The sequence below is a fragment of the Mesoplodon mirus genome, assembly GCF_964341445.2.
Source record: "Mesoplodon mirus genome assembly, chromosome: 3".
NCBI classification, from domain to species: domain Eukaryota; kingdom Metazoa; phylum Chordata; class Mammalia; order Artiodactyla; family Ziphiidae; genus Mesoplodon; species Mesoplodon mirus.
In genome coordinates, this window is record NC_138978.1 from 58,718,727 (window position 1) to 58,944,818 (window position 226,092).

A 226,092-nucleotide genomic window follows, 5' to 3' on the forward strand; every position below is an offset into this window, starting at 1 on the left:
AATGTCCCCGCCTCTCTCCCCGCTTCCATAAATCACCGCAGCCGCGGCGGCCGCCGGGCCGGGAAGTGCACGGAGCCGGAGCGCAGCGTGGTGGCACCAGACACCTCCCTTTCCCCCGTCGCTGGCTTTCTTTCTTTCAGTGTGCTTTTTTTGTTTGTTTGTTTTTGTTTTTTTAAACCTCCCCCTCTCCCGCCTCGCTCGGGTGGCTGTCCCAGCATAGCAGCCCGATCGCCGCTCCTCCTCCGCGGGTGCAGCCGCCCGCCCTCGCCGCCGCCGCCTCCGCCTCGCTCGGCCGGGACCCGCGGGAAGCGAAAGCTCGGCGGCTCCGCCTGTCAGCCCCGCGGCCACGCACCCGGTGCGGACGCCGCAGCTCTTCCAGCCGCCCGCCGCACCGCGGGGGCCGCACCGGCGCCGGGGTCCCGCGGACGGCTGCTTCTTCTCCCGCCGCGGCCACCGGAGCCCGGAGATGGTGGCCGCCAGCGCTCCCGCGCCGTAGCTGGGCGCCCCCTAAGTTCGGGAGCCGCCGCGGCGCTGAGAGGCGGCTGCAGAAGGGCGAGAAAGTTTTGCCGGGTGCGCGGAGCGGGCCCTGGGCGCACCTCCCGGAGCTCCCTCCCCGCTTCCCGGCGCCTGGAGCCCGTCGGCGGGGAGTGGGGGTAGGCGGCATGGCCCGCGAGCCGGAGGAAGAGGAGGCGGCGGAGGCGGCCGCCCTGGCCCGCGGGGGTCGGGGCTCGCTCGGCCGGGCTGGGGCGCGGCGGCCGCCCCTCTGGCTGCTCTGCCTGGCCGCGGGCTGGCTGCTGGGCGCCGGGGCCGACGCCGACTTCTCCATCCTGGACGAGGCGCAAGTGCTGGCGAGCCAGATGCGGAGGCTGGCGGCCGAGGAGCTGGGGGTCGTCACCATGCAGGTAAGGGGCCCCCCCTCGCGCCCGCGAACTTGCCAGGCATCCCGCCTATGTCCTCCGCGCAGAGCCCGGTCCCATCCCCAGTACAGGTCCCCTTAAACGAGAACCGACCTCGCTGGCATGCACAGAGCCCCCTTTGCCCCGGACACCTCCGCCCTCCCTATGGACCCCCTGACTACACACCAACTCCTCTTCCAAACACTCGGGTCCCCTTCCCTTTCTCCTCTGCAGAAGCCCCTGCCCTTTGCACAGACCCATTTTCCCCGCCCCCCGGCACAGTTCCATTATCTCGGCAAGGATTCTCAGGTTCCCTCGCACCTCCTTTCCTAATTTGCACGCATTTCCCCGCAGTCTTTTTTACTCCTCTACCCCTGCAAATTCCCCTTCCCTCTTTGTGTACCCATCCCGGGACAGCCGGTCCCGCCTGGCCCGGATGATTTTCCGAGGCCCCCAGTGTACCCCCTTGATCACCTCTTCGGGTCCCCCAGACCTAGGCGCAGCAGTGGGCGCCGGGAGGGGAGGCATCGCTGCGTGCGCAGCAGCTCCAGGGCCACCTGGGGTCCCGGCTGAGAGCGGCCGAGAGAGTGAACTCCGCGCTCCCTTTCCCCGCCCGGGTGTATTGGGGGAGGGGCTGGCCTGGTAGACTCCGGGTAGATTCCCGACTCGTCCTGTGTGGTGGACTTTTTGTTGTTGTTGCTTTCCGCTGTCGCTGTTGTCGGTTGCGCGCTGTCGGCTGTTTTTGTTTTGTGTATGCCTTTTGTGGGGGGGGGGGGAGGAAAAAGGGAGCATAGTGAATAAGGTTCCCATTTCTCTAAATTGTTTACCAGGTCCATCCTCCCCAGGAGAGGAAGGGGGCTAAAGAAAGATTGCCCGAGGCTAGTAAGGAATCCTGAAGATGTTACTAATAACCAGTAGTAGTAAAAAAATTGCTAAACAGAAACCACCTGGAGATTCTATCTCGCCGTTATTTTAACCTCCTTGGCCCACTAGATTAGGAGGAGAGGTTGAGATGACATTCCGAGTCTGAAACCTTAGCTATAACATTCTTCCGTAAAATAACCTCATCCTCTTATGTCTTCTAACAATAATAACGGTGATGAATGTGGTCTTCGAAAGAGCGAAGTTTCCAGGAATGTGTTCTTGGAATAGGTTTCTGATTTCGATTCTACTGTGACCACCCTTCTACCTCCCACCGGGAGAGGTGTTTTAAAGTCACTTGGGACTCAGGTTTCTGATGTCCTTTTTTTTCTTTTTAATTTAAACCTCTCTCCCTAACCCTACCCCCCCCCCACCCCAGTCTCTTCCCAGGATGATACAGTTTTCCTAAAGCTAGTTCCACAGACCTTTACCGCTGTAGTGAAAGACTGTAGGGTTTTTTGTTTTGTTTTAGGAGTGAGGTGAGGCTGAGGAGTGGATGGTTTGCTTGAATGGCAATGCTGCGTTTATTTGCAGGCACCGGCCCTGAAGTGCAATAGAGTCTGATTTTTCTTCATGTGCATAATAGTAGACAAGCTTTTAAGATACGTCATTTAACTTTTCTATGCAGATCTTTTAGGTTCAGATTAAGTTATAATTTTTTCCATATGCGTTTTCTGATTTCTGAGGATTGCTGACAGAGATCTTAGGAGTGAAGTGACCTTTAGAGGAAATGAACTAAAATGTTAGGGATAAACGAGAATTTCTTTTTCCACTGATGAATGTTTCAATTCAGAGGACAAACAATTGCATTTTTGCATAGAGACCCTCTTTTAATAAAGGAAATTTAATACGTTGCAGTTTTGGACTGTGTTTGTAAGATTAGCAGGCATTTATCACCTTCATCCCATCACTAGGGCTGGACAAGGAACCTCAGGGTTTTTTTCCCCCTTCACCATATAAGCTAAGGACTAGCTTTTTCTAAGATGCTGACAGCAGTTTTACTGTTTCTCACCCGATCCTTGACAAAAGGTGAAATCGGATCCCAACACATTGTCATTCAGGTAGGGATCCAAAGCAAATGTAGTTTTAAAAGGCTTCCCTGTTGAAAAGGAGACACTTCAGAAAAAAAAGCTCTGATCAGTGGGGGGTTTGTGCCCAAATGGCCCTTTATCTCCTCCCAACTGGCCTCTTTCTAACACCTTTGCAACCTCATTGTGGAAACTGGCCTCCTGGGGACAGGGTTTTGTCTGGCAAAATGTGAAGTGGCTTCTCTCCTTTTTTTGAAAGGAGCAGCACATACTGTATTTAAATTCTTCTTCTTGAGCTGTACATTGATCTGCCACTTGCCTCCTTCTGGGAAAATTGGGGAAAGGGTCTCTTTTCAATTTTGTTAGACTGTCAGCTTTTGCGGGGAGGGAACACTTGTAAAAATCTAAGGCAGGTTAGATTTTTTGCCCTTAGAACAAAGGTTTCGAGCCTCACATTTTCCTCCGTAAACCTCTTGGATTTGTTCAATGTGTCTGAAATTATATGGGTTTAGCTGCCTAAAGTGCAGATAATATAGTCCTTCCTTGTGACATGTTGGATTTTATAGCTGTGGAGCTAATCTGTTGCTCAGAGGCAGGTAGCCTCATTTGGGCATTAAGGTGAGCAGGGTCAAACTTCCATCTGTGGATACGAGGGGGTTGGGGAGAGATGATGTCTCTTTGCAGAAAAAGAATGTCCTCCCTTGATTAAGGGATTGACTCTTTTCACTTGACCTTGGCATTTCCAGTACAGTGCAGACCTTTCAGGACAGCATCTTCTTTGACAAGAAACTTTCTGTCGGTCAGTTTATACATTAAAAGCCTATTTCCAGACTTCAGTTGCTGCTGCTGAAATTCTCCAAGGACCATTTTTAATTTTGAGAAATTGCAAAGTAGCCTTCCAAGGAGGCCTGTTGCCACCTCTCTCACAGGACAGGCACAAGGAGTAATTTTACAAAAACAAAACCCAGGCCTTCTTTCAGCACTGTAGTTTCCCATGGCATAGTTTTTGTGCTTGCTGATAGAGAAGACAGTTTGAAAAGCAATCTATCTTAAAGATTTTCTTGGAAAGGTTTTCTCATGGAGGCTGCCTGCTCATGTTTTTTTTTGTTGTTGTTGTGGTGGTTCCTTTTTAGTAATGGACAAAATTAAAAAAACAAAACAAAACAAAAACTCTAAATGATCTGCACCAGCTAATTTGCCCAGTGCCCTGGGAAAGCTGCCACTGAATACTGCCCCCCTGGCAGCAGACCCCATACATCATGGATAAAAGTCAAAAACCTAATCATCATCTCCTCAGGGGTCTCGTGGAGTGAAGCCATCAACGTTGAGATCTAGGGAGCAGAGAATGGCTGTGTCCAGGGAGGCTTGCCTCTGCTTTTTCATTCATGCAACAAGTTTTTATCGAAGAGCGTCGTGGAGTGGAAAGAACTCCACACTGGATTTTTGGAAACCTGGGTTCCAGCTCTGCCACTTGAGAAGTTGGGTGATCTTTATCTGCAAACCTGGAAATGATGATTCTTCCTAGAGGCCTGCTCTGTGGACCTAATGGCAATAGCGTGTGTGAAGGCACCTGCTGATGTGAAGCTGGGGCTGGGAACTGTTGATGGACGTGGTTGTTCTTAAATGGAGAAATATTCCTTGGAAGCTGGCTGAGCACAGAGCATTATGCTAGCTGGGTGTTTGGGGGATTTACAGGGAGGTATCGCAGCACAGCCCCTTAAGGAGTTTGCAACGTGCAGGCGGAGGTAAGGTTGCACAGGTAAAACAGTTAAGCAACAATGCCTGCTTGTTAGAAGGCATATCGGGCTCTGGGAGCCATTTCACCAGGCACTTATAAGGCCCATTTAACATTATATGACAATACAGGCTTCCTCACAGCAAGGGCCTGGCACACGTCCAGGGTGCCCGCCTTGACGTTAGCTCTAACTCAGCTCTGCTGGGCTGGGCATAGTCACTGTGAACTTGGCAGACACACTAGCAGGTTGGTTGGACAGCTGCTGTATGGGGCTTGGAAAAGGGGTGGGTGAGGAGGGTCCTTCCAGCAGGGACAGAAGAAATACCAGAAGCACAAACTTGAGCTTGAACTCAAATGGAAGAAAGAGCAGCAGCCAGGACAGTCATGACTTCAGAAACTGAAGGGCTCTGTAGGGGTGAGGTGTTGACTGAAAATATAGAGCAGTGTTGTAAATAGTGGCTACAGCTGAAAGTATAAGGGGAGGCCTTCTTTGTATGCCCTAGGACAGCGTTACGTAAGTTCATTTTTCATATTGGCATACATTCAACAAACATTTGGGGGAGGCTTCTATTCTCTGAGGGGCCTTGGGTTAGGCTAAGCTTGGGATACAAGGTAAATAAGGTCTGGTCCAGGCCCTGAAGTTCTCAACTGATGATGCAGACAGATAACAAAAGTAGGTGGTATGATACAGGGGTTAGGGAGAGGCAGAGAGGTGTTAGAAAGCAGTGGGCTAGTGCCATGGTAGAGAGAGGAACAGGGCATTACGGGAGTACAGAGGAGGGCTGCCGAAGCCCATCTGGTGAGGTAACAGAAGTTGGCTACTCCTCCCTTGGCCTTTTAAATGAACTGTCCACACACAGAGGCCAGTCCTGCAAGCAGAAACAGCCTCAGACATTAAGGGTAACCAAATCAGCAGTTCACCAGACATTTCTAATGTCCTTTGGTGGTACTGGACAAGGTAGCTGTTATATATTAAGCACCTGAAAAGGGGGGTGGCTGTGACTCTTGTACCTCTGCATATGGCCACACGTCTTATCTCATTTCTTTGGCCATCACGCCCAGAGTTTCTGTGGTTATTGGACATAAACATCTTTGTGGCTCTACTATAACTGCGTGCTGATTTGCAGTTATGTTTAGGCAAGGTTGGCATTTGCCCCTTAATCATGTCCACCATACCAGGAATGGCATGTTTTAGGATGATTTGAATGTGTACTTAGGCAATCGAGAATGTTTTAGGGATGAAATAATCACCTGTATTTGCAAATAATGTTGTTTGATTCTATGCCTTGTACGCAGTATAAGCCCTAGTGGGAAAACTGTGGCCTTGTTTTTTTCTGAGATTGAAGGTTTGGAGTAGAGGAAAATTGACCATTGGTAGATGACTTTGAGTTGAACTTGGTGAGAATGAGCGCAAGGAAAAGCATGTTGAATCACTTCTGAGGGACTCTCCCTGGTGCGCTTAGTACTTCCTCCCCTTGCTCTCCACTGATACCTGTCTTAGCTGGCATCGTCGCCTGTGCTTATGCTTTTCCTGCCAGTCGCACTTGAGCCTGGTGGGGTGTGGGGGAGGGGAAGGAGATGGTTTTACACTTTCTAACTTGGTGCTATTTCTGGTTGCTGCTTGAAGAGAGTTCCTTCCTTGAGCTTAAGTGGATGAGCAGACAGGAAACGTGCAGAACTCTGGAAGCTAGGTATTATGTGCAGTGGGATTTGTTTTGAATCTGCTTGAACCTGGTGTAAACGTGTATTGGAAGTCAAAAACGTATAAAGGGCGACAGTTTTGACTCAGCTAGTTATTAACTGTGTCACTTCCAGCATGTTATTAAATCACCCTGAACTTGAGTGTCTTTGTGCTTCATTTGGTTAATGGATGGAAGTATCTTTGAGCACAAGGTCTAACATAGGAAAAGTCAGTAAACAGAAATAAATATGGGACAGTTTATTTAGTGCCAGCGCACAGAACCTGGAAGCCAACAAACATGCAACTCCAGAGCCCGAATGAAACTGAAATCTAAGCTACATGTGGTCAGTCCTCTGGCCCAGGGGTTACCAAAGTGTGGTGCACGGATCTCAGGGATGTGATGCAAAACCATCCTTTGGGGCTTGTGAGGAAAGTATTAGACTGCTATTTATGGTTATTTATTTACTTTTAAGCTTTTAAATGCAGAGACTTGAAAAAATATACAGAAGTAAAGAGAATAGCAGAAGAATGCTCCTGTATCTCTCACCCAGCTTAAATAGCTATCAACTTGTGGTCACACTAGTTTCATATCTGCCTCTGCCTCCACATGCTCTTCCCCTCCCCCCCAGATTATTTTGAAGCAAATTCCAGGTATCACAGAATTTCATCCATAACATTTTTATTGCATCCTTATTTAATTTCTATATTAATGTTTTATAATATGCATAATATATTGCTGCACTAGTGTATAGAATTTGCAATCCATAAATACAAATATTTTGGAGGATATATACTTATAATTTTTTTTTTATAATGATGTGCCTGAGCAAAATGATCACTGTGTCCCCTAGCCCTTTACAAATAGCTAGTACCTTTGCCCAGCAGCCTCCTTTGCCTTCCATATGTAATGCCCAAGATTCTTTTGCATCTGACCCTCATTTTCATGCCTGGCTTTCCCCACGAGGCTGTGAGCTTCCATGTTTTCTTAGTGGCCAGCTTATAGTCTGAGCACATGTATTTGACTGATGCGCCACGGGCCCCTTCTTCTTACTCCTGCTTTCTCCCTCTTGCAGAGAAGGAAGGCAGGAGTGAGAAAGGAACAAGGCAAAATAAGCTGTGAGGGAGCGGGGGAGGTTGAAGAGGAAAAGCTGATTATATATGTAATTATCTTCTGATGAGTCTGTCAGCAGATATTCCCTGGGTGCCTTGTTGCAGAATCAGAGGCTGGGAGAGTGCAGGGAAAGTATAGGATACCCAGTGCTTTCCCTCCAAGAGCTGTGTCTTACCAGAGAGGCTAAACCAACTTGAATAGGTCAAGGCAGTATAGAAAGAAATGCTAAAATATGGGATCAAGGTTACACCAGGGGTTGCTAACTCTGACGTTGCCAGGGGTCAGTTAGACAGGATGAGTGAGGCGGGCCAGGTGTAGGTCAGTAGGGAACGGTGTTGGCTGTTGTAAACAGGAGGGCACGGATCAGGGCTGAAAGGAGGCAGCTGCTACTCAGCTTCTCCGATTGCTGCTCGGTGGCAATGAGGGTCCCGTGTTGCCACATGACTCACTTTTCAGGAGAAGCTGGGTATCTTGTTTTTAGGTGAAATCTCTTGATTCTTAAAATGTTGGCAAACAATTCACATTTAAAAAACAAAACAGGGCCTCCCTGGTGGCGCAGTGGTTGAGAGTCCGCCTGCCGATGCAGGGGATACGGGTTCGTGCCCCGGTCTGGGAGGATCCCATATGCCGCGGAGCGGCTGGGCCCGTGAGCCATGGCCGCTGGGCCTGCGCATCCGGAGCCTGTGCTCCGCAACGGGAGAGGCCACAACAGTGAGAGGCCCGCATACCGCGAAAAAAAAAAAAAAAACAAAAAACCAAAAAAAACCAAAACAAACAAACAAAACATTGTGTGGGCCAAAGCAAACATGCCTGTAGCCTGGATCAGGCCAGAGGCCACCAATTTGCAGTGTCTGGATTAGAATTATTCAGTGAGCTCCAGGAGAGAAAATCAGTGCTTGTGTGTAAAGGTTATGGGGAAGCAAGTTTCTATATGATAGAAAGGACACCTTTCTGATAGAAGAGTTCTAAATTGGATTGCTTTAGGAGATGAGCTCCCTGTCATCCTAATTACTTAAACAAATGGTCATCGAATGTTTTTTTTTTTTTTTTCTTTTTTTTGCGGTACGCGGGCCTCTCACTATTGTGGCCTCTCCCGTTGTGGAGCACAGGGTCCGGACGTGCAGGCTCAGCGGCCATGGCTCACGGGCCCAGCTGCTCCGCGGCATGTGGGATCTTCCCGGACCGGGGCACGAACCCGTGTCCCCTGCATCGGCAGGCAGACTCTCAACCACTACGCCACCAGGGAAGCCCGGTCATCAAATGTTTATTTGGTGCCAGGCACTATGTTTGTATCTACATATATCTACATATGGAGGCAGCCATCGGTTAATTTCCAAGGCAGTGAATGGTATGAGAAAGGAGGTTCCGGATGCTTGGAGAAAGTATGTCAGAGATGTTAACCCATTTGGGGGGGTGCAGAGGGATTCTGGAAAGCTTTCCAGGAAAAGTAGAATGAATAGGAGTTGTTTAGTCAGAGAGTGCAGTTCCCAGAAGTCTCCTTTGTGATGACGCCTTCAAGGAGTGGAAAAATGGCCTTAAGATTTGGAGTTTAGAGAGCTGGAGGGAAGGGAGGGTGCAGGAAGAGGTCAGAAGTAGACAGAAGTCAGGTAGTGGGTCCTTGGATCCTTCATGTCCGTCAAGACACATGGCAGGTAACAGAGCACCCAGTTTATACCAGCTTAAACAAGTAAGTACTGCCTCATGCAATTGAACAGTCTAGGGGAGATCTTTGGGCAGGGCTAGATGAGGGCTCAGTGTGGCCGTACCCTCCTTCCTTCCATTCTCGTAGGTTCTCCCCTTTGTTTCAACATGGCTGGCAGTAGCTTCTTAGTGTTTCAGTTGGGAACTAGCTGCTGCTTGTGCCTGAGTCTCTTGTCTTTGGAGGAGATGTGCTCTGGGCGGGGGGGTGGGGGTGGGGGCGGAAGAGGAACCTGGAGAAATGAGGAGCTTGGTGCCTAGAAAGCTCAGCTGAAGTGATTTAGGATGCAGGCACCATTAGCAGCCACCACATCCCATGGCCTGCTCCGTACCGAGGTTCTGTCTCCCCCAGTACAGTTCCGGGAGGGCCTGCTTTGCGGTCTCCCTGCTTCTGGCCTGCACACAGGCTGGCTGGCCTCCCACTGTGGTCCTGTGGCCTGCCCTGAGCGGCTGTACAAACCCAGGCTCAGCAGGCCTGCCCTGGGCATGCCTTTTCTCCCTGACCTGTCAGATCCACGGATCACCGGGTGCCATGAGAACTGGGAAGAACCAGAGAGAAGGTCAGATCTACCTCTCGCATTTTACAGATGAGGAACGGAGGCCCACTGGAGAGTGGCTCTCTGGAGGTTACACCAGTAGTACGTGTGGTAGACTTAGAACTCAGGTCTTGGTTTTAGGGTTCTTGCTCTTTGACCTTTTTCACAGTTCTACCCCATGGCAGCTCCATTTTCCTAGAGAAGATTGCCTTAAAATGGAAAGGAAACTTGACTTAAGAACCTTTACGTTCCTCTTTTGAAAAAAACTGTTTGGCTTATTTCTTTTATGGTTGAGAATTTAAAGCTGATAGTCTAATTTGACAGCTAACTGGGTTTTGTTTTGTTTGTTTGTTTGTTTTAAAGCTACTTAAATACCTAGAAGTCAGTGAGCCACTGAAGAAATACAGAAATTCTGAGACTTACCACAATGTTAGATATTTTTTGATATTTTTTAAAAGAACAAATTTAAGTGGTCAATAGCTATTTATAATTGTGGACCTGTACCACCAAAGTATATTTTTTAATTAAAAAGGTAAAGCAGAAAAAGAAAACAAAACTTTAAGGGAGGAACAACTTTGGTTTTTTGGTATTTATATAAAAGCTACAGAAGGAAATTACACCTGTAATTTTCAGGCAGAGTGCTATTTTAGAATTGAATTTTGGGACTGCATATCTCTCCCCAGTTATTTGAAGTATGAAGTTCTTTCTTTCTTTGAAAATTGTAATAGTATCATTACTTTGGAGCGGTTGTTTATTTGATTTGATAATGAAACAATAAATGTCATTTGAATGCCTCTTTACCTTGCCCACTTTGTTCTGAATTCAAAAGAAGTTTTCCCCTACTTCAGATTTACATAGTCACATGATTTCTCAGTTAATTACAGTTAGAAAAGTTCCAACACCCAAATACCAGCGTGGGTCCACTGAAAAGTAGCTTCTGGTCTGTATATCCCTGGAAATAGTGTCCTTTATTGTCATTGTAGTATAGAAGCCAGTGGGGGAAATTCTTATCCATTGTACATGATAACCTCCTGGTTCTGTTCCAACCATAACAGTTATTTTAAAGGCTCGGTCAAAGCCCAAGACTCCAGCACTTTTTTTTTTTTTTCTGGATTCCCCTTGGATATTTTTTTTTAATTTTATTTTTTGCATCGAGTATTTGAAGAGATACTTTGAGGCCCTGGTGGAAGGGCAGTGAACATCAGCAAGCCAGTGAGAATGAACCTGAATTTTTAATTAGGCTTTGAGTTGTTTCTGCAAAGTGTGGAGACATCATTAGTGATGTAAGTCTTGTTGCATTAGCAGAGACTGACATTTCACTTCAAACGGGGAGAGTGCAGCTGTCCTGTGCAGATAAAAGTTGCCAAGTGCAGAATAGCAAGGTGGATTGGTAGATAATTAGCTGTCCCACATTACTGCAGTGTGGAAGAAGCCTGCCAGTCATGGGCAGGAAGGAGGAATTATTAGCGGGAGAAAATCCAAGTGTGTCATAAAGCACTTTGGAATCACTTCAGCTGTGGCAGAGCTGATAAGGAGTATGTTAAGGAAACAAGACAAACTGAGCCTAGTATATGATGGCCAGCTTTCTTTTTTTTTTTTTTAAACAAATCTTAATTCAAAAGAGGAATAGCCAGAAATTAATGATCCATAAATACTCTGAAGTACAGATTCATCAGTCTGCCCTGACTCTGCATATAAAATAATTAACCAGCTTAAAATAGTCTTCATAGTTCCATGTCACTTGAAAATAAAGTAAGGATTCTAAATAGGAAAAAAAAAATCACAGGGAGACCATAAAGTCTTAACAATTACAGTTCTGTGTATAACCATGAAAAGATATTTGAAGAAGAAATTTTGAAGTCTGTCACCTCCCTGATATGTGTTACAGTATTTATAAATGATTTGAGGATATTTTTATGTCCTTATGGGTGGTGCACGTGTTAAAAGTTTTGCTGTTATCTTCGCATGCATCTCTGGGAATGAGCAGTGTAGAAAGACCTGTTGGGTTTCTTATCAGACATTTGCTAATTCACATGAAACTTCATGGGATTTTTTCTGTGCACTGGATTGCACCCTCGGTCCCTATCAGGATCCTGGATGCTGTGTCCTAATTCCACCCATGTTTCTTGATTGGCTTTCTCCAAAGCCTGTGCTTCTCCTGGCAGCCCAGGGACAGGAGGTGCTAAAGTACTCAAGGTGCTGCGTTCTGCTTGGATGGTGTCCTCTCTGAATGAGGGCTACGCTTGGCTGCTGTAGGAGAGCCAGATTTCTGCTTTTGCTGCTTGTTTGCTCCCTCTCTTGGGAACTGTCTCTGGGTTGTTCCTGCCCTGAGCAGTTTTGGAGAAAGTCTGGAGAACTGAGGTTTTGGGCAATCTTGGCTAAGGGATCCAGAGCAGGTTTCACTGACCCTACGTGAACTGGGGATATTTGCCCCTTTTGTAGTCCTTGGCGGGGACTAGACTGTGTGCTGACTTGTGAACCTTTTCATTAGTTATGGGTTGGTATCCCAGAGTTAGTGTAAATTCAGATGACCAAGGAGGCCTGGACATTTTTATTTGCATCCATGTGTAATCAGTTAATAAATGCGGGCAAGAGTTGCAAACAGTAAAGCTTTGTACAGATGAGGACTATTAGAGTGTAAGCTCTCACAAGAAAGAGCCCAGATTTATTCATCTGTATAGTCCTGGTCTGTTAACACAGTCTCTGGCACATGGCGAGGACTCAGAAAAGGTCTGGACTACTGAAATTGTGTGGTCATCTTTAAACAGTAGATTTTGTAACTTTCTAATACTATTCTGAATTTAGCTTTTGCTACTATGTTTGTTTCATTACCTAGTCTAGACTTAAGTGAAATGTCTTGAGCCTACACTTGCTACTGAAGATTTAAAATGTTTCAGATGAGTGACAGTGTCTAGCAGAGTAAGCACATCAAGACTCTAAGTATTAGTTGGTTCTGGTGTCTAATTTCTTCATGTTAGAGAAAGCTTAGGTATGTATATCGGGGCCACTTAGGAATATAAAATATACAAAAATGTGTGTGTACTTGCAAATTATGTACTTAGAGCTACTTAATCCTAGAGGTTAAATTCATCAGTTAGTTCATTTAACGAATATGTATTGAGCACATACTATATGCCAGGTACTGTACTTGGATTTGAGTTCATGGTTAACACAAGAGAGACAGGATCTCTACTCTTACAGAGTGTACCACCTACTAGGGGAAATAGACATTAAAAAAGTAATCATATAAATAAACATAAGTGATACACTTTTTGAGTAATGTTATGAAGGAAACAAGGATTATTAGAAAGACACCAGGGAGATCTTTTAGAAATATGTCAGATATGTTGCTTCTCTGCTTAAATCTCTCTAAAGGCTCCCATCTGACTCAGAGTAAAATCCAAAATTACAGTGGTCTTCACAGCCAGTGTGATCTGGCCCCTGATATCTTTGTGGCCTTATTTTTTATCTCCCCTTCACCCACCCAGGTCCCGCGGGCCCCCCCATTCCCAACACTTTTATCTCCTCTTCACCCACCCAGTTCCCGCGCCCCACCCCCACCCCCGTTCCCGACACACAATGTTCCTCTAATGCTCCAAGCACGCACTTGCCCCAGAGCCTTTGTACTTGCTCTTCCTTTTGTCTGGGAAGAGCAAAAAACCTTTTCCTGCCCATCTTCTTTACAACAGTATCCTCCCTTGCCTCTCCTTACTCTGCCACCTTACCCCATTCATTTTGTTTGTCATGCCCCTTAAGTTCCCACAGGTAAGCTTTGTATTATTCACTGCTGTTTTCTTATGGAATGCTGCTTGGCATTTAGAATTACTCAACAAATACTTAACTGGATAAGGTGAGTGGGAGTGACAACTCTGGACTGGATGGCATGGGAAGGAATCAGAGGAGGTGATTCAAAGGAGGAGCCAATCAGAGGAGAGGTGGGAGTGGGGCTAGCAAACGAAGGGGGAGCCAGTCAGGGAGGGCAAGGGCTAGCATTGGAACAGAGGGAAGAGCCTTTGTAGAGGTCTTGAGGCCAAACTTTGGCATACTTAAAGAACTGAAAGAAAGCCAGGTGGCTGACTTATTAGCCTGCCAACAGAAAGATGATGCAAATGAGGAATGTGAACCTTATTTCTAATCAATGCAAGTGTAATTGTTTCCCTATAACTCTTTTGATCATGCCTTTACTGATAAGGACCTATTCGAAGGGTGAAGATGCACGATGAAAGACCCTGGATCTGTAGAGGTCTGGAGGTTGGAAAATCTGTGGCAGGTCATTTGTTTCTCTCTTGCAACAGAGGGAAGGAGAGAGGGAGGGGGAAAGGGGGTGGGAGATTACCGCTTCCTGAAAAATTTAAATGTGGCTTCATTCTTCTACACCTATAAATTTAAAAAAATGCTCATACTTCCCATGTTATTCTTTTTCTTGGAAGGGGAGGAAAAACAACTAGAGCAAACTCTGAATACAACAATGAAGTCCTGCAGTAATGACTTAGATGTACTTCCCCCCCATTGTATTGCATTCATTCAGATAGACAGATAGATTTACACACAGTAAAATGTACTGTTTTTTCTCCCCGCAGATAGCAATGATCACTTTTTAATGGGGCCTTTAAATTTTAGAACCAAATCTTTGTGAAGTGGGTCGAACATGTTTTCATTTTAATTTAAAAATTGTAAAATGTACATAACATAAATTTTTTTATCTTCATCTTTTTTAAGGGTGCAGCTGTGGCATTAAGTACATTCACATTGTTGTGCAGCCATTACCACCATCTACGTCCAGAACTTTTTTGTCTTCCCCAACTGAAACTCTGTACCCATTAAACAGTAACTCCTCATTTCCCCCTCCCCCCAACCCCTGGCAACCACTATTTACTTTCTACCTCTATGAATTTGACTACTTTAGGTACCTTGTATATGTGGAATCATACAATATTTGTCCTTTTGTGGCTTATTTCACTTACCATGTCTTCGGGGTTCATCCATGTTATGGCATGGATCAGAAGTTCCTTCCTTTTTACAAAACCGTAATTCAAAAAGACACACGCACCCCTATGTTCATAGCAGCACTACTCACAATAGCCAAGAAATGGAAACAACCTAGATGTCCATCAACAGATGAATGGATAAAGAAGATGTGATACACATATACAATGGAATACTATTTAGCCATAAAAGAGAATGAAATTATGCCATTTGCAGCAACATGGAGTGATCTAGAGATTATCATACCAAATGAAGTAAGTCAGAGAAAGACAAATATCATATGATATCGCTTATGTGTGGAATCTAAAATACAACACAAATGAATTTATATACAGACAGACTCACAGATATAGAGAACAGACTTGTGGTTGCTAAAAGGGGCAGGTGTAAGGGAGGAATGGATTGGGAATTTGGGATTAGCAGATGTAAACTATTATATACAGAATGCGTAAACAACAAGGTCCTACTGTATAGCACAGGAAACTATATTCAATATCTTGTGATATATATATACATATATATTCATATATACACATAACTGAATCACTTTGTACAGAAGAAATTGTGAATCAACTATACTTCAATAAAATAAAATAAAAATAAATTCCTTTTTTAAGGCTGAATAATATTCTATTGTAAATATATATCATTATTTTGTTTGTCCATTTATCCATAGGTGGTCCCTTGGGTTGCTTCCACCTTTTGGCTACTGTAAATAATGCTACTTTGAACATGAGTGTATAGATACTTGTTTGAGTCACTGCTTTCAATTCTTTTGGGTATATACCCAGAAGTAGAATTGCTATATCATATGATAATTCTATGTTTAATTTTTGACAGAGAGTCATACTGTTTTCCATAGTGGCTGCACCATTTTACATACTTATCAGCAATTCACAAGAATTCTCATTTCTTCCCATTCTTGCCAACATTTGTTTTTGTTTACAGTAGCCACTCTAATGGGTGTGAAAATGTACTCTTTCTGGTGTAGAGTTCCATAAAATTTGGTAAATGCACATCATGTAACTCTCACTGCAATCCAAATGCAGAAGTTTCATCACCCTTCAAAATTCTCTGTTGCTCTTTTTAGTCATTCCTTCCCCTCCCCCACTCCTCAACTTGCTTTGCCTGAAAACCATCTCCATCTCTAATTTGCTTTTTCCAGAGTGTCATATAAATGGAGGCATTACAGTATGCATTTTGAGTCTGGCTTTTTAAATTTAGTATAATGCATTTGAAATTCATCCATGTTATGTATATGAGTAACTTATTCCTTTTTATTGCTGAGTAGAATTCCACTGTGTGGATGTACCACAGTTTGTCTATCCATTAACCAATTGAAAAACATTTGGATTTTTTGAGGCCATAAATCTATAAATATTCTTACTGTAAACATTCCCAATACAAGTTTTTGTTTGAACATAATTTTTCATATTTCTAGGGGTGGGATTACGATGTTAAGTGTATGTTAAACTTTGTTAGAAACTGCTAGTCTGTTTTCCAAAGGAGCTATCTCATTATGTATTCCCACTAACAATGGATAAAAGTCCTGGTAGCTCCACAGCCTCACCGGAACTTGATTGGGTCAGTCATGTTAATGTTAGCCATGGTAAAATGTGTGAAGTGGTATCTCATTGTGGTCTTAAAGAACATTTCCCTAATGAGTAATGGTGCTGAACATTTTTTCATGTGCCTATTTGCTATTAGTATATCTTTTTTGGTGCAATATCAAAACCTTTGCCCACTTTTAAATTGGGTTATTTCCTTTTTTTCATTATTAAAAAAAATGATTTACTGATTTTTAAATTAAATTTGTAGATTTGTACAATGATTATTACCATCTAGTTTTATTTTCATTACTCCTGAAGGTTCCTATGTGCCTGTTGAGTTTTGAGAGGTACTTAGAAAAAATATTCAGATGTACTTTTAATTTTCTTATGAGTGCCAGATTCTACTACAAGTTGTTTTTTTGAATTTTATTTTTTTATGCAGCAGGTTCTTATTTAAATTATCTATATTATACATATTAGTGTATACATGTCAATCCCAATCTCCCAATTCATTACACCACCACCACCACCACCCACCACTTTCCCCCCATTGTGTCCATATGTTCGTTCTCTACATCTGTGTCTCTATTTCTGCCCTGCAGACTGGTTCATCTGTACCATTTTTCTAGGTTCCACATATATGTGTTAATATATGATATTTGTTTTTCTCTTTCTGACTTACTTCACTCTGTGTGACAGTCTCTAAATCCATCCATGTCTCTACAAATGACCCAATTTCGTTCCTTTTTATGGCTGAGTAACATTCCATTGTATATACATACCACATCTTCTTTATCCATTCATCTGTCGATGGATACTTAGTGTTGGAAGATTTTTAATCACAGTTTCAATTTCATTACTTGTGATTGGTCTCTTCATATTTTCTGTTTCTTCCTGGTTTAGTCTTGGAAGGCTATACCTTTCTAAGAATATGTCCATTTCTTCCAGGTTGTCCATTTTATTGGCATAGAGTTGCTTTTAGTAGTCTCTTACGATTCTTTGTATTTCTGTGATGTCCATTGTAATTTCTCCATTTTCATTTCTAATTTTATTGATTTTAGTCCTCTCCCTCTTTTTCTTGATGAATCTGGCTAAAGGTTTATCAATTTTGTTTATCTTCTCAAAGAACCAGCTTTTAGTTTTATTGATCTTTGCTATTGTTTTCTTTGTTTCTATTTCATTTATTTCTGCTCTGATCTTTATGATTTCTTTCCTTCTACTAACTTTTGGTTTTGTTCTTCTTCTCTAGTTCCTTTAGGTGTAAGGTTAGATTGTTTATTTGAGATTTTTCTTGTTTCTTGAGGTAGGCTTGTATTGCTATAAACTTCCCTCTTAGAACTGCTTTTGCTGCATCCCATAGGTTTTGGATTGTCGTGTTTTCATTGTTATTTGTTTCTAGGTATTTTTTGATTTCCTCTTTGATTTTTTCAGTGATCTCTTAGTTATTTAGTAATGTACTGTTTAGCCTCCATTTGTTTGTGTTTTTTATGTTTTTTCCCCCTGTAATTGATTTCTAATCTCATAGCATTGTGGTTGGAAAGATGCTTGATATGATTTCAGTTTTCTTAAATTTACTGAGGCTTGATTTGTGACCCAAGATGTGATCAATCCTGGAGAATGTTCTGTGTGCACTTGAGAAGAAAGTGTAATCTGTTGTTTTTGGATGGAATGTTCTATAAATATCAATTAAATCTATCTGGTCTATTGTGTCATTTAAAGCTTGTGTTTCCTTATTAATTTTCTGCCTGGATGATCTGTCCATTGGTATAAGTGAGGTGTTAAAGTCCCCCACTCTTACTGTGTTACTGTGGATCTCCTCTTTTATAGCTGTTAGCAGTTGCCTTATGTATTGATATAAGTTGCTTTTTTAAGTGACATTGTTTTCACAAGAAATTTGCTTTCACAGCTTAAAGAATAATGGTGCCCAGGATTAGAAAGAATCAAGTATAATCTAGGATAGATAAAAATCTTTAAAAGAGAATTCAGAAATTTTCAGTTCTTGTTTTCAGCAAGAAAGAAAGCATTATATAAGAGCTTTGGTTAATGTGTCCTGAGTAGAGTTGTAGGTTTAATCAGTCAAACTTAGTAACTATTGACTGACCTCCTGTACTCCTGTACACCTCAGCACTGTTCTAGGTGTGGGGTACAGTGATAAACAGAACTCAGTCCCTGCCTTTGGGAGGCTTGCCTTCTGGGAGAGTGAGATAAATATTTAAGCATGCAAAAATTAAATGAAAATGACACTAGACCCTGATCAGTTCTGTGAAGGAGTTAAATTAGGCCACTGTGCCATTTAAAGGAAGCCTCCTGGGGGAGCTGAGACTTAAATGGGCTTGGGGAGGTAGACCTGGGAGGAGCTGGGAGAAGGAGTAGGAAGCACAGGGACTGAGAGGAGAATGGGTTGGTGTGTTTGAGAGGCTGAGAGGAGGCACTGTAGGAGGGTGGGAGTGGAGGAGGAGGAGAGAGGATAGTTACAGTGGAAACCAAAGAGTTTGGATTTTATTCTGGCTGAAATGGGAAGCCATTGGAGGATTTTAGGCAGAGAGTGACGTGGTTGTGATTGAATTTTGCTTCAGAAATATCCCTCTGGCTATTGGGTACCTTGGTTGTATGTGGTGGGGATGGGGAAAGGAAGCAATGGAGGCAGGGAGACCATTAGAGTAATGATGGTATGTGTTCTTCATGGACAGGTAGGTATTGCCACATTTACCTTTGTGATTTCATTTAAATATGATGAAACTGTGTTATTTAATGCTTTACATCAACAAAGGCCCACTGGACCAAGGCTGTGATTTGAAAGAAAGTAGACAGCTGCCATAGAAGAACAATTCAAGAAAATAAGACTTTTCAATATAGAATATATGAGTCAACAGTGGTAATCTCTTTCCTGTGTACAGATACTCTACCAAGTGATTGATCATCAAAGGCGGTTGAGATCGTAGCTTACCAGCTATGTAACTTTTGATAAGTCCTTTTTCCCTCTTCAGAGCCTCAGTTTTCTCACTTTATAAATAGAAAAATAATACTTGCCTCAAGCCTGGGCTGTTGTAAGGGTGGCCATGTGTGTATGTCATAGACCCCTCATTATCATTGTCTGTGGTTCTGTTAGGATGTTTTGAACTGCAAGTAACAACCCATCCCAACAACCCATGAAACTGCCTTAAAGGATAAAGAGTTTGTTGGCTTAAGTAACTGAAAGATTTATATATAATGTGAACTTTCAGGCACTGTTTGATTGGAGGCAGGCTCCATTTGTCCACCCCCACCCCAATATCCCCCTGGCTCTATCACCCTCTAGGAGTTAGCTAACCTTCAGGCTGGCTTTGCCTGTAGTAAAATAAGTTCAGTGATCCCAGGTCTCCCTGGGGACATCAGACTCTTCAGCAGAGGACAACACCTCCCCTGTCTCGTAGGAAGCCTTGGCTTCGTTCTGATTGGACCTTACTGTGGTTACTGGAATGCAAGAGGATGGGATGACATTCGTTTGTGCCAATCAGTTCCTGTTCCTAGAGCTGGGCATGGGATTGATTCCACCCACATCTCATGACAGCTACATAATTGAGTGATTTGGACAGCAAGAAGATAACACAAATGTTCACTATAGTTATCTCTGTCATCATTCCAGTGACAGTAGAATATGGGAATGATTTTCTTTATTTTGGCTGGTGTCTTATTTATGGTGGACTCCATCCTCCGGCCCCCCCCTTAAAAATTATTTACTGATCACTTACATGAAAAATAGGTATGGTATCATGTCAGTATGATGATCTGGGACTGCTTAGTCTATTTGGTTAATAGAAGAATCCAAATCAATTAGTTTAGAAGGCCATTCTAATAATTTCTATATTAGAATATAATTTTAGCTTTATGTGAGGTGATTATGGTTTGGAATTACCCATGCTGGTGGAGTTTACATTTTATGAAGACTACAAGTACATCTTAATATGATTTATAGACAGAATCATGTTTCTAAGCACCCGGTGGCAGCTTTATAATTTGTGTTTTGCAAATTTTGGTTTTTTGACCAATCTCCGTGTGCTTTTCCCTAATTTTTCTGGTTTGGCTGTATCTGTTCCACAGTGATTTTTAGAAAAGTCATGAAGAGAATTGCTACTTTAGGGTGTGGTAATTAAACAGCCTGCATTTAGTTCATTTGGTTATTGAAATGAAATAATAGTTAATATATTTTCAAGTGAATAGAAATACAAAGTTTATTGAATTTTAATAAACAAATTTTGAGAGATTTATAGTTTGAACATAAATACAAAGTATTGGATTTTTAATAAATGATTTTTGAGAGATTTATAATTATGAGAATAATTACCATCTATTTTGGACAAAGTTATCGAGAATCCATTGTTCAGGGAATCTCATTTTGACATGGTAAAATATTATCAAGGAGGTAAAGTATGAAAAGTATCCTTTTTTAGTTTACCCTCCAAAAATCTGTCTTCTGTTTGAGTTGATTCAAGAGTTATAGGACTTGAATGTAACACAGTGAACTTCTTGTTGAATTTTCATTTAGCATGTTCATATATTATTGAAGTAAAGATTTGTGGTGCCAGTCCCAAAATATCTGACGTTGAATCAAGAGATGGAAAGCCTGCTAACATAACCGCCATTGTTCCTCCATCCGTTCTTTTAATCCACTTAAAATGTGCATACAATCTATCAAGCAGTATGGCTTATTCAGTAATTTTAGGTACCTTCCATTTCATTAGAATTTCATTTTTATACATTGGTTCTCTTGGTTATGAGACTAAGATCAAAACTGTATAGACATTGGACTGTTTCTTTTTTTTTATAATGGAGGGAGTCTTTTTTTTAATTAAATTGTATTTATTTTTTGGCTGCGTTGGGTCTTTGTTGCTGTGCGGTCTTTCTCTAGTAGTGGTGAGCGGGGGCTACTCTTCGTTGTGGTGTGCGGGCTTCTCATTGTCGTGGCCTCTCTTGTTGTGCAGCACGGGCTCTAGGCCCGTGGGCTTTAGTAGTTGCAGCACATGGGCTCAGTAGTTACAGCATGCAGGCCCTAGAGCACGTGGGCTTCCATAGTTGTGGTACGTGGGCTCACTAGTTGTGGCGCACGGGCCTAGTTGCTCCACAGCATGTGGGGTCTTCCCGGACCAGTGATCAAACCGTTGTCCCCTGCATTGGCCAGAGGGAAGTCCTGGGACTGTTTCTTCTTAGTTTTCTCATCAGATTAGGATTCTATAGATGCTTTTTTCCCTCAAAACATTCATATCACTACATAACACCTTTTCAACTTAAGAAATGATTCTTGCAGCTAAACAATTTAACCAGGAAAATTAAGTAAATGATGAAATAAGTAATCCTTCATTTCACTATATTTAATGTCTACTACTAGTTAGGCATTCTTGTAGATGTTGAAGACAGGAGTCAACAAAATACAATCCTGCTTTCCTAGAGCAGACATTCTACTGGGGTGATTAGTAAGCAGGCTGGGAACAGCAGGGAGACAAGGGTCAGTTCAGGGAAACTATGTGAATGCAATGGTCAAGACTTCTGCCTGGTGGATGGGGATGGGTCACATGGCCAAGAGGAATTGTCTGAGGGATTAAGTCTTTTCAGGCTAGTCTCTCCCAAGCCGCATTTCTTATTTATGGCATTTTTAGAAGACTCACAAGTGGCCTCTAAACAATTACTGTGCTTTTACTCTTCCTCTGTGTGTTTCCTATAAACCCTTCCCTTGGATTTTTCTTTTTCTCAACTCAGCTGCCTGGGATTTACCTCATTCTCCAACCTCCTAGCACCGTCTTGACAGGAAAGGGAATGCTTACCTTCTTGTAGGGTTTGTGGATGTACTTCAAAGTAAAAGTGATTTTTAAGTAGCAGCGGTGCTCCCAAAGGTGGCAAGAGATGTGAATAGTTCCAGCGACCCTCAGTTTACAAATAGTCTGGCTTCCAAAGCTCATTTTGAAGCCTGTTGTTTAGAACAACATTCACCCAGAGGGATTATAAAAGAAGACCTAGTTCCTAGGCTAACTCACAAAAGCCTGTTTGGAGAAACTGGGATTTTTTTTTTTTTTTTTTTTTTTTTTTGCGGTGGGCGGGCCTCTCACTGTTTTGGCCTCTCCTGTTGCGGAGCACAGGCTCCGGACGTGCAGGTTCAGTGGCCATGGCTCAAGCCAGCCGCTCCACGGCATGTGGGATCTTCCCGGACCGGGGCAAGAACCCGTGTCCTCTGTATCGGCAGGCGGACTCTCAACCACTGAGCCACCAGGGAAGCCCAGAAACTGGGCTTTTAATCCAAGCTTTCTCACTGCCCTTCTGAGGCTCAAGTTCCTCACTGTAAAAATTAGGGGTACATTCATAATTGTTGTAGGATTATAAGAGAATATCTGGCACAATGCCTGATGCCAGAGGTCTCACAAAGTCTTAGCTTTTCTTTAGGAAGGAAGATGTTGCTGTGTCTTCAGAATTTCATGCTCCACCCCTCACTTCTAGATTTTTTGAGCAGCAGTGAGGGTCGTGGGTGTGTGTGGAGATGAGAAATGAGTAGGATAAATCGTCTTCGTTAGTAAGGGCAGGGAAGAGGAAAGTGTTAGAATATGATTAGCTACTATTTATTGAACGTTTACTGTGCACTACATACTGTGCCAAGCACAGGTTAAGTTCTGGCTGTTTTTATTTAACTCAGACATAGCCCAGTGGATCAAGGTTTGTTGCCAAAAATGTCTGTTCTTAATGGCTTTAGCCAAAGTGAGTGGTTCTTCAGGTACAAATGGCTCTACTCAGCCTCTGCCCACTTCTATATATATATATACGTTTTCCATTTAGCCCCTATCTATAGATCAAGAATAACTATTTGGGGACATTTTTGTCTGTCACCAAGCTGTTTCAGCAAAAAGGAAGATGCTTTTCAAATTCCCAAAGGGCAGAACAGCCTTCTCTTTGGTACCGCAGGCCTGACTGGGCCTGGTTTCCTCTTGAAATGTCTCCCTGTGATGTTGTAACTTAAAAGATGGAGGGCCGTTTGATCCAAGCCCAGGATTTGTTGGCTACAGGGTTTTTGTTAATAGAAAACACTCACACACCTCTAGGGGGGAGAAATTAAAGCACATACTTCTTCCTGTTTGACCTTCGAACCCTTGCCATTTACATCAAACACTCGCAAGGAGGGAAGGCTAAATTAATAATCTGTGATAGCTCCCTCTCTAACAAGGCTCACTTTAAACTTGGCATTTTCTCCTCAAACTGATGAGTTTCCGTCTTCTCAGAAGATGTATGTGCCCTTCAGACATCTGAGGGTCGGCAGTGCACTTTATGGGAAGTACAGTGCTTTGCTAACACCGTGTTCTCCATTCGGCGAGTTTCAAAAATACTCTGTCTTTCAAGAACAATTACAAAGTGGTTGCGCAAAGACTGAGTGACTTGGCTTCTGAGCCTCAATTTCTTTGTCTGTAAATGGGGAGTACTAGCTACCTCAAAGGACTGTGGTGAACATCAAATAAAAGCAGGTACATCCGAGTGTTTTGTATTGTGCTTTTCAGATTTAATCTCTTATACTCGGGGTCTCTGCAAATGGTAATGGGAATATAGGTGCAGAGTAATATTTTCTCTTTTATTTATTTAAAAAACTTAAAAAAATGAAGTATAATTGATTTACAGTGTTTTAGGTGTATAGCAAAGTGATTCAGTTATACACACACACACACACACATATATATTCTTTTTCAGATTCTTTTCCATTATAGGTTTTTACGAGATATTGAATATAGTTCCCTGCGCTATACAGTAGGTCCTTGTTTATTTTATATATAGTAGTGTGTATCTGTTGATCCCATATTTCCAATTTATCCCTCCCCCCAATATTTTTTCTTTTAAAATGTAGGATCAAAAGCTTCTGCCCATTAATTTTCAGTAAACCTTCAACGCTTTGAGGTCCTTATGTAAAAGTAAAAGATGAAATCTAGAAAACTTTGCTTAGAAATCTTTAAAACAGTAAATAATCAAACTTATAGTCCATAGAGGCCAGTGTGATATGACTATAATGTTAATAATGCCTTAAATTTATTACCCTGCTTCAGGGCTTGGGCAGGGGTTGCTTTCAAATGGTCCAAACTATAAATGTGCAGTCCATGAATGTCGAAGCCCTCTATACAGAACCCAAAGCAATGGGAAATGAGGTTCCTTTCTTCAAAGACTGCCCCCTCTTTTAAAAGAAATTATTAATAAAAATGAACGGTGAGACACTTGCTTTGTTGTATTAAAATCATATACTCTCTTTTACCAAACGTAAGGTAGATAGCTAGTGGGAAGCAGCCGCATAGCTCAGGGAGATCAGCTCGGTGCTTTGTGACCGCCTGTAGGGGTGGGATAGGGAGGATGGGAGGGAGACGCAAAAGGGAGGGGATATGGAAGCATATGTATATGTATAACTGATTAAATTTGTTATAAAGCAAAAAAAAATAAAAAAAATAAAATTAAAAAAAAAAAAAAAAAAAAGAAAAAAAAAAATCATATACTCTCTTTGATTTCCTTAAAAGATGTTTCCTTAGTTTTCTTGCTTGACTAAAAGTGGTTTGAAACAACAGAACTCTCATATTTCTCCATGAGTTTAAAAAGAGTGGGACAGTATTTTAGAAGTTCAGGATAAAAAATGAAAATTTTTTTCAACTGGGTAGGATTTTTCACTTGGGAGAAAGAGGAGGGTTGAAGAAGATATTCTACAGCTGCAGTATAAACAGCCTGTATTGGGGGGATTTTTTGTTTCCCCCTTTTGGGCCTCGCTCTGCAGCCTGTGGGATCTTAGTTCCCCGACCAGGGATCGAACCTGCGTCCCCTTAATTGGAAGCGTGGTGTCTTAACCACTGGACCACCAGGGAAGTCCCTGAGGGGATGTTTTATCTTTAGTGAAAGCCGCTGGAAATCTTTGTTGCTGAGGAGTAAGGGCATTTTTATAACTTGAGAAACATGTAGGGAAGGATAACCATTATTCCCATACCATGGAGTTGGGTTCTCCCTTTATTTTCTTAGAACAGGCTTTAGACAAGCGACTCTGGCCTCCATGTCCCCTTTCCTAGCCTTTATCCATGGGTCCATACGAGGCCTCTGGACAACACCAAGTGGACCCTGGCTGCAGGTCCCTCCAGGCTCATCTCACAGGAAGGAGTTTTCCTGCTCATCGCAGGAGGTAACTTTCCCCTGTCTGAAATCCTTCTCACACAGGAATAGTAGGCTTCCTTTTATGGAGTACTCACTATTTCTTTAGGGTTAACAGGAGTGTAGAAGACAGCAGTCTGCTGGGGCTTTCAGGGTGTGCCGAGCAGTTTTTTGCTGGAACGAATACCATCCTCAGTGCATGTTTTGTTAGCCATGTGCAAGGCTGATGAGTCATAGAAGGCATGGGGTGAAGAGAACACTGGGTTTATCCTTGGGGACTCAGCTCTGGCATTGCCTTCTCTAGAAAGTGGTCTGTTTTCTTACAATTATACTTGGGTTGAGTACTGCCCCGATGTGACCCCTTCAAACTCTGTACTTGCCCTTGGGTGCTGCATATGTGTAGGAACTAAGTCTGTTCTTCCTGAATCCTCAATTCCTTGCAGAGTGCCCAGAATAAGAGTAGGCCTTCAGCAAAAGCTGAATGAATGAATTTGGAAGTAAAGACCCAGGGCTCCACCTTATTAATCTCTCTGGGTCTGTTTCTTTATCTATAACATGGGAGTAAGTAATACTTCACAGAGCTGTTAGGTCCAATGAGCTGTCTCTAAAATCCCTTTGTGAATTATTAAATAATTAACATATTATAGAAGTTCTTTCTTGTGGGAAAGATTTGTTTTATCTTTTTATGTATCTAGATAAATAAAAGGACATTCCACTTATTACTATGGGTGGACTTGTTCTTTGTGTAACAATTTCATTCTCCTCCAAGAAGAAGTAATTTTGAAGAAATAATGAGGTGAAAAACTTAATCATTCATTAAGCCAGTGATGGCCCATGAGTGGTTTAATAACTTAAATATATAGCTGGACACCTCACTTATAATGTTATATATTCTGTGAAAATGTATCATAAGTTTTATAGGAACATTACTTATTACATTTATACTTGCTAATTCCAAAGATTCGAGGAGCATTTTGAAGAGTACAGATTACTGGAATTGTTATACCTGTCTCATGACGTATACATAGGGAGGCGTACTTTGAACGTGTTACAGCCCACAGCTGGAAAATATGAGAACGCAGGCGTAAGAAAGGCATTGTGTGGATGCCAACCAGCTCAACCCTGGAGCTGCAGCAGCCTTGTTGGGTGCTTTTGTCTATACCTTCTTTTCCCCTGGGAATTACCAAGGAGGGGGAGGCCCCCTGCCACTAATTTTAAGTATTCCCTTCCCTCTGACACACATACCTTTTCTCCTCCCTGCAGTGGGTTTAAACACATTTTGTGGGTGCTAATGTCGTGAGCTTGTGCTCCTCATAATCTCCTTACAGAAGTGTATGCATAGTAAGAGGCTGTATTTAATAGACTCGGCTGCTTCTGTGAAAGAATGCTTTGTGGAAGAGAGCCTTTGTGTATTTCTCCATCTCTCTGGTTCCTGGGGCACTTCCCAAGTCTCCCTGACTCCCAATGGTGGGGCTGGAAAGGACCTACTCCAGAATAATGGGAGAGAGGGTTGGAGTGGGGGAGGGAGGAGGCTGAGTGATGGAATGCAGAGACCCTTGGTCTTGGCACTCCAGAGCTGAGCATCTTAACATTTTCTCTTCTTACCCCCAGCTGGGGATTTTGCATTTTCAATGAGGGCCCCAGTATCCTGAGCTCTAGTGAAAGTGGATCACTTTAAGCCTGCTACAATGGTAGCTTCTTATCCTCTTAGTTAATGCTTTAGATAACTTTTCTTTTAGACCAGGTAGGGGTTTGTGAAGTGGCGCTGTAGTTCTGACTTTGCCTGGGAAGACACATGAAATTTTCTCAACTTTTCCAACTATCTTTCTTTCCCTGCTTTCTCTTCATTGAAGGGCATTTTTACATTCATATTTGTGGAGAAGTCAAGCTATATTAGTGACATATCATGAGCAGTTGTCACAGAGACGATTTACGTGTAAAGGATAGCAGTTTCGAGTTCCCAAACAGCAACATCCCAAAGCTTTTTTAGACAAAGGATTTACACTTTCTTTATTCTTTCAATTTATTTTGTAAGCTCAACTCTAGAATTCAACCAGGTGGAAGCTGCTTTTATTCACTCCTTGTTACCTACCAGTAAAACCACGGGGATTGTGCCTGGTATTTTTTTCCTTTCCTAGCAACTTAAGGAACTATATCTCCTAAGGATGACATTTTATTGGTAAGTATGACTTACAATAGTGCACGTTTTAAGGGCACCTTTTATATGCCAGATATTATACTAAGAGTTCTATTATAGAACTCTATTATAGAATAGAGTTCTATTTCGAATGCAAACAGTTACTTCAGAAACAGTAAACTGACTTGTCCAAGTTTTGAAAGTCACAAAGTGGAAGAGGTTAGATTCAAAACTATCTCAGCTTCTGCCTGAGACTTAAGTTAATTGCAATTAATTGATCCAGCATTTAATGAATGCATTGATATTTGCTGTCTGCATAAATCTTGTTTCTAGAGAATATGGGAGAAATTGGCATTACTGTAGCTCAGTCAACAGGAAATGTTGAACAGATCCAGTGGTTGAAGACATATGTGTTTAGTTCATTCCTTTGTCTCAAGTAGACATGTATGGGAACCCCTCTGCTGCCACCCATTACTGGAGAGAATAGAATGTATATAGAAATAATTTGAAAACTGGAAATGGATGCAAATGTAAAGTGTTATTGTCATCATCATTAGGAAAAAGAGAAAGGGAAAGGGAACTTGAGAACACAATGCCAAATTCTAGTCTCAGACATAGTATACAGTGTCTATCCTGTATTCTGGAATTCCTTCCTAATGTGTTAAGAAAAGTTCTCTTGTGTAATCTTAAATTTATTTCTTCTTGGCCTTCTCTGTTGTCATTATACATAGTCTCTTCATATACTTGAAAGACTGTTAAGTTCTCTATTATCTTCCAAGTGATTACCATACAAAAGGGTGTGTCCTGTGCACTTGATCTCTAGGACCTGGACTGAAGTTGGTAGGACTTTGTCCCTCAGTTGTTGACTGGGAGAGAGATGGAAAGATACACTTGGACAGAAAGAGGCAATAGTTTCCATTTTATTTGACTCAGGCATAAGACAATTAGCATTTTTTTGACCCATTTTGAACCTAAGTTGCTATAAGTTTGCAAAGGACCCCTAACACCGATGTCCTCAGATTTCTTCATCTCAGCTTAGTTTTCTTTCCCTTCTTTTTCCATAAGCTAATTGCTGGGTCTCCATCATCTCCATTTCTTCCTAGGTTTTTCTTTCACAAGGAAATAGAACAAAAGTTGGAATACCTAAAGAAATTAAAAAAGAAAAAAACATGCATAGACTTCTCTCCCTCTTTGTTGGCTGAGACCTTGGTAGCTGTATTTTAGTTTTACTGTAATGTATTTGAATAGCTTTGAGTGTACTGCCAAAGGCAAGAGGGCACTTAATACCTTTGCATTTTATAATGGTTTGTTTGCCAACCTGGCTGATGTCCCAGACAGTACATCCTAAAACTTGGGTGGTTGTGAAAGTGACTTAATGTTTGGTACTTGTTTGAACTACTTTAGACCTATGCTTTGAAATATGTGGGCTATTTCACTCCTGCTAATAGGCTCAAGATTCTATAAATGATGTCAGGATTTTGCAAAATTGCCTCACGTTATACTTATTGAAAATATTTTGGCTGATATTTTTAGCTTGTGTTATTATCGTCATCATTATTACCTTTAGCCAGCCTAGAATCGCTAAGAGGTGGTGTGCAAGGGAAATCTAGCGATCTTTGCAGTAGGGAACCATATTCTACATCTGGTGGGGCCTTGAGCTAATTGCTTAACCTCTCTGTGCTATAGTTGCCTCCTGTAATCTACTAGATACTTTCCCAGGTCTACTTTCTAGGATTATGTGCTAACTCAAAATTTCCCAACCTTTTGTAGCCAAAAGCATCACATTTAGGTGCTGTCTTACTTGAAAATTACAGCTTGCAAAATTCCTTGACTTTGGGTGAAAATGGAGTGGACCATAGTATAAATCCTTGTTCCTACCTTAACAAGGATCTTAATCATGGAGGTGGTGTAGTGGGAATTGCGAATGAGTCTATTAGAGGGATGAAGTGAGTCAGTCTCTTCCAGCTGAGCCAAACTGGGAAAGCTTTATTTATGGGTCAGTGTTCGGGTCAAAGAAATCATATGACATGGACTACCTTCCTATGGGATAGTTGTGCATGGAAGCCCAATTTCCTCAAAACCTAGATTTTCCTTAGAAGTTGCCTCAAAAGGGGGGAAAAAAAAGCTTTGCCTAAGTGGTTTCCTGTCCTTAAGGTTTCCATGGAGAGAGCATTTTCAAGATTAAAGGACTCTAGCTGTCATTTTTAACCTGAGGGGTCTTAAGATTTATGTTTCAAAGCAGGGTGGAAATTTACTTTTAGTTGTGTTCCCTGCCCCCCCAAATCATATGTGTGTTGAGGCAAACTTACTTTTTCTTCCAAAATGCTGAGCCTAGGAGTAATCAGCCCATGCATGGCTACTGATTAGTTATTAGCTTTGCAGTAAAGAGAGAAAGAAAGAATCTGATTTTACAGTGCCTCTATCTTCACAAAGATGGCTGAGCTTTTTTCTTTCTGTTGGCTATAATGCTGCAGGGCTTTGGCCAGCAGCAGTCCTTTGATAGTCCCTTCATGTGGCCAACATTTTCTTAGCCCCTACTATGTGCTCCGTAGTGCCTTGAGAGGCCCTGGGGTAGACATAGAAAAGGACACAGGCCCTGCCTCTGCTTACTGTGCTAGTGGGCTGGGCAAAATCTAAGAGTTCTTCCTAGTTGTGAATTTTCACTTCCATAATTCTAGCCAGCAGTGGTTGGCAAGGACAATAGGGAAGGGCAGGGAAGGAAACCTTTAGCCAGGAAAAACAAGGTGAAATTAATGTGAAGGTTATGAGAACTGAGGCTATTTGGAATCATATAGTTTGGGGGAAAAAATACCTGGAAAAGAACCTGGAGTCAGCAGACATTAAACCCTGACTTATTCTCCTGATTATCTGAATAGCATTCTAGTAAATGGGTCAGCCCTTGGGGAGAAAATAATCAAAATAACAATAGGATGTACAGGGACCGCAAACAGGGTAGGAGGAATTTCCGGGAGCCAAGGGTGAGCATAGACTAGATTGCAAACCCTTTGACAGACCTTCAGGCATTCTAATTTTCTGTAGAAAACCTTCCTCGATTCTTCTAACCCTGGGGAAATATACCCCTAAACAAGACATGCTCAAAGAGCTACCTAATAGACAGTTATACCAGCGGTTAGATATAGTATGGAGAGGGCTACCAGAGAAAGCAGAAGGGTCTCCCAATAGCATCTAGACATTGACTAGCGCAAGCTTTCAACTGACGTAAGTACAGGACCACATACAGTGCCTGGCAAAACACTGTGGTTCATACACGGGAGCTATTCATTTCTCCTCTTTATTTTCTCACCCTTTGAAATGGGAACACTTTGTTTCATAAGACATTCAGTTTAAATATGTATTTGATTATATTATATTACAGTAATATTCTATATGTCTTTTCATTGTCTTCCTGAGATTTCAAAATTTACCAAATCTTTATTTTTGTGGGGGAAGGTGCCTTCAAAGTTAATCTCCTCCTTTTAAAGAAGGGGAATCTGAAGCTTGGAGAAATGTGGCTTCTTGCCCACATTTGCTCAGATCACGGGGTCTAGATTAAAAGCCCTTTCTCCTGACTTTTGATCCAGTGGCACTTTAACCACAATATTACCACTTCTTAGTATGTGAAATGTGAAGCAAGATGGATTTCCAGGCCTTGCCTTCTTTGTTCTCTAGTTTTGCCTGCAGAGTTAATTACTTGATTTCAAAATTTTCTTCACCCTCTGATCCCTTATCAACTGTGAGGACTGGGAGCTACAGCTCAATTGTCTACTGTGTCATATATTCTTTTTTTGTTTGTTTGTTTTTGTTTTTGCGGTATGCGGGCCTCTCACTGCTGTGGCCTCTCCCATTGTGGAGCACAGGCTCCGGACACGCAGGCTCAGCGGCCATGGCTCACGGGCCCAGCCGCTCCGTGGCATGTGGGATCCTCCCGGACCGGGGCACGAACCCGTGTCCCCTGAATCAGCAGGTGGACTCTCAACCACTGCGCCACCAGGGAAGCCCCATATATTCTTGAATAAGGTGTCGACTACCGTGCTAGGCTGACTTAAGAAAGAACAATAATGGTTTATGTGAATATACATTGACTATTCCACTCTCTTTGCAATTTATAGAATGGAGGAGCACCTTAAAAAGCATGAATTATTTCAGTCTCATTTTACCCAGCCGTCATAGGCTTATTAAAATAGGACTCACTCCTCAATCCCTTTGAGGTACACGTTCTGGGAAGTAGTACTGACCATCTCAGGACTGGACAGCATCCTAATCTGCTGACCCCAGCGTCCTGTATTGGCCATCTCCAGGTGTCTTAACGTCTCTTGAAGTCATTACAAGCTTCCAGACAGGGGTTTTACCAGCTGCCTTTTGTACAACTGCTGGTCAGTTTTCCCAAACTGGGTGATGATGATGTCAAAAGACTTAACCAGTCCTTTGTTTTGGGCTGATTCTGATCAATTTTCTTGACCATTGCCTTAAAGGCATCTAAGCCTCCATAAAATTGCATTTTAACAACCTGAATGACACTCTTTCTTAGTCAGTTGCCATCTTGTGAAAACAATTGGTGTGAACACAATATAAATGACAGGAACTCAATGGCAGAAGAGAAGCCACAGAGTAATATGCCCTGCACGGTGCTGCACAAGCAAGCAACTCTAGAGAGCCCAGTAGCGCTCCACCTGAGAGCTTAGAGTGAGGCTCTTGGTCAGGAGAGGGTAACACTTGGAGGTTTTATTCTGGGCTCCACAGAGTTTAGGGAGCCCATGAACTTGATGAGAAAAAAATTATAATGCAAATCTCTAATGGAAATTTAGCATTTCTCTTCATTGCGATGTAAACAAGTCCTAATATTAGCAGTACCTGGGGCTTTGTCACGAAAACAAATCAAAGATATTCCATAACTTGTTGTAAATATCACAGATAACTTGAAATCACATGATCTTCACTACTTTGAAATTATAGTAGTTGGTAGATTACAGCTGCTAGATCTTGTTGATGAATGTGTTATTTATAGATGCATACGTTGCTGTATCATCAGTTAAAAACCATTTTAGAGTTGGTGTTCTTGACAATCTTGTGGTTTTATTTTATGCATTTAAACACATGATTCTGAGAAGAGATTCACAGTTCACTGCACTGTCCCAGGGCTCCGCGACACATAAAAAAGCTAAGAATCCCTGGCCTAGAATAGGCTTAGGTAATGAACAAATCCCTTCATCTCACTGATACATATTTCTTGTTTAGTTAATGTCTTCTGGGGGTTGATGTGGCTTTCCTCTATCTTGAGACCTTAGCATCTCAAACTTGTGACTTCCAGGCTTTTGTTGTGTGATGACACAGGTCACTTTTAAAAATACACACCAGTCATATTTTGGGGGACATTAGTTCTCAGTTAGGATATGAAAGAATTCAGTAATGATCATGTTCCTCAAGGAGGGGTGCCAGTGCAGTGAAGGTCATGGTCAGGAATCCAGAGTAGTTCTCTGCACTCCTTTTCTCTTTGGTGGCAGTTGCATAACCGTTCACATTTGAGTTCCTTGTAAGAAAGGCAGCTGTTAAAACGTGTAAGCTTCCAGCACCTTAGAACCCCCCCCCCCAAGATACTCCCTTTCTTCATATTGACATACTTGTAATACTGGTAGTAACAGCTTTGAAATGCTCCAACAATGCCTTTAAGGGGTGGAATCCCACATCAGGATCTAGCCTGGCAGCTCCCCTGTTTTGACTTGAGTTTCAAAATCCATTGAGTTTCTTCTCTTTCACTGGTATGAATGATGCCATCTTGAAATCCAGGTGTACACCTGCTCTCACAAGTCACTTCTGGTCAAAGCCATTGGGCCACAGTGGGTCACATGACCCCACCTAACTGCAAAGGAGCTGTGTATGTGGGAGAGCACTTGGGCTGTCCAGTAAGCAGCATACATCTGTTTCTCAGTGGTACGTTTTTCATTGGCCAAAAGGGTTCAACCTTGTAGGTACCTAATAAACATCTACATTCTAAATAGTATCCTTGACTGGACATGTGAACAAACTAAACAGAACCCAGAATTGAAATTTCATAAAACCTAATATAGAAGTTCATATACGAATTACAAAGAATTAACCTATTCCTATGTAAATAGTGAGAGTTAGACTTCTATAATTGAGCTACTGCTTACAAATTAAGATCATCTCTTTCCTCCCCCTCCATTATGATAAATAATGTAGAAAGTGCAGTGAACCCACTACCATTGCATTTTCTAGGGGAAAGAAATTAAAAGAAAAATAGTAAGTTAAGACCAGAATATAAAAATGGTCTGTCTTGATACACTGACTGTATTTCTTGCATTTCTTAGAAGAAGAGGTTGTAACCTCTTCTACCAGCTCCATCTTTATTTTATGTACTGTTTCTCTTGGGATAAAACCAACTTCACTCATCATGACCAGAGGCCTTTAAGTCTGGTTGGTAGCTGTATTCTTGGATTTATTTTAGTCTAGACTCACTACCTCTTTGAACTGATTTATGCCTTTTTGTGTTGATGCCTTTAGCAGTTAACTTTATATTTTGACTAGTTTTTCTGTAAGAAAATACTATCGGAATGGCTTCTAGAAGTGACTTCTCATTCTGGCAAAAATGACCTCTGGTGAAATTATTTCTATTTGTGGTGTTTTGGGCACATAAAGACCAAAGCATGATAAGTATAATATAAATAAAGACTTTAAAAGATTGCCTGTCGGTACTATTCTCTTAAATCAGGGACTTTCTCCTCGAACGCTGTAGAAAGATGAATATTCTACTTTCCTCACAGGCTGATGAAAAAGAAATAGTAGTGATTTCCAGTTAGAAATTATCAGCTTCATCTTATTTTTAATAAAACGGAGCCAGTCTCTTAGGGGCATAAATGTAGATTTTGAAAGAGGAACTGGGCAGCATGTATGAAGCAACTAGGAGAGAAGTTGTGGACAAGCTTGGCTTAGATGGCTCTTTGCTGGTACTGATTAAATAAACTCAGTGACTTAATGACAAAGCAGAGGTCTAGAACTCAGGTGTCATTGCTGAAAGATGTCCTTTTTTCTTCTCCATAGAAATTGTCCAAATAGCAAGTTGGATGTAAGTAACATAAGGCTTAGCTTACTTTAATAATATTTAAAGTTAGTTTGTTCTTGGACGTTTCCCCAGTTGTTTTCCTTTTTTCAATCTAAGAAAAAGCAGCAGCACAAATACTACTTCCTCATTTGGAATAGAGAAGATGTATAACAACCTAAACAGGACAGAGAGTATTGCAAGTGGGCTCCATTCCCACAGTGGAGCTGTGAACTTATCCTGTAATGTACACTTCATAGCTGTCTTACTTGAGCAAATCCTCCTGAGTCCTAAAATTGATTTGTTGTATTGCTTCCACGTTTTTGCCAACAGTTATTCAGACAAAGCTGAAACACATTAAACACCGGTTGAGTTCCCCATTGTCCTGTCTGGCACTCTGTTTCCATCCACAGTGTTCACTGGTGTACATTAGATCACTAAGGGGCTCATTATTACTGAATTCCAGCCAGGACTTCATTTCCTAAACACATGTGCTTGCCTGGTATTGCTTGTAGGCCTTAAGCTCTACTTTTCCCTTGTGTGTGTGAGCACGCGCACATGTTTTTTGCAGAGAATAGATAAAGCAAGAAATCTTTTTAGATTATATTACAGTTTTTGTTTCTGTTACACATTCCCTTATGTTGAGGGGATTTTAGGCTGAAGAGGAGAATGCCAGCTCTGTCTAGCGAATGTCAAAATTGGGGCAAAGCAGAATAAGTGAGGAGAAGTGAAGATTTGTTGGAAGTGGAAGAGAATGAGCAAAGTTCACTACAGTTAAAACCACTTAACCTATAGTTACTTTTCCCAGACCCAAGTGAGAGCCTTAAAACTGGCCACTGAATTATGGAAACTGAACTGAAAAAGGCTTTGGTTCATTGCATTCTGTCAAAGTACTTTTCCTTTCCCATTTTGGGTGCACTGATCTCCCCATATTTCTTGGTCTTGGTGGGAGGGAAGACTTGGTCAAAAATGGTAATTACTTTTTTATTTAGTTGCATGCTCTTCAAAAGGCAACAGCAAGTATTCATTAATTTCCATCTGATAGAGCTGAACTTTTTTTTGTGGCTAAACAATTGAAACAGGAAATGACCCGAGATACAGTTTCCATGACACCCTGTCACTTGGATCCAGTTTTCCAGAAGATGAAAGACCAAAGCCGGCTTTTGATAGTGAGTAACTAATTGGACTGGCTGATAGTGGGAGTTTTTTAATGTGAAAAATAAAGGAGAAAAAACTGGAACAGCTGTGTTTTGGTACAGTTGTCTAATCCCCAGATAAAACACTCCAAGGACATTGAAATTGAATAGTGCCTTTAGTTAAGGGGAAAAATCTAAAATCTGTCAAAGCACTGGTTTACTTTAGAGGAAATACAGAATATATTTGTGTGGAAAAGCATAAAATAACAACAAAAAGAGAAATTTTACAGAGCCAAGGTACTAAGTGGTGCCTTTTAGAAATCATCTTTGTTGATGCAGAGTATGATTTCATATTTTTAAGATGTCTTCATGTACTCTTGCAGGTGAAAAAAGAGGTTACCTGCTGGATTACTTTTTCAGTTCACATTTTAAAACATACTCTCAAGTAGAGTAGTAGTTAGGGCTGGTGAATTTTGTTGGGAGGACCCAAAATATCTGTAACTTATGTTAAACAAATTGAGATATTGAGTTAGAAATGTTTTTATTGGCCAGTCCCCCCTATACACATAAAGTTAGGTTTCAGTGGTATTTTGCAGCTGAAGAGCTTCTCTGGAGAATCAAATGTGAATAATCCAGGGGTTTGTTGGACTAATAGGTAAAATTTCCTGTATACTATTGGGAAGATCATTGGTTGGGAGATTTAGGTACTAACTTCTGGCCTTGCCAGCCATCCCCCCAGTGACCTGAACCTCTCTTGGACTCTTTCCCTTTCTCCTGTAAATGAAGAGTTTGGAGGTAGTCCATACAGCTCTGTCATTCTGTGTAGGCCAAGCTTAGACTACTCCCCAAATAGAGGTAACAGTGATGAGCGTAACAGAAATGCATATGAAAGGGTTAAAATGAAAAGATGGAGAACTATTTTACTTAAGAGGCTCTGCATCTTATCACAGGAAACATGGTATACATGAGAACTGCTTTCTTATATTTGAAACTTGAGGAACGTGGTCTTTTTTTTTTTTTTTTTTGCGGTACGCGGGCCTCTCACTGTTGTGGCTTCTTCCGTTGCAGAGCACAGGCTCCAGACGCGCAGGCTCAGCGGCCATGGCTCACGGGCCCAGCCGCATGTGGGATGTTCCCGGACCGGGGCACGAACCCGTGTCCCCTGCATCAGCAGTCTGATTCTCAACCACTGTGCCACCAGGGAAGCCCCTGGAAAGCAGCTCTTGACACCAAGACTGCTAACTCTTTTTCTGAAAGAAATGTTCTTGTTCATCCAGAAGAGCGTTTCTATTCTGGTTGTAGGTCAGATTTCTTCTAGACCTGCGTCTTAACTTCTTGTGAACCCAGAGCTCACTTTTTATGACACCACTCAATTTTAAGCTCTGGGTGTCCATGTGAGAATAGCCCTTTGTCTTCTCCGGGTCATCTTCCCTAGAGCAGGGGGAAGGGACAAATTACTGGACAGTCAAGAGCCACTGGTGAGCCCGAAGGCAGGTACTTGAGGGGGGGTGGGTACTGCCACCAGCAGTACAGGCAGGACGGCGGCATCAGCCTGACACCCTTTCCCAGACCGCACAGAAAACGTCTCCTGTCCTCTCTTCACGAAAGCAGGAGGCTGCCTCCTTTTCTCGTGGGCTGCTGGTAAAATCCAACTCGAGAAATAAAAGCTGTCCGTACTGTTGCTCTTCTCGCAACCGTGACGTCGGCGGGATCTGGAGGGCAGGGTACGGGAGAGTGCTCCTTCAGCTACTTTGGTGGCTGCCCCAGAAACGCGGCTGTCCTGGGCCGCTGTGAGCCAGGCAAGGCTCTCAGTTGGCTTGGAAGCCTTACCAGGTGCAGAAAATCGCTGCCTGCGAGACCGACCGCCCCCCTCTCCTCTTCCTCCTCCCCTTCCCCCGCCGCCCCGTGGCCCTTGCCTTGTTCCCGGCTGCCCATCCCCCAGGCCGCGCCCCCTGACCGCACCCCGCCCCCGGTGCTCGCCACCCTGGCCTTGCCCAGCCCCTGTCCCCCTTTTACCCCGGCCCCGCCTCTCCCCGGGCCGCGCTCGCAGGTCTCGGTGCCCCAGTACCCCGGCGTTCCGCCCCCTCCTCCCCGCCCCGCTGCCGCGGCTCCCCGGTGGGCCGCCCAGGATCCCAGTCCAATGTTCCAGCTCTTTGTTTCCCTCCCTTGGGCACTGTGTAGCAGCTCCACTCGGCCGTCCAGCTCCTTTCTCCCCTCGAACGCTCTGCCCTTCGTGGTCCACGCGGAACCCTCGCTGACCCCCTCCTGCTCATGGGGATTCAGGAACCATGCCCAGCCCACCCCGGGGCTGCTCCTCAGGGTGGCGGCGACCTGGGCCGTCACCTCCTCTTCTGCTGCCAACAATCTCTGCTAGTCCTACCCGCTTTGGACTGCGTTTTATTTTTTAAACCAAGGTTACTGAGGGAGTACCGGAGAAAACAGGCGCTTTTTTAAGTGGAAGAGAATTTTCCACGCAAAACATGACGGTGAATTGCACTGCCGGATAATTGCGGCCCTTCACTGGTGTGTCATTATTTTATTCGCGCCTATTTAAGTGCCAGGTGGCAGTGATTCTCTGGCTGAGAAACAGTCCAAGAAGGAACCAACGATCTGCTTCACCTGTCTGAACTAAACTGCCGCCCTACACTCATTCATTTAGCATTTAATGAGTACTTAACGCTGTGCTTGGTGCTGTGCTGGTTTCTAAGAATAAAATATAAAAAAGAAAAAAATTACAGAGGCCGAAGTTTCTCATGGATGCAGACGGGTAATGTACATGTCATTTATTGAGCACTTACCAAATACTCTCACCTGCATATCTTACGGAATCCTCACCTCGGTTGCTACTCGGTAGCTATTACAACGGACCTTCTAATGACAGTTAATGAGTGGAAGAGCCAGCATTTAAACACAGGTACTCTTAACCACTACACCAAACAAGACTAATACACTGGGGCAATGTACTGAGTGCTTCTGATGTATCAGGCAGCGTTCTAAACAGTTTATGTATATTTGTGTAATCTTCCCAACCACCAATGGGGTGTAAGTGCTGTTTTTATTTTAATACAGAAAAGGACTTGGTGGGGCAAAGATGAAATAACTTTACTCGGGGCCACTTGCTAATGACAGCAGAGCTAGAAGTCAAAGCCAGGCAGGGTGTAAATGGGTATAGTGGGAGGAATGTTTTTTTCTGCTGGGAGAAGGGTGATATGTCGAGAGATTCAGAAGGAAGGTGACCCTTATGCTGTGAGACTCTGGTGTATCTTGTGTATCATGGTTGTGTTCCTGCCAGTACACACTGCACCTGTTTATAGAAGCTCAGCAGGCGCCCAGAAAATGTTTTAAAAGTGGAGATAGAGCTTCAATTTACCTGGTTAAATACTTCAGATTGAGCGTTCTTTGTGGGAGTAGCTTCCTTTATTAGAACATGTATTTTTTTGTTGCTGTTTTTTTGCCTCTCTGTGTGGCTTGCGAGATCTTAGTCCCGGACCAGGGATGAAAGCCGGGAATCCTAACCACTGGACCACCAGGGAATCCCCTAGAGCATGTTTTTTGTTGGAGCGATTGGGAAAGTTACAGTTCTAAAGTGGTTGAAAACCATTGATAGGAGCTAAATTTGCTTTTTAGTTCTTTTTAGGACCATTTGTTAGGCACGGATTTCAACTTACTCATCTATAAAATGGGATTAATAATAACTACCATCTCGTCTTGTGAGCTCTCAGTGAGTATTACTTTAAGATCCTAGGTAGGGGGCTTCCCTGGTGGCGCAGTGGTTGAGAGTCCGCCTGCCGATGCAGGGGACAAGGGTTCGTGCCCGGGTCCTGGAAGATCCCACGTGACGCGGAGCGGCTGGGCCCGTGAGCCATGGCCGCTGAGCCTGCACGTCCGGAGCCTGTACTCCGCAACGGGAGAGGCCACAACAGTGAGAGGCCCGCGTACCGCAAAAAAAAGAAAAGATCCTAGGCAGAAAGGTATTGGACGCTCATTACTTGTAAATTAGTGTATATTTCATGCATCCTGCTTTGGAAGTTGCTCCTGATCTACTAGGAGCAAACAGGAACAGACTTTGGGGGTCAAACCTTCTCTAAATTTCTCCAGCCAGAAACAGTTCCTTTCACTCTACTCTTTGTGCCTCTGTTATACCACTTACCGTGCACTTCTGCCCACCCCACTAGACCAGGTGCTCCTTGAGCCAGGCACTCCCCTGCTCATCTTTGCTTCTGAGTTTGAAACTACATGCAGCACAGGCTGATTGCGTCGAACTAATGGGCTGCCTGGTTAATAATGTTTAGAATGAAAAGTGTTGTTTTTAGGTTTTTTGCTATTCCTTTACTCTCTGGGGTAGAAAAGAAGTATCTTGCATAGACATGGGGAGAGCATTGGCTCAAAGGCCTCTGGGGAAGAGGTGGGGCAAGAGAATGGGGGAACTGGAGTAGGGACCTGCTGACAGCCCAGGAGATAAAGAATGTGGAAACTCAGGTTGAATTAGGAAGATGAGCCAGAAATAGACAAGAATGGGCTTTCAAGGAGCTGGGAGTGAGAATGGAACTTGAGCTCCATTAGGAAATAGCAGAGAGAAAAATGACTTCTTTTTGATATGTCGAAAATGTGATATTAAAAGGAAAGCATATCTTTAAAAGTCAGAAAACTTGAGTTCGTGCCCTAGTATATGCTTGGCCGAGTCATTTAAAGTTGGGGCCTCCATTTCTTTACAGTGGAAAAAATCTGCTTTCCAACACATTTTTGTAGGAATTATATAAGAATGCACATAGAAGCATTCTTGTAGTAAGTGTAAAGCACAACACAAACACTGGTGTGGAGGTGGGTGAGGGAGCTTCCTGCAGAAGAAAGAGAGCAGCATTTAGACTCAGGACTTGAGAGGTCTTTTTTGTGACCTCAGGTTAGCAAGTTGGTCTGTCTAAGCCTCCATTTCCTCATGTGTAAAATGAGGATAATGCCGACCTGACAGGCAAAGAACATACTCGCGCTGGGACTTTTCTAGAGAACGTGTTTCCGGGATTGGCATTAAATGTTTGCTACTCTCTCACTTAGCTGTGTTCCTACCAACTTCACCATTGTTGCTTCTCTCACTGATCAAATAGTGGGCTAGGTAAGACAGAGGTGTGACTCACAGGGAGAATCATACTCAGTGTCTGACCTGACACTCCCAGGTCTAACACTGATTTACCTCCACCAGACTTAAAAACAAACAAAAACCTCTGAAGCCCAAGACAAACTTCTCCAGCCTGGATTAGTTACATCCCTGGTTCTTCTCTTTATCCTCGAAAAAGGCACTAAGCTCCCAGCCACTTGCCTTTCCTTTGGTGTCTCCCGACATCTCCCCTCTTAAGGTTCTTCTCCCTCCATGATTGGCTGCTGTGTCTCCCATCTTTGCTGCCCAGAAGACAAGAACAAAGGGAAAAGATCTTTTTCTTTTTCCTTTTAAGGCTTTTATTGCTAATTATAAGAGTGAAAGCAATAGAGCATCACAGAAAGACTACCCTGAGACTTTTACAGGACTCAAAATTTAATGAAGTTCATGCTCTCTTTCTCTGTTACCTCATTCCTAACTTAAGTGTGTGGATGGAAAATGTTTTCTGCTTTTATTCCTGAGGGTTGGGGCTCATCACCTCTTTGAACTGTCATTAGCAAAGGCCTTATACCTTCCTCCATTGTGGGGCCTTTCATGCTTGTGGTACCCGCCCCTTGTTGCGAGTGTGGAGTTTTCATTTTTTAGAGCTCTTCAGACTGGGTAATAACAAGTTCACGTGGCCTCAGCTCTGTCCAGGAGAGACTAATTGCAAAGCAAATCCCAGGCTGTAATAAGGAATTGTTGAAAGAATACCGTTTTTAATCCTTTCTTTGGCATCAGCCACTTACTATTAAAAAGGTAGGTTTGAATCAACTAAAGACGAATAGATTTAGTTCATTTATCTTTCTTGGCTTAAAAAAATGGGTAGGAAGGAAAAGAGTCTTAGGGTAAAACACTGAAGTTATTCAGTTATTTTATAAGGCTTTATTTTTCTTTGACCATGAAATTAGCCACAGGGTGCTTTTTAAAGTAGTGAAGTTTTGTTAAATCTCCAAGGATAGAAGAAAAACAATACAATATTATATGTAAATGTGAAGATAAATCTATCAGGTAGATTTTGTGAAAACATATTTTTTGAAAAATCTAATATGTAAATCCATTTTAATATTAGTGACATCTGCATCCTTTCTCAGTTTAATTAGTACTAGGAAAGATACAGACATAGTAGAGACAAGGATTCTCAAACAGAGACTCTTGGATGTATTTTGTGTTGCACAACTACTGTCAAGATGTTTGACTTGAGGATTACGAAGAAATGATAGGTTTCAGAAAAATACAATTTTTTAAAAGGTTGCTGAAAAACTGACAATCTGGATAATACATGCTCTACATACACATACAAAGTCACGTTTATGACAGAATAGTGAAGAGGAATTAGAACATTCATTTTAAAAAAACCTATATTTAGGACAAGTTTGGGTGCTTGCTAAAGCTGTTTTTTAAACAAATTTTTACTGGGAGTCAAGAACCAGGAGTCTTGGATGGATTCTCATGCTGGCACTTGACCAGCTGCTTGAACTTGAGCAAGTCAATACCTTCTCTTATCTAAAAAGGAATGGGGAGGTATAGTAGAATCTCTCCCATGGGGTTGTGATGAAGATTCAGTGAATCTTTGAACATTTGTTGCTGTTTTGGCTAGCCTGCATCTTAGACACCGTTTCTGAGGATGGACAGATGCTCCTTCTTTCTCCCTGCTCCATAAACGGCTAGGGTGATCAGACAGTTAATATTTTAAGATGATGGAGAAGAGCTTCCAGGGACAGGACAGCCAGGTGTTCATGGTGGCCTTCTAGGGAAGCTGTTTTAGTGATTTGATCTCCTTGGGGATGTTCTCAACTATCTAACCGTGCTGAGTTCCTGCCTCTTGTTGTGTTTCTAATGTCTTTCTGACATATTCCTTTTCCCTAGTTAAGGTAATTTCTGTCTTGATTTTTTTTTTCCCCTGGTGGTGGTCATCATCCAGCATTGTACAGTTTTCAAACTATAAAAACCAGAAATTGGCAGAGAGATTAGCCCACTGGGTTTAAGATTCAGATAAATTCAGATAATGTCAAGTGCCCTTGTAAGTCTCTCTGCAAGACTGTTGTATAATTTAAATGAGATATTGCATATTGGAGTGCTGTGGGACCCTGGAAGTTCACATTTGTAACTTGTTATTCCTGGAGGTTCTGATGAGGGGGAAATCTGTGGGATGAATATAGCTGTGGGTATTATTTGGGATTTAGAATGTCAAAGAACAGATACAGGATTTGGAAATGGTTCTGGTCCTTGCATTGGGAGTCCATGTTGAGCCAGAGAATGCAGGACATTTTTCTTCTGCTTATAAATATGTGGTAGGTAAAATGCACAAATATCTTGTGACTGTTCTTATTTTTAGTGTACCTGAGGTCTCTACAGGCACTCCAGGACACTTAGAGCAGATAGTGACGGTGTGATACTGCAACAGGGAGAGTTGAGAGAACATTGCAAATGAAGAAGATGAATGTTTACTGAGCTCCTATAGATCAGGCACTATATGTTAATCTGTTTTTTTTCTCATTTGATGTTACTTTATTTTATAGATGAGGAAATCCTCACTGAGAGAAAGCCTTAGTAGCTTGCCCAGTATCAATTAGCAATTTGGGGGGAGATTGAGCATTTTTCAGGGCTTTTATATTTCAGAGTCCAGGCTTTTTCCATGCCCTTCAGGCTAGGATAAATGGAAAATTAAAGAAGGAAGTAGAATAAAAAAAAACTTGAGAAGAGAATAGAGGTTACCTAGGAAAATAAACAACCATTAGGTTCCAGAGATAGATTATTGAGAAATAAAAAGGGATAAGGGAATTATAAAATTGTGAGAATGGAATGGTCTCTTCCTTTAAAGGAATAAAGCTCATCGCCCTCTCTAGCTGATAACTCCTGCATTGACGTGGTCACCCAGCCCCTTTCTGCGATAGTGGTGGGAGCATCTTACTGAATTCCAGGACTTCTTTTGGCTCCAAGTTTACCTGTCTACCAGTAACCTCTTAGCAATTTCAAACAGTCATAAGCACTTTGAATTGGTAAAGCTATGCAGCAATGTGGTTATGAACCAGATGTCTAGAAGTAAATTGCTTTGGTTTGAATCCCAGCTCCTCTGCTTACTAACTGAGGCCCTGGAAAAGTCACATAGTCTCTCTAAGCCCTCATCCATACATGGGGGCCACCTCATACTTTTGTGAGGATCAAATGAGATAAAGCATCTGGCACACAGTGAGGCTTTTTGTAAGGGTTTATAAGGTACTGATTGTTATTACTTTCCATAACTCTCTGAGGTAGAAATTATTATTCCCATTTCTCAGATCTCGGAAACTGATGGAACTTCCTGAGAGTCACAGGAAAAGCAAGTGGAAAAAGCAAGTGCCCTGAGGTTCAAGGGCAAATGATTCAACTTTTGCTCTTTTCTTCGTAACACTTCCTACAACTCCCCAACTCTGAACAGAGAGGGAACCACAGGCCAACTGGAATAACAGGAAAAAGAAAAAAAATACACCCAGCAGATGTGACAGTCTTGGGCTAAATTCAACACTTCCACACCTCAAATTGCTACACCTTCCTCTTTTTTTCTCCTAAAGAGGAATTTTCTTTTGAAACTGTTATTTCAGTCGTTTGCATTCTCTATTCATCAGCACATGTATTAGGTGTCACTTCATTTATTTGTTTTGAATAGCTAATGATAGTCTCTTTGTGGGAGTAGAACTTTGTTTTTCAGTATATGTATGTGGTGAACTTGACATGAGATACAGTTAAGTTTTATTTTCTACCAAGTGTCTCCCAGACTCTATCATCATCAGGCCACCCTATATATTTTACAAAAGATCAGATGCACTTTGTTAACTAAATGTTAATCTCTGGCCTATGAACGTTCTTACACAAGTTCGTGCCAAAGAGGCACAAATTTCCATCCTTACTGTGTTCTGTTTTTCTATTATCAGTTGCTGTTACCAGATTCTGAGAGCCTGTCTCCAGAGTTCAAACCTTGACTCTACTGCAAGCTGGTTTACCTTGAGTAAGCCACTTGAGACTATGTCTGCAAATTTGTAATAGGCCGTACCAGGGTTGTTCTAAGGCAGGTTTTCTCGACCTTGACGCTAATGACATTATGTGTAGTAGTGGAAAAGGCTCTGCTCTGTGCATTTTAAGACATTTAACATCTCTGGCCTCTACCCACTAGATGTCAGCAGCTCCCCCTCTCCTCCACCCCCCATCCCATTTTGATAACCAAAAATGTCAAATGTACCCTGGGAGGGGGCAAAATTAACCCCTAGTTAAGAAACACTGTTCTAAGGTAGAATGCTATATGTAAAAGCCTGTTGCAAGCTGAAGAGCTGTGAGATAACTACTAGACATTTTGTTAAATATCTACTCAAGGTAAAGCACTGTGCTAAGTGCTGTGGAGAAAAGGGACTTACAATAACCATGTGTAAGTTACTTCCCTGCTTCTGAGCAACTGTATAGAAGGAGGTGATACAAGGTAGAATTTGATAAATCTTCAAGGCTCAGTTAATATATCAAAAGCAAGGCAGCATTTGGCATTTGAGTTATACCTTAAAGGTAGAGATGTAAAGGACTCCAAGAAGAAACTAGTGCTTCGTTTCTAGTCTTTTGGTACGTTGCCAGTCAGAAAATGGACATGAGTGAAGTAGGCCTTAAATGTATGCAGCAAACCAAAGACTGTATGACCCATCTAAAGGAGGCAGTTTCTTGTCAATGGAAGCCAATTGTTGGTAGCAGGAATGTTAGTCTGGTATTGCCAGATCTTCCAGTTTTTCAAAACATGTTGAAAATCCAGATTTTTGTTAAATGTAAAATTTCCTGAATTTTAAACATTGGCTCAAATTAAAACACCCTTAACATTGTGCTGGTCAAACAAAAGACTGATGCAGGTCAAGTTAGCTTGCCAATTTGCAGCCTCTGGTCTAGGTAATCTTTTCAAGGGGACCCTTTTCCCATCCTTTCTCTTAAAAAAAAGAAAAAAAAAACTGTTGGAGGAAAGGTTAAACTGCTAAGTTCCTTCTTACTGTATCCTATTCATTTCCATCTGTGTTTTACTTTCTCCATTTGAAACTTAGCTATCCAGATAAAGTTTAGATCTAAAGTTTTGACCTAGCTTCAGTAAAATAACATTTTTGGAAAATGTGAGCATCCTTCACTTAAGAATTCTCCAGGGTCTGCAGCTAAAAGTGAAACCTGGAACAGTTGCCAGTAAATTCCTTTTGTAGCCTTGGAAATTCAAAGTGATTTATCACTTGGTGGTAATAACTGGAGACCTCTATATACTAGAAAGAAGTTAAGGGTAAAGAGGCCAAAAATAACAAGTATAACCATATGGCTTTTTTCAAGAGGTGTCCATATGGCTATCTAGCTGAAAAGGACTCTTGCCAGCTTGACTGTGGGTTTTCTTTTCCTTCCCTTTTTTCCTTTTTTTCTTTCTTTCTTTCTTTCTTTCTTTCTTTCTTTCTTTCTTTCTTTTCTTTTCTTTTCTTTTCTTTTATAGCTTTACATAAAAGTGTTTTAACTTTAACATTGTAAGGAAGGAATTTCTCCTTTTACTCTACATTTTGAAAAACTGAACTATGGCTGGGGAAGGAATGTTTTCGTAGGCAACAGAGCTAGATTCATAGTTGACCATAGGATTATTGATATTTACCTCTGCAGCAAAGCTATGTGATCACCCCTATTTATATTCTTTTAAGTATCCAGAGATGGCTTAGTTTTATGATGGTGTCCGAGTTCCATGTCTGACAGCCTAGCTCAGTGTGTCACCTTGATCTCAAGGACAAAGTGTGAAATACTTCATCAAATGTCTTGAAAAAATCAAGGTATATATTAGTTCATACAATTTCTACTTGTAAAGTAAATGGCATAATTTGGCCTGATATGTTCTTACAGAGTCCTTATTTGTCCTTTGTAATTAGAATCAAATCATCTATTTTATATTTATGCTGAGAAAGAGCATGAAGTTGACTAGTTCAAGGGCTGTTGAGCTCATATGTTCTTCCTTGGTCATAATGGAGATACTTTCCCCATGTTCCAGTTTTCTAGATCTCTTTGTTGGCATGTTGGTATCCATGTGATTTTTGTCACGTTACAGTTGGATTTGGGAGGCACACACACACACACAACACAGAAGGGTAAAAATTAGGGCTGTACATTAATCTGAATAGGAATTCTTAGACTTTTTTTCTTGTTCTCATAATGAATCCTGAAGTCTCATTAACACAAATTGTTTAACAATTTAACAATGTCTACTCACCTTAACTGAACACCATACCTCTAAAAAATAATTTCCTTGGGGTATACTGTGGAAAACAGAACCAGGGAGCTGTGGAAGTTTCACTTTCAGGTTATAATGAAAACAGAGAGGAAAAAATACAGACCCTACCACTTGGTGTGAGAGACTGAATTTAAATTACCCTGAGAGGTCTCCTCAAACCAGATGCATTTCCAGTCTGATTGGTTTGACATTTGTCTAGGACCTTTGGAATATAAGCTTAGGCAATTAAAAACGAAAATGAGTTTCTGTCCTTGCAAGTTCACAATATCTCAAAGCATTTTTTCCCCTTCTTAAATCATTTTGACTGTTGGTATTTGTGGTGGTGAGGCTTCCTCAAATGAAGAGTGTTATTATGCAACAGCTGTAGTTGTGTTGCCTGAACGCATGCCAGTTCTGTTCAGATTGAGCCTCAGGGACTGCTTGTTAATTCCCCGGCTGCCTGGGTGAGAGGGTAATGTAAAATTAATGTATGAAGAAAGGCCTGTTATCTGACACTGTTGGGGGATGCAGGTGGTCTGGAGTGGTGTACAGAAATTAAACTAACCTGCTGATCTGTCTGTATTTTTGGAAAAGTGGCTGGGATTCATGGTCCCAACTCTGGGATTCACTGATTTTAATTTAAAAATTAGGAGGACATTGAAATGTCATCCCTTCCCTTGCCTACTTCTACTTCCTAAATTAAAAGCACATATAAACCCTGAGATTTTGAGATCCTTAAGTCTTTGGAATTTGGGGTATGCTTCATAGATGGCGTGGTATAAGAGTTTGTTAATAGGATTCTCACAGACTACAAATATCTGAGAAAATTCTTATTTATTCAAGTAGTCATTTTCTTGATAAGTAGCAGGTAAACTAGACTGATACTGAACACTTGCAGATTAATTCTAAGTTAAGGATAATGTAACATGGGTCCTTTGTTTAGCAGTGTAGTCCCAATTCTTGATTTACCTGTCCTTTTCATATTCTTTTTTTTTCTGGTGATTTGGCAATCAATTATCAGTTATCTCTCCATTCTCATTTCAGCCAAAGCAGTTCATTTTGGCATTAAGTGTCCTGTGATGTCCACATATCTCTCTGGCATCATTTCTCATGTGGTTCTAGAATAGCTGGTTTGCTGACCTGCCTCATCTCTAGACTGGGAGCCTGACTACATAACAGTCCATCTTATTGCGTTTGTAATCACAACATCCAGCATGGTGCTTGGCACACACGGGGTACTTAATAAATGTTTGTTCATTCATGAACAAACTAAAGGTTCTGTAATTGAGGTGGTCAACTTTGGAAAGAAGAAAGGACCAAATAATGAGCCAGATTTTTTTTTTTTGCACTTTGATGAACAGTTCTCATTTAATCCTTAAACCAATCTTGCATGATAGGCATCATTATCCCTGTTTCATTGGTTATTAACCCTGATTGATCTCAGAGCTGGTTGGGAGAATGTCTGGATTTGAACCCAGGTTTTCATCTTCTTGATTGTTATCTTTTTAATTTATTTTATTGAAGTATAGTTGATTTACAATGTTGTGTTAATTTCTGCTGCACAGCAAAGTGATTCAGTTATATATGTATATATACATTCTTTTTCATATTCTTTTCATTATGGTTTATCAAAGGATACTGAATATAGTTCCCTGTACTATACAGTAGGACCTTGTTGCTTATCCATTCTGTATGTAATGGTTTGCCTCTGCTAACCCCAAACTCCCAATCCCTCCCTCTCCCTCCACCTTGGCAACCACAAGCCTGTTCTCTACGTCTGTGAGTCTGTTTCTGCTTCATAGATAAGTTCATTTGTGTCGTATCACTTAAACGACACATCCGCTTGATGATTGTTCTTACCGCTATATGACAGGAGGATATCCTCTGATATAGAAATGTTTCTAGGGAAACTATTTTGTAGAGAATTTTATCTTGGAATTTACTAGAGCATTTTTTTTGTATTCCAGACCCTTCCCCTAATAAACGCTGGTGGAGTTCCACCAAAAACAAAACCATAGACACTTATCTAGCAGAGCTGGAATGGAAAATAGAGCATTGGAGTTAACTGGAGTCAGAAAGACCTGGGTTATAATTCTGGCTTCTCTACTTACTAGCAATGTGACCTTGGGCAAGTCATTCATGCCTCAGTTTTGTCATATGTAAATTGGGGATACTATTAGTACCTGTCTCATAGGTTTGTGGGGATCACAGGAGATAATGCAGGTAAAACTCTTGCTGTATGTCTGAGACATTTCTCAACAAATGCTACCTGCTGTTGTTTATTAGCACATAGGTACATTTTATGCATTCATTCAGCAAATATTTGAGTGCATACTGTGTACTCTTTTTTTTTTTTTTTTTTTTTTTTTTTTTGCGGTACGCGGGCCTCTCACTGTTGTGGCCTCTCCTGTTGCGGAGCACAGGCCCCAGACGCGCAGGCTCAGTGGCCATGGCTCACGGGCCCAGCTGCTCCGCGGCATGTGGGATCTTCCCGGACCGGGACACGAACCCGTGTCCCCTGCATCGGCAGGCAGACTCTCCACCACAGTGCCACCAGGGAAGCCCCTGGGCACTCTTTTGTCCTACCAGTTCATCAATTACCAAAACAAAAGTCCCTTCTGGCATGGAATTTCCATTCCAATTGTCTAGCAGGGGAGAGCTAGACAATAGACATAATGAATGCTGGGAAGTAAATTATATATCCTGTTGGAGAGTGGCTAATGCTATTAAATAAAAAAGAAGTAAAGAGGGGTAAGGAGGATTAAGAGAGTTTGTAGGGGCCTCGGGTGGCCTTTGATGTTGCCATGAAATAGTGTATTCACCACAGGCCTGATTGAGAAAATGACACTTGAGCCTATGACTTGAAGGATGTGAGGGAGTTTGCCATGTGGATCTCTGGGAAGAACCTGGCAGAGGGCTTAAGGTGAGGGCGAACAGCAAGGAGGCCACGGTGGCAGGAGGAGAGGAAGAGGCATCACTAAGGCTTTAGAAGCCACTGTGAGTAATGGGGAGCCATTGGGGGGGTCTTTTCTTTAAATTTATTTTGGCTGCGTCAGGTTGTAGTTGCGGCACATGGGCTCTTCGTTTAGGCACGTGGGATCTTTTGTTGTGGCATGGGCTCTTCTTTGTGTCGTGCTCGGGCTTCTCTCTAGTGGTGGTGTGCGGGTTTTCTCTTTCTAGTTGTGGCACGCAGGCTCCAGGGCGTGTGGGCTCAGTAGTCGTGGCTCACAGGCTTAGCTGCCCCGGGGCATGTGGGATCTTAGTTCCCCGACCAGGGATCGGACCCGCGTCCCCTGCATTGGAAGGCGGATTCTTTACCACTGGACCGCCAGGGAAGTCCCCTTTGAGGGGTCTTGAGCAGAGAAGTGACATGCTCGATCATCATCACCGAGCTGCTTCTCATCAGGAGGAGAGAGACCTGGGCCGTGTAGCCCCTTGCTCCTCTTTCTCCTATTAGCTTAACCTTTTACACTTTAAATATGTGGGAAACAGTGTATTCCACTACCCCAGGGTAGCTGCCCTGCCTACTCTATGTCATTGATTGAACTTGGCAGCCCTGTGGCTGTAATGGTTGTATTCCTTGGGAAACAAAGGAAATGATTAGATCTTAAGAGGGAAGGAAAGTAGAATCCTGTGGTAGCACAGCTTGTGATCCTCTTTGAACAGACTTGATGTCTTCCAGGCTCCCCGTACTGAACCAGGAAACCTTTGTAGAGGATCCTGGGAGGTGTTGGTTGGTTTAGTGTTTTTTAAATGTTTGTATCTCCTTACAGTGAGGAGGATCCATTATGGGATAGGAGGAAGAGCTTAAGTGTAGTAATTTGTCAGCTCATGACCTATGCTTAACTTCTTTCGTCTGAGATAACAGCAGCAGACATACTTTCAACACACACAGGGATTGAAAACGTTTCTGTGCTATGTCTCCAATGAGAATCAATGACTCTTAAACCTGGCTTTCAACATCCAAGATCATCTTCCACTGTTTGATTTGTGTCCCCTTTTGCTCAACCAGGTTCATATGTAATCTGTTTTTTTAATGCCTGCGTGGGAATGTGGTGATATTAGGGAATGGTAGATGGAATGGAAGGGGGCTACGATGCAAAACTTAACACAAGACCTCATGGGATTGGAGTCAGAAGAGCTAGGTTCCATGCCTGGCTCTGTCAGAGCAGCTAAGTAACCGTGACATTTCTGAGTCTGAAGTTCCTCATCTCCGAAATGCATTGAGTTACATGTTGCCTTTTCTACCTCATGGAATAGGAACAAAATGAGGTATACAGATGTCACCAAGTTACTAGAATTTTAACTACAAATGTTGGGAACCACTCTTCTGGTGAAGTCATTGCTTGGGAACAGAGAGGGCGGGACGATTATTGTTTCACCTTTTGTAGAGAGTAGCATGTCAGGCATGGGCGTTTCTCCACTGCTTCACTGGAGTTGAAGTTTGGGGCTTTCTTTCAGGTTATTTACAACCTATTGCACTCAAGAACCCTAGAGATAAGGGTCTTCACTAGACCATCAGCCTGTACCTTCCAACACACACCCTAACAAGACGGTCCTCTGTCTGGTGGGCCTACTAATATTTGGCTCCTCACAATACCCCATCTTTCACCCATTATGGTAATTATTTGGGGTAATTTTGGAGATAGGCATCACTTAATTGAGTTAAAGCTTTGCAATTGAGGGGTGACTCATTAGCAGGAACGTGTAAAAATCTTATTAACTCTTTGTTACCCATGTGATGGTGGACTTACGGAAGAATTTGCTCAAAAGTCTCAGAGACTCAAGTAGCTTCTTGGCCTGATTGATAAACTTTTTGCCTTCAGCAATGGAAATGTGGGAAAATTCCAGCTGCTAAATAACCTGGGGCCAACAGGTTGAGGCAATGGAACCTTTTGTTTGAGGCACAGCCAGAAATTGCTAGGAGAGTCACATCAGGTACCCTAAGGAGGTTGATTTCAGAAATGGAAATGTGTGCAGCACCTTAGAAAAATTATTCATCTGCTCCAGGCCTCAGTTTCCTTATCTCTAAAATGAAAGGATTGACTAACCTGGTATTAGAGAACTAACTCATTATTATTTCTAATACTTTTAAAATACCGACCAAACTATTTAAGTCTGAATTGACTTGTTTTTCCTTCCAGCAAAAAGTTAGCAGTGACTGGGATGAATTGGGAGATTGGGATTGACATATGTACACTAATATGTATAAAATAGTTAACTAATAAGAACCTGCTGTATTAAAAAAAATAATAAAATAAAATTCAAAAAAAAGTTATCAGTGACTGCCCATTAACCATCAATCAGATCCTTTGAACAGCTTGAGTTAACCAGAGTTAGTATAGTACTAAGTTGGTACAATTCCAGGGCAAACCAAAAAACTCGATGTTTTAGCTCATCTTATGACGGGCAGATTTTGACTTTTTTTTTTTCCAAACGGCTCTCAGTCATTGCCACCTGTTGTAAACTGACCTAAGCCAATTCAGTTATGCACAACTCCTAGGGTTTTGCGGGGGTTAATTTTGATAGCTGCCAAATTACTTGGGGTGAGTGAGGTTTAGCTACTATCCCACAACCTTGCCACCTGGTTGTAACTAAAGCAAGTCTGAGACGTGATTCTGCCGTGCGTACGGACGTTGATTAACAGCCAGACGTCAGCCAGCAGGCACAAAATAGTTCCTGCAAAATCTTTCTGTATGCTTGATAAAGTCCCAGCTCTCTTCCTTTAGTTGCTCTGATCGCCACCTTGCATGAAAACTGCACCCCTAGACCTGACGGCATTCCAGAAGAGCATTCTCTTTTCCTTAATAATCAGCACCAAGCAACTGGCAGTCTTCCAACTGTAGCTGGACGTGAAGCCATTTAGGGAACAAGCCTATCAAGGCTGCATTCTTGGTCATGCAAGAGTAGGGATTGCTCTAAAATATTTTGGCCAATCCTTGTAACTTGAATATATCCTTCATTTCACCAGTGAGGGCCCATTTCTGACATTTACAATGTCTGTTCATAAGCCACTCATTTCATCCCTCCCAGCGCAGTCCACCCCTGACATTCACTTTGCTAATTGCCAAAGGGTCTGGTGCTGATTAATATGGATAACGGAAGCATTTGCGGTGCCTTGTTTTGAAGTATAGGCTTCATGATTAGAACACGAGTTGCCTACCCCTGGAGAGGGCCTTCCTGAATATAATGCCAACTGCATTTGAGTTGTAGTTGAACCTAATTAACTCACAGGTGATATCGCATTACCTGTACTGAATTATTGCTAAGTGGGCATCTTAACGCTGTCTTTAGAACCCCATGGTGGAAACCACTGTTGTTAATGGCACTCTATAGCAGTTAGACTTTGAAATGATTTGTCAGGATTCCTCTGTTCAAAAAGCCTTGCTTAACTTCCACGTACTCAGAACCATCTCCTGTCAGTGAGTGGAAAATCATATTAGTTACCATTTATTGAGCACTTAATATGTGTCAAGTACTTTACATACATCGTCTCTACTTATCTTCTCATCTGCTCTGTGAAGTAGAGACTCGGCTCCATTTCATAGACAGAAAACTGAGGCTAAGAAAGAGCTGCAGTGGAACCCTTATCTAAACCTAGGTCTGTCTCTGTAGGTTGGGCTGTCCTATAATCTCTATTGCTACGTAACAATTACCCCAAACTTTATAGCTTGAAAACACCAGTTTATTATATTGCAGTTTCTTTAGGGCAGAATTCAAGGCATGGTATGGCTGGATTCTCTGCTTAGGCTCTCACTAGACTGAAATCAAGGTGTCAGCTGGGGGGTAATTATCACGTGGGTTTGGGGGTCATCTTCCAAGCTCACTCATTTCTTTGTGGTTGCAGGACCAGGGTCCTGATTTTCCTTCTGGCTGTTGGCCAGGGACCACTCTCAGTTCTTACAGGCAGCTCACTACCTTGCCAGGTGGCTTCCATATGCAGTTTGCACTATGGGTGTTGTTTCCTTCTAGGCCAGCTGGAGCATGCCTCTCTGATTCCCCTTCTGGCACTAGCCAGAGAAGAACTCTGGGCTTTTAAAGGGTTCATATGATTAGGTTAGGCCCACTGCCTTATCGCCCTTTTTGAAAGTCAGCTGTACCATATAACATAACCTAATGACAGTAAAATGTCAATCCCAGAGATTATGCAGGGCATGTACAAACAGGGGCCAGAAATCTTGGGGCCATCTTAAAATTCTGCCTACCAAACCCTACTCAGAAACTTTGATCTAGAAGGAAGAGAGAGGGAAAGAAACAGAGGAGCTGGAGCTCTACCCAGGGTGAGTGCCACAGTGGGAGCTCCTAATCACAAGGGATGGTAGGGAGCTACCCGAGGTTGCAGGTGCCTAAATATGGAGACCCAGGGTAATAAATTCCTTGTGCTTCACCGTGACCCCCAACACCATCATACAGTAACAGACCTTGGAATATGGTCTAGGCAAGATCCAAATGAGCCTTAGATGGGGAAGAGGGCTTGATTTCATAGTTCTGTCAGATGGGTTTTGTTTTGTTTCACAGAGGAGTACTTGGTGAACAGGGCACCAGCTTAGATATGATCGCTGCTTTAAGAATGGTAGCTTTGGGCTTCCCTGGTGGCGCAGTGGTTGAGAGTCTGCCTGCCGATGCAGGGGACACGGGTTTGTGCCCGGGTCCGGGAAGATCCCACATGCCGCGGAGAGGCTGGGCCCGTGAGCCATGGCCGCTGAGCCTGTGTGTCCGGAGCCTGTGCTCCGCAACAGGAGAGGCCACAACAGTGAGAGGCCCGCGTACCGCAAAAAAAAAAAAAAAAAAAAAAGAATGGTAACTGTATCTCTAGTGGTCACACAGTGCCTGTAACACAGTCTTTGAATGGTAAACATCATTGAATCGAGGACTGTTGGAGAATGTATGACTACTGCTTCCTCATTCAATGCGTTCTACCTGAGAAACCTACTACCTTAAAAAAAACAAAAAAAAAACTCTTAAAATGATAATGTCTTTCAGTTACATAGCACCTGACAATATACAAAGTGCTTTCATAGAAACCATTTTGTCTGATTTTATTTTTAATTGAGATACAAGATACAGTCAAGTGCATAAATGTTAAATGTACGGCTTGATGAAAATTTACGTATGTATATCCTTGTGTAACCCCACCACCAAGGTCAAAATTGTGGACAGGACATTTCCAAAACCCCGGGGAGCTCCCTTGTGCCCCTTCCTAATTAATTCCTCTTCCCAAAGGTACCACTATTCACAGAAAGAGAAAAAGGAGACAGAGAGGAAGGAGATCTTGTGACTGTGCAGCCAGAAGAACCCAGATTTCTGATTTCTACTTGTCTCCTCTTTCTTCCAGAAGATACTGTACCCTTGGACCAGAGATCTTCCTAGTAGACCATTTTTTAAAGGCAGCACTACGTTCAGGAATGCCTTCTTGTACAAGATTCTGAAGCACCCACTGGTGCTTTTATATCCCAAATTAGTCAAATCAAACACATTGAGTATTTACTGAATACCATGATATACCTCTCTCTTCACAGAGATTTTGATGCAAGTGGGGAAAACCTTGTCACTTCCCCCCTGCAGAGCAAACATTTTCCTTATATCTGGTGGTATAGGATATAAAGAATAAAGTCTTTTATGCTCCAGACACTTCTTTTTTTAAGAGGTAGTAAATGAAAAGTTTTGATGTTGCCCTTGGCTGTCTCCTTAGAACTCATAAAAAGCATTCCTATCTCCAAGAGCCATCTGCACTTTCCTTGTCCTTCTTCTGTAGGGAAGTGATGTGTGCTTGACCATGGCCAGGAAAAGCTAGTTAGAAGAGCAGAATTAAGGACTGAAAGCCAGTAGTGCAGGATCTTTTTCTTTTTTAAAATATATCTATGCATTCTATTTATTTTTTAACAGCTTTATTGAGATATAATTCACATACCATATAATTCACCCATTTAAAGTATACAACTCAATTGTTTTTAGTATATTCATAAATGTTGGCAACCCTCATCATACTTTTAGAATTTTCCATCACCACGAAAAGAAACTGTGTACCACTTAACTTTCACCATCCTATCCTCCCGTCCCTCTCTTCCAGCCCTAAGCAACCAGTGATCTACTTTGTTTCTATAGATTTCCCAATTCTGAACATTTCATATGAAATAGAATTATATGTGATCTTTGTAACTAGCTTCTTTCACTTTGCCTAATATTTTCAAGATCTGTCCTTGTTGTAGCATGTGTCAGTGCTTGATTCCTCTTTATGACTGAATAATATGCCATTGTAGAGATATACCACATTTTGTTTATCCATTCTTCAGTTGATGGGCATTTGGGTTGTTTCCACTATTATGGCTACTATGAATAACACTGCTGTAAGGATTTGTGTACAAATTTTTCTGTGGATATGGGTTTCATTTCCCTTTTTAATCAATTTTTTATTAAAGTATAGTCAATTTATGTGTTAATTTCTGCTATACAGGAAAGTGATTCAGTTTTTTATATATATGTATATGTATATATATACACATTCTTTTTTTGTATTCTTTTCTATCATGGTTTATCATAGGATATTGAATATAGTTCTCTGTGTTATACAGTAGGACCTTGTTGTTTATCCATTCTATACGTAAAAGTTTACATCTGTTAACCCAAACCTCCCACTCCAACTATCCCCCAACCCCCTCCCCCTTGGCAACCACCAGTCTGTTCTCTATGTCCATGATTCTGTTTCCGTTTCATAGGTTCACTTGTGTCATATTTTAGACTCTACAATACATATAAGTGATATCATATCATGTTTGTCTTTCTGACTTACTTCACTTAGTATGATAATCTCTAGTTGCATCCACATTGCTGCAAATGGCATTATTTCATTCATTTTTATGGCTGAATAGTATTCCATTGTATATATTATCACATATGCTTATCCATTCATCTGTCGATGGACATTTAGGTTGTTTCTGTGTCTTGGCTATTGTGAATAGTTCTGCTATGTTTCATTTCTCTTGAGTATATATTTATGAGTAGAATTGCTGGATCATTTGGTAATTCTGTTTAATCATTTTGAGGAATTACCAGACTCTTCCATAGTGGCTGCACCATTTTACATTCTGGCCAGTAGTGTATAAAGGTTCTGATTTCTCCACATCCTAATCAATACTTTCTGTTAAGACTTTTTGTCTAGCCATCCTAGTAGATGTGAAGTGGTATCTCATTGTGATTTTGATTTGCGTTTCCCTGATGACTAATGATGTTGAATATCTTTTCATGTGCCTATGAATTATTTGTATGTCTTCCTTGGAGAAATGTCTATTCAGATCCTTTACCTATTTTATAATTATTTTTCTTACTGAATTATAAGAATCCTTTACATATTCTAGATATAAGTCCATTATCACCTACATGATTTGTAAATCTTTTCTCCCATTCTGTGGGCTGTCTTTTCACTTTCTTGATGGTGTCCTTTGATTAATTTTGATGAAGTACAGTATATCTATCTTTTTCTTTTGTTGCTCATGTTTTTAGTGTCATATCTAAGATTTTTTGCTAAATCCAAGGTCATGAAGATTTGCCTCTGTGTTTTCTTCTAGAACTTTTATAGTTTTGGCTCTTACATTTAGGTTTTTGATTCATTTTTGAGGTTAACTTTTGCATAGGGTATGAGATGAGTGTTCAACTTCATTCATTTATATGTGACTATCCAATTGTCCCAGCACCATTTCTTGAAAAGACCCTTCTTTTGCCATTGAATGGTCTTGGCACCCTTTTCTAAAATCAGTTGGTCATAAGTGTATGGATTGGTGCAGGTTCTTAAAAACTCTTATGTTAGATGTTATTGTTGTGGGAAGGTGGGTAAACAGTACATGGGAAACATACTATATTTGTAACTTGTAAGTCTGAAATTTTTTCAAAAGAAAACTTTTATTTTTAATTGAAGTATAGTTGGCATACAATACTATATTAGTTTCAGATGTGCAACAAAAGAAAACACTTTTTAAAATGTTCTTGTGACATAGGCAAAATTCAGGAGATTTGGGCTCATTTAGTTGTTTCCTCCTAATTATGAAAATACCAGTGAGGAAAATGGCTTTCTGTATTTTATTCTGGCATGGCCTCTTTTCCAAGTGAAAGAGCATTGCATCTGGGCTGCAAGAGAAAGAGAGGACCCTTAGTAGAGTTTGGAATGATCTGAGTCCAAGGAATTAGACCATGCTCTGCCCTAAACCCTGGCACAGTTTTAAAACAAAAGCATAAGTTGCAACGTTGTCCTGTTCCTCGTTACTGCTCCCATTCTTCCCAGTTTAGCAGTTGAATTTGAACCTGACTATTTGATGGTACTCAAGAATTATTATTAGTGTAATAATAGTATTGTGGGTTTTTTTAATGAAAATAGTCTTTATCTTTTAGAATTTTATGGAGACTATTTATGGATGACATTACTGGGTGTCTTTGCTTCAGAAATAAGTTAGGTTGGGGAAGTGGGTTTATGGGTGAATGAGACTGTGACTTGGTTGAAGCTAGGTAATGGGTATGTGGAGGTTTGTTATACTATTTTATCTTCTTTTATAGGTTTTCCATAATAAAAAAATAATTTGGAGTGAGTTTGTTCTTTTCTTTTCTTTTTTTTTTTTTTGCGGTACACGGGCCTCTCACTGCTGTGGCTTCTCCCGTTGTGGAGCACAGGCTCCGGACGTGCAGGCTCAGCAGCCATGGCTCACGGGCCCAGCTGCTCCGCGGCATGTGGGATCTTCGCGGACCGGGGCACGAACCCGTGTCTCCTGCATCGGCAGGCGGACTCTCAACCACTGCGCCACCAGGGAAGCCCTTGTTCATTTTTAATACAGCAGGGGAAGTGTTTGAGAGGCATGTCCATTTGGAGCTGCATTTGCTTTACATAGAAGTGGGTCTTCTGAGTCTGCATGCCCTCGCCTACACTGGTATGGAGGAGCACTTAAAAGCAATTACTGGAATGCACACTTCTCAGAGGCAAACTCTAGAGGCTTTCTGGATCCATCTGAGGTCTGTTAGAGCCCTAATAGAATTCATCTGTTGCTTACAGTGCCCTTTTTGCTCTGTATGCTATAGATGCTAATCTAGATTGCTCTTTGTTTCATAGTTATGTAAGTTTATTTTTTAAAGCTTTTTAAACCCATGATTCTGTAAATCTTTACACTTTTTTAAATGGAAGTTTATATATAAAATGTACATTTATATGTGTATATAGAGATTTGATAGTTAAAAATGTCAGAAATAGTCTACAGAGAATTTGGGCATATGGGGGTGTTGAACTATATTCTTTTGCAATCATTGATTTTGCTATTTGTAGAAGAGACTCACCACATGCTTTATTCTTTCTTGCTCTCTAATGACTAGAAAACTCAGTAAATGCAGTATGAGTCTTTAGTCAAGAACGAGATTCTTGCATAGAATGCTTACAGCTCTGTGTTCAGATGACTAAAGCTTTCAGAACAATGTTGAATTGAAAATCTGTACAAAAAAGGACACCATCTGGAAATTATTCCATGCTTTATTCTTGGTTTTGCTAGTATAATGAAACACAAGCATTCCAACTTCTCATAATTGTTGAACTTTGTGAGGTAAATGGTGCTGGGGTCTGAAAAGGCTTGTAAAGGTTTTGCTGACTTTTTTGTTTTGTTTTTACATATTTTCAATGAAACTATCTGTGCTGTTGCAGCTGAAAGGAGGAGCAGCTTTGAACAGCTCTAGATTATTTTACCATTTGAATAATGATAAGTAATAATAACAAATATTGACCTGTGTGAATAATTTATGTGCAGGAAGACTTTCACCTTTCTCCAGAAGCGAGCTCACTGTAGTGTTCTGTCATATTTGGCTCTATGTTCAAGATCATATAGCACCGTACATTGGGTTTTTAACCTTTGACTGCATGACATTGTTCATATCATTGGCATTTCCTAGTTCATGGGACAGGCATAGGAATAATACACTGTTTAGCAACTAACTATGTAAAAAGTACTTTTAAATACACTGTGTTTGCCTACTTACCTAACTGAATTTATGAGAGAAATGACAGCTCGTAGTTCATTACCAAAATCCACAGAGGGTTCTAGAAAAGTTCTAGAGGTGACTTTCTGTATTGTAAGAATAACTGAAAAGCAGAATTAGGGGAGAAATCATCCTTGAAATATTTTTAATCATGTATTTAAATTACAAAAATAACATGTTCAATGCAGGAAAAACTCTGGAACCAAAGACACTGATGGTGGTAGAGGTGGTGGTGGTCATTATAGCTATATTTATTATGCTTATTATATTCCTGTCTACTTATTGCTTTCCATGTATTGGTTTTTGTTGTTGTTGTTTCTTTAATACAGCAATCCCATGGATGAGAGACTTGTTATTCCTACTTTGCAAATGAGGACATTGAGCAAGAATGGCCAAGTAACTAGCCCAAGGTTGCATTACTAGTGAGGGGAGAGGCAGGATTTGAACTTTATGCCAAAGAAGAGCTCGCTTCGCTGTGTGCTGTGTATCTGGTGCATCCATAACATCACCACCAGTGCACTCTCAGCGAACGTCTGTCTCCTGACTCATTTCTCTTTGCGGATAACAAATATTGTCATATTATAAAATTGTAATGTTCTTTTGTATTCTCCTTCGTAATTCTTATAAGATTCCTGTAAATCTTGGCCAAAAAAGTTTGGTATATTAGGTCTCCTGTCAAGAACGGCATTGAGAAATTAGTATTCCCCATCAGAGACAGAGGGAATAAAAATACCCTCCAAGGGTTTGAAATGTCAGAGATAGCGAAAAATCTCTCAATGATTAATACACAGTCAAAGAATGTCAACTAGATACTTACCCCAAATTGGAAAACTAATAACTTATCCAGCCACTCTTTTCCTCCCCTTTATGATAAGTGCGTCAGATTAGAAGCTCTGAAAAGTCTTGTCCAGTTTTGACATCCTGGTTCTCAGTGCAGCTCACTTACCTCCCTCTCCTGGCTTCTTTTCTATCACACTGTATTACTGATTACCAAATACAGTAGCCTGAAGTGCTTAAATCTTTAGAATTATTGCCGTTCTTGAGTTTCAGATATAGGTCAGACATTAAGGGGGCTGGCTGGCATTTCAGTGTTCTCCTAAATGTAAAGGTCACCTCCACCTAATTGATCCCACATGTGCAGTACACTTTAACTGATTCGATCTCTCTGGACACTCTGGGTTTTCTTTAGGTAATGGCAACACTGCATTCTTCAGCCTGCCTGTGAGATTACACGGAAGGACCTGTATGCAGAAGGGAGGAGGAGGGGGGAGAGCCCTTTTAAGTAGACAGACCACTGACCACTACTAATTTTATTATCATTTAGTGATACTTTAAAATTTTTTTATTTCATCCTCATTTCATTCTGTACTGTTTCACTTTGTGTTTCTGAATTTCATTATGACTGTATTTGGCGGGGGCACATGGCTTGTGGGATCTTAGTTCCCCAACCAGGGACTGAGCCCGATCCCTAACCACTGGACCGCCAGGGAATTCCCCACTTAATGATACTTTTAAAATAATTTTTAAATTTCATTTTATTGCAACTCAATTTTCACGTAGTTATAAGAATCTTAGAAATGTAAGCAACAATGTTTTAGTGCTTGTTCTGGGTGTGTGCTTTTTAAAATTGTTACTGCTTTTTTTTTTTTTTTTAAGAATCATCTTTTTAAAAAAATTTATTTATTTTTGGCTGCGTTGGGTCTTTGTTGCTGCACGCGGACTTTGTCTAGTTGCGGGGAGTGGGGGCTACTCTTCGTTGCGGTGCGCGGGCTTCTCATTTGCGGTGGCTTCTTTCGTTGTGGAGCACAGGCTCTAGGCGTGCGGGCTTCAGTAGTTGTGGCACACGGGCTCAGTAGTTGTGGCTCGCAGGCTCTAGAGCACAGGCTCAGTAGTTGTGGCGCACGGGCTTAGTTGCTCCACGGCATGTGGGATCCTCCCGGACCAGGGCTCGAACCCGTGTCCCCCGCATTGGCAGGCGGATTCTTAACCACCGCGCCACCAGGGAAGCCCCTGTTACTGCTTTTGAATGAAGAGATGATCTAAGAACTAGAAAGAATGGCATCTGCATTAGTGCTACTAATAGGGCCAAATAAAAACCTGCCTTAGCGTTGCTTTGTTCGATGTATAGACTGTGAAGCTTCCTGGGATTTAGGGTCAGAAGATGGGAGTTTGCGTTTGAACTCAACTCAGTTAGGCAAGCTCCTCAGAACCCACGCATCTGGGCATATATACCCGTAAGATGGGCATAACTGCAGTGGTGGCCACCTCTCATAGAGACTGTGTAAACTGTTGCGTCTTTTTATTTTTAAGACAACATGGTAGGGGTTCCTGAGCCATACTTACGGAGCATGTGGGGTTCCAAGTTATGGGTGGTTTCTCTCAGCGGCCCCTTTCTTTTTCATTCATCTTTCAGTGGTGAAAAATGGTAAGAAGTGATTCATGTCTACCCATGTCTGTGGGGACCATGAGGACCTCATGACTTTGTTTTAAAGTGGTTTGAGAAAGAGACAAACAAAAGTAGTTAATAACAATGTTATTCCTGGAAGAAAAAGTTCCAGCCTGCTCTGACTTGTTTTGGAATTTGCAAAGTCCTGAGAGGGCTGACAGTTCTGTAACAGGGTTTCTTTTAGACTCTAAAGTTTAGAGAGACTGGGGGTGGGAGGAGGGCACTAGGGAAAGGAGCAATTAAGTTCAAGTTTCAAAATTGATGAAGTGAAGCAATTTCCCATTCCTGCGAATGCAAAAACTCTCCAGGTTTATTTTTTTCCCATGTAAGTCAGAAACCTGTTCTTTTCCTTCTGGGTGTCTGGAGCCCAGTTATTTGAGAGCCCCAGCTCCTGTGGAGGCCATTTCTTCATGTCCTCTTCCTTCCCTGACAACCTCTGGCTTGGGTTTATATCACTGGGTGGTAGAATACAGGCCTCGATTTATTACCACTATTCTTTCATAAAACTTTCAGGGAAAGGATGACCCACATGCATCATTTAGCCAGAGAATCATGAGTGGATTAATTAGTGGAACTTTTCTAGACATTTGTTTAACCTTTGGTGTGGAGATCCTTCCTGATTGTTCTTGTTGGGTAGAAGGAAAGAACAGTATAGGGAGTTAGAGATGGCTTTGTTTTTTAAGGACACCTTTGGCAAAATTGGTCAAAAAAATAACTTGATTCTTCTTAAATGGCATAAAATGGGTGAACAGAGAACAGTGGAGCAGGGTTCGGACAGATGCAGATATCCTTGCGTTCAAGGAATGGGATGCTGTTTCCCTGTCTACCTTCTCATCTCTATAGATCAAAGATACCCCAAAGTTGGAATCCTTGAGTGCAGCCCATGTGACATCTGGACAGCACTTCTTGCTGACATTTCTTTATTTCTTTGCTGGCAAGAGACCTCCCCCCCCAAACCTTTATTAATAAGTTCTTATTGAAAGGATACATTGGGTGGAGGTCCAGGGAAACTGAAAAGATTGGTAAGTTAACATGAAATCAGTACAACTTCTCACTTTTCTAATTCTAATGCAACACACAAATAAACCATGTTCATCAGCATGGTAGTAACTCTTGCTGGCATGTCTGAATTGTGCTATTTACCTTTTATGACCCAGACTTTGTGAAGCCAGTAGATTCCCCTTGATTGGAGCCATCACAGCAAATCTGCAGTGCCCCTTCCTGCCTTTCCTGGGGAAGCCTCATGATCACGTGTTTTGTGTGGTAACAGTGTGAACACATTTTCACACAGTGCTGTTGTGAAATCATTTTGTGCTGTGGCACTTGTCAAGTTTTTAAGATCTGGAGGAACTGAATTTTGACCTGATGCTGTCCAGTTTAATAGATTCTCTGAGTCTTGGAGATTTTCTCTTCTTCCTTTTTTTTCCCTTTATACCTTTATTCTCCTTTTCATCATCATTTAAAACTAATTTCCTTTCTGTTTAAAAGTAAAGCAGATTTTACTGTCCTTTATAATATTAGGATGAGTATACAAACGTATAAAACGACTGTTTGATTTCTTATAGTGGGGGTCGGCAAACACTAACTACCCCATGCTCTGTGACCTTATAATTACTAACTCCTTACAGAAATCAAAATGGGTTTGCTAAGACCCCTTCTTAATGAGGGTCCAACGGTGAGCCCTGTTTCTCAGTTGTCATCTTGTATCGCTAATTGGCCCAGTACTGTTGGAACCTCAGTGTCTCTGCTCCTGCTACTGCTGACTTATCACATCTGTTCTGTATGTTAATGTATGTTGCATGATGCAGAATGAATTCTGGAAAGGAGAGGGGGGTGAGTTTCTGAAAGATTATCTCCATTTATAATGTGAGCTGCACTACTTCAGAATTCTACCTTGCTTAATAAGCCAGGTATTTAAAATCCAATCTCTTACATGGTCTAATTATGTAGATAGGTATTATTATCACAATATCCTAATATGAGTTAAGTTTTGAAGACCGTTGGTTTTGTTTGTTTGTTTTTGCTTTCCTGTTTCTGAAGGGAGGTCCAGCTAATTTACTGCAAATGAAATAAGAAGTATTTTGGAGGAATAGGATGACATTTAGCATTCTGGTTTGAAATCCCTCTGACTGTTAAATATTTAATGTGTTGCAAAGCATCCTTAAAAATTAAATATGAATGAGTTTTAGAAAACCTTGCAGTGGCATAAAAAATTGAGACCCCCCCCATTTCAAGTGTGAGTGTCTGCCTAGGGAATCTTAATTATTTTTAATGAAGATGACATTATATATTTGATCAGCATGGGGATGTCCTAAATCATGAAGTTACTATAAATAGAATCCTTCTGAATAATACCACAGCAGAGATTTACTTTGAAATAAATTATTAGTTTTGTCTCTGGAGGTTAATCACTCTACCCCTTTTTTATTTTTTGTTTAAAGTTAATAAAGTCAAATGACCAGAGGAGAATTCCTTTTGTTGGAAAAAAAGTTTTTTTCCCTAGGTTTATTGCTTTGTTAAAACGAGTGCTTTACTTTTGTGGACTCACCGAAATTTAGTGTATGTACTGCAAACATTTTTGTGGAATCTCTGACAAGAAGCATGATTATTACTACTATTATTAGTATTCAAGAATAACTTTCTTGACATTGATATTTGTAATCACATATAATTTTTTTTCCTTTTAAAAATATTCTAATAATTGATGGTATTCCCCTAATTTAATGGCAAGGGAATTAAATAGGAGACTCTTGGATTTATTTTACAATGCTGACATCTGACATTAAAAAAAAAATCATACCTATATTTTCTCACCATGCCTTCCTGCCTTTCATTGGGCAATATTGTATTCTAGTTGCATGCTGTCCTAAGTATCAGTTATGCATGGGGAAAGGGGGATCTGAATTCATGAGTCTATAGTCTTAGTGCTTACTTATGTAAAAGAATATGTTACATGTGCTTCCAAAAAATGTTTTTAATTAAATTCCATGAATTTTTCTTGAAAACCCTTTTTCTAAAAGAAATTGCCTAATGTTTGTACCCTATCTGTTTGAAAAGGATGGGATAACTTTCAGGAACTATGCTTTTAATTTTTTCTGCCTTTGCAGTGATTGTAGAGAATATTGCTTCTCTCTCTCTCTCTCTCTTTTTTTTTTTTCATTTTGTCTAGGTAAAACTAACACTAAAAATGAAACCTATCATTGCTGGTCCTGTAATTACCCAGCTTTCAAATTTCTTTGGCATTTAAAAAAATATTTATTTAGTTACTTATTTGGCTGTGCCAGGTCTTAGTTGTGGCACGTGGGATCTTCGCTGCCACGTGTGGGATTTTTTTTTTTTTGCGGTACGCGGGCCTCTCACTGCTGTGGCCTCTCCCGTTGCGGAGCACAGGCTCCGGACGTAAAGGCTCAGCGGCCATGGCTCACGGACCCAGCCGCTCCGCAGCATGTGGGATCTTCCCGGACCGGGGCACGAACCCGTGTCCCCTGCATCGGCAGGCGGACTCTCAACCACTGCGCCACCAGGGAAGCCCCACGTACGGGATCTTTATTTGCCGCCCGCGAGATCTAGTTCCCTGATTGGGGATCGAACCCGAGCCCCCTACCTTGGGAGCGCAGAGTCTTAATCACTGGACCATCAGGGAAGTCCCTTCTTCGGCATTTTTAATGCATCTCTCAATACTCCATAGCCAAGCAGCAACTGAGAGCCCAAAAATGCCCCTTGTATCCATTTTCTTTCTTTCAGTTCTAGAACCATCTTACTCTAGCCCTCCATCTCTCTCTCTCCTTCCCTGCCCCCTTATTGGTGTATTACATTAGCAACAACAAAAGTTATCATTTATTGACTACTTACTATGTGCTGGCTATTGTGTTAGGGAGGTAAATGAATTATCTTATGAATACATACTAATACAATTAATAAAATCTAATTAATAACAGTAGTCCTATGAAGTAGGAAATCAGGGGGCAGAGGGGAGACTTAGGGGTTAGGCAATGTGCCCTGGGCTACTCTGCTAGTAATTGGCAGAGCTGGGATTTGAATCCACAACAGCTTTTAACCCTAGTGTGCATGTTCGACCCAATATTATGATCTAATTTGCTAATAATGGGCTATACTCTTATTGCCAAATTATTCTACTTCAGGCCCAGATCTGATCAATTCATTCCCCTGCCCTGTAACATTAGTTTAAAGATTCCTTATTACTTCCAAGCCTTCACAGCCTTGCTTTTAGGTTCTCCATGATTTTGCCCAAACCTGCTTTCTCATCCTTGTCATTATTTACGATTGATAAGGATTGATTGGCTAGAATAAAAACAAAAAGGAAAAAAGATGCCTTTCAGAATAACATTGATATGATTCTGTAATTAGGACCGTTTGTTGTCTCCTGAAGTGGCACAGTGCCTGGCAGTAAAAGAGTCGGTGTCCTTTGTGGTCAGGATCTGATGGCACAGAACTCTTCCTTGCAAACTTAAAGTTGTGTTCAGCATGTTGCCCTGTAGTTTAATTGGAAGAACACTGGGTGCTTCGGTGGCGCCGAGCAATTTAGCATTCCCCAGGGCCATTTGACTTTTCCCAATCTTGCCTGCACAATGGATCTCAACATTCCTTCCTAGAGGTTTAAGACAAGCAACTTTTAAATGATAGGTGAAAACTTAGCTTTAAGAAATGACTTTTGAGATGAAAATCAAAGTCATTGACAAGATCTTTGAAATCCCTATGTATACATCTGGGGGGGAAAGTTAATTAGAGAAAGACGAAGTTTAAAAATAGTGAAGATATAAAGTAAGACAGGCCTTAAGTCTTTTTTACCTAGTGCAGGTAAAGAGCAATCAGATTTTTTCCCCACCATTATTAATGGGTCAGCTCTTTTCTTGAACAGTTAATTGGAGTGAATAAGGTCACCCCATCTTCTTTTTTTTTTTTTAGGAAAGAAGAATTAAGTAAAATAAATACTTCTTCCCTTTTTCTCTTCTTAAAATAATTTTAGGAAACCTTACTGGTAACTAACCGTGTAATCGTGTATCACATTCAGCTAGTTTTATAATGCAAAGCAAGTCTGGTCATTGCATGCAATGTTTCTCCACTGGCTTCATTCCTTAAACTTGGAATTAATGCCTTGTGGACAAAATGAAAAGCACCCTATTTGATGCCTGCCCCAGACCCCCTTGAGAGGAAACACAGCAGAGACCTGCAAATCAGACAGCTACGGGGAATCCAGTGCACTGCATTCTAATGCAGTTCTCCTGCCATAAGTGAAATGTTCACCTGCCCACATTATTTATTAGGATTGGAGATTGAGAAGGGAGGAATCCAGGCAAACATCTAATTTGTCAGGAGCTAAATCCTAGTTAAGTGCCTTGATGCCTAGCAAATACCTCTGCCTTCTGCTGCCCCTTTGCTTTTCATTAGTGACTTGGGGTGGAGGAGAATGTATATACTGGCCGTAAAAATGCAAATTGGCGTGAGAGAGAGACAGGAAGAGAGAGAACTGGAACAATTACAAAGGAGACTGCCTTGAAGGAACAGTTACAAAGGAGACCGCCTTGAAGAACTTATTTTGGAGAGGTAAACAAGGTCAACAAGAACATGAGCTCTGGCAGAACTCATATCTGTAGAGATGCATTCAGAATGATTCTCAGCTTGTTAATTTGCTTATTACCCCCGATGTCTCTTTGTTGTTCAAACATAGAAAAGTGTTTGCTACACTAGCGCAGGCTGAGTATGCTTATACCCTGATGAGCTTCGTTGGTGATACTGATGTCTGTGACTGGAGAATCTTCCCTGTTATGATTTTCCTTAATGCCAGACTCAGTGCTGCCTAAATACTGACAGTTTCTCTGGGGCATATTAGAAGGTAGCATTATACCATGCAGTCAACAACAACATGCCTACTATGTGCTGGGAATTCAAAGATGAATGAGAATCTGTCCTTGTCTTCTAGAAACTCACAAGATACCAGGGGTGGGGAGGAGCTATGTAAACAAATAATTGCAGTGTGTTTTGTTAAGTGTTAGAATAGTGGGATATCCCCACTGCATAGAGAGCAGGAAAGACTTTCCATGGAGGTGAAAAATTAAGGGGAGCCTTAGTGAGGAATTTACTGAGAAAACTAGTGGTAAAGTGCATTCTAGGTGGGGGAAGCCACCCCTTTGAATGATCCCCTGTGTTATGAATTCCCAGTGGGGTATGTTTCTCTCATGGTGTGTGTACAATTTATGCCCCTCTCACAAATTCATTAACTGAGTGGTTCTAGGTACTGGGACAGTGGGGAAAAAACAAAAGTCCCTGTGCTCATGTAACATGCATACCAACAGGGGAAGACAGACAGCAAAGAGTAAAACATAGGACATGTGAGATGTGACAAGAGCTACTGGGGTCGCTATTTTGTGTAAAATAGTATTTGAGCAGAACTCCAGAGGCAGGAGGGAGCAAGTACATCCAAAGGCAGTGTTTTTCAAAAAGAGTGAGCGGGAAGTGCGAAGGCCCTGTGGCTGGAAATTGCTCAACAGGTCTAAGTAGCAACCTGGAGGCCAGTGTGTCTGGAGCAGACTGAGACTGGGGAGAGGGCAGGAGAGAAGTCAAAGGGTGAACAGGATGTAGGTAGGGGCTTTGGAACCAGCAAAAGGACTTGAGCTTTTACTCTGAAATGATTGGGAAGCTATTAGAGAGTTTGGGCCTGGAAGTGTCAAGAGCCTTGGCCCTAGAGTCAGACACATCTGAGTTCAAATCTCGCTCTGCCACTTTTACTAGCTCTGTCTGATTCCTCATCTAAAACAAATGAGGCTTATTATTCTTACCCTGAAAGGTTGCAATGAGGAAGAGGAGGAGAAAGGTGGTGGTGGTGGTATTAATAGTAGAAGAGGTAGATAACAGTAAGAGAATTTGTGTCTGTTTATCAGTATGTTAAGAGGCAGGGTGTGAATGAGAGATGAATGTGGCAGGGTGAGGGCAGTTATATGAGTATGAGAGGTGGCATTCTGAACAGAGCTCCAAAATCAGGCCTTGCAGACACTGGGCTGTGGTTGCTATAGATGAGGAATAATGCAAATACCTGGATAGCTTTGGATCAACCATGTGTATTAACAGCAGCTGGGCCTTCCAGAGCCTGAGAGCTGTCCAACTCAACTCCAGTTTTGAAGCAGTGTATTAATAAATGAAGAAATGCCAAACAGTTACCAATGCTGTTATATTTTAAATATATCTGTTTAACAAATTAACTCTTATGCAGCGTAATTGTGCCATTTCTGAGCTAATTTCCATTATTTATTTGTAAAGCATGAATTTAGAGAATATTGTGCATGTGTGATGTGTTCTGTTAATGGGATACAAGTTCAAAGTTGTATGATCAATACCTTTTTCTTTTCATTTTGTCACTTTCTCTCTCTGACTGTGTATAAAGTCTCATTAGGAGAAGATCAAACATACAGGTTTGGGGCTCTTGATGAGTATGAACCCCAGGCCAAAAAACGAACCAGCCAACCTTCCCACTATCTCCCCTGCTCTGCACATTAGGCCTTAATATTCCCTGCTAAATGCTGAGAACAAGTGTCCAGGTAACTTTGTGTTGTGTTTGGTTCAGGTGTGCCTTCCTCACGCTGGCTACTATCTACAGCTTCTGCACACCTGCTTACACCTCCCTGTTCTCCTTTGCACTGTCAGCTCTTGAAGGATGGGGCTGTCTTAGCATCACTTCGTCCAGAGCCAGCCCATAGTCTGTGCTCAGTGACAGAAAACTGAGCTGGGCTACGTTGGGAAGGTGAACCCTTCCAGAACATTCAGCTGGAAAAGGTTGGACAAAGGAAGCTCACCAGCGGTTTTAGCAGTTTGAGGAACCAAGAAGTCTTGATCCCAGATTTGAGCCATGGCCTCCAGGAAAGCCTAGAGTTGTGGGAAAGTAACCCCACCCTGTGTGGATTGGTTGTGTGGCTCTGAAGGAAGCTGCCTTTTCATTCATTAGTTAGTTCCTTGTTTGGTAAAACAGGGATTCTAACAACGCACACCTCCAGGGTGGTGGTAAGGCAGAGACATTGCAAATCCAAGTGCTCCTTCCTTCTTTTCTTCCTCCTGTCTTCCTAGGAAGCCCCACCCAAAGATTAGTTCATCTCTAATTCTGAATTCGGTGGCTGCAAGTGGAGAGCAGCTGTCAGTGACTGAAGATTTGGAATATGCCCCTTTTTTCCCCCTCTAAGTGGTCAGCGGGAGTGAGTATTTCTCTTTCCTTCTCCCTCCTTCTTTTCCTTCTTTTTTTCTTTTCTTTTCTTTTTTTTAAAAGATATTTCCTTTAACCAGACTGTACTTTATAGTCTATGGAAATGTGGATTTATACAGAAATTCAACATAGGGAGACTATTACTGATATTTCAAGGAGATTCACAGAAGTGTTTTGATTTGAAAGGTGCATTAGTGTAGGGCTTTTCAAACAGTGATTAATGGGCCACCTCCATCACAACTACCTTGATGATTCTCGCACATATTGGCCTCCCCTGGGGTTTGTGGACCCATTATCTATTGGAGGTGGGGGCCCAGGAATCTGCATTTCATTACAAGCAAACAGGATTTGTTTTGTATCTCTATAAAGTCTAATAACCACTATCTTAGTGATGGAAATCCAATTTGTATAACTGTTATTGAGCGCCTAGTATGTGTTCTTCATCATATTCATCACATAGATAGTAACTTAAGTCCTCACAGCTATGACCATAGGAAGGTATAGTTTACATTACATAAAGTCACCCATTGAAAGGGCATAAGTCAATGGTTTTTAGTATATTTCCAGAGTTGTGCAATCATCACCATACTCTTAAAACATTTTCATCATCCTCCAAAGAAACCTTATTCCCATTAGCAGTCACTGCCCAAGGGTGGATATTATTACACCCATTTTTAGAGGCGGGAAAATGGAGGCTTTGGACATTTAAGCAACATGCCTCCAACCCGGACAGTAAGAGTGGAGCTGAGGACCATGGTCTGACTTCCTTGCTTCTAGAACCCACACTCTTTCGACTATACCATGCCCCTTTCCAGGAACTCAAGACATATATTTGCTTGGTGGGGAGAATAATTTGAGGTTCTGGCTTTTTCCTTGTTCACTAGTTGTAGATAATATATTTTCCCTTCCCATTCTGGCTTTGTGTAGGGTAAATAAATAGGTTTTAGGGATAAACAACAAGGTCCTTCTGTATAGCACAGGGCACTATATTCAATATCCTGGGATAAAGCATAATGGAAAAGAATATGAAAAAGAATGTATATATACGTATAACTGAATCGTTTTGCTATACAGCAGAAATTAACACAACACTGTAAATCAACTATGTATACATTGTAAATCAACTATACATTGTAAATCAATAAAATAAATTTAAAAAAATAGGTTTTAGTTTTTAGTTCATTACGCAGTACACTTACATAAGAAATCAGCATGACTGAAAGCCAGGAGAAACCAGCATTTGGTCCTGTCCCTGATAGTGACCTATCGTATATGGTCTTTGAGACTGACCTTCCTCTTCTGTCAAATGAGGAAGTAGTACCAAATCTTTTATTGATTCATTAAGCATTTACTGGACATTTAATGGTGATTACACTGGATGCTGGATATTCAGAGAAAATGATGACAATTTTAATACCAGCTATGCTTAACTGGACAAAAACAATACGTCAGTCACTGTCTTAGCTTGTCATTCCATTTCGTTTTTTTTTTTCTTGTTTGTTTGTTTTTGCGGCATATGGGCCTCTCACTGTTGTGGCCTCTCCCGTTGCAGAGCACAGGCTCTGGACGCGCAGGCTCAGCGGCCATGGCTCACGGGCCCAGCCGCTCCGCGGCATGTGGGATCTTCCCGGACCGGGGCACGAACCCGTGTCCCCTGAATCGGCAGGCGGACTCTCAACCACTGCGCCACCAAGGAAGCCCTCCATTTAGTTCTAACTGCAAGCCTAGTAGGTAGTGATGATCACCTTGTTCTGTCTCTACGGCATTGGAGGTTTGTCGCTTAAATTCCCATGAGGAAACGTAGGCTCAGAAGGTTTAAATAATTTGTGCTGGTCACACAGCTGAGATGGCTGAGGTCTGGGTGATTCCAAAGCCTGGACCTCAGTCCTCACACTCCTCTCCAGGTGAGCAGGAGTTTTTATTGCCTTCTTTGAGGTCACTACTCATGTTTCTAAACAAATACTTGCAACACAATGTGGAAGTAAATAATTCAGTGAAGGCGCTGAAGGAGGTTTAATCTTCTGGCCTCTTTTTGAGTAGGTCTGGGGAGGTGTCTAGATGAGCCTCTGGGTTCTGTTAGAGGCATAGCTAATTATTGCATTTCTCCCTCTTCTGTAGCCCCTATTTGCTTAATACCTGCAGGTTGGATTTTTAGGACTACTTCCATCCCCTGGTACCTGCAGGAACAACAACAAACAGTTGTTGAGCAATACTAGGCCGGGAGGGACCAGCATCTCTGTGATGTATTTCCCAACTTGAATTTACGCCTCTGGCCTCCTTGGCACATGTTTACAAAGCCTCAGACTCTAGTAAACTAGAGATTTGGCCTGTGCTCAGACAGGTGTTCTCCACCAAGTATCATCAGTAATCAAAGGGAAAGTCACTTTCTCAAGGACCCAGCTTGCATGTGGGTTTCTAAAGAAACTTGAAGAAGGCAGTTCGTTGAGCCTGGGAGCCAAGCTTGTCAAGGCACTGGGAGCTAATGTGAAAGCCATTTCCTGAAAATATAGAGTTTTTAATAAGTCTTGTCACTGTGGAAGGCTTCGGAAGTGCTGATTTGGAAGAGCTCCTGACATTGGGATGAGGACACAGGAAATCTCAAATGACTTCTTATTCCTGCGAATAGTTGTTCATTTTGAAGGATTTTTAAGAGTTACTATTTACTGAGCTCTTACTGTATGTAAGGAATAAGTGCTATACAAGCACTGAACCTCACAAAAAACCTATAAGCTCGCTATTATTGTCGCCTCTATTTTTCAAATTAGGAACTGGTGCACATCTAACCTCTCCACAGCCACTCAGCTGGTAATAGAGGATTTGTTTTGTTTTGTTTTTTTAAACTCCCTTTCACGGTCCTATTTTTTTTAACCCTAAAAACTTGCAGAAATAATTTTAACCAGCATTTATTCATTAAAATTATATTGTGAATCTGAGCCCAGAGAGCCATTCATTGTTCATTGAGATGTGAGTTAATGATTATTGCTGAGAATCATGGCATGTCGTGCTGGAGCCATTACAGCAGGGTTGTTACCATGGTATTCGATATGCATGACAGGCACCCTGGCTGTGAAAGCCTGAAAGACGATACAGTGAGGAGGACCTGGGAGACATTTGTGTAATCATATTAGCATCACATTTATTCCAGAAAGGCTAACTGCTCGGTTTCACGTCTTAATGTCCACGTTTAAGCTCACCACTCTCAAGACTGGTTTTCTCTATTTAAATTTTCATCTTAAACTATTCATCCCTTCAATACTTGGCCTCTCCTCCTGCAACAAGTTTTAGAGATATGTTTATAACATTTTTCTTAACAATTTAAGTCAGATTTCACCAGCAAATATAATTTTCTTGAAGCATCCATTTCATATGGCAGAAAGACCTAGCATTAGTAGCTTCTCAAAAGTCTAGCAATCGATACTTCTGTAAGATTCTAGCACAATAGTAGAGTGGAAATTTTAGGATCACCAAGGTTTATATAATCTAACCCAGTTTTCCACTTTATAGGTAAGGGAAACTAGACCTAGGGAGGCTTAATTCCTTCATCAGGCATGTAGCTGATTTATACAGAGCTAGTTTATACAGAGTTGCAATTTGACATTATTAGCTTTTGTGATAAATTTTGATTTATAGTTTCTGCACTTAATGAAGCATCACTTTAAATAAAAGAATAAACCAGAATTGAACTTATAAAAATTCTCTCTATTTGGATATGGCATAAATGAACATTTCATTTGAAAACCATCCAAAACAGACTCCCAGTAGCATATTTTGAAATGTCGAGAACCGGTCTTCGGGACTTCCCTAGTCGTCCAGTGGTTAAGACTCCGTGCTCCCAGTGCAGGGGGCCCGGGTTCCATCCCTGGTCAGGGAACTAGAGCACACATGCCTCAACAAAGATCCAACGTGCCACCACTAAGATCCGGCGCAGCCAAATGAATAAAATAAATATTAAAAAAAAATAGAAAACTAGTCTTCAACTCAGAATGCAACATTGCAACTGTGCTTTAAACCTGAACAGTTGTTTTTCATTAAGCTATTTTTATATAAATTATTTTTTTGAACAAGTACTTCTCCATCTCATTCCATAATATCGCTCTGTGCAAGTGCTGTAGGGGGCGTAAAATTGAATAAAACAGCCCCTCAGAGGATTTTACAATTTTAAAAAGGAGATATGACAATGGGAAGCTTTCATTTAAGGTCAAGTGTCATTTGAAGGATCAAAGAAGATCCAGTTCATTTCGTTCCTAAAGTTGTCGCAGATCCTTCAGATAGTAACTGGCTTCTAAATGGACTAGGTTTTGTTCTTTGTGAGAAGGCTTAGGAACAGTTGAGGGAAGTGGGTGCATGGCTCTGAGCATGTGGAATATAAACATTCTTAAAGCACCTATTTCATCATGTCACTCCCCAGCTAAAAATCCTTCCAACAGCTCTTTACTTCTTGGCAAATGCACATTTATTCATTTACTCATTCAAAAAAATGTTTACTCAGTGCCTACCATATGTGTAAAATCCAACTCCTCTTCCTGGCTTGAAAAACCTCCACAGTCTAGCACCATCATTTCTATTCCATTGAGGTCAGTTTCATTTCCAAAAGCTTCCCTTAGGCAACTGACTTTGTATCATGATTACTGACTGCGGAGTCTGTTTCTAGACTGTGAGCTTGGAAAGAAGCAATCTCCTTATCTTCGAACACCCCATTTCCAAGTATACAGGCCAGTGCTTAGTAAGTCCTTTTTAAGGGTTTTCTTGAGGCCAAAGGATCTAGAATGTAGGGTCCACGTGGACAGGGATTTTGTTATGCTCTTTTTTGTACCTTTAGTGTCTAGAACAGTGCCTGGCCCCAAATATTGAATACTTAGTACTTTGTGTTTAGTACTATGTGACAAACCCTCTCTGTGAATGCTCTGAAATGCTCTCACTTAAGCTCTTTTTCTTTTTTTTCCTATTTAAATCTGACCTCAAATTCAAGCCCAAGCCCATCTCTTCGGAGTCCTGCTCCCCAGCCCCCATGAACTCTGGCAGCACATTGGGTCTGTGCCAAACATCCTGAGTTCATCCGGAGCCTGCATTGCACTGTTCACTGTTCATCCTTACTTCTTAATCTTTCATTTCTTCTCCCAACTAGAGAATGAGCTCCTTAAGAATATGGAGCCATATTTTACATGGTTTCTGACTCTATCAGAAAGGACATGATTGATTAACTTGAGTTATTAATTAAACATTGTCATTTAGGTCTGGAAGGTTAAGCATTTCAGGGTTTCCAGTTCCCTTTGTCCTTAATGGATGGATTCCCGAGGACCTGAGCATTTGTGTGGGTTTGCGCACACACAGAACACTGAATATTGAAGGCTTATATACTTGAAGTGCCTTTCTCCAAGAATAAATGCATGGCCATTTAACTACCCCGCTTTTTTTTTTTTCCCCCTTCAAGGTGAAATTTAAAAAGCCTTAATGGAGATCTGGGGTATAGGGAGTGAGGAAATTAAGAGTTAGGAGAGTGGAAGTAGGGAAGTGGAAATCTGGCCCCATCTGCAAAGCGTTTGGGCAAGTCAGCTTTCCATTTCTGAGAGGTTTCTATGTGCATTGTCATGAATATTATAGTCAAGTTACATTGGCTAAAAGGCTGAGTCTTTCCAACATGTGGAACTGATTTACTTGCCTTTTCCCCTCTTACCTCCTTTGAAAGCCCAAACACAACAACAACAACAAAAATTCAGTAACCCTTCAGAAGCTTTATTGCATTTAGGGAAGTGTTTCCATCTTGTTATGCCTGTCTTTGTTCTCTCCGTTCCTATTTACTCACTGGCTCTCCTGGTTTAAATGCTACAACAGGAAATCAAGTGATCAAGACTAGAAACTTTGCTTGATGACATTATTGCTTTAGATTTTCCCTGCTAAATCAGACTGCAGGCTGTTCCTTTTTCCCTGTAATTTCTTTTGAAGGATAGAGAGGGACAAAACTGGCAACCCTTTGTAAAGGTGACCCTTGTCACTGATTTGTGACTCTCCCACAAGCTTTCTTGCTTGCTATTCAGAGCTCACGTTGGTTTGAAGGGTAAGTTAAATACCATCAGACTAAGGAATTCATAATTTGAGTTCTTTTGCAAACTTGAAGTATCCGAGGGGCTGTGTGTATATATACTTAGAGCCTGAAGAGGACAGGGAAGGAAAAACAGAGGTGAGGGGGGAAGACTCTATTAATAGATTGTGGAGAAAAGGGGAATTTTTTTTATCTTAAAGAGAAAGGATACTGTTCCCTTTTTTGCTAGCTGGTTGAGTAATCAACCAAACTGACGGTCTGTATGACTTAATGCCTAGATTAATGGATACACACACGCTTATTTATGCTTACTATGTACCATGCAATGTGCTGAGGAATCATGGCATGGACCAGTCGTCAAAGAATTTACAACAAAGTTAGAACCTAGAAATCCAGAAGAGTGGAAGGAAATAAAGTAAACTGTAAACTGGTTTTTACTGAGTGGTCAGACAGTAAATTTTTTTTCCCTCTTCTTCCTTTACATATTTTCAAATTTTCTACAGTGAACATATTATTTTAACTGTAGCATAGACTGTCTTTGCTGCAGAAGTTCAGAGAAGGGAGAGATTACCTTTGGGAGGTTGTTAGCGTTGAGCTGGGACTTGCGTTGGTAAATATTTATACAGGTATTTTTGGCCCCCCATACCTCCAGCTATCATAGCATAGCTATCATTAAGAGGATATTGTTAAGAGATGAACAATAATGGAATAGAATAATAATAGAATAACCATCAAGACTGTTCAAATAACTATCATAATGGTATGTGAAATACATTCGTAATGTTTTTAGTGCAGTCTACATAAATTTATCTTCACATTTATGAGGTTAAGATATGTGGAGTACCTGGTGCTAGACAGATAGTAAGCACTATACAAGCAGTAGTTATTATCATTTGTTATATATAGCAACCGTAAGACAAAATAAGGAAGTCTGTTGGGGCAGGACATGTGTGCCCAGGGTACCATTTGCACAAGGTCATCCATTGTGTACTGATTCGTTTTGTTTTAAATTCCCAATCTAGGCCTCTTCCTCTACCATGATTTTCAGTATCTAAGCATTTCCCTTTGTCGTGAAACTGGAATAGCCCTGTTTCTTGCAAGTCACTGTGGTATTCAAGATCAAATATTTTTAGTGAGGATCAAGCATGAACCCCTACATTGACTTTTTCCTCCGTAAGCTCTCAAGGTGGTGATCTAGTACACATGGTTCTCTGTAGAGTTTATTGTAATTGAATGTATGTCTTTTTTTTTCCTCGTGTGTCAACTCTTTGAAAAATGTTTGTCATTACCCATCATAAAGGAAATTCATGCTCCATTTTGAGATTGGGGGGTGGGGAGGAAAGTATATATGTTCTGGATTCATTATTCATAGGCAAGCCCTGTTACTATTTTGGTCACTTTCTAGATTTTACCTAAGTTTTCTCTATTAAGATGATGATTACATAGAGGATGATACATAAACTTTGGAGTTAGGCAAATTTTGCACCCAGACTTGGCCACTTAATTACAATGTTCTACATTTGGGCAAACCAAACTTCGAAGACCTCAGTTTTCTCACTTGTAAAATGATGACATAGTAGCTAACTACTATGAAGGGTTGCTATGAGTATTAAGTGAGGTGATGTGTTGCAAAGCACCCGAATCCATTCTGTGCCCTTGTTAATATACACGGTAACACTGTGTATATTAGGGGGTATATATATAAGGGGGGTATAATGTACCCCCCTTACACACATATAATTAGAACAATATTTGTGTATTAAAATGCTCATTTTAAAATATGAACAATAACAAAAATCATTGTAAACACTTTTATTAGCTGCACAGTATATTATTGGTTGGATGAAGTGTAATTAATCGGTCCCCTATTGGACAGTTAGGTTATTATTATTATTTTTTTTTAGTGGTAACCTTTACAATACTCTTGGTAAACTGTTTTCTTGAACTACCTGTATCCAGATGAACAAATTTAGAGATTTTTTTTTTTAATGATGGAGAGTTGTGGCACCAGGTTTGTGATCTCAGAATGCAGATGATGAAGCCTCCTTAGAGGATGTCATTTTTCTGGACCTTCCATATGTTCAACAGTGTGAGGTTAAATAGTCTGGTAAAAATCGGACAATGTCTACTCTGGACAGAGTGATCCCTTATAACCTAGCAAAAGCTTATTCATGGGGTATGCTTAGGGGAGAATAGAGTTATGCATATGTTTTCTTCCCTGAAACACTTAAATTAAGTTGCCATTAATTCCCTGTCCAGTGATTGTTGGAGTTTGTTTTAATGACAGCATGGTTAATGTTGGTCAACATCCTGACGTAACAGTGGTGATCTATATTTTCCTTCCCTTTGGCCACAATTCCTAGAACAGTAGGAAGAGATTCAGAGAGGAATGAAGCTGTTAGTAAACTGTCAGCCAAATTGGCTTGTGACAGAGACCTGTAAACGTCAAGAGAATACGCTTTTGAATAAAAATTCAGTCCTGCATTTTGTTAGCAAAGATCAGGGAGGGAGTCCAACAGAATCTTATTAGGCTTGTTAGAGGTATTTATTTCTCCTCTGTGGTTTTGTGCTATACCATTCATTTAAACATCTAGTTAAAATTTGGCAGAGCTGTTGGAGGAGTGAAGGTGGAGCCAACTGTCAGGATTGACCATCTTATTAAACACTCATGTAATTGTTCCTGTTCCAGTTAAGTGGAATTCTCTTGCCATCTGTTAAGCAGGCTCAATTAATAGAGAGATTTGGGAGGGAAAGATGGTGGGTAGGGAGGGTGGGTCAGTGGAGTGAGGACTTGGGGACAGGGAAGGACTAAGTTGCAGCCCTTAAGAGGTGAGGGAAAGTAGCTCCCCCTCCACCTATACACGCGAGCACACACACACACATACACACACACACAGAGCAGAATGTCTTTTTTTCTTTTCTTGCGGGAGAGGTAGGAGAACTGTATTCAAGTGTAATGTGGCTCTTTTTTTTTTCTTTCTTTTTGCGGTATGCGGGCCTCTCACTGTTGTGGCCTCTCCCGTTCCGGACGCGCAGGCTCAGCGGCCATGGCTCACGGGCCCAGCCGCTCCGCGGCATGTGGGATCTTCCCATACCGGGGCACGAGCCCGTGTCCCCTGCATCGGCAGGCGGACTCAACCACTGCACCACCAGGGAAGCCCATGTGTAATGTGGCTCTTTAATTTCTTCTTTGGGGGGAGAAGGGGGAAGGCAGCGCTTAGGGAATAAAAGAACAGAATATGCAAAGAGGAGATTTGATTAAATTGTGTTATATAAGTTTAGAGCGTCCAGGTTGGATGAGACTCAGATAAAGACAACTTTTTTCTTGCTGGAAATTCAGGTTAGTACAGTACCACTGATGGGAAGCTGAAGAACTAAGTCATGGTATATACTTAGAGTTTGAGGGAGTAATTAATATGTAGCCTCAGGGAAGGCTCAGGAGACCTTATCTGTAAATTGCTAGGTGACTCTCCAGTATTGGTACTGTCTAATTTCATCTGGTTGCAGATTGGGGTGTAGATTTTTTTTAAAGTATTTATAATAGCCTAGTTAATAGACTATTGTCCTTTTTAAAACTGCATAAATGATTTTTAAAATATACAAAAACATTTGTCTAGGGTATATTTTAAGGAGACTGCCTAGAATGTGTGTTTAAAGTAGATTTATTGAAGTATAGCATACATACAGCACAGTGCACAGTCATAAATGTACAGCTGGATGAGTTCTCACAAAAGTGAACACATCCCTGTAACCAGCACCTAGATCAAGAGACAGAACATTTCAGCATCCCGAAAGCAGGCTTCATGCCCTATTCAGTTGACTCTCCCACAAAATGTAACCACTATCTTGGCTTCTAATAGGCTAGGTTAGTTTTGCCTGTTTTTGAACTTGATATAAATGGAATTAACATTCTTTGTGTCCTGGTGTCTGGCTTCTTTCACTCAGTAATATGTTTATAAGAGTCATCATGTTGATGCAGGTTACAATTGTGTGTTCATTTTCATCTTGCCCAAATATTCAACTGTGTGAATTCACACAGTTTGTCTATTCTGTTGCTGATAGGCATTTGGATAATTTCCAGGTTGGGGCTATTATGAGTAGTGCTGCTGTGAACATTCTTAAGATTTCTTTTGATAAACACGAACACATTTCTGCTAGGTATATACCAGGATGAGAACTGCTGGGTCATAGGATATGCATATAATTAACTTCAGAAGATACCACCAGTTTTCCAAGGTATGTGTTTTAATGAGGGAAAGATCAGTTTTGTCTTTAGATCAGAGTACTTAGTTGCCTTGAGCTTAAGAATAAGGCATGTTGTTGTTCTTGTATTCTTTTGATTATGGAAATTAATATGACTGACAAAGAGGAGTCAGTGAACTATTTCTCCTTAAAATAACTTGTAAAAACCCCTCACCCATTTTAATGATGCTTTCACTATACAACAAAGTGTATTTTTACTTCTAGTATTTGACAAGAATGAGAAGAGTAATGGGCAAGAACAAGCAATATGTTTGCCTTTACTTCCAGGGATTTGTACACCAAGGAGATTGACTTCAAACTCCCTCCAGATTGTGCTCAAATTAAGAGTTCAAATGTCTGGAATTCCTTTGGTCCTGGAGGGAATTTGAGGAAGGGAAAGTGACAACTTGGAAATAGAATGTGGCATGCCCACCCTACCCACCTACATCCTAACCCTGTTACTGGGAGTAAAACATCAGAGAAGACGAACAATCTGACCTTTTGGGATTGCTCTTCATGTCATGTTTTAAGAAAACTTTTTTCCATTTCCACTTTTCAAGTCCTCTGACAACCAAGAAACTCTTGCAGTCACGAAAATGTCAGCTAGGTGTATCATTTGGAATTCCTGGCTCTCAAATTAAAAATAAAATGCCCAGAAAACTCTGTATTCTATTCCTTTCACAGTTTTACGTAGCAATAGAAAGTAATAAAAGATAAAACCTTTGTCTGGGACTCTTATTAGTTATGCCTGACATTGGTCATATGTATATAAAGTTATACCAGCACATTGTATCTTGCTTAAAATAAAATTGATAGAAAAAGACCCCAATCTTCACTCTTTTTCTGCATGCTGATATTAGGATTTCTAGATTATCCTGAACGAAAAGGTGATGTGAATAAATTTAATAGTTTTGCTAGAAGCAATGCCTGTTTTTAACTCACGACCTAGGTTTAGACCTCAACACTTGAATTTTTTACCTGTGACACGTTTTCTAACTTCTGAGCTATAGTTTTTAATCTGTAAAATAGGTTTCAGATTGCTGTCTCCCACATTGGGTTGTTGTAGGGATCAAATGAGATCATCTATGTGAAACTGTAAACTATGAAAGTACTAAGCCTAATAAGCCTTTGAGAACTGGGCTTAGCAGGCCCTGCATTTTAAGAAAGATTATTACTGGCCATTAATCTAGAGCGTAATGGAATATCACTCTATACCTTGAGATCTTGGACACACAACTAAGCCTGAACTTTTAACCTTGCGCCAGATGTGGCTGGCTGACCTGTTTAGTTGTGAGTTACTTGTCTAGGTTCTACTGGCCTTTCCCTAACACCCTTCCCCGCTGAGGGGAGAGGGGCAAAAAGTTGTTTGCTTGGTGATAGCTCCAAACTATTATTCTAGCAGGCCACCTTTCATTTCTGGGGTGGTAAGAGGGTTGTATAAAATATCTAAGTAGTCTGTAAGATCACTACTGCTCACATCTATAACTTCTTTCTTTTAAAATTTTCTATTACCCACCTAATTTTTATTAGGTGTTGAGAATATAGAAACACTTATAAGCCATAAAAGGCTCTAATAAAAGTGTTGGCCATCATGATTGATAGTAATTGTTAAGAAAATGAATGAGTTAAACAGGGGCTGGACACGGCCTGGCAAACACTTCCTGGCTTATATTCCTTATTACTACTGAGGAATTCACCTTTCTTTTAACAACAAAGAAGAGGGAAGGATCTGAGGTTCCTCATTAGGTGTGGCCCTTGGTAGTTGTTTTTTTTTTTTTTTTTTTTTTTTTTTTGCTGTACGCGGGCCTCTCACTGCTGTGGCCTCTCCCGTTGCGGAGCACAGGCTCCGGACGCACAGGCTCAGCGGCCATGGCTCACGGGCCCAGCCGCTCCGCGGCATATGGGATCCTCCCAGACCGGGGCACGAACCCGTATCCCCTGCATCGGCAGGCGGACTCTCAACCACTGCGCCACCAGGGAGGCCCTGGTAGTTGTTTTGAGCAAAGTGGATCTGGTTTGCTTCCCAGAACGTGGGTTACTCCATCAGTCACCTCTTGGGGGAACACCTCCCAGGATAGGACAGGTAATGTATCAACTGAAATATCGCTGCCAGAAATGAAATAAGAAATTGACCACACTCATCAAGATATGGAAACACTTCATGAATTACGTTAGTTTTTAATAAACCTGCACTCTTGGTACTGAGCAGGTTGTGAAAATCAAATTATATAAAAATAGAGAATATGGTCTGGGAGTGTAGGTGGCAGTGACATTGACACAGCCTCTAAAAGCATTGTTGTCTAGTGAACTAAGGTGTTCACCAGAAAACTGGGGCTGGAGGTCTGCAGATTTATAATTCCTTCTCCAAAATGATGTCTGTTTTAGGATTCAGAATCCTGATGCACCTTGATGATGAAACACCCCCAGTGAAATCTAAAGCAGAACCCTATAATCAGATGCATTAGTACATCTGCATCAAAAAGAATAAATACACTAAGTGGTTTAATAAAGACTATAAATACACATCCGCTCAAGTTAGGATTTACTGCCAGTAAGTTCAGGTCATGTCATATTTTGCTAGCAAATGTGTTATGCAAAACTTATGATTTTCAGAGCCTTTTGAATTTTAGAATTACACATAAAGGGACTGTTGATCTGCATTATGTTTGGGTGTTAGCTCCTTAACAGGAGTGTTTTTCATATGTGTCAAGCTACCAGGTAGCAAATGCTCATGAGACAATAGGGTTAGTAGCACCATAACTGGAGTTGCACTGCCTGGGTTCAAATTCCAGCCTTGCCAAGTGACTTTGGGTACATTACCTAATTTCCCAGGATCTTCGTTTTTCATCTTTGGAGCTGCAGGAATTTTGTTATTACATAAGAAATGCATATGAGGTACAATGTGAATTGCATTAGGCACTCAATAAAATATGCTTCTGTTTCCTCATATATACTCATATAATGGGGATAATAATACTGCTTGTCACAAAGGTGTTTTATGAGACTGAAATAGGTATATAGGTGTAACATGCCTTAGAATAGTGTCTGCCCAGCAGTAAACATTTAATAACTAGTCGCCAGTATCATTATCACCATTACTAAAAATCTGTACCTTTCCTATCAGCAAGTCATTTTCAGGAAAGAAAAAGACAGTAAGCATCTGTTGACTGAATGAGTGGCGCATTGAAAAATTATGATAATTTGTAATTAGAATTTTCCAGACTGTAATTCCATCCCATTCCATCTCCATCCTTCCCAAGTGTGTTTGCTTCCCTTCCCCCAGCAACATCCCCCCACCCCACCCCTCCCCCAGCCCCAGTGCCTTGATTTTACTTCATTCGCACAGCACTTGATGAACTTGGCACTTGACTTTCTCATCACCACCATGCAGGTGTGTTAGGCTGTCTGGGAAGCTGTCCCAGATGCTGACAAACCCTTGTCAGTAGGATACAAAGGAACACGGGAAATTTTGGCTGACATCTCCAGGTCTGACTCCTTACTCAACTGGAGAGTTCCAGAGGTATCTTTAAAGTTTTAGGATAAATGATGAGGCTGCTGTTCCTTTTTTTTTTTTTAACCAGTCCCTAACAGATACGTTTCTTGGGTTCTCTTTTTTTTTTTGGGGGGGTTTGTTACAGGTTAATCTCTTGTGATTGGTCAGTAATGGTGGGGTTTGGTAAAGTCATAAGTCTGCAAGATGTTGTAAATGCAGGCAATGTCTGCAGGACTGGGTACCAGCGAGGCAGAGACCAGCGGGAAGAATGTGTGTGCTTGTGTGCCGCAGTTTGGACTGATGTCTTGGCACGGCCGTCTTATTTCCTGGCATGTAAGGACTGGATTCTCTCTTAAGGCCACACATATTTGGCAAGCCCTATTATTTTACTCTTTCGAGGGGCTGCTTGGGTAATGAAGGTGATAGACAATATTGGGTAGGTACCGGTTGGACAGGGACATGAGGGAATATGGAAAGAATCTTTTTTAAAGAGCTTGATTACATTAGACTGTAGTGTCTGTAAACAATTACAGCATTCAGGGAGTGCAGGATTTAAATGAGAAACACAACTTTGTCAGATTATACCAGTCGGATAAAATGGCATGGGCTCCGGAAATCTATAATTAAATGTATTTTTGAAAATGAAAAATATAGCGTAACATCTGGTTTATTTCACTACAGAAGTGGATGGGTATTGCTTACATAAGTGTGATTGACTTTGGCTGATATTTGGATTTCTCTGTGTAAAATAACTATTTTAATTAAATTTCTCTGCTTGATTCTATTTGTGCTGTAAACAGCTTATTCACATACACATTCCTATAGAAAATGGCTGTCTTATTTAGAAAATCTAATGTTTGTTCATTTTCTTTTCCTTGCAGCGGATATTCAACTCCTTTGTTTACACTGAGAAAATCTCAAATGGAGAAAGTGAAGTACAGCAGGTAAGACGTGATTTAGCACTTGACATTCTCTGTCTTTGTCTTGCTTTTGGATGTGACTTCATTACACTTTCCAATCTCCACGTGAGGCTGTCTGTTGTTTTCTGTGTATGATTTCATATACATCTTAAGCAAAATGGTGACAACCTCCCACTTCACGTTCTTATAAGCAGTTGAAATAATGGTTATATAGATGGCTTTCTGCTATTCATGTTATACTTTGAAAAATATTATTTAGTGCCTTGTTATTGTTTTGGAAATTCCTAAACTACTCAAATTTTAAAATATTAGAAATTATTTCATCGGCTATAGGAAAAAGTGCCAAGGCTTTGGAATCAGACAAACCCCAGGTCACATTCTGGTTTTCCTACTTACTTCATGACTCCCAGGAAGCAATTTAGCCTTTTGAGCTACAGTTTCTCACTCTTAAATCAGAGGGACATAGTATCTGCATGATGGAGTTGTGAGATGAAGTAATGTCAAATTAACTGAGAATAAGTGAAATGCTTTAGGTGGAAGGCCTGACATAGAAGCAGCTCAGTGGATGTTGGCTTCTTTTGTTCTTTTATTTTTCTTTCCTCTGCTTGTATTCTTCCATTGCTGCTTTTCTCCCATCTTCTCAATGCTCTGTGAGGTCAAAAAGTTCTGAGGCCAGATTCTATTTACTTTATTTATAGCTGGCTTCTAATGGACTGCTTCCTAAATTAAAACATAGTGTTGGTGAACTTGGTCATAAATAATTGATCTGTGCTTGAAAAGAAGGGTGGTAAAGAGGATTCTGGGTTTTAATTTCAGTTAATCCACCAACTTCATTACACCATGTGACCACCGACTAGTAATTTGAAGCTAGGCTGGAGACTTAAGTAAAAAACAGGACCAAACTAAAAACCAGAGTGTAGCAGAGTGCTTCCACAGAATAAAAAGATAACTATAGGAAAATACTAATAATTTAAACTCTCTGGGGCCTTTACCTTATTCATGGAAAACAGCTTGACTTGATCTGAACTTCAGAAGTGCTATGCAAGAGGACAAAGTTTTGCAAGTATCATTAAAGTGAAGTTATTTATAGGATATTTATTTATAATAAATTACTGTAATTTGATCTTGAAGCTCAGCGTCTCTTATTTATAGACATTAAAGATCTTTATTGGTTTCTGCAGGTTAAATTTAGAGGACATAAGCCATTAAGCATGTACCCTTTTTCTTAGCTTTAGATATTTTTAAAAACTAATGACCTGAATTGTAGTGAATGTGGTTTGCTATATCAAATCTTACCTTCATAATTCCTGTCTTATTTTTATTCCAGCACACTGGAAAGTGCTTTAGGGTCGTGAAATTTAAAAGAGTTTTTATAGGGGAAGGTTTCTACACAAAGCATGTTCAAGGAAACTTTTTGGGAGACCAAAGGCCATTTGATAACATTTTCAAGAAACTGATCCAGGGATATCAGTTTTACTGCTTTTCTTGAGTAACAGATACAAGTTCTTCCTTCACTGGTTTTTAAACATGAAAGTTGTTTTGTTTTCTTGGAGTGATGTTCTTTTTTCTTTTTATCTAGCTGTGAACAAGTTGGGAAGCCTTCCATAATAATTTTTAAAAATTATTAGTAGCTGATTTAGTACACATAGAACACTGGTGATTTCAGTATATTATCACATTGATTTTTTCCATATAACCCGAAGGAAAGATACTATCCTTATTACAGATGAGGTAGGTGAAACTCCAAAAGATAGAATAAGTTAGCTATAGTCTCATGACTAATACATAAAAGAGCTAGTTTTCAAAGTAAGTTTACACTAAGTTATATTATCTGTATTTTTATTTTAACAGAGTTTATTTTTAAAATCTGTATTTTCATACAAAACATCAGTCTCTGCTAAACTGTCTTTGGCTGAATAAGTCAGATAAAGGAGAGTCACCACATCGTCAGTTCTGCCTTCTCTCTTTGATTGTCAAAAAGTTCTCTTTTATATTGACTAGGAATGTACTTTTTTTTTTTTTTTTCCCGGTACGCGGGCCTCTCACTATTGTGGACTCTCCTGTTGCGGAGCACAGGCTCTGGACGCGCAGGCTCAGCGGCCATGGCTCACGGGCCCAGCCGCTCCGCAGCATGTGGGATCTTCCCGGACCAGGGCACTAACACGCGTCCCCTGCATCGGCAGGCAGACTCTTAACCACTGCGCCACCAGGGAAGCCCTAGGAATGTACTTTTTAACTTTTCTCTAATTTCTCCAGTCTCTTTAGAAGAACCCTGGACAAAATAGATCTTATGCCTCTTTTGCATCCAGTATTTGGAGATAATTATCATACCATTATCATTTAGTCTAAAATTTAAAATACCCAGGTCGTGGATAATTTCTTCTTCTATGACAAGATTTCCAGGCCCTTTCAGTCCTCTGGTCACTCTAACAACAACAATAATAATAAAAGCTTAGATTTACATATTTACCGAGTATCTGCTCTCCCTTCAATATTGTGATACTCTTGTGGCTTGAATTGGACTAGAGTTATTCCCATTCTAAAGTGACAAAACAGAGAGTTCCTCGCATCTTCTTGACTTGATTAATAACTACCCAGGAACTTTGGGCCCTGTGATCCTGGACAGTACCCAGAATGAAATCTTTAGGGAAATGCTTACCTCGTAGGTTTCCTGTTCTATCCCCCATCACAGTCATTCACACTTTCATATATATTATCTCCTTGAAACTTCAGAATAACTCTGTAAGGTAGGTGGAGTTACTATTACTAACCAAGTTCAGAAAGGTCAAGGATCCTAGATAATGAGTAATTGAGCTGACTTTTTAAAAATTGTGAAAGATATCAAACATGTAAAGAGTATATAAAACATATATGAGTAGAATAAAGAAATACTATATTAAAATGAACACCTCAACCTACTACCCATATAAAGAAATAAAGCATTACCGGTACTTCAGAAAGCCCCCATGTGACCTTCCCAGGTGGTACCTCCCTTCCTCTCCCAGAGATAAGTCTATCCTGATTTTTTTGTTAGCCATTCCTTTGCTTGTGTGTGTCTGTGTGTGTCTGTGTGTTTGAGATATATATATCTCTGCAAATTCATTATTTGACTGTTTTTGTTCTTTATATACATCTTAAGTGTATTATTCATGTATCTTGCTATTTTACTGAGCATTATATTCCTTAAAATCACCTATGTTGATATCTGTAACTAAGGTGCCTTTATTTCCAATTCTGTGGTATTCCATTAAATGCAGTTTATGTATCCATTTTTCTGTTGGTGACGTTTGGGTTGTTTCTAGTGTCGTAATTTTTGTTGCTGTTGTTCACATCTCCTGGTGCAGAGTTCAGGTGGAATAATTCTTTGAATTGCAGGAACATTATTATCCCTCACCTCTGCCAATTAAATGCTAGTGTGTGTTTATCTATACATGTTCCAAGTGCCCTAGGTGAGGAGATGGACTGTTTAGCTCAGGTGGAGAATCCCTTCTCTAGAGTAGAATTGCTGGGTACCAGAGTGTTCAATGTGTCTGGATAATGCAAAACTGCTTCCACAGTTGTTGCCACGGGTTACCTTCCTACAGACAGAGTACTGGAAATGTGCTGCTCTGTACCGTCTTCAATACTTGGTGTTACTGAGTTTTAATCTTTTCCCAGTTTGGGGTGTCTTAAATTATATCTAATGGGTTTAATTTGTTTTACTCTGATTACTAATGAGGTTGAAATGACTTTTTACATGTTTATGGTTCATGTTTGTATGTTTGTTGTTTTGTTGTGTCAAATGTCTGCTAATGTCTTTTGTCCATTTTTAAAATTGGGTTGTTTCTTTATTTTAGAAGTTTAAATATTCCACACATGTTCTATATCAGCTCTGTCCAAAAGAGACTTCTGTGATGATGGAGATGTTTCATATTGGTGCTAATCAAGCAGCCGCTAGCCACATGTGGCTACTGAGTACTTGAAATGTAGCTAGAGCTACTGAGTAATTAAATTTTAAATTAAATTTAATTTAATTTTAATAAAGTAGCCCCATATGGCCAGTGGTTACCATATTAGATTCCCTTACAGGTTTATGTTTCATAAATATAAATGTTCTCCCAATGTGTGGCTTTTCTTTTCACTTTCTTTATGATATCTTTTAAAGAATTGAAGTTTTAATTTTAATAGTCAGGTTTTTTTAAACCAGTCTTTTCCTTTAAAAGTAGTCATCTCGGACCTCCCTGCTGATCCAGTGGTTAAGACTTTGCCTTCCAACGCAGGGGGTGCGGGTTCAATCCCTGGTCAGGGAGCTGAGATCTCCACATGCCTCACGGCCAAAAAACCAAAACATGAAACAGAAGCAATATTGTGACAAATTCAATAAAGATTTTAAAAATGGCCCACATCAAAAAAAAATCTTAAAAAATAAATAAATAAAAATAGTCATCTCTATGGGACAGGTTTCATAAAGCAAAGAGATTTACTAATGATATTGAAAGATCTTAATGTTCGTTTTAACTGAATTAAACTTTTGCTTTCTTATCTCAAGCTAAATATTTTATAGTATTTTATTAATAAGTTAAACAAAAAACAGCTTTTCCTTTTTGGCCTCTGTTTATTGTGTGTTGTTAAATTCTGCCCCAAAGACATAAAGATTTTCTCCTTTATCATCTTCTAAAACTTTTGCCTTTCTCATTTAAGACTTTTATCCACCTGGAATTGATTTTAGTGTTGGATGTGAAGTAGGTATTCAATTTCTTTTTCCTCTGCCCCATATGTATTTCTAAGTGTTCTTATACTATCTGTTGAACAATTTGTCTTTTTTTTCATCTGTTTTCAGTCATTAGTCAAGTTTCCACGTATGTGTGAGTTTGATTTGGTTCCATTGGTGTATTTATCTGTCACTCTGCCAGTACCACGTATTCCAAAGGGTAACACTGTCCCCTTCATTTCTTTTTTTTTTTTTTTTTTTTTGTCTTTTAAAATTAGTGGACTTTATTTTTAGAGCAGTTTTAGGTTTACAGAAAAACTGACCAGAAAGTAAAGTACACAGAGTTCCCATGTACCTCCTCTGCTTCCTCACAGTTTCCCCTATTAGGAAAAAAATTGCATTAGTGTGGTACATTTGTTATACTTAATGAACCAATATTTATACATTATTATTAAAAGCTAAAGTTAATAGCTTACATTAGAGTGCACTCCTTGTTCTGTACAGTTCTATGGATTTTGACAAGTGTATAATGTCATGTATCCACTATCATGTTGTCAAACAGAACAGTTTCACCTCCTTAAAACCTCCTGTGCTTCATTTGTTTAATCTTCCTTCCTTTCCTCTCTTTGAGCCCCTGGCAACCACTGACCTTTTTACTGTTTCCATAGTTTTGCCATTTACAGAATTGCATTTAAGTTTTTAATTTCATAAAAACTTTCATAAAAATTATGAATTTCATAAAAACTAAAAATTATAGTTTTGAAGCACAAAATGTAGACCATTTCTTCCCTGAAATAATACAGTACATAGCATTTTCAGGTTGACTTATTTCCCTTTGCAATATGCATTTACAGTCCTTCCATGTCTTTTCAAGGCTCGCTACCTTATTGCTTTTAATGGCTGAATAATATTCCGTTGTATGTATGTAGGTCAGCTTGTTCATTCATTTGTACATTAAGGGACGTCTTGGTTGCTTCCAGATTTTAGCAATTATGAATAATGCTGCTATAAGTTTGTGTGCAGATTTTTATGTGGACATAAGTTTTCAGTCCAACTGAGCAAATACCAAGGAGTGCAATTGCCAGATATTATGGTGAAGTATCAATATATAGTGCAAGGAACTGCCAAACTGTCTTAAAAAGTGGCTGTACCATTTTGCATTCCTACCAGCAGTGAATGAGAGTTACTGTTACTCCACATCCTCTTCAGCATTTGATGTTGTCAATGTTCTGGATTTTAGCCATTCTAATAGGTGTGTTGTAGTATCTTATTTTTGTTTTAACTTGCAATTCCTTTCTTTTTTTTAACATCTTTCTTGGAGTATAATTGCTTTACAATGGTGTGTTAGTTTCTGCTTTATAACAAAGTGAATCAGCTATACATATACATATGTTCCCATATCTCCTCCCTCTTGTGTCTCCCTCCCACCTTCCCTATGCCACCCTTCTAGGTGGTCACAAAGCACCGAGCTGATCTCCCTGTGCTATGCGGCTGCTTCCCACTAGTTATCTATTTTACATTTGGTAGTGTATATATGTCCATGCCACTCTCTCTCATTTATTTTTCTTGAGAGCATCTGTGGCTATTTGCTATTATATAAGAATTTTTTTTTAAACTGATATTTTTCTGTTACTATTGAGTCCTATGTATTTATTTTATATCTAATTATCTTCTTAAGCTATTAGTCCTAATAATTTACCTATAGATTCCTTTGGGTTTTCTATGTAAATAATCATATATGCAAATAAGATAGATTTGATTCTTTCTTTCTAATTCTTGTATTTTTTATTTCTTTTCTGTGTCCTGCTACACTGGCCTCCAGAAAAGTATTGTATATGTATGGTAATAGTGGCCACCTATGATATGTATTATTTTTATTGTTTAGTTTCAGGTGTGTTTTATCATTTCTTCTTTGATCTATTAGTTATTTAAAACTATGTTCTAAAATTTCCAGATATCTGTAGAGTCTTTCTAATTTTCTAGCCATCGCTTCTGTTTTCCTCATTGTATTGAGAGCATAGCTCTTTGGGTTATAGTTTTATGTCGTACCTCCTATCAGATTTCCCACCTTGGCCAAGCCCTGAGGTTTCTCTCTTGTCCATGTTGTGCTGTGCTATCATCAAAGTGGAAGCTCAAGGTCTCCAGATTATGCCCAATTCTCAGGGTAAAAAGCAGGGTCTGGCACTGGCTTATTTCCCACATTTCTGGCTCTCACCTTGTTTGGGGACTTAAGTGCCCCTAAAGGTAGTTTCCACTTTCATCCAGGGCACTAACCTCTTAACAATTATAAGAACAATTACAACTGCTTCTAAAGATTTGTTTGATAAGCCAAAAACAGATTAGTTATTCAAAGTAGGTTATTGACCTATGTCCTCTTAATTATAGCTCACGATCTTTAGTTGGAAAGGAACCACTTCTTTATGCTTGTTTTTGTATGTTTCGTAGTATCTGGAATACTGACTTGCATTTTCTATCCATCATTTCTCCTTTGGGGTAATGAAAACTAGAGCCCCAAGGGTTCTTGCCCTCCCTCTTTACTATCAAAGCTTATTGAGAGTTGGATCTGACTTATGCATACTATGTAATTAGGCAGTAAATCTAACGTGTTAATATCTTTCTGGTTAGGGGAGCAATATAATTAAAACTAAAAAACGTTTTGTGATTCTTGACCCTTACCACAAAACTTTCTATGGTATATAGACTTTTCCTTGCTTTTTCTCATTATTTCTTTTAAATTAACCTTCAGAGTGTGGTTCTAAATTGCCTAACAATGTGTTTTAAATTTTTAATTAGTTCATTATGTAGTTTTGCTGCCAAAAAACTGTGGCAACAGCCTCGGGAAAATAAATATCCCATGCACACATTCTTGAGTGGATCACCTCCCATAGACTCCATTTTTGAATACTTTAAGGATTAAGTTGTGTGAGTACATAAGGGCATTCTATGAAATTGAACCTGCATCAAGAAAACTAAATTTTTGATCAAGTGCCCTAGAAGATATCAAAATGTGGTCTATAAAACACAAAGCAGTGAAAAAAAAAAAAAAAGGAAGGAAGAAAAGCTTCTTGGGACACTTGATTGAATCACTAAAAAAATCAAAGCTACTTTGGACATGTTTCAAGAGTTTGCTCTAACTTTTTTTTCAAGTACTCTAGTAATTATTTATGTTAACAATTTATTCAATGATATGGCAAGCATTACCTTCATAATAATTGCAGCATTTCATAAAATATTGATTGTTGGCAGTGGCTGATTTTAGAAGACTTCAGAATTCTTTTGAAATGGGCAAATTGGTAGGAGAACTGCATACTCGTAGAGGAGAGATGCACCTGACATTGGGCCAAGGGCATTCCGCTAACAGTCTCCCTCTCTCTTCTGTGGTATCAGTTTTCTATCTTCAGGATCACATCCATTAGCATGTAAACATGATGTTCTATCTTAAACACACAAGAAAAAAACCTCTTCTCTTGACGCCACCTCCCTCTCCAACCACTGCCCCGTTTCTTTCTCCCCCTTTGAGGCGCAGCCCATCACAAGAGGTATCTATACTCACTAGATCCAGTTCTCCCATTCTCTCTAAAACCTTCTCTGGCCTTACCAGTCCCACAACACCGCTCTTTTCAAGGTCACTGGTGACCTTCACTTTGCTAAATCCAGGGACCTTGTTGTATTTCACTAACATTAGTACTGAACAGTTGATCCCTTCCTCTTCCCTTCATATGTTGATACTTTCCTGACTTGGGCCTGCAGGATACCACACTTGCCTCCTTGCTGTTTCTTGGCACATTCCTGCCTTAGGGCCTTTGCACTGGTTCTGTTCCAACATGTATCCCCATGAGCCTTCGCTTCCTTCAAGTCTGTCCTCAAGTGTCACCTTCTGAAAGAGGTGACCACCATATTTATAACTACAGCCCACACTGCTCCCCAAACTCCTGATTTTCTTTTACTCATTCTTTTTCCTTTTTCACTTATCACTTTTTGGTTTTAGGGTACTGACTTTATAAAACTAGTATGGAAATTCCTCAAGATTATAAGTTTGGTGTTATTCCTTCCTTTGATGTTAGGTAGAATTCACCAGAGCACCATCTGGACCTGGAGTTTTCTTTGAGGGCAGGCTTTTGATCATCCAGTTTCTTTAATAGTTATAGGTTTGGGTGTTTTTTGGGGTTAGGGTTTTCTTTCTTTTTCTTTTTCTTTTTGTTTTTCTTCAGATTTTGTCTTATTTTGTGTCAATTTTAGTAAGTTGATTTTTTTTCCAAGAAATTTGTCTGTTTCACCTCAGTTGTCATATTTGTTGGCATAAACGTATTCATAATATTTTTATTAGCCTTTTAATATCTGTAGGCTAGAAGAACAATAGAGAACAATCAATCAAATGAAATACTGGTTCTTTTAAAAAAAATCAGTAAAATGGATAAACTAGGTGACAGAGAACGAGAGAATGAATGGGAAAGCAAATTAGTGATAAGCAATTTTTTTAAACTTGAACTTAGCTTTTTGTTTGTTTGTTTTCTATTTCATGGATTTATGCTTTTTGTTATTTCCTTCCTTATATTTCAGGTTAGTTTTGCTATTTTTCCTGCTTCTTAAATTGGAACTTTAGTTCATTGATTTTACACCTTTCTTTTTGTCATATAGAAGAATTTACAGCCATAAACTTTCCTCTAAGAACTGCTTTAGTTACACCCCACAAAGTTGAACATCATATATTTTTATTATCATTCAGTTTTTAAATATTTCCTAATTTCCCCTGTGATTTCTTCTTTGACCCATGCATTACTTTGAAGTATGTTATCCACTTTCAAAACATTTGGGGTCTTCTTAGGTATCTTATTGTTACTGATTTCTAATTTAATTCCATTGTGGTCAGAGAACAGACTCTGTATGATTTTCAATCCTTCTTAATTTATTGAAACATTGGTTTTATGACCCAGTATATAGGATCTGTCTTGGGTGAATATACCATGTGAACTTAAAAAGAATGTGTATTCTCCAGTTGTTGGTTGTTGTGTTCTTTATATATCCGTTAGGTTAAGCTGGTTGATAGTTCAGATCATTTGTTTTACGGCTGATTTTTAATTTGTCTAATTTTATCATTTGTAGAGAGGAGTGTTAATATCCTCAGCTACAATGGTGGAATTGTATATTTTTCCCTTTAATTCTGTGCACTGTTACCTTATGTATTCTGAAGCTCCATTATGGGCCATGTACACATTTAAGATTGTTAGGTCTTGTCGAGTTATAAATTGTGACATTTTGAAATATCATTGTTTATCTCTGGTGAAAGTGCTCTTTCCTTAAAGTCTATTTTACCTGATATTAACATAGTTAATCCAACCTTTATATGCTTCCTATTTTTGCATGGTGTGTCTTTTCACAAGCATTAACTTTCAGTCTCTATTGCTAAAAGTGTATATCTTGTAGACAGAATATAGTTGAGATTTTCTTTCTTTCTTTCTTTTTCTTTCTTTTTCTTTCTTCTTTCTTTTTTTAGCTATTCTGATAATTTCTGTCTTTTAATGGGGAGTATTTAGTCAATTAATATTTAGTTTGATTGTTGGATTTAGGTCAACTATTTTATTATTTTTTTTTCCATTTTCTCCTCCATTTTTTATTTTTTACTTCCCTACCTATTTTGGATTTTTTAATGTTTTTTGACTTTTATTTTACTTTTTAGCTATATTTCTTTACATATTTTAAATGTATGCTCTAGAAATTACAATATACATCCTTAATTTATTACAGTCTATTTGGAGTTAAAAAATCTATCACTTCATGTATACTCTAAAACCTTCACAACCTTACAGGTTCATTTTTCCACTGCTATCCTTTATACTAGAGTCATCATATTATTACATCTACAAATATTACAGACTGCACAAGGGAGTGTTATTGCTTTGGCTTTAAACTGTCATAAGAATTTAATAAACAAAGGAAAAGAAAAGAAAAATAAATCTCATCTATTTATCATTTCCAATGGTCTTCATTTATTTCTAAGGATACCAACTGATATTAAGCCTGAAGAGTTCCTATAATATTTACTTATAGTACAGGTTTCCTGGTGACGAATTGTGTTAGTGTTTCATGATATTTTGTACTCAGAAAATGTCACTGTTTTATCTTTTCTCTTAAAAGATGTTTCTGCTTGAGATTGAGTTCTGGATTGACAGGTTTTTTATCTTTTAGCACTTTGGTAATGTTCCACTGTGTACTGGACTCCATAGTCTCTGATGAGAAGTCAACATAAGTTGTTATTACTCTGTATGCATTGTCATCCCCCCACCTCCATCCACCCCATGGCTGCTTTTAGGATTTTTCTCTGTATATCTTTAGTTTTCAGCAATTTGACTATGGCTGCCTAGACATAGCAGTCTTCATATTTATCCTGCTTGTTGTTTGTTGAGCTTTCTGAATCTGTAAGTTATATCTTTCATCAAATTTGGGGACTTTTTTTTTTTTTTTTTTTTTTTTTTTTTTTGCGGTACGCGGGCCTCTCACTGTTGCGGCTTCTCCCGTTGTGGAGCACAGGCTCCGGACACGCAGGCTCAGTGGCCATGGCTCACGGGCCTAGCCGCTCCATGGCATGTGGGATCTTCCCAGACCGGGGCACGAACCCGTGTCCCCTGCATCAGCAGGCGGACTCTCAACCACTGCACCACCAGGGAAGCCCTGGGGACATTTTGACCATTGTTTCTTCAAATAGTTTTTCTACTTCATTTTGTGCGTGCCTTCTGGGACTCCAATTATACGTGTGCTAAATCTTTTGATATTTTACTATAAGTTCCTAAGATGATATCTCCTTCTATTATTCTTTTAATTTTTCCCTCTCTGACCTTCAGATTAGATAATTTTTCTTGATTTTTAACTTCAGTTCTATTATCTCTGTTCTGCAGTTGACCTCTCCAAATATATTTTAAAATTTTCAGATGTATTTTTAAGTTCTAGGATTTTCACTTGTTTCTTTCTAATAGATTTTGTTTTTCTCTGCTGAGACTTTTCTTTCTCTTTCCACTCACTGCAGGCATATTTTCCTTTGAATCCTTGAACATAGTTATAATAGCTGTTTTAGAATCCTGATTCTAACATCTACAAACGTTTGAAGTTAATCTCTGTGATTGTCTTTTTTTCTTGAGAATTGGCCACACTTTTTCTTTATTTGTCAAAAAATTGGGGTTGTGTCCTGAAGATTGTGAAAAACTCTGGATTCTGTTATAGTCCTATGAGGAGTGTTGATTTTGTTTGTTTTAGCAGGCAGTTAACTTGGACACAAACTGCTAATTTGTCTCTTTGTCAACAGCTCAAATCTCAGCTCAGTTGTTTATCCTTAGATGTAGCTTACCCCACACATGTATAGTACAAGAATCTAAGAATTTTTCTGCCCCCAAAGGTATTTCAAAACACTCTAGCATTTAAAATATATTATGGTACAAGTCTAGTTTTTATTAATTATTTTTGTGAATTGTTACTTGACACTGACAATTCTGCCTGAAAGATTTAAAGTTTAATGTTTCGTTCCACCAAATACGTTCACTGGGACATAGTAAAGGAGAAGCGTATTGGTTTTATAAGAAATTGATACTGAGCAGGTGCTAATACTCTAAATTGTTCTTTTATCTGAGTATGAACTCAAGGCCTCAGTCATGAGGAATTCAGATCAGTTCAAAGCAATAGATTATGATCCATCTGAAAAGCAAGAAATAGATTTTGCACAAAATAATATCCTTTTATTCATAGGAGAAGAAAAGATACTCAGTAGCAGAACAATTTACATGTGGCCTAAAAACATTAAAGAGCTCTTTCTTCAAAGAGATTGTGAATAGAAAACCAGTTTTAAAGAGATGGCACTTTATGTGTTAAAATGTAAATAATCAGTCCTAACTAGCATGATGTTGTAGAATTTTAAAGCTGGAAAGGACCTCAGAAACCATGGGTACAAGACCAGAAACGTTAGAAAACTTTTCTCCTCCCCCCCCCCTTTTTTTTGACAGCTTCCTTGTAGCTTGGGATAGAGAACAAGAGATTCATCTTTTGATTTGAAAAAATTGAGTTCCAGGGAGGACTCTGTCATTTACTCTTTTGTTTGATTTTTGGCATGATATTTAACTTTTCAGTGTCTACATCAATTTTATCTATAAAATGGGGATAAGAGTCTGTCTTGAAAGGTTGTTTAAAAGATTATATTGTTGGCTCAGAGTGGGCTTTCAGTATTTTGTATTCTGCTTTCTGAATACAAAAGATGATAGTGTATGAATATAAGAGTACACTAGTGAGAAGATTGCTGTTCTTAGTCTGCTATTTAATCCTCTTAGGTAAGGCCCAGAAGGAAAGATCTATAAACTTTAGAGGAGAATTTCCAAGAGAGGATGATAACAGAAAGACCCTGTCAGGGACTAGTGAGGGCTGTAAATAAAAGTCATGGCAGGGCTTCCCTGGTGGCACAGTGGTTGAGAGTCCGCCTGCCTATGCAGGGGACACGGGTTCGTGCCCCGGTCCAGGAGGATCCCACATGCCGCGGAGTGGCTGGGCCCGTGAGCCATGGCCGCTGGGCCTGTGCGTCCGGAGCCTGTGCTCCACAGCGGGAGAGGCCACAACGGTGAGGGGCCCACGTATCGCAAAAAAAAAAAAAAAAAAAAAAAAGTCATGGCAGTTGAGAAATGTGAGACTGGACATAGCATTTATGTTGGCTTTGCATTTGTATTAGTTCTGTATCCCTATTACCAGAAACTCTCCACTCTAGAAAATTTTGGTTATGTTGTTGAACTGTGCACTGGACCACAGAAGGAAAAGCACCAGTGGTTAGACAAACAGAGGGGGTGTGGAAGAACTGAGCAATTGGGAATTTTGTCTTTTGAATTCTGGCTCCCTGTGCCTGGTACTAGGTAGGCATTTAGTAAATATTTGCTGAAAAAAATGACTGGAGTTACTCTTATACCTCAATATTCATATTTCCAGAATCTAGACTTGTTTTGGGGTTGCCCTGCCAAGTGTAATGTAGTGTGGTGGTACCCTGAAGGCTCTCATTTTGTTTACAATTACCTACTGAAATATGTTCAAGGCTCAGACTTGTTCAAACTAGAGGAATCCTGGAAGCAGTATGGATTCCTTTCTTTCTTTGCCCCCAGCCTTTCCCCCATCTTTCTGCAGGGGATTTGTTTAGGCTGAGTCCTGGTTTAGTTCACCCCCTCACCCAAATCTATTCTTGGCTCTGTGTTTATTGTGAGTATTTATTAAATGTTTGTTGAATGAGCGAACCAAAGGCACTAAATCTCTAGGAAGGCAAAAGAAAAGTTGAGGTGTATTGAAGCCACCCAGATGGGGAATTTATAGTGAATCAACCAAGGACCAGAGCAAATAGATGACTGTTCTTTCAAACCAGAGCCCCAGCAAGTTGAGCTGGTTAGTGTTTAGGTTTCCTTTATTGGAAATCAGTCTAGGTCTGTTTCAGTTCTTACTGTTCTTGGTCTGTCTCCAAAAGAGAAGTTATTTTTTATCTTAGAAATCTTCTTCCTGGGCTACCTATCAAATCATTGGATGCCTTGTTAATAAGATGGAATGGTCATCTGTCATTTTGGAAAGATAGTATGAGAGGGTATTCCATAGTTGTCATATTTATGTGGTTCTTTATCTGTTTCCTTAATGTTTCCGTGTATATTTTCTCATTTTTATCTGCTTAATGACATTGTAAAAAGTGCAGGTATTATTATCCCATTTTCCATGAGAATACCATATTTCAGAGGGGTCACTGTAAGTGGTTCAAGGCCTCAGAGAACTAGTAAAATGGCAGAGACAAAATTTTTAATCCTAGTTTTGTGCTTTCTTTGTTTAAATTATCTTGGCTATGATAATAATCATCATTTATTGAATATGTATTATTAATCAAGCACTGTCCTTAAATCTTTTCTCATAGAGCCACATGGCTTGTTCCCTTACATCCTTTCAGTGTTAGTTAAGTGTTACCTCTCACTGAGACCCTCGTTGACCACCCATTTATAAATGTTATTAATTTACCTCTTTCTTGCTTTATTTATCTCCTTATAGTTTATCACCTAGGACTTCCATATGCATTTTTAAAATTGTGTATCTTTTTAAATAGAATATAAGCTCTATGAGGATAGAGATTTTTGTCCATTTCAGTCCTTGATGTACCCTCAGTACCATGAAAAAGTATCTCAAGGTAGTAGATGGTAGGTACTCAGTAATTATTTACTGCATGAATTCATAATCCTCAAAAAAAAGCTGGAAGAGTTTCACTGACAAGGAAAATTAAACCAAAGAAGTATCTTGTATAAGGTCACCCAACTGAAAGGTTAAGAGAAACCAATTTGGGATTCAAGGGATTTAGATTCAATGCTCTACTATATATTTTCAAAATTTTGTTTCCAAAGATATGAGGGAGGTACTGCAGAGACTGTTACAGAATATAAGGGCCCAGGTTCTGTGTTTTTCTTCTCCATCCCTCCTGCAGCAATTTACTTTACTTGTTTGATATATTGAAGTTCAGTATGAAGTTTAGTATGAAGTTTTGTGTTTTTTAATGGTCTACCACTTTAAAAAAGGAAAGATTTACAAATCATTATGCTACATCATGCTGCTTTCCAGAAAAAAGTCATGCAAGGTTGAACTTGAATTGGTTTTAAAAAGAAGTGCAAAAATATTGTGGTTAAAGGATATTCCTCAAACTTTGGAAGAGGTAAGAAAATATTAAATACTATAAATGTTTTTGTAGCAGAAAGAAAATTTGTAGTATCTGTTACCTCTTATAAAAATAAAAGTTGAGGGAACCCAAACTCCTGAGTGTGGGGACCTTGTCAGCATAACTCACACTGTAATACTTTATAGATATTGGGGAATGAATGGATAAACTAGAGTATGAGCTCTTTAAGGGGGAGATTCTGACAGTCGATGAATTCAGCAAACATTTTTTGAGGACTTACTGTATACTTGGCAGTGTAGGAGGAGAAACAAAGAGCTTCTCCCAAGGACATAATTAAATCACAGGAGACATGTGTTCATATATTTGGTATATCTTGCTAATCTCTTGCAGGTGATGTCCCAAAGGAGCGAAATGCCCTCTTTAGGCATTTATGAGAGGCAGAATGGTGGTCTAACTGGACTATGGATCCCATCTAGTGTGGCAGTATTTTTGGTTATATTCAAATTATGTGTGTTTTTCTAGAATTCTAATAAGTGGGGGTTGGGTGCAAGACCTAGTGTGTACCTAGGTTGTGTTGCACTTTGGAGAAGGTGGTGTATTTGACATGATGGTTCATGTTCATTTAACAAATGCTGCTTCACCTGAGTTATCTCATTAAAATTTTACCACAACCCTGTGATACAAATACAATTCCTCTCACTGTTTTAGAGTTGAAGAAATTGAGACGCAAAACTATTAAGTAATGGTGCCCCAAATCATTCTTGAATTAGGTGATAGGGCCAGAATTTTAACTGTAAAATCCATGTTCTTAATCACTATGCTATGTTGCTTTTCATACTTCTTCCATTGCCAATCCTTTTATATGTTTTCAATTTTTAAGAGGAAGGTGGTTTATTCTCTCCTGAGAGTATTACACATTACCCAAAGTAAGATAAATATGTCTAAACATTGTAAGTACTCTGATGAAAACTCAGCTGGTAAATGAGGAAAAAATGGAGTTTAAATACTCAGTTGACATGGGCCAAACAATGGTGGAGGTGCCTTCTGCCTTTTAGCTCTAATAAATCACAAGGATATAACTTGTGTCTTACAAGGAAGAGCATTCTGTTACTAATGGATTATCCTGGAGGAATATAAACAAGATATAAAAATAAATGCAGTCCTTGATTTATTTAAAGAGCAGACTCCTTTGTCTTTTTCACAGTTCATCATTATTCCATTATTACCGTACCTAAGTCACTTGTTTCTAATTTGTGTCATTGTGGAACTTCTATGGGGCTATTGATTTTTTTTTTTTTTTTTTTTTTTTTTTTTTTTTTTTTTGCGGTACGCGGGCCTCTCAGTGTTGTGGCCTGTCCCGTCGCGGAGCACAGGCTCCGGATGTGCAGGCTCAGCGGCCATGGCTCACGGGCCCAGCCGCTCCGCGGCATGTGGGATCCTCCCGGACCGGGACACGAACCCGCGTCCCCTGCATCAGGGGGCGGACTCTCAACCACTGCGCCACCAGGGAAGCCCCGGGGCTATTGATTTTTGTTTTGTTTTGTTGGGATTGGGGGGGGGGGTAAATAGTACCCCCTAAAGTGGAACTTTTAGCTAATTGAGTGAGTGAAAAATCTACAGCTATTGGGCTAGTCCATAGGGTTTAAGTATAGCATAGTGAGCTTCCTTTGTGTTGCTCATGAGTAGAAGTTGATAACTCTTTGAAATTCTTACTGTAGAATTGTGGTTGGTACAGCTTTCGTTCGTGCAGTTTCCACAGAGAAGGTAACAAACCTTTAGCTACCTCAGAACTCCCAGGTTCTCTCCCAATATGAAGCATTTAACAGTAATCAGGGGTATTTGAGGAACTGCTCAGCCAGCTTCTTAGAGGGAAAAAAAAATACCCAAGGTGGGCCAGGAGAGAGAAAGCAGCCTGATAACTACCACCTCACTGCTTAAGAAATGGCAATTTGGAATTTGAAGTATTTAACTATCTTGCTTATATTTTCAGGAAAATATATATGCAGCATATGCTCTGAATCCTTGTATATATTTGGAAGTGAAAATATGTGTGTATGCATGCATGAAAGCTTTAATTCCTGGACTAAATATAGACCAGCTGACTTCAGGGGTACATACTGTACATTAGCCAATGTATGCTTGGTGTTGAGATAAGCTGAGATAATCCTGCTCGCTTGCTCGCTCTCTCTCTCACTCTCTAACTCTCTCTCTCTCTCTCTCTCACATACACACACCCCTCCTGTATACTCACACATTTTGTTATAATGTACTATGTATCTATTGTACTATGTGTAAGTACTCTATGCATATGTTTACAGCACAGTGTTCATTTTTACATTTGCATATGCACACATATACCAATTATAGAAAAATGGAATTCTCTATATCTCCCACCACCACCATCACACACTATTTAAGGCTTGAAAATTACGGCTACAGGTTTTTTGTGCTGTTGTTTTTTGACAACAACCCAGAGTAGCCCATTTCCTCATTCCCTAAATTCCCACACTTGGTGTTCCCGCCCTTTGGGAAGGAACACATGAAGGGGCTGGTACCGTTTCTCCATCAGCAGAGGCACGGGAGGAGGGGCTATTGCAGGCAGGCACAGCTGGAGAGAATAGGCTGCAGCCCTGAGAGGGGCTGGCAAGGCCTTTGGGTCGGGGGTGGGGGGAAGACATGCAAGCTCCCGCCACAATGTGCATCTCTCCGTGCTCCAGCTGGAGCTTTAGCTCTTCAGATATCTCTGCCATCCACATGTGTGCAAATGCCTTCTTTCAGTGACGCAGACCCTTGAAAAGTACAAGCCTGGGCTTTTGACTTGAACACTCAAAGCTTTATTTAAGTAGAAGGGGATAGGTTGAGTCTAAGTCCTTATTCTAAAACCAGGAAGACTTCATCATGAGAAGTGAACATTCCACTAAAAATGGAAACAATTAAGCCCCTTTTACACACAGTTTTAGTATCCCGAGGTTGGATAGTATCAGGAAATACTGGTGAGAAGGTAGCAGACAAGATTTCTTCAAATCCCCCCCTCTGTCCCCCAACTCCATCCTCCACCTGATACTGCTGCTCCTACTAAAAAAAAAAAAAAAAAAAAAAAAAAGCTCAGATCATCTGCACTGGTGGAATGTATAAACAGAAACTCAAGAGTGTATTCTAAAACCTAGCTAGCAACTTAAGAGCAGGGACCAACTTACCCCTAATATATTCCTTCACGCAATAGGAAATACTTGTGGCGATGATGCAAAGGAATTAATTGCTGCTAATATCAAGAACCCTGGATTGGCTGAATGCTTTGAAAATCTGGTTCCATGAAATAACATGTGGTATGATAAAATTGGAAGCTTACCAAGAACTACAACTTTATTTATAATATTAGAAGATTCTGGGCAGGTAGAGATCATGTTGAAATAGCTGCTCATGGGCGTTCTCACTGGTTGTTACTTAAGCCGCTTTTAGTCCTTTTATATGCTGCAAAGAGCATGCTGGCTTTTCTGCAAAGTCATCGAGAAGTGTCACTGTCACATCCGCTGACACTCATGTCGTGCACCACCCTGTAGGGGAAGGTGTGAGCATGAGTCCTATGGAAGCAGACAGCCAATGAAGAGCACGCATACCCTGGCTCTTGTGTTTGCCATCCTCCCTGTCGTCAGATAGGGGATAAGAAGACCTTCTTAAATCCAACTGTCAGTTAGAGAATGGTATCAGATGCAGCTTGGCAAGGGAACACACAGAACAGTTCAGAGAAGGATATAATAAAATTGTTATGGTTGAGGCAAATACCCTCATTCCTCTGGTGTGGAACCCACATGGGAAACGTTACTTTGTGTTGTTATTTCTAGCAAGTCTTAATAGCAATGCATTTCCTGCTAGCATACAGCATTTGCACCTCATCCAAGTGGTCTATGTGAGTGTTGCTGTTTTTCCTAGTTATAAAAAAGCAGAAACCAAAAACTTTATCTCTGTATTAGTACTTCAAGCTTCAAGCCTGCATCATAAAGGCCCCTAGATCTCAGGGGCTGATTTATCGCTACTCAAGTATCTTGAAACTAAAGCCAAGAAGGGGCTTTTCTATCTACTGAGATAAGTATATTACAAGCTGGCTTTATTGTGTGAATGTAGGACCAGGGGAGAGAGTGCCCCTACCTCCTAAGATAGGCCATACTGAAGACTCGAATGATTATGGATACTCAAGGCCAGGCTTCAACAACTGAAGAAATCAAATGTTTATAAGATGCTTTCCCTTGTACTATTATTCTTCCTTAGTTTTAAAGGGAATCTACATTGTGGAAATTTGTTGCTCACAAAGTGGGATATGATGTGCATTAGGCTGTCTTAAATGGCTTATATTTTTATAACGGGGGAGTAGGAGACCTTAGACCAACTGTAACTAAGCCCTGCTGCTGTTAGAACTGCAGTGAAGTCCTAAAATGACATGACGTTATATTCCATTGGAAAGGTAAGTTGGGTTAACTTACTATTATGAAAGAGAAAGTGGAAACATCTAGCTTTTTTTTCATTGTGTCTTAAGATTGTCTTCCCAAGAATTGGATTTAATGAGTTCTTGGCCAGGTTGAAGATTAGGACGTGTTTTTGTGGCAGATTTTTGTTTCCTTGCCAGTCTCCTCTTTCCACTTCATTGCTGAACTAATTGACACCTGCTGGCAAGTATTTGACCCTTGTGCTCTCAGAGGGCCCATGAAGAACCCTAAAACGCTCTGGTCAGTTGGCCTCCTACTGGAGGCTAGGTCACATTTCATCCTTCATTTATACAAAAAATGTTTCCCAAGTCCCTGCAGTGTGCCAGGCTCTGGGCCAGGTTGCAAGGTTGAGTGTAGATAAGAGGTGTTACCTGCATTTGGTGTGGGGAAAGTAGTGTGGGCTAGAGTGAAACTGCAGGCTCCCAGAGCCCTCCCGGCTGACCCCAGTTCCTCTAATTCATCCCCCACCCCACCCTGTTACTTAGAATGCTTCTAAGTTATACTTGGTGTTTATAAGTTATGCACAGATGCTTATACTCTAAATGGGAGTTTTACATGGTAAGAGTAATGGGACTGGGCTTCCTTTCCTTTTCTCTGTATCCCTCATGGGCCACCAGAGAATTCCTAAGTTCCAGCGTATTTTAACTCCTTTCTTCCCTAATTCATAAACTAGGAAAACTTATCTCAAAAGTTGTAATGTAAAATGTTCGTTTTTCCTATACGCTGTGGCCAGTACTCCTCCCCCGTCCCCCAGTTCTCAGCCTCTTGAGTCTTTCGAAGGTTAAGACTAGGTTCAACTGCTTTTTCCTTGCGAAGGAACAGGCTGTAAACTTTCACGTCCTGAGCACTTGCTTATTTTGGTTTAAAGGAACCTCAGCCCAGGGCTCCTGTTACAGTGAAGTGGGGAGAAGTGGGTTGAAGCCTGCCCTTCCTTTTGTTTCTTTTGTTATGATCTGGTTGTTAAGGGTAGAGTGGGGTGAAAAACAGGGTAAGAGCCCATTGAGCCCTTGAGTTGATAACCTTGGCTTTCAGGAGGCTCGGCTATGTGTTTCCATGACTCTCCTGGAATATCTAGCACAAACTGCTGCCCAAACCAAACCCCATTATAATCTTTAAAGCAAACCTGTGTTTTGCTTAAAGAGAGAAGCTGCCATTCTCAACCGATTCCCAGGGCTCAGCCTCCTTCGGCTCTCTGGCATGTCAGCACTTGCCTCCTGTTTTTTCCATTGCACGCCTCCCCAGCTCAGCCACAGGGGCCCACCTCTCCCGGGATCAGGGTATGTGACCCTGGAGCCCAGACGGCCTTGCACATAAATCTTCCTGGTCCACCTGCAGTTCATCTGTCAGCGGCTGCCCCACTTCTCCACTGGATGTGCTATTCCCACACATCCGTCAGACAACCCTGAAGCCTCCGCGGGCCATTAGAAATTCAGACGGGCCCTATCCCATCTCCGGGTCTTCATCTGTCTTGTCCTGTATCATTGCCTGCCAGGCCCAGGCTCTTCCACTCTGAGACCTGAGCTCAGGGTGGATTGACAGCCACATCACAGCTATGGCCAGTTGCCATCAGGGTACCTTCTCTGAACTGGTCCTCTTTACTCAGCAAGACTTACTCCAGAGCAGCTTATATTATCCAGGAAGCAGATGAAGATAGAGAACTGGACAGACCCAGAGTTTCTGATTGGCTTGAACCAGATATGAGCAATATTCTAAGTGATCTGCCCTTTTTTGAACTGTAAGCAGGTTTTTCCAATATGGCAAGTAATGGTAGATTGAGGGGAAATGAATACAGTAAGGAACCTTTTAAGTCTCAGTGCTAGGTATACATGAAAGAAAAATGCATAGTGCAGTGGTTCAAGAGCATGGGTTCCATCTGATTATTTTTATTAGCTGATTGACCTTGGGTAGGTTAATCTATCAGAACTATCTATAAAAATAGCATATAGCAATTACCAAGCATTGTAAGCATTAAAAAAAAAAAGGCATCACATAAAGTTACACTTTGAAAGTGCCTGACACATAGGTAAGCAGTGGGTAAATGCTCATTATTGTTATGTTATTAGTTTCTTGGGGGACATGGCATCTTTAAATGAGGAAAGACCAACAATGAGTGGCACAGATGCAGAGTCCTAGGCAATTTGGGGAAAGAAGGTCCTGAGAAGGCTTCAAAGAGGCAAAAGCGGGGCTGGGACTGGAAGAATGAGTAGAACTTAGATCGTTTGATCTGGGAGAGTTCACACTTTTCTGCAATTTGGAGGAGCTTGTAGCAGAAAGAGAGTGGAGCTGGGGATTAGAAGCAATGGTCTCTTTGTTTTCTGCACTTACTCAGCATGAGCTTGGGCGTACAACTGAGCCTTGATTTCCTGATTGTAGAGAAGGGGCAGGGAATATCTGCTCTGCCTAGCTCCCAGGGTGGTTGGAAGGCACACATGAGACGAGTCAGGTAAAAATGCTTTGAAAATGGCAAAGTGTGACACAAAAGTCTTATTAGATCCTTACGTTTAGAAAAAGAGGATCCCAGAAGAGTCCCAAACTACCTACGACTGTTAACTATGTAACCTACATGACACCGTGCTGTGGAAGAGGCACCCACAGCCCTGGTAAGGTCATAGCCCTGTGTTAACACAACCCTCCTGACTCTTCCTGTGCTCTTTGGGACTCTCCACGCACAGAACCTGAGTCAGTACATAAAGTCCCCCAAATGATCACAACGATGACAATAATAGTAGTAAGAACAACAGGAGTAAAACAACAGTCACTCCCATTTATTTGGCACATACAATCTGTTAGACACTCTGCTAGATACTTTATGAGCATTATCCCTCTTAGTTCTCAAACAGTATCATGAAGCAGCTATTGTTATTTCCAGTTTACAGGAAATTAAGTTGAGGGTTAGAGAAATAAGTTCCTTGGTTCCATTTACTGAGTAAGTGACAGAGCTTGGCTTAACCCAAATTTCTTTGACTCCAAAGCTTAAGCTCTTTGTGCCATTTTGCTGTTTTTTTTTTTTTTTTTTTTTTTTTTGCTGTACGCGGGCCTCTCACTGTTGTGGCCTCTCCCGTTGCGGAGCACAGACTCCGGATGCACAGGCTCAGCGGCCATGGCTCACGGGCCCAGCCGCTCCGCGGCATGTGGGATCTTCCCGGACCGGGGCACGAACCCGTGTCCCCTGCATCGGCAGGCGGACGCTCAACCACTGCGCCACCAGGGAAGCCCTGCTGTTAATTTTTAAGGGAAAAAATGCTTTTTCTCCTCCAGACCGTGTGCCAGGTTTCCTGTGGAGGATTAAGCATGAGGATATGAGCTAAATGAGTGAGTAAAATGGTTAACGTGCAGGTAGTCCTTCTCCTCTTACTTACGGCTCTAATTACTGGGAAATTTAAACCCTACATTATTTCCTTGTCACCACCATATGCTCTCTCCCTAGTCCAGAGACTGGGGTATAACAATGAGAATAATCCCTTGTACTCATCCTGGGCTTTATATACTCATTGTTTCATTTGAACATAACAAGAAGCCCTTGAAACTATGTTGTCCTGTTCCACTCATGAGGACACCAAGGCTAAGGGAAGTCAAAGAACTGGCCTAGATTCCCAGCTAATAATTGGGAGAGCTGTCTGGAATGTTACAACTGTTACTAATAAAAGTAATAGCAAGGGTAGGGTGTTTCTTATATCCTGTAAACAGTGTACAACATGAAACAATGTGAAGGTTTCCTCCTTGAACTCTGGAAAGCAATGGTGTGATGTTCAGAGATGTTAAATCCTGGTGCTTAAGTATACTTAAAATTATGTCTATGTCGCGGACATTTAAATAACCAAATCCTGAAACTTGCTGGAAAACGAAAGGTTTATTTTCTTGAGTAAATAAGGCTGGAATCGAAGGAAAGGGGGATCAGCTATTAAATTCTTACCATGGCACAGAGGTTTCTGAATGTCAAATGTTAAACTCTTCTACATTCAATAGGAATTTTGCTATGAATCTTCAGTTCCCTAGGGTACCTTTCCTGTCTGTGCCTGTCAGCGTCATTGTTATGTATTTTAAATAAAGCTTTCCCTAACATTCAAAACTCCTTCTGGCTCTGTCTTTTAGGAAAGAGGCATAAATAAAGTGTGTACTATGCCTTTGCATTTTTGTTTTCTTTTACCTTGTTCTAACTATGTGCCCACCCCATCTCCACTCTTCAAAAGTATAAAGCTAAGGTAAAAAGAGCTTTAAAACAGGGGGGGCGGGCCTCTGGGGAAGTATGCAAATGACAGAAATGTCTATGGGAAAATTAAGGGAAGTGAAAGTCAGCAAGAAAGAAATTCATTGATGTTGTGATGAAACGTTGTCACTGGAGATGATGACAAATTAGAATCTGTTCCCATGGGGACCGGCGCGCTACCTACTCATCATCTGACCGGTGGCTGGATGCTGGCTAGCCGAAGAATTGACCCAAAAGATGACAAGATGGTTTCAGTCCCATCATCTCATCAGCATTCAGGAACCCCTTAGGGGATGAAGGGGAGAGGATAAAGAAGGATAAAAGATGAAAGCTGAGCCATGGAAAGAAAAATGCTTTTAATTACAGTGAGGAGGATTGTGGGTCCACCTGTAGCTTTTTGCTGAGAACGTCCTTTGTTTTCGCCTGCCTGCAGGGATCATGGCAGGATACACACCCAGAATCTGTCTGGCCTCTTGGAAGCTTCCGCCTTGGTAGCCAGTTCTCTCGCGTTTAACAGATACATTCAGGATTTAATCTTTCTGTGGGCTATCTTTACTCTAATAGATTGTTATGCTTGCCGAGCAACCTGGATTTGGTTGGCATGCTAAAAGAGATTGCTTTTCGAAAGGGAAAAACTACCCCACGGTGGAGCGTGAGGTTTCTACTGTGAGTGACTCTCACAGTCCTTGTCCAAAGGGCACAGGGTGGGTCATCTCAGGCAGTGGGGTCACAGGAGGCCAGGCACCCCCTGGGAATCCAGAGACCCTCAAGCTCCACATGCCTCTGTTTTTTCACACATAAAATAGGAATTACAATTTCATCTTACTACTCTATGATGACAGATAAATTAACTCAGATGAAAACCCAGAGGAAAATACTGAATTCTGAAGTTCACTTCCTGCAGGATAGGAATGGTACATTCATTCTGTTCTCCTTCCAGGTTATGAACAAACTGGAACACTGTGGAGTAATCAGAACAGTTTAAGTTAGTTCAGTGGAACTGATACCACAGTAGTCAGGTAATAACAGATAGGCATTGTTTTGGAGGATACATTATTTCAAATTCGGCCCCATCCCTTTTTCATATTGGTGGTAGAATTTAGCAGTTCTAAACTTCTTCAGTTTTTTGATTTTCATAGGCATTATGAAGAATTTTTAATGAAATGTAAACTATTAAAAATCTAATTCTTATAAAGTAATGAGGCTGTGTATTGCTTATGGTATCCTGCCGAGAATTTCACAGCATTTGTTCAAATGAGTTTGCAAAGAAATGGCAAGGGAGGTTGTTGGTCTGTGTATTTACAGAGTGAAGCAGTGTTGCATAAAGGCCGGAGCTTTGTTTCTAAAGCAGAATGCTATTGGCTTTGGATCCCAGCTTTACTACTTACTGGCTTTGTGACCTTGAGCAAGTTATTTAACCTTCAGTGTCCACTTCTAGAAGATGGAGATGTGTACTTTATAGGGTTCTTTGAAGGATTAAACTGATACATGCTTGTGAGGTGCTCAGAATAGTGCCCTACACATAGTTAGCCCTCAACAGATGTTGGCAATTATTTGTTTTAAATAAACAAGATAGGGTGTCGCAGTATGAAACACTGAGGGGTTTCTGACCAAGAGGTGCGAATCCTAGTGGAGAGAGCTTGCTTCTGAGACCGTTTGTTCATTGCCTTGTGTGTCTGGGCTCTGCGTGCAAGTTAGTGCCTCCGCCTATGAAGAATGCAGCTTGAGGCTCACCCTGACCAGGAGGCCAAAGGCAGATACCACCCCCTGCTCCCCCACCCCCGGGCAGGGCCAATCTCCCATCAGCCAGTAACCACCACCCCCCACCCTTGGGTTCTGCAACCCAAGGAACACTTAGTTCCACGGCCAGCCCACTCTGTGCCATGGCTGATCATGTTACAGCTTCTCTTAAGTTAGGTTTGTCTGGGGCACCATAGCTGAGCAAGTGAACACACAGGTTTTACAGGCAAGACAGTTCTGAGTTCTGAATGAGTGAGTGGGTCTTTTTATTTTGTGGCTCATTGATATGAGATGACAGTACCTACATTGTAGGGTCCTTGTGCCTAGCATATGGTAAGTACCACTGTATGGCAGCTGTTATGATTTTCTGAAGAACCCTGAAATCTCATTGCAACAGGTTTATAATTCACAGGCTACAGTCTCGATAATTCTGATGATTTAGTTGCAGTGCTTCTGTCTGAGCAGCTTTGTTTAGCTTAGCTTCAACATGTTTATCTTAGGATGGAATTCCACCTATCCTGTTCTGGTTACTTGTTGCTGCATTAGAAAGCATCCCAAACTTAGTGACATAAACAATTGTTTCTTTATGCCTACGGATTCTGTGGTTCAGGCATTGCAAGGATGGCACCTCTGTTCCATAATGTCTGGGGTTCCATCAGCGAAGGCTTGGGGCTGGAATTATCCAAAGGCTTCTTGACTCATATCCGGAGCAAGGACTGGGATGAAGACTTGCTCACCTAGAGCTTCCAACCAAGCACTTGACTGTGCCCTCTCCATGTGTCTTGGCCTTCTTACAGCATTGTCGTTGAGAGCATTCCAAGAGAGACAGGCGGAAGCTGCACGGCCCTTTATGCCCTAGCCTTGGAAGTTACATAGTGTCACTTTCTCTATGCTACTGGTAGAAGCCATCATAAGCCTACCCAGATTCAAGCAGTGGGAGTAGAGGGACCCCCACTTCTAAATGGGGAGCAAATTTTTATAAAATTACTGGAGTTATGGCTCGATCTTGGACATGTTAGAGCTTCTGACTTCTGCCTATAGCAAAGCAAGCCATACAATCTGTATTCCAACTACTTAACTCTGCAATTGCATAATGAAAGCAGCCAGAAACTATGTAAACAAATGACTATTTCAGTAAAACTTTACTTATGAACACTGAAATTCAAATTTCATATAGTTATTAAATATCACAAAATACCTTTTAAAAATTACATTTAAAAATGTAAGAGCCATTCTTAGCCCATTAAAAAATAGGCAGTGAGCCAAATTAGAATATCACGATGAGCTAGATCTCCTCAGAATAGGAGAAAATATTTGCAAACGAAACAACAGACAAAGGATTAATCTCCAAAATATACAAACAGCTCATGCAGCTCAATATCGAAAAACCAAACAACCCAATCAAAAAATAGGTGGAAGACCTAAATAGACATTTCACCAAAGAAGACATACAGATGGCCAAGAGGCACATGAAAAGATGCTCAGCATCACTAATTATTAGAGAAATGCAAATCAAAACTACCATGAGATATCACCTCACACCAGTCAGAATGGCCATCATCAAAAAATCTACAAACAATAAATGCTGGAAAGGATGCAGAGAAAAGGGAACCCTCTTGCACTGTTGGTGGGAATGTAAATTGATACAGCCACTATGGAGAACAGTATGGACGTTCAGTAAAAAACTAAAAATAGAACTACCATATGACCCAGCAATCCCACTACTGGGCATATACCCTGAGAAAACTATAATTCAGAAAGACACATGTAACCCAATGTTCATTGCAGCACTATTTACAATAGCCAGGACATGGAAGCAACCTAAATGTCCATCAACAGTTGAAGGGATAAAGAAGATGTGGTACATATATACAATGGAATATTACTCAGCCATAAAAAGGAAAAAAATGGGGTCATTTGTAGAGATGTGGATGGACCTAGAGTCTGTCATACAGAGTGAAGTAAGTCAGAAAGAGAAAAATATCATATGTTAATGCATGTATGTGGAATCTAGAAAAATAGTACAGATGAACCTATTTCCAGGGCAGGAATAGAGATGCAGATGTAGAGAACAGATGTGTGGACGTGGGGGGAAGGGGAGGCTGAGATGAACTGAGAGATTAGGTTTGACATAAATACACTATCATGTGTAAAATAGATAGCTAGTGGGAACCTGCTGTATAGCTCAGGGAGCTCAGCTCAGTCCTCTGTGATGACCTAGATGGGTGGGATGGGGGGTGGGGAGGTCCAAGAGGGAGGGGATATACACATACATATGGCTGATTCACTTCATTGTACAGCAGAAACTAACACAACATTGTAAAGCAATTATACTCCAATTAAAAAAATATATATCATGATGAGCTAGATCTGACTTTAAGTTAGAATTCTCCAAATGTGTAGAAGAAACACTGGGGTATTTCTCAGGTGTTTGTGTGTTTGGATATGTGTGAGGGCAAGAAATGTTTGCAATTTCCCTTTTCATTTTAGAAGTGAATTTGTGAAGATGTTATTTGGAATTTCAGTCCTTTCAAGCACATCTTTATCCTGTTATAGAACATTTGTTCCCAAGGGCAATGAAGAATGACACTTGTAGGTGGGAAGTTTGAAGCAAATTTGAAAATCGACTTGAAAATAACAAACGAAGATATTCTGATTTGGCTCCATGTTCTCAGCCTCCAAGCTGTTGGATTGTGCGAGATGCATGACCCAAAGGAGATGATTAGTTCTCCTCTAGTGTGCTGATAATGAATAGCTCTACAAAACCAATTAGCAATAATTCTATCAGTCATTGCATTGGGGTAACATTTCGTTTAAGGGGAAGAATAACAACACTGTTTTCCTTAGAGATCTCTAATTAAGCTGTGATATCTGGTGGGAACAATGGAGAAAAAAGCAGTAGGCTTAGCAATTTGCTTTTGCTGTCCCCATATGAAAGTGTATTATGATGAAGTGTTCTGTTCACAGCAGTTAAGAAAGACATTTGTCCGTGTTAAAGGTGTAACAGACCAAACACAGATCTATTTCTAACAATATATTTTGTTTTGTATGGATGTCTGCATTGCACAACTTCAGGGATTTGCCATTCACATGGAAGGCTGTGAATGGTGCCCCCTGGAGTTGTGTAGCAGAAGATACTGAATATCATTTCCCTTCCTGCAAGTGTTTTCCTCCTGAAAAATCTGTGGGAATCGAGAACAATGAATAGTGGCATTTTTTCTTCCAGTCACTATTGTTGCTCTGTAACTCCTAATACCCACTGTCATGCCGACCATAATACCAACAGACTTTGTTTTCTCCAGCAAGGCATTTTATGAATCAGTATTATTCTATCTGAATTTGAGCACACGGGTAGTTCTTAATGTATTATAATCTATTGTAAGATAGAAGTTATTATTTTACTGCTGTTGAGGTATCCTTCTGTGCCTTCTGGGCATTTTTCAATTTTTATTTCAGTTTACACAATGAAATAAGACTTGGGTGTGTGTTTATCTTACCTGAAGTTTACTACAGGCAGCTTGTGACACAAATTGATGAGCTTATAGGAAAAAGTACAGTGGGTTATTGTCCTGGTCTTTCAATTTATTTTGCTTACTGTCATCCTACAGCTAGCCAAAAAAATCCGAGAGAAGTTCAACCGTTACTTGGATGTGGTCAACCGGAACAAGCAAGTTGTAGAAGCATCCTACACGGCTCACCTGACCTCTCCCCTAACTGCAATTCAAGACTGCTGTACTATCCCACCTTCTATGATGGAGTAAGACTTGGAATTTTTTGTTGTTGTTTAAACCAGGAATTGAATGGCTTTCCATTCATACTTAAAATACCTGTTTGTTTATTGCAAAATGTATTCCTGTCTTAAATTAGCCCTTTACCTTAACAAAGACAAGTAATTCTTAAAGAAGTGTGACTATATCCAGGAAACTCATGGACCTTCCCTGCTTGCCTTTTCGTCAGGCTGCAATCCAGGTTCAGAAGTATCAAGCATTGTTTGAGTACAGAGTTGACTAAGTCTAGAAAATTGCAAACATTTTTTTCATGTGTTAACTAATGCGTCATGAATAAGACAGTTTCACTGATTCTGCTAATTTGCCTAATTTAAGGGAATGCTTTTTATCTTTGATACAAGAGTAGAAAAAAATTCCCACTTCATACTTTATAGTGTGTTTAAAACTACCAAGGTAGATGTGGCTTCAGATAATATTGAAACAGAATGGTTGAGGATATTTTTATTTATTGGCATAGTGATATTTATACCTGGAGGGGTGTAGGGTCATGTGATGCTGGAAACTGCTTGGAGGGGAAAGAACACTTACCTAGAGGTACAAAGAACTTAATTTTGATTTAGTCTCTAATTATCTGTGTGACCATAATCTAGTTACTTAATGTTTATTTGTATGCACAGTTTTCTATCAGTGGATAATAATCTCTATTATACCAATTTAGAATTGGCTAGTTACAATAGAATGACTAAAATAAGTTAACATACTTTAAAAATTATGAGTGTAAATGTTAGCATATTTAGTATGTATCACTCTTCTTTTTGCACAATAAGTGCTCTTGAAGCTATGCAAAGGACGGAGACAACATAGTTTTTTGGTAGTTAAGTGATGCTTTGCTTTCACAAAGAAGTTTTTACTTATTACAGCTTCTTGGTGGGCTATGTAGCAAACAGAGCATCCTCAAGTCATTTTATTTCTCCATCTGCGTGATGTTAAGATGCGTCTTTCTCTCTGGCTTAGCCTGTCTGCACCCTAGAGAAGCTCATATTAGTTGTTTACTAAACTAAGTGGAAAGTGTATACAGTTTGGAATAAAACTGTCCGGATATGAATCTTAGCTCCAGGACTTCATACTCAGGTGGTCTCAGATATTTGATGTCTTTGACCCAGCCTGTCTTCATCCCTAGAATGGGATCAATGATGGATACTTCACAGGATGTTGTGAGCATTCAGTAAAATCAATTAGGAGAGTATTTTGCAAATCGTAATGTTCTGAACAAATATCAGCCATAGGGCCTCCCTGGTGGCGCAGTGGTTGAGAATCCGCCTGCCGATGCAGGGGATACGGGTTCGTGCCCCGGTCTGGGAGTATCCCATATACCGCGGAGCGGCTGGGCCCGTGAGCCATGGCCGCTGGGCCTGCGCATCCGGAGCCTGTGCTCCGCAACGGGAGAGGCCACAACAGTGAGAGGCCCGCGTACCGCAAAAAAAAAAAAAAAAAAAAAAAAAAAATATCAGCCATAATACACCTACTTTCCTATCATAGTGAACATTTCATTTTTCGTTACTGATGTCATTTTTATAGTTGGGGCATCAGTAACTTAATGTTTTTGACAGTTTGTCTCTAACCTAAAAATAAAATAAACGTCCAGTAGGGCTTTGAACCAAAGAAAAAATCACTTCCTGGCTGAGAGAAAAGATAGTATAGTGAGGGAGAAGTCCTTAGAGCTAGAATTACGCTTAAAACACTGGTTCTCAACCAGGGTGATTTCCACTCCCCTTCATCCCCAGGGATATTTGGCAATGTCTGGAAACATTTTCAGTTGTCACAGTTGGAAGGTGGGGACAGTTGCTACTGACATGTAGTGAGGAGAGGCCAGGGATGCTGCAAACAGCCTATAATGCACAGGACAGCACTGCAAAACAAAGAATTATCTGGCTCAAAGTGTCAGTAGTGGAGAAGTTGCCTCAGAAGATGGGAGATCTTCATGAAATTCCTAGGTGGAACTACTCTAGATGAAACAAAAAGCTTGAATTGACTGGCGTCTACTTGTAAATCTACCCAGTATGTCACTTCCCCATTATTTTCCCCCCTCGTGAATTTCTATTAATGTTTCAAGAAGTAATTCAATAATTTGCCTCGCTCCATAGCTTCCTGTTACCTCTTTTTTTCCCCCTCTCATTGTTTACCTTTGCCCTGGAGGAATTCACTGCTCCCTCATTTTTGTTCCCATAGTTAAGTTTCCTCCATCTCTGTTACAGTGTAGAACTGAATGTATCACATGTAGTTGTTGGTAGGTCTGCCTCCCCTGCTGTTCTGGGCAGGGATTACACCTCATCCATTTTCATCCCAGTACCTCGCAATTGTGTTTGATTACTATTTGTTGAGATCTGGAATGGTTTGAATGTGGGGATGAGTAAGGGGATGGAATTTCTACTTGAGAGTAATTTCTACTCTCAAGAAATTTAAAAATTATTGGGTGGGGGCCAAATACTGAACGTAATAGTTAGGGCAAAATGTGACACAGCAGAGAGGTGCCGTGGTTTCTCTAAGCAGAGTACTATACCAGGTGGGTGGCATCACCAAAGATTCTGTGAGCTTCAGAGTGTGCATCTAGACCTAGAGATTACCATACTAAGTGAAGTCAGTCAGACAGAAAAAGACAAATATTATATGATATCGCTATAATCTAAAATGTAGTACAAGTGAATTTATTTACAAAACAGAAACAGAGTCACAGACATAGAAAACAAAGCTATGGTTACCCAAGGGGAAGTGGGGGGTTAGATAAATGAGGAGTATGGGATTAACAGATACTACCATATATAAAATAAACAACAAGGATTTACTGTATAGCACAGGGAACTATATGCAATATCTTGTAATAACCTATAATGGAAAAGAATCAGAAAAAAAGATATATATCTGAAGCACTTTGCTGTACACCTGAAACTAGCACAATATTGTGAATCAGCTATACTTCAATTTTTTTTTAAGTGTGCATCTTATTTGATATGGTCATTTGGAAGAATATCACAAGGAAATAATGCCATGTTTATAAAGATAAATTTGTAAACAGAATCATTGTAGTGCCATTTAGAATAGAGAATATTGTAAATATTCCTAAATTTCTAATAATAGGAGATTAGTTAAGGAAATTATGTCACATTCATAAAAGTGATAACATAAGATGCAGCCATGCTGTAGAAGAGAATTTGCTGACTTGTGAAAATGGCCATACATGCATACACACTCAAGTTTGGGAAGACTTACATCAAAATGTTTTGGAGTAGGGCTTCTCTGGTGGCGCAGTGGTTGAGAGTCCGCCTGCCGATGCAGGGGATGCAGGTTCGTGCCCCAGTCTGGGAAGATCCCACATGCCGCCGAGCAGTTAGGCCCATGAGCCATGGCCACTGAGCCTGCGTGTCCAGAGCCTGTGTTCCACAACGGGAGAGGCCACAACAGTGAGAGGCCCGTGTACCGCGAAAAAAAAAATGTTTTGCAGTAAAGACAGTGGTTTTCATTTTGAATATGCTAGGATAAGGCTTGAGGTCTGAGATGCAGTCCATCCAGCCATTTGGCAAAAACTAGTGGTCTACCTTTAAGTGAATATAATAAACCGTAAAATGTAGTTTCTGCCCTCCAGGAATTTCTCATTTAGTTCAGTTTAACATCTAAGAGACTTGAATTATACTTCTAGCAGGACCCATGCTGAGTAAGCAGATTAGTATGAGAGGCTTTTCCTGCTTTAGAGGCTGGACTTCTGTGTTGAATGTAGAATGGAAACTGTGGAACTGCAATGCAATCTTCTCTGCTTACTAGGAGTAGTTGACAGAGCCAAGAACTGCCATTTGGGGTGAATCTGGTAAAACCAGAAGAGTTCTGATGATAAAGCTGAGTATTCAGAAGATGTACAGATGACAAAAAACAGGTTCCCTCTTAAAGAGAGATCTGATCACAGCCATCTGCAGCTGAAAGTGGCAAGTGACAACTACCCTTCTGTTAGACTGAGTCTTCTTGGCTAAACAAGAAACTCGCTTGCCAGAGAATGTGTGCAGGAATGTTTGGAGTGAGCACTGAGCTGACACTTCTCTAGTCATTGGCTAAGCACAAATACTTTATAAAATTGAGGCTCTTTCACCTTTTTAATGAAGATTCAAAGATGCGAAGAGTTAATAGTAAGTTTTTGCTGTGAACCAGGGTAGGAATCCTTAGCTGCCCTTTTTCCAGTTTCTCATAAAACGCTTTAATCTGCATTTTTTAACCATTGTGGTATCCTACTGTGGACATTTTCAGTCCCTCTTTCTTATATTTCAATCCCTCCGAAAAAGTCTCCATTTTGAATCTCAGGGAGTCCGTGTTGGAGTTAAATGCAGAAGGGAAGAACTCCCAGTCTTGAGAAGCAACGTAAGGACATAACTAAAAACAGGTTATCCTCTGTGTCAAGGGATACTGTTTTTTATCTTATGGAAGCAACATAAAGTTTCTTTTTAAAATAAATATACCTAAATTTTAAAAATGCACTAATTAAAATGAAAATATTAAGGGAACGTGACCAAAGTTTTGAAGATGATCGATACGGTAATGATTGAAGTTAAGGAAAAATGGGCTCCAGATTGTTGAGAGAAGTCCTTCCGAACTGTAAGACTTTACTGTCCTGTAAAGCAAACAACGTTTTTCTTTTTTAGGGGTGAGGGGGATGCGGATGGACTGCGCTGTGCAACTTGTGGGATCTTAGCTCCCCGATGAGGGATTGAACTCAGCAGTGAAAGTGCAGAGCCCTAACCACTGGACCTCTGGGAAATTCCCTATAAAACAAACTCTTTATGCCCATGAACTGGCCACATGCATATGCACTAATAATGCCATTATAGTAAATATAAGCAAGTGGACTTGAGATAAGGGATCACCAGTCTTATATCTGGATCTTGTCCATTCTTAAACACGTGGGCCCTGTAAACATTTTTAAAAATGCAACAGTGGCCCAATAGCACTCGAGCTATTTATTACTAACATTGTATCTGTAGCCCATTGGCCTGGCTTCTCCAACTGTATTAAGGACAAGTTAGCACTAGGCCAAAATTTTTATGACTGATTTTAACCAATGGCTAATTTTTATATTTTAGGCCTAGAATTTTATTTTTACTGATTTATAATCCATATTTGATTTTTGTCACTAAAGCTTGATAATGCATATTTTTAAAAAATAAAATGCCCAGTTCTGAAGAGAGAGGGACTTTAAAGCACTCTATTATAAAATATTCTGCAGAATACACCCTGAAGGTTATACTATGATGACAACAGAGAGAACCTGCAAAGCAGCAGAAAATTGATTTTTTTCAGATGATTTTGATACTTTGCTTCTCAGACCAGTCAACTCTTCTTACTCGGGAGCCCTGGAAGTTAATTATTTTGTACAGGGTCCTGCATAGTGATTAGGTATTCCATCAATATTTGTTGAAGGAATGATGTGAAGAATTAATATTATCTAACGTGGGAAAAAATAGGCTGTGGTTTAATCTAAGACAAACTCATTTTCAATGGTATTACTTTAAATAGCATAATTTTGAGAATGAGTTTATTCACTCGTGTAATTTAATTTACAGCTCACTTTGTGTTGTAATGGGTTAGGTGGTGAGGGTCCACAAGATCCTGGGCTCCCTCTCAAGGATTGCAGAGACGCAGAAACACCTAATAATGCCCGTGGTCTATATCTGGCCTACAAGTGTGTTTATCTTGGCTCCCCGAGATGTTTTAAAGGTTTTAAATTTGTAAGTTTTAAAATCTGTTGCCTACCTTTAAAATTTAGAGGAATTACACATCTTAAAACTCCAAACTTCTGGGATTTCCCTGGTGGTGCAGTGGTTAAGAATCCATCTGCCAATTCAGGGGGCATGGATTCGAGCCCCAGTCCAGGAGGATCTCACACGCTGTGGAGCAGCTAAGCCCATGCGCCACAACTACTGAGCCTGTGCTCTAGAGCCAGCGAGCCACAACTACTGAGCCCACATGCCACAACTACTGAAGCTCGCATGCCTAGAGCCCGTGCTCTGCAACAGGAGAAACCACTGCAATGAGAAGCCCGTGCACCACAATGAAGAGTAACCCCCGCTCGACACAACTAGAGAAAGCCTACGTGCAGCAGCGAAGACCCAACGCAGCCAAAAATTAAAGAAAAAAAAAGAAATCCAAATTTCTGTCCTCTCTAAAATCAGATCTGACAATGATGGGTCCACATTCCCACTGGGCAGTAGTCAGCTTCTGTGACAAACATCCCCCTTTGAAGACAGCCTGCATTCTCCCCTTCACCACAGTCCCCACTAGCTCCTATCGCATTACACCCAGCCTATTCCCCTGACTTTCATTACCTGCTTGGCCCACATTAGCATGTGATATAATGTTAATAAATTTTTTAAATGTCTTATCCATGTGCATTCCCTGATATGCCATCTTAAACATACATGCTCATTCTGTCAGGTTTAAATATAGCTCCTTTATGCATAATACTGAGAATCTCTATCCCCGAAACCTGCCTTGCCACAGAGATTGGGTTATCCTGTGCACGTCTGAAGCTATTATTTTATCAGCAGGCCCTGCTAACCCTTGACTTTTTCATAAATCAGTCAATAATTTTGTCTTCCACATCTCTTAATCCATTTCTCTCCTCCCTTCCCCAATTTCTTTTGTAGGTGCTCCTGCCTGGTAACATTCTTATTTTTTATTTTTGATATCTTTATTTAAGGAAACAGGAACAATGGAGAGGTTAAACCAGGGAGGAAGTACTGGGAAAATGAACTGAGATTTTTATTCTTTTTTGTGTCTCCAAGTAGGATTCAGTGCTGTTATCCTCACTTAATTAATGCTTGTTAATTGGATAATCATAGTGGGAACTGGCATTGAGGCATCTAGGCCAGGTTTGAGATGAGCAAAGTAATATTCTGATGGAACTACAGTAAGTAAGCAACTTGTTTTCAAGGCTCTCCGAAGCCAGCCACCCAAAACTAGGAGACTTCAGCCTTATAGAGAATTCTGTCATACCCATCAGGGGAGACTTAAAAAGCTTCATTGATTCCCCAAAGTGAAGAAACTCTGGACACCATTGTTAAATTGGATTCTTGCTATTTTACAAGGAGCTCTTAGAGTTGGTACATCCACTGAGATTGATACCGTCACCAGGGAAGGCATATAGGACTCATCTCACTTTCTGAGAACCCAAATTCAATGCATCCCCCAGCTGGCACCCACTAGAACAATATGATATCAGGAATCAGGTCTTATCCTTCAACCTGTTGAGGGTATTGTGCTGCAGACAAAGCAACTAGCATAGGTTCTGATGCAAGAACACAGCCTCCTGATTACAATTCTCATGAATAAGCCCATATTATAACTCTGTTAGTCAGGGTTCTCCAGAGAAACAGAATCAATAAGATGTGTGTGAGAGAGAGATTTATTTTTAAAGAATTTGCTCACGTGATTGTGGAGATCAAGCCCCAGATCTGCAGGGTAGCCCAGCAGGGGCTGGAGACCCAGGAAGAGTTACAGTTCCAGTCTGCTGGAAGAATTCCTTCTGCTTGGGGAAGTCAGTCTTTGTTCTGTTAGGGCCTTAAACTAACTAGGTAAGGCCCACCCACAAGTCCCCTGATTTAAATGTTGATCTCATTCCAACAATCCCTTTGCAGAAGCATCTAGAATAGTCTCTGACCAAATATCTGGACACTCTGGCCCAGCCAAATTGACATATAAAATTAACCATCACACCTTCTTAGAGAAAGGATAGAAAATTTGTCTACAAAACCTACCTTTGAAGTTGAATTTTTATTAACCCTCAGGCTTAGATTAGAGGATTCCAGACTCTCATTCCTGGAACTTTCTAGTGTTCTACTAGACTGCTTCTCTTTTAAAAAAAAAAAAAAAAGTTAATGCCCATGTTAATGAGCTGCCTGCAAAGGAGTGTGAAGGCATTTGAGTAAGTCTTTATCCATGTAAATTGGTTGTATATTTTGTGGTATGATTTAGATGTTGTGCAAATTTCTGTGTTCACATTTTAAGTTCTTCAAGTATTATTGACATCATAGGGACCAGAAATAAGTTACTTAGAGAGTTGTTTTTAATTTTGATGATTCACATGCTGACATATAATGTTCCGATTCCTTGTACTAGGCTCCTTAGGATTCTTTAGGGACTAAAGAGCATCAGGTCAGGGTTTGTGATTGCCTTTTTTTTTTTTTTTTAAACTGAACTCAAACATGAGCTTTCTTTCATTTTTAAAAGGAGGCGAGCCTCTTTTTAAATATCTTATTTTAAAATCAGTTCAGTCTCTATCATGGTAGAAAAGAAACATCTTAAGCAGTAAAGACAGCTTTCCTGTTCAGTTTAAATTCAGTTGTGATACAGATTATATCATAGGAATATAGTACTAAGACCAGATGGGCCTCTGCTCTGCCGGTTTGCTGTGTGATCTTGGAAAGTTCACTTAACCTTTTTAGTCCATAGCTTCCTTAACTGTAAACTGAGCAGTTTGAACTATACTCCAGAGAGCCAACTCAAGATTCATTATGGGCAACTCTTCCTGCTGCCCAAATTTGTAAATTCTAGCTTTTGTTAGGGAATTTTTCTTCATCTTTTTGAGAGCTACCTAGAAAAAAAAAAAAAGATGATATTATGCAGCAAGACCTACAGAGGTTAAGTTACTCATTTATTCATTAACTTAAAAAAGTAAACATTTGTGGAATGGTTTATGGAAGAAGCATTTCAGCTGAGTCTTGAAGCAGGAAAAGGATTTGAACGTATAGGGATATGGAGAGAGAGCTCTCCAGGAGAGAAAGGTCAATTTAAAGAAACCCCATGGAAGGAAATGGCCAGGAACACTGAAGAGGACATTGTGTCTGGGGGAAGTGATGGAAGAGGCAGCTGAGAAATTGGATTAATATCAGATTGTAGAGAACTTCAAATTCTAGACTGAATAACTCAGGAGACCTTAAGCTCTGTAAATGAAATGAAGGACAATTCTCTTGCTTCCATGTGTCTTTGATGCTTGGTAGACACGTAAATACTGGTTGTTTGAATGAGAGAATTTAAAATTTTCGAGAAAGGGAATGAAATGATGATCCCCTTTAAGGGGATTTTACTTGTCCACCATGTAACTACTAGAAGACCTAGTTTGATTTCACTTATGTAGGCAGGGAACAAGAAGGGGGACTGAACTTGGCTGTTGGCACCCACTGTTGGGTATTAGAAGAAGGAGGAATTGAAGGTGACTGAGGTTGATTCTGGAGAGCTGTGAGAGTGGTTGATATCAGGTTCTAAGTCATATTTCTATCCTATGTGCCCTTTCATCTTTCTTCCTGTTACACTTGAGTTCAGGGAACCTGTCAACTTTGTTTTCAGTATACCTTGCTTGAACAGGTCCTTAATATATATTTGCTGAAGGAGTTCATGCATGGTAGCAAACCTGATTTGGTCTTTAGTTTGAATACAGGTAGTGATGATAATTTCAGAATTATTGAGCTACTTTACCTCTAGGCAGAAATTCAAGTACTGTTATGCCCATTCATGATGGTCGTCGTTTTCATCTGAGTATTATTCCATTGTGATTAGCTCTGATAGGAAATTTAAGTTAATGTTGACTTAGTTATCTCAGTTATTAGCTAGATTCAATCAGTAATAATAATAGATATGAATAATTATTATAACAATACTAATTATTATGCAGGGTGAATTTAAAAGCACAAGATTTCCAAATATCTATGTATATATCACTTTCAACTCAACTTGTCTGTAACATGTTCAAGATAGTTAAGTGCAAGACATTGTGCTAGACACTGTCTGATAGCCAAAGGTGAATAAAGCAGTTTGTACCTTTAGGAGCTCAGAGGATGCAGAGTAAACTAAGCAGACTGTATCAAGTGTCATGAAAAACCCAAAGACTCTTTTAGAAGAAAAAGTGATTATGAACAGAGGTCTCTGAGCACTCAAGCTTGGTAGAAGAGTGGTAGTTGAGGTCTTGAAGAGTAGAACTCCTGCAGACATATCTAGGGGAAAGGATGCTTCAGACCAGAAAACAGCAAGCATCATAAAGCATTGAGTGTGGTGAGGGGTAAGATATAGCTGGAATGGCAGATAAGAGATATATGGGGTGGGCTCAGAATCCTTGGTTGACTGGACGAATTTCCCTCTGTAAACAGTAGGTTTTAAAGCAAAGAAGGACTGTAGTAAGGTCTGAGATTTTGGTAAATTAATTCGTTGGCAAGTGAAGGATAAACTGTGGTGAAGAGACAAGTTGTTTGTCAAGCTGGGCCCCCCTAATAATCTAGGAGAAAAGTAAGGACACCTCAAGGAAGGATTGTAGCAAAACAAAAGATGTCCTGGGTGGTGATGGGTTACCTAGAATATTACCCATAGACAGGGAATATAGAATATATAGATTCTGCCAACTATATTTTATTGGAGATCTGGGTGGGGAGGAAGATTTTAAAAGATGATTCTAAATTTTAAATTGAACATCTCAGAGGAGGGGAATTATTAACTAACAATGAAAATAAGAGCAAAAGATATTTAAGAGGAAGGTGAATTCAATATGAACATGCTGATTTTGAATTTAAGTCACATGTGGATCATTCTTAGGAGGTGTTTGCCAAGCAGTTGAGTTGTTTTTTTTTTAATTTATTTATTTTGGGGTGTGTTGGGTCTTTGTTGCTGTGCTCAGGCTTTCTCTAATTGCAGCGAGCAGGGGCTACTCTTCGTTGCGGTGCGCGGGCTTCTCATTGCGGTGGCTTCTCTTGTTGCAGAGCACGGGCTCTAGGCGCATTGGCTTCAGTAGTTGTGGCTCGCGGGCTGTAGAGTGCAGGCTCAGTAGTTGTGACGCACGGGCTTAGTTGCTCTGCGGCATGTGGGATCTTCCCGGACCAGGGATCGAACCCATGTCCCCTGCATTGGCAGGTGGATTCTTAACCACTGCCCCACCAGGGAAGCCCAGCAGTTGAGTTTTCAGCCTGTAGCATCACTTTACTTTCATCCCACAGATGTTTTCACCCCCCCAACTGTGTTAGATGCATGGCAGTTCAGGAGAGAGGGCATAGTGGAAAGGTATAGTTTTAATGCTGTGCTGATGCACACTTGAGTTTTGTATAAAATGATGTTTCTAGGCATAACAGCTGACCCACATGTGGGCAAATCCTATTTTTTCCAGCCCTATTTCAAGGTGGTGCACGTGAAAAAAAATGATAAAAATTGTTTAACCCTATATACATTTTATTTCTTATTATTACTGTTCTTATGAGAAACAAAGCACTGTGACTTAGCCAGGTGCTTTTGCACTAATGACTCTTGTTCTATTTTTCTTTGGGTAACACAAGGTCAAATAAAGTGACAAGCGTGGCTCTTGACCACTGAGTTTAATTTTATCACAGGTCCTGTTCCTTCCACAGGAAGATGTGTTTTGTGTTTTTGCCCTCACGGTACTGAAAGGTGAATCTCAGTCTTTCAAGTGTTCTCCCTGCCTTATCTCACAATTTCATCTCCAGTCCACTTAAAAATTATTATTACCTGCAGGCCGGCGAAATGTTACAGATACAGTCTTTATGGATATTGGTAGCAGAAGGACTTGCGTTGAGCTCAAAATTCAGCAAAGGTTTTGTAGAACACCTTACATTTCAGAAGGCCTACTCAGTTACAATATCTAACTTATGTAAAAGAGTTACATATGTGTATGCTTCAGTAAAATACTTTCTTCCGTAAACATTATTTTACTTATATTACCTTCTTCCTATGATCCTCTCAGTCCAGTTGGGTACAATCCCCCTCCTCCTGCATTTTGCACATGAGGAAGTAGGCTCAGAGGGATTGTGTCAGGACTCAGGGGAGCTGGGTGTGGAACCCAGGTTTGCTGATTCCAAATCATTTTTTCTTTTAATGGTAAAATAGTTTGACCAGTGGTAAAATCGGAATGGCTTATCTGCCAATTGAAATGCTGAACTATGTATTCCTTCTTAGAATTTCACTTGAGGCTATTGTATGACCCTCTGAAGTTTCTAAATTGGCTGAATATAAAGCTCCCACAGTCTGGTTAGTTTGGCTCTCAGTCTTAAAACCATGTTACTGCAGTAGTCTGTGTCATTTCCGTGTGTGTGTGTGTGTGTGTGTGTGGTATTTATAAAGATATAAATATATCTTTAGGTGTATTGATGAGCACCCTCATAGCAGAAAACATATGCATTTGGGTCTGCTGACAATCCTGCTTTCTAGATTTTTCTTGTGTGACCTGCACTGAAGGAAGGACAGGAGACCTGCCACACTGCTTAGAATACTGATTTTCACCAGTGGCCTTTTATGGATTTTAGGGAGCAGTGGTCTTGCGGTTTTCCTTCTTGCTTGCTCCCTATCTAGCTAGCTAGTCTCTAAAAGAAACTACCAAGTAGTCTTTGCCAAATTTAAGAAATAGACCCTATTATAGCAGAGGACTTCCCTTGAGGTTTTCATGTGTTTTATTTTGCAAAAATATCAAAGTGTTCCAAAAGAAGGTCAAGACTTAAAAATCCCATGTCTATTAATCTTTCTTGGAGACTCGATTGGTCTGGTAAGATGATGGACCCAGCTATCTTCAGACTCGTAGCTTTATTAACTTTTGAATATTGGGTCAGTAATTCCTTTTGAGGACACATTAACCATAAGTATTCCACATCTTACGTCTCATGTTCCTTCTACAGAACAGGGAGATTTGGATAGGCCTTGTCTCTCTCCTTCACGAATGTGCCTGAGAGATTGAATGAACCAGTTCATCTCCAAGGTCATCTGCTAACTGAGGTTCTTAGTGCTTCTCTTTGGTGTCTGTGTCATACCACTCACAGTTGTCTGCTATTTACTAAGTACCCAGTGTATGTGCAGGAAGAAAACACACGAATTTACAGGCTCTGGTCTCCAGTCCTGGCAAGCCTCAAGCCTCTTCGGTTTTCTGCATTTTGTCATTCAGCATTTGCTAAAATTTTACTCTTCACAGGCAGACTCTGGGCTAGGCTCTAGGGATAAACATGGGAAAGGATCTCTCTCTTTACATCTTCCTAGCAAGGGAGAAAGTATATAAATAAATAACTGTAAAGTGTGTGAAGTCCTTGTTAGAGGTCAAGTGGTAAGATGGACAGGGGGCTACAGAATGGCACAAAAGGAGCCTGTGGATCCCACCCGGCCTCTGTCCACCTGCCTGTTTTCTCTTATTTTTTCAGATACCTTTCTTTCTTTCTTCTTCACGCATCGCTGTCCCAACCTGGTGACGAGGAAGTTAAAGGATAAATGTTTAATGTGGTTGTGGATCCACTTCCAATTCCCGCAGATGTCACACCTGTGCAATTTCCCAAGGTTGTGTGAGAAGGCAGGTTAAGTGGAATCTAGAAGCAAAAACCAGATAACAGCAGGGCCTCCTCTCAGTGATCTGCTTTGGGCAGGGGGGCGGGGAGGGGGGCAGTGAGAATGGTAAAAAAGAAATATGGCTGGTTTGTATGACACTTAGACTCTCACAGAGAGGGAGACACTTGATTGCTCTCAAGCCTTACCTTCCAAGGGCATTTGAAACCAGCCTTGTTTCCACTCTGGCTGGGTTGCTGAACCCTGCAGATTTAATCCTTATTACTGATAATAACAGAAAGAATGTGACTTATCTCTCCAATCTCTGCAGAGATGGAAGGAAAAACCATTTCTTGGAACATGATTACACATTATTTGACAGCTTTTCAGCTTGCCCATTAATTTAGGTGTTTGAATAAGTAAACTCAGTTGGGGCTGGGTGTCGAGTATCATTTTCTTTATAAATGTGAGAGTTCCTTTTTGAAGTGATCCCATTCTTACCTCTTCCCCCACCATTCAAACAGAGTTTAAATATTTGCCAGTGTAGATGTTTGATTTTTATCTTAGCTCTTTCTTTGCTTAACGTTATTCTCATGGGTGGTTAAGTGGAAGATAAGGGGGTTCTTGTTTAATTCTTTTCAACTGGTGTTGCTCAAATATTTGGAGAGCAGACACTTCCCAGAAAGAATGAGCAGGAACCTGGTTGAATGGAGGTGAAGTGAAATGTCTCCCTGTCATATCTGAGTAAACCAGGCACTGTTGGGCCGTTACTAGGATGTTTTTTGGTGTCCAGATCTCCTTCTAAAGGCTCCTGGAGCTACTGGTCGAGGGGTCTTGCCTTCTTTGCTTCCCAGAAAAATGTGTGCTGCTCTTAGAATGGAACTTGGTAGATCAGTGACACCAGCAGCAAGGGACTGCCTTGTGCTGGGAGCTCCACCTGAAGTCTCACAGCATTTGTTCCACACCAGCTTCTGATCTGATACCAGATTTTGCTTCCACAAGAAATGGTGTGTATATGTGGTGGTTTTTGGTTTTTTGTTTTAAAAACCTTTTGCACCTATCTCTAGCAGTGATTAAAAACAACAGACAAGTAAAAAATATCCCCTATTCCATTAGCTGTCATCATATTGGCTTTGTTTATGGACTCAACTATCACTGTAAGCCTTGCTCTTCTGAGATATCCACAGGGATTTGCTTTTTAAATTATTACCTTTAAAATGTGCCCATGAACAATACCGCATTTCACCAGCGCCCTTGGAACCCACACTGTGGGTGTGGTTTTTGTGTGCTATGTGATAAATTGAGCAGCTTCGCTGCAAATGTTGAAGAAAACCCAGGGTTTTAAGTGATTTGCCTGGCAAATCACCTTCCAAAGGAAATTTAAACAAAGACCAAGAAAGAGATTTCAGGAAGTAAACCCCAACTGGTGTATGTGTCTCTCTCCTTTATATCTTTTTCTTTTTAAACTGGGACTCCACTGAAAAGTTGATTTACACTGTGAATCGAGGCTGAATGAAATCCAATTGGAGCTCACTTGAACACTGTTTTGATGTGAGATTCAAAGCTTCTGCAAATTTATTTTACCTTCTACATTTGCTGATCTCCTGCTTGTAAATCCTGTTGAAGGAGAATAAAAATGACTGCAGCCTGATGGGAATTAAATGTCTGAAGTTCAAAGCAGTTTGCACATCAGAGCAAACGTCAATCAAATGAACATCTTGCAAGCCAGGCAGGGAGTGAATTTCTCCATGGGGAAGAGATCAAAGTGGGAGTCACAGTTCTGTTTTCTCCCTCGGGATGAAGTTTCGATCAGTTGTTCATGAAAGTAAATCCAGAAGGAAGTTTTTTCTTTTTTTAACTTGAAGGGGTAGGAAAGATGGAGTTATTTCTCTTGAAACTAATTTTCAGGCACTGGTTTTATCTTATGAAAATGAATACAGAAAGCAGTCATAATCCACTATCTCCCCTTTTTAGAGTGAGAGTCTACAGGAGATTTATATAGGATTGTTCTCTTATTACTCTTTTAAAGGAAAGATATAAAGATAAGTTGAATTGCCTGCTTATTTTATAGGAAGATCTATAATTTTACCAGTTCTTGACCTTTCCATAAACCTGAAGTTTTATTAATGTGACTGGCAGCTAATATATTTCTCAGTGAAAAATCTCTTAGTTAACCCTTAAGAGTAACTGACATCTTTTTATAATGGATTATAAGAATGAACTTCACATTTCTCAGTCTCCAAATCAGGGTAAATAGCATGTTTCTTTTTAGAAATCATTTTTCTAAAAGGCATATGGGCATAAAATGTGCTGTCTTCGGCAAAGCAACTGTTTGTCTGGTGCCCGGAGGATGGCTAAGCGAGTTTTAGTGCTGTGTTTGGAGTCCAGAAGAGAAACAAGCATTACTGAGTGTGAGTGAATAGAAGGTGGAGAGATCATCACAGAGGTTTTGCTCACGTAATTACTTCTCCCAGCTGACTCACCAGCTCTGGACACACCACGCTCCTATATCTCTTAAGCCCCCTGTTGACACCTGCTTCCTTACCTACCTGCACATCAGTAGTGTCGGCAGCCATAGAAGCAGAGTGAGGTTTATTTCTCGGCATTTCACGTTAACTCGGTTTTGGAGTGGGTGCTCCCCACATGCGGGGGAACTCAGGACATTGAGACTGTTGCCACTTAAAGAACTCCATGGAGCAAGAAGCAGGAGGAAGGAGCATGATTGTTATGTCCCTGAATCCTTTCAATATCAGAATGTGGGGATTTAATAGGAATAAATTAATTTAAAACCACCAGTATTCACTATGTGGGGATTATCCAGGAAGCAAGGATTAAATCCAGTTCTTGAAACAAGGTAACAATCTGTTTCATCCTTTGCTAGTAAACTTTCAGAATCCAAAGGTCTGTGAGCCAGCTAGACAATAGGTCAAATTGCCCCTCTGGATGAGGTTCTCCTGCAAAGTGGTTATTTAATTCTCAAACATCAGGATTGTTTTGTGGATTCCTTCAGAAAAATAGCATCTTCAGGTATTTTCCGTGTTATTTTTGGATCAGGTTCGATCTCTGGAAGGCTGTGTGTTTGCACCGCATCAGCTGGGGCTTCCCTGAGCCGTGTTTCAGTTTTACGCCTCGCTCACATTTACAGTAAAGCTTAAGTTGTGTCTGTTGTCCGTTATGTTATTCAGCACCTGGAATTCATTGTCCCATGTGAGAATTTTTCAGAATTTGGTGAAATTTCCTCTTTCTTGGTCTTTTCTTAGTTCTATCTTATCTTTCTTGTACATAAGCCATTTGTTTAAGGTTATCAGATTACCAGAATGCCAGGGTCTTTCTCTCAGAGGAGAAAGTTGGTACCAGGAAGAGGAGAAAATTGCTATGAGCTGGCCCCAGGTCTGCTGTATCTCTTCTCCATGCAGAGAATGGACATGCTCGCTCTCCTGTTCACGTGGAACTTCTAGCTACCACTGCTGCCCTGAAACTTCTCAGATTTTAGTGGTGAATGGGAAGGGAGCTTGAGGCTTTTCTGGAGTGAAATAATAAAAAGTAACCCCAAAATGGCCAATTCCAAAGCTATGCCAGTGGTAAACATTTTAAAAATCTAAGTTATCTACAATTAATAGCCACAACTACTGGGCCTGCGAGCCACAACTACTGAAGCCCACACGCCTAGAGCCCGTGCTCTGCCTTTAATATCTTCTTCGTCTTCCTTTGCTGCCTCATCTTTGTCCCTAGAGGACTTTCTCTGTAGCTATCCATTGTGAACCCTTATGCTTAGCTACTGTCATTTCCTATTAAGTAAAAAGCAAAGATTTCCCCTAAGCCCCACAAGCTTTCAGATTAATCCTTTCCTTTGAGAGAATTGAATTCTACTTCAGCTGTTAGATAATGTTAATGATGATTTATTGATTGATTTATTGAGATACAGTGTAATGTATTCATTGTGAATGAGAGCTTGAATATATGTTCAAATCTTGGTTCTGTTACTTCCCAGCTATGAATCTTGAGCTTCTTAATTTAACAGTTCTGTGCCTCAGTTTCTTGGTCTTCAAATGGAGATAATAATAATATTTCCCTTGGGCTTGTGAAGATTAGACGAGTTAATCCATGTACAACACTTGGAATATTCTTGATATTATATATATGTGTATATATATATATACACACACACACAACACGGTAGCTGTTAACTGTTATCATTACTAATACATCCATTACTAGTTATTATTATTTATTAAATGTTTACTATGTACTAGGCTCTTACAAGCTGCTTTCTGATTATGAAATAGGTACTATTTTTATCACCATATTGTAGATGAGAAAAATGGAGGCTTAGAAAATGTAAGTTCTATGCAAGAGTTAGACAGCAATAAGCAATTTAAACCCAAACTCCAGTCCAGGTCTGTGTACCTCTGAGGCCATGCTCCTGACCATGCTTTGCCGGGGTGGCAGTTCCTTGTTCATCATAGATGTTCAATGAATGTGATTTAATAAAATATACAGAGCTTTCCAGTGACTTAGCTCTCTGCCCTTCCACATTAGTCAGCCACCAATAAGAAAACTTATGGAGAACCATACATTCTCAGGAATGCACTAAACCTGAGAGAGAAATATAAATCCTCAAGGAACTTACAATCCATTGGCAGAACTAAGAACTTCTCAAGGTTTTAGAGAGAATTGGGAATTCAAGTGCTACATGGTAGGGTTTAGACAATAAGGCTTCCATAACAAAATATCTTGGCATCTCCCCTCACTTCACCTTTATTTAGTATATGGGGAAGGCAAAATAAGTAAGATAATTTTCTCATTATTTGTAATAAATCTTATGTTAGAATTTTTATTAATTAGTATTTTGCTGATATACGCAGAATCTAAAACTAATCAGTCTGTATCTGTCAGACATCAACTGCATTGACATTATGCTAAGCCTGATTACAAAACAATATTAAAAAATTAGGGAAAAGACACACAAGCATGAATTAAGATGCAGAGTGGCACTAGTCACTTTAGAGGAGAGAGGGCTCCTCACAGGCTGGGGCCGACAAGAGGACTTCCTGGAAGGAAGATGAGAAGAGCTGGGGGCTTTGTAGAATGGGCGCAGTGAACACCAGAGAGCATCACAGTTCGGACCCAACAGAAAAAACATGTATTGAGGGACTGGTCTGGTTAGAGCTATAGGTTGGGAGACAGTGGGAAGAGAAAGTTGGGCAGATTATTGATGACCATCACTATATTGTGAAACCTTTTTATGACTGACAAATGTTTACTGAGCACCTACTCTTATTAATGTGTTACTTTCAGTTTTATTGTTATAAAAATGTTTTTATAACAATACAGTACAAAAAGAAAAACAACCTATAAAATAGTTCCCTGGTCTCTCTGGTCCCAGGAGCGAACTCTTATTTCACAATGGCCTGGGGAGTCTGTATGTGCTCGGTGCTGGACTTCAGCCTTCTCCAGGGGTAGGGCTTATGGCCCAGGTCCTGGCTGTGGAGCCTCCACCCAGGGAGAACGGGGCTCTCTTCGAGCTTACACTTCTTCTGGGAGAAGTTGTCAGTAACTCTCTTGAGTTGCCTGACCCCTTTAACAAGTTCTTCCTTATTTGTCACTTAAATGAAGCAGTGTGGTGTGTGGCTCATCCTTGGACAGAGAGCTGGGTGATAAGGTCAAGTCCCTCTTAGGTCCCTGATTTGCTATGTGTTCCTTGGTGTCACTTTCCTCAACTGTGAGATAGGTAGGTCTAAAAAAAAGTTTGTAATTTGTACTGCAAAGTCCAGATGTGAGTTTCGGGCATACCTAAGAATTACTCTGCTCTCTTGATTCAAATTGAAAGATCCTCTGTCCTTGGTCTCTTGGAGGCATACAGAGAAGTACCTGTGCTCACGTGGAAAGCCATTCTACTGCCTTATTTCTAAAGGAATCTGCATGACAGGATTGGAGGGCTTCTCATCCCTGGAGAGACTGTCAAAGTCAGATTCCAGGGCCCTACCCCAGACTCACTAAATCAAACTCTTCTAGGGTGGATCCCAGGAATCTGCATTCCAACATGCTTCCAGGTGATTCTGATATGGCTAGACTTTCAGTAATTAGGAACCATTTATCTGAGTCAAGATCCTCACTTGTTGGACCTCTGGAGGCTTCTGAGGAAGCCCAGAATAGGGCTAAGCACTGTCACGATGGATGTTCATAGAAGATCAGTTAATATGAGTGCCTGCTTTTGACAAGAACAATGCTAAGTGTTATGTATGCACAGTGGTGAATAAAACCAACAAGACGTGGGGTCTGCTCTCAAGGGGCTCTTGTCTGTTCATATAGCCTGATCTATAAAAATCCACCCATTAAAAACACACAGGGACTTCCCTGGTGGCACAGTGGTTAAGAATCTGCCTGCCAGTGCAGGGGACATGGGTTCAAGCCCTGGTCCAGGAAGATCCCACATGCCACAGAGCAACTAAGCCCATGCGTCACAACTATTGAGCCTGCTCTCTAGAGCCCATGAGCCACAACTACTGAAGCCCACACACCTAGAGCCCGTGCTCTGCAACAAGAGAAGCCACTGCATTGGGAAGCCGGCGCACCACAAAGAGCAGCCCCTGCTCACTGCAACCAGAGAAAGCCCGCGTGCAGCAACGAAGACCCAATGCAGCCAAAAATAAATAAATAAATTTATTTTTAAAAGCATATGCAAATGGAGCCATAAATTAAAAATTATGACACTTGCTTTGAGAGAAGATGGAAACACTTGACATAGACTAGGAAGTCACCCACAATCAGAATAGACCTTTCTGGGGAAGTGATAAGTGAACAAAGACTTGAAGGATAATTAGGCAGATAATCAGGAGAACTTTCTAGACTTGCATTGTCCAATATGGTGGCCACTATTCGGTGACTGTTTACATTTAAATTAAGATTAAGCAAAATTGAAAATTTAATCTCTATTACATTAACCACATTTCAAATGCTCGGTAGCCACATGTGGCTGCCATATTGGACAGTGCAAAAATAACACCTTTTCATTATCTCAGAGAATTCTCTAGGACTGCCCTGGTCTAGATCAGGAGTGGTGAAACCAGTCTGGCACACCACCTATGTTTGAAAATTGAGTTTTACTGGAACACAACCACACTTATTCTTCTGTAAATTCTCTTTGGTTGCTTTCACACCACAATGGCAGAGTTTAGTAGCTGTGACAGAGACCTTGTAGCCCACAAAGCCTAAATATTATCTGTCTTTTATTAAAAAGTATGTGATGGAATAGGTTTAATGTGGCTGTCTAGCACATGGAGAGCAAGTGAGTTCCTTGTCTAATGCTAGTCTTGCTTCACAGATGTTAAATGCTAAAACAAGAGAGGGACAGTGAGATTATGTTGCTTATGCACACCGGCAGCTGCTGATTTATTAATCTCCGCTTTTCTCTCCATCTGTGGCTTTTGAGGCAGCAATCTTCTCGTCTAGACAAACTGGAGCAGGTCCAAGGAAGAGTGACCCCGCTGGTGAAGCAATTGTGTCCTTGGAAGCACAGTTGACAATGTTGATATAATTGTGTACTGCATGAGAGGCTGGACTAAAGAGTCTCTTCAAATCCCTTAAAATGCCACCTCCTTTGAGATGATATGTATCAAAACAAAACTGTTGAACTTTTGCTTTGGAACCCAGCACACCCTTGGAATACCTAGCCCCTTTGCTTATGCAATCAGTTCATTTTAGTAGTTCTTATATAAGATCCAGAAAATCAATATTCATGTGAATAATCACATGGACCTTGATTTTTAGGAGTGTTTCTCCAGGGTTATAGAGCTTCTCTACCTGTGTTAATGGAATTTCATTAATGACATTTATCATCTAAGATACACATTTTAACACAAGTTTTTAAAAAATCTAACTTCAGATTGCTTTTATTTGCAGGTAACTCTTAGAAACTTAATGAATCTTCTCAGTATCTGAAATCCCAAATAGCTTATTTAGAGATCAAGATTTTTTAGAGATCAAGAGTTCAAGATTTTTCTCTTTCGTTACTTCTGGATTAAATTCACTTAAAAATAGTCTTAGTGACTATATATAAATGAGTCGGTACATTTTCCTATTATTTTCTTGTAGACTGTTGTTTGCCCTGGCAAATGAGTCACTGATTACACTAGTGTTTATTGATCAGCTACTAGCCAGAACACTAGCATTGTTCTAGCTCTAGTACCAGCATTGCACTCCCACTGGAAATCAAGAAAGACCTTGGCCTCATCTGTATTACAGCCTGGAAGGTGCAAGCTCTGTGTCATTTATCATGAGAGGAACTGTGGTACATTATTTACAATCGTTTTGACAGCTCTGGAAAATATTTTATTATTTCTTTTTTTTTTTCTTCAGATAGGAAACCTGGGGCTCAGACAAATTGCACAATTTGTGCAAGTTCACACATTTAATAGTGACAGAGCAAGGATTCAAATCTAGATCTTTGCTACTCCACAGCCGTTCTTTCTCCTTCACTACTGTCTATTTTTGTTCTTGGTCATTGGTTTTCAGACAGGATAATTTAAAGAATTGTTTCACATCAGAGCTCATATCACATCAGAGCTCAAGTCTGAATTTTTGTCATTCTAGTCTGAATTTTGTCAAATCTATTTTCTGTATGATTTTATCAATAGTACCTGAATCAAGTTCATTGGGGGAAAAGTTGGCTTGAAGGATTTTTTTTTAATCTCCTTAGAATTGATCTTGATTTCTAAAACCTTCTAGATGCAGATGTTGGTTTCACCCACACTGCTCTGAAGTGATTTTTAAAAAATACTTAAATTGCAGTTTTACTGTTTATGAGCTGACCTATTTTGTACACAGTATGAAGTATTACTTTTGTTAGTTAGTTTTCTGGATTGAATAACCACCAAATAAATACTGCTAATTCTCTTCTATTGTTTCAGATTTGATGGGAACTTTAATACCAATGTATCTAGAACAATTAGTTGTGATCGACTGTCTACTACTGTTAATAGCCGGGCCTTCAATCCAGGACGAGACTTAAATTCAGGTCAGTAATCTCTTGGTTTTACAAAGGTGAACTATATTCTACCACATTCAAGTTGAATAAAATTATTGCTTTAGCGATTTTCTTTAAGTTTTGAAGAAAAAATATGTACTTAAAATCAGGTATTTCTTTCTAGCAAGTTGACACTCAAAAGAAGGAAAGCAAGAAGAAAATCGAGTGGACCTGTATTGAGCATTTACTACACATCTACATATGTGGAGTATGCCATGTGATTTGCTAGATTCTTTAATCCATTATCTCATTTGTTAGCAGTTTTACATTTGTTATTTTAAAGGTTATTTGAGAGACCCATTTGTCTCTGTACTTAGGAAGTGTTGAATTCATTTGTATTCCCTATCTATAATTTTTAATTTGGGAGGTGAGATTGAAGAATGATGAAGGAGCTTTTCTACTACTGAACAGTGCCATGTTGCTATACAGTCGTCCCTCAGTATCTGCAGGCACTTGGTTCCAAGGAGCCCCCAAGGATACCAAAATCTACAGATACTCAAGTCCCTTATATAAAATGGTGAGGTATAATGATTACAGTTGGCGCTCCGTATCTGCGAGTTTTGCATCTGTGGATATGGACAACTGACTGTATGTTGAGGTTGAACTTTCTTCCTGGTCTTGTTAGAACCCAGTCATATGCAATAGTAATAACTACTAAGGCACCTGTACACGTGGTTATGCATAGCTTCAAAGTGACACCATGTCTCTGCTTTCTTGCCCTGGAGTTCCAGTCTACATTTTTCACTCTGTTTGTCTTGTTATGTACACTTGTTGAGTGATGGGCCTCAGAACCTAAAGGCTTCACCTTTTAAAAGCTGAAGTGCCTTTAGAAATCACCAGCCTCAATCCTAGAATTTTACCAAGGAATAATCTGAGGCTCAGGAGGGTCCTAAGACTTCCCTCATTACTAGAGAGATAAAGGATTTAACCCTTAAACATGAAGAACTGTATTTCCCAGATTCCAGGCCTCCTGGAGACATGTAAAAGCCAAGAGAAAAGCCAGAGGGCCAGAATATTTACTTTGAGAGGCCCAACCAGTATTGGTTCAGGGGAAGAATTGTAGCCTTTGGGCATTGTATACACAAACCAGGTAATCTATTAGGTCTGGAAAGAAAGAACTGTAAGCTTTATATTGCTTAAGGATAATAAAACTATAGCTGCTATCTAAATGACCTGACCTAAATCTGCCAGGCACTTATCGCCTAGACCAATATATAATGAATTCAGTCATTTTTTTTTTTTTTTTTTTTTTTGCTGTACGTGGGCCTCTCACTGCTGTGGCCTCTCCCGTTGCGGAGCACAGGCTCCGGACACACAGGCTCCGCGGCCATGGCTCGCGGGCCCAGCCGCTCCGCGGCATGTGGGACCCTCCGGGATCGGGGCACGAACCCGTGTCCCCCGCATCGGCAGGCGGACTCTCAACCACCGCGCCACCAGGGAAGCCCAGAATTCAGTCATTTTTAAAAAAATTGGTCAGAGAATCTTGAGGCCTTCTGGAGCAGGTAGGGTTTACTTACTACTAGAAAGGAAGCTCAGTGAAAATATTTTTCATGAAAAATAACTGAAGAGAGTAGAGAAGGACCTGGAATAGGCGGAGAAAATGAATTATGGGGGATTTCAAAGCTGGAACAAGGCACAGAGCTGGAACTTGAGTCTTTTGACTGTCAGATTTAGTACTTGCCCTCTTTCCCTCAGCTGTGCCCAGCATAGGGTATGTGAGAATAAGAGAAGAGTCGGGAAGGACTTCCAAGGTATCCAACCTTATCAACGAGAAGGACAGAGTTGCCATTGATTGTGATGGGGAAGTGGAGGAAGAGCAGGTTTGTGTGGGACGCATGGAATCAACTTTTCAGTTTGAGAAAAGTTAAGTTAGTTATCTAAGTGAAAATGTCTCATAGACAGTGGGATATACAAGTCTAGAGTCCAGAGAATGGACCAGACTGGAGGTTTATAAATGAGATTCATCATGTATAGGTAGTACGCAAATCATGAGACTCAATAAGATCATAATATAGCAAGTGGCTATGAATAAAAAAGAGAAGAGGTCCGTGGACTGAGTCTTGGGACACTTGACCACTTAGAGGTCACTGACACAAGAAGGAAGCAGTCGCAAAATCTGAGATGGCAGTCAGTCTGGTGGGAGAAACAGGAGAGCCATCTCCCTGAGGCCAAATGAGGAAAGTGTTTCAAGAAGGAGGGAGAGATCAGCTGTGCTAAGTTGGCCCACTAAGATGAGGGCTAAGAAAACTGACCATTGAATTTAGCAATATAGAGGTTATTGGTGAACTTGACGAGGGTTGTTTGGTGGGACAGTAGAATAGAATGAAAGGCTAATACTTATTGGTTCAAGCTCTTAAGAATGCAGGAAAGGAGATGGGGACAATAAGTACGTGAACTCCAAAGGTCTGCTGAAAGGGAAGCTGGAGGGCCACATGGAGTCAAGAGGATATTTTTATTTTTTTATAAATAAACAAATTTATTTATTATTTATTATTTATTTATTTTTGGCTGCATTGGGTCTTTGTTGCTGCGCGCGGGCTTCCTCTAGTTGCAGCAAGCAGGGGCTACTCTTCGTCGCGGTGCGCGGGCTTCTCGCTGCGGTGGCTTCCCTTGCTGTGGAGCACGGGCTCTAGGCACGCAGGCTTCAGTAGTCGTGGCTCGTGGGCTCTAGAGCGCAGGCTCAGCAGTTGTGGTGCACACGCTTAGTTGCTCCACGGCACGTGGGATCTTCCTGGACCAGGGCTCGAACGTGTGTCCCCTGCATTGGCAGGCGGATTCTTATCCACTGCACCACCAGGGAAGCCCCAAGAGAATATTTTTAAATTGAGAGAAATTATGGCAAGGTCATGTGCCAAAGGGAAGGATCCAGTAGAGAAAAGTAAGGAGTGAAAAGCGACAATTGCTGGAGTCTTTTCCTTGATTAGGCAAGAGATGGTGGGATTCCAAGTAGAGGATGTAGAAGCACAGGGCATTCATTCTTAATGAGAGAAGGGAAGAAAGAGAGGGCATGTGGAGATGCCCATAATGACCGACGTGATGTCAGGAACTTGGGGACATGCCCTTCGTAGTGACTGCGTTTTCTCAGAGACGTAGGAAGCAAAACCATCAGCTGAGAGTGAGGCCAGTGGTGGGGGTGGGATGGGGACGGGGAGGCACTGAAGACCTGGTAGTTATACTAAGAGTTCTCTTCTGTGACAGAGGTTTAGGGTAGAGCTCAGCTGCGCAAATAATTGGGAATCCTGACAATATGCTATTTTATTACAGTCTTTATTTGTCAAGGGAGAGGTGGGGAGGAAGAGATGGTGAGGGCAGAGGTATGTAGTTAAAGATCAGATCTTGAGTTTTGCTGTTTCCAAGAGCACGTCTCAAGTCTAACGTCCTACCTGACAAGAGTTGTTCTCTGCACAGTTGACGTAGCTAGATTTACAAGCCATTTTTGGCAGTATTCAGGTGTCTGAGAACTGACTTGCTTGTATTTGAAGTTTTGTGACATTCCACCAGGCAGTGGCTGCATCCCAAAGTCCACATTCTTGAGCAGTCATTTGTAATACGAGAGGAGTGGGAGATGGTGGAGGGTGACCTCAGAGCTCCCCCTTTCCCTCCTCTACAGCTCATGCCCCTTTTCAGAGCAGAATTAATGTGCTTCGTAGGCTATCACATGTCTGATATTTACATCTGTAAGATGTCCAGCCTTAGACTGTATATAATCCATCAATGGGTCCCTAATTGATAACACAGTTTCAGATTGCCTCTCAGCGTAGCTGGAAACAGACTCGCACAAATTGTAAACCGTTCTTAGCTTCATTTATCCAAAACTAGGTCATGTGTCCATCCATCCAACACACATGTGTATTCTTCGTCTTAAAACCATCCCTGCCAGATCTCTACTTTCTAAATTGACTCCTTGCCCCTGAATCCATTCAAATAATTAACGTTTGACAGTGCATGTGTTGCATGATGGTGCTGGTCATGTTTTGTTCAGGGTCTTTCCTGCTTTTATCTCTAGTTTCTACTTTCTCTCTCTCTCTCTCTCTCTCTTTTTTAAAATTCCTGCTGAGGTATTTTCTTGTGTGTAGCCTGATCCCTAAAGAGAGTTTATTTGAAGAGTCCAAGGAAAGTTGCCTCTTGCTCTCTTGAGTTACACAGTTGAGGTGAGAGTGGAAGTGGGAGTTAGTCTTTCTCGCCAGAAGAAAAGGTGTCTGGACTTCCTTTATTGTATTTGATTTAAAGAGCATTTGAAGTTGCAAACTTCGATCTTGGTCACGTTGCCGTCTTCATTGAGAAACAGGATTCACGGGGTGAAAGAGGCGTGTATAAGTCACGTTACAGCAGGAGATGCTGCAGGAGGTACAGGTGGGTACTGGCGGCTATGGACCGTGCTGTTAATTTCAGTGGCTTCATTGCTTCCTTCTGTGAATGACAAAGATTGGCTCTGTGCTATAGGTTTTTCACTTTTCTTTAAAAGAGCTTGAAAATTATCTATTAAAAATGCTAAGGGCTTCCCTGGTGGCGCAGTGGTTGAGAGTCTGCCTGCCGATGCAGAGGACGTAGGTTCGTTCCCCGGTCCGGGAGGATCCCGCATGCCACGGAGCGGCTGGGCCCGTGAGCCATGGCCGCTGAGCCTGCGCGTCCGGAGCCTGTGCTCCGCAACGGGAGAGGCCACAACAGTGAGAGGCCCGCGTACCGCAACAACAACAACGACAAATGCTAATACCAATGCAGTGTGAAGCTGTGTTCTATCTATAATAAAAGAATAAAAATCAACAAAACTAGGAATTTCTAGGGGTTTTTTTAATTCCTAATTACTCCAGCTTCATGATTGCATTAGTATTATAAAAGATTGGTAATTATTTTTATAACATCTAAAAAACTATTCAGTCACTGAGAAATCTAGATTCTTGAGGTTATATGGTTCCGTTTACATTCATGTATGTGGGTGTATGTATGTATATACACAAAATTAAGTACACAAACAGGGCCCTTTTCTTCACCTTGCTTCCCCTTCAAGCTCTATTCCTATACTGTGAGCTACTTTGAAGTCTCATCTTATAGTTTCTCACAACAACCCTATTACACTGATTTCAGAAGATTTTTATTAGCCACATATATTCATTATGGAAAGAGTATATATATACTCTTTCCATAATACCTATGATCATAATGGATACAGCCTGGTTTTTTGTTGTTTGTTTATTTTTTTACTTAGCAAATGTATTCTGGACATTCTTCTGTGTCTATGTAAATAAATATACATCTCTATCATCGTAGCAGTGTATAATTGTGTAACATTGTTGAATCAACCAATCTATTCCAGTTCAACATTTAGACTGTCCCAGGTTTTCACTATATCATTGCTCCCTGGAGGATCTCAAGGGACCCCTCCACAGTTTCACTTGACCGCTATATAACATTTGGCATGTAAGCTTCTTTTTTGAAACTCTGTAATCCTTAGTTCCTATAAAATTGTCCTGTGCCATTTATCCCCGGACTTCTCTGTCCAGGCCTTTTCATCCTTCTTCTTGAGCTCCTTTTCCCTAAAGTGGATGTCCCCACGTGTCTTCTCTTCACCACCTCCCTCTGCTCGCTGAGTGTTATCTCCCTGAATGTTCTCGATTTATGCAGTACTCCCACTCCTACCACATGCTACTCAATTCTAAATCTCTGTCTCCAGCCCTGGCCTGTTTCTGAGTTTATTTATTGAGGAACCAACTTCAGGGGACACATCTCTCCATGATTATCCTGTAGCTACCTCAAAATTTAAAACAATCAAACAAACAAGAACCCTTTCCTCTAAACTTACTCCACAATCTGGGTACCCCTCTCCTGGGAATTCTTCCTTGCCTTTTTCTACCCAGTACTTCAGGCTTTAACAGTTTTGACCAAATGAGAGTGTGAGAGAATGAATATTTGCTGAGTATTTACTGTGTACAAGACACCTGGCTAGGCATTTACCTGTGTGTCCCTCTTCCTTCTCATCACATCCAGTGGTAATGTAGTTCTCGTTATCCTTTTTTTAAAAAATATTTATTTATTTATTTGGTTGTGCCGGGTCTTAGTTGTGGCAGGTGGGCTCCTTAGTTGAGGCTCAAGGGCTCCTTAGTTGAGGCTCAAGGGCTCCTTAGTGTGGCATGCGAACTCTTAGTTGCAGCATGCATGTGGGATCTAGTTCCCTGACCATGTATCAAACCCGGCCCCACTGCATTGGGAGGGCGGAGTCTTAACCACTGCGCCACCAGGGAAGTCCCTCGTTACCCTTTTCATTGAAGGGAAACTTGGCTTAGATTCCACAGTTCAAAGGTGTGTCTTGAATCCCCTTTGTTTTCTCCACTCCAATACCATAAACTTAAATCTTCATTTCCTTTCTAGAAGATGAATTAATGTCGAAACCTCCCAAAAGTTTTCCCTTCTCCTATTCTTTCTCATTTTCAATATATCCTACACACTGTAGGTATTCTGAAAATATCTGCTCTATAACTCTATTTCTCAAAAACCTCTGATAGTTTACCTCTAAGATAAAGGTGGAAGCCTTTAAAATTCATCTTCTGCTTCTCTTCCTCTTCCTTAAGCCCTCTGAGCTGTATCCTCAGGGAATCCCTTTCATTGCTTCAAATCTCCAGTTTCTATTACTCCTCCATACTTTGCTCTTGTTCGGTAAGAATTCCTTGTCTGTTGTAGCAGGTTGGGTTTACCAGGAGGCAGACTCTGAGATGGAGGTTGGCAGTCTGCAGGGAAAGGGAAGGAAGCAGGATTGAGCAGTAGGGGAAGATGGGCTGAGATACAGCCTCAGTGGAGTCCTCAGCCACCCCCAGGGGAGCTTAGAGGCTGGGGTGACCCTTCAGAGTTATGTTGGCCCAGGTACAACTCTTCACTACTTTATTCTATGGTACATTCTTATTATAGAATTTTATTTTTTTTATATTGAACATCTGTTTGATGCTCTATTCCTTTTAATTTATTTTTTGTATGCCAGGTGCTCAATCCAGTGCTTTACCCATAGCAGGTACACAGTAAATGCTTATTGAATGAATAAATGAATGAATAGAACTAGGATTTCATTTGTACTTTTGTTGTCTCATCTTTGTAATGGAATAACCGAGACTTTTGGGAGGACCTTAGTGAAGAGAAGAATGTAGTCGTGATGTGCTATAAGTCAGGCCTGGCTTTCTTAGCTTAACAGCAAATCAGCACATATAAATGTCTCAGGTGGGCTTCCCTGGTGGCTCAGTGGTTGAGCGTCCGCCTGCCGATGCAGGGGATGCGGGTTCATGCCCCGGTCCGGGAGGATCCCACATGCCGCAGAGCGGCTGGGCCCGTGAGCCATGGCCGCTGAGCCTGCGCGTCCGGAGCCTGTGCTCCGCAACAGGAGAGGCCACAACAGTGAGAAGCCCGTGTACCGCAAAAAAAAAAAAAAAAAAGTCTCAGGTATAGGGAGACTATATAGAGACAGACTATCCAGATGAATAGTATTATTTACATGAAACTAACTATGGTGATTTCAAACATGCAATGCACACAAGAAAATCAGTCCGTTGTTCCTTGGTACCTCATACACTGCTACATACTTTTGTCTTAGTCTTACCATGGATACCAAGGAAAAATGTATACTCAGTATTATAGATGAGAAACAAGCCTAGCTACCTAAACTAGATAGGATCTATTAACCGACCTACCTAACGTCAAACAACAAATTGTTGGTATTGATGTGACTCAACATACATGGCCTGACTCCTTGTCCGATGTGCTCCTTACAGCAGACTGCTTAAGATGAAGGGATTTCTCCCCATTACTGTATTCTGCCTAATAGCACTTCAGTCTCTTTTGACCAAACCTATCACCTTCTCTCTTCCCACCCAAACCTCCTCCCCAGCCCATGTTCCATATGTTAGTTAGCAGCAGCTTCATTTTGTTCCTCACCAAAGCTTGAGACCAGAACCAACCCTGACTCTATCTCTCTCTCTCATAACAAGCTTCTCAGGGGACAGCTTTACCGTAGTTACTGTGGCACACACCAGGGTAATTAAGACAGAATTTCTCCCCTCAGAGAGCTCACACCTTGTCCTATGTGTGTTGAGGGCACTAGGAATGAGGAGAAAAATCGACAGACAAATGGTCGTGATGCAGTGCTAAATGCTGTCATGATAAAGGTAAGCCTGGGGCACTTGACCCAAATTGTGAGGTTGAGTTGAGTCTCAGAAGACAATAGGAATTAGGTGACGTGCTTGTGGCAAACACATTTCCCATTTCAGAATCTGTGGAACATGCCGACCACTGTGGAGGAGGGAATAATAAGTAACGGAAGATGAAGGTAACACTAAGCCAGATTTTAATGGGCCTTGTATATCAGTCTGAGGAGTTTGCTTTGGGTTTGGTTTGGTTTTTGTTTTGATTTGTTTCTTAGCTTGAAGTCAAGCAGCTGACAGACTTTAAGCAGGGCAGGCAAGAGAGCTTTGTGAAGAACGGATAGAAGAGTAGTTAGCCTGGGAAAAGAGAAAACTGGAAGTAGACTAGGTCATCCAAAAGTGGGAGGGGTCGTGGAGAGGGGCCATGGCCTAAGCAAGCATGGCGTCATCCAAGATGAGTGGTTAATGGGATGGCAAGAAGCAGAGAGTCCGTGGAGACCACTGTCCATGGCAGAGAAAGTTGAAAGGTCACTGATTGATTGGCAGAGAAAAGGTGAAAGGTTGATTGGCAGAGAAAAGGTGAAAGGTCACTGATAACTTAGGAAGGGGTAGGATTTAGGGATGGTTCTGCAGATAATAGTTTTTTAAGTTAGAGCAACTTGAAAATATTTATATGCTGAAGAAAGACAGAGAGAGAGATAGAGAGAGAGTCTAAGAAGCAAGTGAAGCTAAGGAAACGGACAGGACAATGGAGTTTAACATCTTGGTTGAGTTGTCCCAAACCTGGCTGATCATCAGGGTTACCTGAAGTGCTTTGTCAAAAATGCCTATTGGCCCCCAACCCAGACCTAGTGAATCAGAATGTTGGCTTGGTAAAGCTTGGGAATCTGTAGGCTTCAAAAGCTGATTGCGATGATCAGCCAGGTTTGAGAACTCCACCTCTGTTAAATTTTCTCTTATTCTTTCCATGAGTGTTTGGAAACTACCTTGACCTTTGTGTCCTCTGGGAATGGTCTCTGAGAAAGGAAGAGGGTAGAGCAGTGGATCCTGTGCTGATTTTGGATTGCCCCAGAAATTTGTTCTGGATTATCTGAGCCCATGACCAAGCTGCCTCAACAGAATCAAGACAGAATGGACTGGTTATTTTACATTATGTAATTAGCTTAGAATGGACATGATGAACTGTGAGCTTGGGACAGAATCAGAGATTTGTGGATGTCCTCTCCTTAGTATTAGACTCAAGTAAATACAATGAGATGGCTGGGTCAGCTGCCATTAACCTAACTTCGGCAATGGGCTTTAGTGGAAGAATCAGAGGACTGTGTGGCCTGGATCCTATTCCAGACCCAAAACTTAAGTAACTCCTCCCTTTGAGCCAGAATATCCTTAGCTATAAAATGATAATAACAGTATCGCTTTGGTAAACCTCCACATTCTGGCTCTTGCTAGCTGTTAAATACTTGGGAAAATTAACCTCTCTATGCCTTGGTTTCCTGAATAATAAATAAAACCCACCTCATAGAGTTGTTGTAAGAATTAACTGAGATAATATAAATAAAAGACCTTACAAAGTGCCTGGTACGTGGTCAAATACTCAATATGCTTGCCCCTTCTGGAACAGCATACACAGTATCCATGAAATATGGCCCCTCCAGAATACGTGGTAAAACGATACTCAGGATGTGAGCAAGGAGTAGGAATTGGAAAGGTGTGATAGGGTATAATGCCAGAAATTTTGTTTGGAGTCCTCAGGATGTTAATTTATTTTACTTCCCTCCAAAAGGATTGCAATTGCAGAGTATTACTGAAAGGTGCTATGTAATTTCTGGTCTGTTAGGAAAGTATGTGTGTTTTTGTGTGTCTGCACCTCTGTGTGCTTAGGACAGCTCCTGTATTTTACATTTGGCAAGCTGTGGGAAGTAGATAGCTCTGTGTGCTTTGCTGAGCAGTGTTGGGCTGGGCATTGGGAAGCCCAAAGTTCCTCGAAGTGGGAGCACAGGCTTTCTGTTACAGAGCATTTTCCCTTTGTCCCTACTTCCGCTGGATAACGCTATTGAGAAAGTAACAGCCCAAATACGGGCGGTTCATAATCCATCTCTTTCTCATTGGCCTGGTGGGTTAAGCATTAAAGAAGGCAGGCAAGGAGTTTGGGGACATGATTGGTTTTGTTTTGACTGGAGAGGCCAATGACATAAGAACTAGTCAGATGTAGATGATAAAATTGGAAGGCAAATATTTGGGGACTGTGGAATCTGGGACGCATATGTTAGAATTATCCACAGACAGTTCAGTATACTGTGTGCAGGCGGATCTTGAGACCCAATAGACAGGAATGCCTAGAAAGAGGAAAGGCACGGTTTTTCAGCTGCTTATCTGATGACAGTTTGTCAAAGAAAAAATAAGCCAAGGGTACGGCAAAATTCTTGGTCTTCACTTATAATTAGCATAGGATGTGTAAGTGAGAAATAGTCAGTTGTTGAAGGGGGTGGAGAGGCTTGCCTTTAAAGAAACAGGAGCTATCACAGGGAGCTCCACATCCTTTAAAGGCCAATATTAAGTTTTCTCCATCATTCTCATTTAAATGTTTCTTGGTACCATTTGGACATTTTGCAAAGTATTGAATCACTATTAATGATCTCATAGTACTGACCTACAGCTTCTAAGCGAATAGGAAGTGAGAATGCTCTTCCTTTTTTCTTTCGTAAACTTGATAAAAGCTCTTCCTCTCTAGTTGTAAATCCATGCACTTCCTTCCTATTGACCTTCATTCTTTGCCCTCTTACCACTTTTCTCTGGGTTTCTACAGGGTCTTTGGAAACACCTTGTCCAAATCTATTACTTTACAGATGTGGAGACTGTGAAATCACATGCCTTGGCCAACATCATCATTCACTGATTCACTCAGCAAATACTGACTGAGTGCTTCCTAAAAACTGGGCTTGTGCCAGGGCCAGGGCATGTGATGAACAAAATTGACTTGGCCCCTGCCTTCCTGGGACTGACAGCTCCTCTGCATGAGAGGCACAAAACAAATAGCGGCAGAAATAAATACACCGAACTTACCAATTTTTGCCGTCTATGGCAAAAATTTCCTATGAAGGAAAATACTGGATGCTCTAGGGAGAATAATAATGGAGGGTGGTCAGGGAAGGTCTCTCTGAGAAGGTGAAGAGTTATTCCATTGCAAAAAGATTGGCTATTTACAGAACTAAAAAGAAATAGCTCTTGACGTACAATGTAGTGAGTTGAAAAGGGGAAAGGTGAGGCTGGGGAGTAGGAAGGGACCAGATGGTACAGGGCCTGATGGGGTTGGATTTAATACTAGGCATGATTATGTGGGAAACCTTTGAGCAGTTTCAAGCAAATCAGTGGTGAGATTTGATTTCCATTTTAGAAAGATGCCTTTGGATACTGGATAGAAAGTTAAACTGAAGGTCAGAGAGCTTGCCACTCAGAGATGGCACTTTAACCCATGGCTGCTTATTCACAGTCCGTCTGATTTACCAGGGTATCCCTTCTAGGTCCTAAGAGCCAACCTAAATTAAGTAAAAAGTGCAGAATAGCACTGGGCCCGTGTCCAAATGGCTTTCTTATGCCTGCTCAATTTGACAGTGAAAGAAAAAGACACATCAGGCTCACATCTCTAACCAGTTGAGCACCTACAAAATAATTAAGAGGTATCAGCGCTATAGTTTCTCTCTCAAATAAATACTCCCTTTATTATCTAAAATACACTATTGAGGGCTTCCCTGGTGGCGCAGTGGTTGAGAGTCCGCCTGCTGATGCAGGGGACACGGGTTCGTGCCCCGGTCTGGGAAGATCCCACATGCCGCGGAGCGGCTGGGCCTGTGAGCCATGGCCGCTGAGCCTGCGCGTCCTGATCCTGTGCTCCGCAACAGGAGAGGCCACAACAGTGAGAGGGCTGCGTACTGCAAAAAAAAAAAAATAATAATAATAATAAAATACACTATTGTTTGACCTCACGCACAGTTCTGAGTGCTGTAATTACCGTCGACTCTACCTTCCAAGCTGTAGCTTGTGTCTCTGCCATTTTCCAGGTGGACCAGCCTGTGGAGTCGATGGTAAAGCCCATGACATTGGACTCCCAGCTGGTGTGTGCCAGTTTTAGCAGTTCAGCAGTTTGTTTTTTCTCACAAGATTAAATGTTCACTTTAGCCTTATGTCTTATTTCAATTTTGAAATCATTCCTTAAGGAGTCAAGTGTCTCCTTAATTGTATTTATTTACACTGTATATTTACAAACTGATGCAACTGATTATTCTGATTGAGAACCACAACCTGTTTATATATTTATTCTTCCTCTCAAGAAGTACTCAGTGCGTTTTTTATCTATTCATTGCCAATTCATCCAGCATGTATCTATGGACATGTAGAAACACTACAGTGTTCTGGAAAGAGCCAGGACTTTGGAGGCAGACACCTAGGTCAAATCATGACTCTGCCCTTATGACTCTGAGCAAGTTAGTTCTTTATCTGTAAAATGGGTATAGTAGCAAACTCATAGAGTCTTTATAAAACATCAGACTGTGTATAAAACTAGTTTGTATGATGCTCAATAAATTTGCACTATTATCAAATCAACTTTATTGAGGAATAATTGACATCTAATAAACTTCACATGTTTAGCATATACTATGTTCTGACATGTATAGTCCTGTGAAATCATCCAACAAGCAGGCTTTTTCTCTCTCCATTTACCTATTTTTGTACTGGTTGCATTGGCAGTACTGCTGGGAGAAGGGAGTGTTTATCATTTTTAAACATATTTAGAATTATGATTGCTCTATATTGATTTATTTAATCATTGCTCTATATTTAATTTATGTTTAATTGGATTTGGCATTGGAGGAAAGTAAGGTTTTAGAATTTATCAAACAAAAGTATCAAAACATTCAAGAAATAGTACTTCATGCAGATCTTCCCAGCCTGTATGCTACAGATATCACTCAGAGTGTGCTCCTTGATATGAAAAGTACTGGGAATCTCTGCTTCAGAGGTAACAGACCTGGCTTAGATATAGATCTCACCCTCAAGGATCTTTGAGTCTAGGGATGGAGGATCGAACAGTTTCCTGTTAGGACAGTAATTCTAGCTAGAAGGTGGGAAGAGGTGAAATGCTGGAGGATGTCAGAGGGTGTGATGAACTTCTGTCCTGGGGTTCGGGTTCAGCTTCAGTGAGGAAGAAACATTCATTGCCTCCTTCACGTGTGTCTGTCTGAGATCGGTGTGCAGAGCAGTTTAGACAGATACAGACCCTGCCCGTTGATAACTTAAAGCCTAGCACTGTGCATCGTGGGCTCACAGGGTGGGCGTCTGCCCAGCTTTTCCTCCTGGACAGCTTCCAGCATTTCTGAGGAAAGAGTGAGTGTGTGGGACCCCAGCCCAAGTGATCCAGTGGTCAGAACGCCTAACTGACTCCTATGAATGGGGGAAGACCCCTCTGGGTTCTCTGCATAGATAGTAGGGCTATCATCCACCTGCACCTCTAAGTCAGGAGGGGCCTGCCTGGGGTGCACACCACAATGATAGATTGATGGCTTCTGGGCCCTGGGGTCCTCATTACCATCATAGCCGTCATCTTCTGCTAGTGCTGAGTAACAGATGAAATTTAATCAGATACCAAAGGAGTTCTCAGCAGGAGGGTTTGAGGAACCTTGCCCGATACTTAGGCTCTAGTGCTGGAATGGAACCAGAATGATCTTTTGTGGTGAGACTAAATGTATCACGCACTGTGTGAATTCTGATTTATTTTTAAAACATTCTTGCTCTCATTGGCTCCCCTTTTAATAGTCTCACTGTAGCCTGTTTATTGTTACAGATGTTACTTTTAAATGAGGTCACCGAGCTTTCCTTTCTCCCAAAGGCGGTGTTTGCCTTTTTATTGCTGGGTTGGCAGGGTTGCCTGGAGAAGAGTGCTAATATGAGATCAAGGTTGAGCTTCAGACTCCCAGGAGACAAGGCAGAGAAAAACCCTCTTCCGTGTTTACATGCACTCGCGTCAGCATTGGTCCCCGGAGAGAGAGTGGTCGCCTGAGTCCAGGTGATGACCTTGATAAGGCTGGCTGGCAGAGTGGAGAGAGGGGATGGGCGTTGTGGTCATACACTGGCTTGACTCCCTTCTTGTCCACTGTGAAACCTCAAGCAAGTCAACAAACCTCTCTCAGCCTGTTTCCTCATCTGTAACTTGGGGTTAGGATTTGTGTGAGGCTACAGTGTGCTGTAGCTCCTTGGTGTGTGTTGGGCAGGGTAACTGCTGAACATTTTTGAAGGCCTCCACGTAGTACATTTTACACAGCATGGTTGGAGGACCACTGCCCAAACTGGGCTTGCCACTGATGTTCGCAAATTCGCTTTGATTGAACACACCCACACATTCTTTTATGGATGTCTGTGGCTGCTTTCGCACCACAAGGCAGTGTTGGGTAGTTGGAACAGAGACCATATGGTCTGCAAAGCCAGAATCACTGACCACCTGGCCCTTTACAGAAGCTTGCTGACCCCCAAGCCAGACTAAAGGGTGGCCATGTGTTGGGGACTTCCCTGGTAGTCCAGTGGTTAAGACTCCACACTTCCACTGCACGGGGTGTGGGTTCGATCCCTGGTCGGAGGACTAAGATTCCCACATGCTACAAGGTGCGGCCAAAGGAAAAAAAAAAAAGGATGGCTCTGTGGCATTCAGAGCTTTATATATATATATTTTTGCCAAATACACCTCATGCTTTCTTGTTTTGCTCCATTTCCCTCTATATAATTCTTCTGATATATTGCTTATTACAGGAGGGCTTGTTTTCTGCTCATCTTTGTATATCTTTTTTTTTTTTTTTTTTTTTTGTGGTACGTGGGCCTCTCACTGTTGTGGCCTCTAACGTCTCTTCCGTTTGGGAGCACAGGCTCCGGATGCGTAGGCCCAGGAGCCATGGCTCACGGGCCCAGCTGCTCTGCGGCACGTGGGATCTTCCTGGACCGGGGCACGAACCCGCATCCCCTGCATCGGCAGGCGGACTCTCAACCACTGCGCCACCAGGGAAGCCCATCTTTGTATATCTTGCAACATGTAAAGCAGTACCCTGCACACAGTAGTGTGTAATACATAAATGAGGTGGTGTGGAGTAGAGTGAAGGGGCATCAGAGAAGAGAGAAAGACTCCATGGAGTTTTCGGGACAGTATCGCACACAGTAAGGTGGCTGCCACCCCAGCTGCAAACCAGTGGCAGGGATGCAGTACACTTAGGAAGGGAGGCAACACCAACTGATGTAAAGAACACGGGAGCCAGGACACCCAGATTTGAATCCCAGCTCATCCAGTTCCTGACAAGGCCTCAACCAATTTGCTTAAGCTCTGTAAGCATATTTTCTCAACTCCAAAGTAGGGAATACTAATACCAGCTTCTGCTTTGTGAGGAGGGAGGGAGGGAGGGAGACGCAAGAGGGAGGAGATATGGGGATATATGTATACATATAGCTGATTCACTTTGTTATACAGGAGAAACTAACACACCATTGTAAAGCAATTATACTCCAATAAAGATGTTAAAAAAAATAATAATACCACCTTCATCCTAGGGTTGTTTTATGGATTAAATGAGATAACGTGAGGGAAGGCCTCTATTCCAGTGCTGCCATGTTGGAATCATTCTGTAAGCTCTTCCTGAATGATTATGGTTCTCATTTTTCAAGTACTATCGATGCTGTTTCCCTCATTGTGAAGTGAACAAGGTCAAGGTCACAGGTCTAGTCCCTCGGGAGACTAGCCTATTAATATTACTGTTTTCCATAGTTAGAGAACATACCCCAAGCCAGCAAGTATACACTGGCTTAACAGGGACCAGCCCGGTGAGGAGAGAGATTAATGCAAATGAATCATTTATGCTGAAAAAATAATTCACAACATATAGTGTCACCATACAATGTTAAGAGTGATTGCTTCACTTGACTGAAACATTCATTACATTTTCTACTCATGGGGTATTTTTTTAAGGGACAGAAAGAAAATGTTTAGTAGAAAATTTACAGCCTTATACCTACTGGGATTTCTTCATAGTACAAACCATTTATGCAAAACAGATGCCTGAGGCACAGTGCCTGCGTGCACCTGTGGATTTGTTGGTTCTATGTCTTTTTCCCCACTCCTCCAGTTCTTGCAGACAACCTGAAATCCAACCCTGGAATTAAGTGGCAGTATTTCAGTTCAGAAGAAGGAATTTTCACTGTTTTCCCAGCACACAAGTTCCGGTGTAAGGGCAGCTATGAGCATCGCAGTAGGTACGTTGACTTGCTTGCCAAAGTTTTAATTACTGCTGAAGAGTAATCTGTATAAAACATAGACTCCCCATTCATACACACAGCTCCGCCTCCAAACTGTGGTTTCAGAAACTTATCCTGAAATGATTTCATTATTTAACATATGTGGGTGTAGAAATGCCTGGGAAGGCAAATGATGAAGCCTGGAACTTTTTCAGAACTATCTAACAAGCCAAATAAAACAAGGTATTTACTAAGAAATAAAAAATTTTGAAGCACCCAGTCTGTTTTGAGTTTCAGACACCTTCGTTGAGAGACAAATGATAATACCTTCTCTCAAGGGCATTGCTAGAAGACTTTACAGCATATCTCCAAATAGAGTTTGTGATTCTCAGCTTTCCTTTCTGTGATAACATGCTTGGCCATCCTTTTGAAATTTACATGCAAATCTCAGCTGCTAGAAATTTTAAGGTTGTCCAGAAAACACTGGATCGAGGGCCCTTAACACGCTGCTTTTCTCAGGAAATGACTTGAGATGCTACCACTTAGCTAGAAGGGCGGTAATGGTGAGATGATTTGTATGACAACACTCATCAATTTACAGAACCCCTTAGGCAAAGATACTTTCCTTTTTAATCCCCACAGTTTCCCTTTTGCAGTGTTAGATGTTTGATGCCAGAACTTCTGGAACTAGTGCAAGATGCCTGCTTTGCATGCCACGTTTTTTGAGACTAAACCACCATTTTAGCTTCTTTCCATCTTTGCTTTAAATTATATCTATTCACTAAACTTATTGTGATAATCACTTCATGATGTGTGTAAGTCAAATCATTATGCTGTACACCTTAAACTTATACAGTGCTGTATGTCAAGTACATCTCAATACAACTGGAAGAAAAAAATAAATAAATTGTATCTAAAATTTTCCCCAAGGAAAATACTACTTCTGTGCTTTTCCTAGAGGGACATTTGTATCATTTGTATGGTTTCTTCCGTTCCCTCCCTAGACAGCATGGTGAAGACTTGAGCATCTTGGAGACTGTACCAGAATCCTTGGGTTCTAGTCTGGCTCATCTCTCAGGAGAGGCCAAAGACACCATAAACCATCTAATTCTCATTTACTTCTAAGAAGATAGATTAGATGGCATTCTGCTTTTAATGGATCACCTGTGAGGGATGGTCCAAAAGGAAAAGCAGCACCTTGTCACAAATCAACATTCACCTACACTCTGGAGGTTTCACGAATCTCTACCCTAAATACGCATTAAATCAATCCTCAAGCCTCTGTTCCCTTGACTAAGTAATCTGAGTTCCTCTCCTCGTAGATTGCTGTCGTCGTCTCTTGACCTGTCCTCTCACCTCTGAGGCTTTTGCAAGGTCTCCACATTCTTTGAAGTGTAGAGTGGGTTTGCAGAGCATATCAGAAAGGAGCCAATTGCCCTATGAGGACCGCCCCAGATTGTACATATGATGCTGCTATTTATGTATCCCAGTAAAGCAGTTTTTAACAATTTATTGTGACAGTGTGAGCACATATTCTGCTCTTTATTTAGGTTGAGTTGAATTGGAAAGGAGGGGGTATGTCATTAAAAAAAAAAAAAAATCTACTCACCTAGCTTGGAGGACTTAAAAGTTCAGTATTCGACATGGTTGTCAGTGTTGGGATAGACAGATTTCCTAATTTTCTGTTGCCTCTTTCGCTTCTGTAGCCACCGCTTTTGGATTTTTTTCATCCAATTTCCCTACTTGGCTGAATGGTATTGACTAGTGAAAATATAATAGTGCTTTAGTATTAATGTAGGACTTTTGGCTTGAGAACAATTAGTGTAAACTTGGCCCAATTTTGAGTTTTTTTGGTACTTTGCCTGTATTTCTTAATTTGTGCCCAGGCTTTTGTGACTCAACTGGCATCTAACATTGCACAGAAAACTCTAGTGTTTTTAGGGGTGTCGATAAAGGAGAGAATTCTCTCGAGGCTGATTTGCTCTCTTAAGCTCCCTCTAATTTGTTCCAGCTTTAAAACTGTGAATAGAGACCTCATTAAGCCTCTTCTCACAAACCTGCCTGCACCGCACACTAGCAGAAGGTTGCTTTGGTGGGAGGCACTTCTCCTTTGGCGTTCCCCCCACCTCCACCCCCCCTCCCCTCCACCCCTTTTCTTAATGTTGGCCAACAAAAACCTGGCAAGAAGAGTGGCTATCACTGGCTTGGACAAATCTGATGGCACAGTTTTAAATGCTCGGATAAGGGGCCTTTTGGTGGCTGACCTGTGTAAATTGTTTCAGTACAGAAAGGAAAAGGGCCCTCCTAGCAGTGGCTTTTGTCTGGGGAGAGAGAAACCAGACCAGCTATTCAAAGCTGCTCAGTGTGCTCACAGATGACAGGCTGCCTCGGTTTTAGCCAAGCCCCACTCTAAATCTGCAGAGGACCCCGCACTGGCTGGTGGACTTTTTTCTCCCTGCTTTTCTGTCTCTCCCGCCCGGGGGGCCACCAGTTCCATTTCCAGGGAGGGTGGACTTTCACATATGCTGAAAAAGCCAGCCTTCCAAAGGCTTTGCTTAAATCCTTCTCCCGATTGCTTTAATCTTTGGAAGGCAGAAGTCACCAATCCCTGTTCTGCAGACGCACGCTGTTGTCTTGAGGTGTTGTTTTCAGTGCACCAGAATAGTTTCTCGTTCCGTGCTGGTCTCTCCATCCTTGTGTCAAACCCCCAGAAACACAGGGAGGCCAGCATGCCTGCGCATATGTAGCACTCATAGCTGTGTTAGGTTGAGGCCTTTACTCTAAACCAGGACTGACCCCAGAGAGCTTCTCCCCATTCTAGACCTATCTACGTCTCCACTGTCCGGCCGCAGTCAAAGCACATAGTAGTGATCCTGGACCACGGGGCTTCCGTCACAGACACCCAGCTTCAGATTGCCAAGGACGCTGCCCAGGTCATCCTCAGCGCCATCGATGAACACGATAAGGTGATGATGACCCCAGTGACCGCCCCCCCATTGGCACTGGGTCTTTCTTGAATACCTTTTTAAAAGTACTTTATGTTTTATGATATGTATTTTTCAATCCACCTTTAAAAATGACTTTGAGAAAAGAGAGTGCTGTAGTTTTTATTCTAGTATTTAAGGAAGCAGCCACCAACCCTGGTTCCAAATGTCTATAAAACCATCCCCACCAAACTGAGTCTTGCACTTCCTTATTGGCCCCTGCCTAGACTTCTAATCAGCTCTGACTTTCACACTGGAAATTATACTGAGGAACAGGGCTAGGGCTTGGACACTGGTGTACGACTTGTCTTTATCTCAAGATTGATGGGAGGGAAGGGAGAAAAGAAGGCTGCTAGAGGTTTACTAATCTCTAGGATACCTCAGAGATAGGCGTGTTTACAACTAATGATAATCTATTGCCTGTAGACATTTTCTGCTTCATCATTTTGACTTTTCCACCTCCTAAGGTTTTACTCACTAATCTAGTTGTTTAAAACACACACCCTATGCCTTTACCCTCACCGCCACCTCCAGTAGGAGAATCCAGATGATTAGTACTTGCCAAGATTTTTCTGTGTGCGAAATACTGTTTTTAATGTTCTAGATGAACACCGTACTGCTGACTTCATCTTGGAACAAAAGGCAAATTCTAGGGTCCCTGTCCCTTACCAGTCCTCAACTCATCTTCTTCAAATTTGATAGGTTGATGCCTCTAGGCATTTCTTTTTAAACTCTCCAAAACTGTTCTGTAGGACTTGTCACTTTTGGCGCTCTTCTGAAATGTAGAAAACCTTTCCCTGGCAGAATAACAAGGTTTGTCTGTCTGTTTGTTTTCCCCTCCAGATCTCCATGCTGACTGTGGCAGACACCGTCAGGACTTGCTCACTTGACCAGTGCTATAAGACATTCCTGTCTCCAGCCACCAGTGAGACCAAAAGGAAAATGTCCACCTTCGTCAGTAGTGTCAAGTCTTTGGACAGCCCTACCCAGCATGCGGTGGGATTTCAAAAGGCATTTCAGCTGATTCGAAGCACAAACAATAGCACCAAGTTCCAAGCAAGTAAGTGCCTTTGCTCACTAATAAATTAGGTTCTCAGGGCTTCCCTGGTGGCGCAGTGGTTGAGAGTCCGCCTGCCGATGCAGGGGACACAGGTTCGTGCCCCGGTCCGGGAAGATCCCACATGCTGCAGAGCGGCTGGGCCCGTGAGCCATGGCCGCTGAGCCTGCGCGTCCGGCGTCTGTGCTCCGCAACGGGAGAGGCCACAACAGTGAGAGGCCCGCGTACCGGAAAAAAAATAAAATAAAAAAATAAATTAGTTGCTCATAAACTAACAGATAAAGGATGGTAATAGAAATATATTGTAAATTGATCACATAACTGTGTCTACAGGGATTTTTTTCTAAATTGACGGGATAAAAATTTCTTGTGTTGTCATAATGGTCATCTAATACTAGGATCTTACTAGATTTTCTCAGCTTTTCCAATCAAAGGTACTCAGTCTGCACGATTTCTTTACTCCCTGAGCCTCTTCTTCCTGCCCCTTTATTAGGAACATATCCCTGTTTCTTTCCCAGGAGAATATCCACATCCTTTTTGATGCTAATTGTCAGCCTCAAGTTCTCAGTGACTTAGAGTGGCTGTCTGCTTGTGCGCATGTGCTCAGAAACGGGGCAGCCGGAATTCTTGCCTTGATCCTTCCTTCTTCTAACCAGCTGTCATTTAGATGAGCACAGCCCTTCAAACGTACAAAGGCACTCTAATTTAATTTTCATGTGTTAAAGAAAATCTGGAATTAGGATGCATGCTAAAGTAAAGGGAAGGATATTTGAAATAAGATACATGCTTTGAAACTACTGAAAGGAATCTATGTCGTTTTCTCTTTTATATTCGAAAATCTGTTTGCAGGTTGTTTTTTTCAATGAACGTATCCTATTGAGATAAATTTAAAGAATATATTGTCAAGCTCTTCAGTGTGTCTGCATTAAAACTAAGACAACATTGATAAATGCACAACTTAGTGCCTGGCACATGGTAGGCCCTTGAAAGACAGAAGCTACTGTAATTATTACAGCTAATGATGGTAAATGGCGTATCAGTTTTACGTTTCTGTGTATTGTTATCTCACAGTTTATTATCGCACAGTTTCCGTGGGTCAGGAGTCCATGCGTTGCTGAGCTGCTTCTCTGTTTAGGACTGCACAAGGCTGCATTCTAGGTGTCAGCCAAGTCTGTGGATTCATTGAGGGTCAGAGTCCTCTTCCAAGCTCAAGCATTGGCAGAATTCATTTCTTTGCAATTGTGAAACTCATGTCTACTTGTTTCTTCAAGGCCAGGAGGAGAGCATCTTTTCTTCATGCCCCTGACTTCGGGGAAGGCTTGGACCCTCTTTTAAAGGCCTTGTCTAACCTAATCAGTCTTACTCTCCCTTTTGATTTAAACAGATTACTCTCCTTCATGGTTAGCTTATTAAGATCTTCATTACGTCTGCAGAATCCCTCCATCTTTGCCAAATATATAGCACAGTCACAAGAATGATATCGCATCACCTTAGCCATATTGTATTGGCCAGAAGCAAATTACTGGTCATGCCCACACTCAAGAGGAGGGAGTCATACAAGGTTGGGGGTCATTGGGGTCATCTTAGAATTTTGCCTGCCAGCCTTGGCAAGCACCAGCTATCCACAGACCAATATTACAGGATGGCTGAGTGTAAAGTTGTCCATAGTTCAATAAGGCCAAAGGATAAGGCCAACCTCTTAAGTATTCAAGACAGATTGGCTAGTTGGTCAATGCCATTTACCTGTGGATGCCATTTACCAGCTGCCATCCGGCTGTCAGCATTCCTCACCAGATGTGCTCTTGTTACTTGATTCTTCAGTCATCAAACCATCTTTAGAGATGAAGTCCAATTTCGATGATTATTACACTGTTTAAGCAATGGAGAGAAATGTTATACTGGCAGCAGCTAGGCAGTGAGTGTGTCAAGTGAGCTTGAGGTGAGGTAATGAGGATTGTTTGGGGAGCACGGGAAGCTAGAGGGTGCATGCTCCATCAAGAAGGCAGCTGCTCTTCTGTTCAGCCTCTCGTTGCCTTGCAGGAATGCCTGTCCAGTGTTGCCAGATATTCTGTTTTAAGAGAAGCCAGAAATCTGGATTTTTATGTGAAACCCCTTCATTTTCAAATGTTGTCATTCGTTCAGCTTTAAAACTGTGAATAGGGACCTCATTAAACCTCTTCTTACAAGCCTTCCTGCCCTGCACATTAGCAGAAGACTGCTTTGACAGGAAACGTTTCTCCTTTGGGTTTTGGGGGGTTTTCTTAATGTTGGCAAGCAAAAACATGGAAAGAAGAGTGACCATCACAGATTTGGACACATTTTGATGTCTTTTTTCTAAATGCTCAGAGGAGTCTTTTTTAGGCCAAGTAAGATGTTTCTAAAGTTTAGCTCACAGGCCTCCACTTTACAACTCCTACTGGCAGTTCAAAGAAAAAAGAACCCAAATTAGACTGTATATAAAGAAACACATCAGGAATTAGTATTACCCAGTTTATTAAGGAGAAGTTTGAGCTGCTCTCCAGCAGTGTTGCACAGTGGTTAAGTATGTGGGTTTTGAATTTCAACCAGTTTGTGTTCAAATTCCTACTCTGAAATTTTTCTAAACTTGTGTGAATTATTTGATTTCTCCAGGTCTGGTTTCCCCATCTGCAAACTGGGAGTAATAATAAGATCCAGGGTTCCATCATAAATATTAAATAAATATTAGCTGTGGTTATTATGATATTCTGTTTCCTTCAAGACTTCTAGCTCTGGGGACTTCCCTGGCAGTCCAGTGGTTAAAGACTTCGCCTTCCAATGCAGGGGGTGCGGGTTCGGTCCCTGGTTGGGGAGCTAAGATCCCACATGCCTTGTGGCCAAAAAACCAAAACATAAAAAATGGAAGCAATATTGTAACAAATTCAATAAAGACTTTAAAAATGGTCCACATTAAAATATATATGTATGTATGTATGTATTTATTTATTTATTTATTTATTTATTTTAAAAAAAGGAAAAGCCTAGCTCTGGCTAAAGGAGAGCGGATACCCTAGATGTCCTAAGTTGACCCCAAGCCCAAAGACGGTCAAGGACCATTAGTAGCCTTGGCCACAGCATGGTGAGGGGTCTATGTACTCCTCTCAGGAGCTTGTACTCTACATCATTACTTGTGTTCACTCCACAGGCAATTATTTAGCATCTACTGTATACCTGGCACTGTTTGCAGGCCATGGGATAGGATTATTCCAGTGAGCCTACCCTGTAGGGTTATTGTAAGGATTAGTCTGTGAATGAAAGAAAAGTATCTGCCCCACATTGGTGGTCATATGAACAGAAGCCACATGGCATATATCATGGTGGCTTTGTACTAATTTGCTTTGTACTAATCAGAAAATCTAAAACTTTTATCCAGTGCTGGCTCTTTTTCAGTCCCATGGTAGATCTGTAACTGATACCATCGACACATTTGGATTGTTTGTTCTGGGTTTGTCTGGGGGGTAACTGGTTGGGGAGGGTCATTTTGTAGCAGAAGGAATAAGATGGTTAGGAGTGGGAATCTAATGGCATGGGCAAAGCCCAAATTTGAGTTGTTCTTCCCGCTTTGATATTGACCCCAAGGAATGCTGGTGGCTTAGACAGGGACTTGTCAAACGGAGAGGGTTGCATTTTCTTCCAGGTACATGCTGTGTCTTTGCCCTGCCCCAAGTCCCTATAATTACTCATCCCTAACACTTACTAATCACAAGGCTTAATGTTCCCATGAGCGACTAGAGAGGGGATATCCTAGTAAGTAAAAAAAAAAAATAAATCAGGGGCTTCTCTGGTGGCGCAATGGTTGAGAGTCCTCCTGCTGATGCAGGGGACACGGGTTTGTGCCCCAGTCTGGGAAGATCCCACATGCCGCGGAGCGGCTTGGCCCGTGAGCCATGGCCGCTGAGCCTGCGCGTCTGGAGCCTGTGCTCCACAACAGGAGAGGCCACAACAGTGAGAGGCCCACATACCGCAAACAAACAAACAAACAAACAAATAAATAAATAAGACCAAATTTGGCAGGTCTGATATCTAAAAATAGAAAAATAACTCAATTTTGCCTAAGGATAGGGCAGGGGTAGAGTCAGGGGCTGGGCAGAGACAGTGAGGATGCTTGCAGAGTGTATGTCTTATTGTTGGGACGGAACGAAAATACGCTTGGCGACTCAAGGAGCTGCAGGCTGCAGGCCCTTCTGGTTTTCCAGTTGTGTACCTGCGCCTAAAACCAGCTCTCAGTGACAGCGTGTTTTATCCAGAATCGTAAAGCCAAGTAAGAAAATTCAAGAGTTCATTTTAGGTCAGTCTTACAGGTGTCCAGGAATTTATCACACATAAATGACAAACCACAGGGCGATGGTTTGTTAGCTTCATGGTATATCTGTATTCTACCTGCTAGGGTCAAGTAGTATTTTCCAGTCTGAAGCTTAAGTGAGCTGTTTAGCATCCTAAAAAAAATAATTTACAGGACTGTATTTACAACACTGGAAAAAGATTGACGTCTAGTTTAAGACAGGGATATTCCCTAGTTTATGATATTTTTTTACATCAGCTTTCATATCTTAATTTCTGATGAAAAAATATGTAATTTAAATTTGCAGTTAATATTTATTAGAGAATTGTTCAAGCATCAAAATTAGCTTTAAGACTTGCTTATATATTAAGTCTTAGTAGTAATTATTCAATTCTGCATAATAAAGGATGTTGCAGTGTCTAGAATGGAAATTTACAAACGGAAGAAAATTCTGTCATTGTACCCTCATAATTGTTAGGATAATTTTTTAAATTATCTATTCCTGGGCAATAAATTACCCAACAGTCACTGGTTTAAGGCAATAAACATTATTGTCTCAGTGTCTGTAGGTCAGGAATCTGGGCACAGCATGGTTGGGTGCCTCTGGCTAAAGGTATCTCATGAGGTTGCAGTTAAACTGTTGTCCACAGCTGCTGTCATCTCATAGTTCAACTTGAGAAAGATCTGCTTCTAAGTTCACTGACATGGTTGCTGGCAGATTCGTTTCTGAAGGCCTCAGTACCTTGCCTCTCCATGGGAGAGCTCACAACATGCTCTCTGGCTTCCCCGAGAGAGAGCACACAGGTGGAAGCCACTGTCTTTCTGTAACCTAATCCATCTCTTGACACCCTGTGACCTCTGCTGCATTCGGTTCACAAGAAGCCGGTCATTAAATCTAGTCCACATTCAAAGGGAGACCACACAGGGATGTGAATATCAGGAAGTGAGATCATTGGGGGACCAACCTGGAGGTTGCCTACCCCAGTAGCTATAAAGCAATCTCAGATAAATGACAACCATAAGAACCTGAAGAATTAAGCATATAGCATATCAATCATTAGTTCTCAATAAAAAGGTAAACGTCTGTGTAGCTTGTCTTAAAAATAGATATTGAATCAAGGAACCTCAGATTAAAAAGACAGTATAAAAATCCAGCTGGCTTATTTCCCTTCCTCCATTAAAGCCATCATTCAGCCTCTGCATCTTTAGTGGTAGGAAATGCACCACTTTTATTTTTGAGTAAATCCACTTGAAAGAAGTTTTCACCCTGAGCTAAAATGACTGGTTGGAGAGTCATTTTACTCTAGAGTCAAAGGTGCTACTTCAGGCCAATGAGAGGGTTTTGTTTTTGTTTTGTTTGTGTTGAGGTTTCTTTCTTTTCTCTTTTATCGTCTAATTACCATCACCCTTTGGCTTTCACTCTTTTTTTAAACTATAATTGACCCTTTTTTTAAAATGTTCTTTTTTTTTAACATTTAATTTTTATTTATTTATTTAGTTAGTTAGTTAGTTAGTTAGTTTTTGGCTACGTTGGGCCAAAAAATAAATTTTTTGGCTGCGTGCGGGCTTTCTCTAGTTGCAGCGAGCGGGGGCTACTCTTTGTTGTGGTGCACAGGCTTCTCATTGCAGTGGCTTCTCTTGTGGAGCACAGGCTCGAGGTGCACGGGCCTCAGTCGTTCCAGCCTGCAGGCTCACTAGTTGCAGCATGCGGGCTCAGTAGTTGTGGCTTGCAGGCTTAGTTGCTCCGTGGCACATGGGATCCTCCCGGACCAGGGATCGAACCTGTGGCCCCTGCATTGGCAGGCAGATTCTTAACCACTGTGCCACCAGGGAAGTCTGGCTTTCACTCTTAAATTAACCAGTTGATCCTCACAGCAACCCTGTGAAATAAATACTGTCATTGTCCCCATGTTGTTGTAGATAAGGACATTTAGGTGTAGAAGGGTTAGGAAATCTGCCTAAAACAACCCAGATACAGCTTGAAAGTGGCACAGCTGGGATGTGAACACAAGCAACCTGGCTCCTATATCCATGCTTTTATTGCTCTCCTACACTGGTAAGTTTTAAAACAAAAATGTTTTTGGCACTACCTGGCATAGAGACAGATAACCTTACATGTCTCACGAGTCCCTGGCAGAACCACCATTTTAAAGCCTAGTCCTGGGACTTCCCTGGTGGTCCAGTGGTTAAGACTCCACACTACCAATGCAGGGGGCCTGGGTTCAATCTCTGGTCAGGGAACTAGATCCCACATGCCACAACTAAAAGATCCTGCATGCCACAACTAAAAGATCCTGCATGCCGCAACTAAAGATCCCACGTACCTCAATGAAGATCCCTCATGCAGCAACAAAGAGTCCGTGTGCTGCAACTAAGACCCGGTGGAGCCAAACAAATAAAAATAAATAATTTTTTTTTAAAGCCTAGTCCTCCCAAAAATGTGTGTTCCTGGGGAAGACCCTGAGACACTAAGGAAAAGGTAAATCAGGTTCTGAATCCTCCATTTCAGAAGGCAGGAAAGATGTCCGTTTAGGATGGCTAAATTACCACAACCGTAGATCCCTAAAGGAACACACCTTCTTCGATCTGGTAAACTCATTAGGAACATCTCCTTACCTGACACTGGGTAAATGAGGCCTCGTGGCCCACCACGGGCAGGATGAAAGAGCAGCGGAGGCAGGAAGACGAAAGCCCGGCATCAGATGGGCAGGAGTAGGAACGGTGGACCGGGCAGGTCCTCAAGGCAGGAAAGCCCAGTGAAATAGAAACTGAGTAGCTGCCTTTAGCCAGACTCCGATGTAACATTCAGTTTGCATGTTTTTGTTTAGATACAGACATGGTCATCATTTACCTGTCTGCTGGCATTACATCAAAGGACTCTTCAGAAGAAGATAAAAAGGCGACTCTCCGTGTCATCAGTGAAGAAAATAGCTTTCTAAACAACTCCGTAATGATTCTCACCTACGCCCTCATGAACGGTAGGTAGTGTTTCGAGATTCGTTTCTTTCAGATGAAAGTTCTGTCTAAGTGCATGCTGCTTTCAAAAAAATAATGAAGAACCATCACAGGGTGCTTTGATGAAGGGTATAAGAAGCAGATTCCTTCCCAAGCCCGTCTTTCTCTACCTCCCATGGGTACTCAGGGTGTGTGTTAGGATGTCCCTGTCTCTCCATCTCTCTCTCTCCGGCCAGCTGCTCATTTCTAAACTGTCACCAGTTATGTGGTCCTGCACAGGATTCTGTACAGCTCCATTTTTTTCACTTCTCCTCATATTCTTGGATTTTGATACTGCATAGAGGTTATTAACTTATCTCATTGATTTAAGAGCAGGAAGCTGAAGTACTGACCTAGATTCTTCTGTATAACCAGGGCAGTGAATATCACATTTCCCTGCGAAATCACTACCTGGAGCCTCTTGTGACACTTTCTCCATCTCCCCTTCCTTAACTGTGTCATTGGAGATGAGAATTATCTACTTGACAGGGTTACCGTGAAGACTAACCCTGATGTATGGCAGGCACCCAGGACGGTGCCAGGCACTTGCTAGGTACTCTTTAAAGTTGATTGTGTTGCTATTAAATCAGACAGTATGTGAGAGGGTTTAGTAAACTAGCAAATCTGAGGAAATACTCATTATTTTTCCTTCAGCAATTTAACCATACTCCAGTCTGATGAAAGCCCAATTTTCCAGCCTCTCTGCTGTGTCATGTCCCTCCCACCTGTTAATACACAGCTCTTCGTCCTCTTATTTGGGTCCCTTTTCCTCAGTGTTCAAAGTGGTCCCATTCTCTTGTGGGTTTTTTTGTTTTTGTTTTTTTTTTTGCAGTACGCGGGCCTCTCACTGTTGTGGCCTCTCCCGTTGTGGAGCACAGGCTCCGACGCGCAGACTCAGTGGCCATGGCTAACGGGCCTAACCGCTCCGCGGCATGCGGGGTCTTCCCGGACCGGGGCACGAACCCATGTCCCCTGCATCGGCAGGCGGACTCTCAACCACTACGCCACCAGGGAAGCCCCATTCTCTTGTTTTTAAGAGAACATATCTTGATCCAGCAGCCCTTCCCACCTATGGGCTTTTATCTCCCCTATCCACTTTCAGATTTCCATGCAGAACCAGGTGGCTTTAGGGACACTGGTTCTCATATTTTAATGGGATAAGGATATATTAGAGACTCATTTTTAAAATGCAGACTCCCAGGCAGTATCTACAGATTTGTACTCAGACCCTCTTAGATGGGGCCCAGGAATCTGTGTTTTGGCCAACACGATTTTTTTGCAGGTTTTTTTTTTTTTTTTTTTTTTTTTTTGTGGTATGCGGGCCTCTCACTGTTGTGGCCTCTCCCGTTGCGGAGCACAGGCTCCGGATGCACAGGCTCAGCGGCCATGGCTCACGGGCCCAGCCGCTCCGCGGCATGTGGGATCTTCCCAGACCGGGGCACGAACCTGTGTCCCCTGCATCGGCAGGCGGACTCTCAACCACTGCGCCACCAGGGAAGCCCTTGCAGATATTTTTGTGGACTGCATACACATGGAAGAACACAGGGGCTGGTGTCTAGAGGTTCTCAGTTTCAGTCTCCATTTTGCTAGCCATGTGGCTTATGGCAAATTACTTAATCTCTTGAGGGCCTCAGTTTTATCTGTAAAATGAAAAGAACAACGTCTTCATAGGATTGCTGTGATAATAAATATACAAGATATGTTGTGTTTATTGAGCATGTACCATATACAACATAGTGCACTGAGGTCTTAGAGCTGTAGTACACAAAATCTCTGTCTTCAGGAAGCCCCTGACCCAGTGAAGAAGACAGACAAGGCAGATGAATTAAATGCAATAGTACAGGAGTAAGGAAACATAAAAGGAAGTGATCATGTCTTTTCCATTCAATTTGAAGGTCTTCCCAAGCAGATACTGAGTAAAGAAATTTTCTTGCTGTCACCGATCTCTTCACTGTTCCTAGGTCTTCCCACTGGAGTATCTTGTGCTCTTGCTGTGCCCCTGATAATTCCATTCTTTGAAACTTCTGGTTACTTCCCTCTAACTATTCTCATCTTTTCTCTTTCTCCCCTTAATCTAGCCTGGCATATGTCCTCATTGCAAGTTTTCCACCTCTCTGAGAGATATCTCTGAACATTGTTCACGAGGGTTGACACATTCCCTTAACTCTGTCAATTCAAATAGGGAAGCAGAGCCACTATGAAAATTTTGGTACAACAAACTTATTATCAGAATAAGAGTGTATACTGTTGGTGGGAATGTAAATTGGTACAGCCACTATGGAAAACAATATGGAAGTTCCTTAAAAAACTAAGACTTGAGCTACCATATGATCTAGCAATCCCACTCCTAGGTTTATATCTGGAAAAGACAAAAACTCTAATTCAAAAAGATACACGCACCCCAATGTTCATAGCAGCGCTATTTATAATAGCCAAGACATGGAAACACCCCAAGTGCCCATCAACAGATGATTAGTTTAAGAAGATGTGGTGTAATATATATGGAATCTAAAAAAAAAAAAAAAAAAAAAAAAAGGTTCTGAAGAACCTAGGGGCAGGACAGGAATAAAGACATAGAGAATGGACTTGAGGACACAGAGAGGGGGAAGGGTAAGCTGGGACGAAGTGAGAGAGTGACATGGACATATATACACTACCAAATGTAAAATAGCTAGCTAGTGGGAAGCAGTTACATAGCACAGGGAGATCAGCTCGGTGCTTTGTGACCACCTAGAGGGGTGGGATAGGGAGTGTGGGAGGGAGACGCAAGAGGGAGGAGATATGGGGATATATGTATATGTATAGCTGATTCACTTTATACAGCAGAAACTAACACACCATTGTAAAGCAATTATACCCCAATAAAGATGTTTAAAAAAAAAAGATTTGGTGTATATATACAATGGAATATTTCTCAGCCATAAAAAAGAATGAAATATTGTCATTTGCAGCAACATGGATGAACCTAGAGAATATTATACTAAGTGAAGTAGTCAGACAAAGAAAGACAAATATGAGATCACTTATGTGTGGAATCTTAAAAAATACAAATCATACATATATATAATATATTATATATATAATACATATCTATATATAAAACAGAAACAGACTCACAGACATAGAAAACACACCAAAGGGGAAAGGGCTTGGGGGGAGGGATAAATTAGGAGTATGGGATTAACAAATAGAAACTACTATACATAAAATAGATAAGCAACAAGGATTTACCGTATAACACAGGGAACTATATTCATTATAATGGAAAATAATCTGAAAAATATATATGTATATAACTGAATCACTTTGCTGTACCCCTGAAACCAGCACAATATTGTAAATCAACTATACTCCAATTAAAAAAAAGAAGAGTGTACACAATTAAGGGGGGAAACTGGAAGAGTAAAGATGCAAAAAGAGAAATTGACAACTCAAAAGTTATTAACCAGCTCTGGTCTGGATGAACAAGTTGGAACTTGCAGGGATTTCTGGAGGCTAGGAACACTGAAGACTGCTTAGGAGGTCTGGTGTAGAAGTCTATGAGAGGTTGTTGGCTCTTCATGGCTGCTGCCCCTGTGAATTCTCAGTGAAGCATCTGGAGTGGGGTTGCCCTTGGTGAGTATGCCAGCAGCTGGGAAAGGGAACTGAACACAGAGCAGAAGAGTGGGACAAACTAGAACATTCTGGTTCCTTTATGTCTGTCTCTTAACATCTCTCTCTTCACCTCTTAAATCTTACAACACTTCACTTTTGGCCACCTTTAACCTGGAAGCATAGAAGAAAGGGGATTGTGGGAAATGTAGTTTCCAGCATGACCACATTGATGATAGAATAATCCAGTCTGCCACCCTACTGACTCTACTGCCACCCCTGCATAACATTTCGTGATGGAGTAACATAAAAAAAATGGAGTGACATAAAGTAACCCAATCTTTGATATCCCGTACTGTGCTTCTTTGTCTAGTAGATGTTCCTGTTTGTTACTTTTCTTGTACATTTTGAAAGAGCCGTGCAGTGCATGACAAAGAAAGGAAATGTGTTTATTACCTTGAAGTTGTCTCCTTTTATCATTCACCCCTGTGAGTTTATCAAGGGTGTAAGATCAGGGATCAATCACGTCTTTTGTGTTGTCTTTTACTCCCGGACATGGGAGGTGAGTGTCTTTTACCACTCACCTCCCATGTGAATTCTGTGTCAAGCAAAGGCAACAATAATCTGATTCAGACTTTCCTTTAGCATTGTCTGAGTGGAGCAAAATCCAAATTATTTACATACAGCGTGTGAAGAAAGAAATTATATTCATTAGATCTTGCCGTGACTTTAGAAATGGACTTACAAGGCTAGAAGTATATATACTTTCTATTTAGAAATGATAAAGTCACTTAAGGTAGGTGAGCCATGAACTCTTCAGATTTTTTTAATGACCAAGCAGTTCAAGAACATGAGGCAAAACCTTTTTAAAACTCATTGGTAGAATCTCAGTAGTGACTGAAATCATTTGAATTTGTTTACAATGGTACTCATATGGGACCAGTTACTAATCCTTTTGACTGTGTTCCAACAATAGCAAACCAAAATTTTAAAAAAGGTTTATTAAATTTATTTTTGTGCTATAGATTACAGATGTTGTAGAACAATTCAGCCCAGTATGCCTGAATCTTTTACAAAAATTTTAAAACTCTAAACATAAAAAAGTATACTAAATAAATCAAATCCAGTATTATCCTAACAATATAAAGCATGAAAACATTTGTAATTAAAATGAGCTTAAAGAAACAGGGTTTGGAGACACCATTCAATACAATCCATAATTCTTTCATTTAGTTGCATGAGACTTTGGCAAGTGTTTAATAGGCAAAGAGGTAAGAAATGAAATGGTAAACCTCTATCCTTTAAAACTCTTACAACTTCATCTACTAATTTAAATTAAATGCAAACTTGTTAATCATTACTTTTGCTTTCAAATATTAAACGCAGAAAAATAATTTAAATTTTATAATTAAACTTTAAGGGAAGAACATCCTTGCTGGGTGGGGGGGGGGTTCCTTTATTTACTCATGTGTTTTTCATCATTGCCTTTTGAAGAATTCCTTTGCCCTATTGACTATTTGAGGAAAGATCACGGCTCCAGCTTTGTTCATCAGCAGGAACTGGTATCTGTGTCCTGAGTCCACACTGTCTCTGCAAAGACCCCCTTGGCATTGCAAGACTTCATCTAGACCCTTATTAGATCTAAATGGCAAAGTTATTATATGGATATCCACTGTTTTGTTTTACATTGTCTTCCCTTGGCTTTTTATTTTAGATGGGGTGACTGGTTTGAAAGAGCTGGCTTTTCTGAGAGATCTTGCTGAACAGAACTCAGGGAAGTATGGCGTGCTGGACCGGACAGCCTTGCCTGTGATTAAGGGCAGCATGATGGTGCTGAACCAGCTGAGTAATCTGGAGACCACAGTTGGCAGGTTCTATACCAACCTTCCCAACCGGATGATTGATGAAGCTGTCTTTAGCCTCCCCTTCTCTGATGAGATGGGAGATGGTGAGTTTGGAGAAAACTTCCTACTAAAGGAAGGGGGAAAGAAATGGGCAGGAGTCAAACAGTAACTTTTAAATATTGTTCAGTACTTACCATGTGAGCATTAGGGAGTGTGGGCAGGCAAGGGAGCGGGCATCACTTTCTCTGGTCAGAGGATTGTGTAGCTTCCTGCCATTGGTCCAGTTAGCACTGTATTCTAGAGCAGAAATCCCCAGCCCTATTTTTTCCTCATTGCCCTAGCCTCAGTCAACATAATGGGTACATCTACTAGGGAAGCTTTGTGAGGGTTCCCCAATATCTAAAGGCTAGGGATTTTGGAACTAAAGAGTAACTTTGCATAGCAGATGGTAAATAAAAGTCAGAAGTGCTTGGAATTCGGCCTCAAAGGCAAGGCAACACAATGTCGTCAAATAGATACAGGCTTGACATGGAGAGGATTTCAAATCCCACTCTACCACTTACGCTGTTGTCCTTGGTAATGTATTTAATCTTGTTAATTCACATCTGGTTATCTGTTCAAAACGTAATGACATCTTTCATGTAATACGTCTTTGAGTTATTAGGTGTATAAGATTATATTACTGCCCAGCATACCTCTCAATAATGATGACTGCTGTTTATTTATTTATTATTTTACTTTTGTTGTTATTACTATTATTGTTATCACTATCCTGATGTCACAAGTTACCCATAATACGATGTTGGGTAAAGTGTTTAATCTTCACATGGTTTAACTTTTGGTCTTTGAAGTAGAAAAAATCATATTTCCATCAAAGTAGTTGCGAAGATGAAATGCACTAGTATATGTAAAGCATCTAGAATAATGCCAGACCAACAGTATGTGCTCACTAAAAACACAGCTTTTTTCTTTTCCTCCTCATATTCTTGCTCATCTTTTTCCCCCACATCCTTCCCTCTCTTCTTTCTTGATAGAGAAGGTTGAAGAGGCAGCTAATTACTAGACAGCATCACCATATGAGATCTTGTATTTATGTTCCATTAACTAGGAATTTTCACAAATAGATATTCAGAGAAAACTCATGTATAAAAAGTAATAAGCCTTATAGAGACTGTGTTTTCTAGAAACTAGGTAGACATGTTCTTTCTATAAGGAAGAAATATGATAGCTACTGCTAACCTCAATTTTTTTATCCTTCCTAGTTCTGGCAGGGCCAACAGATGTGTATAGAATAGAAACTCCCACCTTTAGATAAAGTTATTTCCTTTTGTAGGGAAATGTCAAGTCTTAAATGCTGAGTGCTTGACTGAGTGCCAGTCAAGCATTGTGTCAGGCAGTGATGGGCAAGGCACATATCTCACCCTCAACAAGCATTTTAATCTGATAAGAGAAAAACAGATCAATGAATTATGATAATTCTATGTGAAAGGAACTGAGACAGATGTAGAAACTGAGTCCTGTACAAGCACAGAGGATTATGCTGTCAAATTCTCTTACCATTAGTGGTATCAGGCAGAGTAGGACCTTTTCTGAAAATTACTGTACCATCCAGAGAGCTGCCATGAATGCTTTAAATTAAATCATGTGCAAAGCTGATGCTTTCCAAAGTGTAGTCCTTAGGGCCTGTTTTATGACTCCTATGCAGTGAGTTTCAGTGATTGGTTTACAGGTCTGCTGCATTCCCCTACTTGAGTGTGTCATTTTCATCTTTGTATCTTCAGTCCCTAGAATTACTGGGTGACACCTCCTCTAGCTCCGTGACAAGGGGACCCTGAGTCTAGGGAAGTTCATGTTTACGTGGCTCTAATTCAAAACCTCCACAGATTGAAATATCAGTTACTGGACATATTTCTTTTAAAATGCAAGTCTGTGTACTTTAAATTAAAGTAGGGAGGGCGTATGGGTATTTCATTAAGTGTAGGAAGAGCTTAGCATACTTTATTTGCCACAATGGGATAAAGAGTCTTCTGTCCAAATTGCTAATTGAGAAGTAAGACTGCGTTTCTTTTATCAAGCTTGCTCTCAGTATGTCCAGAGGAGAATAGAATTTTGAAGTGAGCATGTGGTCTCCGAGTATTTCTGTTGTACCTTACTTCTCTGTGAAAATGGCTTTAATCTTAGACCAAAGCCCAGGGGAATGTGGTGTGCAGACTGTGACTTCTGTCTCCCTGCTGACCCTCACAGTGCTGCTCGCATAACTTGTAACCCCTTTGTCCAGGGATACCTGAGTAAAAACCTCCTCCAAAATGCATTTTTAAAACCTTCTTAGTTACTTATTATTTTTTAAATGTTCTAAAACCAATAGATAGCATTCTAAATGTTGACTACTTAAAGAATGCTTTTGAAATTATAATAGGCACCCATTGCATAACTTTTCTTTTTTCTTGTCTTATTGAGATGTAATTGATATACAACATAGCAATAGTTTTAGGTGTACAACATAATGATTTGATATATATATATATATTGGAGAATAATGACCCCAGTAAGCTTAGTTAATACCAGCCACCTCACATAGTAATAATTTGTTTCTTGTGCTGAGAACTTTTAAGATCTACTCTCAGCAACTTTCAAATATGCAATACTGTATCATTAACTACAGCCCCTGTGCTGTACATCCCCGAACTTATTTATCTTGTAACAAGGCATAACTTTTTTTTTTTTTTTTTTTTTTTTTTGCTGTACGCGGGCCTCTCACTGCTGTGGCCTCTCCCGTTGCGGAGCACAGGCTCCGGACACACAGGCTCCGCGGCCATGGCTCGCGGGCCCAGCCGCTCCGCGGCATGTGGGATCTTCCGGGATCGGGGCACGAACCCGTGTCCCCTGCATCGGCAGGTGGACTCTCAACCACTGCGCCACCAGGGAAGCCCAAGGCATAACTTTTCACAAGGTTTTTCAGTGTTGCATCCACTTCTTCCTACCAAGTGACACAGTTAATTGGCCTTTGCAATCACAACAACTCAGTATTACTTGGAGTGGACATCAGACATGATTCTCTCTGTAGAAGACTTCAGAGATCCATATCCCTTTTCTGGTGTTGATAGAAGAAAGGCTTTCTGATGTGCTGCAAAAGCATGAACGTCAAGTGCAGGAAAATACAAGAGCAAGATGGAGAGAAACGATCCATCTTTTTTTGGCGGGGGGTGGGTACGCAGGCCTCTCACTGCTGTGGCCTCTCCCGTTGCGGAGCACAGGCTCCAGACGCGCAGGCTCAGCGGCCATGGCTCACGGGCCTGGCCGCTCCGCGGCATGTGGGATCTTCCTGGACCGGGGCACGAACCCGTGTCCCCTGCATCAGCAGGTGGACTCTCAACCACTGTGCCACCAGGGAAGCCCGATCCATCTTTTTGTTCTAAGTTTCATTTAGAGCCATAGGGTTGTAGAATTGCTGGGGTCCTAGAGATCACTTTGTCTCAGCTCCCCATGTGATACATAAAGTGATGTATTCAGAGAGGTGGAACAACTTGCCCAGCCCAGCAGTAGAACTGGAAGGACAGCCCAGCTGGCTTGGGGCTTGAGGCCACGCACTGACCGCTATTCATGCCCTCTCCTTCTGTACATCTTCCTCCCCTTGGCTTTTCCCTTTCCCTAATTATCTAATTGTTTTTCTGTGGCCTGTGAGCTAAGAATGGTTTTTATCTATTTAAAGCTTTGTTGGAAAAGAAACAAAAAAGTATATGCAACAGAGAATATATGGCTCACAATGCTTAAAATATCTACTATCTGACCCTTTACATAAAATTTACAAACTCCTGGCCCAAGTGACTAGAAATACATTCCTTTAGAACCTTAGTGTCTCCTTCTAAGTGGTCAGATAATAAGATTCTGTACCTTTCTAGGTTTTTTTTTCCTCATCATCTTCCTGTTTTTTGATAGGATTCATTAATAAAATATAGTACCTTATAAGCTTTCCTTTATCCGTAATCTCTTTCATTTAACAACCCCTAGAAATTAGTAAGGCAGTTACTACTGTGTCCTTTAAACAGACATGAAGACCAAGGCTCAAAGTTATGTCCAGTGTCACATGCATGATACATAAGTGGCACAGCTAGGCTAGAACCCAGAATTTTAGATTCTTTGTCTTTCAAATTCAACTGAACCATCCTCACTTCAGGAAGTAGAATGATGTGTATTAAGTGTTGCTGATGTTTTGCACTGATCTGGAATAGCATATCCTTTTAGGTGAAAAAATAGTGGAAAATATACAAATTCCCTCCATTTAAGTTAACTAATATCTGAACCCCCAAAAGAGTCTATTTTCCTCACACTCTAACTCCCTTATGCTGTCTGCAAAGGCAGTGCTTGGTTAGTGTATGACACGGAAAACTTTTCTTCAGAGCAAATTGAGACGGCTGATATTAGCCTTCACAGTTCCCTAGAGTACAGCACCAGCCTTTGTTCGGTGCCTTTTCTGCCGTCCTTTGAATATTTTTTGTTTTTAACCCACAGGTTTGATAATGACTGTGAGTAAACCCTGTTATTTTGGAAACCTCCTTCTGGGAATTGTAGGAGTGGATGTGAACTTGGCTTACATCCTTGAAGATGTGACATATTACCAAGATTCTTTGGCTTCCTATACTTTTCTCATAGATGACAAAGGTAATCTGCTAAAATCTAATCATAGGAAAGAATGATTTTTTAGCATCTTGGAGAAAATCATCTAGACATTCTGATACTAACAAAGTAGGAAAATGATAGTATTTGTAGAAAAACTGTGTGACTAGGACTACTCATATTTCATAGAACACCTCAACGATGGCAGAATGAATCTAAAAATTATGCATTTGTTTCTGTTTTGTGTTGAGAGATAGGTAACAGTTATTTTGTAACATCAGGAAATTAGACTTGAGGATTGAATGACACATAGAATGTGATCCTTTGGATCCTTTTTCGGTCTATATTGTTTTCTTTACATTTACTGGCATTAAAGTTTATGTGATAGATTAGAATATTTTATGAAACGAAAACCAAATGACCAGTACCTCAAAAATACTCTTGATGAGGCAGATGTCTGATAATTTAAGGTGTCTTGCTACATTTCCAGTTTTATGGAAGAACACATAAAATAAGTTCAGTTTTTTATTGGACTGTTGAGTTACAGACTGAGATATTGAGTGTCGGGCAGCCATCCCAGAGTATCCCGTATTTCAAACTTGTGATGGGCACTTTTATCAGAATCAGTACTTCCTACAACATGTTTCCCATAGCATGCATTTTTGTTTTCTTATTTCAGGGTATACCCTTATGCACCCATCTCTTACCAGGCCATATTTACTATCGGAACCCCCCCTTCATACTGATATCATCCATTATGAAAATATCCCCAAATTTGAGTTGGTTCGGCAAAATATCCTAAGGTAAGGAAAAGATGAGGGTCGTAGTATTTTGTTTTTCTCTGATAATAGGATCCATTGAGGTCAAATACGAGTGTTTATAATAGGATATAAAACAAGTGTACAAATTATTTTAATGGTATCAAAAGTGTAATTTTTAATATAAGAATCGTAGCCAAAATTTTGTTTACTTTGTAAAACAGGTAAGATCTCTCAGAACTATTATTTGGGGGAAATGTCTTGTAAATCAAATTCTTATGTTCACGTTGCCTTTAGTTGTAAAATCAGATATATCTTATCTCAGTTTTTAAAATGCTCCAGTTATATCAAGTGGAAAAATTTTGGCAAAATAAGAGGGTTAAGTTGAGGACCAGCTCCAGAGCATGCCAAAAAATAGCTTGGCAAAGTAGCGTCCATTCCAAGTTGACAGCACAATCGTATCCAACGTTTTCTCTTGAAATAAGGAACAGATTGGATTTTTTCCCACTGTGATACATTATTTTGGCAGATGGTAACCTATAGAGAAATGGGTCTTTGTGCTCACTGGTTGTAAATTAATGACTGAGTGATTTGAGACAAGTTGGTCTCTGGAAAGAATTACAACTGGGGGGCAGGGTAGAGAGTAAGGAATGTTTTTGGTGCAGAGCTGACAGAATGCTTTTACAAAATTGAAAATCTCACATTATCTCTTTCAAAAGTGATGAGCTTCATTGCTTTTCAAAATCAGGAGGTGGTCATTGACTCACAGCATCTTCCCTGCCTTTAATTAAGTGCTTCATTTTATCTTTCGCCTGAAGTATTGCATTCTGTTTGCCAACGCAGCCTCCCTCTGGGCAGCCAGATTATCGCAGTCCCTGTGAACTCATCCCTGTCCTGGCACATAAACAAGCTGAGAGAAACTGGAAAGGAAGCCTACAACGTTAGCTATGCCTGGAAGATGGTAAGTGAGAGGAAGCCTCCTTTGCCTGAGGAGCTGTGGGGTGCTGCGTTCTTCCTCATACGGGAATTGTAGGGAACATCGGTCTGATAAAGGTTACTAATCAGCTTTAAAGTGATTGGAAAAAGAAGAGATTCCACAGAAATTTTATATATTTTTTTCCTTTTTTGTTTATAAAACCAGTCATTGTTCATGATGAATAAATCAAGCCATATAAAAAATAAAAAAGTGACCTTTGCCCTTTCCCCTCCTGACTTTTACCTCCTGTCTCCCAGAGGTAACCACTTTGATCATTTTCCAGAAAATTATTATTCACACACAGGCATGTATCTCTGTGTGTGTATGTGTGTGTGCATACAACTTTAATGGCTCTGTAGTATTGCATTACATAGACGGATCAAATTTCTTTTAACAGTCCCCTGTTAATACACATTTAGATTGTGTCCAGTTTTGTTTTTATCATTTTCAACTCATATTGCGGAAGTTGGGAGTTGAAAAGGAGATACGGAACCATAAATGTCCTCTGTTGATGCCAAGGAAAAGAAAGGTTTAGATTAGAATGTGGATTATTCCCACGTGTCACAAGCAGATTGACAGTGTAGCCGTACCTGTGGCATGCACTTCAGCTTTCTTTCACTAGCCTTGTTCAGATACTAGGCCTTGAAGAATCATAGAGAAATAGAATCTGACACACACTGTCCGTCTTACTTATGTTTTTGTCCTTTAGTCCTTCTTCCAAGCATAGCATAATAATGCTATCATGGGGCCCTAAATACTGTAATTGACTAAAAGAATAGTGGACTTTGATTTTTTTTATCATCAAATATTAATCATTAAACTTAAAATGCAGTCATACTTGAGATTCTCTTGGAGGACCATATCTGCTGTTTTACCTGTTGTTGACTCCAAATGGATCTGTTTATTCATTCATTTAAAAACTGCTTGTTGAACATTGACTATGAACTAAGAAGAATAAAGAAGAATGATATTGCCTCTGCCCTCATAGAGCATCCAGCTTAGTGATAGAAGCAGAGAATTCAACAACTCTGTACAGTGTCTGCATAGGAATGACAGGAATTAGGAGTAGCCAATACACCTTCAGACATGACTCTCCTCTGACCTTTCTGTTTGGTTTTTAAAGCATCATGTGGCAAGTGTAATTTCTAAAATGGAAATGAAATTAAACAAAATAATAAAACCATTTGAAAAACACGTTTACAAGCCTAATTCTACTGATATTTTACTGATAATGCAGATTTGAAAAAGGTCAAAGTCTTTTGAAACTCCCTGAGTCAGCTCATTTTCAGGAATTTTTTTGAGAATGATTGCACCATATGCCCTTATTTTTACAATTATACAATTTTTAAATAAAGTCTAATTGCTTAATTTTTCACATCAGAAAGAGTGAGCCAGACACCAGAATTCTGAATTGAAGAATACTTTTATATTTGAAATTGGAGACTGCTTATCTTACAGTATATCCTGATTGAAAGCAATTACAGTTACATCCTGGGAAAATATCTATATTAATGTTTGTTGGCATTAAAAGAGAAAGATGGAAATGGAGGCATTTTAAGACCTTCTTTGTACAGTAAATAAACCTAGTGTTAACATTTTGGAAAGAAGTATTATCTTCTTAAGATGGTCTTTCTTCAGTCATACAGGTAAATTCTGGCTACTCCACTTAGCCAAATGGATATAATCATGTAGTCACTTGAGGTAGAAGTGTTAGTTTTCTCAGAGTTCTGAAATTGTTAAGAACATCACTATTAAGTGAAAAATTAAAGAAGTAATAAATAATGAAATTGAAGTTAAAAAGGCTTGCCTGGTTCCCCAGGAATAAGAATAAGTATTTTTAAGCTTTTTTTAGTTACACTGGAGGGAGGGGCGATTAGGTACTCTTCTTGTCCTCAGGAATAAAATGGATTCTTCTACTAAATATAATTTAAATAGATTTAGTTGATGTTGATAATAATAGGTTAAACTGCTTAGCATCTGTAGATATAGCAGATACTGGTGGATTTTTTCACTGAATTAATTTAAAGGTAAAATGAGAGATTACGTTAGCAGTATTAAGAGATTACTACTCTGTCACTGTGTAACCCCCATCCATCTTTGAGCGTATGAGGCTCCATGCTGTGACAGAAGGAACTATTGACCATTAGAAGGTATTGCAATATTCCTGTGTTACACGGTCACGGTTCACTTCAAAACATGAACCCCATGGACAGTCAGTGAAAAAAACCACTCCCCAGTCATGGAGAGCTCTTCTAGATATGTTATACATAGTTCCTTACTGCAAAGACTGTTTTTTCGGCTAAGAACACAATAGGAAGAAGACCTGTATTGAAATCTGTTTTCCTTTCCAGCTAAAAACTATTTATAAAGTGTTGCTTTTAGATGCTTAGGGTAAATTTTTTTTTTCTCTTACAGAATTGACCCAGTTATAAAATTATATTCTGGTCATTTTGGTAAAGTTTTTGCCTTTTGGTTCCTTAAAACATGCAACACAGAAAACAAACTCAAAGGATGACTGTGTGAGATGGGAAGAGGGGAAGTAGTAAATGCCACTTCAGAACACTCTGTCACTCTCTAATTTGTTGGGTGGAGGAAGAGGATTAAGTTTGCTAATCTAATTGAATATCCTTGGCAGCGGTACTTGAAAGCAATTCCAGGAAGACGCAAATTTCCCCTGTGTTTAAAAAGATTCTGCAACCATCCTCATAAATCCTACATTACACTGAACCTGCCTAGTTAAAAAATTTCTCCTTGATCGTTAAGTAAATCCTTTGAGCTGCTCTGGTTCTGACCATCTTTAGTTCTGACTTAGCTGGTTATCACTCTTTTCATTTATTTACACACCATCTTTTAAATAGATTCTGTTCATCTCTTAAGATAATGGACTTAGAGAAGTTTGGCTTTCTTGTATTTTTAAGTCAAGGAGCTGGAACTAAGTAGTTTGACTTGGCTTTTGACTCATTAGTGGTCATTTTTCCCACCAAATTTTATTCAAGCATCCATTAGTAGGAGCAAAGTGAATTTGAAAGTACTCCTGTCTCTACATAGGAGCTTAAATGAGGCCGAGCTACAGCACACTTGCCTCTCCTTGTCTGAAAGGACAAGTCAGTCCAGCCTTGCAAGGGAGCTCTAGGATTTGCGCTTTTCATGAGTCTGAGATCCTAGTCACCTCCAACCAAGAGCAAAGAAAGCGTTCGTTGGGAATAGAATGAGTAAACCAGATTCTGTATGGGCTGTGTTATGTGGATTTATAATTGGCATTTAAAGTAGTCAATTCTCGGAACAGTCATTTCAAAACCAACTGTATATTTTAAAATGCATTTCAAACCCAAACAGAAATAAGTTGTGTATTCTTACGCCGTGTCCCAGCTTGTATCCATTAACTTAAATAAGCAAAAGAGGACGAGGGGTAGGTACTGTTTCAAATGGACTATTTTCTGATCCCTTCATTAGCTCCATAATTTTCTGTTACATTCATTAATCTCCCTCGATCAGAAAGGAAAATAAAAATTAGAAAATGTCATCTTTTGCTAGAGCCATTTTCTACTGCCCCATCTTCATGTCTTTCCTTCACTCATCAAATATTTTTCTATGTGGAGTAGAAGTCAGAGAGCAGAAAATAATGTAGGCCAAGTCGCTGTCCCCAGGAACTTTCATTTTCTGTATTAGAACTTCTTTCTTGATTTTTCCAGGTGCAAGACACTTCCTTCATTCTCTGTATTGTGGTGATACAACCGGAAATACCTGTCAAACAACTGAAGAACCTCAACACTGTCCCCAGCAGCAAGCTGCTGTACCACCGGCTGGACCTCCTGGGCCAGCCTAGTGCTTGCCTCCACTTCAAACAGCTGGCCACGCTAGGTAAAGCCCTGGTGCTTCTCAGCTTCCTTTGTGGTCTTCCTCATAGCAGCTCACCATGAGTATCAGTTTGAATTAAGATGTTGAATACCTGCAGTGCCAGTGTGGGGAGGCAAATGTAAAAACAATTTGAGGCCTTGCCTGGTATCAGGTTCTCCATCAGACCCTGAGATGAAGATTTGTGCGTTGGTGATTTGTTAAGGATGAACTCTCAGAAGAAACTAGTGAGGAAGTGAAGGAGACAGGATAAGGAAGGAGGAGAAAGCAAGCAAGAGTTTGATTTTAAGTGACATTCCAGCCTCAGCCTAATCAGGGGCTTTGGAGTGTAAATTACATCACAGAGTTTGCCCAGACTCAAGAAAGGGAGCTGGACTTTTGTATTCCTTAGTCACTTTCAGCTTTCTGCTAGTGCTGGACAAAGGTTTTAGCAGCCCAAACAATGTCCATCAAAGAGAGTGACAGGTATGGCCCACTAGAGGCAAGCACACAGATAATAGGGATGCAAGGCAGGAGGTGGAGAAATGCTAAAGGGTCTAAGGGTAGCATACCTATATATCTATATAGCATATCTGTATCTATCACAGGTCTCTGCTTGAAAAGAGCTCAGGAGATAGGCAAATAATTCAAAGGAAGCAAAAGGGAATTTACATGTGTTCTGTGCCCGGTACTGTACATTCATCATCTGAGTTGAACTATTACAGATGAGGATGTTTGAGTTTATTGAAATACATAACTTTCCCACAGTAACACAGAAAGTAGCAAGGCTGAGATGTGGTTCATGCTTCTCCCATGCCTGATTTGCCCCTTTTATTGCATGCTGCCATGTGCAAGGCACATACTAGGCATCCATGGTGTATGTTGTCAGCACATCACAGTGTAGTCACAGTACTTTAAAACAGGTATTCTCTTTTTCACTGTTGAAAATACTTAGGGTTCAAAAAGTGAATAAGAATCATTAGACAACTGGAAAACTGAATAGAGGGGGCACAGGTGGGAAGAGGATCAAAGATACAAGTCACCAGTCTCTAGGTTCCAAATGAGAGCAGTTGTGTTTGGGTTTCTCTTTTGAATTCCATCCTATAGATTTTCTGCCTGGATATGAGATCAAAAGAGTAGGCAGCCTAAGTAGTCTCATCTATGACACACTCCAGTGGTGTGGACAACTTGGAGAGGGCCAGGGATGGCAACTTGGATTTTACATTGTTTGTTGGATGTAATTTAGGTTTGTGAGGAGGGGGGTGCCTTCTGTTTCTATACAAAAGAGTATGTATGTCCTTTAATTCATTTTTTTTTTCTTGAGGTATGCGGGCCTCTCACTGTTGTGGCCTCTCCCATTGCAGAGCACAGGCTCCGGATGCGCAGGCTCAGTGGCCATAGCTCACGGGACCAGCCGCTCCGCGGCATGTGGGATCTTCCCAGACCGGGGCATGAACCCGCGTCCCCTGCATTGGCAGGTGGACTCTCAACCACTGCGCCACCAGGGAAGCCCTTTAATTCATATTTTTAAGAAATGCTTACAGAGAACTACCCTGGTAGTGCAGTGATTAAGAATCCACCTGCCAACGCAGGGGACACAGGTTTGAGCCCTGGTCTGGGAAGATCCCACATGCGGCGGAGCAACTAAGCCCATGAGCCATAACTACTGAGCCTGCGTGCCATGACTACTGAAGCCTGCGAGCCTAGAGCCCGCGCTCCTCAACAAGAGAAGCCACCGCAATGAGAAGCCCATGCACTGCAACGAAGAGTGGCCCCTGCTCACCGCAACTAGAGAAAGCCCACATGTAGCAACAAAGACCCAATGCAACCAAAAAGAAAAAAAATAGTTGTCTTTAAAAACAAAAAAAAATGCTTACAAGAAAGCTAAGATGTGCGTGATTCCCTTAGCCGCTGTGGGAACAAGCTAAACACTACACTACTGCTGGTGCAAATGAGGTCACTAGTTTTATTTTTTTATTCTTTTTAAAAAAATTTTTATTGAAGTATAGTTAATTTACAAGGTTATTCTTTTTAAATTTGAGACAGTGAAGTGCAGCAGTTGTTCTTGATGAGAAAAAAGCTCAAGCCTAGATTTTTTATTTCCTTTGGATAATCGCTCATAGCTACACTATCCAATATGGTAGGCACTAGCCACATGTGGCTTTTGAGCACTTAAAACGTGACTAGTCCAAGTTGAGATTTACTTTAAGTATAAAATACATGCTTAATTTTTTGTATTGATTACACGTTAAAGTGATAATGTTTTGGATATATTGGCGTCTATAAAATATACTAGTAAAATTAATTTAACCTCTTTGGTTTTGCTTTTCTTCATGTGGCTACTGGAAAATTTGATATTACAGTTGGGGATTGCCTTGTATTTCAGCTGGACAGTGCTGCCTCACAGAGATGCCCAGAAAACGTAGAGCTTTATCAACTCCCATACTTTACATAGGACTAGTGGGCTGATCCTGGGGCACACAGACAGACCTTATGCCGGTGTCTGACTTTCAATGGGTGCTCTTTCCACTGTACCACCCAACTTCACTTTGGCCGTAGAACTCCCCCAGGACAGTGTATGGAGAAGTCACCAAGGGAAGTTTAGTAACAGTTGGTAATGAAAATGAAGCAGGATAATTGAAATATTTTTTAAAAGAAATGGAAAATAAGGGAAACAATGGCAAATAAGTGGTTTCCATCTAATTTCATTGATGATGGGGATTTTGAGGCAAGGTATTAAATGTACATCAGAGCTCCCTTCAAGAGGGCTGAAGGAGGGGACATTGTCTTTCTTGGTACACAAAGAGGCAAAGAGGAATTTTAAAAGAGTATATCATCCAGTGCAATTAAGTACACAAGTATGTATATAAGTACTATGTATCTTATGTAAATTAGAGCTATGTGTCTAGCTCCTGGCCATAAAGCTTTGGGTCCTATATATTGGTTTTTTCTCTCCTTCAATCCATGTCACTACAGGAAAGGCCCATTTCCCAAGTTGTCTCTCTTTCCCTTCCTCTGGCCCAACTCTTTTGTCCCTGAGACATTTCTTATATTATCGTGTTGTTCCAGTATTGTTGTTTTCCTCTTTTTTCTTTATCCTTGTCTCTCCAATTGGGTCCTAAGCTCTTTGAGTTCCAGGACAGTCCTCTCTCTCTGGCACATCCTTGCACGGAGGACCCCATGAGCATATACACATGAATTCACTGCTAGGCAACCTAACTTTTTTAAGCCTCTGGCTTTCTTCTCCTTGATATGCATATAATAATAACTCCCAAGCTATACCATGATGATAGGAAAGTTAAAGGAGACATAGCATTACTGGAAGCATTGTCTCCTGGTAAAGGAAGACTAGGTAATTCTGACCCATCCTGCTGGGTTCAACCAAAAATCCTGGATGGAGCCTTTTTTAAATCTTTTGAAAAGTATCAGAGAACTAACCTAATCGGTAGTGGACCTAAGTCTAGGAGAATATAAGAACCCAGAGAAGGAAGCTAACCCCTAAAGCTGCTTTTACAGTGCACATATTTATCAATACAGAAGGAACAACTGTGAAATTGTGCTTTAGGTAGCTGCTCAGGGCTAGGAAGAGAGGCCAGAATCAAATCCAAGGTTCTCAAAAGGTGAAGGCTCACGGGGAAACTCCTCCCTTTCACACACACATACATGCTTTTAGCAGAGGTCCCAAAGGACTACATCTTTAGGGTAAAGGTGAATTGGAACTAAATCAGCCCTTGACATGGGATTCCTGTCATCTGAGTTGTCTAAGGAACCTCAGGCATTCACTCATCGTGGAGTTGTTGAATACCAAAGCCTCCCAGTATAGCACTTAGGCCAGTATCCTGTCTCCTTATTGGGAACTGTTTCCATCTTATCATCTCCTGCCTCATCTTGGTGTGCAGCACAAGATGCAATATCCTTTCTAGAGGAAGATATTCCCATCCTGTTAAGCCTCAGCATTTCCTACAAATTTGTTAAGTACAGTGTCCAGTCAGAGATAACCAGGCCACAAGAAAACAAAACACTGTGAGTGAGAACTAACAAAGGGATAGAAAAAGACCCACAGATTTAAATGAGATAGGACATGTGATAATGCTTTCTAACGTTTTTAAAAATATACGATTAAAGAGTAAAATTTCAGAGACAGAGATGTAGTGTTTTTGTTTCAAAATGTAATTCATTGCAAGGATTTCTGTTGTAAATAGAGAACTGGGCTTTTCCTCTTAGATAAGACCAGCAATTAAATATGTGTATATTAACGACTCCGTTTCCATAGATTTTGTTTATGCCATGTTTGGCTGTCCCCGTCTGTGAGAAGAATTTTTTTAGTTGATTTTTGCGTCGACTCCACTCTTCCATTTTTCCTTCTTCCTCGATAATTATACTAATATGAACAATAAGAGTTAACACTTACAGAAGCACTTGAGTTGTGCAAGCTCTGTTCTAAATACTTTACATTTATTAAATCATTTGCTTTGCGTATATTAACTAATATGATACCATAACTCTATAAGGTCGGCGCTGCTATTTCCCCCACTTTGCAGATGATAAAAACATCACATGTATTACAACTTGCCCAACATCACACAGCCAGGAACTGGTGGAGCCCAGGCTCAACCCAGTCTGGCTCCATGTCATATGCTGCCTCCTCGACCCTAATAAGTGTAGGATATTATACGTAGACCTAAGATATGTTGACTATTTGTCATTCTCAGCTCTTGTATCTCTTTAGGTTCACTCAGGACTGTAAGCTCCCTGCAGGGAGAGGATCTGACTTTTTTCTTTCCCAGCTCCTTCCAGTGTGGAGTTCTTTGCTTCCCTTAGGGAGGACTTTAAGCCACCACAGCCGACAGATGGGCAGAGCCTTAGCCATGCTTTTGTTTGGGCCTGAGATGCAGGCTCCGTGTTCTCAGGCCTGCTTTGTTTGCTTCTCTCTCAGAAAGTCCAACCGTCATGCTGTCTGCTGGCAGCTTTTCCTCCCCCTATGAGCACCTCAGCCAGCCGGAGACAAAGCGCATGGTGGAGCACTACACAGCCTATCTCAGCGACAACACCCGCCTCATTGCTAACCCGGGGCTCAAAGTGAGTGCTGTCCCGGGGCTGCATTTCTGCTGCACCCCTCCACAGGCCTGGGAGGGGGTTCTGGTAGGGAACCTTTGAAGTGGGAAGCCGAGCTCTGGATCTGTGCCTCTCAGCTGGAGAGCCAGAAAGGCAGAGTGTGTGGCCCAGGGGAGGCTGGCCGGCGAGGACCCTGATGGATTAAGAAGCCCTATGGGCCAGATGAAGAATCTTTTTCAGGCCTTAGATGCACTAGGGGCTTTCTAGGTAGGGGGGTGTGAGTTAGAGACCAGTGAAACTTTCCAGCCCCATTTTTCCCAGGGGAATGAAGTAAAGTGCCCCTACTGTCTGTTGAGATAAATATGATGCAGTTTAAGAAGCAGAGGTTTAGGGGGTGTGTGTACACGTGTTTGTATGTGTGTCTGCGTGTGTATTTAATGCTGCATTATAGGATCTTTCCTCTTAAACACAGAAAGCCTAGCTAGGATGAACAATTAAGTAAATCACACGTCCACTGGCTATATTTCAGGAAGCTTTTGTTTCACCAAGTTTGGCTGTATCCATCTGCTGTGGAAAGATTTTTAAGAAGTAATTGGGCTTGGCTTCTCTGCAAGAGAGCTTTGGGAAGCTCTGCCAGCAGGCCTCTCTCTTTTCATGTGAGTCTTAAAGGATCCCTGCTATGTCTTCCTTTGTTTCCCAGTTCTCTGTCAGAAATGAAGTAATGGCTACCAGCCACGTCACAGATGAATGGATGACACAAATGGAAATGAGTAGCCTGAACACTTACATTGTCCGCCGTTACATAGCAACGCCCAATGGCGTCCTCAGAATTTATCCTGGTTCCCTCATGGACAAAGCATTTGATCCCACTAGGAGACAATGGTGAGTTTTAGGGGCTTCCATTATCAAAGGTTTCCCCCCCACCAAGTCCCGAAGAGACGTGATAAGTACACACAATAAAGCAAATTCAGGCGGTCATATTTAAAGAAGATACTTTTTATGACAGTGAAAATATGTTTTTGAATCATTTTTTAAATGTAATGTTAACAAAAGCTTTGTGGGCTTCCTCTGTCTACAATGCTTTTATCTCTTCATTGATATTTTGAGACTGAAATACTTTATACTTGGCCATTTCAATTCCTAGTGGTTTGATTCCCATCTTGTATGCAGTGTGTCCCCAGTGGGTATACTTAATGTCACTGCGTGTGATTATGGCATCAAATGACAGCTCATATGTGACCTATGAAAAATGAACACACGTAAGCTGAAAAACACTTTTTTACTTCTGGGATTTATTTTTACTCTGATTTTCAAAAGCAAAAACTAGTCAGGTGGTATAGCAGGAGGGCAACCTGGGCATGAAAACAGAATTTCTAGTCTTGTGCTGCTTAGTAACTGAGTCACTCATGAGTGGCCGCTAGTTTTACTGCCTGTTCCCCCACCTTTACCAATCCTGGGGACATTTCTAGGTGCCCAGTTGTATTTGTTTCTACTTGATTTGTTAATTTTTGTTTTAGCCTCTAAAACATCTCTACTATAGACCTTATTAAAAGCTCACATATATGCTGAGTTCAGCACCTTTTTTTTTTTTTCTTTTTTTTTTTTTTTTTTTTTGCGGTACGCAGGCCTCTCACTGCTGCGGCCTCTCCCGTTACGGAGCACAGGCTCCGGACGCGCAGGCTCAGCGGCCATGGCTCATGGGCCCAGCCGCTCCGCAGCATGTGGGATCTTCCCAGACCAGGGCATGAACCCGCGTCCCCTGCATCGGCAGGCAGACTCTCAACCACTGCGCCACCAGGGAAGCCCCTCAGCATCTTTTTTAAAGAGAATTTCATATTTTTCTTGACCCCTTGTTGCTGATGCTACAGTCAGACATAAAAGGGAGGAATCCTTTTGAACTTGAATGTAACATAAGCACAATTTATAGTATTTTTTTAGGGTTACGAGCTCACTTTTCTTCGAAATGTGCAAAGTTGTTGTTCATACCCTCAAGTAATGACTTTCTTTGGTCTCCATTAGGTATCTCCACGCAGTAGCTAATCCAGGTTTGATTTCTTTGACTGGACCTTACTTAGACGTTGGAGGAGCTGGCTATGTAGTGACCATCAGTCATACAATTCATTCATCCAGGTAATATTTCAATTAATTTTTACTCATTTCTTAAACACATTAAGGATACTTTGAAAATCTGAATAGAATAGTAGACACCAAGAATTAGTGGCAAAAGTATGACCTTTGTTGTGGGCAAGCTGGGGTTTGAATATTCTCTAGCTGTGCCATCTTGGATACCCTGACCTTCCTCCTGATGTCTGTAAAATGGGGATAATACTTACCTCACACGATTATCGTGTGATTGAGTCAGTCAAAAGCACTTAGCCCTGTTAGTGGCCGTGAGGGTGCTTACGAAAAAGAAAAAGAAAGATGTTAGATTCAGTAAAGCAGTTCCTAGAAATGCCAGTCATAAACCAATCAAAGAAATAGCACCAAGAGCCTGACAATTATTATTATCAGAGAGTGTTTTCCCAAGAACAGAGTAGTTTTAGTGAAGAAAAAAATGTATCAAGACTTGAGATTGTTTCCTTTTGTATTTGGGTCTCGTTAGAATTATATAGGAGTTTGTTGTTATGGTTTTGTTACTGTTTTTACTTTGTCCTTGCTCTCTCTTGAGGAATGAAAAGGCATTTTGAAAATTGATTTTCCAGGCATGCTATAAAATGTCAGTATTTCTGTAAATATATTTAGGGTGCTTTACATTTCAAGCTTTTGAGGTTTCAGTATTTAAGCTACAAATGTCAGTGAAATGTTGGGTAGAGAGGCAAGTCCAAACACATTGTTTTAATCCCTTCATTATACAAATCGCTATTTTTCCCTAGCAACCAATAAAGACCATATTTTGACTGGTATCTGTAATGATGCCTTAAAATTTATGGGAGACAGATTTTCTTGCTTAACTTTAGGCTTTTCACAGTGCTCATTATATATCAAATGGCTGACATTCAGTAGAATTCTTCTAACTCTAGTACGTTGGAATCAAGAATTGGGAAGCAGTGCTGTGTGGAATTTCAATATCATGACCTGTGTCTCCATGGCAGGCAGGGCCCTGCTGCCAGCCAAATATTGATGTCTTTTCAGGACATGGTATCTGTTTGGCTCCATCACATATAAACAAGTAAACATTCTTTTAGAACAGACCTTTTCAATGTTTTCATTAACAGGCCATCTGTAAGGCTTACACCTTACTATTGACTGAATTGTCTGAAAGTCAATGACAAAAAGTTGTCATTTCTCCCATATATTCTAATCAATTGAGAAAAAGTAAACAAACGTGGTTTCTTTGAGGGGGCAGAAGTCACCTTGTTCTTTGATGACAAGGACATGGACCGGAATTGGACTCTTAAAGATGTTGCTGGGGGAGCAGGGAGAGAATGCCTACCTACCTGTGTGTGTCTTACTTAGGCTTTGACATTCCACCCGGCTTCTCCCATCTGCCACTCATTATCAAGAGCCATTAGCTTTTCCTTCTACACAGTATTCTTTTTATTGGGCGGGGGGGAAGGAGGTCACAGAGAGGTACAGATTTTTATGCTCGTATACATGTTTTTATTAGAATTTGGATGGGTGGAAGAATTTTCATTTCATTTATTTATAAATATTTATGGTGTCAGCCCAAATGACACATGATGGAAATATGATGGGCTTTCAACTTAGAAAAAACCTGGGTTCAATTCCCTCATTTGGTCACTGTTTATAGTGTATTTAGCCCACACAGGTTTAGCTATTCGAGTTTAACAAGAGTTAAATGGCCATTTAAATCCTGTCCATTAGTCACTCAGTGAGAGTATATTTCAGGAATAAGTATCTGCTCTTGCCTTGATCAATATGCAGTCCCATGGACTTGATCATTTGAACATTTTCCTTAGCTGAGCGTGTTTTTATTATTTAAAGCCATCTATTTCATTCACCGTAGTTTAGAATGCAAGTCAGTTAACGCTTCTGGTTTTCAACCAAAGCAGCTATAGCTTTAATGGGTATATTCATAGGTGGGATCTGCTGAGGTACTTTTTCCAAATGACTACCAGTGATTTTGGTCTCATGTGACAACTTGAGAACCTGCCCTCCTCCTAAGATGTGATTCCACTCTGAAAAAGCGGATGTGTCATTTACTGTCTGTATGACTATTAACAAGTTCCTTTCTGCCTTGGTTTCCTCACCTGTGAAAGAAGTATATTAGGGCCTATCTGAAATGATTATTTAGAGATTACTGTAAATAATATACGTGAGGCTCCTAGAACAGCGTATGGCCCATGGTCAGGGCTCAATAAATGTTAAATACTTTTATTATTATTATGTTCCATGACTCTCTGAGCCTCATATGGAAAACAGAGGTAACAATGCCCAAATTGAACTAACATAATGAAAATTAAAGATAATGCATGTAAAATGCTTAGCACTATACTTGCCAATGTCAAATCCCCAATAAATGGTAGTTATTTTTATTATCATGCTTTAAATTTCTTGCATTTTAATGGGTCAGAAGAGGGAACTTAAGCTCACATTCAACTTGTTGTGAAGCACCCTAATTCTCCCTTGGTTTTCAGAAGCGGTTGGGCTGAGAACTTGAGGACAGGTTTTTTCAGTGCTCACTTATCAGTTAAACAGTTTCTTTCATCAGCATTACTAGTGGCCTGAGAATCTAGGTATGCATTCTTTGGAGGATGATAATGTGGTAGTGATGATGAAGTACAGTCAATGATTAAGGGACTGGTTAGACAAGTCTTTGGCAGTGAAAATCTCACCAAAGCGCTGCAAACAGCATGGACCGTTGTGCTGAGAAATGTAGGCTTAGTTTGATTTTTCTATGGTATTCTTTATGGGTTGCTATGGTAACCATGTACATTTTTTAAATGCAGGTGAAAATATGAATGCTAGACTTCCATGGGCAATATATAATATATGCTTTTACTTCAGCACATTTATCATCAACAGGGGCAGATGGCAGTCATACAGGGGAATTTTAGAAACAAAATCAACTTGTCCCACAAAAGCTGAATTGGATTTTTCACTGAGGCAGCTGTAGTATTGTAGAAAGAACCAGATTTAGTCTCTAAACCATAAATAAAAGGTGATCAATCTTTAAGTCTTTTAACCATTCTAAACCTAATTTTTCATTTATAAAATAGGAACTATAATTCCTTTCTGATGTCTTCACAGGAAATTAAGTAGATGGTTTAAAATTGCTTGGAAACTCTTGAGTACCATGCAGATCTAAGGAGGCAGAAACCCTATTGGTTAGGAATATATGCTTTGGAGTTGAAGGCACTGAGTTTAAATCCCTGCTTCTACTAGTTATTCACTGTGTGACTTTAGCCAAATACTTAATCTCCCCAAGCTTCAGTTTTCTGGAAATAATGCCTCATAAGGTTTCTGTGAGAAATCACTGAAGTGATATATTCAGATGCCTACCAGAATGCCTATAAATTGTGAACATTCAGTAAATGGAAGCCATTACTATTATCATAATGATGGCTATTGTTTAGACTCATCACTCTTTCCTGAACAAGCAAGAGAAGTTTAGACTTCTTCTGACTAATACTAAAGCAAAATATTCTTTTCTACAATGCACAAATCCCGTAAGGTAACTGAGTCTTGGAGTTCTTCCATGGGAGAATTTAAGTTACTTAAGTAATAATAGGGGCTCTTATTGAGGCAATAACCTCTCAAAGGCAGTCCCACAACATGGTCTTCCCCCATCCCATGCCAAAAACAGCTTTGACAGCAAAGCTCTGATAGAAATTTCATTATGGGTCATGGTCCTTTTTCCTTGTTGTTTGTTTGTTTGTTTGTTCTGGTTTTTTTTTTTGATGGGGGTGGTGAGTGGTGAGTTGAGTTAATATGTTAGTATCAGTGTTGTTAGTAACTAGTTGTCTACATAGCAAAGCTAATTTCACTCCCAAGTTTTGATTTTCCCAAAGAGGACTTTACTTTGGGAAGTTTCTTCTGAGCTGTTATTAACCCATTTTCAGATAAGAAAACTGAGGCTTAGATAGGTTAAGTAGCATCCCAGGAGCCCCATAGATAGAAATCAACCAGGCCAAATTTTGACCCAGATCTGATTGATTCCAGAGCTAAAAGGCTAGCAAGCATCATGTTGTATTGCCCAACTTTCTCTTCCTTGGTGCTTCTATTTTTGAGAGTAGCATTTTAGAATGGAGACAGAACTGGCCTATGAACCAGGAGAGTCTCATTCTAGAATGTGAGCTGGGTTTTGAGTACAGCCAACTTTAGTGTTATAGAAAGAAAACAAAACGTTGCTTTCACTAAGTTTTGTATGACCTAAAACTAATTAACCTTTGAGAGCTCTATAAAATGAGATGTATAGATTAATAACTATAGATTTATCATGATCTATAAAATGAAGGAAATAACCAAGGACATCACTCAGCCTCCTTGTCTAAAGTTTCATTGTTAGAGACTGGTGGTTGCCAAGGGGGAGGGGTTTGGGGGAGGGATGGAGTGGGAGGTTGGGGTGAGCAGATGTAAGCTTTTATATATAGCATGGATAAACAACAGGGTCTTACTGTATAGCACAGAGAACTATATTCAGTATCCTATGATAAACCATAATGGAACAGAATATTAAAGAAAGTATGTATAAATATGTATAACTGAATCACTTTGCTGTACAGAGGAAATTAACAACACTGTAAATCAACTATACCTCAATTAGAAAAAAAAAATTGAAGGAGAAATAAAGGTTCCTTGTTGGAAGGAACCTAACAGCCACACATTAAACCTCCCAGCTGATGCCTATCCCCCCACCACCCCCATATTCTTGACAAAGAATAATCCCACCATTGTCTGAACATCTATAGTTAGAACTAGCCATATTCCACAGCTGCCCATGTTTTGGGCTAGTCTTACTTGGGAAGTCCTACCTTTAATCTTACATTTTTCTCTTCTCAAATCTCCATGTTATGGTAAGTTAGTCATTTAGTTAATTGTTTCTCCAAGGGTGGAAAGTGCGGAGAACAGGAGTCATGTGTTTCTGATACCATACAATGTCCTTATGAGTGAACATAGCTTTTGCCTTTAAATAAGACACACCTCTTATTCTCACTGATCATTTTCACATGAAGTACACAGCTGTCTTCCGGGCATACTGTGGCTGTGATGGGCATTGACTTCACGCTTCGATACTTCTACAAGGTTCTGATGGACTTATTACCAGTTTGTAACCAAGATGGTGGCAACAAAATAAGGTGAGCCCTTCAGGGACCCCATATCCTATCTAGCTGCAAAATACAAAGAAAAAGATGTCAGGTATCTCCAGTTTAATGCCAAGCACATTGTCATAGTCAGCGTCAGAAACTGAGTCCGTTGCCTGGGTGTTCTATTCAGGAGGTTTTTGTTCTTTTATTTTTCTAAGATGCATGCTGTTTATGACTTAGATGGACAGATTTGGCTTCTAACAAGAAGAGTCACTGTGGCACAGAATTCTCCAAAAGCTCTTGTTTCTCTAGGAGTCAGTAATTAGAGGTTTCCCATATCTTGGGTGCTAGAAAGACCAGAGGGTACTCTTGGGTGGTACTTTTGATGTGAACTTAGTTATTAAACCAAAGTCTTTGTGAGATTTTCAGATGCTTAGACTGTTCCTTTGTACATTTCCCCAGAAAGAGGCTCATGGAACCAAAAGTCTTTGCCACCTGAATTTCAAAAGAGCATGTCTGATCAAAGCAAGGGCATTCTCTTGATTTAATACAGGCCACTTTTTCTTTCTTTCTTTTTTTTTTTTTTTTGTAGTACGCGGGCCTCTCACTGTTGTGGCCTCTCCCGTTGCAGAGCATAGGCTCTGGATGCGCAGGCTCAGTGGCCATGGCCCCGCTCCGCGGCATGTGGGATCCTCCCAGACCCGGGCACGAACCTGTGTCCCCTGCATCGGGAGGCGGACTCTCAACCCGTGTCCCCTGCATCAGCAGGCGGACTCTCAACCACTGTGCCACCAGGGAAGCCCCCAGGCCACTTTTAAAAATAGCTTTATTTCCAACTCATGACCCATGCTTCATATCACTGCTAAATTTCACATGGGCCCTTAATGGGGAAATGCAGGATTCACAGCAAACTGTTATGACGAATGGAAAGTAAAATAGCGCAGAATATAGACTTGATTAAAGCAGTTCTAACTTCACTTATTTAGTGTTTCCATCAAATATATTTTTGCATGTCCTCTGAACGTTGTATTTTAGGTATGTTTGTCATTGAAAGAGGAAATTGTATGGTTTACCTAAAATTTGTGCCTGTAAATACCCAAGACTGCTTCTTTCGGAATCTCCCTCCCCAGAAAAAAGAAAAAAATGTCCCACTTTATACATTCTTGCAAAAGATCTTCGAGCCCATCTTACTTAGTCTGGGTGGTCACATTCTGTACGAAGTATGTAGGTGACCTCAGAGTCAGGTGTAACTCTCTCGCCTTAAACCGTATGCCAGGTAATCCAGCGCCTTGAGAATTAAGTGTCTGTCACCTGACTGCCAGCCTTCCTTCATTTCGTCCATGAATATTTACTGAGAACCTGATAAATGCAATTTGTGTCAGGACTAGCAAGATAGATGCTCTCCAGAAGCATAGAACAGCAGCTTCTGTGAATGAGGAATGTCATTGTCTTGGCACAGGTGCTTCATAATGGAGGACAGGGGTTATCTGGTGGCACATCCAACCCTCATTGACCCCAAAGGACACGCACCCGTGGAACAGCAGCACATCACCCACAAGGTATTTGTCACGAAGCTAGAGCCCAGTTCTCCACCGGGCTGCGGCTCACTAACCACATGGCATCTGTCTTGTGTTCTGCTTGGCCTCGGTAGGAGCCCCTGGTAGCAAATGACATCCTGAACCACCCCAACTTTGTAAAGAAGAACCTGTGCAACAGCTTCAGTGACAGAACAGTCCAGAGGTTTTATAAATTCAACACGAGCCTAGTGGTAAGTTGATTCCTCAACGCTCTCTTCTCCCATCCGGCTATGGAATTGCAATGGAGTCATGGTTTGTGTCTGAATGTTAGCTATTACCGGCTGTTTCATTGCCTGGGAATTAGAGTGATAGGACATGACAGACCTTAGTCCAACTCCCCAGTCTGATGGTTGTGGGATATAAAGCCCTGAATGGAGAAGTGAGTGTTTTAAGGTTTCACAGTTGGTATTTTGCTTTGGTTTTGTTTGTTTAAAGACATACCCAATCTAAGCCCTTTGAAATGTCTGCTGAAGTCTGTTCCCACACTCTTGTATAAATATATGTGGCACCATGTGGTCCTTTCTTCCTGTCTTCTAGAGATTACTCAGTCTCCCTAAATTCTTAAAGCCAAATTAGGTTAGTTCTTGGTCATCCACCCTGTTAGATGAGAGCTCTTATGTAGATCATCCAAAAATAATTCCTTTTTTTCTTTTTTAAGCTTAGAATACTCTCTTGTGATTTGAGATGCTACAGATTTACCTGGGTATGGTTAGAGATCTTAAGGATATACTTATTAATTTGTAAATAATCCTAGCTGAGAGAGAATGGGTCATGACAGAACCAACATTCAAAAAGTTATTCACAAGAAGTAAATGTATTCACAAATCATTACATGTATTATTAAAAAGATAATCATAAAGATGTATTGAGTTAGTACACCTGAAACAAACACAACATTGTAAATTAACTGTACCCTAATAAAAATTTTTTTAAATAAATAAAATAAAATTAGCTTGAAGTCAGAAACAAAAGAGGTTAAATGAAAATCCTGAACTTAAGTCTCAGAAAAAGTGATTGTAAAAACAATTGTGTAGGGTTCTAGAAGAGGTTTTTGTTTTGTTTTGTTTGGGGCTTTTTTTTCTGCAGTACGCGGGCCTCTCACTGCTGTGGCCTCTCCCGTTGCGGAGCACGGGCTCCAGACTTGCAAGCTCAGAGGCCATGGCTCACGGGCCCAGCCACTCCGCGGCATGTGGGATCTTCCCGGACCGGGACACAAACCCGTGTCACCTGCATCGGCAGGCGGACCCTCATCCACTGTGCCACCAGGGAAGCCCTAGAAGAGTTTTAAGAATGAATATATTAATAGGATAGTGTGTTCAAAGCAAGGGAAGTCATTATTACTCTGTTCAACCCCCATACCCATTCTGATGAGCACTTTCTGTAAAGGTGACATTGACAAACATGCGTGTAATCGGAGGGAGGCTGTCAGGTAAGGTTGTCATATGAAAGTCTGCCTTACTCTGTGTTATCTTCTGTCATTTGTACAATGATTTCCTGAGTCTTCAGCAGAGAAGCTAGGATATTCCAGTAGAAATTTTTCAGACTTGCAAATTTTAGTGGAGTATGAATTAGAATAAATTCTTAATGGCCCAAGTTATTCCATAATGGAATTGGAACATTCCTGGTTATTGGAGCTAACAGGCTGATAAGCCTATGTTATTGCTTATATTGTGAAGGTGGGCATCTTCCAGGCAGTAAAGAATTCGTCTAGACCTCTAAGAAACCATTCAGTGCCATGATTCTCAGGGTTAGGCTTATCCTCACCATGCACACATAAGGGATAACTGGCATGGAAACCAACATGGGCTTAAATAATTGGCCTACTGCATATGACACGTGCAGAGAAAATGACCATACTCAACTTTACAATGCTGCTTTAGAATCTTTGGCCTTCAAATATTGTAGACATTTCATGAAGCCACCTATCACATTTTCTTGTTATAGAACGAAGGAAAGGATGCTTGCTTTAGTTGGATTGAACTCTTTTCATCAGTTGGTTGAAGGGTTGTTTTCAGGATGGTAGAGCTGAATCTTTGCATTGTTGTCTGTCACTTCTGACAACTCTGTTGTCTATAGGGGGATTTGACGAACCTTGTGCACGGCAGTCACTGTTCTAAATACAGACTGGCGAGGATCCCAGGAACCAATGCGTTTGTCGGCATCGTCAACGAAACGTGTGACTCTCTTGCCTTCTGTGCTTGTAGCATGGTGGACCGGCTCTGTCTCAACTGTCACCGGTAAAAATGGGACAGGTCGTATTCTCTGTTTTCCACACTACTGAATATTTTAACTGTTGCCAACTGCAAAATAAACATGAAGTGTTCAGGTGTGTCCTAGAGGAAGGGAAACTCCTGGTTACAAAAGCATTTAGAGCTGTGTTGTTTGCAGCATCCTTGTCCAAAGAACAATGGATTGAGGTCAACTGTGTATTTAAACCTTTAGGGATAGCTTTTACTGTCGCTTTTAACTATGGTGTCTTTATTTCATTTCCCTAGGTGCATGTACAATATATAGTTTATCAACCCGCTGCATAGTAACTTTCTTTTTCCTTTTCAGAATGGAACAAAATGAATGTGAATGTCCTTGTGAGTGCCCTCTAGAGGTCAATGAGTGCACTGGCAACCTCACCAATGCAGAGAACAGGTAAATTTAAAATGTGTGTGTGTGTGCATATTTATAATGGCAGTCTTGTTTATAGATTTGTTTCGAGTTGGAAGTATAAGAAGGTGATTCATTCTGATGATGGAACTGTTCAGTGAGCCAGTTTTCAAACTCCATAGTGTCTTAAAGTGAAGCCCACTTTCAGGTTTGAATATAAATGCTAAAAAGTTTTTGAGTATATGTGCTATTTACAAAAATATGAGACTGTTACAAGCATTAACTAAGTGCCTAACATGTGTCAGATACTGTATGTCCAGTAAGTCACTTAGTTTTCTTTCTTTTTTTTTCTTTATTTTTGGTTACGTTGGGTCTTCGTTGCTACGTGTGGGCTTTTCTCTAGTTGTGGTGAGCGGGGGCTACTCTTCATTTCGGTGCATGGGCTTCTCATTGCAGTGGCTTCTCTTGTTGCAGAGAACAGGCTCTAGGCGCCCAGGCTTCAGGAGTTGTGGCTCAAGGGCTCTAGAGTGCAGGCTCAGTAGTTGTGGCACATGGGCTTAGTTGCTCTGCGGCATGTGGGATCTTCCTGGACCAGGACTCGAACCTGTGTCCCCTGCATTGGCAGACAGATTCTTAACCACTGCGCCACCAGGGAGGCCCTGTCACTTAGTTTTCAAATTAACCCTTTGATAAACATGTAGGAACATTTCACACACACAGATGCTCACACATAATATAGCATTATTTATCTCAGTGACAGATTTTCAGGCCAGATTGGCCCAAGGTTTCATAGAGCTAAGTGACAAAACCAGGATTCAAACCCAGATCTGTTTGACACTGTCAGGGGCCAAGGGCATGATGAGTTTGGAATATGGATGGTATTGGTCCTAACCTTCAGACTTGCTCCTACGTAGAAACCCAAGCTGTGAAGTACACCAGGAGCCAGTGACGTACACGGCTATTGACCCTGGCCTGCAGGATGCTCTTCACCAGTGTGTCAACAGCAGGTGCAGTCAGAGGATGGAGAGTGGGTAAGCAGTGCCTGGTGCTGATTTCACATCAACATCATAGCTGCAGGAGCAGAACCTAGTAAAGAACAGGGACCAACAGCCTCGTTGAGCTTTTCCAGATGGTATTTATCATCCCCATTCTTGATGTTTTAAAAAGATGTACCAGTTTTTCAGATCTAGAACTGATTTTGATATGCCTTTTATCTATCAGGTTTAATGTTATTTGGTTTCCACTTGTTACAGGTATTTGGCACATGTACCATATCTTAGTAGCCTCATCTGTGGATGGAAAAGTTATTCTTGAAATAAGAGGAGTAAGAGAGGAAATGACATGAAGAAGCAAGGGCAAGGGGGCAGGAACTCATGGGTTCTAGAAACAGAACCCAGCTCTATGTGTGGTACATTGAAGCTCATCAATTGTTTCTTAGAAAGCAGATATGCTTTACAGTCGTGTTGAGAACTGAAAGCCACATGCTCCCTGCTCCCTCCCCCTCCTCCCTAGGGTGTTTGGGACTAAACAGCTGCAAGCTGCCATTTGATTCAACAAAGTTAGTGGGTAAAAGGGGCAGCCAGTTTTACTTTCAGTATGTATTTTAGCAAAGGAATGGTAGGGCATCAGATAGATTAATTCGGTGTGTTATGCAGTAACCCAAAGCCTATTAAGCTTGAGAAACACTGTGTCAGAATGCACTCAACATGTTAAAAGTTATAAGAAATTGGCAGCAAAGAAATCTGTTTAACTTATCCACTGTTTCCCCAACTTGTTTGATCAATTTTTCCTTCCTTCCTTTTTCTTTCTTTCTTTATTTATTTTTTATTTTTTTTTTTTTTTTGCTGTATGCGGGCCTCTCACTGTTGTGGCCTCTCCCTTTGCGGAGCACAGGCTCTGGACGCGCAGGCTCAGCGGCCATGGCTCATGGGCCCAGCCGCTCCGCGGCATGTGGGATCTTCCTGGACCGGGGCACGAACCCGTGTCCCCTGTGTCAGCAGGCGGACTCTCAACCACTGCACCACCAGGGAGGCCCCCTTTTTCTTTTTTTTTTTAATGACCATATACCTGGGGGGTGTTAGGCCGAAGTCTAACAAACCTTGGGGCCATGTGGTCTTTTAAGATGATTTTGAGTGACCCTGCACTAATCCATGATGTGTGGACTTCATGGCTTGATTCACAGAGAGTGGTTCTATTTCTCTCATCTCCAAGCTGTTGAGGGATATTAGACAGCTTTCCCGTGGCAGGTATGGCTGTTCTCCTTTTATAAGGAAAGGAAACTCAGGCTCAAGGAGTTATAGCACTAGTGAGTCATGGAACCCCTGAGAGCTATCTGATGCCCAAGTCCATGTGCTCTCCCCTGCATGACACCGCTTTCTGGAACATTCAGCGTTGTCTTTCTGGCAGGGACTGCTTTGGTGTGCTGGATTGTGAATGGTGCATGGTAGACAGCGATGGCAAGACCCACCTGGACAAATCCTACTGTGCGCCCCAGAAAGAATGCTTCGGGGGGATCGTTGGAGCCAAAAGCCCCTATGTTGATGACATGGGAGCAATAGGTATGTTTTTGGGGAACCCAGAATAATTTGATTCTTGAAAACATATTTTCTTGCCTCTATACTAGGACAAAGATCTTAAAATAATTCTCTACCCTACTTCCCTGATTTCTTGGCCAGTAGTTTTTCGTTGCAAAACCAAGGCAAATAATTACTTTCAAAGCTGGCTAGCTATACTGTGCAGAGTAAGCAGCCATCTTTCCTGCCAAATTTTGCAAGCCTGGAATTCATTCCCATTAAGCTTGTTCTGAGAAATATCAGGCCTGATTTCTGAGCAGCTGAACTGTGGGGTTGTGTGAATGTGAATGCCAGCTGTCAGAAGCATAGGGCTGGCGATGGGCAGAGTGACCCGTGCATTTCGCTTTCCTGCTGCTACCTTCCCTCACAACTTGTGAAGGCAGAAATCTTACGGCTACAAATTAGTATTTAGGTCCTTGAGGTCGGCAAAAGCCAGAGCTATCCAGTGCAGTGGGGGGTGGCTTGGGGTGGGGGACAGGGACATTTTTGGGAGGAACACCACTGGGATTAGGCCCCAAGACCTCAAAAATACTACCTGCATACCCACCCTGAGATCTTCTCAGTGTCTTTCTGGAATTACCACAAGCTCCTCAAGCTTAGTTGGCAAGTGAAAAGATACTTAAGCCTTTAGTTAATGCCTTTTTTGACATCTCCCCACATTAGCCTGTCTGTGGAAGAAAAGCTTTTCCTATGTGAGGAAGGCTTCTGAGCTCTAGTAGGACTACCGGACCAGGTTAGGACACGGTTGAAGTGACCTTGCTCCAAGAAGTCACTTTATGTGCCCACCTGCAGTTTCTTGTCTGAAAAGTGCAAATAGTGTCTTAAAGGGAACCCAATATGCTTTGAAATTTGATCCTTTTTGGAGGTCACGTGACTGAGCCACTGAACTAAATGACACCATGTAGAGTAAATATGTGCTGAGAGACCCACGTTGCCCTGCCTCACCTCTGTATTAAGAGTAGTGCAGGGCTTCCCTGGTGGCGCAGTGGTTGAGAGTCCGCCTGCCGACGCAGGGGACGCGGGTTCGTGCCCCGGTCCGGGAAGATCCCACATGCCGCGGAGCGGCTGGGCCCGTGAGCCATGGCCGCTGAGCCTGCGCGTCCGGAGCCTGTGCTCCGCGACGGGAGAGGCCACAACAGTGAGAGGCCCGCGTACCGCAAAAAAAAAAAAAAAAAGAAAGAGTAGTGCACAGCCCAGGGCTGGGCCCTTAGACTGGGCACTGCATGTGTAAGGGATCCTCAGCCACTCGCTTATTTCACAAGTCCTTGCCAATTGTGTGCTCTGCAAGCAAGCAACATTTCATCCGAGAACCAGAAATTAAAGGAAGCCCTGTCCCCACATCCTGGTGGGTCTTCTTTAAGGGATTCAAAGCTTAAAGCAGCCGTTCTTACGTATCTTCACTAAACCCCTTCCCACTGCATTCCTTCCCATCTCACCCCTGTCCCCATCTCCTGCTACACTTGGGAAATCTTTATGAAGGACATCTGTTTGTTTATATTTTAATGAAGGTGATGAGGTTGTCACATTGAACATGATTAAAAGTGCCCCTGTGGGTCCAGTGGCTGGAGGCATCATGGGCTGCATCATGGTCTTGGTCCTGGCCGTGTATGCATACCGTCATCAGATTCATCGCCGGAGTCATCAGCATATGTCTCCTCTTGCTGCCCAAGGTGAGCTCGAAAGGAATCCCAAAGCTCCCCCAGGAGGCAGCAGCCTCCCAGGGTTGTTCCAAGGGGAGAAGGACAGTAACCAGTTGTAAGCCTTTAAGCGACTGTTAAGACCAGTGCTACATTTCCTGCTACCGTGGTGTAGATTCGGAGGTCCCCAAAGCCTGCTTCCCTCCTTTAGTTCACAGCTCATTCTTTAGGGCCTAAATCCTGCAAGCCCCATTTGATTCCCCAGAAAATCCCTAGATTATCTCTCTCCTTACACAAGCGTGAGCCCGCCATAGCTTGCCTCTGGAATAAGCCAGTCAGGGGAGCTGGGATGCTGAGTGGGAAATGTTGTTCTTCACTAAGCTCAGATATGCTGCCTTTGCTGTTCCGAAAAGACGGGCAGACCAAAGATACCTCAGGTCACTACTGGCAAGAACATGAATCTGTTCTGTTGCAGCTATTATTATATTGTGTGAATGACCACACATTCAAAGGAATGGTCACATCTCTTAAAGCAGGATAAGGACTGTCCAACCTGGGTAAGGACGTGAAGTCAGATACAAAATGATTAATTGGTAATTATGGCTTCCATATCAAGAGTTAAATGTGGTATCTGTGCTCGTTTGCAAGGAACAAAACCATTTAATGACCATCCCCATCCTCCCTAAAAACCCCTTGGGATGTGTTACCCTGACCTTTGTGGAGATAAGGCTCACTCATCATTTTTCCTGGACTTGGTCAGGAGCCTGGCAGCAGTCATGATTAGTTGATGTTGGAATATTTCAGTGCGGTCGCAATCCTGTCGGGGGATCATGGATCGTGTTGTCTGATTTAGTAACTGAGCTGACCACAAAGCTCTTTCCTCTTGGTAAGGTTTGGTGTGACTGAGGATGACTGCCGTCCAGTGTAACCTTAGGCCTGGCCTTTTATAGGATTCTGTAGCGCCATTTTATCAGCACAGTCAGCCGTGGTTTTAGACCCCTTCCTTCCATTTCAGGTACTTGAGGAGAGGATTAAAGACCTGTTAGCCTCAATCAACATCTTTTCTCCTCTGTCTCCAGAAATCAATCTCAGGTGCCCCTCTGGATGATTCACCTCTTGTTCTCTCTTCTGATTCCTGCTCCCTCCTCCTTTAAAAAAAAAAAAAATGAGATGGGGCATCAGTTCATTGATGGAATGCTGTCATCCAGTCATCAAATGAACACTCTGCAGGGCATTAAAGTGGGTGATTTTGTTTGATTAAATAGTCATGTTTCTCTCTTTTGAATGATGGGTAGAAATGTCAGTGCGTATGTCCAACCTGGAGAATGACAGAGATGAAAGGGATGATGACGGCCATGAAGACAGAGGCATCAGTGAGTATCCAGGCTGCCTCCATGCAGAACGCGGCAGCAGGAGGCTAATCCAGAATAAATGTGCTTTCTCGTATTAAAGTTTAAGATGCTTTGGCATGATGGGGTTCTTTTTTTCCCCCATTTTCATTAGGAATAAGCATACGTATTTGCTTTGTTCTAGTACATCTCAAAAGATTTCAGGGTGTTCTTTGTTGCATTAAGTACTTTGGCCTAAAACACCTTACTCTTCCCTTTCTTTCTCCTCCTCATTACTTTCCAGTATAGCATTTTAGAAAGGGAGTCATCAGGTATGCATTTCTTTTAAATCCCTTAACTAATGTATACAACTCAGGGGGAAGAAAAAGAACATTTCTCTTATCAAAAGAGAGCTCCATGTGTGTTGAGATACTTTGGCCTTCAACTATACAGAGTATATCTCCTTGATGCATGTTGGAGATATGTCATTAGGGAGCTCTTGCTGTCCCAGTCCTAAAACCAACTCCCCTAATCCTCAGAATTCTTAAAAAATTACTCATTCTAGCTCTGCAAGGAATAACTCCCCCCATCATGTGAAAGAGCCTACTTAGCGCAAATGCGCTTGATACAATAAAGATACTGGCCTAAGAGTGACTAACCATCCTTGCCTTCCACAGTCAGCAATACTCGATTTATAGCCGCGGTCATCGAACGGCACGCACACAGTCCAGAAAGGAGGCGTCGCTACTGGGGTCGCTCGGGAACAGAAAGCGATCATGGTAAGGTCTGGCTTCCTGCGCTTGAGGCCCTGAGGACCCTGGTGCACTTATGGGCCAGTGCTCACAAGTTATTTATGCATAAATAACCCTTCTCTCTCTTTCCTGTTCCATGCTCAGGTAAATTATTTTGACATAGTTTTCCAAAAAGATACATTCCAACATGAAACTTTTATAAGAGCCCTAGGAGAGTTTGGCTTACGGCTCAGCATTCCCAAGCATATCTGAGATGACCTCTGAGCACACAGATTGCCTCCTGGGTTTTCTCCATGAATAAGCATTCAGATCATCTCAGTGGTACCTGCTTACCCATTCACTGAGAACTAGTGGTACCCCATTTGGTTCTCAGTGAATTGGCTTACTCATAGGTCCTGCTGCCCAGTGATGTTGGTTGGCAAACACCAGCATCGACAAGGGCTCTCTTGGCCACATACTCTCAGGGCCTGGCAAGAATCCATGCTGTCATCTGGCATCCCCTGCCCTGACCTCCTGCCTGGCCTGGAGCCCCAGGGAAGGCTTCACCAAAGAGACAACACTTACCCTGGGCCTTGAAGGATGATTAAAGAAAGACGAGGGACAAAGGATATTAGAGGCAAAGGGACTGGTGTGTACAAAGTCATGGAGGTGCCTAAAGTGCCTGTGAGGTGCTCGGGAAGGGTCGGGACTGAGTTGTGAAGAGACACTGGGTGCTAAGTGAGCTACCAATTATCAAGTCCACAGCTGTACCAACAGCATGGCCACCATGTACCTTCTCACCTTCCCAGTGCCCGTATGGCTTATTGTCACAGACAACAGCAGATGTGTCCTACTGTCTAGGCATACCTGCCACTGTTGCACAAAAATATAACAGAAGTGTACATCCTTTCCTGTAATTGTCAGATCTTTTTGTTTTTCATATAGCTGTTTAATTTTCCAGAAATCTTTCTTTTCTTCCCAGAATCAGGTCTTTTTTTAATGCATAAATAATACATTTATGCTTTTTTTATTCTGCTTTCTCCACATCTACCCTGAAAAAAAAAAAAATGTCTTCAAGCAGTGTGCTTCCACACCTGTGCTAAAAAATGCAGGAATAGATGTTCATCAAAGCAACCAATGTGGCCTTTTACACCACAGCCAGATATTCAAACTCCCTTTGGAAAACAGGAGAAGCCAAAGGTCTGATTTTTAAACTGGGGACTCTTAATTTGGGCTCTGAATGACATTGTTCCCACCAACTAAATAGAAACTTCTGGTTTCTATGGAGAGTCAAAGCAGAACTTAAATTTCTCAGTTTCTTTGACTTTCTGCCTTTTTTCCAGAAAAAACCTTTGAACCTGCATAAATTCATTCTGCCAGGCAGTTCTGTGTCTCTTCTCCTTTGAATAATAAAACAGGTTTGAGGCTACTAAAGTTCAACAGAAATAATTTCTTATTCAGCAGAAATACTGAGTTCTTTCTCTCTCTCTCTCCCTCTCCGTCTCTCTCTCCCTCTCCCCCACCTCCCCTTCTCTTTCCCCTGGTAGAAACTGCTTCAGTACAAAATTGGAATTCTGAGTGATGTTTCTAATGTTCCATTAGCCCTCCCATCATCTTAGTAAAAATGGCATATGAAGCAACAGCTGAGATAAAAGGAATAGTGCAGTGTCAGCACCCAAAAGCCAAGGAATCTAGCTAAGGGCTTGCTTTCTTTCATTTTTCACAATAATTGGATCCCTGTTAGCCCCAGAGTTTCTCATGCAGACAGAATGCAACGCCAGAAGACGTGGAAGACATTGACATTCCACGTAATTCCAAAGGCACCACAGAGTCAACAGCATTTAACCGAGTGTTGTCATATCCCTGAACCTGTATGGTGGGTCACTAAAAGTGGTGGCATCAAGCTAATGTCCCTGTGGTACCTAGAGGATAAACCATAGGTACCCATTAAACACGGAAATCGGGTCTAGTTCTTTTGTGGCACATGACTTGCTCAAGCGTGTGTTCTCTTATTTGGTGAAGGTATCAGGTGGGCATCTGCTGTTTGCTTGGCAGAGAGGAAGGAGTTGGGGAAGGGGGCGGGATGGGCCTTATTTCTGCCAGGCAGCGTGGTATAGAAGAGCTTATGAGATAGGTCAAGCAGGGCTTCCCTGGTGGCGCAGTGGTTGAGAGTCTGCCTGCCGATGCAGGGGACACGGGTTCGTGCCCCAGTCCGGGAGGATCCCACGTGCCGCGGAGCGGCTAGGCCCGTGAGCCATGGCCGCTGAGCCTGCGCATCCGGAGCCTGTGCTCCGCAACGGGAGAGGCCACAACAGTGAGAGGCCCGCGTACCGCAAATTTAAAAAAAATTAAAAAGATAGGTCAAGCAGAATTCACTTGGAATCCCACCTCTCCCCTTCTTTCCAGGTAGTGAGACCTTAGTGAAGCTACACGGACCTCAGTCTCCTAATAATTAAAACGGGATTAGAAATTCCTCCCTGGTACGGTTGTCGTGAGGATGAAGCGAGATAACACATGGCAGGCATGAGCTCAGAGCTGACCTCACCTCCATACCCACTCTGCCCTCAAGGAATTGATAATCCAGCAGGAAACTGTAAATGCATGCATGTATTCACAAGACTGATAAAAGGCTGAATTATGACAGCTTCCTTAAAGAAGTGGAACAAAGAAGAAGATGGGGAGAGAGTTCACTTTTATCTGCAAGTAAATCATGTAAGACCCTGGGGGGGAGAGGGGACACGCACAAAAGGAAGCCTCAAAAGAATAAAAGATACAAATATATAAGTATGGAACAGACCAGACTTTCATGGTATGGTTCAGAGTGGTGATATTCCCAGAATTAAAACTAAATGTTACCAAGCTAAACTTGGAGACTCCAGGCTGCATTTTTAACTAGAAATATTTCATGTGGCCAACAGAGTTTTGTATTTTAAAAGAACCTAATTTTTAATTTTTGTATCTTAAAAGAAAACTACTGAAAATAAGAATGGTTTCTGAAAAGTAGAATCATTTTTATCAACGTTCTAACACATGTAGAATGATTGTTTTCCAGCACTTGACTATTAACTGTTACACTCTGCTTTGCCCATTATTTCTCTTGAAAATATCATATTCTAACTAATCAATTGGCCTTTTTTTTTAAAGAAGATGTTGGGGGTAGGAGTTTATTAATTAATTAATTAATTTTTGCTGTGTTGCGTCTTCGTTTCTGTGCGAGGGCTTTCTCTAGTTGTGGCAAGCGGGGATCACTCTTCATCACGGTGCGCGGGCCTCTCACTATGGCAGCCTCTCTTGTTGCGGAGCACAGGCTCCAGACGCGCCGGCTCAGTAGTTGTGACTCACGGGCCTAGTAGCTCCGCGGCATGTGGGGTCATCCCAGACCAGGGTTCGAACCCGTGTCCCCTGCATTAGCAGGCAGATTCTCAACCACTGCGCCACCAGGGAAGCCCCAATTGGCTTATTTTTAAGTTAAAAACCACCAGTATGTATTTGTTCCTTGTGAGTCTGTGTTTTAGTTTCCATCTCATTAGAAACATTAAAAATGTACATTAAGCACCATTTTTTTCTTTGTAAAAGGGAATTTTTCCCCTAGCGAAGTAAATTCCAAAAGACTTAAAACGCAAATGCTGAACCTTGAAAATCTGGTCAAAAACTACGTAGTGCACCACGAAACCATTTTTAGAAGTGCAGAGATATTCTCCTGCAGTTACTCGCTGTGACCACAAAGGGGTGATGACCACAAAGGGGTGAGTGAGTCCCCAGAGGGACCTAACAGCCCTTGCCATCAAGAGGGTTTTCTTAAGAACCGTCAGATAAATACATTAGCAGAACGCCAAAGAGCAAAAGCCTAATTTGACTCTTCTATTCCTTATGGATGCCAGGCCTCCTTCCTGAAGCCTGTTTCTCCTTGAAATTGGCTTTGCAGGAATTTCTCTGCATGCACCTTTGGATAGTAAAGAAGTCTTTCTTTGAAAGTATTTGTAAATGTCCTCTGTGTCTTAAATGGTGCTGCTTCCTGCATGAGTCAGAGACCACGTCTGTCTTATGCATCACTGTGCCCAGCACTCCACAGAATTGCCTGGCGCTGAGTAAACACTCATTTAATTTGCTAACTGAGAGCACGTGTTTGGCTTTCTCCTGCTTCTCTGAAACATGCTACTCCCTCCCTCCAGATTTCCATGAATTACTGAGATAAGAGGAAGCCTGAGTAAGTTACAGAGGGGTTGAGCGGTAGTGTCCCACTGAGGAAATAAAACAGAATTGCCCCAGAGGGGTTCCCTTCGGAGGGGTCCCTGCTGGGATTCTCATCAGAAAGCACCAGGAGAAACGGGGCTGCCCCCGAGTTACCTTGGGAATGGCTGCAAGGTCACCGCCCACCTGGGCCTGTGACCAGCCAGGTTCAGAGCACCCCTGGACTCTAAGTCAGAGCTCCAGGCAGGGCCCAGTGAATCCTAGAATGTCTTCATTATTAGATGAGACTGGTAAAATGTCACACCAGACAGAACCACAGATTGCTGAAAAAATTATGTGATTTTTTTTTAAGCACATGCTTTGCGTAAGGCGTAAGTCCTCGTACTTTAAGAAATAGTTTGCTAATGGACAAGACAGCCCTATATTTTTTTGTAATATGGTAAAATCTAAGATAGGGATGTGCACAGAATACCGTTTAAACTCACAGAAGAGACACCAGAACCCCTATAGGTTGGTATGACTGGGTGGGGTGGATGTTGGTTGGGAAGGTTTCCCAGAAAAGACCTTCAAACATAACGTGAAGCACAACAGCAAGATAAGGGAAGGTGGGAGGGTGAGGCAGGCAGAAGGACCACTATGAATTTTACACCACGAATGTGAAAATCAGCTGTCAGTTCCGATGGGTGCTTGTAAATGAGCAGAGTCAGGAAGGCATCCAGGAGGCAAGATGAAGACAACCTAGCACTAAAGGTTGGCTAAAAATAATCGACACAGACACTGAGATTTTGCTAAAATGTGTTTTCTAGTACTTTAGTCTCTCATGTGTAGAACATTTGTAACTGAGGTTTTAAAGCCTACATTACATTCTAGACTTAGCACTACTGAAGCTGAGAATCTTGTTCTGGCTCCTGATCTCTTAATCTTGGGTAAAGGCATCACTGTTCCTCCAGCATCTGAACCTAGAAACCTCAAGGATATTAACCCTCTTGGCATCTTCACCAGGAGGTCCATTTGGTCACCAGAGCCAGCCCTTCCCTGAACTTGAACAGCTGCTCGCTCCACTTAAACACGGCTAATGTCCCACTTCACGGCCTTGCCGTCTTCTTGGGCCGATGCTCAGTCCCCTGTCCTCCAAGCCTCAGATCCCTCCTTCCTTGTGGCCAGCCTCCTCATTGCTACAAGGGCTCATCTTAAAGCACACGTTATGTTATTGCCATCTACCTTCCCCCCGCCCTTTGATCAGCCTTGCTGGTCTGGTCTCAGCCCGCCTGTCCAGCCTCATCTCTTGCTCTTTTCTCCTACACGTGAAGCCTTTCCCCATTCCTCAAATCGATGGAGCCTTTCAGTCTTCTGGTCTTTGAATATGCTCATCTCCCTGCCTGAAGTACCTTCCACCCCTTTCTTTACCTAGTGAACCCCTCTCTCCCGTGAGGGCCACCTCATGGGTCACTTCCTCCAGGATCCTAAGCCAAGTTCATCAGCTTTGGTATTCCTTTGTAATGCCTCTGGTTTCGCACCTGTGTTTCCCCTTCTTGACTATGGGCTTCTCAGAAACTGGGGCCTCACCTTACCCCTTTTTCTGTTGAGCCCCTAGCCTGGCATCTGGCACCAAGAGGGCATTCAGTAATGCTGGACACACAACAACGAACTCTCCTTCTTCTGTCCTGATTTATGGCCAACGTGCCTGTTTTTCTGGCTGGGTATCTCTACATATGTTATTCACAAACTCTCAAAATCAAGATGTGCAAAAACAAAATTCGTTACCTTCCCGGAGACTCAGGATCTCAGAGTCACCCTCTCACCATCCTGACTGTAAGTTGCAGTCCTCTTTAACCACCCCTCACCTCCCAGCCCCCCACATCAAATTGCTGATGAACTACTACTGTTTCCACCCCCCAGAGCTGTCTGTCCAATCCCATAGTTTTAATTCAACAACTCTCAGCTGGGCTGTTGCAATAACCTCCTAACTGCCTCCCTCTCTCTCCTTTTTATTCAGCCTCCAAACTGCCACCAGAACTCTCTCTCTTTTTTGTATATATAAATTTATTTATTTATTTTTGGCTGCGTTGGGTCTTCATTGCGCGCAGGCTTTCTCTAGTTGCGGCGAGCGGGGGCTGCTGTTCCTTGCGGTGCACGGGCTTCTCATTGCGGTGGCTTCTCTTCTTGCGGAGCACGGGCTCTGGGCACGCGGGCTTCAATATTTGTGGCTCGCTGGCTCTAGAGCGCAGGCTCAGTAGTTGTGGCACACGGGCTCAGTTGCTCCACAACATGTGGGATCTTCCCAGACCAGGGATCGAGTCCACGTTCCCTGCATTGTCAGGCGGATTCTTAACCACTGTGCCTCCAGGGAAGTGCCAGAACTCTCTCTTTTTTTTATATATATATATAGCAGGTTCTTATTAGTCATCAATTTTATACACATCAGTGTATACATGTCAATCCCAATCGCCCAATTCATCACACCACCACCACCACCCCCTGGCCGCTTTCCCCCCTTGGTGTCCATACGTTTGTTCTCTACATCTGTGTCTCAACTTCTGCCCTGAAAACCAGCTCATCTGTACCATTTTTCTAGGTTCCACATACATGCGTTAATGTACGATATTTGTTTTACTCTTTCTGACTTACTTCACTCTGTATGACAGTCTCTAGATCCATCCACGTCTTAACAAATGACTCAATTTCGTTCCTTTTTATGGCTGAGTAATATTCCATTGTATATATGTACCACAAGTTCTTTATGCATTCGTCTGTCGATGGGCATTTAGGTTGCTTCCATGACCTGGCTATTGCAAACAGTGCTGCAATGAACATTGGGGTGCATGTGTCTTTTTGAATTATGGTTTTCTCTGGGTATATGCCCAGTAGTGGGATTGCTGGATCATATGGTAATTCTATTTTTAGTTTTTTAAGGAACTTCCATACTGTTCTCCATAGTGGCTGTATCAATTTACATTCCCAGCAACAGTGCAAGAGGGTTCCCTTTTCTCCACACCCTCTCCAGCATTTATTGTTTCTAGATTTTTTGATGATGGCCATTCTGACTGGTGTGAGAGGATATCATTGTAGTTTTGATTTGCATTTCTCTAATGATTAATGATATTGAGCATTCTTTCATGTGTTTGTTGGCAGTCTGTATATCTTCTTTGGAGAAGTGTCTATTTAGGTCTTCTGCCCATTTTTGGATTGGGTTGTTTGTTTTTTGCTATTGAGCTGCATGAGCTGTTTGGAGATTAATCCTTTGTCCGTTGATTCATTTGCAAATATTTTCTCACATTCTGAGGGTTGTCTTTTCATCTTGTTTATGGTTTCCTTTGCTGTACAAAAGCTTTGAAGTTTCATTAGGTCCCATTTGTTTATTTTTGTTTTTATTTCCATTTCTCTAGGAGGTGAATCAAAAAAGATCTTGCTCTGATTTATGTCAAAGAGTGTTCTTCCTATGTTTTCCTCTAAGAGTTTTTTTGTTTGTTTGTTTGTTTTATATTTACTTTGGCTGTGTTGGGTCTTCGTTTCTGTGTGAGGGCTTTCTCTGGTTGTGGCAAGTGAGGGGCACTCTTCATCACAGTGTGCGGGCCTCTCGCTATCGTGGCCTCTCTTGTTGCGGAGCACAGGCTCCAGATGCGCAGGCTCAGTAGTTGTGGCTCACAGGCCTAGTTGCTCCATGGCACGTGGGATCCTCCCAGACCAAGCCTCGAACCCGTGTCCCCTTCACTGGCAGGCAGACTCTCAACCACTGCGCCACCAGGGAAGCCCCCTCTAAGAGTTTTATAGTGTCCGGTCTTACATTTAGGTCTCAAATCCATTATGAGTTTATTTTTGTGTATGGTGTTAGGGAGTGTTCTAATTTCATTATTTTACATGTAGCTGTCCAGTTTTCCCAGCACCACTTATTGAAGAGACTGTCTTTTCTCCACTGTATATCTTTGCCTCCTTTGTCATAGATTAGTTGACCATAGGTGCGTGGGTTTATCTCTAGGTTTTCTATTTTGTTCCATTGATCTGTGTTTCTGTTTTTGTGCCAGTACCATACTGTCTTGATTACTGTAGCTTTGTAGTATAGTCTGAAGTCAGGGAGTCTGATTCCTCCAGCTCCGTTTTTTTCCCTCAAGACTGCTTTGGCTATTCAGGGTCTTTTGTGTGTCCATACAGATTTTAAGATTTTTTGTTCTAGTTCCGTAAAAGTGCCATCGGTAATTTCATAGAGATTGCATTGAATCTGTAGATTGCTTTGAGTAGTATAGTCATTTTCACAATATTGATTCTTCCAATCCAAGAACATGGAATATCTCTCCATCTGTTGGTATCATCTTTAATTTCTTTCAACGGTGTCTTATAGTTTTCTGCATACAGGTCTTTTGTCTCCCTAGGTAGGTTTATTCCTAGGTATTTTATTCTTTTTGTTGCAGTGGTAAATGGGAGTGTTTCCTTAATTTCTCTTTCAGATTTTTCATCATTAGTGTATAGGAATGCAAGAGATTTCTGTGCATTAATTTTGTATCCTTCAACTTTACCAAATTCATTGATTAGCTCTAGTAGTTTTCTGGTGGCATTTTTAGGATTCTCTAAGTATAGTATCATGTCATCTGCAAACAGTGACAGTTTTACTTCTTCTTTTCCAATTTGTATTCCTTTTATTTCTTTTTCTTCTCTGATTGCCATGGCTAGGACTTCCAAAACTATGTTGAATAATAGTGGTGAGAGTGGACATCCTTGTCTTGTTCCTGATCTTAGAGGAAATGCTTTCAGTTTTTCACCATTGAGAATGATGTTTGCTGTGGGTTTGTCATATATGGGCTTTATTATGTTGAGGTAGTTTCCCTCTATGCCCACTTTCTGGAGAGTTTTTATCATAAATGGGTGTTGAATTTTGTCAAAAGCTTTTCCTGCATCTATTGAGATGACCATATGGTTTTTATTCTTGAGTTTGTTAATATGGTGTATCACATTGATTGATTTGTGTATACTCAAGAATCCTTGCATCCCTGGGATAAATCCCACTTGATCATGGTGTATGATCCTTTTAATGTGTTGTTGGATTCTGTTTGCTAGTATTCTGTTGAGGATTTTTGCATCTCTATTCATCAGTGATATTGGTCTGTAATTTTCTTTTTTTGTAGTATCTTTGTCTTGTTTTGGTATCAGTGTGATGGTGGCCTCATAGAATGAGTTCGGGAGTGTTCCTTCCTCTGCAATTTTTTGTAAGAGTTTGAGAAGGATGGGTGTTAACTCTTCTCTAAATGTTTGGTAGAATTCACCTGTGAAGTCATCTGGTCTTGGACTTTTGTTTGTTGGAAGATTTTTAATCACAGTTTCAATTTCATTACTTGTGATTGGTCTGTTCATATTTTCTATTTCTTCCTGGTTCAATCTTGGAAGATTATACCTTTCTAAGAATTTGTCCATTTCTTCCAGGTTGTTCATTTTATTGGCATAGAGTTGCTTGTAGTAGTCTCTTAGGATGCTTTGTATTTCTGCGGTGTCTGTTGTAACTTCTCCTTTTTCATTTCTAATTTTATTGATTTGAGTCCTCTCCCTCTAATTTTTTTTTGTTTCCTTGGGATTTTTTTTTTTTTTTTTTGCGGTACGTGGGCCTCTCACTGCTGTGGCCTCTCCCGTTGCGGAGCACAGGCTCCAGACGTGCAGGCTCAGCGGCCATGGCTTACGGGCCCAGCCGCTCCGTGGCCTGTGGGATCCTCCCGGACCGGGGCACGAACGCATGTCCCCTGCATCGGCAGGCAGACTCTCAACCACTGCGCCACCAGGGAAGCCCCTCCTCTCCCTCTTTTTCTTTCTTTTTTTTTTTTTTTTCTTTTTGCGGTATGCGGGCCTCTCACTGTTGTGGCCTCTCCTGTTGCAGAGCACAGGCTCTGGATGCGCAGGCCCAGCGGCCGTGGCTCACGGGCCCAGCCGCTCTGCGGCATATGGGATCCTCCCAGACCGGGGCACGAACCCGTATCCCCTGCATCGGCAGGCGGACTCTCAACCACTGCGCCACCAGGGAGGCCCTCCCTCTTTTTCTTGATGAGTCTGGCTAATGGTTTATCAATTTTGTTTACCTTCTCAAAGAACCAGCTTTTAGTTTTATTGATCTTTGCTATTGTTTTCTTTGTTTCTATTTCATTTATTTCTGCTCTGATCTTTATGATTTCTTTCATTCTGCTGTCTTTGGGTTTGTTTGTTTTTCTTTCTCTAGTTCCTTTAGGTGTAAGTTTAGATTGTTTTCGTGAGATTTTTCTTGTTTCTTCAGGTAGGCTTGTATAGCTATAAAGTTCCCTCTTAGAACTGCTTTTGCTGCATCCCATAGGTTTTGGATCATCGTGTTTTCATTGGCATTTGTCTCTAGGTATTTTTTTATTTCCTCTTTGATTTCTTCAGTGATCTCTTGGTTATTTAGTAACATATTGTTTAGCCTCATGTGTTTGTGTTTTTTACATTTTTTTCCCTGTAATTCATTTCTAATCTCATAACAGTGTAGTCAGAAAAGATGCTTGATATGGTTTCAATTTTCTTAAATTTACTGAGGCTTGATTTGTGACCCAAGATGTGATCTATCCTGGAGAATGTTCCGTGCGCATTTGAGAAGAAAGTGTAATCTGCTGTTTTTGGATGGAATGTTCTATAAATATCAATTAAATCTACCTGGTCTATTGTGTCATTTAAAGCTTCTGTTTCCTTATTTATTTTCATTTTGGATGATCTGTCCATTGGTGTAAGTGAGGTGTTAAAGTCCCCCATTATTATTGTGTTACTGTCGATTTTCTCTTTTATAGCTGTAAGCAGTTGCCTTATGTATTGAGGTGCTCCTATGCTGGGTGCATATATATTTATAATTGTTATATCTTCTTCTTGGATTGATCCCTTGATCATTATGTAACGTCCTTCCTTGTCTCTTATAACATTCTCTATTTTAAAGTCTATTTTATCTGACATGAGTATAGCTACTCCAGCTTTCTTCACATTTCCATTTGCATGGAATATCTTTTTCCATCCCCTCACTTTCAGTGTGTATGTGTCCCTAGGTCTGAAGTGGGTCTCTCATAGACAGCATATATATGGGTCTTGTTTTTGTATCCATTCAGCAAACCTGTGTCTTTTGGTTGGAGCATTTAATCCATTCATGTTTAAGGTAGTCATCGATACGTATGTTCCTGTGACCATTTTCTTAATTGTTTTGGTTTGTTTTTGTAGGTCCTTTTCTTCTCTTGTGTTTCCCACTTAGAGGCGTTCGTTTAGCATTTGTTGTAGAGCTGGTTTGGTGGTGCTGAATTCTCTTAGCTTTTGCTTGTCTGTAAAGCTTTTGATTTCTCCATCGAATCTGAATGAGATCCTTGCCAGGTAGAGTGATCTTGGTTGTAGGTTCTTTCCTTTCATCACTTTAAGTATATCATGCCACTCCCTTCTGGCTTGTAGAGTTTCTGCTGAGAAATCAGCTGTTAACCTTATGGGAGTTCCCTTGTATGTTATTTGCCATTTTTCCCTTGCTGCTTTTAATAATTTTTCTTTGTCTTTAATTTTTGCCAATTTGATTACTATGTGTCTCAGCATGTTTCTTCTTTGGTTTATCCTGTATGGGACTCGCTGCGCTTCCTGGACTTGGGTGGCTATTTCCTTTCCCATGTTAGGGAAGTTTTTGACTATAATCTCTTAAAATATTTTCTCTGGTCCTTTCTCTCTTCTCCTTCTGGGACCCCTATAATGCAAATGTTGTTGCGTTTAATGTTGTCCCAGAGGTCTCTTAGGCTGTCGTCATTTCTTTTCATTCTTTTTTCTTTATTCTGTTCAGCAGCAGTGAATTCCACCATTCTGTCTTCCAGGTCACTTATACATTCTTCTGCCTCAGTTATTCTGCTATTGATTCCTTCTAGTGTAGTTTTCATTTCAGTTGTATTGTTCATCTCTGTTTGTTTGTTCCTTAATTCTTCTAGGTCTTTGTTAAACATTTCTTGCATCTTCTCGATCTTTGCCTCCATTCTTTTTCTGAGGTTCTGGATCATCTTCACTGTCATTATTCTGAATTCTTTTTCTGGAAGGTTGCCTATCTCCACTTCTTTTAGTTGTTTTTCTGAGGTTTTATCTTGTTCCTTCAACTGGTACATAGCCCTCTACCTTTTCATCTTGTCTATCTTTCTGTGAATGTGGTTTTTGTTCCACAGGCTGCAGAATTGTAGTTTTTCTTGCTTCTGCTGTCTGCCCTCTGGTGGATGAGGCTATCTAAGAGGCTTATGTAAATTTCCTGATGGGAGGCACTCCAGAACTCTCTTTGTAAAATACAGAAATGATCGTGCTATTTTTCTGGTCTGCTCAAAACCTTGTAAGTTAAAGTCTCTTCTCCATCTACCTGCTAGCACTCATCCTAGCCACGTGGTGTAAGAATAGCCTTGTGTTTCTACACCTCTTGGCCATACTCGTCTGTTCCTTTACTCCTAGCCACTTCACCAAACTCCTACTCATCCATTTAAGCCCAACTAAAGTATGAGTTCTCCTGTGATGCTTTCCCAGTCCTCCAGCCAGAATTAGTTAAGGCCTCTGCTGGATTTCAATTAAACCTCCATTATAGCACTTACCATTATCTGCACTAGAATAAGCCTAATTTTGTAAATATGTGTCTCTTACTCAGTGGTGAAATCCTTAAGGAAAAGGGACATCTCCTATTCGTGTTTCATAGTCTCTCCTTTCAGCCTCCTGATGGTCTTCAGTAAATGAATAATTGAACTGAGCTATGCTTGTACTTGTTTTATTTCTCAAGCACTAGTGTATCAGCTCCTTGTGCAGGGATCAGGTTTTCGTCTCCGGGTCTCCTGCAGTGCTCAACACAGTGTCTTATACATAGTAGGTGCCTGATAAATATTTGTTGAGTGGGACTGAAAGAATTATGTTGTTTGAACAACATTTCATTGAGGACTGAGAATTGCCTTTCTCATTTTTGCACGAAGCATAACATTTTCAACCACAAACTATTCCTGCTTAGTTAGTATGCAAGCACGTCAGTTTTGCAGCCATGGATGTGACTAGCGCTACCCACGGGTGAGTGCTGACTGATGCTAACTGTAGATGCAGTGGAAATATTAATGAGCTGTCACTTCTCAAAATTCTTAAAGGGGATTTTTTTTTTGCAATATTTAAAAACATGCCAAGGTTCTTGGAATGAAATCCTTTGATCAGCAAGGGCATTTTCTTTTGAAACATGTATTACTTAGAATACCAAAAGAAATTAATCTTTAAATACAGTGAACCAGCTTACACAGAGAATAGCTGATTCTTTTGCTAGTTGCTATGAATGTATGCAGAGTTAGTGTTTTGTTAGGGACTGGAACTCAGGCAAGTTCATTAACCTCTCTGATCATCATTTCCCTCACCTATAAAATGGACATTAAAATATGTGCCTTGTTGGTGTGTAGGAATTACATGACACCAGGGCTGCCATGGTAGTAGCTGTTTTTGTTCTTACTGTGGCCTCACATTCAGGCATTTTGAAGCTCAGCTTCCCCCACCAGCCCCCAACTGACCTGAGTCCTGTTAGGATCTTTGTCTTGAAGCTGTTTGTTTTTGCCCCTCAAAAATAAAAAATAGCCTTGATCTTATCTCAGGGAAAAGTGTAGGAGGATATTTCCCCAAATGTCAGTTGTGGGGTCTATGGATCAGAAAAGATTGGGGTGATTTTTGGTTTGGTTTTGTTGGTTTGGGCATTTGGGGAAAGGGTTCTTGTTCGTATTGTCTAAAATGATTATGTATTTATTGTGTAATTGCTTTAAGGCAAGAGCTAACAAAAGATCTCTTTAAAAATAAGTCACTTCGAGGTCTGCTGACAGTCTGCAAACGTTGACACTTATGTAACACAAAGGTAGGAGCGCCTCCCAGTGCCCCAGAAATCTGCAGTGACGTCTCCTCCCTGCATCTGGAAGCTCTCAGCTGCCTGTTTGTTGTGTTCATCTTCTAGGTTACAGCACCATGAGCCCACAGGAAGACAGCGAAAACCCTCCGTGCACCAACGACCCCTTGTCAGCTGGGGTGGACGTGGGAAACCACGATGAAGACTTGGAGTTGGACACCCCACCTCAGACTGCTGCCCTCCTAAGTCACAAGTTCCACCACTACCGCCTTCACCACCCCACACTGCATCACAGCCACCACCTGCAGGCGGCCGTGACCGTACACACTGTCGACGCGGAATGCTAACCTCCTCACCTCCATCAGAAGATGAGATCTGGGAGATATGGAATGTTCTGGAGGGAGAAAGCCAGCATCAAATCCACTTGTGTCTGTGCTTTGTCTAGAGTCGTTTAACTCGTTTTCCTGCCTGTTAACATATTTCAAAACGAGAAACAACGACAAAATCACATTTGTGAAGATGCGAGGCTGGTGGTGAAATGGAGGGGAAGTAAGTCTGATTAATGAACCTGCCATAATACCAACGGAATGAACAGAAGCAAACCTCTAAACAGAGATGGAACCTACAAATGAAACATTGGGAGCCTTGGTTAAGCTGAGCCAGGGGAATGTTCCGAGGAGCCCAAAACATTCGGCTCTCCTTAACTGGAAGAGAGAAAAATATGTTCCAGCGGAGACTGGGAACGTGGCACATGCAGAGAGAAATGTGTGCTTTGAAGATTTCACCTGGTTTCTTAGCGGTACCTAGATACCACAGTTGCTGTATGGAACTCGTGTTAAGCTCTAAATGATGCATCTCAAAATTTCTAAGTAAAGGATTATTTTTCTACTATTTATTGAACTTTCAAACATTCTCAAACTTTGGGGGAAAGAAAAGGAGACACATGAGAAATTTTCACCAATTATCCCTAGCTGTTTTGTCTATAATGAAGTGGTTCTTTGATTAAGGAGTTCTAGATCTTATTTAACTGATACCATCCCACTGCCTCACTCCACAAAAATGGGGAAATGAAGAAATCTTTCTCTCTGACTTGTTTACATACATTTTCTTTAGAACATCATTTCATGGAAATAGATCTTGATTTGCAATGCAGTATTCTTTTCTGTGTTTGACAGAGGTGGTGACAGAGGTGGTGTGGGGGCAGAGGAATCCAGGAAGCTTTTAAAGAAATGTTATGTTTCTTTTTAACTAATTTCCATTTCCCATACAATGCTTTCCTTAGGTTTCTACGAAACCTAATATTACACCCCCAGCCTTTCAGCTAAAGGAGGGTTGGATTTATTCTCCTTGTTTTAGAGACTATAAATTTTTTAATGTCCCATTTTGATTCTGAGAATATTGAACGCATAAAGGAAGAAGTTTTTCAAATTCAAAATTTTGATTCCTAAATAAAGATTTCTTTTGAAATCATAGTTAAGAGCTGCTGCCAGTCATCCAAGAAGATACCCACCAAACTGCTTTGTGATGTATACAGAGGGTAATCAAATCTGGCTAATATAACATGGGGCATTGTAATTTTATAGTAGTGTTCTAATTACAGTGATGTATTTTAGATTCACATTTTGTGATCCAAATATGTTATAAAGACATTCTTGCACCGTGTGTGTGGTAAATCTCCGTTTATATGTAGTTGGAAAAAATTCACTGAATAATGTTTTAATGATAGGGTATTACGATATAATGTAAAAAAAAATAAAAGTGGTTCTTCAGCAGTACAGAAAGTAAACTATATGTGTGCTATCAGGAAACCTCTTCATACTGTGTATAAAATTGCAGTCTAGTGAAATAAACTGTATGAACGGACAGTCTTAGTGGCTATAGTGATTTGTTAATGGACCACTTCTTGTGCCTCAAGGCAAATTATATTCACTTTGTAACCTAGCAGATCAGTTGCCAAACTGAAAGTAGGCCTCCTTTCAGTGCCACAGTCAACTTCAGGGGCTTCCTGACCATCTTGACTATGCAAAGAAATTTAAGACTCCAATGGGATGAAATTAAAAGCAAATAAAATGTGTGGAGCATAGCTCCCCCATTCTGAGCATCTAAATTAGTGTCATTAATAATAAATAAATGGCTCTTCTCTAACTGCTGGAGGGAATGAATGACTTTCCTGTCTTCCCAGAATATCAAACCTCTCCATGGAACACTGGGGTCATTTCTCAAGTTGAGAGTCTTTGTGTTATGACACTAGCCTCTTGGTGGAGGAGAACCTGGTTGTTTTCAAGAAAAGAATCACAAAACTTAGAGCTTAAAAAATAAAATACAGATAGCCTACTCAAAGACAATGAGAGAAATGTATTTTGTGTCTTTTGTGATAAGAATCTCTCCCCATCCTGAACTTTCAGGGAAAGTGATTGAATACTTATACGTGAATAAGAACATAACCAAGTTTTGCAGTTCCTGGAGAATATGACATACAGGTTTGTGCAGTTTTGGTTGAAGTTTTGATCTGCTAAGTTACCTTTTTGTCTTCTTCCCCAAGCATTGCATATAATGTTGTTTAAACATTTCTTGTTTGTGTTCTTGTTGTTATTTAAAAGGAAAAATAAGGTTTTGGAAATTTTTCATCATGGCAATCAATATTGGCTCCTTTTGCCCCACAGATTACATTGCTTGTTTGTTTTTGTTTGTTTTCTTTTTTTTTGTTTAAGTAATTTTTATTGCCGCATAGTTGATTTACAATTTTGTGTGAGTTTCTGCTGTACAGCAAAGTCAATCAGTTATAATATACATATATACACTCTTTTTTAGATTCTGTTCCCATATAGGTCATTACAGAGTATTGAGTAGAGTTCCCTGTGCTATACAGTAGTTTCTTATTAGTTATCTATTTTACATATAGTAGTGTGTATATGTCAATCCCAATCTCCCAATTTATCCCTCCTCCCCCTTTCCCCCTTGGTAACCATAAGTTTGTTTTCTACATCTGTGACTCTATTTCTATTTTGTAAATAGGTTCATTTGTTCCATTTTTTTTTTAGATTCCACATATAAGCGATATCATATGATAATTGTCTTTCTCTGTCTGACTTCACTCAGTATGACAATCTCTAGGTCTTCCGTATTGCTGCAAATGGCATTATTTCTTTGTTTTTTATGGCTGGGTAATATTCCATTGTGTATATGTACCTCATCTTCTTTATTCATTCTTTCGTCGATGGACATTTAGGTCACTTCCATGTCTTGGCTATTATAAATAGTGCTGCAGTGAACATTGGGGTGCATGTATCCTTTCAAACCAAGTTTTTCTCCAGATATATGCCCAGGAGTGGGATTGCTGGATCATATGGTAGCTCTACTTTTAGTTTTTTAAGGAACCTCCATACTGTTCTCCATAGTGACTATACCAGTTTACATTCCCACTAGCAGTGCAAGAGGATTCCCTTTTCTCCACACCCTCTCCAGCATTTATTGTAGGTTTTTTGATGATGGCCATTCTGACCAGTGTGAGGTGATACCTCATTGTAGTTTTTTGGTTTCGTTTTTCTTTGTAGGTAAATTAAAGCTATTGTGTCTTTATTTTTAGCATTTTTTTCATCTTTATTTTTTTAACATCTTAATTGCTTTACAATGGTGTGTTAGTTTCTGCTTTATACAAAGTGAATCAGACAGCTTGCGTCTCCCTCCCACCCTCCCTATCCTACCCCTCTAGGTGGTCACAAAGCATCTAGCTGATCTCCCTGTGCTATGCAGCTGCTTCCCACTAGCTGTCTGTTTTACATTTGGTAGTATATATACATCCATGCCACTCTCTCACTTCATCCCAGCTTACCCTTCCCCCTCCCCATGTCCTCAAGTGCGTTCTCTACGTCTGCATCTTTATTCCTGTCCTGCCCCTAGGTTCATGAGAACACTTTTTTTTTTAGATTCCATATATATGTGTTAGCATACAGTATTTGTTTTTCTCTTTCTGACTTACTTCACTGTATGACAGACTCTAGGTCCATCCACCTCACTACAAATAACTCAATTTCGTTTCTTTTTAAGGTTGAGTAATATTCCATTGTATATATGTACCACACCTTCTTTATCCATTTGTCTGTCGATGGACACTTAGGTTGCTTCCAGGTCCTGGCTATTGTAAATAGAACTGCAATGAGCATTATGGTACATGACTCTTTTTGAATTATGGTTTTCTCTGGGTATATGCCCAGTAGAGGGATTACTGGGTGGTTTGGTAGTTCTATTTTTAGTTTTTTAAGGAACCTGCATACTGTTCTCTATAGTGGGTGTATCAATTTACATTCCCACCAGCAGTGCAAGAGGGTTCCCTTTTCTCCACACCCTCTCCAGCATTTATTGTTTGTAGATTTTTTGATGATGGCCATTCTGACCGGTGTGAGGTGATACCTCGTTGTAGTTTTGATTTGTATTTCTCTAATAATTAGTGGTGTTGAGCATCTTTTCATGTGCCTCTTGGCCATCTGTATGTCTTTTTTTTTTTTTTTTTAGATTTTTATTTATTTATTTTAGCCACTCCATGCGGCATGCAGGATCTTAGTTCCCTAACCAGGGATCAAAGCTGTACCCCCTGCAGTGGAAGCACAGAATCTTAACCACTGGACCACCAGGGAAGTCTCTATCTGTATGTCTTCTTTGGGGAAATGTCTATTTAGATCTTCCACCCATTTTTTGATTGGGTTGTTTGTTTTTTTAATATTGAGCTGCATGAGCCATTTGTATATTTTGAAGACCAATTCCTTGGTCACTTTGTTTGCAAATATTTTCTCCCATTCTATGTGTTGTCACATTGCTTGTTAAACAAGTGTCTTCTGACATCCTGGAGGGGGATCCCATCAATGCCTTTCACTCACTAAGGCCTCTTACCACCTGTAGCCAACCTTGCTTATCAATGCGGACAAGTACCAAGAGCTAAGGGTGTTCTAGGTCACTTTATACAGCTAGACAAGGAAATTTCCTATTTGTGGCCCCAACAAAACAGGGTTCAGACTCACACTAGTTCTTGTGGCAGAAATTCATCTGCTTTTTGGATACATTTATTTTAGAAATTTTGGAAAATGTGTGGTAGTTTTTCTTCCTCTTCTTCTTGATTGAATTTGAATGTTCAACTAAACTTCATTAATATTTTTATTTGAAAGACTTTGTCCAGTTCACTCAGACAGACTTATTTTGCCTGTTAGAGTGACTAGTATGTGGAAAGAAGTCCTGGAAGGTCACTTAAGCTCATTTCTCTGTGGCAATGGCCTGCTGTAGTGATTACATTTTTTAGAATGTATATCTGCTAGAATAATCAAACACAGCATCCTAGAGGCATCTGTGTCCTCTGGGAACAGAGGAGTGGTAATTTTCCTGGCTGAAATCCAATGCCATAATCAGAATTTTTTTGAATTTTTCAGTAAAAATGAAAAATGTTGGAAGACATATTTCTGTGACTGTTACTTATAACTGTATAAGATGCTTTGTTTACTAGCCAAGGTGGGTGTATATCAAAATATGTAGATATATAGACATCTGAGATTTTCCTGGTTTTCCTCCAACCTCCCTCTTCAATCCTAAACTGCTCATTGAGCCTCTTCATCCCTTAATTCAGTGTTTCTTAACTTTTTAAGAATTCATTATTGTCCCCCTCCTAAAAAGAAAATTTTGATTTAATTAAAATTCACCCTAACAAGAGAAATTAAACACTAGAGGGTAAGATTTGTCATGGCTTTGGAGAGCTACAGACTATTGTAATACCTGATTTCTTTTCCTCCCCTGAGAATCAGTTTTCACCACTTCGTGGGCAGTATCTACCCCATTTGAGAATGTGGGCCTTAAAGTTCTGTCCCCAGCCCCCTTTTCAGTACTTCTTGGGAAGGTAGAGCATTGAAGTGAAAGCAGGGGGGCCTGGGACTCTGATCCCAAGCTCAGAACTGTCTTGGACTTCCTCATCTCCCTCTCATTTCACATCTGGTCAGTCGCCAAGTCCAAAGTCTTTGAGCAAACAATATCACTCACCTTCATCCATCCCTTTCCTTTTTTTGTGACTGATTTGTAAGCCATCTATATATCTCCACTGAATCGGTAGCCTCTAAACTGGCTCCTAGACTCTCTTCTCCAATTTTTCATTCATTCATTCAACAAGTATTCCCTGGGCTCCTACCACACATCCGGCACTGCCCTAGGAGTGAGTATACAGGAAGGAATTAAACAGCGATCCCTTCTCACACTGCATGTGGAGATGTCAGTGGACAATGGGGCTGGCTCCGGTGTTTATCCCACTCTTCCTCCATTATGAAGCAGTGAATGTGACTCCAAGAACTGACCTAAATCATAGCATTGGATTTCCTGTTAATCCCACTGCAATCATAATAAACTCATCCTACGTATTTAGTCATAAGCTTAGACTTAAGGCAACCAACATAAGGCATTCCTCCAGCAAAGGGAAGATGTGATCTAATCTGAATCCCACCCTCCCTCTGGATCCTTCTTTGTGTAAGACCATTTAAGTTGACCTGCACCTGAACGTATCCAATATTGGCATTAAACAAGCAAATACAAAAATATAAGTATAATTTCAAATATGGCTATTTGCTGTAAAGGTAAAGGAAGGGTGGTGGACAAAGTAACCCATGGGGGAGGGTGCGGGCAGGGAGAAAATCTGCTTTAGATTAGATGCTCAAGGAGAGCCTTTAAGAGAGTGATGTTGAAGCTGCTCCTGAAGAATGGGAAAGAGCCAGACAGCAGGGCAGGGCGACAGTGGTGGGCTGACATTTCCAGCTGAGGGAATAGAACATGCAGTGGGCTTAAGATAAGAGGATCGCACCTAGAGCATTGGCTAGCAAAGGGAAAGTGGAATGTGATGAGAATGAAGAGCTAGGAAAACGGGGTCCTGCAGGCCATGGAAGAAAAATAGTGAGATAAGTGGGAAGCCAGTAGGATCTTTTAAGGAGAGGGTGAGGCTATCTACTCTATATTTAAGAAAGACCATTTTGAGTTGAAAATTATTGTGGAGTAGGTAGCAAAAATGAAAATATTGACAGGAAATCATTGCAGAAGTGTGGATGAGAAATGCAGGATGATAGCAGTAAAGATGGAGGAAAACAAAGTGGTGGAAAATACATTTTGGAAGCAGAAATGGGGGAGGGGGGCTTGCTTGGTTATGGAGAGTAATGAGACAGGGGTTCCTGACTTGAACAGTTACAACAATGGTGGCATCACTTTCTGTACTAGAGAGCAGGAACAGTTTCAGAAGGAGTAAGGAACGTTCTATATGCTGGGTGTGAGATAGCTAGAGATGTCAAGTTCATCCTGCATTCTCCCACCCAGTAATTACTGAGGACTGACTCACATGGAGCATTTGCTCTGTGACAGGCACTGTGGTAAGGTGTTCTCATGTGCTAACTCATTTCATATAATTTAGCTCTGATCAGTCAACACCATATAAGAGCTTTCAGCCTTACCTCTCTACCTAATCCTCTTAGTGGCATGCTCCACAGTTTATATCCTGCTTAAGTTCAGAACTTCACCCTGCTTACCCCTTGTGTACCTCTGCTGTGTTCCAGCCAACTGGTCTACTGGCCAGACACCTGACTTCTTGATGTAATGTATGTCTTTGTTCATGCTTTGTGTGTGTGTATGTGGTTTTTATTTTATTTTTTTCAGCTTCACTGAGGTATAATTGATATATAAAATTGTAAGATATTCAAAGGGAACATCGTGGTGATTTGATACATGTATTCATTGTGAAAGGATTTCCCCTTAGCTAACATCCATCATCTCACATACTTGTCTTTTGGGGGAGGCGGAGGGTGAAGGTGAGAACATTTAAATTCTACTCTCTTAGTAAATTTCAGTTGTTGTGTTCAAGTATAGTCACCATATTATCCATTAGATCCTCAGACATTATTCACCTTACAGCTGAAAGTTTGTATCCTTTTACCCACCTCCAGCCCATGGCAACCATTTTTCTACTCTCTATTTCTATGAGTTGGACTTTTTAAAAACTATTTCAAGTGTAAGTGATACCATGCTGCATCTGTCTTTCTCTGTCTGACTTATTTCATTTAGCATCAATATATCGGCCTATAAAAGGCTACCTATATATTATAACAATAATTTTTGACATCAGTACATATCTAAAAGCAAAAATAATTCCTGTTGGCTAATTTATATGTACAGTTACTTATCTAATATGCAATATGGTTTTAAATAGCATTTCTTTAAGAAAGAGCTTACATATGGAAGGTTTTTAAATCTTTCTCATAAGACTTCTTGTATTTCTTTCACACTCTTCCCATTCTATTTCTGGGTGCTGCTTGATTAAAGTGTTTTATGTAACACTGTACCCACCAGGATTACTGCCTTAGTTCTTCCTTTGGCCCTAGTGCTTTTGAAAAAAAAAAATTACGTAACAGAAGCTTGGCTCCCAGACAAAGGTATGTTCTTGACTTTTAGGGCTCCTTGGCAATCCTTTATTCAGTCCCAGTTTACTCTGCAGTGCACTCTCCTGAAAACCCACTCTGAAATGTTTCCACTGTCTCCAACCCTGTGCCCGGGCCTACCGCAGCCCTCTGCAGCTGCCATATGTTCTACCCTCAGGTTTCCATAGAAGCCCTACACCTTTTACATCTTTACATCAAAATGGCTTTCAGACCTCATTCTCTTTGTGGTTCTCAGAGGAAGAAATGTCCCTGCTCCTTACCAGAGCCAACCCTTATGCTCTTCAACCAGTTGCGTCAAACATGTACATTCTCAGTTCCCCTTCCCCAGTCAGTGGCCGCATAGCCTACAAATACAAACCGTCCTTAACCTTGCTTTCCCCTCAGGTTACTCTTAGGTGGTCCTCTGTCTGTCTGGACCAA

The 226,092-nt window shown here is 41.0% G+C and overlaps 1 protein-coding gene across 1 annotated transcript; it reads left to right on the plus strand.

The window, feature by feature from the left end:
* The first annotated feature begins 582 nt into the window (after window positions 1-582).
* On the plus strand, window positions 583-219,093 carry CACHD1 (cache domain containing 1). Its single transcript, XM_082613088.1, has 27 exons — window positions 583-902; window positions 85,272-85,334; window positions 114,691-114,839; window positions 137,049-137,155; window positions 153,441-153,567; window positions 156,371-156,515; window positions 157,377-157,593; window positions 164,719-164,868; window positions 170,190-170,423; window positions 174,829-174,978; window positions 175,613-175,736; window positions 176,535-176,652; window positions 180,360-180,528; window positions 185,438-185,580; window positions 186,257-186,438; window positions 187,576-187,686; window positions 192,693-192,815; window positions 194,224-194,323; window positions 194,416-194,532; window positions 196,418-196,578; window positions 196,898-196,984; window positions 197,854-197,970; window positions 199,346-199,497; window positions 201,021-201,182; window positions 202,445-202,522; window positions 203,155-203,256; window positions 217,337-219,093. Exons 1-27 carry the CDS (start codon window positions 663-665, stop codon window positions 217,573-217,575), a joined length of 3,867 nt encoding a protein of 1,288 aa, XP_082469214.1. The 5' UTR covers window positions 583-662; the 3' UTR covers window positions 217,576-219,093.
* The last annotated feature ends 6,999 nt before the right edge of the window (window positions 219,094-226,092 follow it).

Excerpts from the sequence above, each read along its gene's own strand:
- CACHD1 (XM_082613088.1), top strand. The coding sequence starts at position 663 with ATGGCCCGCGAGCCGGAGGAAGAGGAGGCGGCGGAGGCGGCCGCCCTG. Across the intron at positions 175,737-176,534 it reads GTTCGGCAAAATATCCTAAG|CCTCCCTCTGGGCAGCCAGA; the intron begins GTAAGGAAAAGA and ends TTGCCAACGCAG. Across the intron at positions 196,579-196,897 it reads CTCTGTCTCAACTGTCACCG|AATGGAACAAAATGAATGTG; the intron begins GTAAAAATGGGA and ends TTTCCTTTTCAG.